The 271,792-nt window shown below is 55.7% G+C and overlaps 20 protein-coding genes and 1 long non-coding RNA gene across 39 annotated transcripts in view; 13 read left to right on the top strand and 8 right to left on the bottom strand.

Moving 5' to 3' along the window:
- FBXL20 (F-box and leucine rich repeat protein 20) overlaps positions 1-30,457 on the bottom strand; it is a 40,471-nt gene extending 10,014 nt beyond the window's left edge. Inside the window, exons 1-10 of one of the 4 annotated variants that reach the window (XM_064399917.1) lie at positions 30,322-30,454; positions 29,310-29,461; positions 14,510-14,571; positions 7,285-7,339; positions 5,477-5,551; positions 3,847-3,941; positions 1,946-2,014; positions 1,495-1,590; positions 1,153-1,279; positions 631-705 (exon numbers count right to left, since the gene is read on the bottom strand). In XM_064399917.1, the coding sequence (XP_064255987.1) occupies positions 631-705; positions 1,153-1,279; positions 1,495-1,590; positions 1,946-2,014; positions 3,847-3,941; positions 5,477-5,551; positions 7,285-7,339; positions 14,510-14,571; positions 29,310-29,351 (696 nt within the window). In that variant the 5' untranslated portion in view covers positions 29,352-29,461; positions 30,322-30,454. Of the gene's footprint in view, positions 1-630; positions 706-1,152; positions 1,280-1,494; positions 1,591-1,945; positions 2,015-3,846; positions 3,942-5,476; positions 5,552-7,284; positions 7,340-14,509; positions 14,572-26,882; positions 26,903-27,762; positions 27,783-29,309; positions 29,462-30,321 lie in introns of those variants that run through there. The other 3 variants (XM_064399918.1, XM_064399920.1, XM_064399919.1) reach the window with 3 other exon arrangements.
- A 246-nt stretch (positions 30,458-30,703) lies between these two features.
- MED1 (mediator complex subunit 1) lies at positions 30,704-48,738 on the bottom strand. Of its 2 annotated transcripts, XM_064399914.1 has the most exons (18): positions 48,570-48,738; positions 46,069-46,175; positions 45,295-45,373; positions 44,712-44,766; positions 42,918-43,050; positions 42,190-42,218; positions 41,779-41,850; positions 41,525-41,599; positions 41,083-41,156; positions 40,779-40,868; positions 39,737-39,848; positions 39,385-39,509; positions 38,681-38,793; positions 37,774-37,975; positions 37,495-37,590; positions 37,288-37,393; positions 36,120-36,260; positions 30,704-35,942 (listed from the first exon to the last, which is right to left on the bottom strand). In XM_064399914.1, exons 1-18 carry the CDS (start codon positions 48,595-48,597, stop codon positions 33,014-33,016), a joined length of 4,566 nt encoding a protein of 1,521 aa, XP_064255984.1. In that variant the 5' UTR covers positions 48,598-48,738; the 3' UTR covers positions 30,704-33,013. The 2 variants fall into 2 exon arrangements, with proteins under 2 accessions (XP_064255984.1, XP_064255983.1); XM_064399913.1 differs by having other exon boundaries at positions 30,705-36,260.
- An 88-nt stretch (positions 48,739-48,826) lies between these two features.
- CDK12 (cyclin dependent kinase 12) lies at positions 48,827-79,373 on the top strand. 2 transcript variants are annotated; one of them, XM_064399915.1, is made up of 14 exons: positions 48,827-50,693; positions 57,206-58,084; positions 61,685-61,861; positions 62,921-63,060; positions 64,536-64,706; positions 65,418-65,607; positions 65,978-66,034; positions 66,515-66,616; positions 67,800-67,877; positions 69,271-69,387; positions 70,858-70,989; positions 72,082-72,296; positions 75,028-75,471; positions 77,682-79,373. In XM_064399915.1, exons 1-14 carry the CDS (start codon positions 49,657-49,659, stop codon positions 78,302-78,304), a joined length of 4,362 nt encoding a protein of 1,453 aa, XP_064255985.1. In that variant the 5' UTR covers positions 48,827-49,656; the 3' UTR covers positions 78,305-79,373. The 2 variants fall into 2 exon arrangements, with proteins under 2 accessions (XP_064255985.1, XP_064255986.1); XM_064399916.1 differs by lacking the exon at positions 77,682-79,373 and adding an exon at positions 76,221-76,745 and having other exon boundaries at positions 48,830-50,693.
- An 18,506-nt stretch (positions 79,374-97,879) lies between these two features.
- NEUROD2 (neuronal differentiation 2) lies at positions 97,880-100,376 on the bottom strand. Its single transcript, XM_064399997.1, has 2 exons — positions 100,237-100,376; positions 97,880-99,100 (listed from the first exon to the last, which is right to left on the bottom strand). Exon 2 carries the CDS (start codon positions 99,093-99,095, stop codon positions 98,019-98,021), a length of 1,077 nt encoding a protein of 358 aa, XP_064256067.1. The 5' UTR covers positions 99,096-99,100; positions 100,237-100,376; the 3' UTR covers positions 97,880-98,018.
- Positions 100,377-110,993: 10,617 nt separating this feature from the next.
- Positions 110,994-117,058, top strand: PPP1R1B (protein phosphatase 1 regulatory inhibitor subunit 1B). Its single transcript, XM_064400032.1, has 8 exons — positions 110,994-111,225; positions 112,423-112,483; positions 112,880-112,902; positions 113,662-113,734; positions 113,831-113,938; positions 114,840-114,908; positions 115,784-115,930; positions 116,021-117,058. Exons 1-8 carry the CDS (start codon positions 111,145-111,147, stop codon positions 116,107-116,109), a joined length of 651 nt encoding a protein of 216 aa, XP_064256102.1. The 5' UTR covers positions 110,994-111,144; the 3' UTR covers positions 116,110-117,058.
- A 364-nt stretch (positions 117,059-117,422) lies between these two features.
- On the top strand, positions 117,423-138,507 carry STARD3 (StAR related lipid transfer domain containing 3). Its single transcript, XM_064400025.1, has 15 exons — positions 117,423-117,565; positions 124,020-124,266; positions 127,155-127,232; positions 127,419-127,496; positions 127,588-127,641; positions 127,744-127,861; positions 128,834-128,929; positions 130,454-130,509; positions 131,200-131,292; positions 132,416-132,478; positions 133,439-133,534; positions 134,019-134,098; positions 134,419-134,523; positions 135,675-135,768; positions 137,914-138,507. Exons 1-15 carry the CDS (start codon positions 117,432-117,434, stop codon positions 138,016-138,018), a joined length of 1,497 nt encoding a protein of 498 aa, XP_064256095.1. The 5' UTR covers positions 117,423-117,431; the 3' UTR covers positions 138,019-138,507.
- A 512-nt stretch (positions 138,508-139,019) lies between these two features.
- Positions 139,020-141,164, top strand: TCAP (titin-cap). The gene is made up of 2 exons (XM_064400033.1): positions 139,020-139,805; positions 140,870-141,164. Exons 1-2 carry the CDS (start codon positions 139,660-139,662, stop codon positions 141,123-141,125), a joined length of 402 nt encoding a protein of 133 aa, XP_064256103.1. The 5' UTR covers positions 139,020-139,659; the 3' UTR covers positions 141,126-141,164.
- Positions 141,165-142,707: 1,543 nt separating this feature from the next.
- PNMT (phenylethanolamine N-methyltransferase) lies at positions 142,708-145,864 on the top strand. Its single transcript, XM_064400031.1, has 3 exons — positions 142,708-143,400; positions 143,532-143,739; positions 145,292-145,864. The coding sequence occupies exons 1-3, from the start codon at positions 143,247-143,249 to the stop codon at positions 145,725-145,727; spliced, it is 798 nt and encodes a 265-aa protein (XP_064256101.1). The 5' UTR covers positions 142,708-143,246; the 3' UTR covers positions 145,728-145,864.
- Positions 145,865-147,073: 1,209 nt separating this feature from the next.
- PGAP3 (post-GPI attachment to proteins phospholipase 3) lies at positions 147,074-156,250 on the bottom strand. The gene is made up of 8 exons (XM_064400029.1): positions 156,006-156,250; positions 154,122-154,219; positions 153,893-154,045; positions 152,032-152,094; positions 151,883-151,944; positions 149,664-149,800; positions 148,602-148,806; positions 147,074-147,559 (listed from the first exon to the last, which is right to left on the bottom strand). The coding sequence occupies exons 1-8, from the start codon at positions 156,196-156,198 to the stop codon at positions 147,496-147,498; spliced, it is 975 nt and encodes a 324-aa protein (XP_064256099.1). The 5' UTR covers positions 156,199-156,250; the 3' UTR covers positions 147,074-147,495.
- Positions 156,251-157,752: 1,502 nt separating this feature from the next.
- Positions 157,753-168,018, top strand: ERBB2 (erb-b2 receptor tyrosine kinase 2). 2 transcript variants are annotated; one of them, XM_064400014.1, is made up of 27 exons: positions 157,754-157,962; positions 160,291-160,442; positions 160,523-160,709; positions 160,886-161,023; positions 161,120-161,188; positions 161,802-161,914; positions 161,991-162,132; positions 162,202-162,318; positions 162,835-162,961; positions 163,040-163,113; positions 163,195-163,285; positions 163,943-164,142; positions 164,232-164,364; positions 164,455-164,545; positions 164,626-164,786; positions 164,873-164,920; positions 165,008-165,146; positions 165,235-165,357; positions 165,434-165,532; positions 165,610-165,795; positions 165,872-166,027; positions 166,115-166,190; positions 166,268-166,414; positions 166,502-166,599; positions 166,673-166,843; positions 166,965-167,223; positions 167,321-168,018. In XM_064400014.1, the coding sequence occupies exons 1-27, from the start codon at positions 157,884-157,886 to the stop codon at positions 167,632-167,634; spliced, it is 3,690 nt and encodes a 1,229-aa protein (XP_064256084.1). In that variant the 5' UTR covers positions 157,754-157,883; the 3' UTR covers positions 167,635-168,018. The 2 variants fall into 2 exon arrangements, with proteins under 2 accessions (XP_064256083.1, XP_064256084.1); XM_064400013.1 differs by having other exon boundaries at positions 157,753-157,962; positions 160,886-161,188.
- A 1,053-nt stretch (positions 168,019-169,071) lies between these two features.
- Positions 169,072-172,036, bottom strand: MIEN1 (migration and invasion enhancer 1). The gene is made up of 4 exons (XM_064400034.1): positions 171,879-172,036; positions 170,184-170,281; positions 169,908-169,984; positions 169,072-169,718 (listed from the first exon to the last, which is right to left on the bottom strand). The coding sequence occupies exons 1-4, from the start codon at positions 171,953-171,955 to the stop codon at positions 169,635-169,637; spliced, it is 336 nt and encodes a 111-aa protein (XP_064256104.1). The 5' UTR covers positions 171,956-172,036; the 3' UTR covers positions 169,072-169,634.
- Positions 172,037-174,585: 2,549 nt separating this feature from the next.
- GRB7 (growth factor receptor bound protein 7) lies at positions 174,586-182,687 on the top strand. Its single transcript, XM_064399633.1, has 16 exons — positions 174,586-174,623; positions 174,780-174,853; positions 176,000-176,138; positions 176,232-176,376; positions 177,320-177,476; positions 177,553-177,674; positions 177,744-177,821; positions 177,911-178,048; positions 178,130-178,240; positions 178,352-178,450; positions 180,644-180,724; positions 180,794-180,910; positions 180,988-181,048; positions 181,133-181,220; positions 181,572-181,665; positions 181,742-182,687. Exons 1-16 carry the CDS (start codon positions 174,586-174,588, stop codon positions 181,886-181,888), a joined length of 1,689 nt encoding a protein of 562 aa, XP_064255703.1. The 3' UTR covers positions 181,889-182,687.
- Positions 182,688-182,926: 239 nt separating this feature from the next.
- On the top strand, positions 182,927-188,076 carry RDH8 (retinol dehydrogenase 8). Its single transcript, XM_064400030.1, has 6 exons — positions 182,927-183,074; positions 183,221-183,382; positions 183,851-184,030; positions 184,104-184,197; positions 184,282-184,465; positions 185,107-188,076. The coding sequence occupies exons 1-6, from the start codon at positions 182,942-182,944 to the stop codon at positions 185,344-185,346; spliced, it is 993 nt and encodes a 330-aa protein (XP_064256100.1). The 5' UTR covers positions 182,927-182,941; the 3' UTR covers positions 185,347-188,076.
- A 735-nt stretch (positions 188,077-188,811) lies between these two features.
- On the bottom strand, positions 188,812-228,051 carry IKZF3 (IKAROS family zinc finger 3). Of its 10 annotated transcripts, none has more exons than XM_064400017.1 (12): positions 227,919-228,051; positions 226,758-226,885; positions 225,594-225,695; positions 225,141-225,203; positions 220,770-220,876; positions 219,811-219,864; positions 218,472-218,582; positions 205,188-205,448; positions 204,350-204,517; positions 203,278-203,394; positions 196,550-196,666; positions 188,812-191,273 (listed from the first exon to the last, which is right to left on the bottom strand). In XM_064400017.1, the coding sequence occupies exons 4-12, from the start codon at positions 225,185-225,187 to the stop codon at positions 190,582-190,584; spliced, it is 1,674 nt and encodes a 557-aa protein (XP_064256087.1). In that variant the 5' UTR covers positions 225,188-225,203; positions 225,594-225,695; positions 226,758-226,885; positions 227,919-228,051; the 3' UTR covers positions 188,812-190,581. The 10 variants fall into 10 exon arrangements, with proteins under 10 accessions (XP_064256087.1, XP_064256085.1, XP_064256086.1 ...); XM_064400015.1 differs by having other exon boundaries at positions 227,760-228,050; XM_064400016.1 differs by having other exon boundaries at positions 227,767-228,050.
- Positions 228,052-228,143: 92 nt separating this feature from the next.
- Positions 228,144-238,428, top strand: ZPBP2 (zona pellucida binding protein 2). Of its 3 annotated transcripts, none has more exons than XM_064400026.1 (9): positions 228,144-228,237; positions 230,301-230,378; positions 230,841-230,966; positions 231,271-231,432; positions 232,158-232,376; positions 233,343-233,428; positions 234,014-234,191; positions 234,730-234,805; positions 235,469-238,428. In XM_064400026.1, exons 1-9 carry the CDS (start codon positions 228,156-228,158, stop codon positions 235,617-235,619), a joined length of 1,158 nt encoding a protein of 385 aa, XP_064256096.1. In that variant the 5' UTR covers positions 228,144-228,155; the 3' UTR covers positions 235,620-238,428. The 3 variants fall into 3 exon arrangements, with proteins under 3 accessions (XP_064256096.1, XP_064256097.1, XP_064256098.1); XM_064400027.1 differs by having other exon boundaries at positions 235,349-235,484; XM_064400028.1 differs by lacking the exon at positions 231,271-231,432.
- Positions 238,429-240,273: 1,845 nt separating this feature from the next.
- Positions 240,274-244,658, bottom strand: LRRC3C (leucine rich repeat containing 3C). The gene is made up of 2 exons (XM_064400094.1): positions 244,565-244,658; positions 240,274-242,821 (listed from the first exon to the last, which is right to left on the bottom strand). The coding sequence occupies exon 2, from the start codon at positions 242,765-242,767 to the stop codon at positions 241,970-241,972; it is 798 nt and encodes a 265-aa protein (XP_064256164.1). The 5' UTR covers positions 242,768-242,821; positions 244,565-244,658; the 3' UTR covers positions 240,274-241,969.
- A 3,119-nt stretch (positions 244,659-247,777) lies between these two features.
- ORMDL3 (ORMDL sphingolipid biosynthesis regulator 3) lies at positions 247,778-257,231 on the top strand. Its single transcript, XM_064400166.1, has 4 exons — positions 247,778-247,933; positions 251,694-251,894; positions 253,078-253,229; positions 253,358-257,231. The coding sequence occupies exons 2-4, from the start codon at positions 251,721-251,723 to the stop codon at positions 253,491-253,493; spliced, it is 462 nt and encodes a 153-aa protein (XP_064256236.1). The 5' UTR covers positions 247,778-247,933; positions 251,694-251,720; the 3' UTR covers positions 253,494-257,231.
- Positions 255,987-270,600, bottom strand: LOC135286926 (uncharacterized). The gene is made up of 4 exons (XR_010350904.1): positions 270,394-270,600; positions 266,054-266,194; positions 264,166-265,827; positions 255,987-259,858 (listed from the first exon to the last, which is right to left on the bottom strand). It is a non-coding gene; the product is annotated as an uncharacterized LOC135286926 (long non-coding RNA).
- On the top strand, positions 259,292-263,833 carry LOC135286923 (gasdermin-A-like). Its single transcript, XM_064400163.1, has 9 exons — positions 259,292-259,511; positions 259,677-259,872; positions 260,274-260,439; positions 260,512-260,605; positions 261,002-261,049; positions 261,299-261,453; positions 261,649-261,799; positions 262,496-262,569; positions 262,707-263,833. The coding sequence occupies exons 1-9, from the start codon at positions 259,292-259,294 to the stop codon at positions 262,941-262,943; spliced, it is 1,341 nt and encodes a 446-aa protein (XP_064256233.1). The 3' UTR covers positions 262,944-263,833.
- Positions 264,431-269,073, top strand: LOC135286924 (gasdermin-A3-like). 2 transcript variants are annotated; one of them, XM_064400165.1, is made up of 10 exons: positions 264,431-264,566; positions 265,675-265,939; positions 266,102-266,297; positions 266,549-266,714; positions 266,787-266,880; positions 267,263-267,316; positions 267,543-267,697; positions 267,891-268,035; positions 268,322-268,395; positions 268,534-269,073. In XM_064400165.1, the coding sequence occupies exons 2-10, from the start codon at positions 265,720-265,722 to the stop codon at positions 268,765-268,767; spliced, it is 1,338 nt and encodes a 445-aa protein (XP_064256235.1). In that variant the 5' UTR covers positions 264,431-264,566; positions 265,675-265,719; the 3' UTR covers positions 268,768-269,073. The 2 variants fall into 2 exon arrangements, with proteins under 2 accessions (XP_064256235.1, XP_064256234.1); XM_064400164.1 differs by lacking the exon at positions 264,431-264,566 and adding an exon at positions 264,675-264,773.
- Positions 270,601-270,721: 121 nt separating the features above from the next.
- The window catches only part of PSMD3 (proteasome 26S subunit, non-ATPase 3), a 5,962-nt gene continuing 4,891 nt past the window's right edge, over positions 270,722-271,792 (top strand). The window contains exons 1-2 of the mRNA XM_064400162.1: positions 270,722-270,946; positions 271,712-271,792. The exon at positions 271,712-271,792 is cut by the window's right edge and continues 110 nt beyond it. Of these exons, the coding sequence (XP_064256232.1) occupies positions 270,775-270,946; positions 271,712-271,792 (253 nt within the window). The 5' untranslated portion in view covers positions 270,722-270,774. The remainder of the gene's footprint in view (positions 270,947-271,711) is intronic.

The raw sequence follows: 271,792 nt of genomic DNA, 5'->3' as shown, positions 1-271,792 counted from the left end.
TCCATCCATCCATCATCCATCCATCATCCATCCATCCATCCATCCATCCATCCATCCATCCATCCATCCATCATCCATCCATCATCCATCATCCATCCATCATCCATCCATCCATCCATCCATCCATCCATCCATCCATCATCCATCCATCCATCCATCCATCCATCCATCCATCCATCCATCCATCATCCATCCATCCATCATCCATCCATCCATCCATCCATCCATCCATCCATCCATCCATCCATCCATCCATCCATCCATCCCTGTTCCTGTGACTGTAATGGCACAGCCAGCCAGCCCATGCCAAAAATGCGTGTTTATGCCACAAAAACCTAGGCACAAACAGACATTTTTGGCACTGCAGAGCTTTGCAGAAGTGTCTTTGTGGGCTCAGTCCTGCACGGGGACCAGAGGAGAGGCCTGGCAGAACCAGCCCGGCCTCACGGGAAGGATTTTTCCAGCTCATCCCACAGCCAAGTTCAGAGGGAAGAGAGAAACAGCCCTGACAGAGCAAAGGTGAGGGGCTCAGTGCCCCTGAAGTGCCACCAAGGAGCTGCTGGTGACAAGTGCCCCGTGGGCAGGGGCATGGAGCACATTCCATGAGGGAACCTGGGCAGTGCCACTCACCAGGCAGGTCTGCAGGTTCAGGGTCACCAGCTCAGGACAGTGGGCACCAATGAACTTGAGGGCCTCGTCCTCCAGCTGGAAGGGAAAGCACAGGGATGGGAACTGGGAGCACTGGGATTGCAGCTGGGACAGCAGGGAATGGGGATTTCCTCTGGGAGGAGGGAAATGCAGCACAGGAGCAGCAGCACCAGGGGTGTTCCTGCTTTTTACTCCATCAGGAGCAGAGCCAGAGGAAAGGACTGCCATGAAACCCCCCGAGCCCAGATCCGGCCATGGACCACAGTGACCTCCTCCAAAGGATCAGTGGGAAGAGGAAAATCGGGATAAAAGGATTCTCCAGCCCCACAAGTGATTCATTCCCTGTCCCACTCCTCGGGGCTGTTGAAGAACTTCCACCCCAGCACCTGATCTCCAACTCTGTGGGGATTTTGGAGAAGGGAATAACCCAAATCCGTGAATTTCCACACCCTGAGGAGCAGCAGGACCCCCCAGCCATGCCCATTCCCACTTTTCCAGCTGTACCTGGGTGCAGCCCTTGAGGGACAGGGCCCGGAGCCCCCCGCAGCCCCGCACCAGCGCCTGGATCCCGTCCTTGGTCACTTGGTCACACCAGGAGATGATGAGCTGTTCCAGCAGCGGGCATCCCTCGCTGGGGACACAGGGACACACATGGAAAGCTCATTTGCCTCAGGAGAAACCCTGCTCCAAGCCAGAATCCCATTTCTGGGAGCCACAGAGCAGCCCCACACCCAGCAGGGGACATCGCTCCAGAGGGAATGTTGGGTTGGCTGGAGGATCTCAGAGGTCTTTTCCAGCCTTCATGATTCCAAAATTCCACGGAAAATCCCTGCTGCCAGCTCCTACCTGAGTGCTTTCAGGGACAGGTTGGTTATGGAGGTGCAGGAAGCCAAATCCAGGTGCCTGAGTTTGGAGCAGAACTTGCTGAGGCTGGTGCAGGTGCTGGAAGAGACACACGGGGACAACTCCTGCAATGGATTCATGCCAGGCCACAGAAATCCCATGGGATGGGCAGGATGGGGTGAGGATGGAGGTGGCAACTCCTGGGGCTGCCCCTGGATCCCTGGCAGTGCCCAGGGCCAGGTTGGACGGGGCTTGGAGCAGCCAGGGATGGTGGAAGGTGTCCCTGCCAAGGCAGGGTGGGAATGGATGGGATTTCAGCTCCTTCCAACCCAATCCATTCCATGATTCCATGGAAAACCTCCCACAATCCCAAGGCTGGCTTTTTTGGCACCCAAAGAAGAGGTTTTGGCACCCAAAGAAGAGGTTTTGGCACCCAAAGAAGAGTTTTACTTACGCGTCCGTGATCTTGGTACAACCATTGAGGTTCAACACTTCGATGTTCCTGCAGTTCTGGGCAAAGGTCCTGGGGTGAAGGAAAGGGAAAACATTGGATTTGTCAGCCAAAGGAATGCCAGGTGAAAAAAGTTTTACAAACCTGATTAAAGAAGAAAACAGAGAAAATCCAGAAGGAAATCAAGAAGCAAACCATGAAAATCAAAAGAATCAAGAAAGAAATCAAGAAAATCAAGAAGAAAATCAGGATGAAAATCAGGATTAAGATCAAGAAAAGAATTAAGAAAGAAGAAAATCCAGAAGAAAATGCAGAAGGTCAAGAAAAAAATAACCAAGAATAAAAGAATCAAGAAAACAGGAAAAAAAGCAAGAAAACCAAGATGGAAATCAAGAAAGTAAAAAGGAATCAAGAAAGAAGAATCAAGGAGGAATAAAAGAATCAGGGAAAGAATCTCTAAAGAAGAAAATGCTCAGCAGAACCAGGAACAAAGCCAAGACCATCCCTGATTTCTGCTGCCCCACCTCTTGCCCTGGAGGTCCCAGCCTGGAGGCACCAGGTTCACCCAGTGCCCATCAGCACCAGCACTTGGCTTTATTTTAATGAGAACTGAGAGAAGTGGCTGCTGGCTGAGGTTAAAAATTAATTGAGTGATAGATTTAAAAGATGTCTATTAATTATTTGTATCTATTATTTAATTATTCTAATAATATTCATTTATATTAATGAATATTTATATATTTATATTGATATACTTACACATATTTCAATTTAGTGATATATTTATAACATTTCTATTAATTACATTTATTATTTAGTTTATTAATGCAGTATATTTTAATTTACTTATAGTAATTAATATATGTATACTTATATATAATATTTATATTAATTAATTCATTATATTTATTATTGAATATATTATTTTATTCTAGTTTTATTTATTTCTATTATATTAATGTTTAGATATATTTATATATTTATATATATTTTTATATTAAAAATGTAGCTATATATTTATAAATTAAATTTTTTGTTTAATTTTTATATATTTACAATTTAATTTTTATATAAAACCCCAATATATTAAATTATGGAAAAAATTACAAATTAAATGAGAAAAATTATTAACGAAATAATAAAAAATTATTAAATGATAAAATTATATATATATATATATATTTATATTCATTATAAAATGAACAATTATTTATTTATTTATTTAGATATATTTATATTCATTATAAAACGAACAATTATTTATTTATTTATTTATATATATTTATATTCATTATAAAATGAACAATTATTTATTTATTTATTTATATATATTCATATTCACTATAAAATGAACAATTATTTATTTATTTATTTATATATATTCATATTCACTATAAAATGAACAATTATTTATTTATTTATATATATTTATATTCATTATAAAATGAACAATTATTTATTTATTTATTTATATATATTCATATTCACTATAAAATGAACAATTATTTATTTATTTATATATATTTATATTCATTATAAAATGAACAATTATTTATTTATTTATATATATTCATATTCACTATAAAATGAACAATTATTTATTCATTTATATATATTTATATTCATTATAAAATGAACAATTATTTATTTATTTATATATATTCATATTCACTATAAAATGAACAATTATTTATTTATTCATTTATATATATTTACATTCATTATAAAATGAACAATCTGTCACTGCTCTCCAGGTTTTGACATCCTGAGTGCCTCGGATCCCAAGTGGGGATAAATTCCCCCCGTTTTATTTCCCAGAGCAATCTGGAAATGCAGATTTCCCCCAGCTAAGGCGACCCAGACGACCCCCAGCGCTCTGGTTTCCTCAGCCCTGGCACAGGTACCTTAAGGCGTTGTCCCCCACGCCCAGGCAGCCGCGCAGGCTCAGCTTGCGCAGGAATCCCCCACACCTCTTGGAGATGTTCTCCACCACGCGGCCCTGGGGGACAGAGCAGCCACGTGAGCACCCCCAGAGCTGCAGGAAGCTCACCTGAGCGTGTTGCACGCTGACAACAATTTGTTGTTCAAGGGAAAACGGAGCTAAGGGGATGAAAACGGGAGGGGAGGGAGAATTGTTCAGCTTCTGAAGATGGAGAGGCAAGGAGCCATCACCTCAAGCAAATCAGTGATGGGTTCTGAGGTTGGGATGTAGCAGAAAGTCTCTTCTTTTCCAAAGAAGGATTCCTCAGCTCTGCTTTTCAAGATTGTTTATTTTCTCTTATCTATTACATTTTTTCCCTGTCCAGCTGGTCACTTCATGGCACACGGACTGCCCTGGGGTGCTGTTAACATTTTATACTAACAACCACCTGTACTTTATTGACCATGACTTTCCAATCCCCATCACCAGCAGGAGCTTTGAGGTGAGCTACAACAAATTTTGTTTTCAGAGGAGAACCCTGGGCTCGGGCAGGAGCACAGGTCTGATGTGCAGGGACATGAAAACCACCCCAAAAGCACCGAGGAATGGGAAAAGCCTGGTTTGTCCCCCAGCCTGAGCTGCCCAGCCCCACCTCCTGCCACTCCACACAGCAGCAGCCCCGAGACCTCCACTCGGAATAAACAATTCCGTGGCTCTGGGATTTTCAGGGCACGTTAGGAGGGGAAGGATTCATGATGAAGACCCCAAATCCCCCATTTCCTTCCCCCAGGCCGCTCAGCCCCTGCTGAGGTGACAGTGGCACCTCCTGCTCCTCACCCCTGACTCCCAGCTGCACAAAGGGATTATTTTAACACTTTCCTGCAAAATCAGGGGTGGATTTCCCACAAGGTCAGAACCTTTACTCAGCAGCTCCTTGATGCCTCTGTCTACCACAAGTTAAAGCCAGACATTCCCCATTTCCCTCCAGTTTTCAATCTCCCTCCTCCTGTTTTAAACAGGATTAAAAATCCTGAGGAGAGATTTAAGGATTGGGGGTTTTCTCACCCATTTTCCTGCTTAAGGCAATTTGAATTTTCAGCCTCCATCCCCACTGCTGCTGCAGAACCCACATCCCACAGGTTAAGCTACAATAAAAGCTGCAACTTTTAGGGACAATTTGGACCTTGTCCTTCCCAAATCATCAATTTCAATTTTTGATATTAAAGATACAAATATTTCAGGCCATGACTCAATATTCAGCCCTCATGGTCTGATCTGAGTGCAAGGAGCAGTAGCTTAAATTCTCTTCCATACAAGCAGGAGTTTTCCCCCCAAAAATTAATTACATTTTCTACTAATTTCTTTTTTCAGAACAGACAAAAACGACTTTCCTTCCATTACACCCTTTAAGTCTTGCTAGGGATACAGAATTCTGTCCATTTTCAAAAGCTGAATGGATTGCCAGGACTTTAAAAGACTCCCTGAAGAACTGAAATTAATGATTTCTATCTCCAGGGAAGGCAGAAAGGGTTACACTGGGAGTATTAATCCATTCTAGGCTGTAATTACATTTGAACAAGAAAAAATAGGTTTGTATGTCACTTTAATTATACCTCAATATCCCTCTGGAAATCAAACAGGTCAATTCGCTGCCAGTTACTGCCATCCAGGGCCAGAACATTCCATGCCTTTATCAGGGGAAAAAAATGTAAATGTGTGGTTAATACGAAAAAAAAAAAAAAGGTCAGTGGGGACCTAGTCCCAGTTTGTTCCTTTGAGAAACAACATTTTGTCCCAGGTGAGGAAGCAAGAGGAAATTGCAGCCAGCAGGGAGAAGTGAGCAGGCACCAGGAGCACTGGCAGGGAGCTTGGTGCCCTCAAAACTCAGAATTCTGAGTCCCCAGCCAGGGAAGAGGTGCCCTGGCTGCTTCCACCCCCTTGGGAGGTGCAGGTGGGAGCCAGCAGCTCTGGCATTTTCACATTCCTGGCTGGAATTCCCTCCCCAGCACCTCAGAGGACACCTGGGCACAGTGAGTCCCCCAGGGGACCCCAGAGCTGCAGTGCCAAAGGGTTTGGGTTTTGTTTAATCACCAAAATCCCTGTGGTTCCTGCTCCAAAGGAGGGGCAGGAACTCAGAGCTGGCTCAGCCAGGTGGGGAGCACAGAGCTGAATTTAAAGTTGCAGTTTCATCATCAAGGGGATCTTGTAATAAGCAGGAGGCAGCACTGTGCAGGAGCCAGGGGTGAACACAGGGGGATTTCCATCCCAAATCCCACCTGCAACGAGCTCCTCCCCAGCACCAGCAGCAGCTCTTGGGCAGGAGTCAGTGCAGAGTTACAACAGATTAATGAACTGAGCGTTCATTGAGTTTTTGGGGTTTAAACCTCACTGCTGGTTTTGTTTTAAGGTCTGGAGAAAAGCAGTGGGAAACGCCCCAGTGGCTGCATAATTCCATGGGCAGTGCAGGGAACGTTCCAGAACCTTCCTGCACATCCCTGCAGGAACTGCCCGTGCTGTGCCACGGAACAGGAGCTGGGACAGGCCAGGAGAACACCCTGACATTGGCAAAGAATCCCTGAGAGCCCATTCTGGCCAGCACTGCCCTGCTGGATTTCAGCTGGGAGCCTTTCCCTGCACAACCCGTGTCGTTCAGGTGACAACTGCGATGCCCAGACACCACACAGGGTCATTTTTTAATGCAATTAACAATGTTTAAGCATTTTTTTTTTAAATTCCAATGTGTTTAGAGTAATGAAATCAGTCGTGGTTGAGGTTTGGAGCCAGGACTGATGGGTTTGTGCAGGTGTACCCAGCCAGGATGGTGAACACAGCACTCCAACCCCTTCCCTGGGTCACCACCCTGCCCTGGCTGTGCTGCTTCCCCTGGGAGTTACCAGACTCTGGCAGGAAAAAGCACCTGAATAAATCTGGCAGCTCCAGAACCTTCCAGTCCAGCTGCAGGAATTCACCCAAGCAAATAATCCAAGTTGGGTTTCATTAACTGAAGTCCGTGAAGGGTAAGAACAACCCCTCACTTTGTTTCTGTGCTTATTCCAACTACATCCAAGGAGAAAATGAACTTTCACTGAGTGTGCAGCATCTCTGGGAATGAAAATTTCCACCAAAACTCACAGGATGCCATTTTGGGCTCAGGGTGAGCCCAGGGTGAGCTCCCTGTAAAACCCAGAATGAGGGGAAAGCTCTGGGCAAAACATCAGCCCTGTCCCCTTTGTACCTGGGACACTGGAAAATGCTACTCCAGCTCAGAATTCCCCTTCTCTGGTGCTATGGGAATTTTCCAGGACTTCCAGGGGACACTAAATAACCCCAGCTGAGTGGCACAAAGCTCCCTGGGGAGGGAGGATTGTCACCCAAATGCAACCCCCTGCCAAAATCCACCAGGAAGGAGGGAGGTTCTTACCCTGGAAACTTGAGCACAACGACACAGAGTGACCACATCCAGGAAAGAGAAAATTCTGGAACAGAAATAAGAGATACCTTACAGGTTATTGACATTTAAAACAAAAGGGGACAGGGAAAATAAGGGGGGAGGGGAAAAAAAAAAGGACTGGGACAGCAAAACTTCTTTGTGCTTTGGCTGAAAGCTGAGCTGTGAAAGGAAGTGCAGAGGCAGCAGTTCCCAAATGGAAACAAAACACGGCCATGGAGCCACTGGGAACAGAAAGCTCACACCTTGGAGGGGTCCTGACCCCAGTCAGTGACTGCTCACCCTACACGGCCCCACACTGAGCCAGGAGCAGCAGGGAGCTGGGCTGGCTCTGACTGCACACGAGTGAATTAACACTCCACACCTTCGGCAACAGCTCCCACAAATGGGCAGTGCCATTCCTCACTGTGGGCAGTGCCAGCCCCCATCACCAGCTCCCAGAAGTGGGCAGTGCCATCCCCCATCACCAGCTCCCACAAATGGGCAGTGCCATCCCTCATTTCCAGCTCCAGGAAATGGGCAGTGCCATCCCTCATTTCCAGCTCCAGCATCAGGGCAGTGCCATTCCTCACTGTGGGCAGTGCCAGCCCCCATCACCAGCTCCCAAAAGTGGGCAGTGCCAGCCCCCATCACCAGCTCCCAAAAGTGGGCAGTGCCAGCCCCCATCACCAGCTCCCAGAAGTGGGCAGTGCCATCCCTCTTTACCAACTCCTAAGAGTGGGCAGTGCCATTCCTCGTTACCAACTCCAGGAAAAGGGCAGTGCCATCTCTCATTGTGGGCAGTGCCACTCCTCACTACCAAATCCAGGAACAGGGCAGTGCCATCCCTCATTAACAGCTCCAGAATCAGGGCAGTGCCAACCCTCATTACCAGGTCCCAGAAATGGGCAATGCAATCCTCATTACCAGCTCCAGGAAAAGGGCAGTGCCATCCCTCATTGTGGGCAGTGCCATCCCTCATTCCCAGCTCCCAGAAATGGGCAGTGCCATCCCCCATCACCAGCTCCCAGAAGTGGGCAGTGCCATCCCTCATAACCAGGTCCAGGATCAGGGCAGTGCCATTCCTCATTACCAGCTCCCAGAAATGGGCAGTGCCATCCCTCTTTACCAACTCCTAAGAGTGGGCAGTGCCATTCCTCATTACCAGGTCCCAGAAATGGGCAGTGCCATCCCTCATTACCAGCTCCAGGAAAAGGGCAGTGCCATCCCTCATTACCAAATCCCAGAAGTGGGCAGTGCCATCCCTCAGTGTGGGCAGTGTCATCTCTCACTACGACCTCCCAGAAATGGGCAGTGCCATCCCTCATTACCAGCTCCCAAAAGTGGGCAGTGCCATCCCTCATTACCGCTTCAGGATCACGGCAGTGCCATCCCTCACTGTGGGCAGTGCCATCCCTCATTACCAGCTCCCAGAAATGGGCAGTACCATCCCTCATTATCAGCTCCCAAAAGTGGGCAGTGCCATCCCTCATTACCAGGTGCCAGAAATGGGCAGTACCATCCCTCATTATCAGCTCCCAAAAGTGGGCAGTGCCATCCCTCATTACCAGGTGCCAGAAATGGGCAGTGCCATCCCTCACTGTGGGCAGTGCCATCCCCCATCACCAGCTCCAGGGTCAGGGCAGTGCCATCCCTCACTGTGGGCAGTGCCATCCCCCCTGATCCCTGAAGTGTCCCAGGGCTCGGAGCCACCCGGGGCAGTGGCAGGGCTGGCAGTGGAAGGGCTTCAAGGCCCCTTCCAGCCCAAACCACCCCAGGATTTGCACTCCCACGACTGGCAGAGGCAGATGTGCTCGGCCAGGAGGGACAGTGACACTGTGGTCACCCCTGGGTGGCACCCAGGGCCCGGGCACAGCCCAGGGCACACCCCAGGACTGCTGGCTGTTGTTGGGATAAAGGAATGGCACAGCTGGCACTGCCAGGACTGCCCTGGGATCACACCACCCCCCAGCTGTGGGTGCAGGAAGCACCCAGCCCAGGGAAGCTCCCAGTCTGCACCAGGCCATCAATGATATCATCAATAATATCATCAATAATACCATCAATAATATCATCAATAATACCATCAATAATATCATCAATAATATCATCAATAATATCATCAATAATATCATCAATAATATCTCCAATTCAATGGGATTTCAGGGTCATTTGGTGGTTTATGGTTCTTCAGACAATTGTGTCCCAAAACAGATGAGGTCAAGTGGAGGGCGGGAGGACATCAAGGTCTCGTTCCCTTTGGGAACAATTCTAAAACTGGAGTTTTTGCAAAGATAATACAAGAGTTCAACCACAATGTGCTTTCATATTTTAATTTAATATTTTTAACTTGAAGGCCAACTGAAAGAGAAGGCAAATGTTGTCAGCCACAAGCATCCTGAGAAGCAGGGGTGGAAAAAGCCCTTCAGAAACACCAATATTGGGGGGAAAGGTGTTCCTGATGGAGGGTAAATGCAGATTATTCACCAGAACATTGATGCTAAAGGAATCACAGCAGCACCAGCTAAATCAGGATGAGCACTCCCTCCTGTGCTCATGCACTCCCCATGGATCCAAGGAGTGAAGGGGTTAAGATCCAAGGGGTTCAAGGCACTTCTGATCTTCCCAAGAGACAAATCTGACAGGGATGTGCCGGGGAAAAGCTCTGCAGAAGAGCCCAGAGCACTTTAACGCTGTCAGAAATCCCAAATTCTGGATTTCAGAGCGGTTCCATCCTCCCTGCCTACAGACAAGGCTCCCCCTGAGCCCAAAGTCATTTATTGGTGTCATTTACAGGGTTTATTCAGCACCCTGTCCATGCACAACAATACCAGGAAAGGCAGGGGAATGAGAGAAGTTGGGGAAAATTCTTATTTTCAAATTCCTGTCATAGGAGAAAATAAAACTGCAAACTCTGTGGGTCACTCACTATGGAAGTTGTCTCTATTTTCATTAAAATTCCCTACTCCATGGGAATCCCAGACTGTTAATGATCACCTCATCCCTCTCTCAGGGCTGAGATTTGGGATAAATCCTCCTCCCCACACATGAACAGGGATTCCCCCTGGCCAAACCCTCACCCTCTGCCTTCCCCAGCTCTGAGGAGCTCCAGGGACTCTCCCAGTGCTCCCTCAGCTCCTGCTGCACGTGTCCAAGACCCCGAGTCAGTGATTCAGCAAAATCAGGCTGCAAAAAGGATTTTTTTTCACAGCAGGCACTCCTTGGTTGTGGATTTTCATCATTTCAGAGCTGGATCCAGGTGTTTCCCATGGACCAGGAAGAGCAGCAGGCACCACGACCCCAGCTGAGAATTCCCCTGCAGCCCTGAGGATGGGATTTTCCCTCTCCAAGGAACTCCTGGACAACACTAAAACACCCCAAACCCCACAAATAAGCAGCGACTGAGCTGCAGCAGAAGGTTGATCAGCCCTACTTGAATTATTTTTTTCCAATTCTGCATTAACAGGCCCAAAGGCACCGTGCTGGAACATTTATTTTTCCACCCAAACAGGATTCCTGTCCTGGTGAGCCCTTTTACATTGGTCTTTTTATTCTTCAGAGTCCACAGTGGAGAAAATCATCCACAAAATTAACTTTATCATCAAACACTGCTCACAGACGAAGGCAGACTGAGCTTCCCAAACAGGAATTAAATCTGGAATTGCAGCAGATTAAATTGTCTCACTGCAAAGGGACTCCCTACGTGTTTGGTTTTGTCTGAACAGCTCAGCTCTGCACAATTTGGGTAAAACACACTCACTTGGAGCAATTTTCAGGTTTCAACCTCTTAATCCACTCAGGGGTTTCTAGGACTCCTCACTTTCCCCCTGCTGCTCTAATTAGATTAGGGTCAAGACTGCCATGAAATCCCTGCCTGCTGAGGCTCCGAGGTGAGCCAGCTTAGACCTTCAGCCTTCTAAAATTATCCACACCAATTTGTGCCCCACCATCCCAGTTCAAGCCCAGTTCAATCCCAGTCCAGCCCTGCTGCCATGGGCTGGGGGACAGACCTCCCAGCTCTGCTGCCAGCTCAGAGCTGCCCACGGGCACAACTGCAGCTCCCCAGGGATAAACCAGCAGTGGGCACGGCGGTGCCAGGCCTGGGCACGGGCTGGGTGGGCAGAGCAAGGAGTCAAAGCTGCTTAGGCCAGGGGAGAGCTGCAAAGTGCCTGACCTGCCTGTGACCCAGCAGAATTCCTGAATTCCTGCAGTGGATCCTGCTGGGGCCACGCAGGAGCTGGGCAGTTTCAGCTGAGACCCCTTGTGTGAGGACACGAGGCTTGACTCTGTTTTTATCAAAAGGCTAATTTATTATGTTATATATTATATTGAAATACTACATTAAAACTATACTAAAAGAACAGAGAGAAAAAGATCAGAAGGCTACAAAAACAAGAATAGAATAGGAATCAATAACAAAATCCTGTGACTGCTCACAGACTCACAGGTAGCTGTGATTGGTCACTAATTGAAAAAAATCCACATGGACTAATGGAAGGTGAACCTGGTGCATTCCACAGCAGCACACAGTTATTGTTTACATTTCTTTCCCGAGGCTCTCAGGTCCTCAGGATGGGAAAAATCCCAGCAGAGGATTTTTCATAAATAAGATATCATGGCTACATCGCAGCACTGGGAGTGCCAGCTCCTTCAGGAGGGCACCAGGGAGCAAATCCAGGCTCAGGGAAGGAAAGCAGCTCTCCAACAGCAGTGGGAATGCAGGGAAAAGGGGACAGGATGTCCCTGTGGGGACACAACCACAGCTGGAGCCAACAGGGACCTCTGGGAGTCACCGAGGCAGGCACTGCCCAGCGAGGAGCTGGGGCAGCCAGGGAAGGAGGGAGCAGGGCAGGGAATTCTGCTTTTTGCTGCTCTGGCTCATTGCTGGCTGTGTGAAGGTCCAGCCACCTCCAGAGGTGTCCCCTCAGCTGGCAGGGGACAGAGCAGAGCAGGTGCAGCAGTGCCAGGACAGGGATTGGTCACCTGCTGGGGCTGCCCCTGGATCCCTGGCAGTGCCCCAGGCCAGGCTGGGCAGGGCTGGGAGCAGCCTGGCACAGCGGGAGGTGTCCCTGCCATGGCAGGTGGAACCAGACAACCCCTAAAGTCCCTTCCAAGCCAAACCATCCCGGGATTCTGTGACCTCCCCACCCTCTGGACACGCAGGACAATGTCCCCACTGCAGGTGGGGCAGGACAGGATGTCCCTGCTGCCCAGACAGGGGACAGGACCATGTCCTCAGCCCTCCTGCTCCATCCCTGTATTTTTAGGGATAACAAAGGCTGCTCTTCTCCCCTTTCACATCCTCCTCCTCCTCTTCATTTTGCCCAAGTGCAGCTTTCCCTGCACTCACAGGGGACCCCGAGGCTGTCTGAGAGTGGCCAGAGCAGGGACAGGACTTCACAGAGCAGTGCCCAAACACACCAGCCTTTGTCCTGCACACAGTGACACCCATTTACAGGAGATCCCTGCAGAAAACCCATCCAAGCTTCTCTTTCAAAGGCTGCACTGTCAATGCACAGTAATTAATTTTCACAGTATGCTAACAGTGAATTCCAGCTCTCCAAACCATTACTTATGAGCTTTAAACATTTATCAACTCCTGATTTCCCCTCGGTTCCACCAGATCCTGAACAATTCCCTGCTCTGCAGCAGGTTGGGATGAGCAGGGACAGCAGGACACAACAGGCACAGACATTTCCAGAGGGCAGGAGTGTGGGAACAGCCACACTGGGGCTTGTCCTGATGCAATTCCCTGCTCCATGCAGGACTTTCCCTCCTTCCTACCACAAATCCTTGTCCAACTGTCCAGCAGTGTTCATGGAGTCAGGGAACTGGAGTGCTGGCTCCACTCAGGATCATTCCACTTCCATCTGTCAGAAACCTCACCCAGCTCCAAGAGGGTTCTGCTCCTGGGAGCCCCAAGCCCTCACACTTCTCCTTCCCCTGAAATCCATGCAAAATCCCATTTACATTCCACCACCCAACCTTTTTCTCCCTTCCCTATTCCACACAGACTCCCTGCCTCACCCATCAGGGCTCTTCACAACCTGTCCCCAACCTACCCCAGTCTTGTCACCTCAGCACAGGGAGAAAACCCAGGTTTGTTTTATCTACTCCCATCAGAAAATCATCACAGAAAATTCAGAAAGACAATTTTTTGCCGCTCTTTTGTTGCTCCACATCCCAGCCATGGTTCAGGACAAGCACAGCAGCAAATCCCTGTGCAAAGTCCTCCTGTGGAGGCTGGGACTCCGTCCTGCTCCTCCCTCAGGTGCCCCTCATTCCCAGGTTCTGGTTCTCCAGGGATCTCCACACCCATGGACAATCATTTCCCAGGCCCCAATCCCAAATATCCACCCTGGCAGCCACACACTGTGCTCTGGGGTGAGGAACACTGGAATAAAAGAAATGGGATCAGGTGGGAAACACCTTTCCAGGGAGGAAATGAACTGAAAATTAAACACAGCCATCCCTTTTCCCTGCTCCTTTCATTCCAGCAGCACTTCCCTGGGTCCCATCCCCTCCCCAGCCCTCACTGTCACTGGGTGTTGACAGAACCAGTTTTTTGCAGTGTCAGAACGTTGTTGCTGTTAATAATTCAAGCTTCCCCCTGTCTCTGCTTTCCCCATTTCCAGTCCCACACCTGAGCTCAAAGCACTGAAACTCAGCTCCACTTCCAGAGCCCAAAATGAGGGACAATCACCCCCTCCTGCTTCCCACAGGGCAGAATTATCCACAGAGACCTTAAAGGACTTTCAAACAATAAAAATCCACCAAGTCTGACCTGTTTGGTGTTTGCCAACAGGACCATCCTGCCAGGAGCTAACATCTGGCTCCTACTGACAAGGGACAGGACAAAGTCCACTGGAGTTAACTGGAGCAGAGGGATTCACTTCTGCTTTCAACTGAACTCCTCAAAAAAACAGAATCCTGTTCTCCCCATCAGCCCATCCTCACCAGGAGCATCAAGGAGAGGATCCTCACTCCTCCTTTCACCAAACAGACAACCAGCAAACCACCCCAGCATTTAAACTTCAATTAAAGCATTAAAAGCCCCAAACTGAACCCCATTTAGCACAAACTGCTGACACAGACCTTTGACCTGCCTCTCTTTGGGTCTGCCTTTATGAGTGACCTGATCCAAGCTCATGATTTTGGGAGCACAGCAGCAAAATCCTGGATGCAAACAACAACCCACCGGTGTCCAGGGAGGACTCACCGAAGCAGCAGCTCTTTGGGCAGTTTTTTGTTGATTGCAGCTTCATCGTTGTTTGAGAACATCTGCAAACACAAAAAATGGCAAAATTTAGTCCCACATCAAGAGAACAAATCCTGATTTACCTCAGTGGTTGGTTAACGAGGCCAGGAAATTCCTAACAGATAAACTTTGTGCTGCAGCTTTCCAGTTTCTGGACCACAGCTGGATGGAGCATTACATCAAAATATTTTAGAACATGGTGCAAGGATTGAGAGATGAAATACAAACTGAGATTTGCAGCTGTTCAGTGAAGTAAATGATAATTAGGATGTGGTTGTGAGCTGGCACTGACTGGAGAGGCTCCCTCAGCACTTTGTGGGGTACACACAACAAAACTGGGAGATTTTGCAGACCAAACATCTGGCCAAGGGGCTGGAGGGGAGAGGAAGAAGGATCCAGCAGCCCAAATATCCATAAAACAGAGGTGGAAGGTGCAGCTGCAGCAGGGTTGGTTTCTGTGAGGGAAAAGGTGCCCCAGAATGTTCTCCCAGCCCTCAGGAGCTCTGGGACAAAGAGCACTGAATTTTAATCCACCAAGAATGGTTTAAAGGGAGTTGAGATCTTTGGTGCTGCACCAGGAGGAGGGAAAATGCTGGGAAAGCTCAGTGCTCTGCCAAGGCACTGAGGCCTGAGCTGGTCCTTGGAGCCCTCCAAATCCAGGGACAACACCTGATGCACCTGGAATGGACTTTGGGACCAGGTAAAAGCATCTCAGACACTCCAAGAGAAACATCTCTTTTTCAAGGAGTCCCAAGGAAAACAGAGAGCAAAGCCCCATGACAAGAACGTAAATAAAATCAGTTCTAAGATTTAGTATTGTCTTGCCATGAGGAAAATCCATTACACCCCAAATATCCATCCTGAGTAAAGATCCATCACACCCCAAATATCCTGACCCTGAGCCTGGATCCAATCCCATCACACCCCAAATATCCTGTCCCTGAGCAGGGATCCAATCCCATCACACCCCAAATATCCTGTCCCTGAGCAGGGATCCAATCCCATCACACCCCAAATATCCTGACCCTGAGCAGGGATCCAATCCCATCACCTCCCAAAAATCCTGTCCCTGAGCAGGGATCCAATCCCATCACACCCCAAATATCCTGACCCTGAGCAGGGATCCAATCCCATCACACCCCAAATATCCTGAACCTGAGCAGGGATCCAATCCCATCACACCCCAAATATCCTGAACCTGAGCAGGGATCCAATCCCATCACACCCCAAATATCCTGTCCCTGAGCAGGGATCCAATCCCACCACAATTTAACATGAAATCCAGTGTCAAAATCCAAAGTGCTGCCACTGAATGACCCTTTAAATGCTCCATTTGGTGATGGAAAACTGGGAATTGAGGAACACTTCACCCCCAGAGAACAGCAAACCCCAGGATTTCAGAACCAAGGCCGGGCTCCCAAATCCCAGTTTCATCTGAATTATCCCAAGATGCTGGAGCACGCTGCTCAAGTGGGAACTCTCAAACCTCCATCCCCAAATGCCAGCCAGCAGAAGTGTTGCTCCCCCCACAGACCCTTTTATCACTTCCCACCAGGAACATCACAAGTCCTGAGCAGAAAGCAGACTGGCAGCTCTCAGCCCAATTTGCTGCTAATTAAAACGAGCTTTTGCCATTCCCAGCTCACACAGCTCCCAGGGCTCTTCCCTCCCATCTCCAGGTGACTCTGGAGCCACAGGGGGTGGGCACAGACATTCCCAAGGCTGGGAGAGCAGCACCTGCACATCTGGGACAGGAGCTAATTAAATTGATGAGTTGATTGGTTAGGAGATGGAGGAAATCATGGAGGGAGCTCTAATGGAGGAGAAATGCAGAAGAATTATTAAAGGGGAAAAGAGATGTGATTTTTCCCCCAGTTACAGACCCAAACCCTTTCCCACCACAGTCCAGACCTCGAATCAGGACTCTCCTCCCAAAAAAAAGGATCAGAGAACTTAAAGGAGCAATCAGAGAGCAGGAACAGAGTTCCAAAAAGGAACCAGAGCAGAACAAGGGCAGGAAGGGTTAAATCAGAGACTCCAGGAGCAGCCAGGAGCCTCCTGTGCCTGATCACAGAGAACTGTGCCCACCAAACCCCTCGGAGGAAAACCTCACCTCAGCCCCAGCACAAATCCCATCCCCAGGCTGCTTTCTGCAGGAGTTTCCCTTTGACCAGCACTGATCTAAAGGAATGTTTGCTTTTTGTCTTACTAAAAATAGTCCTTGGACTTAAACCCTGCCAGGGCCCAGGCGAGATGGGCTCCAGGGAGAACCTCAGCTCTGGAATTCCCTGTCCCTGCTGGCATCTCCAGACCTGTTTTCTCCAGCTTTCCTTCAAAGCTGAGGCTCAGATGGCAGAGGCTGGGTGAAAACAGGCTGGAATTGGGATTTTGCTAAGTCATGGCAGCACGTACAGCTAAATATACCACGGGCATGGGGACCTTCTGGCAAGTCCATACAAAAATAAAGCTCTGGAAAAATGTCAGTGGCTATTCTAGACTTCCAGCCTTTCAAAATGCTTCAAATGCCTCAACTTCACTTCTCCTAACATCTTTTATCTTCTTTAATACCAGGTGTTGTCCAAAAGAAGAAATTATTCTGGACAAGACACAAAAAACCACATTTTTCTTGTATAGAAATTTTCAGTTCTGTACCAAACATAGAATCCTCCACCAAGGAGCAACTGTGCTGCTGTGTGAAGCCACATGGGATTTTGGAAGGAATTCCTCCCTGTGAGGGTGGGGAGGGGCTGGGATGGAATTCCCAGAGCAGCTGGGGCTGCCCCTGGATCCCTGGCAGTGCCCAAGGCCAGGCTGGATGGGCTTGGAGCAGCCTGGCACAGTGGGAGGTGTCCCTGCCATGGCAGGGGTGGCACTGGGTGGGATTTAAGGTCCAAGCCAAACCAGACTGAAATTCGATGGAATTAAGGAAATTTATGAAAACAGACGGGCAAAAGTTGTGGGAAATATTGAAGGTAAAAAGACTTCCAGAAATCTGTAAAAGCAGGCCTTAGAAAGAACTGAAAATTCAGAGCTAGCAGCAGCTGCCAAGCCTGAAAGCAGAAAAAGTTACAATGGTACAGCAAGCAAGGACATGAAACTCTGTGGAATGAAGGAAGTTGATGAAACCAGATGGGCAAAAGTGACCAAAAGGCAGAGCTCCCACAGCCTCACACTCAGCACAACATGCAATTGTCCATTTCCTTTAAAAACTCTTATTTGCCCTCCAGAACACCCAAAAAGTGCCAGCAGGGCTGAGTCCCTCATTTCCCCACTCACAGGGCAGCAGCAGGGTGCCAGCAGGGCTCTGTCACCCTGCACTGGCACAGCTGGCAGTGGCTGGGGGTCCCTGCACAGGGGATGTGCCCAGCAGGATGTGATCAGCAGGGTGGGGGCACAGCTCCAGCACAAACTCAGCTCGGTGCCATTGCTGCTGCCACTCACCTGGGGTGCCAGTGCCACAGCTCCAAAATCCATGGAAGCACCTGGATCCTCCTGGCTCGTGGAATCACAGGTGGGAAGGGACCCTCAAGGCCACTCAGTGCCACCCCTGCCGTGGGCAGGGACAGCTCCCACCACCCCAGGGTGCTCCAAGCCCATCCAGCCTGGCCTTGGGCACTGCCAGGGGTGGTGAGCCCATATCCTGTCTGCAAAACCCTCACAGGGAGGAATTCCTCCCCAGCACCCAATCCAGCCCTGGTTTATCTGTTTGAAGCCATTCCCCTCATCCCGTCCCTGGAATTCCTGATGGAATTTTCAACAGTGTCAGCCCACTCTGAACCCAAACACCTGAAAGCACAAAATTCAAAGCTCAGTGGAGAAAAAGATAATTCAGGGCTTTAGGGAATTAGTGGCTGTGAGGTCAGAGGAGGCACCTGGGTGGGTGGTGACAGCAAGAGACAGAATTATCCACCTTGATGTGGGGAAAAAGAACCAGGATCTGGCACCTCTGGAGAGCCTGAGGCTGCCTGGGAAGCCCCAACACAACAACAAGAGGGGGAAGGACACAAGGGAGACACACAGGGGGGAAGGGACAAGGTGACACCCATTTTTCTGTACAAAACCAACCAAACGACACCCACAGAGGTGGGCAGGAAATAAAAGGCAGAAACATTCCCAGAAACACAAGCCAGAAAGTGCTGCATGTCTCTGTGCTAAGCAAAGCTAATGACAAAGAAACAATGCAGAATTTAAAATCATAATCTATTAAATATTAGTAAATATTTTGATTTTAAACTGCCCCAACTTGTTTATTTTTGGGACAAAAAAGGTGTGAGATGACAAACTTGTGGGTAATGATGAAACTGCAGCTGCTGTGAGGCCTGGAGCTCACTGGGCCCCCTCTAACTCAGGATATTCCAGGGTTCTGTGAGCCCTGATCCACGAGGAAATGCTGGCCAGACCCTGCAGAGCTGCACATAACCACAGGAAATTAAGCAATTCAAACCAAGCCAGAAAACAGGCTGCAGTTATTAATTATTAGAGAGCAAATAATTGCTCTGGAAATGGGTTTTAGGTTGGGAAAGGTGGGGAATCAACCACTGATGGCAGAAATGAAAGATTACATCCATAGCTTGAATATTTTGGAGTTTACAGCCCACCCAGTTCTGCAGCAAGACACTTTGGAGATGAACCTTGTGAGCTGCAAAAGTCTTTTCTGTTCTGAAAGCTCTGTGTGAATCAGTTCAGAGTTTAAACCCTGACTCTGAGATGCACTGGGAGGTTTCTCCAGCTGTAAGGCTGCTGGCTCCCAGCCCAAATTCCAGGATTTCTGGTAGAATTTGTACCAATTTTATCTGTCATGGTCCGCACGGAGATGAACAATCCCAGTACAGTCACTGACACAAGACAGGAGTCACAGCAAACCTCACCCACAACTCCAACCCAGCGAAAACAGCTGAGCACGAAGCACAAAACAACAGCAGAAATGTGGAATTCACTCAGCATTTCCTTTGGAAAAGCTCAGTGAAGCTCTGAGACAACTTCTCACAAACATGGTCAATATGTACTGACACCTTGCCTCGAGTTCTGCTCGTTTGGGGAACAAATTCCACCGCTGTGACAAAGCTCAAATAACAGACATGAGAGACATCAGCTCCCTTCCCAGGACAAGATTGCAGGAAGCAGCAGCTGGAGCAGGCTGAGCTGCCTTCCTGGAGGCAAAAAAAAATATTCCACTGCAGAGATAAGTCACAGTGAAGTGACAGAGAAATGCAAGGGCTCCTCAGAGGACGCCATCCAAAGAATGAAGTTGTTTACATGCACAAGCAGCTCTGACTGAGGGAATTTTCCCTGCAGCCTGTAGTTACACAGGGAATTTTATTTAAAAACCCATCCAGTTTAATCTGCATGGAGTCTCCAAGGAAATGGCTGGCTGCTGGAGGAGGCCAGGCTGTGCCAGGCTCTGGTGTGGCTGCTGGGATGCTCTGCCAGCATCAGGAGGGATGGGAACGTGGGCACTGCCCTCCTGCCCCGGCCACGCTCGCCCCTCTGGCTCCCAACCAGAGCTCTGCTCAGGCAAAATCCTGACTAAGCAGGACAAACAGAAATAAACCCAGGCCAAAAGGGCTTATTACAGGCTTAATATTCCTAAAAATAGCTGGAGAGGCAGGGGGCTGGATGGGCACTGTCACATCGCTGCTTGGTGGGGGAAATTGAAATTCCTGCTGGGATGGAGGAGCTACCTGAGCCCAGCCTGCATTTGGGACACATGAAATAAAGGGCATTTTTTGAGGTTTTTTTGATCCAGACCTCAGTCAAACCCTACAGGAATGGAGCTCTTCCCCTGGAGGGAAATCCCTCAGTGCTGGATGGGCAAAGGGATGAGGTCGTGCTGCTTCCAGAAAGGAGAACTCCACAGGCACAGGTGAGATACCAAAACCCCAACCCAAAATATGCTGGGATTCTGTAAAAACACTTGGCCATTGTCACCCAACCCATTCACACAACTCCTGGCTGAGGGAGAAGGAAGAAGTGAATCCTATTTTGGGCAAAAACAGCAATAAAAATCTGGGACACCAGCGCTCCTCTCGGGTCACACAGGCTGAGGCCAAAAGCCATTTTCCTGTGGACCCCCCCAGTCTCCCTGGGTCAAGCCCCCAGTGATTTTTGCTTCCAAATCTCCCCAAATCCCTCTGCTCAGGCCACAGCAGCACCACCACAGTGGGGGTGTGGAACACAACTCCCATTTCAGCTGCCACTGAAGGGAACCTGTCCAGAACCTGCTGCCAGGTACATTCAGCCTCCTTTTGTGCCCCTGTTTTGTTCTCCTGCCACAATCCTGCCTGCCAGACAGTTCTCATCCCAAACCACCCCAAACCCCTCCGTGTGCCCAGTGAAAATCCCAATTCCAGCCCCCCCAGCCCCCAGTTACCCGACGGGCACCGGCGGCATCCGAGCGGCTCCTCCCGGGTGGCCCTGGCAGGAGCTGGGCACAGCTCAGGGGGGCAGCAGCTCACACTTAATCAGCTTTGATTCCCCACCAGCTGGACCTGGAGCTGGATGAGAAAACACCTCCCCAGCGTCAGACACAGCCAGGGAAAGGGCTGGGCAGCACCAAGCCACTCCTGCTGCCAGGGCCGCGCCCCACGGGTGACACCTGAGGTGGCCCAGCAGAGAGTGCCGGTGGAAAATGGTGCTGCTTTCTCACACACACCTGCCAAGGTTTTAAATATAGAGCTCTGCCCATAAGAACAGCGTCCAGACCCGAAAAAGGAAGAGTATAAATAAGACAAAGACTTCCTGGCTTGCCCAGGCCGGCCTGTGGCACAGGCCCTGGCCATAAAACACCCACCACCAGCATTTATTTCTATTTTTATAGAAGCTCTTTTTAGCAGGGCAACAATTTACTACAAATACACTTAGAATGGATTTAAAAAAAAATCAAACCCAAAAAGTGAGACATGATTCAGTATTTTCAGCCTAAACCCAAGATTAACCCAGCTCTCTGAGGCTCATCACAATTCAAATAAGCTGCTTTGATAAATTACAGTTCTGCCCCTCCCCAACACCTGCAATTCTGTTATTATTACTGGTAATATTATCATTATTACTATTATTATTATTGGTAATAAGGTGGTTTTTTTACTGCTGGGTTTGTATCCAGCTATTATGAAAGAAGCTGCTGGGATCATTGGCATAAATATTGAGAAATAAAGTCAAATGATGGTGACTTAAATAAAAGAACCGAGGTGTGAGGGGCACGGGGGGATTCTGTCCCAAAGAAGAGCTGTGGGATCAGGCAGGGATGCCCAAACCCCAAGAAGGGGAGGCTGGCTCCTCCCCAGGGCCGTGCAGATCCAGGTTTCACCCCGGCTCAGGGAGGATAAAACCCTCCCAGGGCTGACTTTCCCAACGGTGTGACTCAAAGGAAGCTCCCAGCCAGCGAAAACAGTAATTACTGCAGTGTCCCAGGCCCCAATTAACGATGGTGTCCCAGAGAAATGGGATGTGCCCTGGGTGCCAGCCCTGAGTCCCTCTCCCGCCACGCAGGCGGCGCGGGACGGGCACAGCCCCTGTCCCCAGGGCCACCTGGGATCCCCAAAATGTCCCTTGGGGGAGCTGCTCCACCCAGCAGCTTCCAGTGAGGTCACCCCAGGAAATCCCTCAGTGGAGTCAGACCTGGAATCATGGAATGGTTTGGGTTGGGGGAACCTTAAAGATCAGCCAGTGCCACCCCTGTCACACCCCCACTGTCCCAGGGCAGTGTCCAGCCAGTGCCACCCCTGTCACACCCCCACTGTCCCAGCCAGTGCCACCCCTGTCACACCCCCACTGTCCCAGCCAGTGCCACCCCTGTCACAGCTCCCACTGTCCCAGGGCAGTGTCCAGCCAGTGCCACCCCTGTCACACCCCCACTGACCCAGCCAGTGCCACCCCTGTCACACCCCCACTGTCCCAGGGCCCTGCCCAGCCAGTGCCACCCCTGTCACAGCTCCCACTGTCCCAGCCAGTGCCACCCCTGTCACAGCTCCCACTGTCCCAGCCAGTGCCACCCCTGTCACAGCTCCCACTGTCCCAGCCAGTGCCACCCCTGTCACAGCTCCCACTGTCCCAGCCAGTGCCACCCCTGTCACAGCTCCCACTGTCCCAGCCAGTGCCACCCCTGTCACAGCTCCCACTGTCCCAGCCAGTGCCACCCCTGTCACACCCCCACTGTCCCAGCCAGTGCCACCCCTGTCACAGCTCCCACTGTCCCAGCCAGTGCCACCCCTGTCACACCCCCACTGTCCCAGCCAGTGCCACCCCTGTCACACCCCCACTGTCCCAGGGCAGTGTCCAGCCAGTGCCACCCCTGTCACAGCTCCCACTGTCCCAGCCAGTGCCACCCCTGTCACAGCTCCCACTGTCCAGCCAGTGCCACCCCTGTCACACCCCCACTGTCCAGCCAGTGCCACCCCTGTCACAGCTCCCACTGTCCAGCCAGTGCCACCCCTGTCACACCCCCACTGTCCAGCCAGTGCCACCCCTGTCACACCCCCACTGTCCAGCCAGTGCCACCCCTGTCACACCCCCACTGTCCCAGGGCCCTGCCCAGCCCGGCCCTGGGCACTGCCAGGGATCCAGGGGCAGCCACAGCTGCTCTGGGAATCTGTGCCAGGGTCTCACCACCCTCCCAGGGAGGAATTTCTTCCCAATATCCAAATCTCTCTTCTTTTAGTTTAAAACCCTCTCCTTTTTCCTTAAAATGGAAAAAGTCACGTGCCCCTGGTGGGGGGTGGAACTGGATGAGCTTTAAGGCCATTCCAACCCAAAATATGCTGGGATTCTGTAAAAACACTTGGCCAGGGCCAACATCCCCACTGCCACCCAACCCCTGCCACAGGGAGAAGGAAGTGAATCCCATTTGGGGCAAAAACAGCAATAAAATTTGGGACACCAGAGCTGCCTCTTGTGTCACACAGGCTGAGGCCAAAAGCCATTTTCCTGCTGGACCCTCCAGTCTCCCTGGGCCAAGCCCCTTTTCACAACTCATTTTTGCCCCAAACCTCCCCAAATCTCTCTTCCCTCTACTCAGGCCACAGCAGCAGCACAGTGGGGGTGTGAAACACAACTCGTGGTTTACATCTCTTCCTATTCATCGTTTCAACCACCACTTTGGACCAAATAAATGAACAGTTTGTTATTATTCACCTGCCCAAATGAAGCCCTGGTTTAAAAAGTGTTACGTGTGATGTGGCACGACACCCAAATTAAAAATAAACGAGGGTGGAGGGGTGAACAGGAATCTGGAAAATCCATCAGCTTGGACACCCTCTCCCAAAATCTTTATTTTTTACAGTTTTTTTTTTCATTATCTATGAGCCACATTGTTAGATACATTCCAAAAAACACCTGTTTCAGGTGTTCCTGGGTTATGTCACCACCAGTTTCTCTTCCCATATAAAATCAGATTCCATGGTGTTACATCAGTTTTTGCAAGGAGAGTCAGAGCAAAGTTTTCCCTGCTCCCTGCCCTGTTTGTCTCCCTCTGTTTGCACAACCTCCATTCCTTGGAACAGCAAAGCCCCAGCCAGGAGCACGAGGAGCAGCCCAGGAAAGGGAGCAGGGACAACCCCAAAAGGATCAGCCCTAAAGAGCCAAAACCCCTGGAAATACAGCAACAGCATTTCAGAGGCAGAAACGCAGCAGATTCCCAAATGGGATTAGGGTCAGTGAGATTATTCAATTTCTGAGCACAGACAGGATTAATTATTAGAAGGCAGCTCGATTTTGGAGCGTTTGAAGTTTCCCATTTTGCATCCAGCTTAGCTCATTTCACATTTCTAGAGCTGAACAGGAGCTGGGAACCACAGAGGTTCAGAAGGGTCAGAATTCCCCCACAGAGGTTCAGAAGGGTCAGAATTCCCCCACAGAGGTTCAGAAGGGTCAGAATTCCCCCACAGAGGTTCAGAAGGGTCAGAATTCCCCCACAGTGAGGACCCTGAATCCAGCACAGGAATTCCATGGACTGATGCATTTCTCAGGCTGAAGGTGCTCACAAGGCTCACCACAGACTCTCACTTCCTCAGAGACACCCCTGGAGTTGCCAAAATGCCATTTCTACCAGGACAAACTGCCCCACGGACAGACACACTTCACAGCCAGGAGCAGGCTTTGGAGGCTCCCAGAGGAAGCTGGAAAGGATGGAGGTTTTCATGTGCTGATGGTTTTTGAGGATGTAGAGGAGACTACACGGATGGTTCGCAGTCAGAGGAAGAAAAAACAACAACTGGAATGACTTCATCCTGACAAGGTGGCTGAGGGAAACTCAGGACAGCTGCAGGTGACATCCTAGGGCACAGGAGGACCAGAGAACCTGGGCCTTGGTGCATGAATCCTCCCAGAGCATCAGGAACCACTCAGAAGCACCAGGAGATGCCTCCTCTCCTTTCTGCTGTTATTTGGTTGCTCTTCATCAGGCAGGAAGCAGAGAAATCCCAAATATAAGCATGGATTGGGATCTGTCGGGGCATGTTCCACGTGAAACCGACACCACAGAGCATTAGGAGTCAATCTGGGTAATGTTTTCCCTTTTTGTTTGCTTTGCTGCAGTAAGTGGTGATTTTCTCTGTGGTGGCCACACCTCCTGTAAAGGGACTAATCCCAATATGCTCCATGGCATTCCCAGGAAAAAGAGAATTCCACCCTTCCTGGAATCAGAAACCCACGTGCAAGTCCAATTTAAGGAGCTTTGCCCATATTTTATTCCTACAGCATGGAATTATTATTATTATTATTATTATTATTATCAGCCCCCCTCACGACTGGATTTGTGAATTACCCAACAACAATGGCTCAGGAATCTGTTTACCTGGCTCCACAAAAGGACAATAAACCAAGTGCAAACCCAAGGCAGCCTCCCCCTCTGCAATGCCCCCGTTATTCCCAAGTCTGAAACAGACACAGTGTGTTAGTCACAGCCCCAGATCGGGCTGGTTTTACCCCAAAATAACATTCCAGACTCAAAGGCCCTCCTTCCCCCTGCTCAGCCAGGGAAACTGCAGTACCCACAGGTGAGGAGGAAGAGGAGGAGGAGGAAGAGGAGAACCAAACACCCACTGCCTTCACGACCTCACAATATTCCACAGCTCTGAAGAGCAGCTCTCAGTCTCCAGACATTTCTGCCCAATTTTCCCCCCGTCCCATGAAATGTGAACTCTCACAGACCTTTCTTGCAAAGCACAGCCATCACAAACTGGTTTCTAGGAAGCACAGAGGAATTTCCACCCATTCTGCCTCTCTGGAAAATAAATCTAAGTGTGAACACACATTGTGGAAACTCTTCTGACCGACATAAAAATCACAAATTTAAAGGCAAACAGCTCTAAAACTTTCCAGGTTATCCAGGTGAGCGGGTCAGAGATAATCCATGCTGGGGAAATGAAGGATTTATAATCCTGGAATGGACCTTCAGCTCATCCAGTGCCACCTCTGCCATGGGCAGGGACATCTCCCACTGTCCCAGATTGTCCCTCTGCAACCTGGCCTTGGGCACTTCCAGGGATGGGGCAGCCATAGAGCACACCAACCAAAACAGCCAAGAACCAGGATGATGTTTAAAGGCACTTCTTGCAGCTCAAAATAAACCCTTCTATAACACACCAACTCTTCCTGTATAAATATAGGTTTTAAAAATTAATTTTAGGCCTCAAAGGCTCCTCGAGCATTTTGCTTGTTTTCCAACTTGTCTGTTTTTTACTATGAGAAGAAAATAACATTCCAGCAAAGAAAAAAACCCCACCCAAAAGAGGCCAAACAAAGCTCTTCCCCACTCTTTTTCCCCAATGAATTGGGTTCATCGTGTCCTGGTGCAACCCTGATAAAAACCCTCCCAAAACTGGAATGAACTCCAGCACTGAGAGACAGAGGCTGAGGAAGCAAAGGATGTTGATGCCCTATGAGATCTTCCCCCCAAAATCTGTCACCAACCTGCTTTTACTCTGTATCCAGCCACTCTGCAGCAGTACAAAATAAAAAACAAAGCGCTCAGGGGGTAAAAATAAATAAATTAAAATATCTGTGCAGGCAAGAAGAGTCCAGAACAGTAAATGCAATAACCCTGGGTAGCACAGGGCTCTCTGGAGTTCCCAAGGTGAGCCCAGTGCTTTTAGCACTGCATGCTACAGAAACACCAATATTACACTTAAAACACCTGAGCCCAGCCCAAACTCACACTGATCTGACAGAGGAAGAAAACAATCCCACGTGCAGTGTGGGACCACCAGCATTTCCTGCACCTTTCTCAGCTCCAGGAATCCCCCAGGGAGCTCTGAGGAACCAGAACCCCTCCAGTTCACCACTAACAGCATTTTCCCTGCCTCCCCATCCCACCCCTCTCCTCCAGGCACGGCTTTACCATTCCAGGCTCTTTTTTGTCCCCAACACTCTGTAGCAGTGCAAAAGAAATTTTTTAAAAAAAGCTCTTGGGGGAAAAAATAAATTAAAAAATCTGTGCAGGCAAGAAGAGCCCAGAACAGTAAATGCAATAACCCTGGGTAGCACAGGGCTCACGTGCAGGCTCCTCTCTGGAGTTCCCAGGTGAGCCCAGTGCTTTTAGCACTGCATGCTACAGAAACAAAAATATTACATTTAAAACACCTGATCCCAGCCCAAACTCACACTGCTGCAGCTCTCACAGGATCTGACACAGGAGGAAAACAATCCCACGTGGGACCACCAGCATTTCCTGCACCTTTCTCAGCTCCAGGGAGCTCTGAGGAACCAGAACCTCCCCAGTTCACCACTAACAGCATTTTCCCTGCCCCCCCATCCCACCCCTCTCCTCCAGGCACAGCTTTACCATCCAGGCTCTTTTTTGTCCCCAACAATCTGCAGCAGTGCAAAATAAATTAAAAAAAAAAAAACTCTCAGAGGGTAAAAATAAATAAATTAAAAAATCTGTGCAGGCAAGAAGAGCCCAGAACAGTAAATGCAATAACCCTGGGTAGCACAGGGCTCTCTGGAGTTCCCAGGTGAGCCCAGCGCTTTTAGCACTGCATGCTACAAAAACACAAATATTACACTTAAAACACCTGAGCCCAGCCCAAACTCACACTGATCTGACAGAGGAAGAAAACAATCCCACGTGCAGTGTGGGACCACCAGCATTTCCTGCACCTTTCTCAGCTCCAGGAATCCCCCAGGGAGCTCTGAGGAACCAGAGCCCCTCCAGCTCACCACTAACAGCATTTTCCCTGCCTCCCCATCCCACCCCTCTCCTCCAGGCACGGCTTTACCATCCAGGCTCTTTTTTTGTCCCCCACACGGGCCGGGCAGCGCGGAGAAGCAGCGAGCAGGGATTTCCATCGTCTCGCAGCGCTGGGAAGTAAATCCCGCCGCTGCCCTTCCTCCCTACGCCCTCCTCCTCCTCCCACGGGAAGACAGCTGGGACAACAATGCGGCTGGAACGGCCCCGGCTCCACGCTCCGCTTTGTGCCACGGCCTTTGAATAGATCTCATTGTTTACCCTCCTCTCCTTCCGTCCTCTCCATCCCCCACCTCCCCGTAAGCAAATTTTTGTTTCCCTTCTACAGCCCCAAAAATAAAAAAGCGAGGCTGGGGGCTCCTTTCCCCCCCCAGCCCCGCTCCCCAGAGGCTGTGGTGTTTTCCAGACGCGATTCCCATCTCCTGCTCCATCACCACCTCGGCTGGCAGCTCTCGAAGCCGCAGCAACACGTTGGCAGCAGCTGCGACCCCTCAAAACCCCCCCGGGGGTTTGTAACAGAGAGGGGGACCCCCAAATCCCCCCCAGCCCCGTTCACAGCAGAGCCCCCCTCGAGGTGGGATCAGACGGGGGAATTCTTTCCTCAAAAGGGATGGGGGGGAAATGAGGTTTCAACCAACGCCCCCCAAAGCCGGGAGGCCAGGCCTGAGCCCCCCCCACGCCCACAGACCCTCCCCAGCCTCAGTCACAGCGAGCCCCCCAAAAACGGGGCGGGGGGGAGTTTAACACCAGCCCCCCAAACGCGGGGGGCACAGCCCTGAGCTTCTCCACATCCCCAAAATCACCCCCAGCCCCATGCACAGACCCCCGCATGGGAGATTACACCCTCAACAGAACAACCCCCCAAAAATGGGGCTGGAGGGGAGAAATGTCACCCCAAAACGCGGGGGGCACAGCCCTGAGCCTCTCCACATCCCCAAAATCACCCCCAGCCCCATTCACAGACCCCCCCGAGAGAGTTTACACCCTCAACAGAACATTCCCCCAAAAATGGGAGGTGGAGGGGAGAAATGTCACCCCAACCTCCCCCAAAACGCGGGGGGCACAGCCCCGAGCCTCTCCACATCCCCCAAGTCACCCCAGCCCCATGCACAGCCCCCCCACGGGAGATTACACCCTCCGACAGAACATCCCCCCTAAAAATGAGGGGTGGAGGGGAGAAATGTCACCCCAACCGCCCCATAAATCCGGGGGGCACAGCCCTGAGCTTCTCTGCATCCCCAAAATCACCCCAGCCCCATGCACAGCCCCCCCACGGGAGATTACACCCTCAGACAGAACATCCCCACAAAAATGGGGGCTGGAGGGGAGAAATGTCCCCCAAACGCGGCGGGCACAGCCCCGAGCCCCCCGGGCCGCCCCCGACCTCCACCCCCGACCCCAGCCCCATTCACACGGGCTCTGCCCCGGGCCGGGGCCGGGCGGGACCCCAGCCCCTCAGAGCCCTCAGGGGGTCGCGCACAGCGCGGCCCGGCCCCCCCCGCGCCTCCTCAGCCGTGCCGAGCCGGGCCGGGCCGGGCCGGGCCGGGCCTCCCGCCGCGGGACCGGCCGGGGCCTCACCTCAAAGCGGCTCTTAGTGACCCCGTTCATCTCCCTGCGCATGGCGGGGCCGGCCCGCGGCGTTCGGGGCTGCCGGAGCGCGGCCTCCGCCCGGCGCCGCCGCCGCGTCCGCTCCGGCCTCAACTTCGACCCAAAACAAAAACACTGCGCACCTGCCAGCAACGCGAGCGCTCATTGGGCGGCGGCGCGGGGAGAGGGGGGGACGGGAGAGAGAGGGAGAGGGAGGGAGGGAGAGGGAGGGAGAGAGAGGGAGGGGAGAGGGAAAGGGAGAGGGGCGCACAGCCGGTGGGGAATGGGGATTTGGGTATGGCGAGGGGAGAGAGGGGGGAAAAGGGATGAGGAAAGGAGAGGGATGGGAGCGGGACTGGGGAGAGGGAGGAAGGGGAGAGGGGCGCACAGCCGGTGGGGAATGGGGGTTTGGGTATGGCGAGGGGGGAAAAGGGGGTGAGGAAAGGAGAGGGACTGGGGAGAGGGAGAGGGAGGAAGGGGAGAGGGGCGCACAGCGTTGGGAAATGGGGGTTTGGGTATGGCGGGGGGGGAAAAGGGGGTGAGGAAAGGAGAGGGATGGGAGCAGGACTGGGGAGAGGGAGAGGGAGGGGAGAGGGGCGCACAGCGTTGGGAAATGGGGGTTTGGGTATGGCGGGGGGGGAAAAGGGGGTGAGGAAAGGAGAGGAGAGGGAGCAGGACTGGGGAGAGGGAGCGGGGAGAGGGGCGCACAGCCGGGTGGGGAATGGGGGTTTGGGTATGGCGAGGGGGGAAAAGGGGGTGAGGAAAGGAGAGGGATGGGAGCGGGACTGGGGAGAGGGAGAGGGAGGAAGGGGAGAGGGGCGCACAGCGTTGGGAAATGGGGGTTTGGGTATGGCGGGGGTGCCCCCCGGGAGGAAAAGGGGGTGCGGCTGGCGAGGGGAGGGGGTCCCGGAGCCGGGGGCACCGCGAGGAAGGGGAGCCCCGCGGATGGCGAAGGGATGGGAAAGGGGGGGACGCACACGCGAGCGAGCTCCCCCCCACCTACCCCGCAGGCCGCCGCCCCCATCGCGCCGCCGCGGGGCCCTGCCGCCCCCTCCCCGGGGCCGCGGGACCCCCGGGATCCTCCCCCGCTGTCCGGGGGGCTGCGGGGATCGGGGGGTCCCGGGATGGGGGGGGGGGCGTCCCCCGCCCCTCCGGTCCCTTCCGGGAGCGGCGAGTTCAGCCAATCGGCGCGCGGCGCGGGGGTGACGTCACGGTGATGTCATTGTGGCGGGAGAATCAAGCATGGCGGGGACGGCCCCGGGGCCGCCCCCAGCACGGAGCACGCAGCGCTTTGTACCAAAGGGGTTTATTTGATTGTAAATAAACACGTTCTCTGCCATAGTTCCAAAAAATGTTGAAATTCCGCTTTCCGCACTCCCCCCCAAAAAAAAAAAAAAAAAATCTGCCGCGGGAGGCGGGGTATTTACAATTCCAGCGATTTTCCAGCCAGGGATTTATGTACATGATGAGAATAATCCAGGAAAGAAGCAGTTGCTTTTAATCTCCGCGTTCGCTTCACCACCTGAGATTAAAAGGTTTGGCTTATATTTAATTTTCGCTTTATTTTATCTTTCTGAATACTGAAAGATGTAAAATTATTGAGAATATAAGCAAAAATATTCCAAAAATAAACCATTTCTCAGAGCCCCAGCACTGCCACCCCAAAGCCTCTCTGGTCGTGCACCTCAGCTCTCCCAGGACTGACGTCATTGGAAGGGGACAGGGCACCAAAATGGGGTGAAAAGCTTTAAATTTGGGCTGGAGGAGCCGTTGTTCCCTCTGTTCCCACCTTCCACAGGGGGAATTTTGGATACTGAGCTTTGGTCTGGCTGAGGGGAGAGGAAACGAGTGCAGCTTGTTCCTTCAAAACGGGTTTTTGGGGCAATTTTGCTGCTTTCCCTTCCAACTTTAACGGAAAACACAGCAGGAAAACACAGCTCTGGCTAAGGAGGGGTGCAGGGAGCCATCCTGGGGGATTCCCAGCCTGGATTCCACTTCAAAGTGCTTTTTTTTGGGAAGGCTGCTTGTGCCCCCTCGCACAACTCACTGAAGGGATTTTGTCCAAAAAAAAAGGATTTAATCAAAGCAGGAGATGGGGGCAGCTCCAGGGATCCGTTTTTGCTCCAGGTTTGGATTTAATTCCCATTTTCCTATCGTTTCAAGCTCTGGTTGTGGTGTGCAGGACACCAGGAGCAAGGGGTAAATACTGGAAAATGTCAGGAGGGGAAGTTCTCCAGAAACGGGGGAAGTCTGGGAGACATTCAGGCTCCCATGCTGGAACTAAACTGGAGGCAGGGGTGAAAAATCCCTACAGTTAACAGGAGAGTTGCCAAGCTACTGAAAAAACTTTCCAAAAAAGCTGGAAACCAAACAGCTTTCCTGGGGTATCCCCGGGGTCAGCCCAGGATGGGAAATTTCAGTGGTTTAAAAGCAAAAACTCAAATCCTTGCCATCTTTTCAGGCTGCATCCCCAAAGGTGAAGCACAAGCTCATTCCCAGGGGGAAATCCTGGCCTCCAGCACCGACAGCAAAACCCAAAAAATCCTGCTCAGTACATAATTCCACAGGAGATGTGTTTGCAGAACTCCTGATTTCCCACATTCCTCTTCAGTGAATCAGAGAAACTGCTTTTAAAAATAAAACACACTCCTGAGTCTCTTTTCCTTTCAGGGACCACAAGACCAGCCCGGAGAGGATGCCTGAGTCATGCTCCTAATTCCAGCCAAAAAAAAAATCCATCTTTTAAGGAAATCAACACTTCTGCTGCAGCTCTGATGCCAGCTGAGCCACCCTGGGATTGTTTTCCAAGCAGGACGTGGGTCCCTCAGCTGGACAATCCTTCCCAGGGCAGTGCTTCTGTGTGTGACCACAATTCTCAGCTTCAGCAGCACGAGGAGATTGCAGGCAAGCTTGTTGGTGCAGCCAGGAGTCCCTTTTCCATGGAGATTTGCTGGAATTCCACCATGCTGGAATGTCACCAAAGCTGCAGAGCCACCCAAAGCCACGGGCTCTGCCCAAATTCCCGCTGGGGGAAAACAAGGAGCACGAGGTGGTGCCACATGGAGGTGAATAAATAGCTAAAATAAATGGGAAGGCAAACCCAAGGCAGCAGCAATCCCTCAGAGCTGTGACCTGGGATAAAATCCTGATTTCCATGAGGAAACAGTGCCCAGCTCGTGCCAAAGCACCCTGCTAAGCTGGGCATTGAACGAAGGAATGCCGTGGCAATCAAATAAATTAAAAACCTCGTGGTTTTTCCTTCTTCCAAAGAATTAAAACCCAGCCCTAAAACATTTCCTAAAACAATTACTTTAAAACTTCCTACATTCCAAAGGAGCTTATCCTGAATGGGAAGAGGGCAGAGGGACTGGGATCTCCCAGAGCAGCCTATGTCTGTCTGTCTGTCCCCTCTGGGAGCTGCTCCCACATTCCCACACTCTGCTTCATCCCCGTTAACTCCAGGGGATGATAATACTCATTAATCCAGGAAGAATGGGAGTGCCCACAGGATGAAGGGACCTGGCACTCACATCCTCCTGCACAGACCTTGGTGGTCTGGAAATCTTGGAAATACCTTGGAAATACTTTTTTTTTTCCCCCTCTCCAAACACACCCCGTGAAGATCCGTGTGGCAGGTTTGAGATGAATCCTTCCTTCCCTCCCTCCAGCACCTGCAGACAGCTCATCTGGGAGAATTAATTGCCAATTAGAGCAACATCCATGAGATCATCATCCTCCTCCCCGATCAGGAACTCGGGGCTGGCCCGGGATGGCCTCTCAGCTGAGAGGATGGCGTTGCTCGCCATGGACAGGGATTGATCTGCCGAGATGGGAGACTTGGACCAGCTCTCGGGCTTCATGCCGTGGGATTTCTTCTTGTCCCTGTCCTTATCCCGCTCCCTCTCTCTGTCCCGATCTTTGTCTTTCACTTTTTTCTTCTCCTTTTTGTGCTTCTTGTGCTTCTCGGCGCTGTACTCGGGCAGGGGCCGGACGCCGTCGTCGGAGCTGGGGCTGTTCTGGTAGGATTTCTCGGCGATGGAAGAGCCCGACTCGCTCTCGCTGTCGATGTTCTGGGGGGTGTAGGCCGGGGATTTGCTGTGGCTGGGCGAGCAGCGCTCGTGTTTGGGCGTGGAGCCGCTGATCAGGGGGGACCCGTAGCTTTTGGAAGAAGCCATCTGAGGCCTCAGCCCGTCCCCACCCCCTTCCCCGGGTTTCTGCAGGGTTACTTTGGCTTTAATGCTGGGGGAACCACCATCGTGTTTGCTGATGATGATTTTGGCCACTCCAGTGCTTCCGACGTTTTTGGAATCCGAGTTCTTCTTGGAAGAGTCGACGGATCCTCCAGAGACGGAGACCTTCGATTTCTCCTTGTCGCTCTTCTCCCGCTTTCCCTGGAACTCCCCTCCAGACATGTTGTGTTTGGAGGACATTGTATGGCTTGAGGAATTGGAACTCGGCCCCATCTGTCCATCCATGGGGTCGTCTCCGCCAGGCCCGCTCGTGACCACGCCGTGCTTCAGCTTGTCTATGACTGCGGTCAGCGATGGCTTCTTGTTTCTGCTCGGGGACTTGCCTTTGGAGCTTCCATGCTGGTTCTGGGATGAAGACATGGAAGACCCACTGGATGAAAAGGAAGATGAAGAGGCCGTGGAGGAATTGGACGAGGGAGGCGGTTTCTGTGACATAGACCCAGAGGATCCCATGCCTGAAGATGATTTCATGCTCGAGCTTGACCCAGTCCCAGACATGTGGGACCCACCAGAGCCTGAACTGATGGGTGACTTCGCTTTCGACGACGGGGGAGTACCCGGGACAGGCTTCATGGGAGAGGCGAGTTTCTCAGAACCCCCCGAGGGTCTCGAGTGGGACGGGGAGATGTTTGGTTTGCTCATGGAAGGGTTCATGAGGGACGATGGCTTTCCTTGAGGTTTCATCTTGGTGCTGCCAGAGCCGGCGCTGAGGCCGTGCTTGGTGATGGGGGAGGATCCTGGCTTTCCCACCGACTGGGCCGAGCCCTTGGACTGACCCGAGCCGGAGCCGCCCTGGCTGGAGTAGAGGCTGCTGCTCATCTTTGAGCCAGAAGACCCTTCTGATTTGCTTTTAATTTTGCCTGAGGTTGACGAGGAGGAAGAAGAGGAGGAGGAGGAAGAATGGCTATGATGGCTTTTGCTGCTGGAGGAGGTGACAGAACCACTACTGGTGTACTGGCCGTGTGAAGATGGTTTGCCAACAGTCACTGTTCCTTTTGGGATCTGAATGGTTATTTTTGGAATAGGAGGAGTAGCTACCCCGGGAGGAGTCTGGGATCTGCCCGAACTCCCCGGAGATTTGGACCCACCTGTGCTTGCTGGTGGCGTGAAGGGCCTGTTGGATGAACTGTGGGATGGAGATTTCCCATCTGTCTCCTGCTTCTTCCTCTTTGGAAGTTTCTCTTTGCTCTTGCCATCGCTGGATGGCGTGCGGCTGCGCTTCCCCGGCTTCCCATCCATCCCAGCACCTGCCATGGCACTTCCAGACCCATTGCCTTCCTTTACCCGTTTCTGAGACTTCTCTTTTCCTAAATCCCCCGTGTTCAGCAAAGGGCTCTGACCTCCACTGTGGTGCTCCATGATGTCAGAGGACCCCAGTGCTTTGCTGGCAGCTGCAATAATACTAAAATCCACCGTATCGGATGGAGTGCTCCCCTTAAATTTATTTTCCCCCCCATCAGCCCCTAAGACTTGCACCCCCAAATTAGTTAGAGCCTGGGGTGCATAGCCCTTGAAGTCATCAGTGTCTCCGCTCTGACTGCTCTCATCAAAGTATTCCTCCCCAAAACCACTCTGGCTCTGACTGTTCAGCAAGTCGGGGTTGAAATCTACCCCGTCTGGAAAAAAATGGTTGGAGGAGTCGCTGTTGGGGCTCACAGCGGCGTCCGCGATCAGGTCCGCGGGGTCTGTGTAGGGGTTCTCACTGCTGTTGGCCTGAAAAACATCGGGGTCAAAGAGGGCACTTTGTGAATGTCCTGAACTAGAAGAGTCTCTGACGGGAGTCCCAATGGGTGGGCAGTCCTCAGTGGTGGTGGGCAGCTTGGAAGCCTCCTCGGCGATATCCGAGAGGATGTCGGTGACATCGGCGCCGATGCTGTCGGAGCTGGACAGGCGAACCATCCTCTGGATGCTGGGCTGGGCGTGGGGCAGCGCCTGCGGGTACGTGGTGGGAGGAGTGCTGCACTGGCTGGGTGCTGGAGTAATGTGAGGGGTGTCCAGGGTGTCTGCAGTCATGTTGACATCAAAAATGGGGTTCTGGGAGTCAACATCCATGGAAAAGAGCTCCCTCTGGAAATCATCCTCAGTCTGGTGCTTGGGTTTGTCGGCCGGCATGCGGGATTTTTTTTTCTTTTGTTTATTCCCCCCAGGGCCCATTTCCATTCTGGGAGAGCCAGAGGAAGAGTTCTGCCTTTCCAGAGGGCTGCTCCCATAGAGAGTGGAGAAATCCTGAGGGGGATTCTCCTTAAGAAGGTTCATGAGCATGGGGTGGTTCTTGGTGTTGCTGGCTGGTGAGGATACTGGTGGTGGTGTGTGGTGGGGGGGGGTTGGACTTGAGCCAATGGTAGACCCCACATTCCCTGTGATCTGCAACAAACTAGTGAGAATAGGGTTCTGAGACACTTTGCTGAAGTCCTCCCCATGGCCCACCGAGTCATGCCTCTCTTTCATGCTTATGCTCATGTTAAACAAAGTAGTGATGGGCCCCCCAGGAAAAGTGTTGGTTGGGGTGGTGGTCCCACTCATTGGGTTGCTGCCTGTGGTCATGCCATACCCTGGGCTGCTGGCTGGGGGCAGGTTTTTCTTCACCATGTCTTCAACTGTCTCTGCAATGAGGGACAGGGCTGGCGTGTCGGCTTGGATGGTTTCTGCTTTCCTACGGATGGCTCTCATGGTGACAGGGATGGACATGCACCTGCAAGACACAGCACAGGGTCAGGGTGGGGCTGGCTGCCCTCAGCAGAGGTCACTGGGGAGGTTTCACACATGAGCACTCAGGGGCTTGCACAGGAGAAGCAGGTCCAGGTTTTATGTCCTGCTGTTCTGCTTGAATTCACGCTCCTCCCACCAGCCCTACCCAGCCATGAGACACTGCACTTGCAATCAGAGGGAGGATTAATCAATTATCTCTAATAACTGATAGCTGACAGATCAATGTCTGGTAGTTAAAAAGCACAGAATCATGGAATGCTTTGGTTTGGAAGGGGCCTTAAAACCCACCCAGTCCCTCTCTCTGCCATGGCAGGGACACCTCCCACTGTCCCAGGCTGCTCCAAGCCCATCCAGCCTGGCCTGGGACATTTCCAGAGATCCAGGGGCAGCCACAGCTGCTCTGGGAGCCTGTGTCAGGGCCTCCCCACCCTCACAGGGAGGGATTTCTTCCCAATATCCCACCTAGAACTACTGTTTCAGTTTAAAGCCATTCCCCCTGCCCTGTCCTCAGTAAGGAATCTGGGCTGTTACTCCAATTCTGGCAGAAAACACCTTTATCTAAGCTTGGTAAACCTGATTTCCTACAAACATAAAAATCCCAGGATGGCTTGGGTTGGAAGAGCTTAAAGCCCATCCAGTTCCACCCCTCTGCCATGGGCAGGGGCAGCTTTTTGAGCTCAAAAATCAGTGTAACACCACATTCTCCTCATGGATAACAAGTCTGTAACATGCTGAGAGCAAAACCTGTGGTTCCTCCCCAAAAGGTGACAGGAGTGTTGTGCCCTGGGAATGTCCTGCTCTGTTCTGAATGTGACTGAGGTGATAAAAGCCCTGTGTAACCAACAAACTCAAAAATAAGTAGCTGCAGTTCAAGGTCTGGCATTGAATTTTCAGCAGGCTCTGAGTTCTTCTCTCCTCAGAACAGCTCCAGAACTGCTGGATAAACAGGAGATGGAGCAGAGCTCATCTGTGTGATTTGGAGCACAAGGTGGGACAAAATCCCAGCTTACCTTTGAACAACCTTGGCAATGAAATCATCTGTACAGATGAGGGCATCAGACAACCCTTTGTAGAGCTTACAGTTCACGTGGCTGGAGTCCTGAACATCCATCACCACTGCAAGAGAGCAGGGAGAGATGAAAATCCTGCACACAGGGTGAGGAAAGCCTGCCAGCCTTCCCAAAAACGCTGCTCCTGCTGCCCCTGAGGCCACTTACCACACACCAGGGAGTCGTTCACAGGGTGCTGGAAGGACACACTGAAACAGGAGTCAGAGAGAGGGCAAACTTCAAACTGCAGGATCCCAGGAGAATCTGAAAGACAGAGGAACTTTTAACTGAGGGAACAGTGGAGATGAACCAGAGCTCACACAGATGGGAAAAAAAAAAAAAAACACAAAAAAACCCAAGGAAAGCAGCAGTGGTTTAATTTCTGATGAAGAAAACTCCCCCAGAGTTCATCATTCCCACTTCATACTCCTCTGGAGTGGCACCCACCTTCCTTCAGGACTGTCCTCTTGACACAGCTGCCAATGAGGGTGTTGTAGGCCACCTGGTGCCGGATCAAGCTGAGGATGAGGGGCACCCTGCCAGGGTGCTGGAAAGCAATTTTGCTGATCAGAGTTCCCTGCAGGCTCCGTCCGTCCGGGAGAGGAGCGTCCTTGTTCAGGAAGTAACAGTGCTGCTGTCCTGGAAGAGCCTGACAAACAATCCCTGCTTTAGAAAGGGGTAATGGACACCCAGCAGTGCTCAGAGGGCACTGACACCATGTCACCTTTCTGGCTGATAGGGACAAACACTGAGGATGTTTTCCTTCCACTCTGAATATTTTAATTCCTCAGAAGTAGCATTCACTGTTCTCACTAAAGCAGTTTCACACTGGATGGCATCACTTCTGAGCAGAGAATCCTCTGGAGTTAACACTCATCCACAAATTTAAGGATTTCTCCCAAAATGCTGCAATTTATTCAGCCACACATCACTGTTCAAAAGGAAGGGACAGATCCTGGGAAGGCTCAGCCCCTCTGCTCTCCTCCCTGCAGCTGCACTCCAGCAGCAAAGCATCTTTCAATACCTGATTTTCCTAAATACCATGCTCATCACAGAATCATGGAATGGTTGGGGTTGGGAGGACCTTAAATCCCATCCAGTGCCACAGACTGAGACACTTCCCACTATCCCAGCTTGCTCCAAGCCCTGTCCAACCTGGCACTGGACACTGCCAGGGCTGGGGCAGCCACAGCTTCTCTGAGAACCTGTGCCAGGCACATGAATCCTAATGCCTGCAGAAGTTTTGTCTGTGAATAAATACTGCACCCATTTTGTTTATCCCACCTGGAAGCAGCTGAACCCCCCTGAGGTGCTGCTGTGGAGGCTCCCAGGCTGCCTGGGAGGGAACACTTACGGCGTAGAAGCGCATGTTGTGGTTCAGGGGATCAGCCTCCTTGGACAACTCAAACTGGGTGATCAGCTCATACAGGGGCACAAACGTGGGTGGAGTGTCAAACAGTGGGATACCTGAGGGGCAAGACAGAGGGGAATGATGGCACCTGAATCCAGGATGGTGGAAAACCTGTGGTAGTCATATTTTCTTCGCCTAAGATTTTGCTCCTGGGAAGCTGAGAAGCTTCAGAGAAAAAGGAAAACAATAATGATCTGATTTGTTTCTCCTGTGTTTTGCTCCTTTGGAATGTGTTTGGAGATTGTTTACCAACAGATGTTTGTTTCATTGGGTTTCTGTGAATTGTTTTGACTTATTGGCCAATCAGGGTCAAGCTGTGTTGGGGCTCACAAGTTTTCATTATTATCTTTTTAGCCTTTCATAAGTATCCTTTCTGTATTCTTTAGTATAGTTTAGTATTCTTTAATATAATATAGTATCATAAAATAATAAATTAGCCTTCTGAGAACATGGAGTCAGATTATTCACTACTTCCTTATTCTGGGGACCCAGCAAATACAATAAAAACCTGTCCAGGTTTTACTGACAACACCACAAAACCCTGAGGAACTCCCCTGGCACACATTAAAAATCAGCAGCATTTACTGATAGAAAGGAGGGAACGTGAATAAAACCCCAGAGATGTGTCTGACAGGTCTGCAACCCACCTGTGCAGCTCTGCAGTTTCTGGATGAAAGCTCGAGACACTGGAATGGGACGTGGGAACTTCAGGAAGAAACAAGCAGGCAAGTCCACGCTGTTGGCACTGGTGATTGAGGAGAAAGATGGAGTTCTGCAAGAAGGGGGGGACAAAAGGTCCTGTGAGCTGCAGGGCTTCTGCTCTCACCTGACACAACATTTATGTCTGCTCAAGTACACCTTGTTACACCCTAGAAATGAAGGCAATCTTCAGAAGCACCAGAGCTGAAAAAGGCATTTCTTGGCCTAAAGGCAGCGCGTGAGATTCATGGAATGCTGTGACAATTACAGCTGAGTGCTGGCCTCGTGTCCTGCCCTTACCCTTTGCTGTCCACAGGATGGGAGCCCATGATCAGTGGAGCAATTGGAAGTTTGTGCATGGCCATGGTTCCCTCCACTGTCACCGACACGTTCATTCCCAGCGAGCGAGGAACTGCAGGGGAAGCAGGACAAGAACCCAACAAGGACATGAGCTGGTGGAAAAAAAACCCCACCAGTGGCAGGTTTTGTGGATTAAATATAAATTAAATATACTCTCCATCCCTGGAAGTGTTCAAGGCCAAGTTGGATGGGGCTTGGGGCAACCTGGGGTAGTGGAAGGTGTCCCTGCCCATGGAACTGGATGAGCCCTGGGGTCTCTTCCAACACAAAATATTCTGTGATTCCATAAAATATTACTCTGGCTTTCCCCACAAGGCACAGAGTTCACTGTTCACCTTCAGGACCAAATGGACACCAGCCAAACTGACAGTCCTACCCATAGCTCCATTTCCCTTTTGCCAGGTGGACCAATTGCATCATCCTCAAAATATTTTCCAAATGCATTTGCGAGTTCATTGTTTGCTCTTTGCAAAGAAAAACAAATTATGATTTTGGATAATTTCCCTCTCTTTTTTTCCTGACAACTGGAGCTTGGTTTTGGCATTGTAACAAGAGCCAGATGTCCATGCATAAAAACAATCTTTCAGCATGATGGGAGAGGCATGAGGGTGGATGGGGCTCTGAGGAACCTGGGATAGTGGAAGGTGTCCCTGCACATGGATGAGCTTTAAGGTCCCTCCAAACCCAAACCATTCTGGGATTCTATTTTTTTATTCAGGTAACAAAACAAATCCCATGTTAAAATGAGATTCACTGCAAGGAAAAAGGCTCTGCCTGCAAAGCCCAACACCTCACAGCTCCAACTCCAGCACAGCCACAAGGTCCAATGGTCACCTGGGGCCATGCTGACACCTGGGCTCATTAAACCTGTGACTGGACAGGTTTAATGGACAGCTCATTAAACCTGCTGGACAGGGGGGCAGCAGAGCCTGGAATTCTGCTCCCTTCCCTCCTTCAAGCAGCAGCTGCACAGCTGACCTACCATTGTTCTCGTGCAGAACCACGGGGGCTCCAGTGCCATCCTCAAATAAATCATAGGGGGAGACGTAATACTTGAGGTTCATCAGGAGACCTGGGGACAGAAACTCTGATGGGCATCCTGAGAAGTCATCCTGATCATCCCCACCCCACAAAGCCACACAAACACCCAAAGACTTTGTCTCTCTCTCACTTTATTATTTTTCATCAGTTAATGTGGAACTATGACCCATACTTGAGGCCAGGAACAAATAATTTTTTTAAATTAATTAAAATTAATTCATTTTTTAAGAGTGAATGACAGGTACCTCCACTCCTGGGGGTGAGATAGCCAACACTGCCATGGAGGATCTTGTCCAGGGGGTTTGCATTGGTGGCTTGCCTGCAAGAGAGGCAATCACAGTCTGAAACAAGCCACAGCCACACCCGAAACCAAAATCCATGTGCTGAGACTGATTTCAACTCAAAATTCACATTTCTGGGACCCAAAGAGGGGCTGATCCAAAACTGCACACTGTACAGGCAAAACAAAAGCTGCTTTACCCTCTACAGCATGGCTGGTTTATCACTGAACCTACAGCAGTGAAACAAGGCCAAAACTTTCTCAATTTAAACCACAACATCACTGAATCCACCTGGCTACAAACTTTTATTTTGCCTCAAATCAAATCCTGCAGTTAAAAAGGAATTTCTCAGAACTTTAAGCATTTATAGATATTTAGAAAACCACACAGACACCACAGAACTTACCAATACATGCCAGCCATCTTTTGGAGATCCAACTCCAGGGACTGCAGAGCCAAGTACATTTTAGTTTTAAGTTTGCTTAGGGAAAAAAAAATAAAACAATATAAGAAAACTTGAAAGGAACTGTGCAGTGCCAACCTACAAGCTTGGAGGTTTGGTTTTTCTTTTTTCATTTTGTATGTGTGGGTATAAATAAATGTGTTCTAGACTTGTTATTTCATTTCATATATGTGGATATAAATATATCCTGGACTTACTTGTCCCCTGGCAGCTTATACAGGTTCACAAGTCCCCTCAGATGCTTTGAAAACTCATCAAAATTTTTCTCTCTGAAAGGAAAAAGAGGGAAGTTACCAAGTATTCAAATTAATAACGGATTGGTTTCATTTTAAAAAGTGATTATTAATAAAGATGCTGAGCCACTTTAAAAAAAAAAAGACTTTTGCTACATGAAAATGTATTCTTTAAATGATGCAGCTTTAATATGCTGTGGGCTTTGAAGACACCTTGCACAGCAGCCAGAATCACAAGATCTGAGCCAAAACCAGAAAATCCCCTGGAGAAGTGAAGACACTTTGTGGGGAAGGAGCAGCTGTGAAGAATTTTGTGAAATAGCATCAGATCACTACAGCAAAGAGAAAACACAACAAGCCACCCCTGTCACTCACCTCAGATGTTGCACCAGCTCTGGACAGCTCTGAAAAGGAAGAACCCACAAGGATGTCAGTGTGGAATGCAGCCACTGCAGGCTTTGTGCAGCTGGGAATGTCAGGGCAGGGGATTCCCAAGCATCAGCTTTTCCTGGGAAGCCACACAATGCTCACAACCACTTGCTGTGGTTCTACTGCTGCTCCTCAAGCAGAACAAATCCAGGTAGTAATATCTCCTCTTAAATTATTAATTTGAAATAAATTTCTCAAGCTGTAAAGATTTAGGTTGAAAATCCATGAGCTTATATAGAGATACTAAAGATGGGCTGTTCTGAGGAGAGGCCAATCAAACACCAAGCTCAAACTCTCCTCCACGTGCAGAAGGGCATTTTCTCCCAGCATTCCACAATTTTTAACTTTCCATTCCCAGATCTGAGCTTTGTAAGAATAACTTCCCTTTCCTTTCCTTGGAAACACAGCAAAAACTTCCACAAAATTCTCAGAAAAATTGAGGTAAATCCCCAAATAATTTTGCAAGTTGTGGATCCACAGTGTGCATTGATTAGAAAATCCCACAGGAGCAAACTACTCCATGGAGGATTTTACTTCCCACTAGAACAAGCAGCAAGGGTGCAACCCTGGGTCTAAGGGAATATTAAATAAAACCCATTTCCTCTGCTCAGAATAAAGGGAGATAATCAGGAATGCCAAAAGCACAAGGGCTCCTTTTTCCCAGGAATACCCACCACGGGGTTTTCTCCATGGTGAGCCACCTTGACATCACAGAGCAGCCCTGTGGGGTCCAGCTGCACCTCCACATAGAACATGTCTGAGGTGATGTAGCACTCGGTGCCGTTCGCGCTCAGGTGGGACCCGAGGCTGCCACAGGAAACAGAACAAAAATCACTGAGATGCACAGAAAAAAAAACCACAAAACCCCACAATCCAAGCACACAGAACCCACACAAAACCCCCCAATCCAAGCACACAAAACTTCCCAATCCAAGCACACAAAATCCCTCAATCCAAGCTCACAAAACCCCACAATCCATCATACAACCCCCCCAATCCAAGCATAGAAAACCACACAATCCAAGCACACAAAACACCACACAAAACCCCACAATCCAAGCACACAAAACACCACACAAAACCCCCCAATCCAAGCACACAAAACTCCCCAATCCAAACACACAAAATCCTTCAATCCAAGCTCACAAAATCCCCCAATCCAAGCACACCAAACTCACCCAAAACCCCCAATCCAAGCACACCAAACTCCCCAGTCCAAGTACACAAAATCCCACAATCCATTACACAAACCCCACAGTCCAAACAAAAACTCCAATCCAAGCACACAAAACCCCCAATCCAAGCACACAAAACCCCCACAATCCAAGCACACAAAACCCCCCAATCCAACACAAAACCCCCAATCCATCACACAAACCCCAAATCCATCACACAAACCCCCCAATCCATCACACAAGCCCCCCAATCCATCACACAAGCCCCCCAATCCATCACACAAGCCCCCCAATCCACCACACAAACCCCCAATCCATCACACAAACCCCCCAATCCAACACAAACCCCCAATCCACCACACAAACCCCCAATCCATCACACAAACCCCAAATCCATCACACAAACCCCCCAATCCAACACAAACCCCCAATCCACCACACAAACCCCCAATCCATCACACAAACCCCCAATCCATCACACAAACCCCCAATCCATCACACAAACCCCCCAATCCACCACACAAACCCCCAATCCATCACACAAACCCCCCAATCCATCACACAAACCCCAAATCCATCACACAAACCCCCCAATCCACCACACAAACCCCCCAATCCAACACAAACCCCCAATCCACCACACAAACCCCCAATCCATCACACAAACCCCCAATCCATCACACAAGCCCCCCAATCCATCACACAAGCCCCCAATCCAACACAAACCCCCCAATCCAACACACAAGCCCCCCAGTCCATCACACACACCCCCAATCCACCACACAAACCCCCAATCCATCACACAAACCCCAAATCCACCACACAAACCCCCCAATCCATCACACAAGCCCCCCAATCCACCACACAAACCCCCAATCCATCACACAAGCCCCCCAATCCACCACACAAACCCCCAATCCATCACACAAACCCCAAATCCACCACACAAACCCCAAATCCACCACACAAACCCCCAATCCAACACAAACCCCCCAATCCATCACACAAGCCCCCCAGTCCATCACACAAGCCCCCCAATCCACCACACAAACCCCCCAATCCAACACACAAGCCCCCAAATCCACCACACAAGCCCCCCAGTCCATCACACAAGCCCCCCAATCCATCACACAAGCCCCCCAATCCAACACAAGCCCCCAATCCAACACAAACCCCCCAATCCAACACAAGCCCCCCAAACCAAGCACACAAACCCCCCCAATCCACCACACAAGCCCCCAGCCCCTCAGGGCTGGCTGTGGGCAGGGCACAGGGGTCTCTGCCGTGACCCACCCGCTCTGCCTGGCGATGGACTCCAAGCGATCGGTCATGGCGGGCAGAGATGACACTGATGGAGGGAACAAAAACCAAACCTCAGGGGAGTGATCCAACATTCCCGAAGGAATGGGGCACCAGCAATAAACCCAATCCCAGCTGTTACACCCTCCCATGTCTGCTCACACTGTGCAACCACACAGGATCTGTCCCCAGATGCAGACACGAGGGTCTGCACAGAAAAACCCAAATATTCCCAAACTGCAAGGAGAGATGGAATTTCTTCTGCAAGTGGAATCCAGGGATGGGCACTCACAGAATCATGGAATGGGTTGGGTTGGGAGGGACCTTAAAGCCCAGCCAGCAGGACACCTCCCACTATCCCAGTCTGCTCCAAGCCCTGGACACTTCCAGGGATGGGGCAGCCACAGATTCTGTGGACAAAGAGAGGATTTTCCCAATAAAAGCAGCACAGCCTGACTGTCCTGCCTGGCACTGAGCTCAGTGTGTGATGAACCCAGTGAAACACAGCAAAAACATCTCGTGTGGTTTTTATGGAGCATTTCCATAGGATTTTCCTCCCTGTGGAGAGCACACCAACCTTTCAGGGCCTTCTGCAGTGTCTCCAAGCAGCTCACCAGGTGCTGGTGTCCCCCTGAGTTCAGCACCACACGCTTTTCCTTGGGCAGACAGAAGAAAAAAATATCATTTTTCCTCAGCAGGAGGGAATTATGGCAACTTTGGAGCAGCCAAGTGAGGTTTGTTTAGATAATTAAAAGCAGATTAGATTTCACCCCCAAATCACAACATTTTGATTCCTCTAGGTGAACAGTAGCTGTTTGCAAGCAGATTACAAAGGCAGGCCTGGAATTATTTTCTTTTTAGCAATTTGCCCAGCTGGAAGAGCAGAATGCAGCAACTTTTTATAGGTCTAAGCTGAAAGTTTTAGAAGAAGAGACAGAAAAATAAAGAGCTGGGCAAACTTTTAACACCTGAGAATGGGCAGGAGGCTTTGCTGAGATCTCCCCTTCTCCCACCCACACCAATATTTCAAACCCATTTTTGACTAAGCCAGGGCTGAGTGTGGAGTGAAAAATACCCACAAAACAACTCTCTGCTCCACAAAACAATATCCTGGAAGGGTGAGGAGCAGAAAATTCAGGTCTGACCCTTTCCCTGGCACTAATCTGTGATTAGGGGAGGGAAAGGCACGTCAGGCAGAGAGGGTTTGGACATCCCTCCCTCCCCTGCACCCCTCAGGAGAGAGTGAAACCAAACCAAACCAAACAGACCTGACAGAGATCTGAGAAGCCAAAACAAAGCCATCAGCAGGGCAGCTGCAGGCAGGGCCTGCCCAGAGCCCAGCAATGCTCACCATGACCTGCCTGACCAGCTTCATGGTCTCTGTCCAGGGCCGGTTCTGGCTGTACTTGGCGTGGAGCCTCTCCAGGAGGGAGCTCATCTTGTTCAGCTTCTCTGCCTCTGGGAGACAGGAACGGTCAGAAACACAGGGAGCCAACACTGGAGCCTTTACAGATCAGTTCAGGAATACAAAACTTCACATCTTTCAAAGGATTTCTGCCTCTGGGAGACAGGAACGGTCAGAAACACACAGAGCCAACACTGGAGCCTTTACAGATCAGTTCAGGAATACAAAACTTTACATCTTTAAGATGATTTCAGAGGATTTCTGGCTCTGGGAGACAGGAATGGTCAGGAAACACAAGGAGCCAACACTGGAAGCCTTTACAAATCAGTTCAGGAATACAAAACTTTACACCTTTAAGATGATTTCAGAGGATTTCTGGCTCTGGGAGACAGGAATGGTCAGAAACACAGAGCCAACACTGGAGCCTTTACAGATCAGTTCAGGAATACAAAACTTCACATCTTTCAAAGGATTTCTGCCTCTGGGAGACAGGAATGGTCAGGAAACACAAAGAGCCAACACTGGAGCCTTTACAAATCAATGCAGGAATACAAAACTTTACATCTTTGAAAGGATTTCTGGCTCTGGGAGACAGGAACGGTCAGAAACACAGAGAGCCAACACTGGAGCCTTTACAAATCAATGCAGGAATACAAAACTTTACACCTTTAAGAAACTTTACATCTTTAAGATGATTTCAGAGGATTTCTGCCTCTGGGAGACAGGAATGGTCAGGAAACACAAAGAGCCAACACTGGAGGCTTTACAAATCAATGCAGGGATACAAAACTTTACACCTTTAAGATGATTTCAAAGGATTTTCTTACTGCTGGTTTAACCCCAGACCTCGAGGTGAGGTAAATGTCACGGAATATCCCAGGATTTTCCCATGAAAATGCCATGGGATGCCTGTCTGGAAAGTGCCCAGCTCCTGTTCTGCTCCATCCCTGAGTGATGTGGCCTCAGCAGGTTCAGTTCTGCCAGGACAGGACCCCCAGGGGCAGGAAACTGAGGGTGTGGGACACACAGGGTGAAAGCAATTTTGTGTCCTGGATTCCCCCTCTTCTTGAGAGGTCCTCACACATCATGAAAAACCTCAGCCAAGTCATTCCAGCTGTCCCAAATTCTGTGCTCAGACACCCCCCTGCCTCCCAGCAGGAGCTGGGGCAGTGGCTGGAGCTGTGCCAGGGGGGTTTAGGCTGGATTTTGGGAAAGGTTCTTCTCCCAGAGGGTGCTCAGGCTCTGAACAGACTCCCCAGGGCACGGGCACAGCTCCAGGAGTGCTGGGACAAGGCTCTCAGCACAGGGTGGGGTTTTTGGGGTGCCTGTGCAGGGCTGGGAGCTGGACTTTGATGCTGCTGTGGGTCCCTTCCAGCTCAGGAACATTCCAGAACTCCACAATCAGCTCAAAGCTGAGGGCAGCCATGCCGTGTGCTGGGAGTGGCTGGAAGGTGACAGAGACAACATGGCTTTCAGGAGCACTCAAATCTGTATTTTATTGCCAAGAAACACAGCTTTCTATACTTTCCTGTCCAAAAAAAACCCCAAAAACCCAGCGGGCATCATTCCAGAATAAACCCTGTGCCCAGCCCCAGAGGGTCCAAGGCAAACATGACATTGTGGTGTCACCTCACAGGATCCACCTGCCAAATTTCCAGTTTGGGTTCCTTATTGGTGCTTTCCCAGCCCACAGAGCTCACACTGAGCCCTCCAAATCCCAGAGTAAGGAACAAATGAATGTGTGCTGGCTGTTTTGGAGCCACACTCCTGTGCTCCCTGGTTGGACTGGATGATCTCCAGAGGTCCCTTCCAACCCCAGCGATTCTGGGGTTTTGTTTTCAGGCACTTTGAACCCCTCAGCTGCACCAGCACGGGATGCTGGAGCTGGGAAGGGACCCCTGGAGCTCACCTGGTGCAAGCCCCCTCCCCAGCCAGCAGTGAGCTGTCCAAAATCCCAGCAGAGAGCTGGAAGGGAGCTCAGCAGAGGACCCAGCCCCACCTCCCTGAGCAGGCAGGGTCACCTGGAATGTGCCCAGGTGGGAGTGGAATCCCTCCCGAGAGGGAGACCCCACACCCTCCCTGGGCAGCTCTTCCAGGCTCTGACACGCTCTTCTTCATACCGAGCTGGAACTTGTTGTGTTTCGGTTTCTGGCCGCTGCTCCTCGCTGTGGCTGACTGAACAGAGCCCGGCACCCGCTCTGACACTCCCTGGAGATTTCCCTACGGATTTACGGGATCCCCCCTCAAGCTCCTCTTCTCCAGAGTAACCAGGCCCGGCTCCGCGCTCGCTCCTCATCACAGACATGCCCAGACCTCAAATCACCTTTGAGACCCTCGCCCGTTTCACGTTCCGGGGCGGCACCTCACCCCCACACCGGGAACCCCGGGTCCACCGGGCCCCGCTCGCTCCCTCACGGGAACCCCCGCGTCCCTCGCGCCGCACTCACCCTCGGCGCTGCCCGGCGCTGCCTTCATATTGCAGGTGCGGGGCCGGGACGGAGAGAGGGCGAGGGGCTGGAGGGGGGTCGGCAGCGGGCGGGGAGCGGGGGCGGCGGCCGGGCCGGGCCGCCCTGGCCCTCACACGGCGGCGGCCGCCGCCATCGCTGCGCCCGCGGCCGCGCTCCCGCGCTCTCGCGAGACTTCGCGGCGGCCGCAGGGGCGGGCGGGGCTCGGGAGGCAGCACGCCCCGCCCCCTCAGCGCTGCTGGAAGCGCGGCGGCGCCCGCTGTGGAGCTCCAACGGAGCGCTAACCGCCCGTTAGCCGGCCGTGCGCCGCGGCGGGCCCCACAGCGACCCGCCGGCGGCTTCAGAGCGCAGGGCGGCGCAGCGGGAGAGCGGCGGGAGGCCGGGCCGGCGGGGCGGCGGCGGCGCCGCCATGGAGCTTTGTTGCGGGCCGGGCGCTAGGGGGCGCTGTCCCCGCCCCGCGCCCCGATAAAGTTGGCCGGGAGGGCGCCGCCGGGCCGCGCGATTTGGCGGCTCTCGCGAGAGGAGCGAGCGCGCGCCCCCGCCCATCTCCGAGAGGACTCGCGGACGAGGAGGACTCGCGCCGGAGCGGAGGGAGGGGCGGCGGCGGCGTTATCGCGAGAGTTGCAGGCGGGTCTCGCGAGAGTTGGCGGTGCCCCCGGACGGCGCCGCTCCGGTTCGGGCAGAGCGCGGGGGCCGGGCCGGGGGCGGCGGCGGCGGCTCCGGGGCCCTTCGGCCGGCCGGGGATCCGCGCCCAGGCCCCGCCACCGCCGCTGAGGCCGCGGGCAGCGCTGCGGGCCCGGGCCCCGCCTTCCCGGGGCGCCCCCGCGGCCGCGCTGCCCGCCGGGCCTGGGCCCCGCGGATGAGGCGGTGAGGCCGCGGCGCCCCCCCCTCCCCTCCCGGGGCCTTCCCCGCTCCCCTCCCCGTCCCTCCCGCCTCCTCCGGGGCCTCGCGCCCCGCTCCCCATGTAGGAGGGAGGACCGAGGCCGGCGTGGATGGTGCGAGGGGCGGGCGCGGGGGGAGTTTGAAGTTGGGGCCTTCCGCGGAGTCCCCCCCTCGCCGGTGCCGAGGAATGCCAAATCCGGAGAGACATGGCGGCAAGAAGGACGGCGGCGGGGGGTCCTCGCAGCCGGGCGGCGGCAGCTCCAACAGCAAGGAGAGGCACCGGGCGGGCTCCAGGCACAAGAGGCACAAGTCCAGGCACTCCAAGGAGTCGCCGCTGGCGGCCCAGGAAGCGGCGGCGCCCCTGGGAGCGGTGATCAAGCCGCTGGTGGAGTACGACGACATCAGCTCGGACTCGGACACCTTCTCGGACGATGTGGCCCTCAAGCTGGACAGGAGGGACAACGAGGAGAGGAGGGCGGAGAGGAGCGAGAGGGCGCAGAAGCACCGGCACCACCAGCACAAGCGGCTGCGGGAGCTGATGAAGAGCAAACAGGCGGAGAAGGACAGGAAGCTGGAAAAGAGCCTGGATGCTTCCAGCAGGTCCGCCAAGGAGAGGATCTCGGGATCCTCCAAGAGGCTCCTGGAGAGCGAGGAGCACCCCAAGGCGCTCTCCTCCAAGAGCAGCAACAAGGAATCGCGCTCGGCCAAGGCGCACAAGGAGAAATCCAGGAAGGAGCGGGAGCTCAAGTCCAGCCACAAAGAGCGCAGCAAAAGCCATCGCAAAAGGGATGCGCCCAAAAGTTACAAAACCATCGACAGCCCCAAGAGGAAATCCAGGAGCCCGCACAGGAAATGGTCGGACAGCCCCAAACTGGACGACAGCCCCTCGGGAGCCTCCTACGTGCAGGAATACGACCTCAGCCCGCCCCGCTCGCACACCTCCAGCACCTACGATCCCTACAGGAAGAGCCCCGGCGGCTCCTCGCGCCGCCAGTCCCTCAGCCCGCCCTACAAGGAGCCCGTGGGCTACCAGTCCAACGCCCGCTCGCCCAGCCCCTACAGCCGGCGGCAGCGATCCGTGAGCCCCTACGGCCGGAGGCGCTCGTCCAGCTACGAGCGGGGCAGCGGCTCCTACAGCGGCAGGTCCCCGAGCCCCTACAGCCGCCGCCGCTCCAGCAGCCCCTTCGCCTCCAAGCGCTCCGTGAGCCGGAGCCCCATCGCCAGGTGCGTGGGGTGGGGCTGGGCAGGGGGAGGGAGGGGATGGGAGGGTGGGGAAGGGTGTGCAGGGGAGTTTGGGGTGGTGGGATGAAGGGGGAGGTGGGTTCGGGTGGGATATTAGGGAAAAGTTCTTCTCTGTGAGGGTTTGGCACGGCTTCCCTGGAGGTGTCCGAGGTTGGACAGGGCTTGGAGCGAGCTGGGATATGGAAGGTGTTCCTGCCCGTGGGATGATGGTCTTGAGGGCCCTTTGCAACCCAAACCATTCCACGATCTGGGAATTGCCAACCCAAACCATTCCGTGATTTTGAAGTTTCCAACCCAAACCATTCCATGAATTGGGAGTTTCCAACCCAAACCATTCCATGATTTTGGAATTTCCAACCCAAACCATTCCGTGATTTTGGAATTGCCAACCCAAACCATTCCACGATTTGGGAATTGCCACCCCAAGCCGTTCCATGATCTGGGAATTGCCACCCCAAACCATTTTGTGATTTTGGAATTTCCACCCCAAACCATTTTGTGATTTTGGAATTTCCACCCCAAACCATTTTGTGATTTTGGAATTTCCACCCCAAACCATTTTGTGATTTTGGAATTTCCACCCCAAACCATTTTGTGATTTTGGAATTTCCACCCCAAACCATTTTGTGATTTTGGAATTTCCACCCCAAACCATTCCGTGATCTGGGAATTGCCAACCCAAACCATTCTGTGATTTTGGAATTGCCAACCCAAGCTATTTAATGATTTGGGAATTTCCACCCCAAACCATTCCACGATTTGGGAGTTGCCAACCCAAACCATTCCATGAATTGGGAGTTGCCAACCCAAACCATTCCACAATTTGGGAATTGCCAACCAATACCATTCCATGATTTGGGAGTTGCCAACCAATACCATTCCATGAATTGGGAGTTGCCACCCCAAACCATTCCATGATTTTGGAATTTCCAACCCAAACCATCCCGTGATCTGGGAATTTCCAACCCATACCATTCTGTGATTTGGGAATTGCCAACCCAAACTATTCCATGATTTTTGAATTTCCAACCCAAACCATTCCGTGTTCTGGGAATTGCCAACCTAAGCTGTTCCATGAATTGGGAATTTCCGCCCCAAACCATTCCATGATCCTGTGATTCCTCTCCTCCCCACTGGTGCCCAGTTTGGCCCTGGAGTGGCGTGTGTGGAGTTGCTTTGGTGGGGGCCTTGACACTTCCCTTGGAAATGGGGTTGGCGCTTTGGGAAGGGTGGCAGGAGGCAGCGCCCTGCTGGCTCGGGCAGGGAGGGCGGCTGGAGCAGCTCTGGGGTTCAGTTACAGCCACCTCTGGAGTGGAGGCTCCCAGAGCAGGATCCCAGAGTGCTCTCCTGGCGGGAAGTTCAGCCATGGGGAATGTTTTCACCTGGTTCTGGAGGGTTTGTCTGCTTGCTGCGTGTGGGAACATGATCTTGCTTCTCAGGAGGGCTCCTCGGGGGTGGATTTTGCTCTTTCTGAACTGTCTTGTCTTTTCTTTCCCCTTGGATTAGAGACAGCCACGTGCAAACTCCATCTCTCAGCCTAAACTTTCTTTTCTCAGCACTAGAATTTCTTCCCTTCCCTTCTGAAATCTGGGCAGCCTGGAAGGGTGAGGATCAACCAGCTGGATTTTGGCTTACCTCTAATTTTCTCTCTTTTCCCCTTTTACTCCAGAAGGAAACAATTATTTCAAGGTAGCTGTGTGTGTTTTATTTCAGGTGTTCATTAACCATCCTGTGCCACAGTCTAACGTTGATCTTTTCTTTCTGTAGCCCTGGCTTGCATTCAGTGAGTTTCCAGTTGTCTCCATGGATGCTGTGGAGCTTTGCTTGGAGCTCCATGGCAATTCAGATGTGACCTGGAATGCAATGGCCATAGGAATGCTCTGCTCTGTGCTTGCTGTGCTGCATCCTCCAGCTCAGCAAAAGCACACAGGCCTTTTGGAATTTGCTCTTTGTTACCACAGCTCTGAACTTCAGGAGTGCTGTCTTCCATGGAGAACTTGCCTTTGTCCTTGCTGGCAGTTTTGTGTTGGTTTCAACCCCCTGGAAGCTCTGACGTAAAATCTCTGTATTCCACTGTGGTTTTACAGTGCAGATTTCCTCCAGGCTGCTCCTCCTCTGGCCTGTTTTCTCTGTGTACACCTGGGAGGCTCTCGGGGAGAGGCCTGGGTGGTTTTCTCCTCCTTCCCTTCAATGCTTTTTGCCTGCTGCTGCTACTCTGACACGTTATTTACCATCCCTGTGGAAGAGTCAGGGTGCAGTCAGTTCTCTGAGATGTGGCCCAGAGGCCAGCCCTGAGCAGGGAGAAGCCATTGGGAGCTGCAGAGGCATCCTAAGAGTTTCCTTCCAGGAGAACCTCTCTGTGTGAGGGGCTGGCTGCTTCTGAGTGCAGAAATGCAAGTTACATTTCCCTGATTTATGGGAACAACTTCAGAGCACTTTGTGCTGCTTCCCTAAACTTTCAGAGCTGCTTTCTAAGGACATCTCTGACTCTTGACTGAATGCTGGACCCCAAAGCAGACAAGTTCCAAAGGTTACTCACTGTTTACACTCAGCTTGTACCCAGCTCTCTGAACCTCTGCCTTGGTAACACTCCTCTCTCTTTCCTGGGCAGATAACTCACTGTGTGAGGTATTCCAGCCCTTTGGAAAACACCTGCCTGCCGTGTAGCAAAGGGACACAGGGAATTTCTCCTGTTTTCCATGTGACAGGTGAAGCCTAAGCTGTAATTCATGTGGTAGTTTTGCTTTGTGGAGCTCCCAGGCTGTGAGGTGAGACTGGAGGGGGGAACTTTTGGTCAGGTGTGTCCAGGGGGGCTCAGGGCTCACCTGAGGGAGAGGGTGGGCAGAGCCTTCCTCACCTTGACGTGCTGCAGGTGAATTTGCAAGGAGGCAGCTGACTTTGGGCAGTGGCTGATCCCTTCTGTGCTTCCTGTGGAGAGGCAGGAACATTTTTTTGGGAGAGAAAACCTCTTTAACTGGCACACTCAGGCAGGGAACACCTGACCACGGCTTGTGTTCCTCAGGCTTTTCTGGGACACTCCTTTATTTCCACTGACTGACAATATGGTTTTGTTTTTTTTTAGTGCATTCTGTGTTTTCTTTCATCTCCATGTCCAAAACACATCATTAGGGAGCTGCACCCATGTGCTGTGCTGACTGGAGAAAATCCAGAGTGTTTGCATTTCCAGTGGCTGTGGAAAACAGCTCCTTCCCATCCAGGAGGAAACCAGGATGATTTGGTCAGGAGGGAAAATAACAGATGTGCTTTGCCTTTCTGTGTGGCAGCTGTTGTCTCTGCAGCTAAAACAAGGAGATGGAATTCCAGAGCTTGCTGGAGGTGGGGTGTGCTGAGTGTGTAGTGAGGTGTGAAAGGTTGCTGGGCATTCAAAAATAAGAATTAAAGCTTGTTTCCTGGGAAATTGGAGCAGTCAGGCTTCCCAGGCAGTGTTTTCTGCTTTGTCCTTAACTCTGTGTTGTTTAGAGCAGGTAAAATACTGAAATATTTGTAGGTGATTTTGGGTGGATAATAGGGAATTATGTGGATGCTAACCCTGTTAACCTTGGCCACCTCAGCATGGAAGGTTCTAGCATTCACCTCATCCCAATCTTCTGGTTGTGTGACTTAAATAAATCTCATAGTGCTTTTTAATTTGGATTTTTAGATGAAGTCATCATTTCTTTGTTAATTCACAGCTGTCATGGTTGGTATCTTTGGGACAGCAGGGTGGGTTTTACTCCCAGAGCATTTTTATCCAGAATGAGGAAGGAATGTGAGGCTGAATTGCCCCTCATCCATCCTGGAAAACCTTGAAAAAGCAAATAAGGTGTGGAATGCTACACCAAGGCTTCACAAATTAGGGAGGAAAGGGGTAAAAGTGCTATTAAGGGCTGCAGGTAAAGCCACAAAAAATCATTCCAGAAGATGGAAATTGCTTTATTCCAGAAGCAAATCCTTTCTGTGCATCTTCTGCACTTTATAGCTTGTTTTATTTGAGATATGCAGTGATAAAAGGCCTCTCAGCAGGTGCTGGGTTGGTGTTTTTGGGGGCTGTTGATGCTCTGAGGATGGCAGGTGAGGTGGTTTTGAGCTGGGAGAAGCTGGATGTGGAGCCTTTCTCAGGTCTCACAAAGCAGTGTGAGCACCAGGTGGAAAACAGGCCTGGAAACAGCATTTATTTGTGTGGGAACTGTTGGGAATTCTTGTTAGTGAGGAGAAAAAGGGTGAGGGGTGCCTGTGGAGTGAAGAGGACTGGGAGAAATGGGTGAATTTATTCCTGGAATAATTCTGGGTGGATTTGTTCCTGGAATAATTCCTGGTGGATTTGTTCCTGGAATAATTCCTGGTGGATTTATTCCTTCAATAATTCTGGGTGGATTTATTCCTTCAATAATTCCTGGTGGATTTATTCCTGGTGGAGCAGAGGGCTGTGGATATTTGCTGCTGGAAGGTCAGGGAGTCATTCCAGCCCTGGGAAGTGCTGGTTCTGTGGTGCAGAAGCCCCTGTGAGAGGATCTGAGCATTCCAAACTTCCCCACCCTCACCTGCCCTGCTCCAGGCAGGTGTCCCTGGTGGTTATTTCTAAATTAGCACCATGAAATAAGGTAAAATTGGACTTTTGGAGAAGTTTACTTTGATCTGTTTGATTGCTCTGCATCCAGCTGGGTTAAATTCTGGTGAGGGTGGCACAGATTCCCAGAGCAGCTGGGGCTGCCCCTGGATCCCTGGCAGTGCCCAAGGCCAGGCTGGGAGCACCCTGGCACAGTGGAAGTGTCTCTGCCATGGCAGGGGTGGCACTGGGTGGGTTTTGAGGTCTCTTCCAACCCAAACCCTTCATGATCCCATGAACTGGAGTAACTCCTGGGGGTTCTCATGGGGCAGGATGGAAGACAGGGAGCTGGAGAAGGGGCCCTGCAGCATCTTGAACAATCCATCCTGGATGAATTGCAGTAGGGAATGTTCACCCCAAAACCTTGTGGTTGCAGTCAGTGACATCCTGCAGGATTCATCAGGAATGTTTTCCATAACCTGCAAATGTCTTGGAGCTGCTGAAAAGGTACCTGCTGTCCCAGCTCGTGGTGCCAGACAAACTGCAGCCCAGGCTGTCAGCTCACTGAGCAGAAACCTTGGAAAAGGTGATCCTGAGGCAGCATTCCCATGGCAGACAGTGTGTGAGGAGGGAAACAGCCGTGTGACTGCAGCTTTTCTCTCCTCCTGGTTGTATATTTATTGTAAGTGTAAAGGTGAGGATTTACCTACAACCCTGCTGTTCTTTGACCACTCTCAGCACAAGCCTTGGGTTTGTATTTCCAAGTGGGAGAGAGGAATTCTGATCCTTGGAGTCTCCCCTGGGGAAACCCTTCACCTCCCACGCTCTCAGCTGCCCCTCCTGCAAGGTGCTGCTGCTGTTGGGACAGGAACTTTCTGTTGTCTCATTTCTGCAGTTTATTTGCCAAATGTTTATTGTCTGGGGATAATACTAATTGGTGTTGTTAATTATGTTGTGAGTATGGTTACAAGGGAGCCAGTGTCACCTGTGTTTGAACTGCTGCTGTTAAATGTGTTTAATAACTGCTGTGGGGCTGTTTTGAGGGAATTCTGTGTTTTCCAAATTAGATGTGTCCTGAGTGGAGTGTTGTGTCTGTCACAGTGTTTGAACTCAGAATTTTTGGCTGTCCTGTTGCCATCAGAGCCCACCACACCATTAAAGCCTCCTGCCTCACCCTGCCCAATCCTTGTTCCTCCTGGAGTGCAGGAAACACTTCTGGCTTATCAGGAATTTGATGTAAGCACTGGAAGGACCAGTTGCCACTTCCATTTTATCTGGTTTCCCCATCAGTTTCCCCTCTCCTGAGCAGGTTCATGTGGGAGAGCCCTGATGGTGTGAGGTGTTTCCTGCCTTGCTTCTCTCCCAGCCCAGATTTGCTGTGATTATTTCTGCACACACACCTGAATTAGAGCCCATTTTTGTTACAGGAAGACCTTGACCAATAGATTTAAAATTCCTGATGTTTATTTTTCCTTCTTCCAAATCCCACCATGCAAATTTGAGTTGTGATAGCAGTGAAAGAACCAGGGGGGTGAAAGCAGCTTGAAGTGCCCGATTTCCTGAGGCAGCATTCCTGTTTTATCCATGCTTTCCTTTAAAGTTCCACATAATTCCTGTGAAATATTCCTAAACTGCCAGCTCATCCTCTTGACTGGAGCCTCGTGTTGGGTGTGTGAGCTGTGATCTCCTCCTTCCCTTGGGCCTTGTCCAGCCTTGATCCTTCCCTTCTCTTCCCGGTGTGCCGGCGGGTCTGGCACAGCAAGGGTGGGTGATGATATCAAACTGGTGGATGATCTAAAACTGCTCCTGATTGACTCAGAAACTCCTTTCAGTAGCTCCAGCCTCTCCTGACAGGCGTTGTGACCTCTCTGAGCTGACCAGTAACGCATTCAGCCGTTGCTGAGCAGCTCAGAGGGTGAGAGGAGCTCCGTTTCGTTTCTCTCCCCAGGAAATCCGTCAAGTCCCGGAGCCGCAGCCCTGGCTACTCGAGGCACTCATCTCACAGCAAAAAGCAGAGGTCTGGCTCTCGCAGTCGCCATTCCAGCATCTCCCCAAGCAGGCTCCCACTGAACTCCAGCCTGGGAGCAGAGCTCAGCAGGAAGAAGAAGGAGCGAGCGGCCGCGGCAGCCGCTGCAGCCAAGGTGGACGGGAAGGAGGCCAAAGGCTCCCCTGTTTTCCTGGCTAGGAAGGAGAACAGCTTGGCTGAGCTGAAGGAGGCTGGGACAGAGTCTAAAAAAGTCACCAAAACTGTTAAATCTGAGAAAGCTCCGGACACAGACTCGGTTAATTTGCTGTACACCAACACAGAGCCTAAAGCCCCTGCGGAGACAACGAAATCCAAGGCAGAGGAGAACTCGGAGAGGAAACACCCTGTTCCACTTAGGGATTCCAAACCCACGGGAACAAAAGACTCGAAGCCTGTAGCAGTGGTAGAGGACCTGGTATCTCCAAAGGAGACAGACCCAGCAGAGAAGGAGATTCCGCCTCCCCTCCCCGCCATCAAATCCCCTCCTCCACCTCTGCCCACCACCACCCCTCCGCCTCCCACGCCGCCGCTGCCGCCGCTGCCTCCGTCACCCGCTGCCCCACCTTTGCCTCCAGCCCCAGTGACTCCTGTTCAGGTTCCTCCTTCAGCCCCAACGTCTTTGCCATCTTCTTCCCACCCAAGGACGTCTACTTTATCCTCTCAGGTGAACTCCCAGTCCTCTGTGCAGGTGGCTACAAAAACCCAAGTGTCTGTGACGGCTGCTATCCCACACCTGAAAACTTCCACCTTGCCTCCGCTTCCGCTCCCCCCTATTTTAGTTGGGGAAGATGACTTGGATAGGTAAGGTCACACCACAGCATCCCCTTTGCATTTAAGAGCAAAGCCTTGAATAAAGAGGGTTTTGGGGTTTTTTTTGGGTTGGTTTTACAGTTATGAGGTTATCCTGCAGAGTACGACTGTGGTGTTGGTTTAAAGGAGTTATCCCAGGGCTGTTCCAGTGCTGGCCCTGCCAGGTTTGTGTGGAGGGTTTTATGGTCTCGTGCAGGTTGTTGCCTCTTATCTCTGTGGGAAACAAGAGGTTTGGCTGCTGCTTGGTAAAGGTTTCACATCACTCCTTGCTCCTGTTTATTACAGGGATGGAACGTGGCTCTGGGGTTTTGCCTCTCTGTGTTGGAGCTGTTTGCACACTTACTTTAAAATTACATTTTTTTGTTTGCTTAATTCTTTAAAAACTTGTACTCAAGGAACAGGAAAAAGCTAAAAAAATCTTAACAAGTACACAAACCAGAGCTTTTTCTGTTCCTGGTTCACCAGCCACACAGGCCATGCCCATGTGTAAAACCAGCATTGGTTTAACTTGAGTATTGTCTTAATTCTTGAGTAATTGATGCAAGCAATTCATTGCTTGAGAAGCAGCTATTGTTTGTTTGAAAAAGTTCAAAAATGAGTGAAACTGTACCTGCTTCAACTTTATTTCCTGATCATTTCTGATCAAAACATGCACACTTGGCTCTGTCCTGTGATTGCAGCTCTGGCTGGCTGGGGGTGCTTGGGGCCTCTGTGATGAATTTCTCTGAAAACCCCACTCATGGGGTTTCTTTTGGTGGGAAGAAAGGAACAGAATAACCAGAATGAAGTGGAGAAGGAAAAAAAACCCAAATAATTGGTTTTTTCTCTCCTTTTCTAGCTGTTAGTATGTTACAGTGCCATTAAGGTCATCAGTGATATTTTTTTTTTTTAATTTGATCTGCCTAGCCTGTAGCTCCTAAAACCTCCTCTCTCCTCCCAGTCATCCCTAAAGATGTGCTGGGACTGGGGAGTAAAGCACATTTTCAGTGACCAGTGTGGTATCCCACAGTCCTGCCTCAATACAGTCACCCTGTGGTGAAGTGTTACATATTCTGAATAATTGAATTTATTCTCATGGGTGATTCTGGTATTGATGGCAAGCAGGGCAATGTTCTCACTGCCTCCAACCTAAAAGTGAGGCTGGTGTGTGTTTGTTGCCCTCCCTGTGTGATGTTGTTCAGTAAATATTACTGGTTTTAAATGTTTGTGCTGAGCAGGAGCTTTGAGCTGCCTGCTGATTTTCCCAAAGCAAATCCTGCTGCAGTGTTCCCTCCTTTCCAACCCCAGACAAATTTCTATTTTATTTTTTCAACCACTCACACCTAGAGCTCTTTTTTTTTTTACCACCCAGCTCTGTAAAAGTGTTTTATCCCTGACCCCAGGGCTGGGGTGATGAGGGTGATGCTGGGGCTCAGTAAATGCCTCTTTTTCCCAATAAAAGGATGGGAAATCCCCCTTGTTTTGCTGAGTCTGGTGGCAGTTCCATGTGGCCCTGACAGTGCAGAATCTCACCCTTCACCAGTGGCCTTCATTTTTGTGAGCAAAACTCTTTGAGCTGGACTTTTGTCCTTGCTGAGCCTGGGGAATGTTCCAGCCCCAAGCCCGTGGCAAATACAGGGTTGGAAATGGGGTTTTGAAGTGGCCAAGGACAGAATTTATTCAAGTGGAGATTCTTTAACCTCTCCAGAATTACCACCACCTCTTTTAGGCTTCACCAGGAGAGGAGGAAAAGCTCTTTAGGAGGAGTTGGTACAAATTTAATCCTGGTTTGATGCAGAGCCTGTGCAGCTTCCTGGGAGCACAGCTCTCACCTGTGCTGTGTTTTGGGGGTGCCATTCCTCCTGGCTCAGAGGAGAGAGGAGCCAAGGAGCTCCAAGGAGCTTTTGTTGTGTTCTTGATGTTTCTTCTTGGTCTTTTCTGTGCTTGGGCAGCTCTGGAGGCTCTGTTTGGGTTCCAGCCCCAAGCCCGTGGCAAATACAGGGTTGGAAATTGGGTTTTGAAGTGGCCAAGGACAGAATTTACTCAAGTGGAGATTCTTTAACCTCTCCAGAATTACCACCACCTCTTTTAGGCTTCACCAGGAGAGGAGGAAAAGCTCTTTAGGAGGAATTGGTAGAAATTCAATCCTGGTTTGATGCAGAGCTTGTGCAGCTTCCTGGGAGCACAGCACTCACCTGTGCTGTGTTTTGGGGGTGCCATTCCTCCTGGCTCAGAGGAGAGAGGAGCCAAGGAGCTCCAAGGAGCTTTTATTGTGTTCTTGGTGTTTCTTCTTGGTCTTTTCTGTGCTTGGGCAGCTCTGGAGGCTCTGTTTGGGTTCCTCCCCCTGGTGACCAGCCCAGGTGTCCTGGGGGAGCTGAGCTTAGAGGAACCAAGTGCTGATATGCAAATAGAGGAAGTGAGCAGATAAAAGGCAAGAAAATGGGAATTTTTGGTAATTGAGAACTGGTAATTGGTGATTTGGAACATGAGCACTGCAGGTTCACTCTCCAGACACACCTTCACCCTTCCCACCTTGGTTTTACAAAGAAGTTGTTTTAATTCTGGACAAAGGCTGTGTCTTTTTGTGCTTTAGTGATGAATGTGACAGTGTTCATGGTTGGACTTGATCTTTTCCAGCCTTAACAATTCCTTGTGATTCTCTGTGGATATTTGAACATGATTATTGTGCTTTGAAGCCTTTTGCTGTCAATGGGGGGAGTTTCAGCCCATCTACCTCTCCTATTTCTGGTGGTTTTTATCTTCCTCCTTCCTTAAGAAGATTTCACAAGAGATTGTCGTGCAGATTATTAGGCAGTGTCTAATAAAATAATTGGCAAAACGACCTACTTCCATCAGTTCATTTACTCTAAAGTGTTAGACCTGATGGTTCAAACACCAAATCTGCTCCCTGCCCTAAAAGCAGACCTGGGAAGGATGTTTGGATCTCTGCATTTTTTCATTTTCCTGGTGAAGCAGAGATTTGCATGGAGAATTCGTGACTACTCAAATCTAGGAATTCTCCTCACAAAATACATGAAAGACAAAGTAGGTTCTGCTCCTGCCAGCCTAAACCAAACTCCTGATAATTGGTCATTGGATTTAATAAATCAACTTTTGGTTCTTCAGCAGCATTTGGGAGTTAAAGCCACATTTCAGTCCTTGCTGAAAGGTTAAAAGTTCCTTGTGGAGGGAGGTTCAGCTCTGGCTCTGTGTTTGTAGTGGTCCTCACCAAGTCAAGCACTTAATTTCATGGTGATAAATGGAGTAAAGAGAGGAAGTGAAGGTCAGCAAGTGGGTGCTGGCTGATCCCCTGAGCTGCCTCACAGGAAACTCTGAATTACTGCTGCTGATTTGTGCAAACTGAGCAAGTTCTAGTGCAGACCTGTGTGTTCATTTCATGATGTGTTCCACTCTGACACTTTTCTCTCCTGGTGTATGAACATTGTGAATTTAAGCTGCTTTATTTTATATTTGAATGTGCTGATTTTGACACGTAAACCTCACATTGTCAACCAGAGCTGTTATCCTGCAGTAGTTTATTTATTTTTTGTTTGTTTGTTTAACTGGCTGTTGAGTCTGACTTTTGTGTTGTATTAACTTTTCGGAGTTTAGTCCAAAAGAGATTCTTCCTCCAAAACCTGTGAAGAAAGACAGAGAGCAGAGACCACGACACTTACTCACGGACCTCCCGCTGCCCCCCGAGCTCCCTGGGGGGGACCCATCTCCTCCTGACTCCCCAGAACCAAAGGCAGCCACACCACCTCAGCAACCCTTCAAAAAGAGACCAAAGTAAGGCTGACTTCTTATTTTTTTTAATTTATTTTTTTTTAAATCTTCAAGTCTCCCAACTGGTTTGAGGGTTTTTATTGAGGGAAGTGAGATAGGAGAGAAAACAAGTTCCTATTTTTGTATTATTCAGTATAATGGCTGTTTCCTGTGGGTTGTTTCACATTTGGACCCTCAGCTAAAGGCAGCTTGTCCCATTTATTGGAGAATTAATGGTACAATTAATGGAGTGTGTCATGTCCAGTCTTCAGCCACATCTACCCCAAAAGCTCTTTTCTCTTTGATTTAGTCAGAAGAAACCTCTGGATGAGCATCTCTGTATAAAACTCTTGTTGCTTTCAAAAGTTGGTTGTTCCAAATTGGGGATTTGGATTCTTCACTGGCACAGGGTGCCCAGGGAACCTGGGGCTGTTCCTGAATGCCTGGAAGTGTCCAAGGCCAGGCTGGACAGGGCTGGGAGCACCCTGGGAGAGTGAGAAGTGTCCCTGCCCATGACTGGATCATATTTCATGTCCCTCCACCTAAACCATTCTGAAATTCCACAGTTCCACATTCAAGGCATAGAGAACTTCCTCTGATCACAAATTTCAGCAATTATTGAAGGAGCAAAACCCCCTGACGTTTTGTACAGAGTGTTTTCAATAAAATAATCAAACATCCAGATGTTTAAAATACCCCAGAAAAATACCCCAGACGTTCATTTTTGCCCTGCTGCAGTGTGATAATGCCATCCAGGATAATATTTTTGTACTGGGAGTAGTTGGGATTATGCACAAAAATACATTAAAATGAACATTCTAGAAGTGTGCTGCCAACATGCCTGAGCCTTGCTGTGTTCTTGGTGTTTCTTCTTGGTCTTTTCCCTGCTTGGGCAGCTCTGGAGCCTCTGTTTTGCTTCCTCCCCCTGCTGACCAGCCCAAGTGTTTAGGGATTAACCCAAGATGTTTTATGGATTAACCCAGGATGTTTTAGGGATTAACCCCGTCAAGCAGGTGGGGTTTTTTTGTGGGATGGCACTGAGCTGGAGCCCCGGGGTGTGTGACAGAGCTGTCCCTCCTGCAGAATCTGTTGTCCTCGCTACGGGGAGAGGAGGCAGACGGAGAGCGACTGGGGCAAGCGCTGCGTGGACAAGTTCGACATCATCGGCATCATCGGAGAGGGGACGTACGGGCAGGTCTACAAAGCCAAGGACAAGGACACAGGTGAGCATGGCCCCAGGGAAATGCCACTCTCAGCTCCCTGCCACTGCTGCTCTGCCGGGGTCGGCTGTCACTTGTCTCTGCCCCAGCACAAGAAAAGGTGGTTCTGGGCAGGCCGTGCTTTGAAGGAGTCTGGACTCTTGCTTTTTGGTCTTCAGTTGAGTTTATTGTTCCTTATCTATAAAGTTTTTCTGTCTGTCCAGCCAAGGTCTGATCAGCAAGGCAGCCAAGGGCACTCTCTCCCACCCACGGGGTCTCTTTTATAGTGAAAACTACATATTAGATATTTACCTTTAATTCCCAATACTTTCTGCCCTTGTTGGCAAGTGCACCTTCACCATGAACCAATCCACACATGCCAACATCATCCTGAACATGGATGCCAAGGAGAAGAAAGAAGGACAGGGCACGCCCAAATCCCTCCATCTTGGGACTCCTGATCCATGCACAGAATTCTAGACCCCCCTGTACAACACATAAAACCCCCCTGTACAGTGCATTCTAACTCAAGTTCTAGCAAGTGAATAACATCCCCTCACCATTCAGACCTGAAATTCTCTCATCTCCTCACCTTCAGGTGTCATTTCTTTAAAAGGATCAAAGTCAAGCCACCAGGTACTTTTGGCAACATTCCAGGGCCTCCGAGCCCCCCAAGGGTTGTCTCGGTAGCTCTGGACATGTGGAGTGATGTACTGAGTTCCCACACTGCTCCACAGTGACAAACACCTGCAGGGTCAGGAGTGACTCCAGCTCTTCCAGCGGGTGTTTTCTGAAAGGGGCACGAGAGCAGCGGCTCTGGAGTCTTGAGTTTAGTGCCCAGGTTCCTGCTCTGCTGGTGAGATGCTGTGCCCTGGGGTGTGCTTTGATGCCTGGGCAGAAGATTGTGGTGGCCACTGAACCCCTGCTTTTTAGATTGTCAGATTTTATTGCAGCACAGCTTGGGAAGTTCCAGGGTAAACTTCTGTTCCCCCTTTGTGGTGGAGCAATGTTGGATTAAGCCCTTTTCTGACCCAGAGATGGGGCAACTGAGAGGGGTTTTAAAATCTTTCATTCTATTTTCAGTCTCCAGAGATGGGTGAGATAATACAGATGTTATAATTCACACCATCACAATCAGAGGGAAACTATTTCTTAATTACAGTATAGTATAATTATTTCTTGGCTTATCATCTTTTGCCACACCATACTGTAAATGCCTTAAAGCCAATCATCTAAAATTACTCTTTGTGGGTCTTATGACAATGCATCTTTCATAGATGTACTTCTCCAAGGTATCTAGTGTTATTTATAAGGTTTCTACCAATCCATTTCCCACAGAGCAGGTTGGGAAGAGCACAGGTGTGAGATGAGAGCTCCTAGCAGAGCGACTGAACTAAAATGAGCAGGGACATCCCTTCGTGGGCATTTTCCCTGCTTGGGGCTGCTCCCAGCTTCCCTGGGGATGCAGGTGAGCAGTCTGTGACCCCTGTGCCCTGCAGGTGAGCTGGTGGCTCTGAAGAAGGTGCGCCTGGACAATGAGAAGGAAGGGTTCCCCATCACAGCCATCCGCGAGATCAAAATCCTGCGGCAGCTCATCCACCGCAGCGTGGTCAACATGAAGGAGATCGTCACGGACAAACAAGATGCACTGGATTTCAAGAAGGACAAAGGTACAGCTGGCTGCTGGGCTGGTTTCTGTTCACCACAGGTGTGATGCAGCCCCTTGGTTTGGTGTTAATTCGGCTCTGGGCTGGGTTTGTTTCTTTGTGTTCCTCCTGCGGTTGGATCTGGCGCTGGCCTCACCGCAAAGGACAGGTTCCAGTTGGAGTGAGTTGATCAAAGGATGGTTGCATTCCTGCAGAGTCACAGGAGAGCAGCCTTTAAAAAAAAAAGCCTTTTAAATACTGATTAGTGGCAACAAACTAGTAGTGTGAAAAGTTCTTTGTCCTCAGTCACTGTGGATAAAGAGTTTCAGCATCCCACTGGGTCTTGTTTGGGACCTGCTCTTCTGGGAGAGAGAAGGGAACAGCCCAAACACAGGTTCAAGCCATGCATGGCAATCCTTCAACAAATTCTTGTAAGAAAATAAGCAAAGCATGAAGGTAAATGTGGCCAGAACTTCAGAGAAGTTTGTTTTGAGTGTTGTTTCATTTCAGATCTCAGTTTGGTGGGGCTGCTTTGTTGTTTTGGGGCTTTTTTTGCCCCTTGAGGGAAAAGCACACCCAGTAAGTCCAAGACAGCACAGAACTGTAAAAAAAAAATACAACTCCAGCAGAACTATGCACAACAAAAAGTCTTTCAACAATTTAATCTCCTTTCATTCCTCCTCTTTTTTGTGTCTCTCCTTTTGTTTTCAATAATTTCTCTGTTTATTATCCCAGGTGCCTTTTACCTTGTGTTTGAGTACATGGACCATGACCTAATGGGGCTGCTAGAATCTGGCTTGGTACATTTCTCAGAGGACCATATCAAGTCTTTCATGAAACAGTTAATGGAGGGTCTGGATTACTGTCACAAAAAGAATTTCCTTCATCGAGACATCAAGTGCTCCAACATCTTACTGAACAACAGGTAACCAGTTGTAAAATCTTGTCCTTAATTACAACCAAATATCTCAATATCCACTTAAAAAAAAATCTGTGACATGGGCCTGCTGGGAAGGGTTTGTGATACAGATAACACTGAATTATTGGTGAGTTTTTGGGATTTTTTTAACATTTTATTTCTTTGAAGCATTCAGTCAGAAGTGGAGAATTAAGCCTGGCATATCCAGCAGTAATTCCTGCAAATGTGGCTTTTCTGCTGCTTGGAGGGGTTTCCTCACCTTTAACTGAGGTTTAAGTAGGAGTTGGGTTCTGATGGGTCCCTGGCAGCTCAGTACATTCCATAATTCTGTATTTTAAATGTGATTTAAACCAGGAGCTGTTTTTTTGTCTTTCAGTGGGCAGATCAAACTTGCAGACTTTGGGCTCGCCCGACTCTACAGCTCAGAGGAGAGGTGAGGAAGGGGAAGGGATTTATCTGGGTGGGATGGCTTCTTCTCCTTAGTTATCCACACAATCCCTCACTTGGAAGTGAAATCATTTTCATTGGTATCACCCAGTTCCAGTTGTTAGACAGATACACTCCTGGCTGGTTTTAATAACTTTTAATTAGAAGAGCAGCTCAGAAGGACCCCAAACTTCTTCTCTGCTTGCTTTGACCTACCCTGGAGTGAGTTTTGCTCCAAGCTCAGTCACCATTCAGTGATGGCAGCCTGCTGAGGGTCAGGGATTTTCAGCCTTGTGTACCTACAGCAAGTCCTGATTCCTGTAAAATCCATGTTACCTCCTCAGTTTTTAACTCAGAAGTGCAAACACTTAAAACACCCCTGCTGCCACCAACAGGCGTAAGTGCAGCTGGGAAGCAAAATGGAGCAATTTTCAGGGTTTTGTGGCTCTTGGGATGAGTTTTTATTGGTTTTTTTTTTGCTTTGCAGCCGTCCCTACACCAACAAAGTGATCACGTTGTGGTACCGACCCCCGGAGCTGCTGCTCGGGGAGGAGCGTTACACCCCTGCCATCGACGTGTGGAGCTGTGGGTGAGTGCTGCTGCCCTCCCTGCCCTGTGCCAGCTCCTCAGCACTCCCCTGGCAGCTGCTGCTTCGTTTGTGCCAGGTCCCACAGCTGCATCTGTGCCAGCCATGCAGGATGAGGCAGGGAGGTTTCACAGTGAGGGATGCGAGTGTGCCCCCTCATCAAAACCACTTAGTAAAAACTCCTAGAGTGAGGTTTTCCTTGGGTTTGAAATGAGAAAGGATAAAAAAACCAGCATTTTCACTATTTAAAATGCATACAAACCTGATATTGATATACCCTTGAGATCAAGAGGGGTGACGTTTGCCCTGTGCTGCTCACTCCTTCAGTGTGTTTTTTAGAGAATTTTTCTCTAAACTCTTGAAGTTGCAGTTTGCCACTATTTTTTTTTTTTTTCAGCTAAAACATTTTTAAGTAGATATTTCAGATTTTAGGAAGTTTCTGTAGTACAGAAAGCCCAGGGAGCAGGAGTCTGGGCAGTTCAACCACAAAGATGGAACATTTTTCCAAATGATTCAGAAGCAAATACTGGAGGATTCAGCAGCAGAACTGAGGCTGGAGTCCCCACAGTGGGCACTTCCCACTGGGATGTTCCAGCTAAACTTTGTTATAACACAAAGACAGGTTGGGCAAACTAATAATTAATTATAATTACTGACTGTGAGGCCCAGTTGCTGCTCAGTTCCCATTCCAGCCGGGTGCCTGCATTTCCCCAGCTGCTTCTGGCACTGGTTCCTGGTGGCTGAAGGAGAGATGCTGAGGGCTGCAGGAGTCAGAGGTGCTCCCTCTGTCCTCTCTTTCCCTCCCAGCTGCACAAGAGCTCTGTGTGCACAAACCCATCTCCTCTGCTTGCCCTGACACCTTGAACCAGCAGAGAGAAGTTGAAAACCCAAACGAAAGCTGAACCTGGAGGAAAAATGAGAGCTCTGGGCTCTTTTCTCTTGTCACGTTGACACATCCTCCATTCCCTGCAAAGAGTTAACCTGTCAGGGGCTTCCTGCACGCAGCAGCCACTTGCAGGAGGTGATTCCCAGGAGGCCAGGGCTGGGGACTCTGTACAAACAGGTCACTTTGTCACTACAAGCCCTGATGCAAATCACTCTCCTCAGGCAAAGCACAAACGCGGCCGTGTTGAGACGCTCATCCCCAGGGTTTGCTGTCGTGACCTCTTGCTTTTCCTCCTTCCAGCTGTATCCTCGGGGAACTGTTTACAAAGAAGCCTATTTTTCAAGCCAATCTGGAACTGGCTCAGCTTGAATTAATCAGGTAAAGCTTTGCACATGCATGTCTGTGAAGGGAGGTGCTGCAGGAGCTGCTCGTGCACGCAGGCAGGGAGTTAGAGGAGCCCTTGTTCTCTAACCTGACTGGAAAACAGGGCCAGGAATGCAAATGGGAATAATCAGGTGTCCACACCTACACCAGGTGTGTGGTTGCTGATTTATGTGGCCTCAGTAAACCTTGCTGTTTGCTGAGTCAAAAAATCACCAACCTGAATTACTTCTCACGCTGGAAGTTTTAATCCTGGCATGATTTGGGGTGGAAGGGACCTTAAATCCCACCCAGTGCCACCCCTGCCATGGCAGGGACACCTTCCCCTGTCCCAGGCTGCTCCAAGCCCTGTCCAGCCTGGCCTTGGACACCTCCAGGGGTATCAAGTCCAGGAGGACAACCTCTGCCAGGTAAAAATACTAAAAATTAGTGAGTTTGGGAAGTTTAAGTAAGAAACATTAAGATTTCAAACTTTGTAGTAAGAAAAATAAAATGTCATTGTTTAGAGTGATTTATAAACTCAAGCTCAACATTTTCCTCTTCCTGACACCTCCTTTTTTAACACCTCATCTGAGCTGTGCCCAGCCCTGGGTTTTTCCTGCAGCAGGTTGAGAAAGGTGTTTGCCCTGGGCTTGGTGGCTCTGCTCCTCCTGGCTAAACCTTGAGTGCTGTGTCCAGTTCTGGCCCCCCAGTTTAGGAGGGGGTGCTCAGCCTGGAGAAAAGGAGACTCAGGGGTGCCCTCATCTCTGCACAGCTCCTGAGAGGTGCCTGTGCTCAGCTGGGGCTGGGCTCTGTCTCCAGGAACTGACACAACCACAGAACACAGCCTTGAGCTGAAATTTAGGCTGGATATCAGCAAAAAGCTTTTTCCAGAAAGGTGATAAAGTTCTGGAATGTTCTGCCCAGGGAGGTGGTGCAGTCACCATCCCTGGGTGTGTTTAACCAAGCCTGGATTGGCACTGGGTGCCAGGGTTTATTGAGGTGCTGGGGCTGGGCTGGACTCCATGGTCTTGGAGGTCTCTCCCAACCTGGGGGTTCTGTTCTGTTCTTTGTGCTCACACCATTCCCACAAGGTCATTTCCTCTGGAGTGGCCACCAGGGACACCAGGACAAGAGGACACAGCCTCCAGCTGTGCCAGGGGCAGTTTAGGCTGGACATCAGGAAAAAATCCTCCACAGAAAGAGGGACTGGGCACTGGAATGTGCTGCCAGGAAGGTGGGCACAGCCCTGAGGTGTTTAACCAAGGCTGGACTGGCACTGGGTGCCAGGGTTTATTGAGATGTCAGGGCTGGGTTGGACTCGATGATCTTGGAAGGTTTGAAGATCTTCCAGCCCAATGATTGTGTGAATTCTGTGAGTTCCCTGGCTGACTGTGCTCCTGCTCCCCAGCCGGCTCTGTGGGAGCCCCTGCCCAGCTGTGTGGCCAGATGTCATCAAGCTGCCCTACTTCAACACTATGAAGCCCAAGAAGCAATACCGGCGGCGCCTGCGCGAGGAGTTCTCCTTGTGAGTCGGGCTGGGCTCCCTGTGCCCTCCCCCAGCACCTCACCCACCTCCAGAGAGCTTCCCTGGGGCTGGGGACTGCTCTTCTGAAAGTGTGGCATCTTCAGGGGGATGTTCTTCATGGGGTTTGGCTCTGGGATGATTTTATGGGAATTGTGGCAGAGGTGCTTCTCGTAAATGGCAAAATACAGAGTGGAAATATGGAATATCATCAGCTGGAGGGGACCCACAGGGATCATCCAGTGCAGCTCCAGGCCCTGCACAGACACCCCAAAAATCCCACCCTGTCCCTGGGAGTGTTGTCCAAACACTCCTGGAGCTCTGGCAGTGCCCATCCCCTGGGGGAGCTGAGTGCCCATGCCCTGGGGAGCTCAGTGCCCATTCCCTGGGGGAGCTGAGTGCCCGTCCCCAGGGGGGGCTCAGTGCCCATGCCCAGGGGGGGCTCAGTGCCCATGCCCTGGGGGGGCTCAGTGCCCGTCCCCAGGGGGAGCTCAGTGCCCATCCCCAGGGGGAGCTGAGTGCCCATGCCCAGGGGGGGCTCAGTGCCCATGCCCAGGGGGAGCTCAGTGCCCATGCCCAGGGGGAGCTGAGTGCCCATGCCCAGGGGGGGCTCAGTGCCCATGCCCAGGGGGAGCTCAGTGCCCATGCCCAGGGGGAGCTGAGTGCCCGTGCCCAGGGGGAGCTGAGTGCCCCATCCCCAGGGGGAGCTGAGTGCCCGTGCCCAGGGGGAGCTGAGTGCCCGTCCCCTGGGGGAGCTGAGTGCCCATCCCCAGGGGGAGCTGAGTGCCCGTCCCCTGGGGGAGCTCAGTGCCCATCTCCAGGGGGAGCTCAGTGCCCATGCCCTGGGGGAGCTCAGTGCCCATCCCCAGGGGGAGCTCAGTGCCCGTCCCCTGGGGGAGCTCAGTGCCCATTCCCTGGGGAGCTCAGTGCCTGTTCCCAGGGGGGCTCAGTGCCCATCCCCAGGGGGGGCTCAGTGCCCATCCCCAGGGGGGGCTCAGTGCCCATCCCCAGGGGGAGCTCAGTGCCTGTTCCCAGGGGGGCTCAGTGCCATCCCCAGGGGGAGCTGAGTGCCCATCCCTTGGGGAGCTGAGTGCCCATGCCCTGGGGGAGCTGAGTGCCCATTCCCTTGGGAGCTCAGTGCCCATCCCCAGGGGGAGCTCAGTGCCCGTCCCCAGGGGGAGCTCAGTGCCCGTCCCCAGGGGGAGCTCAGTGCCCATTCCCTTGGGAGCTGTTCCAGTGCCTGAGCACCCTCTGGGAGGGAAAAAACCTTTCCCAAACCCCAGCCTGAACCTCCCAGGCACAGCTCCAGCCTCCCCACACCTGGTGCTGCCCTGCTGCTGCCTTTGAGCTGCAGCATCACGAGCCATGAGCTCTGGCTGTGTGAACTCCCCTTAGGCCTGAGGTGTCCTCCTGCCACTGAGCTTTTCCACACGTTTTCCATGAGCTCATCCATGTTTCCCACCCTCCCCACAGCATTCCCTCGTCTGCCCTGGACCTGCTGGACCACATGCTGACGTTGGACCCTGGCAAGCGCTGCACAGCAGAGCAGGCCCTGCACAGTGACTTCCTGAAGGACGTTGACCTCAGCAAAATGGCACCTCCAGAGTAAGTCCCAGCTGCCATCCCCCTCTGGGAGCTTTGGGATGGAGACATGGTGTTCTTTTCAGTCAAAATTATGATTTCTGGGTTGTTCTCTCAACTCTGCCCTTGTATTTGGTTATGTGGTTGAGCAAATGGCTTTTCCTGTGCTGTTGGTTTTCTCTCTGATGACAGGCTGGGTTTATAAAGCCCAGTTTAATGTTTGTAAGGTGCTCTAAAGGTCTGCTGGAAGATGTACAGGAGTAGATGAAGCACAGCCCTGTCTCTGCCATGGAGAACTACTCAGGCCTAATTAAGGCTGTGTGTTAATTGACTGCCAGGGTTGAGCAGTGTCACTCAGTTTTCTCCCACTCCAATCAAGCAGATGATAAAACCATGACTGGTTTGTGTGAAAATGCAGCCACAGCTCTGGAGATCCCTGTTTCTTTCCCTGTTTCTCAAGGAAGGGCCTTTCCTAACAGTCCCAGACTCCAGAGCTTGGAGCACCCACTGGTTTTGTGTGCCTGCAGTGAGATCCCAGCACATTCAGGGGTCAGATCCCAGTGCAAAGTAAATGATTTTTACACTGCCTTTCCTGGCCTTGGGACCTGCCCCTTCCTGTGATAGTCTGGCTGCAGTCATGGATTGTGGAATCCCAGGATGGTTTGGTTGGAAGGGAACTTAAAACTCATCCAGTCCCACCCCTGCCATGGGCAGGGATATTTTTCAGTATCCCAAGTTGGTCCAACCTGGCCTTGGACACTTGCCAATTCTCTGGGAAATCCATTCCAGCCTTCAGCACCTTCACAGGGAGGAATTCCTTCCCAAAAACCCTTCCTGAGTCCATTTCTCAATCTGTACAAGTGGAACAACATGACAGGGCTCTACAGAGTTGCATCCTGCAATGGTTTAGGTGGGAAGGGACCCTAAATGCCACCCAGTGCCACCCCTGCCACGGGCAGGGACACCTCCCACCATCCCGGGGTGGCTCCAAACCCCATCCAAGCTGCCCTCGGCCACTTCCAGCAATCCACAGGGGCAACACCATCTGTGCTAAGGGCTTCCTGTGGGTTTGGAGATTCCCTTGGTTTCCCTGCCACGTTTTTCTCTCTCTTGCAGCCTCCCCCACTGGCAGGATTGCCACGAGCTGTGGAGCAAGAAGCGGCGGCGGCAGCGGCAGAGCGGGATGGCCGTGGAGGAGCCTCCGGTATCAAAAGTTTCTCGGAAAGAAACTACCTCTGTTACAAGCACAGACACTGTGAAAAACAACAGCAGTCCTGTGCCCCCCCAGCCTGCCCAGCTCAAAGCAGAGCCTGGTGCTGCAGATGCAGTAGGTCAGTGCCCACCTGGGTCTGGAAAAGGCTCCTGGTGTGTTCCCTCCCTGGGAGTGGGAGGTTTGGGTCTGATTTTAAGCCAGTCTGGTTCTTTCACCTCTAATTCTGCAGAAAGGGCATTCCAGGCTCTTCCTGTCCTCATTTCTTTTATTCTTTTTTTTTTTTTCCTCTCTCTCTGCTGTGAAGACACAGAAGGTTCTGTCTGGTCTTCAGAAGTCACTGATGAGCTGACTGTGAATTTGTTCTGAGCTGTGTTATTAGTTCTAAAAGAGGCTGAATGATGAAAGGAGTCGTTGAGTCACTTCAGCCAGTGGAGAAACAAATCATAGGAATCATAGGCTGGAAGGTGGAGCCACGTCCAGGGTGTGCAAATGAGCTGAAGTTTGATCTCGTTGATAAATTATATGAAGATCAGGGGTGGGAAGTGTCAGGCTGGTGGGCAGAAATGAACATTTTTGCACTTTGCTGCAGAAAAGGTCATCCAGACTGGCAGGACCTGGACTTGTGCACTATTCCAAGCAGTGACCAACTCCCCTGTGCCCAGAAAATAGTTGGAGGGGAGGAATGTGGATTTCCACAAAGCTGCCCTGATTGTTCTGTAGAAGCCTTACAAAAACCCAGATATGGGCTGAGGCTTCCTTTGTGTCCAATGCTGTGCTGACAAGTAACGAGGAAGACAGTTCTTGCTCCAGGGAATGCACAATCCATGTGTTCAGTGAAACATGGCAGATGGACAAAAGGTGGTGCTTGGATTAACAAACAGCTGGGAAAAGAATGTCCCGTTCTCCATTGCCTACCAGCAAGAGAAGCTCCATTTTAAGCTGCTGAAACCAAACCCTTGCACCCTTATTCCCAAAAAGTTCCAGCCTCACTGTCAGTGTGAAGGGACACCCTTGTCACTTGTCATTGGGCTGTGAAGGGAGGTGATGCCACTCCCAGGGTGTATTTTAGGATAACCTGGATCCTTGCAGGTCAGGACAGAGTGCTGTGATCCCAGGCCAGCTCCCAGCAAGGAATTGCCTTCTGCTTGACCTAATTCCTTGTGCTGTGTCAGGGAACACGCCCTTCCTGCATCCCAAAGAGCAGCTCAGCTCCATCCTGGGAGTCCTTCCTGGTGCAGGAGGGAGTGATTTGGGTCTGTGGGGATCTCAGGAGGGGCCAAGCTGTGATTGCCCAGCTGGGGGCTTGCACTGCCATCCTCACCCATTCCCCCTCACCCCCCTGCCATAGCCTGCTATCCTTGGGCTGCCCCCACTTCCCAAAACCAGGGATGGGCAGTTAGGCCTGGCTGAGCTGACTGTGAGCAGAGCCAGGTGTGCTGTGGGTTTGGGAGGGCTGGGGGCAGTGCAGCAGAGCTCTGTGGGTGCAGTGTGTGTGCAGTGCCACGGGGTGCTGCTGCCGTGCCACCGGAGCCGGCACCGCATCCCGAAATCCTCCCGGAGCATCCCTGCCTTCCCCCAGCCTGGGGACACAAACAGAGGCTCTTAAAGTGCTGTGGGATTTGGGGGAGGGGTCTGCAGTGCTGTGGGATGTGGATTTTGGCTGTGGGATGTGGAGAAGGAGTGTTCCTGGCTGTGGGATGTAGAAAAGGGGCGTTCAGTGCTGTGGGATGTGAAGACAGGATGTTCAGTGCCGTGGGATGTGTCCCTTGCTGTGGGGACATGGAAAAGGGATGTCCCTTGGTGTGGGACATGCAGAAGGGGTGTTCATTGCTGGGGGATGTGGATCATGGCTGTGGGATTTGGGGAGCAGGTCTTCCGGGATATGGGGAAGGGATGCTCCTTGCTGGCAGATGTGGATCTAGGACATGGAGAAGGGGTGATCCTGGCTATGGGGTGTGAAGAAGGGGTATTTATTGCTGTGGGAATGTAGACCATGGCTCTGGGACATAGGCAAGTGATGTTCCTTGCTATTGGACATGGAAAAGGGGTGTTCATTGTTGGGTGACATGGATCATGGCTGTGGGTCATGGGAAACAGGTGTTCCTGGCTCTGGGATGTGGGTATGGGCTGTTCCTGGCTTTGGGATGTGGATCATGGCTCTGGGATGTGGGCAAGAGCTGTTCCTGGCTGTGGGGTGTGGGTAAGGGCTGTTCCTGGATGTGGGATTCATGTCATGACTGTGGGATGTGGGTATGGGCTGTTCCTGGCTGTAGGGTGTGGAGAAAGGCTGTTCATTGCTGTGGGATGTCAGTCATGGCTCTGGGATGTGAGGAGGGGTTGTTCCTGGCTATGGGATGTGGATCATGGCTGTAGGGTGTGGGTAAGAGCTGTTCCTGGCTGTGGGGTGTGGGTATGGGCTGTTCATTGCTGTAGGATGTGGATCATGGCTGTAGGGTGTGGGTAAGGGCTGTTCCTGGCTGTGGGACATGGATAAGAGCTGTTCCTGGCTGTGGGGTGTGGGTATGGGCTGTTCATTGCTCTGGGATGTGAGGAAGAGTTGTTCCTGGCTATGGGATGTGGATCATGGCTGTAGGGTGTGGGTAAGAGCTGTTCCTGGCTGTAGGGTGTGGGGAAAGGCTGTTCATTGCTGTAGGATGTGGATCATGGCTGTAGGATGTGGGGAAGGGCTGTTCCTAGCTGTGGGACATGGATAAGAGCTGTTCCTGGCTGTGGGGTGTGGGGAAAGGCTGTTCCTGGCTGTGGGGTGTGGGGAAAGGCTGTTCATTTCCACGTGCAGTACCACCATCCCAACCCTCACCCCCCCTCGGTGCTCCCCGTGTGTCCCGCAGGCCTGGGCGACATCACGCAGCAGCTGAACCAGAGCGAGCTGGCCGTGCTGCTGAACCTGCTGCAGAGCCAGACTGACCTGAGCGTGCCCCAGATGGCCCAGCTGCTCAACGTCCACTCCAACCCCGAGATGCAGCAGCAGCTGGAGGCTCTCAACCAGTCCATCACGGCCCTGACCGAGGCCACGGCGCAGCACCGCGAGCCCGCGGCGCCGCCGGCGGCAGAGGAAGCCATAGAGGAGCCTCCTGCAGAGGTGCCCGAGGAGCAGCAGACTCCAGAGGTAGCCAGCGCTCAGGGAGACATGCAGAACGTGCTGGCAGTTCTGCTGAGTCAGCTGATGAAGAGCCAGGAGCCTGGGATAACCCTGGAGGAGAGCAACGGGGAGAAGAGCAGCGAGCAGCGGGGGCCCAGGAAGAGCCCGACGAGGCATCCCGAGGAGAGCACAGGTAAATGATGAACACACCTGATGTGAGCAGAGAGGGCATCCCAGAGAGTGCTGCTGGTTGAGCTGCAGCCAGGAATGAGAGCTTGGAGTGGATGGGAGGAGGGAAGGGGGTAGGATGTGGTTGGACAGCAGGAGGAAAGACCCTGACCCCGCTCCCTGCGGTAAGTGCTGGACTGCTCAGGAGGTTGAACAGCTCTAAACAGCCCAAACAGGCAAATATTGCCCCAAAATCCGTGAGTGCTCCACTGTGAGTGGGCCAGTGAAGGTAATTGGAGGTTTTGGGGTTTGCCCAAAAATGCAAGGGAAGTTTGGAGGGTCGGTTCTGCCTCAAACCCCCCCCAGCAATCAGTTTGCACGTCCAGGGAGTTTTTTTGCTGCACCTCTGCATTTTTTCCCAGCTCTTTTTCACCATCCCCTCCCTGCCCTATTAAATAAATAAATAAACAAACCTGCAGAGATGATTTTAAAAAGCTGAAATAGTAGTGAGTGCTGAAGGGAGGGATAGTGGCAGCTGTGTAGGTAAAACCTGAGCATCCCCAAGTGCCTGGTTCTACCTGGAGCTCATTTTTGAGCCCTGAAACTCAGCAGCTCCTAAAGCTGAACCAAACCCACTGCTTCTTATAGTGAGACTTTAAAACCCCCTGCTTGTATCAGTGAGCTCTCGGATTTCCTTTCCAAAGGTGAGTGTAAATGTCTCCATGTCTTTTTTTTTTTTTTTTTTTGTTTCTGTTGATTTTTTGAATTTATTAGCAACAGCCTGTGACGACCTCACCAAATTGTAGAAGCGCCTCCTGAGTTTGTCTCAGACTCTCCGGGGAGCCTGTTTTGGCCCGATCCCACCTCCTGCAATGTAGCTGAACGTGCTGTGTTCTCGTGCCTTCAACACCCGCCCACCACGAGCCAGTTGTGATCGTGCTTTTTTTTTTTTTTCTTTTTCTTTTTTTTTTCTCCTCCTTTTTTTTTTTTTTTGTTGTTGTTGTTGCCCTAGTCCTGGAAGATAACTAGGTTACTGTAGAGCAGATGGAATTCGATGCCGTTGTTCTCTGTTGATAATTCTTTGGAATGATTTGCTGTCCCCCAGATCAGCTTGGCTTTACAAATTTTACCTGAAGATTGTTTTTGGGGTTTTGTTTTTTTTTTTTTTCCCGTTGTTGTTTTATTTTTCCGGATTTCAATACAATCTAGTTTTCAAAGTGGACTGACGGATACGGGTGGAGGGGTGGTCCTGGAAGACTACTGGTTTTCACAAATAAAGTTTGACCTTTTTAATAACCAGTTTTGCCAATGATTTGAGGATGTGATTCCAACGAGGTGTCCGTGGGCTCTGCCATCGCCAGTAATTCCTTCCCCCGTGGGCGAGGGAGAGGAGGCAGCTCAGGTGTGTTGCTCCAGAGGAGGCAGGGCTGGTTTTGGGAGTGGAGCAGCTCGTGTCCCCTCCCTGCCGTGGTGTCACCTGCCCCGGTGGTGTCACCTGCCCCGGTGGTGTCACCTGCAGCCGTGGCACTGCCTCAGGGGAGGGTCGGTGCTCTGCTCCCTCTCCCACCTCCTTTGTGCTGGGGCAGAGCAGGGGGACTGGGGCTGACGGAGCTTTTCCAGGAGGGAAATAAATCCTGATTTGGGAGGAAATCAGGGGTGAAGGGGCAGGGGGGAGGAAGCAGAAGGCTTTTCTCGTGCTCAGGACAGCCTGCAAATATTCAGGCGGCGAGCTTGTTTTGGACTCTGTTGGCAAGGCCGGGCATCAGGGTGGGTGGGAGGGGACAGGAGCGGGTGTCCCCTGCCCTCGGCGTGCCGAGGGGACACTCAGGAGCTGGCAGCCGCGTGCCGAGCTCGGCTTTGTGTTTGTCCAAGGCAGCACATCCGTGAGCCGCCCCGGAGCCGGGCGGTGCCGCGTCCCTCGGGCGGCAGCGGGGGCTCCGCATCTGCCTCGGGCTCGGAAGGAGCCTGGATCCGGCTGCGGGAATTCCCTGCGCGCCTGCCCAGGTGTTAGGACAGCTGTTCCCGGCGAGTTGGGTGCGCGGGGGCCGGGGCGAAAGCGTTAATGAACATTGTTAATGAACGTTGATCTCCCAGCCCAGCGTTTCAAACTCTTCCCTCCGCCTCTTCCCAGAGCATCCCAGAGCGGGCGGCCTCGGCCAGGGATTGGTTTGATTTGCTTAGAAATGTCTTTGTCTCTGTTTGAAACGCTCTTTAAAAGAAGTCACCCTTCCACAGCGTGTCCTCCCGGCATTGTCCCACCCGAGAAGAGACCCCCCGAGCCCCCCGGACCGCCGCCGCCTCCTCCCGTGCCCGAAGGCGATCTCTCCGGAGCAGCCCAGGAGTTGAACCCGGCCGTGACGGCTGCGCTGCTCCAGCTCCTCTCGCAGCCCGACCCGGAGCCGCCAGCGCCGGAGTTCGGCCGCTCGCAGCCCGCCAGGACTTACAGCACCGACAGCTCCGAGGAGCCCAAGCCGGCCCAGACTCTGCTAGAACCTCCTGCCCAAGCCCTGGGGAAAAGCAGGACCTTCTTGGGCTCCGTGAGCCACCTCGGGGAGAGCAGCAGCTACCAGGGCACGGGCTCGCTGCAGTTCCCCGGGGACCAGGACCTGCGCTTCGCCAGGCTCCCCGCGGGCATCCAGTCCTTCGGCAAAGCCGAGGGCAGCAACAGCAACGCGCTGCTGCACGCAGAGGCCAAAGTGCAGAGTTACAGCGACTTGGGGCCAGGCGGTGCCAGTGGGGCAGGGACAGGTCACAGCTGGGGTGCCCCAACCCAGGCGCCGCCTTCCTACGGGAAGGCATTCCGAGGGCCTGGCCGAGTGCCTCCACGGGGGGGCCGGGGCCGGGGGGTTCCCTACTGAGCTTCCTGGGATCCCCCCTTGCCTCTCCTCCTTTAGCCACAGGACTTGATTTTTTTTTTTTAATTTTAATTTTTTTTTTAAATTTTTTTTTTTTGGCCAGAGCAAGGTCTCGTCCGCATTTCAGCTGCTGCAGAGCTCCCTGGGCATCCCTCCCTCTCTCGGGAGCTGCCACAGGGTCCCCACTGGCCTCCCCTGCTTGGTTAGTGACAAAAAATAATCCCAACCCCGCAGCAAACTGAGCCAGGAGAGGGGGGGGTTGATGGAGAAGCAGGAATGGAAGGAAGGAGGAATTTCAAAAATGCTGTTTCCCCCAGCTGGGCACTGGAGTTTGTCAGGGAGGGCTGGGGGGAGGCTGCTTCCCAAAGCGGTTTTATTTTTGTTGTTGTTGTTGTTTTGTTTGTTTTCCCCATTTTCTTAAGAAAAAAAAAAAAAGAACAAAGAAAAGGGGAATTTATGGATGCAGAGGCACCTGGATGGGTTATCCCAGCAGTGGGATGTGACACTGGTTGTGTTTGGTTTATCTGATGTTGCTTTCTTTCCATAAAGCATCCGGTTTTCCCTCTGCTCCAGGGCCAGTCCTGTCCCCTGTGACAGCAGCCTTCGTACATTGATTTTTGGGAAGGGTCTCTGGGTGTTGGATCCCTCCTGCTGTAACTTGGCAGTGGGAATTGTCTTTTTCTTTTTTTGTCTTTTGTTTTAATTTTTTTTTTTTTAAGAGCCGAGGAGAACACCTCCCTGAAAACCAGGGATTTCTGCCGTTTGTAACTTTCAGAACCCTTCAAGAATTAAAAAAAAAGGAAACAAAAATCCCAACATCTGGTGGGATTTGCCAGCAGATGGGAGTGATTTGTCCCCAGAATCCTGGGCCAGTGCTGCCCATCCTGCCGAGGTCGGTCGCATCTCAGCCCTTTGAGGTTTTCCAGGTGTTCCTGTGTCATTTCCATGAGCATATTTCTATTTTTGTTGTTGTCAAGGAAGTATTTACGATGGATTTTCTCCTCCCACAGACCCTTGCGCTGTTCATTTCAATGAGACTTAAAAACAGATGAATAAAACAAAGGTACCTATTTATCAGCTTTTTTTTTTTCCCAAGTAGGCCTTTCCTATGGAAAACATTTAATTTTAGAGTTCTGGAGTGTTAAAGGGGAGGGGAATTTTGGGGTGGGCCAAGAGACCTTCTTGCTACTAACAGGATTTAATTTCTTTTTTATACAGAGAGATAAATTTAAATAAATGCACCTGAATAGGTGATGCTTCTCCAGCTGGGGAGATCCTGCCTTACCCAGCTTTGCCGTGGGAGGAAGGAAGGGAGAGAAATTTCAGATATAGATTTATTTTTAATTTTTATTTGCTGGTGATATGCAGGGAGTGGTGGCTCCCAGCACTGAGGGTGCGATGCTGTTTGCAGAATTCCCACTGGAAATTTGTAGGGTTTGGGATTTTTTTGTTGTTGGTTTGATTTTTTTTTTTTTTAAACAGTTCATGCCTGATGTGCAGAGAGAAAAAAAGAGAAGTTCTGTGAGACACAGAGTGCACTGAAGGGGCTTTAGGGGGGTTTCATTTCTCTATTTCCCCTTCTCCTGGCACCAGCCCCAGGCTGCCATGGAGCTGCTGCTGGTTTTTTCTTCCCCAATCCCATCCTCTTTGGAAGGAGAACTCTCGTTCCTGTGCTGAATCCTCTTAGGAAGCTGCTGCCTATTATTGTCTCCAAACTGGCACATTCCCAGGAAAGCTGCCGGGAACGTCCTCGACCTCCTGCTCCCCGTGCTGGTGTCCTCCTGCCTTTGGGGCCCCAGTTTGGGGTCGCCGGTCCCAGTTTGGGGTGGCTGGTCCCAGTTTGGGGTCACCAGCCCCAGTTTGGGGTGGCTGGTCCCAGTTTGGGGTGGCTGGTCCCAGTTTGGGGTGGCTGGTCCCAGTTTGGGGTGACCAGCCCCAGTTTGGGGTCACCAGTCCCAGTTTGGGGTGATCGGTCCCAGTTTGGGGTGGCCAGCCCCAGTTTGGGGTGGCTGGTCCCAGTTTGGAGTCACCGGCCCCAGTTTGGGGTCACCGGCCCCAGTTTGGGGTGGCCGGCCCCAGTTTGGGGTGCCCAGCCCCAGTTTGGGGTGGCCAGCCCCAGTTTGGGGTCACCGGCCCCAGTTTGGGGTGGCTGGTCCCAGTTTGGGGTGGCCAGCCCCAGTTTGGGGTGCCCAGCCCCAGTTTGGGGTCACTGGCCCCAGTTTGGGGTCACTGGTCCCAGTTTGGGGTGCCCTTTCCCAGCTGGCCCAGCTCCACCTCCTGCAGCAGGGCTGGCCCAGCGCGGGCTCCTGTCCCCTGTCCCAGGGAGGGACATTGCTCCATCTGCTCCCTGCCAGCTGTCCCTGGGGCCCTGGGGCTCCTGGGGAAGGGGATTCCATCATTCCTTTCCCTGAGCCAGCCCAGGGAGGGACTCCTCACCCACCCCCAGTGGCTTTTCCTAACTGGTCCCAGTATGAGCCTTTCCACCCTTGGCACCCCACAGGGTCTGGGGGGAACAGCCTGGCCAGGTCCTGGGGGGCTGCGGGGCCACTCCTGGCTTCTCTTTTTCATTTATTCCCCGCACCCTTTTATTATTTTTATTTTTTATTTTACCTTTTTCCCGATGCTCTGCACAAAGAACACAAAAGGATTCACGGTGTTGGGTGGGATTCGTGCATTCGGGAGGATTTAAGCTGGTGCAGTTACAGACGAGGGGGTGAGGGCAGCTCCCCCCTCCTTCCCCCCGTCCTGGCTCTGGGTTCAATCCCAAATTCTCCCACTGTAGCAGTTCCCAGCAGAGAAGCCTCTGGTCAGACTCTCACTGTACCTCTCCCGAGTTTCCTTCGGAGACCGAGCGCGCCTTTTTTCGGTTGTACCTTTGTCTCTGTACAGATATTTTGTAATATATTAAAATTTTTTTCTTTTCAGTTTATAAAAATGGAGAAGTGGAGATTGGAAAATTAAATATTTCCTGTTACTGTATCGTGCTTGCCTTTTGCTCCGTTGTTTCCCCGTAGCCTTTGGAATCACAGGGTAACTTGTGTTTTCCTTGGAAAGCCTTTTATTCCCTCCTGGGGGGAGGGGTGGGATTTGGCATTGCCAGCCTCTGCAAGCCCCCAAATTCCACTCTCTAATTAAGCTCTGAGCCATCATTAGCCCTGGGTTTCCCCCTGCTCAGAGAGGTGTTGGTGGGGCCCGAGCTGGAGCAGGGGATGGTTTGGTTAAGGTGAGAATAGGAAACCCCGAGCTGATGGGAAGGATTGAGGTTGAGATTTGGCCCCAAACCCTCTCCCAGGTTCTGGAGTTCTCCCAGGCAGGAATTTGGGATGTCTGAAGGACTTGGGATGGTTTGTGTGTGGGGCAGGAATTTGGGATGTCTGAAGCACTCAGGATGGTTTGTGTGCGGGGCAGGAATTTGGGATGGCTGAAGCACTCAGGATGGTTTGTGTGTGGGGCAGGAATTTGGGATGGCTGAAGCACTCAGGATGGTTTGTGTGTGGGGCAGGAATTTGGGATGGCTGAAGCACTCAGGATGGTTTGTGTGTGGGGCAGGAATTTGGGATGGCTGAAGGACTCAGGATGGTTTGTGTGTGGGGCAGGAATTTGGGATGGCTGAAGGACTCAGGATGGTTTGTGTGTGGGGCAGGAATTTGGGATGGCTGAAGGATTCAGGATGGTTTGTGTGTGGGGCAGGAATTTGGGATGGCTGAAGGACTAAGGATGGTTTGTGTGCGGGGCAGGAATTTGGGATGGCTGAAGGACTAGGGATGGTTTGTGTGTGGGGCAGGAATTTGGGATGGCTGAAGGATTCAGGAAGGTTTGTGAGCCGGGCAGGAATTTGGGATGGCTGAAGGACTTGGGATGGTTTGTGTGCGGGGCAGGAATTTGGGATGGCTGAAGGACTCAGGAAGGTTTGTGTGTGGGGCAGGAATTTGGGATGGCTGAAGCACTCAGGAAGGTTTGTGAGCCGGGCAGGAATTTGGGATGGCTGAAGCACTCAGGAAGGTTTGTGAGCCGGGCAGGAATTTGGGATGGGAGCTGCCCCCGGAATCTCCTCCTTCCTGCTCGGCTGAGGCTCGGACAGAGGATGAGAGGGAGCTGCAGGGGCTGCGGCTCCCCAGCTCCGTCCCCGCCGAGCCCGGCCGCCCCCTCCCGTTCCAGCCGCGGCTTTTCTCGCTCTCCTTTCGCCCGGTTCCGATCCCTGCGCTGACACATCTTAAAATAATATCCCTGTGCAGATGGTGGGGGGGCGGCGCCGGGCGCTTCCCGGTGCCTGGGAAAGCAGGAGCGAGCCCCCAGCGCCCACCCTGATTTATGGAGGGGGCAGCTGGGCCCCCTGCACTCGGCTGGATCCCCAATCCAGCCCTCCTGTCCCTGCCCGCGGCTCGGGGGCCTCACCCGGCTCGGCAGAAGGGACGCGATGCCATCCCCAGATCCATCCCCAGCTCCATCCCATCCCTAGCTCCATCCCACCCCACCCCATCCCATCCCCAGCTCCATCCCATCCCCAGCTCCATCCCACCCCATCTGCGAGTGTCTGTCCGAAACTTCCCTCCATTTTTGTCATGAAAGCCAAGGCCACCGGGGGAAGGAAAAGATCCTGGTCTGAAAATCCAGGTCTGTCTGTTTTTGCACCTTGAGATCAGTGAAAAGGAACCTTCAGGAATCACGTCTTTAGGATGGATCGTGTCACCATCCCCAGCTCCATCCCATCCCATCCCACCCCATCCCATCCCGATCTTCCCATCCCGCTGCCGCCAGACAAAGCCCCACGTGGCCCCGGCTCCTGCGGCATCCCGATCCAAAGGTGACCAGGCCGTTTTATCCCGTTTAATTTATTTTGGCATTGAACTTCCCCGGCAGCAGCTGCCGTGCCAAATGGCCGGGGGCAGCCCGGAGCCGGCGCTGTAAATCTCCGGCCTCCGGCTCTCCCCGCTTGGATTATTCTCGTTGGAGCCGCGGCTGCTCCATCCCGACGTTCCTAGCTGCTCCATCCCACCCTTCCCGGCTCCACTGGCTCGAAATGTGGGATGTGGCACCGCTCTCTCTCCTTCCTCCTCCTCCTCCTCCTCGCCGGGATGCTCTCAGGGCGCCGGGGTTGTGCTGGTGGCACCGTCCAGCCCCGCATTCCGGAGCATCCCGGAGCTCCAGGCAGCGGGGATGGAGATGGAACGCTGAGGAAGATGAGGAGGAGGAGGACGGGGCCTTCCCGTGGAGCAGATCACCCTCATCCCACGGGATCTGTCGGAATCTCCGCCTGGAGCGGGCCGCGCACACGCGTGTGGCAGGGCGCGCACACCTGGGGTGGCACACGCGTGTTCACGCGTGTCCGGGGGGGGGTGGCTGTCACCAGGTGTCGCTCTCGGCACGGCCACCACCTCCCACCGCGTCCCCGTCCTCCTCCTCCTCCTCCTCCCCGGCTATATTTGTCCTTCCAGCTGCTCCGGCTGTCGGCATTAAAGGTTTTTCATCCAATTTAGACGTTTCCTTCCAAAAACCCGTTCACACCTTTCCCTGGCATTTGGAAAGGGGAAAAGAAGAAAGGGACTGAGAAGGATAAAACCACCAAAAAAAATAAAAAAAAAACCAAAAAAACAAAACAAAAAAAAAAAAACCCTTGGAGGTGTTGGAGGCCGCGGGTGGGGGATGGACGAGGTGTTGGGGTTGAATTTTGGGGGAAGGACGGGGGTGCGAGCCCCCCCAGCATTTTCCACCCCATGGCACGCTGCATTTTCCATCCCTTGGCACCCATTTTCCATCCCTTGGCATCACGACTCCGCATTTTGAGGGCACGGGCGGGTTTTGGGTGGCAGCACGGGCACGGATGGGGTGCGGATTCCTTGGGCGGGGGGGGGGAGGTGGCACAATCCCTGTGCCACGGGGCCACCTGGCCCTGTCCCCTCGCGCTGGCAGCTTGATTAAAGCGGCGGCGCGGGCGGTGGCACAGCTGGTGCCTCCTGCCAGCCCCCGGAGCGCGGAGCGCCCGCCATTAGCGGCTCCAATTAACGGGAACGCGGAGCCCCCGCGGCCCGGGGGGGTCCCCAGCCCCGAGCGACCCCCGGTGCCACCTCCCGCGGACGCTGCAGCCGGGCTGGCATCGCCCACCCCGTGTCACTGTCCCCGCGCCGAGGCATGGCAGCGCCAACGCTCCTGTGCCGCTCTGCCCAGCCTCGATTTTGGGGACATTCCCCTCGCCTGCCATGTGGGAGGGGACAGCGGGGTGACTCCAGCGAGCACCCGGATGGGGACAGGGGACAGGGCCTGGCACGGCACTCCGGGCGGGCACATCGCCCTCCCCGCTGCCACCGGCGCAGCTGAGCCAAGGCGCGGGGGGGGCCGTGCCTGCACGCTTTCACCTGCCATTTAATTGGATGTATTTTTAATTAATGGCGCCTCTGGGACCAACATGAGACAACATGATCTCTGAATAGGGGCAGGGGAGGAATTGGGGCCGCGGGAGGATTGGGCCGCCGGGTGCCCTTACGCGCCAAACGCTGCCATCAATCACCCCCTACTTTTCGGCTCTGCACTTTTGGCTGGGGCTCAAGGCGGGCGCCGGGGCCACCCCCCGCTGCCGCCTGGCACTCGTGTGACGAGCCACACGTCCTCAGCCGCGGCTGGCGAGGGTGGTGACAGAGGCAGAGCCCGTTTTGCCACCAAATCCTGCCCCAAATCTGCTCTTGGGATGATCCCCGGGGCATCTGGGGGGCTCCCAACCCCTCTGCTCCCCCCCCCCACCGTGTCACCATTGCTTTGTCCCTCCCTTCCGGCTCTGGGGAGGGGACACAGCTGGGCCTGGCGTGTCCCCCCCACCTCCTGGCACAGCCCGGGGGGGCCCGGCCGGGCGGTGGTGCCAGGGCAGCTGCCCAGCCCCGGCGGGGCTCGCCCGTGGCAGGTGCCGCGGCGCAATGTAGGGCAGCATTAATATTTAGCGGCACCGGGGGGTGGCACAGCTGCCTCCTGCGCTGGAATGCAGGCGGCAGCCAGCGGGGACTGCGGCCACCACGGCCACCAGGGCCACCACGCCCCGCAGCCACCGCGGCCAGCACATCCCCTCGGCCACCAGGGCCACCAAACCCCTCAACCACTGTGACAAACACACCCCTTTGGCCACCATGGCCACCAAACCCTCTCAGCCACCTCGGCCACCACACCCCCTCGGTCACTGGGACAAACACACCCCTTTGGCCACCATGGCCACCACACCTCCTCGGTCACCCTGCTGCCACCAAGGTCCCCACGGCCCCGTGCACCCCCAGCCTGCCCGGAGAAATGTGGGGCACCTCACAGGGGGGCACAGCCCCCACAGGTCCCAGCTCTTGGCTCAGGGCAGGTGGGGAGGTGGTGGCCAAACTCCAGGCCCTTGAGGCCACTGGTCACACGAGGGGGGACAGGAGGATGTTGGGGGTCTCAGCCTGGGCTGGCTCCACAGTGCTGGGACAAGCAGCCACAATGACACCGTGGTGTCAGGGTGGTGGTGGCACGTGGTGGCCTTGGCGTTTTCCAGGGAAGTGTGGGGTCACCAGAGCCTGGCCCTGTGCCCTGTGACAGCAGTGACAGCAGTGACACTGTGACAGCAGTGACACTGTGACACCGGCCATGACTGGAGGGGTCAGACCCATCTTGTCTGGCATCCCTGGGTGCTCTGCTGGGAGCAGGCAGGGCCCTCACCATGTCCAGATCTTTGCCACACCAGAGCCCTCAGCATGGCTGGACCATCACCACAGCCAGACCCTCACCTTGCCCAGCCCCTCACCCTGCCCAGACCCTCGCCCTGCCCAGCCCCTCACCCTGCCCAGCCCCTCGCCCTGCCCAGCCCCTCGCCATGGCTGGACCCTCACCGTGCCCAAACCCTCCCCACTCCCTCACCCTCACCAGTCAAACCCTCCCCATGGCAGGACCCCCACCACATCCAGGCCCTCACCGTGGCCACCCCCTGCCCGTGCCCGGCCCCCGCCCCGGCCGGAGCCTCGCGGTGCCCGGGCAGTGCCAGGGCAGTGCGGGCGCGGTGCGGGCGCGGTGCGGGCTCTTGATTAGCGTGATTCCGGCATTGTGATGCAGAGGCGGTCGGGGCACCAGCTGCTCCTGCCCGGGTGTTTATTGTTACCTAGAGACGCCCCTGGCTCCCGCCCAGCTCCCCCCAGCCCCGCACGATGCAAAATTTATAGCGCGGCGGGTCCCGCGTTAACTCTCTGCCTCCCGGGCGGGGGAGGCTGCGGGAGCCCCCCGGGATGGGCACGGGCGGGGGGCAGGCAGAGCCACACCGGGCAGAGCCACACCGGGCAGTGCCACACCGGGCAGAGCCACACCGGGCAGTGCCCGATCACGCCGTGTCGTGTCATGCCACCGCGCCGTGCCGTGCCGTGCCGTGCCGTGCCAGCGCAGCCCCGGGCCCGCAGCACAGCGTTCCCTGCGGGCTCCGTATCCATGGCACGGCTAATCCTCGGGCCGGGCAGGGAGCCAGCCCGTGCGCGGTGCCCGCCGGCTGCTGGAGGGGACGCGGCCCCGGCTGCCCCCCGTCCCGGCCGGGCGGTGCCAGCCCAGCCCCGCTCAGGGGGACGAGGATGTCCCCGCGTGTCCCAGAGTGTCACCGGCTGGGCAGAGGGGATGCCGGGCGCTGAGGATGGGTTCTCACCGCGGGCATCCTCTCGGTGCCACGGTGCCTCCTCCTTCCCGCGTGGCACAGCACGGAACGGCACGGGAGGCGCCATCTGACCGTGTCCCCGGCCAGCCCTGGTGACGCCGCTGTCGCCGTCGCCTGCCCCCAGCCGAGCGCCGCCACACCGGGGGCCACCGGGGGCCGGGACCCCGCCGTGTCCCCCCGCCGGGTCCCCCCTGCCACAGCGCCCGCTCCCCCCCGCTCCGCTCCCTCCACCTCTCAGCAAGTTTTTTATGTGATTACAGGCACTGCATGGTAATTAGTGCTAAACTCATTTGCACAACTACAGTTAATTGGCTACAACAATTAATTAATGTGTTGGAAATTTGGCACTGGAAAAAAAAAAAGAGAGAGAGAGAGAAAAGAAAAAAAAAAGTTTGTCATCAGAGGGGAAGAAGGGGGAGCTGGGGAGGATGCACCCACCTGCACCCACCTGCAGCCCTGCGTCTTCCCCCAAGTTTCCTCCGAAGCTGCAGTTCCTGCCCTGCTCTGAGCTTTGTTTTGTTTTTTCCTCCTTTTCCATTTCCCCTTTTTTTGTTGTTCCTTTTTTATTTCCCCCCTTTTTTCCTGTTTTCCTGCTTTCTTTCACCCCTTTTCCCGTTTTGTTTTTCTTTTTTTTGTGCAACTTAAGCAAACTCATTTCCCTGATAAAATACAGCATGACTAATGACTGAAGCATGTAAAAATCATTGGGAAAATGTCCTTGGAAGACGAATGCATTTTCAGCAGAATAATTAACTTAATTAACAAATTCACATGCATATTCATCAGGCTATTAATGTCTTCTCAGCTCAGCTTGACGAACATTGCGGTAATAACCATCTCATTTGCATATTGCATTCTACTGCTATCCAAAAAAAAAAAAAAAAAGGAGGAAGAAAAAAAAAAAAATAGGGAAAAAGAGGTGGATGATGCAGACGCGTGCGGCGCTCCCGGGGGACGGGAGGTGGGTGGGGTGTGTGTCCCGGGGAGGCTCCGGGCCTCGTGTGCCGGGGTCCGCGTGCCGGCGGAGCGGCGGGAGGCGCGAGGCCCCGGCGCCGTGCCGGTACCCGCCGCTCCCGGCCCCGGCATCTGCGGCAGGCGGCGCGGAGCGGGCGCGGAGGGGGAGAAGGACCCGTAGCAGCTGTCGGCCTAATTCGGCAAACGTGCTGCTCGTGGGCGGCTTAGAAAAACAGATTAGGCGCCTGCGACAGGCACTGATTCCTGACATACGCTCGGGGTCTGCGTCTTCATCGGTGGAGAGTGGAGGAGGGAGGGTGAGGAGGGTGGTGGGGAGGGTGGGGGTGGTGGGGGTGCAGGGGAGGATGGGGATGATGGAGGTGAGGAGGAGGATGGGGGTGATGGGAGTCATGGGGTGAAGGAGAAAATGGGGGTGACAGGGATGGTTGGGTGGTGGGGTGATGGGGATGATGGGGATGATCAGAGTGAAGGGGATGATGGGACTGATGGGGATGATGGGGTGGTGGGGATGATGGAGGTGAGGAGAAGGATGGATGGGAGGATGATGGGAATGATGGGGTGAAGGGGATGATGGGGATGACAGGGATGGTTGTGTGGTGGGGGTGATGGGATTGATGGGGATGATGGGGTGATGTGGATGATGGAGATGAGGAGGAGGATGGAGGTGATGGGGCGAAGGGGATGATGGGGATGACAGGAATGGTTGGCGTGGTGGGGTGATGAGAATGATGGGGATGATGGGAGTGATGGGGTGAAGGGGACAATGGGGATGATGGGGTGGTGGGGATGATGGAGGTGAGGAGGAGGATGGATGGGAGGATGATGGGAGTGATGGGGTGAAGGAGATGATGGGAGTGATGAGGTGAAGGGGATGATGGAGGTGTTGGGGATTATGGGGGAAATGGGGATGATGGGGTGAAGGGAATGACGAGGGATGGATGGATGGATGGATGATGGATGATGGATGGATGGAATCCGTGGATGGATGGATGGATGGATGGATGATGGATGGATGATGGATGGATGGATGGATGGATGGATGGATGGATGGATGGATGGATGATGGATGGATGGATGATGGATGGATGATGGATGGATGGATGGATGATGGATGGATGATGGATGGATGATGGATGGATGATGGATGGATGGATGGATGGATGATGGATGGATGGATGGATGGATGGATGGATGGATGGATGGATGATGGATGGATGGATGATGGATGGATGGATGGATGATGGATGGATGGATGATGGATGGATGGATGGATGATGGATGGATGGATGGATGGATGATGGATGGATGGATGGATGGATGATGGATGGATGGATGGATGGATGGATGGATGGATGGATGGATGATGGATGGATGGATGGATGGATGATGGATGGATGGATGATGGATGGATGGATGGATGATGGATGGATGGATGGATGATGGATGGATGGAATCCATGGATGGATGGATGGATGGATGGATGGATGGATGGATGGAATCCATGGATGGATGGAATCCATGGATGGATGGATGGATGATGGATGGATGGATGATGGATGGATGATGGATGGATGGATGGATGGATGGATGGATGGATGGATGGATGGAATCCATGGATGGATGGATGGATGGAATCCATGGATGGATGGAATCCATGGATGGATGGATGGATGGGTGGATGGATGGATGGATGGATGATGGATGGATGATGGATGGATGGATGGATGGATGGATGGATGGATGGATGGATGGAATCCATGGATGGATGGGTGGATGGATGGATGGATGGATGGATGGATGGATGGATGGATGGATGGAATCCATGGATGGAATCCATGGATGGATGGAATCCATGGATGGATGGATGGGTGGATGGAATCCATGGATGGACACATGGGCAGATGAATGGACAGGTGGCATACAGGAGGGAGACAGACAGAAAGGTGGCTGGGTGGGGAGAGGGTAACTGGACAGACTGGACAGACAGACAGCCATGATGGCTTTCTTCAGCCAGGGGCCATCAGCGAGGGGACTCTGTCCCTGTGTTGCCCCCTGAGAGGGGACAGACCCTTCTGTGACCCCTTGGTGCCACCCAGGGCCTGGAGGGGGACATGGGGCTGTGACCCCGGGGTCAGGTGTGTCCCCTGGGACGGGGCTGGGACAGTGACGGGACACCCATGTGTCCCCTCATCACTGGGGGGCCACCAAGGACCACCCGGACACCTGGAACGGGCACAGGCCTCAGCCAATCCCCATCCAGGGCCAGTGCTGCTGACCAATCACAGCTCCCCTGGATTGGGTCCCGCCCACCCTGGGTGTGTAAATCCCCTGCCCGAGCTGTGCCTGGGGGTCTTTGGTGTGTCCTGGGGGGTCTTTGGGGTGTCCTGGGCCCCTTTGGGGTGTCCTGGGCCCCTTTGGGTCACCCTGGCTTCCTTGTTGTCCTTCCAGGTCCTTCCCCATGGCAATGTCCACATCCCTTCCCCCAGGGCAGTGGGTGGTCAGGGGCAGGAGCCACCCCCCCCTTGTCCTGGGGGTGTCCCCAGCACCCTCGGGGTCCCCATACCCAGGGGGGACACATCCCAGTGCCGCCATCCCAGTCCCCAAAACCCCTCTGGTGTCACTGGGTGTCACAGTGGCACAGGGTGGGTCACCGGCGTGGGGGGGACATCAGGAATGGGGCCACCCCACCACGTTTGGGAGGTGCCACCAGCCTCCCCCTGAACCTGTCTGCCCCCGTGACCACACTGAGGGACATCCGTGCGCAGAAACGGGGAAACTGAGGCACGGGTCACCCGGGGTCACCACAAGGCCAGCGAACAAAGGATCCCAAAGCGAAAAAATCCCCCAAAATGAGGGGGATCCACGGACAAGGGGGGCGTGGAGCCCTCGGGGGGGGCGGCGAGGCGAAGGTCGGGTGAAGGGCGGCGGCGGAGGGGCGGGGGGAGCTGCGGGAGCACCGTGCCAGCTGTAACCGGAGAAAGGCAAATCATTCAGCGGCACCAACCGGAGAGGAACCAGCCCGCGGAGCCACGTGCCAAAATACCAGCAGTAAAGTAGTTAAATGGATCCAGCGCGGGAGCGAGGAGCTGCGAGAGCGCTTGGGCCCCCATCCAAAGGAGTTAATGTCCCACAGTATGATCGATTAGTTGTCAGACGTGATTTCAAACCAATACAAGATGAATGGCATCATTTTCCTTCCCTCGGTTTCGGCGGAATTAAGAAGCCATTAGCTAACACAAATTTTTGGCAACTTTAATAAAAAAAAAAAAAGAAAGAAATAAAAAAAAAAAAAAGAGAAAAGCTCCAGCGTGCATTTTGTAGCGAGCGCTCCCCAAGGTAACGGCCGGGGTGGAAATGTCACTCCGTGTCACACCCGTGGGGCTGGTGGGGACAGCGACCGCGGTGGTGGCCGTGCCAGGGCCGTGCCAGCACAGATGCCAACGGAGGGTTTGCTCCAACCGGAGCCGCGCACCGGGCAGCCCCGCCGGGCCCGGGGACCGCTGCCGGTGCCACCCGGGGGTGGCGGCGGCGGTGGCTTTGTGCCGGGGTGGCAGCGCCAGGCAGGGGCGGCCACGCGGGGACTCGTCAAGGACAAACGGAGCACAAGCTGCTCCTTGCTGCCCGTGTGCCCGCAGGCGCGGGGCCGCCGTGCCAGCCCAGCCGTGGCCATTACGGCTCCGTGCGCCAGCTGCGGCCGCCCGATCCCCCCTGTCCCCCGGGACAGCGAGGGGAGGGGGCTCGGGCACCGTGCCACCGCCCGGGCACCGGGGCAGAGCCACCCGCGGGGTGACGGGGTCACGCAGGGCGATGGGCAGCGCGGCTTTGGCGGCACAGGGCGGGGATGCCCCCGCGGTGCCCGGCCCCGAGGGGTCGTATGATGCCATGACTGCCGGGGATCCCCCAAAAATGCCCGGTTTTGTCACCCCTGTGGTGGAAGGACAACCCGGAGGGCAGAGCTGGGCCACAGGCACCCCCCGGGCGCGGCTTTCGCTGCCGGATCGCCGGATTTTAGGCACGGAATGGGGTTGAATTAGGATTATTATCACAGCTGCTCTAAATGTAATTAGTTTTGCTCGGAACTTGTTTGCTTTCCCGGGATTACGGCGCGATCCTGCCCGGCGCTAACTTGGGGAAGGCTTTAATCACTCTGCTACCGCCGTGCCGGGTTAATGCGATGATTCCAAAGGTGCGCCGTGCAATTACATTTAACAAAAAACCCCATTCCTAGTCGGGTACAATTTAATTAGGAGCGTGTGGGAGGGCTGGGACAGCCGGGACGCCGCCGGGGGCAGGAGCTCGGCTCAGGCCCTGCTGCTGTGCCCGCTGTGCCCGCTGTGCCCGCCCTGCCTGTCCTGCCAGCTCCACCCTGGAGTGCAGCTGGGTGGAACAGGGGTCCGGCGTGCTGTGAAGCCACCCATGTGCTGTCCCCAACCCCTGCCGTGTCCCCGCCAGCGCCAGGAATGGTGTTTTGGGTGGGTGGGTCCCTCCATCCCGGAGGCGCTGCCCTCTGGAGGGCACCCGGCTGTGCCCCGGGCACCAGGGAGCGTGGCCGGGGCCCGGGGGACACGAGAAGGGGCCGGGGGCTCCCGCAGCCCCGGCACAGGCTCCGGCGAGCCAGAGCTGCCAAGAGAAATGGGCAGATTATGGGAGGAACGCAGGCCAAGGCAGGGCTGGGATGCAGCCGCCGTAAATCAGCTTTTAAGTGGCAACAAAATGGACATTTCCCATATGAAATGAGGCACCGGCTGCCACCGAGAGGGGGAGCGGGACCCCGGCCCGGGGACACCGGGGCAGGGTGGGAACAGCAGCCCGGGGATCCAGAGGGGCTGCGGGGATGGGCTGGAGCCCAGGAGGGAAGGGAAGGGAAGGGAAGGGAAGGGAAGGGAAGGGAAGGGAAGGGAAGGGAAGGGAAGGGAAGGGAAGGGAAGGGAAGGGAAGGGAAGGGAAGGGAAGGGAAGGGAAGGGAAGGGAAGGGAAGGGAAGGGAAGGGAAGGGAAGGGAAGGGAAGGGAAGGGAAGGGAAGGGAAGGGAAGGGAAGGGAAGGGAAGGGAAGGGAAGGGAAGGGAAGGGAAGGGGGCTGGGCTGCTCTGGGGTGCTCAGGTGGGCACCACCTGCTCTCCAGTGTTCCCAGCCAGAGCTGGCCTGGTGTCTGCTGCATCCAACCTCCCGCTCTGCCCCTGCCTGGGTTTTGTCCATTTTCTCCCCTTCAAGCCCAGGAAGGGCTGAGGGGCACACGTTCCCCCCTTCCCACAAACCTTGGTTCCCCCAGCCCTTCCCTTCCCTTGGCACCACCGTTGCTCTCTGCCCTCCCAGCTCTGCCCGTGCCCACGGAGGGCAGAGCCCTCTCCTCATCCCTCGCTGTCTCCCACACTCCCGTACCCACTGTGGGGCTCAGTGGGGCGGGGGGCAAACACGACCCCCTCGGGGCTGCGACCGACGGGGACACGATGAGGGCAGACACGGTGCACCCTGCCCAGCCGGGCCAAGGCCCTCCTGTCCCCGCAGCCCTCGGGGCCGGGCCGGGGCTCCGGGCGGAGCTGCCGGCGGTGCCGCATTCCGGAGAAGCCGCCTCCGCCGGCGGCCGGTGCCAGCAGGCGCTGGCAGGTTCGGAGCTTCGCAGCGATTCCAGGCACAGATGTCCTTGTTTTAACTCCTCTGCGATGGAGCCTGGCAGACCGGGCGGGGGAGGGGGCGGCTCTGCAGCCCCCGGGGCGGCGGGGATCGCTGCCAGCCCGGCCCGCCCCGGCCGCGGCTCCCGGGACCGCCGGGACCCCCCGCTCCCCCACGGCCGGGGTTATCCTGGGCTCCCCATCGCACAAAAACAGGGGCAGCCCCCCCCTCCTGACCCCCCACATCCCTCCCTGTCCCCCACATCCCTCCCGACCCCCGGGCAGCCCCCGGCCCCCGGAGCGGGGCCGCCTCCGCAGCGCGGCGAGCGCCGGGCGCCGGGAGCCTCCGGTTTTTTATGGTATCTGCAATTTTGGCAGAAATCTGTCTTTAATTTAGCTGTCCATATAAAAATCCGCACTGTATAATAATGAACAGATGCCATGAAATTTAAACTGAAGCAATGACTCCTCCTCCCCCCCCCACGGCTGGCACTCGCCGGTGGCAGCGGCGACCCGGAGCTGGCGCTCGCCCCGCGCCCCCGCCGCGCTCCGCCGGGCCGGGAGAGGGGGCACCGGGGGCACCGCGGGCACCGCGGGCACCGGGGGGTGCTGAGGGAGGGGGAGACACCCACCCCCATCGCATCCTGCTCTGGAACAGCGGGGCCGTGTCCGGGCGAGCCGCCACCGCCGGGTCCTCCCGGTGCTGGCCGAGCTCCGCTCACCCCCGGGCGGCCGTGGGGGTCCCGGCGGCCCCCCAGACCCCCCGAACCCCCCGAGGGGGATTTGATCCCAAACAGAGCCCGGCGGGGCGGCTCCCCCGACCTCTCGCTTCCCTCCCCGAGAGCGCCGGGAGGAAGGGCCGGGCACCGGCACCGGAGCTGTGAACCGGGCCGGGCACCGGCGCCTTGTACCGCGGCTGGGTTTCAGCCTGGCACCAGCACCGGGCACCGGAACCTCGTACCGAGGCCGGGCACCGGAGCTTTGCAACGAAACCGTTCACGGGGACGGCGCACCGAAACCTTCCACCGGAGCTTTGCACCGGGGCCGTTCTCTGGAGCTTTGCACCGGGGCCGTTCTCCCGAGCTTTGCACCGGGGCCGTGCAGCGAGTGCGGGGCCGCATTGCGGGGCCGGGCCTTGCCGGAGCGGCCGGGCGGCTTCAGCATCTTCGGCAGGGCCGGGCGGGCACCGGGGAAACAAAAATCCCGACGATTGAACGCAAACCGTTCACGGGGCCGGTGCCCCCTGGCACAGCCGGCCCCGGGAGCAGATGTCGGCGGCCTCCCCGCAGCCCCCGGCCCCCGCGTCCCCCTCCTCCCCTCCGCGGGGGCATCCGCCCTTGGCCGCCGCTGCTCCGGGCCGCGGCCCCGGTGCCGCTGGGTGCGGAGGGCGGCGGAAGGGCCGCACATCCACAGCCCGGCCCCGCCGAACCCCCGTCCGGCCCCACCGGTTGTCCCCGGGTCCTCCCGGGGCTTTTCCCCCCGGAGAAACGAGTCCCGGGAGGATGTTCGGGCCGGAGCCGTCGGAAGAGGATCCGCTGCTCGGGGGAGAGCGGCGAGCGCCGGGGCCGTGCCGGGGGCTCGGGGGTCGCTGCAGCGGCTCACGGGGCCCAGGCGGATCCGCTCCCCGGCTCGGGCCCGACACCGGCGGCTCTGGGACCGTCGGGGCCGCGCTGGACCCGGGCCCGTTTTGCCTCCACGGCCCGACCTTAAAGCGGCCCGGTTCATCCCCAGAATCCGCGGGGCTGCGGGGCGCGGGCATCGGACACCAATCCCGGGAGGAGCCCGGTGCTCCGTCCCCGCAGCCCCGTGCGGCCCCGGTGCTCGATGACCCCGGACCCCAGTGCCCGGCGCTGCCGGTGAGCCCCGGTGGTGCGGTCGGTAAATAAACCGACGGCCGTAAGCCCCGCAGCCCGTTCAGCACCGCCGCGGCGGACAGCTCCGCTCCGGGCACCGGCGCCGCGCTGCCGGGGCTCCACCGGGCTGGCACCGGGCGCCGAGAACGGGCATCGGGCACCGGAACCGCATCGGGGCTCCCATGGGCACCGGCTCCCTGAACCGGCGCGGGAGCTTCCGGGGCTCCAACGGGAACCGGCACAAGCATCGCCGCTGGCACCGGCACCGGCAGCGGGCACCGAGCCGAGCCTCCATCGGGAAGCAGCACCGGGAAGCGGCACCAGCCCCGGGCACGGCGCCGGGAGCCCACCGGCTTCCCGGGGCCGCCGCCGAGGAGCCGGCCTTGGCCGCCGCCACCGCGAGCCCTTCCCGAGGCCGCCGGTGCCAGCCCCGGGCACCGAGCCCCCGCTCCCGGGGGAGCGCAGCGGTGCCACCGCCGGTGCACCGAGCCGGGCCGCCGCACCGGCTCCCGGTGCGTTTATTGGTGAGGGGGGGACACCGCCTCCCCGGTCCCGGGGGGGACACCCGTGGGGCAGAGCCGCGTTATATCAGCGCCGCCGCCCCGCGGGCCGCGCATTCGGGCGGCGGGAGCGGCGGCGGCACCGCCGGGGGGGCTCGGCCCGGTGCCCCCGGTGCCCCCCGGTGCCCCCCGGTGCCCCCGGGGCGGAAGGAAAGCGGCGAAAGCGGCGGAGTCAACATTGAATATTTATTAATCGCCGTCGAAGGACGCTCGGTAATTACAGGCTCGCCGCGATCGCACCGGCGGCGGCTCCTCACGGGGTCCTGGCGGGGCCGGGACCGGGCGGCGAGCGTCCGGCGGGGCCGGGGGGGGGCGGCCCCGGCAGGGAGGGGAGGGGGCCGGTGCATGCAGAACGGCCGGGCCCCCGGCCCCGCGCCCCGCGCTCCGCCGCCGCCGCCGAGCGGGGTCCGGGCGGCGGGGACCGGGAGCGGGAACCGGGACCGGGGAGCGGGATCGGCGCCCGGCGCGGGGGGGGTCTTGCATATCGTTGGCCATAAATATTTATTAATCGAAATGAAACGGAACGGAAACACGAAAGCACTTCTGGTGTCGGGCAGCGGGTCCCCTTTGCTACAACGGTTTGTGGGTTTTTGTTTCTTTTTCCCTTTTTTTTTTGTTTTTTTTTTTCCCCCCGTTTTAGTTTTTTTTTTTCCCCAAAACTTTTTTCTTTCATTTTTCCCCCATTTTTCTCTTTTTTTTTCTTTTTTTCTTTTTTTTTTTGTTCGTTTTCAAAACATTTCTCAGAAATCCTCCTCCTCTCCTCCTCCCTGGTCTCTAAAAATGCTGGTTTCTCGAAGGTGGTGCGGGCAGGTTCCGACAAAAAAAAAAAAATCCCAAAAAACCAAACAAAACCCAACAAAAAAAAAAGCATTATCGGCTTCCCGGCGTCTCCCGGCTGAAGGAATGCGGCAAACCGGGACGGAGACCCCCGGGCCGGGCGCCGCGGGGGGGGCGCAGCCCCGCCAGCCCCCCCGGAGCCCCGCTTGCATAGCTGCGGGCTCCGCCAGCTCGGGAAAACCGGGGCGGCTCCGCGGGTGGGGGGGGTCTTTTATTTTTTTTTTTTTTCTTAATTATTATCATTATTTTTTCCTTTTTTTTTTTTCTTTTTCCTTTTTTTTTTTTTTTTTTTTTTCTTTCCGTTTCAAGTTTTTAAAACAGGTAAAAAACGTCCTGACACACGCGCTGCGAGGAGCTCCCGGGGCGGGGAGCGGGGCCGGGGCCCCCCCAAAGCAAAGTGCATCTCGGAGCGTCCGCCGGGCCGGGCCTCTTGCATAGATAGAAATTGGGGTTCGTTCCTCCCTGCGCCTCTTTATTGCTTCGGAAAGTTTCGCTCCGCGCCGCAGCGCGGGCTCCTCTCGCTCCCACGGGCCGGGGCAGCGGGTGTCCAATGCCGGGGGGGTCCGGGGGGGTCGGGGTCAGGGCTGGGGAGGGGAGAAACGGCCCAAAATTGGGGTGGGAGGGTGGGGGAAAAAAAATTAAAAAATAAATGTATAAAATTTAATGAAAACGAATTAAAAATGAAACGAAGCGGCTCGACCCAGAGGGTCGTGCTGGGTACCGGGGGGGGTTCGGTGGGGTGGGTGGGGGGGTCGGCCCGTGCGGGGCGTTTCCCCCTGGAAAATAATAATAATAATAATAATAATAATAATAATAATAATAATAATAATAATAATAATAATAATAGTTATTATAATAATAATAGTTATTATAATAATAATAGCTGTAATAGTTATTATAATAATAGTAACGGTAACAGCGGTAATAATAAAATAACTCAATAAATGACATTAAATAATAAAGAAGTGGCAATAAATAATGAAAAATTTTAAAAAACAACGAAACCGACAAGAATAAAAAAATTAAGGAAAAGGGAAAATCCTCCCAAAAAAGCACTTTGTCCCCACGGGGCGCGGGGACCCGCCGCCGGGGCCGGGTCCCCATATTGCACCAAAGCCCACGGCGGAGCCCCGGGGGCCGATCCGCGGGGCCGCCGCGGGTTGGGGGGGCGGGGGGGGATGTGGGGGATTCTCCCCCCCTCCCCGCCACCTCGGCGATGGGGAGGGGGTCTCGGGGAGGGGGTCAGTTGTGGAAGAAGGCGTTGAGCTCCTCGTACATGGGGCCCCGCTCGTGCGGGAGGTGCATGTCGTAGGGGAAGATGTTCTCGGAGTGGACCCCCCCGCGCATCCCCGCCGACCCGAAGACCAGGTTGTGAGCGGCGGGGCGGGAGCCGGGCAGCGCCGAGTAGTGCATAGAGTAGTGGTAGCTTTTCTCGTGGTCGGGGGATGAAGAGTCCTGCTTGAGGGAGAAGTTGCCGTTGATGCAGAGCGGGGGGCTGAGCCCCCCGTCGTACTCCGAGCTGTTGTAGTCGGGGGAGGTGTTGCCGTAGAGGCTCTCGTAGGCGGAGGCGCAGTAGCCGTGTGTCCTCAGCCCGTGCGGCCCGGGGCCGGCGGCGGGCGGGCAGGGCGCCGCGGCCAGCCGCGAGCAAGGGTAGGGGTAGGGGTGCACGGCGAAGGAGGCGGCGTTGGGGCCGTGGAAACGACCCCCCTCCTGGCCCTGCTCCGTCAGGAAGTTGCGGGAGTTGAGCTGGAGGCAGCCGGCCACCAGGTTGGTGGTGGGCTGGGACAGCCCCTTGCACAGAGTCTGCACGTAGGAGACCAGGTCGGGCCGCTTGCCCGAGCGCAGGATCTCGGAGAGAGCCCAGATGTAGTTCTTGGCCAAGCGCAGCGTCTCGATTTTGGAGAGTTTTTGCGTTTTGGAGTAGCAGGGCACCACTTTGCGCAGGTTGTCCAGGGCCGCGTTCAGGTCGTGCATCCGGTTCCTCTCCCGGGCGTTCGCCTTCTGCCGCCGCAGCTTGGACCGCTCCAGCCGCGCCTTCGTCATCTTCCTCTTCTTGGGGCCGCGCTTCTTGGGCCGCTCGCCCTCCGCCTCCTCCAGGCCTTCCTCCTCCTCCTCCTCCTCCTCCTCGTCCCCTCCTAGCTCCCCTTCCTCCTTGCTCTCTCCCAGCGAACCCTCGGGCGGCTCCTCGGGGAGGGCGCAGCCCTTCCCCGCCCGCTCCTCCTTCTCGCTCCGGGCATCCTCCTCGCACTCCTCGGCCCAACCGGGGAATTTCGGGACTTCGGGGACCAGGCTGGGCTCGCTGAAAAGTCGCGTCAACATGGTGGCTGCAGCGGGGGGCAAAGAGCCAGGCGTTACCGGCGGCCCCGCCGCCCGCCCCCCCCTCCCCGCCCCGCTCCCGCCCCGCCGGGACCGGCGAAAACGAATTGGCCGCGGGGCCGCCCGCCGCTGCCCCCCGCCCCCGCCGCCCGACCCCGGGGCCACCGGGGCTCTCTCGGGGTGCGGCGATTCCGCCCCGGCCCGACCCCCGCCGGCCCCACCGCCGGGGTCCCCGCGGCCGCCGCCCGCGCCCCTCTCCCGCTCCTCTGCGCGACCCCCGCGCCCCCCCCCGCTCCCGGCCCGCCCGATGCCCCCTCCCCCGGTGCCCCGAGGGCCGGGCCCGGTGTCGCCGGTCCCTTTTTGACGCCTCCAACTTTTCCCCGCCGCGGGCGCGGAGCGGCCCCGGTCGCGGCTCCGCCGCCGCCTTCCCGGGGCCGGGGGGGATCGAGGCGAGACCGCCGCCCCCCGCCGCATCCCCAGGTCCCCCCCGTACGCCCTCCGGCCCGGGCAGCCGCGCCCGGCTTCCCCTCCCCGCCCCGGGGCTCCCCGCGGCCGCGGGAGCGCGGCCCGTGAAATGCGGCGGCACCAACCGGGGGGCGGCGGGGGGCGGCGGGGGCGGCCGGGGCCCCCCCGGGGGGGGCGCGGGGGCCGCGGGCGGCGGCGCTGCCGGGGGCGCCCCCGGGGCCGGGCGGCGCGGCGGGGCCGGGGAGGGGGGCACCGCCCGGGGCGAGGGCCGGGGGCGCGGCGGGGGAGCGGGGGGGCGGCTCCGCCAGGTCGGGCCCCCCCGGGGCGGCGGCGCGGCGGCTCCGCGCTGATTTCGTTGATGCCGCTCGGCCGCCGCTGCCCGCTCCGTCCCGCCGGGACCGCGGCGCCCCGGGCGCGCCCAGGATTTGGGGAGGGGGGGGCACGGACCGGGGGCGGCGAAACCCCAAGAATCCCCCTTGGGGGGGACTTCGGCGGGGGGAGAAAACCCCATCAGCGGGGCCCGCGGGGAGTGGGAGAAGCGAGGGCCGGGGGAGAACGAAAGATGGGGGGAAAAAAGGGCGAGACGTGGCGGAGAAACAAAATCAACATGGAAGTTGCCTTTTCTCCATTCAAGTTTCCTCCGCTGCCCTCCCAACCCTCCACTTCTTACATAACTCACCTTCGGGCGGACCGCAGGAATTCTTATTTCATTGTTCCCAGCATCTTCTGGGAGCGGGACGCGGCTCCTTGAGGTGCTCCAGCCTCCTGCAGTCCTCTATCCAAAAGGAGGCGAGAGTGGCATCTCTACCCAGCAAAGGGGGTACCAGCTCTGCTGCCAGTGCCATATGGTTGGCACGTCATGCGCGAGAGCTATCACATGAGAGCTAATGATTGACATGCGCTTGCATTCAGGGAGATTTGTCTCTCTGGGGAAGGAGGACTCGCCATCTGTCACTCTGTACTCTAAAAAAAAAAAAAAAAAAAAAAAAAGAGAAAAAAAAAAGGGGGAAAAAAAAAAAAAAACCTCTTCCAAATCTCCAGCTCTGCCTACACGCTGCAAAATGGGACCCGGGCGAGATGCAGGCGATGGCGGGGCCGGGAGGAACAATGGAGCCGAAGGGAAAAGCGGCCATCCTGGCCGGGCCGGGCGCGGCGGGGACACGGGCGGGCGCTGGGGCGAGGGGGGGCGATGCCACGGGGACCCTCGCTGGGAGCTGGCATCTGCGGCTCGCCGCAAAACGCCGCGGCGGCTCGGCCGGCTCCGTCCCCACCCTGAGCCGGCAGCCCCCAGGCGATGGCGAGGGCCCGGCGTGGGCACGGCTGAGGTGCTGGCAGTGCCCAGGTTGGCCGCGCCGGGGCTGGCAGGGGCTGCAGGTGTGGCGTGGGCAGGGCCGGTGGCTGCGGGGCCGCGTGTCCCCGTGTGGGTGGCACGGGGATGTGCTGGCACCCCCACGGCCACGCAGCCGTGCCAATGTTCCTGCAGGCCGTGGCACGGCCTTTGGCACGCCCTGGGCACACACACACCCAGCACTCAGCCCCGTGCACGCTCACACTGGTGCCCACGGGGGCTGAGCCCCCACGGGTGCCAATCCCACGGCGCTGGTGGCCGAGGCCTGGCTGTGCCAGGGTGCAGCCAACGAGGCCTTTGTCTGCCAGGCACCTCCTCAGTGCTGTGCCACCCTCCAGCCTCCAAATCTGTCCCCACCATGGTGACTGTGCACCCAGAAATCGCCGCTGCCCTTTTGGTGGGCACCAGCTGGGCCACAGAACCACGGCGTCCCCAGAAGCCACCTCCCATCACCAGATCCATTGAGGTCGATGCCACGTCCTGGATCTCCTCTGTGCCCACAAACCCGGGGGTCAGGACCTGCCCGGCTTGAGGGCTGGGTGCCACACACCAGCACGTGCCAGCCGCACACGCCGGGCAAGGGTGGCACTGCCGTGACGTGGGCACGATGGCAGTGGTGGCCGTGCCCACACGCAGACAAAGGGCTGGCCCTGCCTGGCCACCGGGGCTTTGCCAGGGCCATCAGCAGTGCCCATTCCCCCGGTGCAGGTGCCTGGCACGTGACAGAGGGGCCAGAGTCCCCCCGGTGCCAGCCCTCTGACTGTCACTCACGGCTGCGGCCGAGCAGATGGCACCTGGGCTGGGGCTGGCCCGCAGGGAGGCAGGGCCACCCCAGCCCTGCCAGTGCCGCCGGTGCCATGCTGGGCAGCGATTCCGTCGTGGCACAAGGCATCCCTTTCCCGTGGCACCGTTCAGCTCCCGGTGCTGACCTGCCGGGGTCACGGTGCACCAGGAGCCCACCCGCAGCTAGTGGCACATCAGAGCTCTGGGTGTGTCCCCACTGCCCTGCCATGGGTCCCCAGCCCTTGGAGGGTGGCACGGCCCAGGTGCCAGGCAGTGGAGCCACGGGTGTGGTGGGCAGGGTGGGTGGTTGCAGGGCCACGTGTCCCTGTGTGGGTGGCACATGGACACACCGGCGCCCCCACGGCCACACAGCCATGCCAACGTCCCTCCACCCCATGGCACTGCCCCACACGGCCTTTGCCACCCTCTGCCCGGTTCCTGGCATCAGAATTACACCCCATGGGGGACAAATGTGGGCTCTGATTCTGCCTGGGGACGAGGAGATGCCACCGTGTGAGCGGCCGAGCTGGCCCATGTGGGGATAGGGGTGGGCACAGGGATGAGGCACGATCCCCCGGCCCAGTGTGCCCATTACAGCCTAATTAGCAGCCGGTGAGGGCGAGGGTGGGCTCATCAGCATGCGCAGTGCTTGGAGGGAGAAGAAAGTGGAGACATGAAACAGGGAGACGAGATGAAAGGGGAGCGGGGAGATGAAAACCCAAAGCTCTGCCTCGGCGGGTGCAGCGGGCAGTGCCAGGGCTCTGGGCGGGACACTGCCCACGGAGAGGGCAGGAGTGGCATCCCAGAGCTGTCCCGGGGCAGGGCAGGGCAGGGCAGGGCAGGGCCAGCCCCCTCCTGTTCCCTGGGTGAATTTGGGAAGGGGATGGGCAGGGGTCTGGCGCCGCAGCACGAGCAGGATCCACGCCAGGGGAGCCGGGGCTGTGCCGTGCCCGGGGCCAGCTGAGGCTGAGGTGAGCCCTGGCACAGCCTGGGGAGCAGGGTGGCAGCGGGGTGCTGCTTTTTGGGGTGTGGAAGCTGGGGGAGATGGCCCAGTAACTCCAAGGCTCACCCCACTGGTTGTCCCCGTGTCCAGCGCTGCCACCTCTGGTCCCTGGCCACGCTGGGTATGTCTCTGGTGGCCTCGGTGCCAGGCAGGCTCACACGAAGCTCTTTCCTCCCCCAGATTCCATCCTCCACATCCCTTCCCTCCCTCCAGCAGGAAGCGCTGGGTGCCGGGGGGACACCAGGGACACGCGCCACGGGGAGGGGACACTGTGGGGACACTGGCAGGGCCGGGTGGTGCCGGGACACGGCTGGAAGCCAGCTGGGCCCGCGGCCGCTCCGGGGGCCCCGCGCGGGGCGAGCTCACCGGGGCTCAGCCGGTGCCACAGCCAGGCCACGCTGTCCCCCCACGGCGTGGCACCGGGGGGTCATCCCAGCTGGCCCCTGTCACCCGTGGGGTCCCTGCTGGCCCTCGGCGATGGATCCGGCTCCGGCATCTCCCCGCGAGCGGTGGCGGGGGGGAGGCGGGGGCCGCTGCCAGATGGAGCCGGCTCTGCGCTGCAATATTTCTGGGAGGTGAAGGCTGGGGAGAGATGGATGCGCTAACGCGCGGCGGAGCCACCGCCGGGAATGTCGCTGAGGGGAGGAGAGCGGCGGCAGCAGGAGCTGAGCCCGTCCCCGTCCCCGTCCCCGTCCCCGTCCTTGTCCCCGCTGGGGTCCCTGGAGCAGCTCCACCCTCGGAGCCATCCCTGGGCATCTTCCAGGCAGAGGGTGAGCAGGGTGCGGGTGGGCAGCTCTGGGGGATGGGGAGGGGTGGGTGGTGCCCTGCCCGTCCCCGTGTCCCTAAATGTCCCCGCAGTGGTGGCTGGGCAGGGCCGTGGCTGGGGAGCTCGGGAGGAGGAAGGTGATGGAGGAAGGAGGAGAGGGAGGAGAGGGGGGCTCTGGCTGGGCCGGCATCAGAGGGGTTAAAGGAGCTCCCTGATCCTCTCCAGGGGAGGATTGGGGGGTGCTGTGCCAGCCCTGGGGCTGCTTCACCCGCTGGGTCCTGGGCATCCCAATTCCTGCTTACATCCCCCTCCTGTGTCCCCTGAATGCCCCCCCAGGCTGTGTCCCCAGCCTGTCCCCCACAGTCACACACAGACCAGGGGCCTGACAAGTGCTTTTTAAGCCACGCTTTGTTAATTAGGAAAATGGCACCTGGGAATTGCCCAGTGGGAAACGGCTCCACGTGGGGCTGGGGACAGATGATCACGGGGTGGGGACATGGACTTGTCCCCCGTGCCCCACGCTGCTTTGTCACCGGGTGTGTTCGCCCCCGCTGGGCTCAGATGTCCTTTGGGGACACTGGGGACAGGGCTGGGGGGAGCTGCCACCAGCAGAGCTGGCTGCTGCTGAGGCAACAAGGCCACCCTGATGATGTCACTAAAGCCTGTGACATCACAGCTGGCCTGTGACGTCACCAGGCTTCAGGAGTGGCCATGGCAGCCTCTCCATGGCCACAGGCAGTGCCACCCATGTGGGCACAGCTGAGTGGGTTCTGGGGGCTGCCAGGGCCCGGTGCTGGGGGGATGTGGCACACGGGGGTGCAGGGGGCTGCCTGCAGCCACAGCCCCCTCCACCACCCCCCGTTTCACTCGCCTGCCCCCCAAAACCAGGCACGGGCGGCTGGTGGCCCTCCTGGAGGTGCACTGAGCGCGTCAGGCCTCGGCCACACGGGTGAAGGGACACCTGGGTGGCACCAGGGACAAAGGCCAAGGGTGGGCTGGGAGCTGTGGGTGCCAAGCCCCATCCTGGGGGTCTCAGTCACATCCCTCAGGAGCGGGTCCAGCCCGGTGCTGCTGTCCCACAGCGTGGGGCACCCTGGGGTGCTCCCCCATCCCCGGGTACCCCAATCCCTGGGGACACCGGGCACCCCCATCCCCCCTCCCGGGTGCTTTTGGGGACCCCCCACTCGGAGGAGCAGCACCCCCACCCCGACCCCGAGGTGGGGGGGCCTGGCAGGGAGTGGATTTGGGGAGATGGGGAGGGTCTCCATGGCGACAGAGCGCGATGACGACAGTCGCCATGGCGAGGCTGCGTGGCCCGGCCCGTTGCCATGGCGATGCGCCTGGCACAGCCAGTCGCCATGGAGATGGCCGAGGGATGGGCACCGGGGCTGGGATGGCATGGGATGGGGGGGAAAGGGGGCGTCCCGAGGGCTGAGCCCCCCGGCCCTGCGTGCCAGGCCTCGCCCGCCCGGTGCCGCCGCGTGCCCGGCGCCGCCGCCGCCGCCCGGGATCGTTTTCACGAGGCTTTTCCACTCCAGTTCACACTCCCATCTGACAGGCCCAACTTCTCATTTTCAGAGTAATCACTCCACTGCACTAATTGCACATGCAAATATGCAAATTCGTATTAATTAATTACTATACTAATTAGTTCTGTGGTATTTGCGAGTAATAAATCATTCGGAGGGAGCGGGAAGCTGGAGACCTGGCCCATTTACACTTCGCATAAAAATTTAATAGGCGCTCCGGCTGATCCGGGACAGCCGTGCCACCGTGCTTAAAGGCACAGAGCTGGCCTGGCACGGCGTGGGGGGCACAGCCCCCCCGGCCCCGCCACAGCGAGGGCGTCAGGGCGTGCAGAGTGGGCAGGGAAAAGGGAAATTGGGGAAAAGCAGTGGGGAGGAGGAGCGGGGGTGATGGATGTGGAGGGGTTGGATTTCTGGTGGGGAAACTGAGGCACGGAGGGTAGGGTGGGGGTATCCTGCTGCTGCACCTCAGCATGTGGGGGGGTCTTCTCTCACTCCTCCTGGCACCCAAGGATGGGGGTACCAGGGGTCACCGTGGTCGGCAGCTGGGCTGGCTGTCACCGGCCACTGCTGCTGCACTGACACGGTGACCACGCCAGGATGGTGACCACACCAGTATGGCCACCAGACTGGCACCGTGACCACACTGGCACGGTGACCACCCTGGCACCATGATCAGGCCAGTATCCTGACTATGGCCACACTGGCACAGTGACCACCCTGGCACCACATGCCAGCATGGTGACCACACTGCCACACTGACCCCATTGGCACAGTGACCCCACTGACACCATGATCATGCCAGGACCATGACTATGATCCCACTGGCACAGTGACCACAGTGGCACAGTGACCCCACTGACACCACGATCATGCCACTATCATGACTGTGACCCCACTGTCACTGTCACCACCCTGGCACCATGATCAGGCCAGCACCACGACTATGACCCCACTGGCACAGTGGCCACTTTCCAGTACGGTGACCACGCTGCCACACTGACCCCACTGGCACTCTCACCACCCTGGCACCACGATCATGCCACTATCATGACTGTGACCCCACTGGCACAGTGACCACATGCCAGCACAGTGACCACACTGCCCACACTGGCACCGTGACCGCTCTGGCACTGCCACCCCCCCAGCACTGTGCCCGTGCTGCCAGGGTGACCACGCTGGCACCAGTGCCAGGCTGGCACCGTCGCCAGGCTCGCGCCAGCCCGGCGCAGCCGCTCCCCGCTGCCACCTTGGGGGATTTTGCGAGCCTTTAATTGTCGTAAGCACAGATTAATTAAGCAGCGATAAACACAAACCCATGCATTATTGATGAATAAGGGTGAGTTCAGGTTGGTGTAATTAAATATAAACCTCAAGCTGCCCATTGTTAACGGACAAATTACATTACTATTGCGACACGTGTCGGGGCGGGGGGCTCGCGGCCTCGCACCTCCACCCACAGCCCCCCCAGAGGGGTGGGGGGCAGCAGTGGGGACCCCCCAATGCCAGGGCCGGGCCCTGTTCCGTCCTGGATGGGTGTGCAGGGGGGATGTGACACGGATCTGTGGGGACAGCAGAGGTGGGGTGTCCCCACACGGGTGGTGTGGGGACTGTGGGTGGCACACACATGAGCACACGTATGAACACGCCTGGCACACACGTGCAGATGTGCACAGCCCTGGCACACACACGAGCACGCACGTGCCCATCCCTGGCACACACACATCCACAGACTCCTCCTTCCTCCTCCCCTCCCCAAACGCCCCCCTGGCAGCAGGGAACCCCCCCCTCACCGTGTGCCCCCCCTGCACCACCAGAGCCCCCCCGTGGGCACCGCGCTGTCCCCTGTGTCCCCCTGGGATCCCCCCGTGTCCCCTCCCCGCCCGCGCTCCTTAAATCCCGAGGGACACCCCCACACCCCCCCGGGGACAAGTGACAATGACCCCGGGGGGCTGCGGGAGAGTGGCGAGCCCGGCTGTGCCCCCCTGGCCCCCCTTGCCCGGCGCGGGGTGGGGGTGCCAGCTGGAAGCTATTTATTAACCAGTCATGGTTAAATTGGTTTATAAATTAACAGATGTTTTAACTTTATTCTTTCTTCTGGGAATGGAGGCAGCAAACTGGTCTGTGCTGGCGGCCGGGACCCCCCCGGGGGGGTCAGCCGTGGGCTGGGGGGGAGCAGGGCTGGCAGCCCCCCCTGCAGCCCACCCTGGCAGGGCTCCCTGGGGGCACCAGGATGAGTTTTGGGGATCCCTTGGGGTCCCACCTCCGCAGGGAAAGGGGGTGGGTGGGGTTCGGGCTGGAGAGGTGCTACAGGTGGGTAAACTGAGGCACGTGATGTCCCCCAGGCTGAGGAGACCCCCGGGCTGCCCCTTACCTGGAACCCCCCAGATTTGTCCCCCCTTTATCCTCCCCGGGTTCCCCCACAAATTTCCCCCCTCCAGGTTTTACCCGTTCAGCCCCTCCTGGCACCGTGCACGACCCCCCCAAACCAGCACAGCCCCTTCTTGGGCGGGTGCCCACCCGGAGGTGCTGCCCCAGGACCCCCCAGTGCCCCCAGCCCCCGGTCCCACCCCTGGTGTGGCGGTGAGGCTCGGCACGGCCCGGTGCCCGGTGCCCGGTGGCTGCCAACCAGGACGGCTCCAGCTCCGGCCATCCTGTGCCAAAGCCCTTGAGCCGCTGCCCGGCCCACGCGGCCGTGCCAGCCCCGGGTGGCCGTGCCAGCCTGGCCGTGCCAGCGTCGGCGGTGACATCTGCCACCGCGTGGGCACGCGGGGCCGGGGAGGGCACGGCTGGCACCAGGACCGGGCACGGCCCGGGGGGATGCAGCCCCCTGCCCGCCCCGTGGCGGGGCTCAGGGGTGCGGCTCCTCCTCGATGAGCTGGGGACAGGGCCACCCCTGTCCTGCCAGGTGTGGGGACACAGCGTCCCATCCCGCCGGGAATCTGGGACACGGCCCCTCCTCGTGCCAGCGCTGGAGCCCCCCACTCTTTGGGGACAGGGGGTTGCAGCCCACCCCACATCACGCTGGGATGGAGCCCCCCGATGGCGGTGGGTTACAGGGGTGCAGCCCCCGCGTCCTGCCTCAGTTTCCCCATCGCACCCCCCCAGTGTCCCTGAGCAGGGCAGGGGGTGCCCCTTCCCCAGCCCCCCATTTAGGGAAGGTCCCTCCCACGCCCCTTTCCCCCCTCCAGCCCCCCAAGGTGGTCGCTTGGGGGGGTTCCCAGCAGTGAAGGGGTTAAGCCCCCTGCGCCCCCCTCCCCTCCCGCCGCCCCCTCGGGCTCCCACGCGCGCTCCGCTCCCACGCGTGTTCCCACTCCCGGCACCCAGGGGAGCTCCGGCCCCCACCCGCCGCCCCCGCTGCAGCTCCTGGGGGGCGGCAGCACCCCCGGGGGGGTCTTGGGGTGCTGGGGGGGGGCTCGGGGGGCTCAGCCCCCCCTCGGGGGCTCCCCCCGGGAGCGGGGGGAGGGACACCCCGCAGCGCCGAGCGGGGGGCACGGAGGGGGACAGCGGGGTGAAGGGCTCTGAGGGGGGGTCCCGGCACCCCCGAGGCGACCCCCGCCCACCCTGTGGCCACGCCCCCTCCGTGCGCAGGCCCCGCCCCCCCGGCACTCACCCTTGGACCGTGCGATCGTCCCCGCGAGGCGCTGTCCCCGCAAGGCCCCGTCCCTACGGTGTCGTGGCCCAGTAAGGTCCTGTCCCCGTGGCGCCCTGTCCCTGATGTACCCCGCCACGCTGTCCCCACCGTGCTCCATCCTCGGGACACCTCGTCCTCACGGGACACTGTCCCCACCACGCTCCATCCTTGGGACACTTCATCCTCATGGGACACTGTCCCCACCACGCTCCATCCCCAGCACACCCTGTCCCCACCGTGCTCCATCCTCGGGACAATTCATCCTCACGGGACACTGTCCCCACCACGCTCCATCCCCAGCACACCCTGTCCCCACCATGTGCCACCCCTGGGGCTCTCCGTCCCCATGGGACCCCGCTGGGCACGGTGCTCCACCTCCAGCACACCCTGTCCCCACCGTGCTCCATCCTTGGGACACTTCATCCTCGCGGGACCCTGTCCCCAGCACGCTCCATCCCCAGCACACCCTGTCCCCACCACGCTCCATCCCTGCTGCGCCCCCCCAGCACGACGCTGTGTCCCCATCTTGTCCCCACGCCGCTCCGTGCCCCCCACACCCTGTGCCCCGCTGCCGCCGCGCCACGTCCCGTCCCCACGGCTCCGCGGTGGGCTCAGGCTCCTCTCCGGGGGGGCGAGCTCTCCTTCCCTCAACCTGCTGCTATTTTTACTCCCTCCCTGCGGGAGGATTCGCTGCTGCGCGGAGCTGCAGCCCCCGCGGCACCGCGGCACGGGCACGGGCACGGGCACGGCACGGGCACGGGGACGGGCACGGCACGGGGTGCCCACGGCGCTGTCCCGGCGACGAGCGCGGGGCCATGTGTGCCACACGTGTGCCGGGAAGGTGTCCCCGTGTTGCGGGCACGCTGCAGGTGCCACCCGCGGGTGACGGTGCGTGGGCGCGGGCGCGGGCGGCGCGTGCCGATCCCGGGGGGCTGCGGGTGCCGGCGCTGCCGCAGCGCAGGGAGGGGAGGGGGCCCGGCCACCCCCTCACACGGCGGCTTCGTGGGTGGGAGAAGCGGGAACGGCAGCGGGATGGAGCCCGGGAACCTGCTGCCATAACGACTCCGGTCCCGGGATGGGGACGGTGCGCGGAGCCTGGCATGGGGACACCCGCCAGGGGACAGGGTGACAGAGGGACCCTCACCTTGTCCCCAGATTTTGGTCTCCACGAGGACACTGGGCTCTGATTTGTCCCCACCCGGCTGGCCACTGCGCTGTGCCACAGCCACAAGTTTGTCACCCTCAGCCAGGTTTTGTCACCCAGAGCCAGGCTTTGTCACACAGAGCCAAGATTTGTCACGCACATCCAAGATTTATCTCCCAGAGCTGGACTTTGTCACCAAGAGCTGGCCTTTGCCACCCAGAGCCACAATTTGCCACCCGGAGCCACAATTTGTCACCCGGAGCGGGGCTGTGCCGTGTTTTGCCGGGCTTTGCCGCGTGGTGCCGGGCGGGCGGCTGCTCCGTGGCTCGGTGCCACCCGGGTAAATATTTTGCTGGAGCGGTGGCTGCTGGCCCAGGGCCACCCGCAGCCGTTGGAGCACCGGGAGATCCGGGGGACGGAGCCAGCTCCCAGCTCCCCCTTCCTCGTTCCTGCTCGGAGGCGGCTTCCATGACACCGCCCCGGGACATCCCAGGAGGGGACGAGCCACCGCTGCTGCCCACCCCGCTGTCCCCCCCTGTGTGGTGACCCCCTGGTTGTGACCAGGGGTGTCCCCGATGTCCCCCCGCTCCCTGCCGGGAATGTGCAGCTCTGGTGCCGCGCGTGGCCCTGCGGGATGAACCCCCCCTTCCCCTTTGTGCCCCCTTGGGATTTTCTGGGGGGAAGATCTCCAAAAAGTGGGGAAGTGCCCGGGCAGGTGGGCACAGCCGAGGGTGAGGACACAGCCCCCGCAGCCGCGACACCCCGGGGGCTGCAGCTGGGGGTGGGGGACCCCCGGCACACGGGGGGTGGGATGTTTTGGGTGTCCCATGTCCCCACGGATGTCCCCTGTGCGTCTCTTCAGAGTGGTGGCCCTGTCCCGTGTGGCACAGAGTAGCCGGGGGGGTGGAGGGTGAATTTTGCCGCTGCCCACACGGGGGTGGGAGCGGCTGTCCCTCTGTCCCCTGTCCCCCCACCTCTGGGGACACTCAGGCATGAGGGACGGGGACACACACGGAGCCAGCCGTCCCTGTCCCAGAGCAACCGGCCACTGCAGGCGCGGTCCCCCGCGGCAAGGAAGGGGTTAAGGACCCCCCACAGGTTGGCTGAACCCCCTGGGGGGCTCCCCAAGGACTCATTACCGCGGCCTCAGCCCCCCTGCCCGGGGAGGGGGGGATGAATAATTCAGCTCCTGGTAGGAAGACGTGTCCTCCCTCCCTCTCCTTCCTCCTCCTCCTCCTCCTCCTCACCGGCTCTGCCTTCCCCACCTCCCGCCACTCTCATTCCTCGCCGTACCGAGCCCCGGCTGCCACGGAACTCCGCTCGGTAGCGGTGCCAGGGACCCCCCCTCCCCACCCCGGGCTGCGGTGACTCCCGGCCGAGGCCATGGACCCCAAGGAGCGCAAGAAGATCCAGTTCTCCGTGCCGGCCCCCCCCAGCAACCTGGACCCCCGCGCCGTGGAGATGGTGAGGGGACAGGGGACAGGGGACAGGGGACAGGGGACAGCCCGGGGGTCCCTCCTCTGCCCGGGCAGAGCGCTGCCCGTGACCTCGGGGCAAGGAGGGACCCCCGGAGTGAGCGCGTGGGACGGGAGGGGGACACGAGAGGGGGACACGGGAGGGGGACACGGGAGGGGGACACGGGAGGGGGACACGAGAGGGGGACACGAGAGGGGGACACGGGAGAGGGACACGAGAGGGGGACACGGGAGGGGGACACGGGAGAGGGACACGGGAGAGGGACACGAGAGGGGGACACGAGAGGGGGACACGGGAAGGGGACACGGGAGAGGGACACGGGAGGGGGACACGGGAGAGCCCCGGGGTGCTGGAGGGAGGCGGGGAAGGACGGGGACAGAGTGGGACAGGAGGGAGGGGATGGGACAAGGGGGATCGGAGGGGACGGGAGGGACGGGAGGGGACCGGGAGAGCAGGACAAGGGGGATCGGAGGGGACAAGGCAGGGGATGGAAGGGACAGAGGGGACGGCGGGGCGATGCTTTGGGACAGATGGGATGGGACAAGGGGAGGTGGGAGGGGACAGAGGGAGGGAGGGGATGGATTCAGGGGAGATCGGAAGGGACAGAGGGGACAAGGGGGAGAGGATGGGACCGGCAGAGCAGGACAGGGGGGACCGGAGTGGGCAGGACGTGGCACGGGAGGGACAGACCGGACGGGACCGCGGCGGGGACACAGAAAGGGACGGGGACAGGACGAGAGAGCTCCGAGGTCCCCGTGGGAGCTGCGGTCCCGCACATGGGGAGTTGTGCCAGGGGGACAGGGACAGGGACAGGGACAGGGACAGGGACAGGGACAGGGATGGCACAGGACAGCAGGGAAGGGATGAGACAGAGAGGATGAGGACAGGGATGGGATGAAGGGGACAGGACACGCTGGGAGTCGCTGCAGCCACCCCCGCCGGTTGTCCCTGCTCCGAGGGGACATCCCCACCCCACGCCGGACGCGGAGCCCCTCCGGAGGAGCTGGCCTGGGGCTCTCATGGGGCTGGGAGGCACTGGGGACACCCCGGGGACCCCCGTGCCGGGAGGGTTGGTGGCCCTGCACCCACACGCTCACACACGTGCAGACACGTGTCCCTGGGGCGCAGGGCAGGGGACAGGGGACCCGGGGCGTCCCCAGCCGGTGACACCCCGCTGTGCCCCAGATCCGCCGGCGGAGGCCCACGCCGGCCATGCTCTTCCAGCTCTCCGAACACTCCTCGCCAGGTGAGCGGGGCCGGGAGGGGACACCGGGCAGGGGACAGCCCGTCCGGGGACCGGAGGCGGTGGCAGGGAGGGGACATTGTGTCTGTCATGGTGGCAGGGATGGGACATTGTGTCTGTCATGGTGGCAGGGATGGGACAAGGTGGCAGGGAGGGAACATTGTGTCTGTCAGTGTGTCTGGGACGGGACACGGTGGCAGGGAGGGGACGCGGTGGGCAGTGGGATGTGTCACCTGTGGAACGGGATGTCTGGAGAAGGTGGCAGGGAGGGGACGGGGTGTCACTTAAGGAGAGGGTGGCGGGTCCCTGGCGGGCAGGGTAACCCCTGGACGGGGGTCCGAGGGTGGCACGGGTGCCCGTGTCCCTCTCACCCTTCTCTCCCCGGCGCCGCGGACACAGAGGACGAGAACCTGCCCTACCAGGTGAGTGGGCGCGGGGACCCCCGGCACAGCCCCCTCCCCGTCCCGTGTCCCCGGGGGTTTATCGGCGCCCGGAGCTTATCGGCTCCTTCCCGGCACGGGCACACGGCGCCAGCGCCGGGACGGGGACGCGGGATGGGGACATGGAGCCGAGCCAGGCTCTGGAGTTTGTGCAACCAGCGCGTGACCGCCGCGGGGTCACCCCCACGGTGTCCCCAGCACGGTGTCCCCGGTGCCACATCCCCACGGAGTGCCAAACGCGAGGTCTCCATAGCGGGGTCACCATCGGGGGCAGCCCAAAAACAGGTCCCCAAGGCGGGGTCCCCCATGCTATGTCCTCATGGCAGTGTCCCCATCGTGGGGACCCTAATGGCACATCCTCATGGCAGTGTCCCCATAATGGGGACCCTAATGCCACACCTTCATGGCAGTGTCCCCATTGTGGGCACCCCAGTGCCACGTGCTCATGGCAGTGTCCCCATCATGGGGGTCCCCAGCACAGGGTCCCCACGGAGGGGTCCTCAGGGTGGTGTCCCCAATACCCCACCCCCAGTGCAGGGTCCCCACGGTGTCCCCAACCCCGTATCCCCACCCCACACCCCCCTAGCAGTGTCCTCACTGCTGGGGAGAGGTGGGCGCCAGCCCCATCGTGAGACCCCCACCGCAGCCCCCCCCTCCCCGGGGGGCTCCCCGCTCTCCGGGGGCCGCGGTGACCCCCAGGGGACACCAGGCCCCCCCATGGCGACGCCGCTCCCCCCGCAGCGCTCGGGCGAGGGCTGCCTGCTCAAACCAAAGAGGACCAACCCGTGTGCCTACACCCCGCCCTCGCTCAAAGGTACGGCCCGGGGACAGCGCGGGGGCTGCGGGGACACCCCGGTGACACCCTGGTGACACCCCGGTGACACCCCGGTGACACCGCTGTCCCCCCCAGCCGTGCAGCGCATCGTGCAGTCCCACCTGGAGAGCGGCATGGGCGGCGGTGACAGCTCCGACGGGGAGCCCGACGACGGCTGCGACCCCGACAGCGCCCTGGAGGCTGGTGAGGGGACACGGGGACATCCGTGGATGTCACAGCCTGGGGGACACAGGGGATGCGGGGAGGGGGATTCTGGAGCAGGAGGGGTGTGGCGGTGGAGCTGCTGGAATCTGCGGGGTGGGGACATGGCCCTGCCCGGGGGACAAGGAGAGGTGGGGACACGGGGTGACAGACACAGGGGCTGGGGACACGGGGGGACAGATACAGGGGCTGGGGACACAGGGTGACAGACACAGGGGCTGGGGCCACGGGGGGACAGACACAGGGGCTGGGGACACGGGGGGACAGACACAGAGCCCCGGGGGTGTGGGAACACGGGGACCAGAGCCCAGGGCATATGGGGACAGGATTGCCAGAGTCTGGGGGACACGAGGGGAACCTGGGGGACACGAGGGGAGCCTGGGGGACACGGGGGGATCCTGGGGGACATGAGGGGAGCCTGGGGGACACTGGGACAGCCTGGGGGACACGGGGGGATCCTGGGGGACATGAGGGCAGCCTGGGGACACGGGGGGGAGTCTGGGGACACGAGGGGAGCCTGGGGACACAGGAGAGGATGGAGGACATGAGGGGAGCCTGGGGGACACGAGGGGGAGTCTGGGGGACACGGGGGGATTCCTGGGGGACACGGAGGGATGGGGACGGTGCTCCTGGAGCGGGGACGGGAGCCGCCATCCCCTGAACCCCTGGGGGACAAAGGCGACACGCGGACTGGCTGCTGCCGGTGCTGTCCTCGCCGCCACCGCGTTCCCCCGCCGGGCCGTGTCCCCGTCCCCCGCGGGGCCCGGTGACGCCAGCCGGACCCCCGGCCGCGGCGATGCCCGGCCCCGGCGGAGCCCCGGCGGAGCCCCGGGGCCGAGCGTGCCTCGCCGAGCCCCGGCCTCATCCACCCCCGCCCGGGCAGCCCCGGGGAGCCAGGGCAGAGCCGAGCGCAGCTACTTCCCCGCCGGGCTCAAGGCGCACAAGAGGAAAGGTAACGGGGTGGGGACCGAGAGGAGGGGACACGGGGGGACAGGGGTGGCAGGAGGACGGGGACAGCAAGGGGACAAGGCGGTGGAGAGATGGGGATGGTGGGGGACAAGGAGGAGGGGGTGGCGGGAGGATGGGGACAGCAGGACAGGGGTGGCAGAGGGATGGCGGGAGGACAGACACAGTGGAGGTGATGGCAGGGGGACAGGGGTGGCAGGAGGATGGAGGTGGAAGGAGGGGAGGGGACAGTGAGGGGGACAGGGGGATGGGGACAGCAGGACAGGGGTGGCAGGAGGATGGGGACAGGGATGGCAGGAGGGTGGGGGCAGATGGGGGGACAGGGATGGCAGAGGGATGGCGGGAGGACAGACACAGTGGAGGACAGGGGTGGCAGGAGGATGGGGACAGAGAAGGAATGGCATGCTGGAGGGATGGGGATGGTGGGGGACAAGGATAGGGGGGTGGCAGGAGGATGGGGACAGGGATGGCAGGAGGACAGACACAGTGGAGGACAGGGGTGGCAGGAGGATGAGGACAGAGAAGGAATGGCGTGCTGGAGGGATGGGGATGGTGGGGGACAAGGATAGGGGGGTGGCAGGAGGATGGGGACAGGGATGGCAGGAGGATGGGGACAGAGAAGGAATGGCATGCTGGAGGGATGGGGATGGTGGGGGACAAGGAGGAGGGGGTGGCAGGAGGATGGGGACAGGGATGGCAGGAGGACGGAGATGGCAGGGACACAGGGACAGCGAGGGGACGTGGCCGCTCACCCGCCCGGGGATGCCAGGCGGGCACCAGGGCTCGGGGCCGCGTCCCCCCCGTGCCTCAGCTGTGCCACCTCACTCTGCGCGTCCCCGGGGCCGCCGCGCGGTCCCCAAGGCGGGCAGAAGGTGTCCTTCGCCGGCGGCATCGACGAGCGCGAGGAGGACCTGAAGTCCCTCACGGTGTCAGAGATCCCCGAGGACCCCGAGGGCGCGGAGGGTGACGAGGAGGAGCCGGGCCAGGAGCAGGACGGTGGCACCGGGGGTACGTGGGCTGTCACCCCCCTGCCACCCCCGCTGTCCCCGGTGCCACTATGGCGGACAGGGACAGCTGACGCCCCGTTTGTGTCCCCAGAGCGGCGACACGTCGGCTTCGCCGAGGTGCCCTCGCGCCCCATCGGCACCGAGCGCCACTCGCCCACCTTCCCGCTGGGCACCAGTTAGCTGGCACCGGGCACCGGGCACCGGCCCCCCCCCGGCACCCCCCGGCCCCCGCAGCTTCGCCCGTGCCCCCCGGCTGCCCCCCGCCCGCCCGCTGCCTGCGCTTCGCCTGCCGTGCGCCGTGTGCTGCGCCATGCTGGGCCCTGGGCCCCGCGCCGTGCCGTGCTGGGCCGTGCCGGGCCATGCTCGTCCATGCTGGTCCATACTGGTTCATGCTGGGCCGTGCTGGTCCATGCTGGTTCATGCTGGGCCATGCTGGTCCATTCTGGTCCATGCTGGGCCATTCTGGTCCATGCTGGGCCATTCTGGTCCATGCTGGGCCATGCTGGGCCGTGCTGGTCTATGCTGGGCCGCACTGGGCTGTGCTGCGCCATATTGGGCCCTGTGTCCTGTGCTGGTCCATGCTGGTCTATACTGGTGTATACTGGGCCGCGCTGGGCCGTGCCGTGCCACGCTGGGCCCTGTGCCACGCTGGTCCATGCTGGTCTGTACTGGGCCGCACTGGGCCGTGCCGTGCCACGCTGGGCCCCGTGCCACGCTGGGCCCTGTGCCACGCTGGTCCATGCTGGTCTGTACTGGGCCGCACTGGGCCATGCCGTGCCACGCTGGGCCCTGTGCCGCGCTGGTCCATGCTGGTCTGTACTGGGCCGCACTGGGCCATGCCGTGCCACGCTGGGCCCTGTGCCACGCTGGTCCATGCTGGTCTGTACTGGGCCGCACTGGGCCATGCCGTGCCACGCTGGGCCCTGTGCCACTCTGGGCCGCGCCAGGCCGCATCGGGACCCCCGGCCACGGCCGCCCCCTCCCCGCGGGCCTCGTGCCCCCCCGGCTGCCGGCGCAGGGGCCGGGGACGGGACCCCCGGGCGCTGGCGGGGCCCGGGCCCCCCCTGGCTGCTGCCCCCCGGCCCCACGCGAGCAGAGCCCCCCGCCCGCAATAAACGGCTGTACAGAGGCTGCAGAGTGTTTTGGGGGGCTCTGGTTCCCTTTTTGGGGGGGTCTGGGCTTTGTTGGGGGGGCACAGACTGGGGGGGCCCCATGAACACCCCCCTCTCCCACAGGGAATGGGCTGTCCCTCGCCCCCCACGGGCACCCCTCCACTGGAGAATGGTCTCGCCCAGACCCACCGGCGCACCCCCAAGGAGGGGAATGGTCTCTCCCTTGCCCACCCCACAGACACCCCCTCTTCCACAACGGGGATGGTTTTGCCCTCACCCCACGGATTCCCCCCTTTGGAATGGTCTCTCCCGGCCCTACTGGGAAGGTCCTTCCCGGCTTTATTGATCCCCCGCGTGAGAAATGGTCTCTCCCAGCCCCTCCCGCAGTGAATGGTCTGTCCCGCCCCCCCCCCGCGCCCGGCGATGGTCGCTGCCGGCGCAGCCTCGCTCTGGGGTTTCCCTTCCGGGGTCGGAGGTGGCGGCGGGCCCGGAAGCGGCGGCGGGACCGGCACCGGCACCGGGAGGTACCGGGGGGGACACGGGGGCGCTCCGGGGGCTCTGCTCCATTCCCGCCCTGGCGGGGCCGGGCTGCGCTCGCGCTCCGGTGCCGCGGGCTCGGTGCCGCTCCCGGGGCCGCTCCCGGGGCCGCAGCCGCCGGTGGCAGCGGGACCGGACCGGACCGGACCGGACCGGACCGGACGGGGCTGTCACTGCGAGTCCTGCCTCAGGCCCGGTTACCGGCACAACCCCCACGGCTCCGGAGGCCTGGGCAGCCCGGTCCCGTTATCCGCCCCAGCCCCGTTCCACCGGGATGGCGGCGGGGAGGGCCCCGGGCGGCTCCCCCGGGCCGCGGGGAGCGGGAGCAGCGGGAGCAGCGGGCCCGGGGCCCTCTGGCTGCGGGGAGGGGGCGGCGTGGAGCCCCGCCGTGGCTGTGCCGCGGGGGTTCGGGATCCAGACCGAATCCTGCCCCAAACCCAGCCCAAATCCCAGCCCAAATCCAGCCCCACATCCCAACCTGAATCCTGCCCCAAATCCTGCCCCAAACCGAACCCAAATCCTGACCCAATCCCAGCCCAAATCCAGCCCCACATCCCAACCTTAATCCTGCCCCAAACTCAACCCAAATCCTGAGCCAAACCCATCCCAAATCCCAGCCCAAATCCAGACTGAAATCCTGACCAAAACCCAGCCCAAACCCAGCCTCACATCCCAGCCCAAATCCTGCCCCAAATCCCGACCCAAATTCTGACTGAATCCTGCCCCAAACCCAACCCAAATCCTGACCTGAATCCAGACCCGAATTCTGACCCAAACCCAACCCAAATCCTGCCCCAAATCCAGAGTGAAATCCTGACCAAGGTCCAGCCCCACAACCCGAGCCAAATCCAGCCCATCCCAACCCAAATGCAGCCCCAAATCCCGACTCAAATCCTGCCCCAAACCCAACCCAAATCCTGCCCCAAACCCGTCCCAAATCCTGCCCCAAATCCTGACCCGAATCCAGACCGAAATCCTGCCCCAATCCCAGCCCAAATCCTGCCCCACATCCCAACCTGAATCCTGCCCCAAATCCTGACCAAAACCCAACCCAAATCCAGACCCGAATCCCGACCGAAATCCCGAGCCAAACCCAGCCCAAATCCTGACCAAAATCTTGCCACAATCTCACATCCTGAGTCAAATCCCGACCCAAACCCAGCCTCAAATCCAGCCCCAAATCCCGAGCCAAACTCAGCCCTTCCCAACCCAAATCCAGCCCCACATCCCAACACAAACCCAGCCCCAAATCCTGACCAAAATCCAGCCCCAAATCCCATCCCAAATCCAGCCCCACATCCCAACACAAACCCAGCCCCAAATCCCAAACCAAATTCATCCCCACATCCTGACTGAAACCCCAGCCCAAATCCTGCCCCAAATCCAACCCCACATCCCAACCTGAATCCTGCCCTAAATCCTGCCCCACATCCCACCCCACATCCAGCCCATCCCAACCCCAGTCCCGGTGTTGATGAACTCAGTGTCCTCCTGGGGGTCTCAGTGTCCTCTCAGGGGGTCTTGGTGTCCTTTTAGGGTCTCAGCGTCCTCCCAGGACCCTCTTGGTGTCCTCCTGGGGTCTCTTGGTGTCCCCCCTGGGGGTCTCAGTGTCCACCAAGGGGTCTCAGTGTCCCCCAGGGTCCCCGTGTCCCCACTTTTCACTGAACCCAACCCAGCCCTTTGCCCCACTGGATCCTTCCCAATTTTTTATTTTTGCCCCACTGGATCCTTCCCAATTTTTTATTTTTGCCCCACTGGATCCTTCCCAATTTTTTATTTTTGCCCCACTGGATCCTTCCCAGTTTTTTATTTTTGCCCGGATTTGGGTGTCTGGGTCAATACTGATTTTTTTATTTTGGTGTTTTGGGGGGCAGCTCAGACCCCCCCCCTCAGTGCCCAGGGCAGCGGGGGGGGTCTCCATCCCTGGCAAACTGCACCTTCTGGAACATTCCGCGTGGCTCGGGGGTTTTGGGGTCCCGCTGCGGGTGCTGCCCACCCTGGGCTGGCCGGGGCACAGCAGAGGGGACAGCAGCCATTGTCACATGAGCCCGAGGGCAGCGTGGCAGGAGGAAGGAGAAGTGCAGTCACGGGGTGGGAGCTGGCTCGTTAACGAGACTCGGGGCTAACGAGGGGCCCAGGGAGGGGGGGCAGGGCTGGGACAGGCCCTGGCACTGCCCCTGGGGGTGCTTTGGTGGCCAGTGTGCTGTGGAGATGGCTCAGGGGGTTTTGGGGTGCTGCCACTGGGCTGCTGGTGCTGCCACTGGGATGATGGTGCTGGCACCGGGATGATGGTGCTGGCACTGGGATGATGGTGGCACTGGGATGATGGTGGCACTGGGATGATGGTGGCACTGGGATGATGGTGGTGGCACTGGGATGATGGTGGTGGCACTGGGATGATGGTGGCACTGGGGTGGTGGCACCGCACTGATGGGGTTTTGGGGTGCTGGCACTGGGCTGGTGGTGGCAGAAGGGTTCCTGGAGTGTCCCTTGGGCTGAGATCTGTCACTTGGGGTGTCCCCTGGGCTGTGATCTGTCACTCAGGGTGTCTCCCTGGGATGTGATGTGTCACCTGGGGTGTCCCCCAGGCTGTGATCTGTCACCCAAAATGTCCCCTGGGCTGTGATCTGTCACCTGGGGTGTCCCCTGGGCTGTGATCTGTGACTTGGGATGTCCCCCAGGCTGTGATCTGCCTCACACAATGTCCCCTGGGCTGGGATCTGTCACTTGGGATGTCCCCCAGGCTGTGATCTGTCTCACACAATGTCCCCTGGGCTGGGATCTGTCACTTGGGATGTCCCCCAGGCTGTGATCTGTCTCACACAATGTCCCCTGGGCTGTGATGTGTCACTCAGGGTGTCCCCCAGGCTGTGATCTGCCTCACACAATGTCCCCCAGGCTGTGATCTGTCACCCACAGTGCCCCTCAGGCTGTGATCTGTCACTTGGGGTGTCCCCCAGGCTGGGATGTGTCACTTGGGGTGTCCCCTGGCTGTGATCTGTCACTTGGGGTGTCCCCCAGGCTGGGATGTGTCACTCAGGGTGTCCCCCAGGCTGTGATCTGTCACTTGGGGTGTCCCCCAGGCTGTGATCTGTCACCCACAGTGCCCCCCAGCAGTGTTTGCCCCTCTCTGGGATGGAATCCTGGAATCCTTGAGGCTGGAGAAGCCCTCCAAGATCCTTAACCCTGCCGTGCACAGCCGTGTCACCCCTAACCCGTGTCCCCAAGTGCCACATCCACACCATTTTTCACAACCCCACCAACACCTCCCAAACCCTGCTTGTCCTTTGGTGAATAAATCCCCCTGATGCCCACCCTGATGCCCACCCTGGCACAGCTTGGGGCTTTTCCCCCTGGCCCCATCCCTCATTCCCTGCTGAGCCCTCCCTCGGGGGCTGCGGGGTGGGGACGTGGAGGATGCTGGAATGCAAAATGGAGCAGAGCTCAATAATTCATGTGTCACCCAGAGCAGCCACGTTCCTCCAGCCCCTGCTCCGAGCTCTCAGCTGCCGCAGGAGCAGCTCCAGAGCAGGGGGGGCTTCTCTGGGGTCCAAACATTCCTGCTCTGCCCCACAGTTTGTGTTTTCCCTCGGGAATTTGATGCTTTAGGAGGGATCTGTGTGTCCCAAACCTCCTCGGCGAGGCTGGGATGCTGTGTCCCCGTGTCCTGCCATGTCCCACCACCCCTCTGTGACCCCTTTTGGCATCCCCGGAGTTTCTGCGGGTGATTTTAAAGCGCTGTGAAAGTCGGGGCGGGGCTGCCTAAGTGCAAAGTGCTGTCGGGGAGGAGGAGGAGGCGGCGGCAGCCCCGGCCAGGGGGGATTTATTATTTATCCCTCACAGATGTCCTTAACTTTTGTCACTTCCAGCCGGGCCCGGCGTGCGGAGGGGCTGATCCGAAGTGACAAGGATTCCAGCTTTGTTCCCTTCCCAGCCCCAGAGCTTGCCGGGGGTGGGATGCAAAAACCGCCGGCTCAGGGATCCAAACTGCCCCAAACTGCCCCAAATTGCCCCAAATCGGGCTGTGCTGGGCTCCTGCAGGTGCTGCTGGCTGCCTTCACATCCCTTGGGGTTTCCCACAGATCTGGGCACAGCCTTGGGACCTTTTTCTGTGGGCACTGCTGGGTGTCACCAGTGGCATTTCAAACCTCCCTGGGATCTCACACCACCAGCAATCCAGGGAGATTTTTTTTTCTGGGAGCCAAAACATCCTTGAGCAGGAGGATTTAGCAGGAAGGAGTTTGTGGCTGTGGCCTTGCCCTGGGTGCCTGGGAGGTCACCGGGGCTGGCAGATCCCTGGCCCGACCTGTTCTGGGATGCTCGTTCCGTGTTTGTCCCCGGCGTGTCACCCTCCCTCCCCACAGGGGCCTCCTTGTGCTGCTCTGACGGAGAGGAAGAATCCCGACACAATGGTTGGCACGGCTGCAGGAAAACAGCCCCGGCCTCCCAACACCTCAGCCGTGCTGGGGTGGTGTGCCCGGCACTGCCAGGCGGGGCTGGGACACGGGGCAGCTCCTGGGACACGGGACAACTCCTGGGACATGGGGACACGGGGCAGCTCCGGGGACAGGGGACAACTCCTGGGACATGGGGACACGGGGCAGCTCCGGGGACAGGGGACACCTCCTTCATGGCATGGGGACACGGGGCAGCTCCTTCCTGACACAGGGACATGGAGCAGCTCCTGGGACAGGGGACAACTCCTTCATGACATGGGGACACGGGACAGCTCCTGGGACACGGGGCAGCTCCTTCATGGCATGGGAACACGGGGCAGCACCGGGGACACGGGACAACTCCTTCCTGACACAGGGCAGCTCCGGGGACAGGGGACAACTCCTTCATGACATGGGGACACGGGACAGCTCCTGGGACATGGGGACACGGGGCAGCTCCTGGGACACGGGACAACTCCTGGGACATGGGGACAACTCCTTCCTGACATGGGGACACGGGGCAGCTCCTTCCTGACACAAGGACATGGGGCAGCTCCGGGGACAGGGGACAACTCCTTCCTGACACAGGGACATGGAGCAGCTCCATCCCTGGGACACGGGGCAGCTCTTGGGACACGGGGACATGGAGCAGCTCCTTCCTGACACGAGGCAGCTCCTTCTCTGTCCCTGGAACATGGAGCAGCTCCTTCCTTAATACTGGGACGCGGGGCAGCTCCTGGGACATGGGACAACTCCTTCCTGACACGGGGACATGGAGCAGCTCCTTCTCTGTCCCTGGAACATGGAGCAGCTCCTTCCCTGCTCCTGGGACACAGGGCAGCTCCATCCCTGGGACACGGGGCAGCTCCTGGGACACGGGGCAGCTCCTTCCTGACACAGGGACACGGGACAACTCCTTCCTGACGTGGGGACATGGGACAACTCCTTCCTGACACAGGGACACGGGACAACTCCTTCCTGACATGGGGACATGGAGCAGCTCCTTCCTTAACACGGGGACACATGGCAGCTCCTTCCTGACACGGGGATGTGGAGCAGCTCCTCCCCATCCCTGGGACACGGGGCAGCTCCTTCCTGACACGGGGACATGAGGCAGCTCCTGGGACCTGAAGCATCTCCTTTCCTGCCCCTAGGACATGGAGCAGCTCCTTCCCTAACACAGGAACACAGAGCAGCTTCTTCCCTAACATGGGGACATGGAGCAGCTCCTGGGACACAGGGACACGGGACAGCTCCTTCCCTTCCCCTGGGACATGGAGCAGCTCCTTCCCTGCTCCTGGGAGATGGAACAGCTCCTTCCCTTACACTGGGACACAGAGCAGCTCCTTCCTTGTCCCTGGAACATGGAGCAGCCCCTTCCCTGCCCTGGGGGGCACAGAGCAGCTCCTTCCCTGCTGCCTCCCTGCTGCTGTGCCTGGCCCAGCCAGGCCCAGCCCCAGGTTCTTCCCCGGCTGTGCAGGCTGGGATCAGTCCCAGTGGGATGCCCAGCTCCGAGGCTGTGCCTTCCCTGCAGAGGAATCCTTCCATGATTTCAGGGAGTGCTCCCAAAACAGCCTCAGACCCCTTGTCCTGTGCCCACAGTGTCTCCATGGGGTGTGGGACCCCTTTTTGCTTCTTCCACAAAGCTTCCATGGGGTTTGCAGCTGCTTTCTGTGCTGCCTTGGTATCTCCATGGGCTTTGGAGCCCCTTTTCCTACTGCCATGGCATTAAAGCATGGAAATAGAAGACATTCTTTAATATAAATTAATATTAAAACCCATCCAGTCCCACCCCTGCCATGGCAGGGACACCTTCCACTGAGGAAGGTGCTCCAAGCTCCATCCAACCTGGACACTCCAGTGACCCAGGGACAGCCACAGCTCCTCTGGGCACCTGTGCCACCCTCCCGGGGATGATTTCTGCCGGGATCTGATTTGCCCCTGGCATTCTCAGGACACACCAGGGGTGTGGCAAGCCCTGAGGGTCCCCGGTGTGTCCCCGCAGGTGGCGCTGCCCTGGTGGCCGATGTCCCCGGAGGATGAGCAAGCCCCCGGAGCTGCAGCACGACCTGGAGCGCAGCCTGCCCGCCATCGCCTCCATCAGCTCGTCCCTCTCGCAGAGCCAGGGCTTCTCCCCGTACTTCCTCTCCCCGGAGAAGAGAAAAGCCATCTCGGATGTGAGGAGAACCTTCTGCCTCTTCGTCACCTTCGACCTGCTCTTCATCTCCCTGCTGTGGATCATCGAGCTCAATGTGAGTCGGAGGAGGCAAACCCGGGAATCTTTGCCCCTTTTTCAACTCGGTTCCCTGCGTTAATTGCTCTCTTCCAGCACTCCTGGGACAGATCTTTGTTTGCTGTTCCCAGCGCTGTTCTGTAATATCAACTAAAGTCCAGCTCGTTTCCTGCCCCGCGGCTTTGTCGGGGCTGCCCAGGGTTGTTAACACCTCCCTTTGTTGTGCTGTAACAAGATCCAGGGCCTCTGGAACCGCCAAGTTGAGCCAAATTCCCCTCCTGCTCCCCTGGGTTTGCTGCTGCCGTGTTTTCAGAGCATCAGAGGAGCAGGGGAGGATCCCCCAGGGGCTTTGATCCCAAAATTCTGCTGCTGATCTCAGCTTTGGGAAGCTGGAGGTGCTGCTCCACTTCCCAAGGGATTGTTGAGGGGGATGTGAGTGGTTTGCTTCTCTCCAAAGCAACTCACAAACTGCTGTGTTTGCTCTGTGTTGCAACAACAGGGAAAATCCAGTTTATTTACCTCAGTCCCACCAAGTCCAAATCCCTCCCTGGGCTATATTTTGTTTTGATTTTCCCTGAACCGGCCCTGGCTGGTTTCAGGTACTCCGTGTCCTCCCCAGGAACACCGGGAGCAGAGATGAACAGATAGACCCTGCATTTATCAGCGCTGGATCCTGCTGCTCCCTCAGCAGCTCTTATCTCTGCTCTCCTTATCTCTGGGTGTCTGTAACTAAACTGTCCAGGCCAGCAGCTCCTCACCCTGCCCGGAGCCCCCTGCTCCCCACCCCCCTTAGGAAAATCCCTTTCCCAGCCAGCATTCCAGCATTCCAGCCGTGCCCACGGTGTCCTGCCCGCCCACTTTGGACCCCAGCCCCCTGCCCTCCTCCCGGTCCTCACCCTGGAGAGCTGCTGGAATCCCAAATTCCAGCCCCCGGGAGATAATCCCGGCTCGGTCACCAGGGTGATGCAGAGCGTGGGTCGTGCAGGTAGCCATTAATGAGTGACTAAGTGCTGATATTTGGGCCCCGAGCTGAGATGCTGCATATTTAAAGCCATTAGAGCAGCTTATTTGCCTGGTTATGAAGAGAAACGGTTTGATATCATGACTAATGCCTTTTTTTTTTCCCTTTTTAATTTTTTTTTTATCCTACCGTTTCCTTCTCTGTGAGATAAGCCCAGCAAATTGCCCCTCGTTAAAAGCAAACTGTAATTGTGCAGGCTGGGTGCTCTCAGAGCCAGGGAGATGCCTCAGGTGGTTCATCTGCCTGTGTTTAAGCTGAAAACACCCCCCAAAAGCTCTGCCTGTGTCTCACCCTTCCTGCAGCATCCCGTGGCTGTGTCAGGCTGTGGGGATGAGGCTCCTGGTGGCCACTCAGCCAAGTCCAGTGGCCACAGGTCAGCTGGAGGCACAGCCCAGCCTCACCCCTCTCTTTTTACCCCTTTGTTGTGTATTAAACCCCATCCCAAACTGGGAGGGATCCCTTCCCAATCCCACCAACTCCTTCCTCACAGCCCATCCACCAAAAACACCCCCAAAAAACATCACCCAAAGCTTTTTTTTTTTGTGTCTCCTCCTTCCTGCAGCATCCCATGGAGCCACAGAGGGGAGGAAGAGGCTTTTGGTGGCCACTCAGCCAAGCTGGCCTGAGTGGCCACTCTCTTGGAGTGCCAGGGACTGGCACCCACCAGCCCATCCACCAGGAACACCCCCAAAAAACATCACTCAAAGCTTTCCCTGTTTCCTCCTTCCTGCAGCATCCCAGGGAGCCACAGAGGGGGGGAAGAGGCTCTCAGTGGCCACTCAGCCAAGCTGGCCTGAGTCCCATGGCCCCAGGTCAGCTGGAGGCAGAGCCCAGCTTCACCCCCCTCTTTTTGAGGATTTTCAAATCCTCTTCCTGGGTTTGAAGCCAGAGCCCTGACCCACAGGGATCCTTTCCCAGTGGCTGCCCTTGGAGTGCCAGGACACCCTGGCTGCCAAGGACTGGCCTGAGATGCACCAGCTGCTGGCTGTGCCAGCTCCCAGCCAGCTGGGCTCCATCCAGAGCCATAGCCTAAAGGTGAAGCATTTGTTCCAGTTACCTGAGCCCTCCACTTCCTCACAGACAGCCATTCCAGCCTCCCAGGATTTATGGTGGCCAGGAACCAGGGCTGTCAGAGCCTGGATTATCTCAGGATGAGCTTTTTTCCACGCTCCTGTCAATCCCAGAGTGTTTTTGCCTCTCTCAGATTCCACTGCAGCCTGGGCTGTGCATCCCCCTCTCCTCCCTCTTGCCCTTTGCCAGTTTGATCCTGCTGGTTCCTTTTTTCCATCAGATTTCCTGGAGCACTGCTGTGAGCTGTGGGAAGGCAGCTGGAGGGAGAAGGGACTCCCTCAGTGCTTTGCATGAGGAGGATCTTTAAATCCCCCCAGGTCCTCAGTGGCCCTGACAGCCCCCACAGGAAGATGTTAGTGAAGGTTCCTGAGGAGCATTTTTCCTGTGGTTTTTTTCCATTTTTTCCATGTCTCCTGCCATTCCTCTGGGATCTGCCTCCTGGATGAGGTGGGCAGCAGTGGCAGGGCCATGCAGGAGCTCCAGGCTGTGAGGAGCTGCTGGCTGTGCTGAGCCAAGGATTTGGGTGTTGGAAATCCCCACCTAAAGGTGTTTAATGTCCCTCCTGCCCCACCCATGCTCCTGGGTGAGAATCCATGTTTCCAGGGGGAAATGTGCTGTGAATCCAGGCAGGAAAAGTGCTGTGGGATCCTCCCTGGTCCTGTGCTGGCAGAGGAGCCCACACTGGGCCCGTGGGACCATTTCTGCTCCAGGTGCATTCCCTGACCTGGCCACAACCCCGGGCACTGCTTGGCTCCTCCTGCCGTGAATTTCTTATCAGTGCACTCAACAGCTTCCTGCTTCCCTGTCTCCCTCAGACCAAGGTGGGCATCAAGGAGAACCTGAAGGATGAAATCATCAACTACAAATTCAAGACCTCCTTCTTTGACATCTTTGTGAGTATCTCAGCCTCCTGCAGGGCCCTGGGGCTCAGTGGGACCAGCAGGGCTCTCCTCGGTGAATCCTCCTGGTGCAGCCTTGACCTGTCTGTTCCCCAGGAGCTGGCAGCTGTCCCTGCCCTCCCAGCAGCTGGCAGAGGGGCAGGGGCAGTGACTGGTGCTGCTGGGTGTTTGCTCTTGCAGCTCTTGGCTCTGTTTCGATTCGTGGTGCTGCTCCTGGGCTACGCCGTCGTCCGCCTGCGCCACTGGTGGGTCATCGCGGTAAGGAGCCACTCCAGCCTTTCCTCCGGGGGGTTTTCCCTCCTCTCCTGGCCTTCTCAGGGATCTGAGCTCTGTCCACTTATTTTTTCAGGTCACTACACTGGTATCCAGTGCCTTCCTGATTGTCAAGGTCATCCTCTCCGAGGTTGGTTTCCCTGAGCTCGCAGGAAGTCGCTTTGTGATTTGTCGGTGTTGTTTTATTCCCTGTTTGGGTCATTCCCTGGGGTTTCTGCTTCTTTCCACACAGCTTCTGACCAAAGGAGCTTTTGGGTATTTACTTCCCATCGTCTCGTTTGTCATTGCTTGGCTGGAGACCTGGTTCCTGGATTTTAAAGTGCTAACTCAGGAAGCAGAAGAGGAACGATGTGAGTATTTTTGCTCCTCTCTGGTAGGAGTTGGACAGATCCAGCCAGGCCTGTTCTGGCAGCACCTTGATCTGACATTTCTGGGAAAGAGATCTCCAGGCTGGCTGGGATGGGAAGTGCCTGACTCAGTTCTGTTATGGTCAACAAGTCCCTTCAGGGGAAGAAAATACCAAATTATAAAGAGCACCTTTTAACAGAGGAGAGAAAAATGTGCCAGATTTCCCAATGGCTGGATCTGCAGCCAGACGTGCTGGAGACAGAGCTCAGCTCTGCTGGGGAGAAAGTGTTTGGAAACAGGGAGGCAAATGCCAGGCAGAGTGTTGGACTCCCTGTCCCTGATATCTGTGTTTGGATCTGGCTGGAGCCCTTTCCAGGGGGGCTGCTGGAGTCACAGACACATTCTGTGGCACGGGGTGAATTATGGGCTGTGAAATTCTGCAGCCTGCATCTCTGAGGTCACACTGAGCAGGGATTGGGGCTGACCTCATGCTTCACACATCACCCTCAAACTTCCAGGGTCCTTCTAGGGAGCTGGCCTGCTTTGTCCCTCTCCCAGGAGTCACTGTCTGGGAAGTGGCACCAAACTAAGAGGGGCATTTGTCAGGCAGGGCTCAATCAGAAATGCTCTGACTGGAAAGCACCAGAGGATGTTTGGGTCTTGCAAGGAGGCTTTAAATTGAAAAATGATCAAGTGTTTAATGCCTCTATTGGATTAGGCTCAGGTTCCAAATTGCTTCCAGGGGAAGCTCTTATTTAATTAGATGCTTAATCGCCTTTGGATTATTTGACAGGCAGAAGAGCCCATTGATCTCCGGGGCAGATAAAACATCTCAGACAAAAGATGAGGCAACAGGAGCTGAGGCTGGCTGCTGTCAGTGGGAAAAGACACAGGAAAAACAAGAGAGGGTTATTTTGGCAGGGCTGGGGTCCCACAGCCTGCCAGGTGTCAAATCCTTGTGCTCCCATTCCCAGGGTTCCTGGCAGCCCAGGCTGCAGCCTCGAGGCCACTGCTGTACCCCCGAGCCCTCTCCGAGGGACAGTTCTACTCCCCACCCGAGTCCTTTGCAGGTAAGGTCACCTGTGCCATCACCTCACTCCCCATGCTCATCCCACCGTGGAATTCCTCACCTCCATCATCTCTGTCCAGAGCTCTGCCTTGTCATCCCAGCCTGGGCAGAGCCTGACACTGGAAAAGGGTCCCCTCTCCCCTCTCTGTGCCTGCACCTGGGCAGGGGTGGCACTGCCACACCCTCCACATGACACCTTTATATTGGTGCTGCCCTCATCCCTGCCAGCCTGGGGAGCTGGAGCTTTGCGTGGGCTTGGGATTAAATGCTCTGAGCTGTGTGCTTGGAAAATGCTGCCCTGGGGTGAGGGCACGGGGGTGGGGATAAGGGCTGGTGGCACGTGGTGGCACTGGAGAGCTCCTGGCGTGGGAGTGGGGACATCTCAGCTGGATTGTCCTGGTGTAGCTGACACCTGGGATGAGCCCAGTCCTCCAGAGCAGTGGTCCCAGTGTGGCTGGCACCCACAATGAGCCCAGCTCTCTGGAGCAGTTGTCCTAGTGTAGCTGACACCCAGGACAAGCCCAGCTCTCTGGAATAGTTGTCCCAGTGTAGCTGACACCCAGGATGAGCCCAGCCCTCTGGAACACTTTTCCTGATTTAACTGACACCCAGAACAAGCTCAGCCCCCTGGAACACTTTTCCCAGTGTAGCTGACACCCAGAACAAGCTCAGCCCCCTGGAACACTTTTCCCAGTGTAGCTGACACCCAGGACAAGCTCAGCCCTCTGGAACACTTTTCCCAGTGTGGCTGACACCCAGGATGAGCCCAGCCCTCTGGAACACTTTTCCTGGGGTAGCTGACACCCAGGACGAGCCCAGCCCCCTGGAACACTTTTCCCAGTGTGGCTGACACCCAGGATGAGCCCAGCTCTCTGGAACACTTTTCCTGGTGTAGCTGACACCCAGAACAAGCCCAGCTCTCTGGAGCAGTTGTCCCAGTGTAGCTGACACCCAGGATGAGCCCAGCCCTCTGGAACACTTTTCCCAGTGTAGCTGACACCCAGGATGAGCCCAGCTCTCTGGAACACTTTTCCCAGTGTAGCTGACACCCAGGATGAGCCCAGCCCTCTGGAACACTTTTCCTGGTGTAGCTGACACCCAGGATGAGCCCAGCTCTCTGGAACACTTTTCCCAGTGTAGCTGACACCCAGGATGAGCCCAGCTCTCTGGAGCAGTTGTCCCAGTGTAGCTGACACAGGGATGAGCTCAGCCCTCTGGAATAGTTGTCCCAGTGTAGCCGACACCCAGGATGAGCCCAGTTCTCCAGAGCAGTTTTTCCAGTGTAGCTGACACCTGGGATGAGCTCAGCCCTCTGGAACACTGTTCCTGGTACAGCTGACACCCAGGATGAGCTCAGCCCTCTGGAGAGCCCAGCAGGTGTTCAGGGAGACAGGGAGTCCTCCTCACTGAGAGCCCTTCCTGCTGGGTGGGGGACAGGGATCAGACCCTGTGCCCCACGAGAAGGGAGGGAGGTGGTACCTGTGGGGTGTTCATTAACTGTGAGTTAATTGCTGCTTCCCCATAGGCTCAGACAACGAGTCTGATGAGGAAGGTGTGGGGAGGAAGGCCTTGACAACTCAGGTAAACAGAGCCTGGCCCTGCCCTCAGCTCCAGCTGATCTGGGGCTGTGGGAGTCTCCCAAGTCTTGTGCTCCCCTCAGGTTCTGCTGCCCCCCCATTCCAGAGCCCTCAGCTCTGGGGACGTGTGGCTGAGCCCTCTCTGTGCCCTGACCCAGGAGGGGTCATCTGAGCCCCCCAGCTTTATCCCAGGGCTGCGTGCTCTTCCCTGCAGCATCCCACAGGGATGTGTTCTGGCTCTGCTCCTGCCTGTCCCTTCCCCTTCCCCCTTCCATCCCTGCTCCTCTGGTCACATTCTGGGATGGGCATCACCTCACCTGTCCCCTTGACTTGAGGGGTGACCCTTGACCTCCCCAAAACCTGGCTGGGCACAGGTTTTGTGCCCTTTTCCAGAGATCCTGCTCCAGTTCAGCCCCAGTTCTGGCTCCTCCAGGAAGGAAGCTGCACATCCCAGAGCCCTTTGCCTGCTGGAAACCTCCTGCAAGGCAGGAGCCATGGGGAGCAGCTGGTGTGTGGATCCAAGCCAGGGCGGGGAGCGTGACTTGGAGCTCCAAAATGAGGCCTCTGTGACCCAAATTAAGAGATTTCTGATCCCCTTTCCCTCTGCCAGCCCGGGGAGGGGGGGCAGCAGCCTCACACACACTCCTGGAGCTTCCTGCACGCCCAGCTAATGAAATCCTCCCTTCTTGCCCAGGAAAAGGAGTATGTCCGACAAGGCAAAGAGGCCATGGAGGTTGTGGACCAAATCCTCGCTCAGGAGGAGAACTGGAAGTTCGAGAAAAGCAATGCAAGTGTGGTTTTTCCTCCCCAGCTGGCAGAGGGCATGGATGGCTTAGCAAAAACCGGGACAAACGAGGCTTTGGAAACCTCCTTGCGCCATGAAAAATTAACAAGCGTTACAATTACCTGATTGAATTAGGAATCTATTCCAGTTCAGTTAAATGTAAAATCCCCTCTTATTTAATTAGACCTTTAATTGCCTTGCAGTTTGACAGGAGAGGGCCCTTCCCACCTCCCTCTGTCCGGAGGGTGGGCAGGAGTGGCCGGCTCACCTTTGGGATGCAGAGCCATGGGAATGTTGGTCCCACAGCTCCAGCCCTGCCCTTGCTCCATGGCCAGGTGCCTTTGAGCCTGCTGGGGGCCCAAACTGGAGTTTTGACCCATGTGGGGCACCAACTGCTCTTCCCACCCCCAAAGCTGCTGGTGTCCCCCTTTCCCCAGCACCTGGAAGCTGGGGTGTAAATTTGGGATGTGGCTCTGCCTACTCCAGCCTTTTCTGGGGTGCACAGAGCTCTTTTTTCTCTCTGAAGAGTGGAGAGAAAGAGGAAGGATTTGCCCCCCAAACCCAACCTTGCTTCACAAGGTCCAAACACAACTGGGGGGTGCGAATCCTGCAAACTGCTGTCTCATCTGGTGTTTCAAATTCCCCTGTCAAGTGATCCTTTGTCTGATGCCAAACTAGCTGGGCAGATTGTTTTCTTTTTCCAAAGGGGGATGGATTTAAATAGACTAATCAGAGTTTAACACAGGGCTAACGATGAAAGGTTTTCATCTGCCCATCCCCAGCCCCTCCGGGGAGGCTCCTCTCAGCCGTAGGTAACACCAGCAGCTCTGGCAGCAAACCCCTTTTGCACCCCAGTGCTGCTACAAAGAGAATGTGACCTTGACGTGGGGTTTGCAGCCTGGCACGGGGCGGATTCTTTTTCTGTCTCATCCCTGCTGCCTCTCTGGATATTGTTTTGTTGATGGAAATGTAGGCATGGCCAACTGAAATGTGCCTGGGGCGGTTTCTGTGCTGAGGTCGCTGCCTGGTGTGGGGGGCAGGGGGTGACCCGAACCTCAGAGTTTTAGCAAACTTCACCCTAAATAGAAACAATCCCTTTTACTGATCTTTCTCATCTCTTGCACAGGACTTTGGTGATGTTGTTTACACTTTTGAAATCCCTTTCCACGGCAAGACCTTTATTTTAAAGGTAAGAACATCCTTGGGCCGATTCCTTGGTCTCTTTGGCACGGGGCAAGAGCCACAGCTCAGCTTTCAGCACAGGTCAGGCTGCAGAACACGCTGCCCGTGCTTGAGACAGATGAACAGCACTAGGGAATCTCTCCAGGAAAACCCCTTGGCTGGCAGACAAACTCCCCAGCAAATATCCAAGGCCCCAGACTCCGCTGGTAGAGTCGGGAGCAGGTGACTGCAAGACTCGCTTCCAACGCCAGCATCTCGGACTAATCTGACCAAGGAGGCTAATTGGAACTAATTGCCAGCAAGGCCAGGGCTGAGTGTGCCTCTGCTGCTGCCTGGCACCGGGCAGAGCAGCTCGGAAGTGCCTTGCTCTGTGCCCTCTCCCAAGCTGGAGTGGCTTGGCTGGGAACCACGCTTTAATGAAGCGTCGGTGCTGCCGTGGCTTTTCTTTGTTCCAGTGCATATGTTGCCTCGCTGGCAGGAGCTGCCAGTGGAGCAGCTCTGTGTTCACCAGCAAAAGCTGGATGGTCCCCACTTTGCTGCATTAAGTGTTTGCCTCTGAAGATCTCCACTCCCGTGGGGATTGGGGGGGAATGGAATGGATGCTGTGTGTGCTGGAGCTTGGAATGGCTTGGAAAAAAAAAACAAAACAGTTAAAAATGCAACTTCCCGAAGCAATGGTGCGTAGGGAACTGCTGAGGGTGGGAGAGGGGCACACAGACAGGCAGAGCTCAGTGGCTCTCAAGTCTGTGTGTCCTCCCTGACCCCACGTGTGCTCCCCAGGCCCCTGGGAGCACTGGGACAGAGGGGTGACAGCCCTGGCTTTGCATGCAGGGGAGCCAGGCTGGCCTCACCCCTCCCCTCACCTGCATTCCCACTTGTCCTTTGTGTTTTACCCTGTTTTCCCTAAAAAATCACCTCCCCCAAGGGAGGCAGAGGGGCTGGCTGACTGCTCTGGCTCTGTCCTCAGGCTTTCCTGCAGTGCTCCCCTGAAATGGTTTACCAGGAGGTGATTCTGCAGCCCGAGAAGATGATCCTGTGGAACAGAACAGTGGCAGCTTGCCAGGTGAGCGTGCTGGACAAAGATGGCTTAATCACAGGAGCTCCTTGGAGCGGAGAGCTGGAGCTTCCCTGTCCAACAGAGGCTGCTGGCAGGGCTGGAGCCGAGCTGGATCCCAGGCACCGAGGCGTTAAATCCCCGCCGCTCATCCGTGCGCTCCGCGCGCTCCGCGGCAGCCGGCTGCACGCCTGTGCCCGGCCAAGAGCCCGAGAGGTGGGCAGGGACAGGGGCCAGGGCTGAGCCAGACCTGCCTCTGCCTGGCGGTGGGGGGTTTTGAGCCTCGTGGAGAGGAGCTGGAGGTGACACCTGTGCCCCCCAAAAACTCACGAGACGAATCCGCGCACGCACCGCTCGTCGCGCTCCGGCCCAAAAGATCTGATCCCGGTGCTGATTTGAGGGAGGGGCTGTGTCCTCTTGGCACGTGCAGGCTTGGAGGCACAATCTGAGCAAATCTCCCTTCTTTGGATTTATTTCCCCTGCCCTTTTCCAGATCTTGCAGCGGGTTGAGGACAACACGATCGTCTCGTACGACGTGGCGGCCGGAGCTGCCGGCGGGGTGGTGTCCCCAAGGTCAGTTCATCCCACACTGCCCCAAACACCCCCCAAACCATGGGGAGACCTCTCTGTGAATGCTCTGAGCTGCTGTCACCGTGGTAGGGCTGGTTGGCTGTGCAGGTAACGCTCCCAAGGGCGAGCAGCCCCCGAAATTTCCTCCACACACTCCTGGCCGGATTCTCAGAACTCCAAACCTCGCTCAGTCAGATATCAGCTCTTGGCTGTGCCTCCCTGCGTTGACACAACCCTGCCACAGCCTCTCCCAGCAGTCCAAAGAGAGGGATCTGCCCCCCCTGCACATCCCTGGTGTGTTTTTAAGCCCTTTCTCTGCGCAGGGATTTCGTGAACGTGCGTCGGATCGAGAGGAGGAGAGACAGGTACGTTTCCTCAGGGATGTCGACCACGCACAGCCTGAAGCCTCCACTCTCCAAATACGTCAGGTGAGAGGCAGGTGCTGTTTTTTTTTCAGCTGGGATCACGCACTTCTCCAGAGCTTCAAGGCAAAGAGCCACTTAACTGCGAGCCCTGCTGCCTTGCTGGCAGGATTTGCAGGAAGCTGAGCTATTTGTGGAGCTGAACCTCGCTTCCCTTGTTCGTCTCCCTTTGTTCGAGAAACTCTCTGTGCTGTCAGCAGTGCTGGGGCGTTTCCCAGCTCAGGGGAGTGGAGGTGCTGCCCAGTTAACAGCACAAACTCCATCCCAAGTCCCACATCCTGTTTATGTACCAGTTAATTCCCAAACAGGAATTTCTGAGGGGCAGTAAACAGCTGGCTGTGGCTCCGAGCCTCTCACATGCCTTTTGCTCCTCGTAAAACGCTCGCTCACCGAATTTGAGGCATTGAGGGATGAAACGAGGGTGGAGCAGCTCCCAAAATCTCAGCAGGGCTTTGGCCTCTCCCCTTCTGAAGGGACAGGCTGGTGATGGATCCCAGCGGGGTCGGGCTCATCAGACAAGGACTCCTTGTTCCTGCCAGGGCCCAGCTGCGCCGCTGCGCTCTCCGACTTCGGTTTTCTCAATAATCTGGTTAAAGTAATTGACATTTTATCTCAGAGCTGTTGGAGCTGCCTCAGTCTATTTAGGAACTGGAGACTTCAGGGCCTGGAAAAATCCTTTAACGAAGGCACACAGCAAAAATAGAGTGTTCTGAAGAGGGAAGGGAAATCTGTATTTGGGCTGTGTGTGCACAGCTCCCGTCTCAGAGACGGATCAGATGGTGCTGGGAAGGATCTGGGGGCTGGAGTGACAAGTGCTGAGCCTGTCCTGAGCACACAGAGCTTCCTGGGACCTCTTGTTTGCTCCCAGGGTTGTGCCTGGGAAAGCTTCCCGTGGGGAGCAGCTGGCACGATGCAGAGGCAGAGCTGCTGCTCCACTGGCAGCCCTGGCACCGGCTCTGCCAAGGCACCTGTGGGAAAGCTGCCCTGCCGTGCTGGCTCGTGCACCTGGAGCCAAGGCACACACCTTCCCAGGCTCCCAGCATCTGCTCCTGCCCCACTGGGCTCTGGCCTGCGCTGCCAGGCTCAGCTCCACGTGGTGCATCCACAGAGAATCCCAGCCAGAACTCCAGCCTGACCCTCTTGGCTTTCCTCCACAGGGGTGAGAATGGACCCGGGGGATTCATCGTCCTGAAGTGTCCCAGCAATGCCAAGGTCTGCACCTTCATCTGGATCCTCAACACGGATCTGAAGGTAAAAGCCAGTTCCTGGGGGAGGCAGCTGGGTCCCATCCCCAGGCCCTGCTCAGGGATGCCAGCAGCCACAGGAGTGGCCCCTTAGCAAGCCCTGCCCTGAAGGGACTCAGCCTTGGCAAGTGGGGGTTAAACTCCTCCAAAATCCCCCTCCTTTCCCAGTGGGAGTTTGGGAAACTCTTCCTTATTTAAGTCTCACTTAGGGTTTTCACCTCTGAGTGCAGGGCTGGGGGAGAGGAGCTTTTAATCCTCCGTAGTGACCAAAACCACTCTGAGGCACGGGAACTTTTATACCTAAACCCTCCAGAGTGGCAACTCCCCGCTCCAAAACCCCCTGGCACCACCACAACCACCCAAAATCCCCCCCTGGGAGAGCCAGCCGCCCCGGCTCCGGGGCTCTTTGTGCAGCTGCGTGTCCTTGCCGGTGTCCCGGGGCCGGGATGGGGCGGCGGCGGCAGCGGGGCCGGCCCCGTTCCTTCCTCCGCCGAAGGTTGACGTGGTAACGGCGCTGCCGCAGCAGCACAAAGGCTCCATTCATCCCCCGGCTGTGCTGCAGCGCTGCTGCCCCCTCCTCATCCCTCCCCTTCCCTCCCACGGCCCCCTCCCCTCCCCCAGGCGCTTCGGGAAAGGTTTGGGATGTGCCCAGCAGAGCCCGGTGCCCAGCCTATTTGTGCCAGGGGTGTTTTTTCCTCCCGTGGGTCTGGCAGGTTTTGGCAGAGTAGCCAAACCCCCCTCCCCGTGGTGGGAAGAAAAGAGGTTCCTTGTCCTTGTGCTTCCTGGCCGTGGAAGGAATGCCGAGCTATTTTAAACCCCCGAGTGCTGCCAGCGCCTTCCCCAGCGCCCAGACCCAGCTCCTGGCTCTTCCCTTAGCCCTGGGCGAGTATTTATAGCCCCTGGCTCATCCCTGGGGGAGGGAGGATCCCGCACGTGTTTGTGTTTGGGTCGGGAAGTGACTAAAATGGCCCCTGGAGCATCGGCCTCGAACTTTTCCTGCCCCTGAGTCCGAGGGAAAACCCTCTCCAGGAAAAGATCTGTGCTGGAGCACCCCGGTCCCGGGGGAGGAGAGTGTCCTGTGCCTGCCTGACCCTCGGGACAGCTGGCCCCTCATCCCCCCGTGCCAGTTCCCAGCCCTGCCTCGGCTCCCTCCCCCCCAGAGCCAGGGATTATTATTTTTTCATGGATCTCCCACCACGGAGCCGAGGCCGAGGCGGTGGGGGGGTGAGTCGTGCAGGGATTTTTTAGAGAAATCCAACCACACTGCAGCTCCTCCCCCGGATCAGAGCAACCTGGGAGCTGCAGCTCCTCACAGCGGTGCTCCTGCATCCCTGGGGTGGGGTGGGATGGGATGGGATGGGATGGGATGGGATGGGATGGGATGGGATGGGATGGGATGGGATGGGATGGGATGGGGGCAGAGCCCAGCTCCAGCCCTCATCTGTGGTTTCTGGATCCCCCTGGGGTGGCACAGGGATGGGGCAGAGCCCAGCTCCAGCCCTCACTGGTGGTTTCTGCATCCCTGGAACCAAATGGGGTGGGACAGGATGGGATGGGATAGGGGCAGAGCCCAGCCCCAACCTTCATTCACGGTTTCTGCATCTCTGGATCCCTCTGGGATGGGACAGGGATGGAGCAGAGCCCAGCTCCAGCCCTCACTGATGGTTTCTGCATCTCTGGATCCCTCTGGGATGGGACAGGGATGGAGCAGAGCCCAGCTCCAGCCCTCACTGATGGTTTCTGCATCCCTGGATCCCTCTGGGATGGGACAGGGATGGAGCAGAGCCCAGCTCCAGCCCTCCTTTGTGGTTTCTGCATCCCTGGATCCCCCTGGGATGGGACAGGGTGGCATGGAGGTGGAGCCCAACCCTCATTCATGGCTCCTGCACCCCTGGAACCGAGTGGGATGGGATGGGGCACAGCCCCCAGCCCAGCCCTCCCCTCTATCCCTGGAGCCCTCCAGGGCAGGCTGGGTGCAGCCCCCAGCCCCAAATCCTGGAACACCCTGCAGTGGGATGGGACCAACCTCCAGTGGGATGGGGACAGTCCCCAGCCCTGTACCCCTGTCCCTGCAGCCTCCCAGGGTGGGGTGGGGACCCTCCCAGCTCCAGACTGTCCCTCAGGGCCCCGTGTCCCCGTGCTGTGTCCCCAGGGCCGCCTGCCCCGCTACCTGATCCACCAGAGCCTGGCTGCCACCATGTTCGAGTTCGCCTTCCACCTGCGCCAGCGCGTGGCCGAGCTCTGCTCCAAGCCCTGAGGACATTCCAGTGCCCTCTCTGCCCTCTGGGGACGGGGACAGCACCCTGCACCCCCCCAGGCGAGGAGGGGTCCCCCCACTACCGGCCAGGGGGGCTCAGCCCCTCCTCCCACCACGTTGCTCCCAGTGATGGGGTCTGGACCCGACTGTTCCGTGCCAAATCCGTGCTCTGCCCTCCCTGGGGGCTGGGCAGGGCTCCCCCTCCCTAAAAACGGGTTGGGGGCTCAGCTGGCACCCCCAGATTGCTGCCCAATTCCGTGAGGAAGAGGGGACAGGGGTGGTGGCCGTGGTGAGGACTCGGTTGCTGTGCCAGCAAGGTCCCTGTGCCCTGTGCCAGCCGTGCCCCTCCACCAGCAATGAAGGCACAATTTGTGACCCCAGGGCTGTGCCCCCCACCCATTTGGGACCCCCCAAACCCCCCCCAGTGGCTCTGGCCGAGCCCCCTCCTTCCCAAAGCGCGGGATTTGCCTTAAGAGGAGACTCTGCTCCTTTTTGGGGGTGCGGGGGGGGGTGTTGGGGGTGGGGCTGCGGGGGCGACCGCGGCTCCTCTACCTGAGAGCGCCGTGTGCTGCTCTAAAAACAGCAGCAGCAGCAGCAGCAGCAGCACAGGGCGGGGGCTGCACTGGGGAGGGGGCACTCGCAGCCCCCCGGGCCCTGCACAGCCCCCCCAGGCTCTGCACAACCCCCCAGCTCTGTGCACACACAGCCCCCCCCCGGGCTCTGTGCACCCAAAGCCCCCCCAGGGCTCTCTGCACCCCCCTTGGGGGGTCTTGGGGGTGCAGCCCCCCTCCCCAAATCTGTGGGGTGTGAATTAAAGCCTTGCACTGTTTGCAGCTCTGTGTCGCCAGTGTGGCTTTTGGCACCCAGTGGATGGAGGGGGTGGGGATTTGGGGTCACCCTGAAACCCCCCCCGGTGCTAAAGGGGGGTGTCCAGGCTCCTTGGGCCACTGGCCGTGGGTGGCACTGGCCCTGGGTGGCACTGGCCGTGGGTGGCACTGGCCGTGGGTGGCACTGTCCCCCACCCCGTGGTGGCACCAGCAGCTCCATCCACCTGGAGCGTTTCTGTCTGTCCCCAGTGCCCCTCCAGCCCTGGGTTCATCCCCTGGGGTGGGACCCCCACACCTGGGGGCTGTCACCAGCCATGTCCCCTCTGTCACCAGCCACGTCCCCTCTGTCACCAGCCACGTCCTCTCTGTCACCAGCCACCTCCACATGAGCCCTGTGTCACTGGCACCCCACTGTTGGCCCTACAAACACCCATTTGGGGGTCCCTACACCCCCAAACCCCTGTCCTGTGGTGGGGGGACCCCAATGTCCCTCTGAGGTCGGCAGCGTGGGTGGCACAGAGCTGGCACAGAGCTGGCACGTGTCACCCCAGCGCCGTGGGGCACACAGGGAAAGGCCAGACGTGCCCTGGGCGGGTGCCAGGGCGGGTCCCGCCGCTGCCATCACGTTGCTGGCAGGGTCTGCCCCTCGTCCCCGAGGCGGGAAGGGGAGGGGACACACCCGTGGGTGCCACACACGTGTCCGAGGTGCCACCCCCCCTCCCTGGCAGCGCTCGGTGCCAGCGGCTCGTCCCAAAATAGCCCCAGCGGGGCCATAAAAGCAGGGCGGGCACTGGGGGGGGGGGAAAGAGGCACCATGGTGGGCCCTGGCGTGGTGGGGGGCTCCAAGGGGGGGCTCTCGGCCCGCCTGGGCTGCCGTGTGCAGGAGGAGGACGTGGGCAGGAGAGAAACCTTCAGTGCCGAGTGGCTGGACCTGGAGCTCAGCTCCCGGCCCGAGGACGGGTGAGGGGCACGGCCAGGGGGGTCCCAGGGGTGCCAGGGGGGTGCCAGGGGTGCTGGGGGCACGGGGGGCACCGGGTGCTGGAGGATTTGGGGGGCTTTTTGTGGCTTTTGAGGTTGTGGGGGGCTCCAAGGGTTTTGAAAGGTGGGGTTGTGGGGGGCTCCGAGAGTGTCAGACTTTGGGGTTTTCATTGTAGGGTTTTGAGGGGCTCCTGGGGTCCCAAAATTGGGGGTTTCCATGGGATTGTGGGGGGTTCCAAGTTCTCAAATCGTGGGGTCTCCATTTTGGGGTTTTGAGGGGCTCCAAGGGTCCCAAATTTGGGATTTCCATGGGGTTGTGGGGGGCTCCAAGTGTCTCAAATTGTGGGGTTTTGATTTTGGGGTTTTGAGGGGCTCCAAGGGTCCCAAAATCGGGGGTTCCCATGGGGTTGTGGGGGCTCCGAGTGTCTCAAACTGTGGGGTTTTCATTGTAGGGTTTTGAGGGGCTCCAAGGGTCCCAAAATTGGGGGTTTCCATGGGGTTGTGGGGGGCTCCAAGTGTCTCAAATAGTGAGGTTTTGATTTTGGGGTTTTGAGGGGCTCCTGGGGTCACAAAATATGGGGCTCCATGGGTTTGTGGGGTGGCTCCAAAATTTGGGGGTTTCCGTGGGGGTTTGGGGTTTGTGGGAGACTCCAAGGGGGCTGATGGGGATTTGGGCAGCCCGAGGGTCCCAAACTTTTCTGTTTCCAGGGAGTCTTTGGGCCCCGAGTGTCCCAAATCAGGAGGTTTCCAGGGGCTCTTGGAGCTTTGGGGGTTTCCAGGGGTCCCTGTGGGGTCAGGGCAGCTCCAGGGAGGTGGTGGGGGGGTTTCCAAGAGGGACTGGGAAGGTCCTGGGAGGAGAAATGGGGATTTTTATGGGGCTGGGGGAGGCGGGGGTTCCACAAGGGTCCAGGAGAATCTGCGCCTCTCCAGAGCCTCCCGTGGGTCGGGGGGGTTCTCTGGGGGTCCTGACGGGGTGGGATGACCCCGAGGGGTCAGAGCGGGATGTGAGGGTCCGGCTGGCACCCCCACGAGTGCCCCGTGCCCAGGTGGTGCCGGCGGGAGGCGGACGCGCAGCGCCGGGAGACGCTGGAGCAGCGCGGGGCCGTGCGGGCGCTGCAGCAGCGCTCGCCCTGGGGGCTGCTGCGGGTGGGGGTCCTGGGCCAGCCCCTCACCCAGCACCTCCTGCCCTACGCCCGCACCCTCCCCGTGCCCCTGTTCGCCCCCTCGGACCTCCGCGGTGCCAAGGCGGGGGTGCCCCGCACCCTCTCCCGCTCCCTCTCCCACGAAGCCCAGCGGGGCTGAGCGAGGGGGCCGGGGGAGGTCGGGGTGGGGGGGGGGCTTGGGGGGTGATGTTGGGGGGCTGGGGGGACCCACAGGGGCTGGGTCCGCTCAGCCGCCCCGAAGAGGCAGCGCAGGAAGGCGGGGGCAGGTGGGGGTGGGCTCCCATCCGCTTGGGACCCCCCACCCCGCTGCGGGCGTCGTGGAGGCCGGTGGGGATGAGGACCCCGCGGGTCGGGGGGCTCCCGCCCTTCGGGGGGCTCCCGGCAGCCCCGGCGTGACTCAGTTTCCCTGGCGAAGAGAAGGGAAGGAGAGGATGAGGAACGCTGAAACCCTGGGGGGGGGGGCGGGGGGCTGCGGTGGGGTTGTGCAAACCAGGGTGGTCTTTGTACGGCAATAAAACGCCTACCTTGGCTCGGCAGCGTCTTTTTGGGGGGGTTACCAGGGGTGGGGGGCGAGATTTAGGGGGAGAAGGACCGTGTGTGGGATGTTCACGGGGAAACTGAGGCACGGCAGCTGGAGGGACGCGGTGTCTTATGGGACTGGGGGATCTGGGTCGGGGGGGCTTTGTGCTTATATAACCCCCCCCCGCATCGCCCACCCGGTGCCAGGTTCTGCAGTGCCCAGATTAGCTGTTCCCACTCCGGATCCCGCTGTCCCTGGGTCCCCGCCAGGCGCTGTCCCCCCCCCGGGCCCGGCCCCGTCCCGTTCCTTCCTCCCGGGAGCCGCCTGTCCCTGCACATCACCCCTGCAGCCCGGGCACGGGCGGGGTTTGGGGGCTTACAACGCCCCCACCCCCAAATGGGGGTCCCACCCTGCTCCTTATCCCGGGTGCTGGGGGCACTGGGAGCACTGGGGGCACTGGGAGCGCTGGGAGCACTGGGGGCACTGGGGGCACTGGGGACACTGGGAGTGCAGGGAGCACTGGGGGCACCAGGGGCACTGGGAGCACTGGGGGCACTGGGGGCACTGGGGGCACTGGGAGCACTGGGGGCACTGGGGGCACTGGGGGCACTGGGGACACTGGGAGCACTGGGAGCACTGGGGGCACTGGGGGCACTGGGAGTGCAGGGAGCACTGGGGACACTGGGAGCACTGGGAGCGCTGGGGCACTGGGAGCACTGGGGGCACTGGGGGCATTGGGGGTACTGGGAGCACTGGGAGCACTGGGGGCACTGGGGGTACTGGGGACACTGGGGGCACTGGGGGCACTGGGAGCACTGGGGGCACTGGGAGCTGGCAGAGGTGCTGCTGGCTCCTGCCAGAGCTGGGCTGAGATCCAGCACGCTCAGCTCAGGGGTGATGGAGAGCTCAGATGGGCCCATCCCAATCCATCCCCATCCCAATCCCCTCCTCATTCTAATCCCTTCCCATTCTCATCCCCATCCCGTTCCACCCAAATCCCTCCACATTTCCATCCCCCATCCCATCCCAATCCCTTCCCACCCCCATTCCTCACCATTCCTGTCCCTTCCCATCCCCATCCCAAACCCCACATCATCCCAATCCCTTCCATTCCCATCCCAATCCCCATCCCTTCTATCCCCACCCCAAACCCCACATCATTCCAACCCCTTCCTGTCCCCATCCCATTTTTGCCCCTCCATCCCAATCCCTATCCCAGTCTCTCTCCATCCTCATCCCTCTCCCACCTTCTTCATCCTCGTCCCTCTCCCAATCCTTTTTCATCTTCATCCCTCTCCCACTCTCCTCATCCTCATCCCTCTCCCACTTCCCTTCCATCTTCACGCCTCTCCCAACCCCTCTTCATCCTCCCCCCATCCCAATCTCTTCCTCCTCCCCCCTCTCCCAATCCCCCTCCATCCTCATCCCCTGCCGCACTCCTGAGCTGGGGCAGCACACAGGGGTCACAGCCGCACCTCGGGGTGTGGGGTCACCATCTCCGGGGCTCGGGGACAGGACCCCCGGACCCCCGGAGCCCGGGGAGGGCGGCGGAGCCCGGGATCCGTTATCAGCTCCGGCCGCGGCCCCGGGGCGCTGGCGCTAACCGGGTTACGCGGGATGGATGATGGATGCAGGGATGCGAGGGGGATGGACGGGGCCGTGGCCGCTCCCCGCCGCCCCCCCGGGCCCGGGCAGGGATAAAAAGCGGCGGCGGCGGGGCCGGAGCCGCAGCCCCTCGCCATGAGCAGCCCGGCCGCGCTCCGAGAGGGCTACGAGCACTTCGACCCCCGCGCGTACCTGCGCAACAATTACCTCCCCCCCCGCGCCGACTTCTCCTCCGAGGAGTTCGTGGTGCCCTGGAAGCTGCGATGCCTGGCCGAGACCTTCGCCAGCGGTGAGAGGAAGGCGGCAGGGGTGGGGAAACTGAGGCACGGAGCACCCGCGGGCAGCTCCTCTGCTCCTGCCTGGTTCCCCCGGATTGTTGTGGGGATCCCCCGCTCCCCATCATGTCCTGTCCCCTCTCAGGTGAGATCCGAGGGCGGATGTTGATCGACGTGGGCTCGGGCCCCACCATCTACCAACTGCTGAGCGCCTGCGACCACTTCGAGGAGATCGTGGCCACCGATTACCTGGCGGTGAACCGGGAGGAGCTGGGCCGGTGGGCGCGGGGCGAGCCCGGCGCCTTCGACTGGAGCCCCTTCATCCAGCACGTTTGCAAGATCGAGGGCCGCGGGTAGGGGGGCCGGGGGGAGCCCTGGAGGAGGGGGGTGCCGGGGTGGGGTGGTCCCTGCTGGGTTGTGTCCCCAAAATCCACGGGATCACAGAGCCGGGTCCTCGCAGATCGCTGTAGAGCAATGTCCCTGGATCCTGGGGATCACAGCCACGTTCTCCAACAGATGCTGAGGGGATCCCTACAGGACCACGTCACCAAAATCCCCTGGCACCACAGCCCCACATCCTCACAGACACTGTTCCCAAATCCCATGGGTTCCCTGCGGGATCCCAGCCTCAGATATCCATGGAATGCTGTCTTGTGCCGGGGGATGAAGGGTTGATGCCCACGGGAGCCTGTCCCTGTGGGTGCCCAGTTGATCCTGCTCCCAGCTCCCTGTGGCTCTCGGGTCAATCCCTCCTGGGTCCCATCCCCACATCCCTGCAGCTGCTGGGTGGATCCCCAGGAGATCCTGTCCCTTTGTCCCTGTGTGTGTTGGGTTTGTCCTGGTGCAATGCTGCTCCTGGGTCCCTGTGGGTTCTGGAATAGGCATCCCACCCCACAGCCCCGCAGGATCCTGTCCCCACACCCCTGTGTGTGCTGGATTGACCCCATCCCCACATCCCTGTCTGGATCGATCCCATCCCCACAACCCTGTGGATGCTGGATTGACCCCATCCCCACATCCCTGTCTGTTCTAGATTGATCCCATCCCCACATCCCCATTGATACTGGAGTGATCCCATCCCCAGATCCCTGTGGATGCTGGATTGATCCCATCCCTATATGCCTATCTGGATCGATCCCATCCCCACATCCCTGTCTGGACTGACCCCATCCCCGTATCCTTGTCTGGATCCATCCCACTCCCACACCCCCATGGACACTGGACCGACCCCATCCCCACATCCCCTTGGATCCTGGATCCACCCCATCCCCACATCCCTGTCTGGACTGACCCCATCCCCACATCCCTGTGTGGATTGACCCCATTCCCACATCCCTGTCTGATCTGGATCCATCCCATCCCCACACCCCCATGGACACTGGACCGACCCCATCCCCACATCCCCTTGGATCCTGAATCCACCTCATCCCCACATCCCAGTGGATCCTGAATCCACCTCATCCCCACATCCCTGTCTGGACTGACCCCATCCCCACATGCCTGTGGATTGACCCCATTCCCACATCCCTGTCTGATCTGGATCCATCCCATCCCCACATCCCCTTGGATGCTGGATCCACCTCATCCCCACATCCCCTTGGATGCTGGATCCATCCCATCCCCACATCCCCTTGGATCCTGGATCCATCTCATCCCCACATCCCAGTGGATCCTGGATCCATCCCACCCCTACATCCCCTTGGATCCTGGATCCATCCCACCCCCACATCCCAGTGGATCCTGGATCCATCCCACCCCCACATCCCAGTCGATCCTGGATCCATCCCATCCCCACATCACAGTGGATCCTGGATCCACCTCATCCCCACATCCCAGTGGATCCTGGATCCATCCCACCCCCACATTTTCGGGGCCAACCCCCTCCCCACTCCCCCCTCTCCCCAGGGAGCCGTGGCAGGACAAGGAGCGGCGCCTCCGGCAGCGCCTCCGCCGCATCCTCCCCATCGACGTGCACCGGCCGGAGCCGCTGGGAGCCCCGCTGCGCCCGCGGGCGGACGCGCTGCTCTCCGCCTTCTGCCTGGAGGCCGTGAGCCCCGACCGCGCCGCCTTCGTGCGGGCGCTGACCCATGTGGGCAACCTGCTGCGCCCGGGGGGCCACGCCGTGCTGCTGGGGGCCCTGGGCGAGTCCTTCTACCTGGCGGGCCCCGCTCGGCTGCCCGTGGTGCCGCTGCGGGAGCCCGACGTGCGGGAGGCGCTGGCGGCCGCGGGGTTCGCGCTGCGGGAGCTGCGCTCTTACGCGATGCCCGCCGCGCTCCGCACCGGCGTGGATGATGTGGAGGGGGTGTTCTTCGCCCACGCGCAGAAAGCGCTGGAAAGCTGAGGGGAATGGCCGGGAAATGGCCGGGAAATGCCTGGGAAATGGCCGGGAAATGCCTGGGAAATGCCTGGGAAATGGCAGCCAGCCCGGCAGCGCCAGGGGTGCGGTGGGGTGGAGGCAGCGCCGGCTGGATGGGGACAATAAAGGCTGAGGATGGTGACAATACAGGCTGATAATGGTGACAATACGGGCTGAGGTTGTGGCAGAGGATGGGGACAATACAGGCAGAGGATGGTGACAATACAGGCTGATAATGGTGACAATAAAGGCTAAGGTTGTGGCAGAGGATGGGGACAAAAAAGGCTGAGGATGGTGACAATAAGGGCTGAATTTGTGGCAGAGGATGGTGACAATAAAGGTTGAGGTTGTGGCAGAGGATGGGGACAATAAAGGCTGAGGATGGTGACAATACAGGCTGAGTTTGTGGCAGACGATGGTGACAATACAGGCTGATAATGGTGACAATAAGGGCTGAGTTTGTGGCAGAGGATGGTGACAATAAGGGCTGAGGATGGTGACAATAAGGGCTGAGGTTGTGGCAGAGGATGGTGACAATAAGGGCTGAGGATGGTGACAATAAGGGCTGAGGATGGGGACAATAAGGGCTGAGGTTGTGGCAGAGGATGGGGACAATAGAAGCAGAGGATGGTGACAAGAAGGGCTGAGGATGGTGACAAAAAGGGCTGAGGTTAGTGCAGAGCGATGGGGGACACCTTACAGGCAGAGGATGGTGACAATCACAGGCTGATAATGGTATCAGGGCTGAGGTTGAGGGCTGAGCGGACAATAGAAGCAGAAGATGGTGACAAGAGGGCACAGAGGATGGTGACAAGAAAGGGCTGAGGCATGGTGACAATGCAAATTTGACGGATGGTGACAATAAAGGATGAGGTTGTGGGCAGAGGATGGTGACAATAAGGGCTGAGGATGGTGACAGTAAAGGCTGAGGCTGTGGGGAGGGGGTGCAAGGAGATCTGGGGGGGTCAGGGACCCCTGGGTGGGGAGAAATGGGGTACAGGGAGGGGGAATGGGGCGAGAGCAGCGTGGGAAATGGGGTGCAGGGCAGGGGGAGGGTGGGAGGGGTGGGTGGGCTCTCACCAGGGGGGTTTGGGGCACAAATGGGAGTGCAGGATGGGGGGATATGGGATATGCTGAGGGGTTTGGGGAGCACTGAGGGGGTTGGGGACACCTGGAGGGGATTTTGGGGCACGTGGGGTGGGACAGAGTGAAAGCAGGGTGGGCAGTGGGGTGGGGCAGAGCAGACAGGGGGGCTGGGGGGGCACAGGCTGCCCTTGGGGCAGGGAGGGGACACGGGGAGGGGACACGGGGAGGGGACACAAACCCAGCACTTCACAGATTAAAGTCACCTTTATTGACATCCCACAACACACCCGGGGAGGGGGAATGGGGGGGCACAGCCCCTCTGGGCTGGGAGGGGGGCACACCCAGCCCCAAGGCACCCACACAACACCCCCCACCCCCGCCAGAGCCCCCCAGCAGGGCCCCCCCCCCCCACGCACACAGACCCCTCCCCAGTCACCTCACGGGGGTCCCCAGCTCAGGGAGGGTTTGGGGAGGGGGCTCGGCTGTCCTTGACCCCTCCGTGCCCAGCAGGGAGATGGGGGGCACGGGGGTCTGGGGGAGAAAAACAAACCTCAGAAGGCAGCTGGGGGGGGCAGGAGGCTGTGGCCAGGGGGGGCTGGGAGGTCTCTTGGCACAGGGCAGGGCTCTGGGGGGGCACGGGGGGCTCTGCCCACCCCCCCCAGCAGCTCTAGTCCACTTTGAAGAGGTCGGAGTTGGCCTTCAGGAGGTAGAGGCTGTCGTCCATCAGGAAACTGGGGGGACAAAGGGGGGGGGCTTGGTGGCAAGGGGGGGTTTAGGGGAGCCTTGCACCCCAACATTGAGCACAGCAACGCCGGGGTCCCTCCAGCACCCCGATTTCAAGGTGGGGAGGGGGGGTCTGTGCATGCCACAGGAAAGAGAGGGACCGAGAACATCCCAGGGGAAAGTGAGGGGTGCTGAGCACCCCGATTTCAACAGAGGGGTCACAGCACCCACTGTGGGGTCTCCGACAGCTCCGTGTCAAGGCTGGGACTCCCAGCACCCCACGGGAAAGTGTGGGGGCCCTGAGCCCCCCAATTCCAAGGAGGGGAGGCTGAGAACCCCACAGCCCTGAACCCCCCAGTTCCAAGAGGGCGATCTCAAGCACCCCACAGATTTGAGCCCCCCAATTCCAAGGGGGGGGACACTGAAAACCCCACAGCCCCGAGCCCCCAATTCCAAGAGGGGGATCCTGAGCACCACAAAGTCCTGAGCCCCCCAATTCCAAGAGGGACACTGAGAACCCCACAGACCACAGTGAACCCTAAGCCCCCCAATTCCAAGAGGGTTCCTGAGCACCCCAATTCCAAGGGGGGGGGGACACCCAGCACCCCCATAGCCCTGATCTCCCAATTCCAAGGAGGGGAGGCTGAAAACCCCACAGCCCTGAGCTCCCCAGTTCCAAGGGGGGGACATTGAAAACCCCACAGCCCTGAGCCCCCAATTCTAAGGGGGGATCCTGAGCACCCCAATTCTAAGAAGGAGATCCCGAGCACCCCACAGTCCTGAGCTCCCCAATTCCAAGAAGGGGACACTGAGCACCCCAATTCCAAGAGGGCTCCTGAGCCCCCCAATTCCAAGAGGGACACCGAGAGCCCCACAGACCACCGTGAACCCCGAGCCCCCCAATTCCAAGAAGCATCCCCCAGCAGAGTCCCAGACCACACCAGAGCCCCCCAAACCCCGCGTGGGGGAAGCGCTGCACCCCTGAACCTCCCTGGGGAACTCGGGGAGCCCCTCACCCCCATTTTCCCTGCCCTGGTGGGGGTCGCTGACCTGTAGAAGAGCACGTTGAGGGGGATGGTCCCGATGTGCCAGAGCGCGTGGGCGTCCAGCACCCAGAGCAGCGGGGGGAAGTCGAGCAGCTCGAGCAGCGCCAGCGCCTGCAGCAGCAGCACCGCGGCCGCGCATTTCCACACGTGCGGCAGCCGCCGGCCCTGGCGCACGCACCAGCGCAGCCACCACGCCACCGTCAGCGTGCCTGGGGGGGGGAAACGGGGCTGGGGGCGGCCGGAGCACCGGCAGGGCTCGGGGGCACGGGGGGACGGGGACAGGGGGTGGCCAAAGCCGGTCAGAATTCCTGGGGAAACAGCGGGGAACAGGGAAAGGGGTGGCCAAACTCGGTCAGAATTCCTGGGGACAGAGTGGGGCATCAGGGAGAGGGGCTGGCCAAACTCGGTCAGAATTCCTGGGGACACAGGGTGAGGATTAAGGAGAGTGTGGTGCCCAAACTCGAGGGGGATCAGGGAGAGGGGTGCCCAAATTCTGTGAGAATTTCTGGGAAAATAGGGGAGGTCAGGGACAGGGGGTGCCCAAACACGGTCAGAATTCCTGGGGAAACAATGGCACCGCGGGCTCAGGGGGTGGCCAGAGCATGGGCAGAGCTCCTGGGGCACAGGGGGGATCAGGGCCAGGGGGTACCCAAAGCCTGTCAGAATTCCTGGGGAAACAGGGTGAGGAACAGGGACAGGGGAGTGCCCAAATTCTGTGAGAATTCCTGAGGAAACAGAGGGGATCAGGGACAGGGGAGTGCCCAAAGTGTGGTCAGAATTCCTGGGGAAACAGAGGAACACAGGGACATGGGGGTGCCCAAACTGTCAGAATTCCTGGGGAAACAGCGAGGGGATCAGGGAGAGAGGGGTGCCCAAACTCTGTCACCATTCCTGGGAAAACAGCGGGCTCAGGGACAGGGCAGTGCCAGCCCCTGGGCACAACTCCATGAAAATGGGGGCTCAGGGGTGGGGAGGGCACGGACTGACCCTGACACAGCCCCAGCCCCTCCCAGTGGCCCCCAGCCCCTCCCAGTGGCCCCCAGCCCCTCCCAGTGGCCCAGCTGACCCGCAGCAGCGTTGGCCACCAGGTTGTAGCCGTAGTCGAAGCGCACGAGGCTCAGGTAGGAGATGTGGCCGGCGAGGAAGAGCAGGAGGAAGGCTCTGAAGACGCTGATTAAGGCCGGGCGCTGCAGCCCCAGCGTCCTGCGGGGAAGGGGCATGGTCAGGGGCCCCCCAGTACGGCCAAGGGTCCTCCCAGTATGGCCTGGGCTCCTCCCAGTACGGCCCAGGCTCCTCCCAGTACGGCCCAGGCTCCTCCCAGTACGGCCCAGGCTCCTCCCAGTACGGCCCAGGCTCCTCCCAGTATGGTCAGGCTCCTCCCAGTATGGCCCAGGCTCCTCCCAGTATGGTCAGGCTCCTCCCAGTATGGCCCAGGCTCCTCCCAGTATGACCCAGGCTCCTCCCAGTATGACCCAGGCTCCTCCCAGTATGGCCCGGGGTCATCCCAGTATGGCCCAGGCTCCTCCCAATACGGCCCAGGCTCCTCCCAGTATGGTCAGGCTCCTCCCAGTATGGTCAGGCTCCTCCCAGTATGGCCCGGGCTCCTCCCAGTATGGCCCGGGCTCCTCCCAGTATGGCCCGGGGTCATCCCAGTATGGCCTAGGCTCCTCCCAGTATGGTCAGGCTCCTCCCAGTATGGTCAGGCTCCTCCCAGTACAGCCCAGGCTCCTCCCAGTCCAGCCCAGTGCCTCCCAGTATGGCCCAGTGCCTCCCAGTACACTCCCCAGTCTAGCTGTAGACAGCCCCAGTGCCTCCTAGTCTGCTCCCAGTGCCTCCCAGTTTGCCTCAGTGCCCCCCACCTGTCCCCAGTGCCTCCCAGTTTGCCCCAGTGCCCCCCGTCCATCCCCAGCACTCCAGAGTTCACCCCCAGTGCCTCCCATCTGTCTCCAGTCCCACCTAGTGCCTCCCAGTGCCCCCCACTCTGTCCCCAGTCCATCCCCAGTGCCCCCCAGTTCACCCCAGTGCCTTCCAGTTTGCCCCAATTCACGCCCAGTTTGCCCCAGTGCCCCCTAGTCTGTCCCAGCACCCCCAGTCCATCCCCAGCACCCCCAGTGCCCCCCAGGCCTGTTCCCAGTCCCCCCCAGTTTGCCCCAGTCCATCCCCAGTGTCCCACATCCATCCCCAGCACCCCCCAGTCCCCCCCAGTGCCCCAGTGCCCCCTGGGCCAGTCCCTCCCAGTCCCCCCTCCAGTGCCCCCAGTCCCTCCCCTTCTGTCCCAGTCCTTCCCAGTCCCCCCCAGTCTGTCCCAGTTTGCCCAGTCCCCCCCAGTTTGCCCAGTCTGTCCCAGTCTGTCCCAGTTTGCCCAGTCTGTCCCAGTGCCCCCAGTTTGCCCAGTCTGTCCCAGTTTGCCCCAGTGCCCCCAGTTTGCCCAGTCTGCCCCAGTCTGTCCCAGTCTGCCCCAGTCTGTCCCAGTCTGCCCCTGTTTGCCCAGTCTGCCCCAGTTTGCCCAGTCTGTCCCAGTTTGCCCAGTCTGCCCCAGTCTGTCCCAGTCTGCCCCAGTCTGTCCCAGTCTGCCCCAGTTTGCCCAGTCTGTCCCAGTTTGCCCAGTCTGCCCCAGTGTGCCCAGCCTGTCCCAGTGTGCCCAGCCTGTCCCAGTTTGCCCAGTTTGCCCAGTCTGTCCCAGTGTGCCCAGCCTGTCCCAGTTTGCCCAGTTTGCCCAGTCTGTCCCAGTGTGCCCAGCCTGTCCCAGTCTGTCCCAGTCCGTCCCAGCCTGTCCCAGTCTGTCCCAGTTTGCCCAGTGTGCCCAGTCCATCCCAGTCTGTCCCAGTTTGCCCAGTCTGTCCCAGTCCGTCCCAGTCTGTCCCAGTTTGCCCAGTTTGCCCAGTCTGTCCCAGTCCGTCCCAGTCTGTCCCAGTTTGCCCAGCCTGTCCCAGTGTGCCCAGTCCCCCCCAGTCTGTCCCAGTTTGCCCAGCCTGTCCCAGTCTGTCCCAGTCTGTCCCAGTGTGCCCAGTCCGTCCCAGTCTGTCCCAGTGTGCCCAGCCTGTCCCAGTGTGCCCAGACTGTCCCAGTGTGCCCAGTCTGTCCCAGTGTGCCCAGCCTGTCCCAGTGTGCCCAGTCTGTCCCAGTCTGTCCCAGTCCGTCCCAGTCTGTCCCAGTCCGTCCCAGTTTGCCCAGTGTGCCCAGCCTGTCCCAGTCTGTCCCAGTCCGTCCCAGTCCGTCCCAGTGTGCCCAGTCTGTCCCAGCCTGTCCCAGTGCCCCCAGTTTGCCCAGCGTGCCCGCTCCCACCTGACGCAGCACAGGTACACGGAGTGCAGGACGACGGCCGAGGCACAGAAATAATCCAGCTTCTGTGGGGAGGGGGGTGAGCCCGCTGCCCGGGGCACTGGGGAGGGGGCACCGTGCCCCCCGGGCCGGGGCACGCTGCGGGCACCGACCTCCGTCAGCGCCGTGTCCCTGGTGTGGAACACCGTGGACCAGAACCAGGCGTTCAAGGAGACCTGGCAGGGGAAACGGGGGGTTGTGGGGTGGGGGGTGTGGGTCAGGGACCCCCACGGCGGGGACAGCGCCCCGGGGAGTGGGGGAGGTGGGAATGGGGTGGGGAGGGGGGAGGTGGGTGGGAGTGGGGGAGATGGGGGGAGGGAGGGGGAAAAGGAGGAAAGGGGAAGGGGGAAAAGGGAAGGGGGAAAAAAGGGGAAAAGGGAAGGGGGAAATTGGAAGGGGAAAATGGGAAGGGGGAAATGGGAAGGGGGAAAAGGAAAGGGGAAGGGGAGAAAGGGAAGGGGAAGGGGGAAAATGGAAAGGGGAAAAGGAAAGGGGGAAATGGAAAGGGGGAAAAGGAAAGGGGGAAAAAAGGGGAAAAGGGAAGGGGGAAATGGGAAGGGGAAAATGGGAAGGGGGAAAAGGGAAGGGGGAAAAGGAAAGGGGGAAAAGGAAAGGGGGAAAAGGAAAGGGGGGAAAAAAAGGGGAAAGGGAAGGGGGAAATTGGAAGGGGAAAAAGAAAAGGGGAAAAGGAAAGGGGGAAAAGGAAAGGGGGAAAAGAAGGGGGAAAAGGAAAGGGGGAAAAGAAGGGGAAAAAGAAGGGGAAAAAGGGAAGGGGGAAATAAAGAAGGGGAAAAAGGGAAGGGGAAAAGGAAAGGGGGAAAGGAAAGGGGAAAATGGGAAGGAGAAAATAGAAAAGGGGAAATGGAAAGGGGAAAATAAAAAGGGGAAAATAGAAAGGGGAAAAGGGGAAGGGGGAAAGGGAAGGGAAAGGAGTGGAAAAGGGAAGGGGAAGGAGGAAAGGGAAGGAAGAAAAGGAAAGGGGGAAAAGGAAAGGGGGAAAAGGAAAGGGGAAAGGACTGGAAATGGGAAGGGGAAGGAGGAGAAGGGAAAGAGGGGAGAGGGAGGAGAAAAAAAGGGGAAAGGAAAAGGAAGAGAAAGGAGGGAGAAAGGGACAGAAAAGAGAAGGAAAGGAGAGGAAAATGAGAGGGGAAAAAGTGAGAGAAAGGGAGGGAAAAAGGTGGGGAAAAGGATGGGAAAAAAGGGAAAAGAAAGGGAAAAGCGAGGGAAATGAGGGGAAAAGTGAGGGAAAGGATGGGAAAAGTGAGGGAAAGGATAGGAAAAGTGAGGGAAAGGATGGGAAAAGTGAGGGAAAGGATGGGAAAAGTGAGGGAAAGGATGGGAAAAGGACGGGAAAGGATAGGAAAAGTGAGGGAAAGGATGGGAAAAGTGAGGGAAAGGATGGGAAAAGGACGGGAAAGGATGGGAAAAGGACGGGAAAGGATGGGAAAAGGATGGGAAAAGGATGGGAAAAGTGAGGGAAAGGATGGGAACAGGATGGGAACAGGATGGGAACAGGATGGGAAAAGGATGGGAAAAGGATGGGAAAAGATGATGGGAAAAGATGATGGGAAAAGATGATGGGAAAAGGGAGGGAAAAGGGAGGAAAAAGGGAGGAAAAAGGGTGGGAAAGGGAGGAAAAGAGAGGGAAATGATGGTAAAAGTGAGGGAAATGATGGGAAAGGATGGGAAAAAGATGGGAAAAGGATGGGAACAGGATGGGAACAGGATGGGAAAAATGATGGGGAAAGATGATGGGAAAAGGATGGGAAAAGGGAGGGAAAAGGTGGAAAAAGGATGGGAAAGGGGAGGGAAAAGGGAAGAGAAATGACGGGAAAAGATGGGAAAAACGAGGGGAAAAAAAGTGAGGGGAAAAAAGTGAGGAAGGAAAAAAAGAAAAGGCAAAAAAAAAAAAAAAAGGAGGGGAACAGAAGGAGCAGGGTGGGAAGGGCAGGGAGAGGCGGGCCGGGGGCTCACCCAGGCGAAGGCGACGCACGTGGGGTAGGTGGGGGCGGCGCGCGGCACGGCGGCGCGGTACCGCCGCAGCATCGCCAGGCTGGCCAGCCCGTTCAGGAAGGAGGCCAAGGCAGAGGCGGGCTCCTGGAAGAACAGGAACCGCCAGAAGGGCCACTGCGAGGGGCCGGGGGCGTCAGCAGCGCGGGGGGACCCCCGGGCAGCCCCCCACAACCCCCGGAGCCGCGCTGACCTTGCCGTGGAACTGCGGCACGCCGCGGCCGCCCTGCTGGTAGCGCCGCACCGCCTGCCACATGCACTCGTACTGGCACTCGGCCGGGCACGTCCAGCCTGCGGGCACAGGGGCACGTCCCGGGGGGCCAGGGAATGCCAGCGTGGGCAGGGAATGCCAGTGTGGGCAGGGAATGCCAGCGTGGGGCAGGGAATGCCAGTGTGGGCAGGGAATGCCAGTGTGGGCAGGGAATGCCAGCGTGGGCAGGGAATGCCAGTGTGGGCAGGGAATGCCAGCGTGGGGCAGGGAATGCCAGCGTGGGGCAGGGAATGCCAGCGTGGGGCAGGGAATGCCAGCGTGGGGCAGGGAATGCCAGCGTGGGGCAGGGAATGGCAGTGTGGGCAGGGAATGGCAGTGTGGGGCAGGGAATGCCAGCGTGGGGCAGGGAATGCCAGGATGGGGCAGGGAATGCCAGCGTGGGGCAGGGAATGCCAGCGTGGGGCAGGGAATGCCAGTGTGGGGCAGGGAATGCCAGCGTGGGGCAGGGAATGCCAGCGTGGGCAGGGAATGCCAGTGTGGGGCAGGGAATGCCAGTGTGGGGCAGGGAATGCCAGCGTGGGGCAGGGAATGCCAGTGTGGGGCAGGGAATGCCAGTGTGGGGCAGGGAATGCCAGTGTGGGCAGGGAATGCCAGCGTGGGGCAGGGAATGCCAGCGTGGGGCAGGGAATGCCAGTGTGGGGCAGGGAATGCCAGCGTGGGGCAGGGAATGCCAGTGTGGGGCAGGGAATGCCAGCGTGGGCAGGGAATGCCAGTGTGGGCAGGGAATGCCAGTGTGGGGCAGGGAATGCCAGCGTGGGGCAGGGAATGCCAGCGTGGGGCAGGGAATGCCAGTGTGGGGCAGGGAATGCCAGCGTGGGGCAGGGAATGCCAGCGTGGGGCAGGGAATGCCAGCGTGGGGCAGGGAATGCCAGTGTGGGGCAGGGGATCCCAGTATGGCCCAGTAGCTCCCAGTATGGGCCAGGGGAGCGTCCCGGACCAGAGCAGGGTGAGGGGAGAGGGTGGGGGTCACCCCCCTGGGACCGGGGACACCCCCAGCCCCACTGGACAGTCTGAAGGATGCACAGCCAGTAGCTCCCAGTACGGCCCAGTGCATCCCAGTATGGCCCAGTGCATCCCAGTACGGCCCAGTGTCCCTCCAGACAGTTCAGGATGGCCCAACAGCTGTCCTGGCAAAGTCCAGTGACCCCCCAGTACACCCCAGTGACTGCCCAGTGTGGCCCAGTGACCCCCCCCAGTATGCCCCAGTGCCTTCCAGTATGGTCCAGTGACCGCACTTCACAGCCCGGCACCTCCCAGTACAGACCAGAACCATCCCAGTAGCCACCAGCACGAGCCAGTGACAACCAGTACAGGCCCAGTGACCACGAACGCAGCCCCAGTGCCCCCCAGCATCACCCAGCGCCTCCCAGTTCAGCCCCAGTCCCTCCCAGTTCAGCCCCAGTCCCTCCCAGTTCAGCCCCAGCACCTCCCAGTTCAGCCCCAGCACCTCCCAGTTCAGCCCCAGTCCCTCCTAGTCCCTCCCAGTTCAGCCCCAGTCCCTCCCAGTTCAGCCCCAGTCCCTCCTAGTCCCTCCCAGTTCAGCCCCAGTCCCTCCCAGTTCAGCCCCAGTCCCTCCTAGTCCCTCCCAGTTCAGCCCCAGTCCCTCCCAGTTCAGCCCCAGCACCTTCCAGTCCCTCCCAGTCCCTCCCAGTTCAGCCCCAGTCCCTCCCAGTTCAGCCCCAGTCCCTCCCAGTCTCTCAGCCAGGGGGCGTGGCTCCGAAGGGGGCGTGGCCAAATGAGGTGAGGCCTGTCCGGAGGGGGCGTGGCCTCAGCGCCCGCCAGCCAATGGGAGCGGGGGGGCGGTACCTGTCAGGCCCATGTACAGCGGCTGCCGGGCGCGGAAGTGCCGCAGCGCCGCCCCCGAGCAGTTCTGCCGCTCGCAGCGGCTCAGGCACTCCCGGTACAGCGGCTCCCGGTCCCCCTGCGAGCCCTGGGCCGGGCCCGGCGCCGCCGCCGCCATGAGAAGCAGCAGCAGCAGCAGCGCGGCCCGCGCCGCCATCGCCGCCTGGCCCGGCCGCTTCCGGCCCGCCCCGGAAATGGGGGCGGCGCGGGGCACTATGGGATATACCGCCCCCGCCGGCCGCGGGAGGTGATGGGATATAGTCCTCCTAGCGGGAGCATCATGGGATATATCCCCCCGCGTGCGCTCTGCAGAGGCTCATGGGATATATCCCCCTCAGTTGCGCTCTGCAGAGGCTCATGGGATATATCCCCCCTCAGTTGCGCTCTGCAGGGGCTCATGGGATATATCCCCCCATGGGGCCCGGGGGTCCCGGGGCGCTGCGGGGACCCTCCGGTGTCCTGCGGGGACCCTCCGGTGTCCTGCGGGGACCCTCCGGTGTCCTGCGGGCTCGGGGCCAGTTCAGGGCCCGGGGGCAGCGCGGCCTGAGGAGCTGAGTGGTCCCGGCCATGCGGGATCGCGGCCGTGGGACGAGGTCCCCATGGCGGCCTGGCCTGAGGTGACAGTGACGCGCTGGGTCCCCATTCCCGTGGCAGGCGGGACCCCAAACCGGGGATCCCCCTCTGTGGGGGCTCCTCCCTCGTGGCAGCCTCGGTGGCACAGACTGGGGTGACCAAGGGCACAGCCTGCCCTGTGTGGGGTCACGTCCTGGCCCCCATCCCGCTGCTCCTGGCTCTGCCCAGCCAGGGGGTCCCCATGTGAGGGGTCCCCATGTCAGGGGGTCCCCATGTCAGGGGTCCCCATGTCAGGGGGTCCCCCCCTGTGCAGAACCCCCTGTCCCAGTTCATTCTGAGTGCCCAGGGCAGCAGGTGATGGCAGAACAGGTGGGGGGACAGGTGCCAGCTCTTGGTCACCCCAGTGGGGACCCGTGAGTTGCTGCTGGGCTGTCCCTGTCCCCAGGAGTGTCCCCAGCCCCCTGCGCCATTCTGGGCTGCCAGGAGTGTCCCCAGGAGTGTCCCCAGGAGTGTCCCCAGGAGTGTCCCCCAACCCCTGGCACTATCCCCTAAACCCACGAGTGCTATTTCTGACCCTGTCCCCAGGAGTGTCCCCAGCCCCCTGCGCCATTCCGGGGTGCCAGCTCTGCCCCCCACCCCCTGGCACTGCCCCCCACAACCCACAAGTGCTATTTCTGTCCCTGTCCCCAACACGGGTGACAGTCACAGCCCCGGGAGAGGGGACAGGGATGGAGGCCGTGTCCCCCCCCCCCATTGAGGTGACCCCGGGACTGCAGCGGGACCCCGGGGCTGGGGAGCCCCCGGTGCTGCCCAGGGAACGGGAATGGGGCACCCCGGGATGGACGGAGGGGGCGCGGGTGGGGGGCTCCTGCTGCTCCGAGGGGCTGGAAAGTGGGGTCCGAGCCCGGGGGTCCCCAGCGCTCGGGGGCACCGGGCCGGGCAGGGGGAACGGGAATTCCCGGGGGACGGACGGCGGCGATTCCCGGCGCTGCGGAGGGCAGGGGGCTGCGGGGCGGGACGCGCTCCGTGCTCCGGGAGGCTGGACGGACGGACGGACGGACGGACAGGGTGGGGGGGGGGGGGGTCTGTCCTGCTGCGGGAGCGCGCGGGGGCGGCGGGAGCGCGCGGCGCGCCCTCGCCCCGGGGCCGGGACCGGGATCGGGATCGCGAGGCGGAGCCCGGGAGCGGCGGGAGGCGGCGGCTCCGGCTCCGCAAACTTTCCCGGAGCGGCGGCGGCGGGGCCATGGGCCGCGGGCCGCGCTGAGCACCATGATCGCGGCCGGGGGCTGCCTCGGCGCCGGGCTGCTGCTGCTGCTGGCCGCCCTCTGCCCCCCCGCCGCCGCTGAAGGTGGGTCCCACCGGGCGGCACCGGGGGGCACCGGGGACACCGGCAATCGGGGCGACTCCGGGCCGCGGGAAAGTCTTCGCGGAAAGTTTTGCACGGGACCGGGGAGGGGGGGGCACCGAACCGGGAAAGGGAGAGGGGGGGGACACGGGGGGGGCGTGACCGAGAGGGCACCGGGGGGACACCGGGGGTGGGACCGAGTGGGAAACCGGGAGGGGGCGGTGGGGGGAAGCGAGGGAGCAGCGGGAGGGGAGCGTGGCGGCCTCGAGTTGCGAACGAGCGTGGGGGGCACCGGGGGTGGCACCGGGCAGCTCTGGGAGCGGGTCGGGGGCGCGGTGTGCACGGGGGCTGCACGGTGGGAAGCGACGGGACCGCCTCCCCCGGTGCTCCCCGCCGCGGGCAGCACGACCCCGGTGTCCCCGCCAGGACCGGGGGCCGAACTGGTTTGTACTGGGAGGCGCTGGGGCCGGGCGGGAGGCCCGGTCCCCCCGAGCGGGACGATTCCCGGGAGGGGTTTAGGGGCTCCGGTAGAGCGGGGACCCCCCGGCGCTGCAGCCGCTCCCAGAGCTCCGGTACCGCCGGGAGAAGCGGGAACGGAGCCCCCAACTTATGGGGGTTCCCTTCCCGTGGGCATCGGGAGGCTCCGGGGCGCGGGGCAGGCGCGGTGCCCGCCTGGGTGGGTGGGTGGGTGGGTGGGTGGGTGCGTCCCCGTCGCTCCCATCCACATTCTCGACGTGCCGCACCCAGCCCAGCCCCGGGGGGAGCGGGGAGCCCGGCCCCGGAGCCCCCGGGGGGAGCGGGGAGCCCGGCCCCGGAGCCCCCGGGGGGAGCGGGGAGCCCGGCCCCGGAGCCCCCGGGCCGCGGCCGCGCACCGCCGCAACCGGGCCGGTAGGGCACGGGGCTGCTGGCCCCAAAGTGGGCACCAGCGGCCCCAAAGTTGGACCCTGCTGCCTCCCTCCTCCTGCTGGGGTTTGGAAAGTGAATGCCCGGTGGGACGGGGACGTGGGGACACAGCGGGTGGCCTCCGCTCCTGGCGCCCCACAGCTCACGGTGCTTGGAGGGTCCGTGTGGGGCGGGCTCCTGCTTAGGGACACCCCGGTGTGGCAGCCCCGGCCCGGACAGCCCCGCGGGCACGTGGCTCAGGGCTTTGCCGGACACCCGTGGGCAGCCGAGGTGCTCCGTGGTGAGCCAGGCGGCATGGGTCAGGCCCTGCGAGCAGAGAGGCCGAACCCAGGGGCACGCAGCCGGGATCCCAGCAGGATCCTTGTCCCACCTGCCCTTTGCCCCGGGGAAGCCCCAGCACCCCGCGCTTGTGCGGGCACAGACCTTGAGCTTTGGCCGCCCCGCGCAGCGGCACCTTCCCTTGCGGGGTCCCCCCTTTTCTCGGGGTGGGGTGGGAGAGAGCCGAACCCCACATTCGGGGGGGGCTTCCTCCTTCCTGGCTGTATTTTCCCTGCCTCGGAGGCCTCGGGGGAGGCGAGTGCCAGCCGGCTCTGCTGGACCCCGCAGCTGCCCAGCACCGGGGGCTGTCACTCAGCCACCGAGCAGCCGGGGACCGCCACACCGACCCCCGTGTGCCCCTTTCCCGTGCTGGGACCGCAGTGCCGGTGGCTGTGGCGGTGACCCCGCGGTGGCGGCGGGGTCAGCGCGGGGCTCGGTGCCGGAGCGGGGCTCGGTGCCGGAGCGGGGCTCGGTACCGGAGCGGGGCTGGGGTGCCCCCGCCGAGCTGTTGGGGTGCCGGGGGCCGCGGGCGCGCCGGGGCTGGGCCGTGCCCGCCAGCCCTGCGTCACCGCTGCTCCCCAAACACGCCCGACCTGAAAAGGCGGTTCCAGCCGGGAGCGGGCGGCCGGGGCCCCGTGCCACCCGCGCCCGTGACTCACTTGCCCGGGGCCCGGCACCCAGGGCGGGCTCCCGCGCCCCCCGCCCCGCCTGAATGCCGGGGGGATGCTCGCCCGGCCGGCAGCCCCCCGCTATGGGGGCCCCGCAGCCGTCGCCGCTCAACAATCGGGTCTTGTCTCGGCGGGGCCGCCCCGGCGGCGTGGGCAGCGCATTCCTGCCCGCAGCCCCCGCCCCGGCCCCGGGGGTCCCGAGGCAGCCCCCCAGCAGTCCCCGGCGCCCCCGCGGGCGCCGTCCCCGTTGTCCCTGGAGCGGGGGCAGCTTTGGCGGGGGAGCCCCGGTGCAGGAAACCCATCGGAAGCTGTTGGGAGCAGCCCCGGAGATAAAGGGCGGCCGCCGCATCCGCGGCGTTTCCTGCGGGGGCCGGAGCTGCGTGTCCCGCGGGGGAGAGGAGGGCTCGGCGACCCGCTGAGCCCCCGCTGTCCGTCCCCACAGTCTGCACCGGCACCGACATGAAGCTGCTGCGTCCCTCCAGCCCCGAGAGCCACTACGAGACCCTGCGGCACCTCTACCAGGGCTGCCAGGTGGTCCAGGGCAACCTGGAGCTCACCTACCTGCCCGCCGGCGCCGACACCTCCTTCCTCAAGGTGCGCAGCGGGAAAACGCCCCGAGGAGGGGGGGAAAGGAGGGTCCCACCGGCCTCTCACCCGTGTCCCCCCCATGGCAGGACATCAAGGAGGTGCAGGGGTACGTGCTGATCGCGGAGAACCAAGTGAGCGGGCTGGAGCTGCAGAGCCTGCGCATCGTCCGCGGCACGCAGCTCTTCCAGGAGCGCTACGCCCTGGCCGTGGTGGGCAACGCCGGCCCCGCCGGGGCACCGGGGCTGCGCCAGCTCGGCATGAGGCACCTCACAGGTGGGGAGCCCCTCTCTGGGGTGCTGGGATGTGCTGCTCCTGCAGTCGGGAGATGCCAGCTCCGCTTTGGGGTGGGTGGTCCCTCGGGGTCTCTGCCCAGGTCTGGGTGGTCCCATGGATCCCTGCCGAGCTGCGGGCATTCCCCGTGCTGATCCCCCCATGGTGTGCCCCCACAGAGATCCTGAAGGGAGGGGTGCTCATCCAGAGGAACCCCGAGCTGTGTTTCCAGGAGACCATCCTCTGGAGCGACATCCTGCACCGGCACAACGAGTTCCGTGCCGAGATCCAGGTGGAGACCACCCGCACCCGCAGCTGTGAGTGCCCCGGGAGGGGGGGTTGTGCTGCCAGGGAGGGCTCTGGGGGGTTCCAGCCCCCCCTGGCACCCCCTGCTCACTCTTCCCCCTGTGCAGGTCCTGACTGCCGGGCGCTCTGCGCCGAGGGGCACTGCTGGGGTGAGGGCAAACAGGACTGCCAGACATGTGAGTGTGGGGCCCACAGAGGCTCTGACCCCCCACCCAGGGACCCCCAAAGCTCCTGGGAATCCCTTTCCTTCCCTCTGTATGCCCCTGCTCCACTGATCCCCCACTTGGCACCCAAATCTCTGTCCCAGACACTCCCTGGTCCTTCTGCTTGCACTCCCAAATTGTTGCCCTACTGAGCCTTACTTGTCACCTAAGTCCTGCTCCCAGAAACCCTCTGGACCTTCCATTGTCCCCCAAATCTCTGCCCAATGACTCCTATTTGCACCTAAATCTTGCCCCAGGAGCACCCTGACCTGTTTAACCCCAAATCCTTGTTCCACTGAGCCCTACATGGCCCCAGAGATCCCCTAAAGTCCCTGCTCTGGGAGCCTCCCCTTACACCCCAATCCCTGCCCTGAGGACCTCTGCTTACACCCCAAATCCCACCCCTGGGAACCCCTGCTTTCCTCCCCAGATTCCTGTCCAGAGTTTTTATTTGGCATTTGAATTCCCCCCACCCACATTTTTACCCCAGAACCCACCTACCCTCCAACCCCTCACCCTGGCGACTCCCCCACTGCCTGGAGGGGGGGAATCCATGTCCCCAACGTGTCCCTGTGTGCCCCTGCAGTGACCAACAGCATCTGCCACGGCTGCCCGCGCTGCAAGGGCACGAAGCCCACGGACTGCTGCCACGAGCAGTGCGCCGCCGGCTGCACCGGCCCCAAGCACTCCGACTGCCTGGTGCGCACGGGACGGGGCCACCGGGGGGTTCTGGGGGGCTGCAGGGGTCTCACACGGCCGTGTCCCCCCTCCCCAGGCGTGCCTGAACTTCAACAGGAGCGGGATCTGCGAGCTGCACTGCCCCCCTCTCGTCGTCTACAACTCGGACACCTTCGAGTCCATGCCCAACCCTGACGGGCGCTACACCTTCGGTGCCAGCTGTGTCAGCCAGTGTCCCTGTGAGTGACACCCTGGGGGGGTGCAGGGGCGGCCAGCGTGGCCCTGACCCCCGCTCCTGCCCCCTCCAGACAACTACCTGGCCACGGAGGTGGGGTCCTGCACCCTGGTGTGCCCCCAGAACAGCCAGGAGGTCACGGTCAACAACGTCCAGAAGTGTGAGAAGTGCAGCAAACCCTGCCCGGAGGGTGAGGAACCCCCCCGGGGTCTGGGGGGGGCTCTGGGGATGTGGGTGAGCAGCCCCCAGGAATGGGGAAGGGGGCTCTGGACACTGCAGGATTGTGGATGAGCAGCAGCTCAATATCCTGGGGGGCTCATGGGGTTCCTAAGGTTGGGGGTGAGCAGCCCCCCAGTATCTGGACAGGTCTGGGGACCCCAGGGGTGTGGGGGAGCAGCCCCCCAGAGTGGCTCTGGAGACCCCAGGGGTGTGGGGGAGCAATCCCCTGGGGGCACTCTGAGAACCCCAAAGGTTTTGGTGAACAGCCTTCCAAGTTTTGGGGGATTCTGGGGACCCCAAGGGTTTTGGTAAGCAGCCTTCCCAAGCCTCAGGGGGCTCTGGGGACCCCAGGGATGTGGATGACCAGTTCTCAGTGTAGCTCTGGTGACTCCAAGGCTGTGTGGGGGTATCTCCATGGTTGTTGGGCAGGGTTTTGGGGGGCTCGGGGGTCCTGGAAGAGCACCCCAGCCCTGCCATGCCTCCTCAGTGTGCTACGGGCTGGGAGTGGATTTCCTGAAGGGCGTCCGTGCCGTGAACGCCTCCAACATCCAGCACTTCTCCGGCTGCACCAAGATTTTTGGGAGCCTGGCCTTCCTGCCCGAGACCTTCGCTGGGTGAGTGCCTGATTCCCCTCCCTGAGCCCCCCGGGACCCCCAGCAGGACCCCCCCCAACCTCATCCCATCCCCAACAGGGACCCCAGCACCAACACCCCACCCCTGGACCCCAAACTGCTGCGGATCTTCGAGAGCCTGGAGGAGCTGACGGGTGAGAGCTGGGGGAGCTGGGGGGGGTCGGGGGCTCTGGGTTTGGGGGGGACGTGAGGGGGTGACACTCGGCTCCCCCCAGGCTTCCTCTACATCGCAGCCTGGCCTCCCGACATGAAGGACCTGGGAGTCTTCCAAAACCTGCGGGTGATCCGGGGCAGGGTGCTGCACAAGTGAGCAGGGACGGGGACGTGGGGGACAGAGGGACACGGAGGGATGCAGGGGGACACCTGAGGGGACACGGGGACACGGAGTGACACGGGAACATGGGGGTGCAGAGAGGATATGGGGATGCAGGGGGACACATGAGGGGACAGGGGGATTGTGGAGGGACACAGGGAGTCGCAGAGGGGACACAGAGATATGGGGTGACACAGGAACATGGGGGTGCAGAGGGGATGTGGGGGATAGTGGGACATGGAGGGATGCAGGGGGACACATGAGGGGACATGGGGATTGTGGAGGGACACGGAGTTGCAGAGAAGACACAGAAATATGGGGTGACATGGTAACATGGGGGTGCAGAGGGGATGTGGGGAGATGTTGGGGCACAGGGGGATATGGGGGGGTGCAGGGGCTTGTTGGAACACACAGGGAGACATGGGGACATGGGGGGACATGGAGAGCCATGGAGGGGTGCAGGAAGTTGTAGGAACACACGGGGACATGGGGGATGACAGGACACAAGGGGATATGGGTGGGACTGGGGGGATGCAGGGGACACAGGCACATGAAGGGGCTCACGCAGGCTGCGGGGGGACACGGGAGGGACACGGGGGAGGTGGGGGCACACGGGGACAGGCGTGTCTCACCCCTGGGTGTCTCGGCAGCGGCGCCTACTCGCTGACGCTGCGGGAGCTGGCGGTGCAGGCGCTGGGGCTGCGGGCCCTGCAGGAGATCAGCAGCGGGATGGTGCTGGTGCACCACAACCCCCAGCTCTGCTTCCTGCAGAAGGTGCCCTGGCACAGCATCTTCCGCAACCCCCGCCAGCGCCTCTTCCAGAGCCACAACAAACCCCCCGAGCAGTGCGGTAAGAGGGGCCCGCGGGGGGGGGGGGAGGCGGTGACCCCCTCCCACTGCTGACAAACGCCCTGGTGCTGATGGTGCCCACCCCTGCAGAGAGCGAGGGGCTGGTTTGCTTCCACCTCTGTGCCCAGGGGCACTGCTGGGGGCCCGGCCCCACGCAGTGCGTGGCCTGCGAGCGGTTCCTGCGCGGCCAGGAGTGCGTGGCCTCCTGCAACCTCCTGGATGGGTGAGTGGAGACCTTCGGGAGTGGCAAACAGAGCCCCCCACACACTGCAGGGTGGGGCTGGGACTCCATCCCTGCCCCTTTGCCCCGCAGAGCCGTCCGGGAGCACGCCAACGGGACGCGGTGCCTGCCGTGCCACCCCGAGTGCCAGCCCCAGAACGGCACCGAGACCTGCTTCGGATCGGTGAGGGCAGGGGCACGCGCTGCCGGGCCTGGGGGTGCCCCCGGACACCTGGGTGCCTCAAGCTGCCCCTGTTCCTGCAGGATCCAGACCAGTGCGTGGCCTGTGCCCACTACAAGGACGCCCAGCAGTGCGTGCGGCGTTGCCCCAGCGGCGTCAAGGCCGACGCCTCCTTCGTGCCCGTCTGGAAATACCCGGACGAGTTCGGCGTGTGCCAGCTCTGCCCCACCAACTGCACCCACTCGTGAGTCGGGGGTCCCTAGCTGAGGAGGGGGTGGCCAGGGGGTGCTGGCGGCTGCTGACAGCGGGGGGCTACACCTGTGTCCCCAGGTGCACCATCCGGGATGAGGACGGATGTCCCGTGGACCAGAAGCCGAGGTAGGGGTTGTCCCTGTGTTGTGCCACTCTGGGTGCTGGGGGTGCCCCACGCTGATGGGGACGCGCTGATGGCCTCTTGGCACGCAGCCAGGTGACGTCCATCATCGCCGGCGTGGTGGGGGCTCTGCTGGTCATCGTCCTGCTCCTCATCACCGTCATCTGCGTCAAGCGCCGGCGGCAGCAGGAGCGCAAGCACGCGATGCGGCGGCTGCTGCAGGAGACCGAGGTGGGGATCTCCCGGGGGGCAGGAGGGGACCCTCGGTGCCTGGGAGGGATCAGGAGCCCGGCCCCACTCACCCCTCCACGCCCCACAGCTGGTGGAGCCACTGACGCCCAGCGGGGCCCTCCCCAACCAAGCCCAGATGAGGATCCTCAAGGAGACGGAGCTCAAGAAAGTGAAAGTTTTGGGTTCTGGTGCTTTTGGCACCGTCTATAAGGTGAGGAGTGGGGACAGCACAGAGGGACGTGACCCTCCCTGCTCTGCATCCCCTCACCTGCTTGTCCCCACCTCAGGGCATCTGGATCCCCGATGGGGAGAGCGTGAAGATCCCGGTGGCCATCAAAGTCTTGCGGGAGAACACATCGCCCAAAGCCAACAAGGAGATCCTGGATGTGAGTGTGGCCCTGGCACTGGGGGGAACGGGGCTGGCAGCAACCCCTGCCCACCCTGACCCCCCTCCTGCCCACAGGAGGCCTACGTGATGGCAGGGGTGGGCAGCCCCTACGTGTCCCGGCTGCTGGGCATCTGCCTGACCTCCACGGTGCAGCTGGTGACGCAGCTGATGCCCTACGGCTGCCTCCTGGATTATGTGAGGGAGAACAAGGACCACATCGGCTCCCAGGACCTGCTCAACTGGTGTGTGCAGATCGCCAAGGTAGGACAGGGCACCTGGGCACCTCTGGGGGGGTCCTGGGGGAGACCAGGGACAGCTGGACACGTGCCACCTGCAGGGGATGAGTTACCTGGAGGAGGTGAGGCTGGTGCACCGGGACTTGGCCGCTCGCAACGTCCTCGTCAAGAGCCCCAACCACGTCAAGATCACCGACTTTGGGCTGGCCCGGCTGCTCGACATCGACGAGACCGAGTACCACGCTGATGGTGGCAAGGTAGGGCTTGGGGACGCAGGGACAGTGCTGCTCCCCTGGTGGCAGCCACCCCTGGTCCTGCTCACCTCTGCATCTGCCCTGTCCCAGGTGCCCATCAAGTGGATGGCGCTGGAGTCCATCCTCCGCCGGCGCTTCACGCACCAGAGCGACGTCTGGAGCTACGGTGCGTCAGGGTGTCCCCGCCCCGGGGGACTCGGGGGGTCCCAGTGCACTGCTCACCCCCACTGCTGTCCCCTGCAGGTGTCACCGTGTGGGAGCTGATGACGTTCGGGGCAAAGCCATACGATGGGATCCCTGCCCGGGAGATCCCGGACCTGCTGGAGAAGGGCGAGCGGCTGCCGCAGCCGCCCATCTGCACCATCGACGTCTACATGATCATGGTGAAATGTACGGCGAGGGGACACAGGGACAGGGAGGGGACAGAGCGTGCTGTCACCCTGCTCCTGGCCCTGGTGACACCCAGCTGTGCTGCAGGCTGGATGATTGACTCCGAGTGCCGGCCCAAGTTCCGGGAGCTGGTCACCGAGTTCTCCCGCATGGCCCGCGACCCCCAGCGCTTCGTGGTCATCCAGGTATGCGTGTCCCCAAGGTCCTGTCCCCTCACCAGAGCCCTGCGGCAGGCACTGACCAGTGTGACCCCCCCAGAACGACCTGGTGGGGCTGCCCGGCTCCATGGACAGCACCTTCTACCGGGCGCTGCTGGATGAGGAGGACATGGACGACCTGGTGGACGCTGAGGAGTACCTGGTGCCTCACCACGGCTTCTTCAGCACCGACACCTCCACCACCTACCGCAGCCGCATCTCCTCCATGCGGGTACGCGGGCAGGGCTGGCAGGGAGCTCCCAGCGCTGGCACGGGCACGGGGGTGACCCCGTGCCACGTCTGGGATGGTCCTCGGGCTGGGCTCAGGTGCCTGTGTCCTCTCCCACACCCAGAGCACGGCGGAGTCTCCAGCCAAGGTGGAAGAGGGCGAGGGCTTGGCCTCGTTCTCCTTCCCCGCCCAAGGCCTGGCGGAGGGGCCAGAGGGACCTGTCCCAGAGGTGCCAGATGGGGACAAGGTGGCCCTGCAGAGCCCCCCGGGGCGGGAGCCTGGCACCCTGCCCCGCTACAGCGAGGATCCCACGGGGCTGACGGCCAAGGACGGAGAGGACCCCGAGTGCTTCACCCTCCCATCCCCTCACAGCACCATGCCAGGTAGGGAGGGCATGGCCGGACCTCGGGGAGGTGCTGGGGGGCACCTGCCTGTCCCATGACCCCTGGGGGGGTCCCTAACGTGTCACTCCCCCTGCAGAGTACGTGAACCAGGCTGGGGACCCCCCATCCCCGCCGGACAAGCCCAAGGGGCACCAGGGCAAGAACGGGCTCATCAAGGACCCCAAGAACTCCTTCCCAGGGCCCTTCGGCCACGCTGTGGAGAACCCCGAGTACCTGGCACCCCACGGCACGCCCACCCCTGGCCCCTTCAGCCAGGCCTTCGACAACCCCTACTACTGGAACCAGGACCCTGCCAAGGGTGGTGGCCCCGAGGGTGGCCCTGGCACGACGCCCACGGCCGAGAACCCCGAGTACCTCGGCCTGGCCGGCCCCGACGCCACGGCCGTGTAAGAGAGACCCCCCCCAACTTCACCAAGGCAGCTCAGGGAGGGACGAGCCACGGCCGTGGGGCTGGGGGCCCACCCCTCTGCCCGGGGGTGGCACCGCTCACGGAGGGCTGGCAGAGCCCAGGACGCTGGGGCACAGCGCGGCAGCCGAGTGGGGACACAGGGGTGGCACTGGGCACCCACGAGCTGCACAGCCCAGGGAGCTCGGAGCCAGCAGGGCCTGGAGGGGGACAGCCCCTCTGCCACCCCCCACTCCAGGGCTGTCCCCGTGCCTGGGACACGAGGACTTGCACTGAGGGCAGCTGGACTGAGCAGTCCCGGCTGCTCCGGGACTCTCTGGGAGCACCGGGATGTATATTTGACAATTGTACATTGCTTGTTTTTTCTACTCCCGTGGTCTGTTTGGTTTCTCCTTCTCTGTGGGATCCAGCCCTGTCTCCCAAGGACCAACATGTCATATCCCTTCCCTTTTTCCTTCTCTTTTTCCCTTTTCCCTTCTTTTTCCTTCCCCCTTTTCCCTCCTTTTTCCCTCTTTTTCTTTCCCTTTCCCCTTCCTTTTTTTCCCTTTTTCCTTCCCCATCTCCTTTCCCCTCTTTTCCATGCCTTTTTCTGTCCCCTTTTCCCTTTCTCCATTCCCTTTTCCACTACTTCTTCCCCCTTCCCTTCCTTTTCCCTCCTTTTTTCCTTTTTCTTTCCCTTTCCCCTTCTTTTTTTCCCCCATTTGCTTCCCCATTTCCTTTCCATTCCCTTTTCTGTCCTTTTCCCTTTCTCCATTCCCTTTTTCCACTTCTTCCCCCTTCCCTTCCTTTTCCCCTTTTCCTTCTCTTTCCCCCCTTTTCCCTCCTTTTTCTTTCCCTTTCCCCTTCTTTTTTTCCCCCATTTACTTCCCCATTTCCTTTCCACTCCTTTTTCTGTCCCCTTTCCCCTTTCTCCATTCCCTTTTTCCACTTCTTCTTCCCCCTTCCCTTCCTTTTCCCTTCTTTTCTTCCCCTTTTCCCTCCTTTTTCCCTCTTTTTCTTTCCCTTTCCCCTTTTTCCTTCCCCATTTCCTTTCCCCTTTTCCATTCCTTTTTCTATCCCCTTTCCTCTTTCTCCATTCCCTTTTTCCACTTCTTCTTCCCCCTTCCCTTCCTTTTCCCCTTTTCCTTCTCTTTTCCCCCTTTTCCTTCTCTTTTCCCCCTTTTCCCTCCTTTTTCTTTCCCTTTCCCCTTCTTTTTTTTCACCTTTTTCCTTCCCCATTTCCTTCCCATTCCTTTTCCTGTCCCCTTTTCCCTTTCTCCATTCCCTTTTCCACTTCTTCTTCCCCCTTCCCTTCCTATCCCCCTTTTCCTTCTCCCACTCCTCCTTTTTTCTTTTTCCCCCTCCCCCACTTGCCTGAAGGACAGAATTCCTGCTCCCAGGGCCGTGTCCCACCCCCCATTCCCCAGGGACAGCACAGGAGCCACATTCTCCACCCTTTATTCCACCCAGCCGTTGGGTTTATACACAGTATAGAATAAATAGGGGACCCCCCCGCCCCGAGGCCACGGGCAGGGACATTCCAGGCAGGAAGCAGGAGCTGGGAATGGGGAGGGGGGATGTGACCACCCCTGTGGCTGTGGGGCCAGCCTGGCCTTCCCATGGGCAGCCCCTGCCCCGGATTAAACAGTGCCAGGGGGGCTTTAATCATTAACAGACCCCAGGCCAGCCAGAGCCAGCGGGTTCCCCTTGGAATGAACCTGCTGGGAGCTGCCTCCCCCTTCCTGGGAGACCCCCCACATTCCCAGGGGGTCAGGGAGGGGACAGCCCAGCACAGAGACATGGGGGTGCCACCCCTGTGCCCCTCAGGGAGCTGCAGCTGATGAGGGGGGGAAGGCAAAGGCAGGTGGGAGACCCCCCCCATTCCACCCCACCCCACAGCAGGCGGGGCAGGGGACAGCATGACCCCCAGTGGGGGTCCCCAGGAGGCTCCTGGGGTGCAGGGATTTAAGGGAGGCGTGGGGGGAGCCTGCTGTCCCTGGGGGGGCTACAGGATGACGCAGGGGGGGCGGCTGTTGGTGATTTTCTCCAGGGGCTCCCCATTGCGGGCTCTGCGGATGGCCTCGATCAGCTGCGGGGAGACACCAGGGTGACAGGGACAAATCCCGGCCACGCCCCCTCTCTGTCCCCTCCCACTACCCCAGCAGGACCTGCAGGGGGTCCTGGCAGGGTGGCAGGAGGGGGGGGGGACAGCTCCAGAGGGTGACAACACCACAGAGGGGCCCCCCCAGCCCACCCTGGGACCCCCGTGGGTACTCACGTCCTTCTCGTAGGGAAAGCCCCCGTTCTCCAGCTTGGAGAACACCAGCTGCCCGTTGATTTCAATCTCAAAGGCACCTGAGGGCACCCACGAGGCTCAGCGTGCCCCCCAAAACCCCCCCGTGCCACCCCCACCCCGTCCCCCCCACCGGGGAGCTCTGCACACCCCAACAACAAAGCCACGACCCCCCCCCCCCCAAACTCCCAGCTGGGTTTAACCCAGCCCAACCCCCAGCAGGGCCCGGGGGGGGTCTGGGGGGGGTCTGGGGGGTCTCACCGGTGCCCCCCAGGCGCGGCTGGATCTCGATGTCGGGGTACTCGTCGCGCACGGCGCTCGCCAGCTCCTGGTAGGTGGCCTCGAAGCCGCAGGGCTCGCTGGGGAGGGGGCAGCAGCCTGAGCAGGGGGCACGGGGAGACCCCCAAGCCCTCCCCGAAATGGGGAGCCGCCCCCGGGCTGTCCCCCCCCGCAGCAGCTCTGCTGATTCCTGCACCCCCAATTCCCAAGGCTCCGCTCAGGAGCACTCACAAACCCCCCGACCCCAAAACCCCATAACCCAGACCCCAAAACCCCATAACCCCCAGACCCCAAAACCCCATAACCCAGACCCCCAAAACCCCATAACCCCAGGCCCCCAAAACCCCCAGATCCCCAAAACCCCATAACCACAGACCCCCAAAACCCCCAGACCCCCAAAACCCCATAACCCAGACCCCCAAAACCCCAGACCCCAAAACCCCATAACCCCCAAAACCCCATAACCCAGACCCCCAAAACCCCAGACCCCAAAACCCCATAACCCAGACCCCAAAACCCCATAACCCCCAGACCCCAAAACCCCATAACCCAGACCCCCAAAACCCCAGACCCCAAAACCCCATAACCCAGACCCCAAAACCCCATAACCCCCAGACCCCAAAACCCCATAACCCAGACCCCCAAAACCCCATAACCCCAGGCCCCCAAAACCCCCAGATCCCCAAAACCCCATAACCACAGACCCCCAAAACCCCCAGACCCCCAAAACCCCATAACCCAGACCCCCAAAACCCCAGACCCCAAAACCCCATAACCCCCAAAACCCCATAACCCAGACCCCCAAAACCCCAGACCCCAAAACCCCATAACCCAGACCCCAAAACCCCATAACCCCCAGACCCCAAAACCCCATAACCCAGACCCCCAAAACCCCAGACCCCAAAACCCCATAACCCAGACCCCAAAACCCCATAACCCCCAGACCCCAAAACCCCATAACTCAGACCCCCAAAACCCCATAACCCCAGGCCCCCAAAACCCCCAGATCCCCAAAACCCCATAACCACAGACCCCCAAAACCCCCAGACCCCCAAAACCCCATAACCCAGACCCCCAAAACCCCAGACCCCAAAACCCCATAACCCCCAAAACCCCATAACCCAGACCCCCAAAACCCCAGACCCCAAAACCCCATAACCCCCAAAACGCCATAACCCCAGACCCCCAAAACCCCATAACCCCAGGCCCCCAAAACCCCATAACACCAGGCCCCCATAACCCCAAACCCCCAGACCCCCAAAACCCCATAACCCCATGGCCCCTCAACACCTCCTCAGCCCCCCAACCCCTCAGAGCCCCCCAAATCCTGTATAACCCCTTCCATTATTCCCCTATAACCCCCCCAATTCCCCCCCACCAGAGACCCCCAGCCTCCCTGCACCCCTCTCCTCACCCCCCAACCCCGCAGACCCCCCAAATCCTCCCTAAGCAGCCCCAGAATTCCCCTATAACCCCCCCAATTCCCTCACGCTCCCACACTCCCCTCCTCAGCCCCCCAACCCCTCCATTCCCCCCTCAGCCTCTCCCTTCACCCCCCATTACCCCCGGTCCGCGCTCCCGGTGCCCCGGTACCGTGTGGGCCTCCCTCACCCCGGGCCGCTCCCACCCCCGGGCTCCCCTGGGCTCACGGGCCGCCGGGCCGGCCGCGGCGCTCACCAATACTCCACCACGATGCAGACCCGCCGCTCGGGCCCGTTCCCGTCCCCGGGCCCGTTCCCGGTGCCGCCGCTCATGGCCCCCGGTGCCGCCGCGCCGCCGCTTCCGGGTGCGGTCACGTGAGGCGCCCACTTCCGGCCGCTCTGCACCGCCCGCCGCTCGTCTCGTCTGCTCCGAGTCCTCCGGGAGGCCCGCCGTGACCCCGGTGACCCCCGGGGCACCCAAAACACCCCGGGTGACCCCAAAGTGACTTCCAGGGCACCTCTAGTGACCTAAAGTGACCCCTCATGGGGACCCAAACTCTGTGTGTCACCTGCAGTGACCCCTGGGACCCGCCATGAGACACACAGTGACCTCAGTGACCCCCGTGGGACCCAAAATGACCCCCGGGGGACACTGAAAATGCCCCTCACAGGAGCTCTGTGTTCCCACGGAACCCCCACTGCTCTGTGGGACCCACACGTGAACCCCTGTGGGGGTTCTGAAGGGCCCTGAGCCCCCCCCCCACAGACCAACAGGGACCCTCAGCATCCCCCACAGGGACCCCTGGACCCCTCTGTGGGGACATTTTTAGGGACTCTGTGACCCCATGGCACCCATAGTCCTCGGTGGGGACTCCCAGATATCCCCAAGGGACCCCACAGGGGACACCCTACAGGAACCCCACAGGGGACACCCACAGGGACCCCACAGGGACCCCTGGACGCCTCTGTGGGGACATTTTAGGGACTCTGTGACCCCATGGCACCCATAGTCCTCGCTCGGGATTCCCAGACACCCCCAAGGGACCCCACAGGACACCCACAGAGCCCCAAAGGGACCCCGTGTCCCTCTGCGCTCCCATACCCCAAATTCCGCCCCCAACCCTCCTGGAAGAGCCCCTGACCTGCACGAGACCCCCCCAAACCCCATGGTCCCACCTGAGGGGACAACGGGGACACCCCCCGCCCGCCATGGGACCCTCCCAGCCCAACTTTGGGGGGTCCCAGGGGAGCCCCAGCCCCAAACCCCCCACCCGAGGCCGTGCCAGGCGTGGGGCTCAGGGGGCTCTGCACCCCCAGGCCACCGCGGTGTCCCCGTGTCCCCCCACCCCGGCTGCCCCGCTGCATTGTGGGAAACTCCCCATCACCCCCTCGCGGGGGTCGCGGCAGGCGGGTTTGGGGAGGGGGGCTGGACGCCCCCCACGGGTCCGGGGGACCCCCGTGGGGGTGGGTGGGGGGCCGGTGGCGGGCAGCAGCCCCGGGGCGGGTGATGTCAGGCGGGGGCGGGGGCTGGCGCAGGTAGATAAAGCCGGGGAGAACAGGAATCCCTGGTCCGGCGGGACGGGGCCGCGACGCGCCGGGAGCTGCAGGTACGAGCGGGGCCGGGCTGGGGGCTCCCGGGGCTGGGCGGGGGTCGTTTTCATCGCGGGGAGTTGCTCCCGTCCCGCCGGGAGCGACCCCGGAGCTCCGGCTGCGCCCCTCCCCGCCCTCCTTCCCGCCTTCCTCCCGCTCTTCCTCCTCCTCTGCCACCCCGCCGTGCCTCCCCTGCTGCCCTGGGGAGCTCAGTCTGGGACCCCCACCCACGGCGGGGACCCTGCTCCTCAATCCTGGTGGTCCCGGCACGCTGTCCCCTGTCCTGGTGACCCTGGGGGTCCGTTCCTCACCCTGGTGGCCCTGGGATCCTGTCCCTGAGCCCTGGTGGCCCTGGGATTCCATTCCTCAGCCCTGGTGGCCCTGGGATCCTGTCCCTCAGCCCTGGTGGCCCTGGGATTCCATTCCTCAGCTCTGCTGGCTCTGGGATCCTGTCCCCTCACCTCGGTGTCCCTGGGGGTCCGTTCCTCAACTCTGGTGACCCTGGGAGCCCATCCCCTCACCCTGCTGGCTCTGGGATTCCATTCCTCAGCCCTGGTGTCCCTGTGGTTCCATTCCTCAGCTCTGGCGACCCAGGAATTCCATCCCCTTGCCTTGCTGGCTCTGGAATCCCATCCCCTCACCCTGGTGCCCCTGGGATTCCATTCCTCAGCCCTGGTGGCCCTGGGATCCTGTCCCCTCACCCTCGTGGCTCTGGGATTCCATTCCTCAGCTCTGGTGTCCCTGGAATCCCATCCTCTCACCCTCCTGGCTCTGGAATCCTATCCCCTCACCCTGGTGTCCCTATGGTTCCATTCCTCAGTCCTGGTGTCCCTGGGACCCTGTCCCTCACCCTGGTGGCCCTGGGACCCTGTCCCTCAGCCCCGTCACCCTGGGACCCCCACTCCAGTGTCCCTGCACCCCCTGCTCCACAGCCCTGCCGGCCCTGGGGCCCACCCCGGTGGTCCTGACCCCCTCCCGTCCCCCACCCCACAGCCCTGATGTCCCCTGTGTCCCCTGATCGTCCCCGGGGCGCCCCGAGTGTCCCCACCCCGCCACTGCCAGCGGGACAGGGCTCACGCCGGGGTGACCTGAGGCCACGGGGGTGGTGCCGGGGTGGCATCCCGCTCCCAGGGCCCTGTCTGTCACATCCCCCCTGTCCCCTGCTGTGTGCCACCAGCAGCACCACCCTGCCTGACCCCGGGCTGTCCCCGGGGCTGAGGGAGGGGACCGGGGACAGGGAGCGGGGATGGAGCAACTCGGTGGGATGGGGACAGGGACACGGCGGGGACAGGGACGGCACGGGGGTGACATCAGCCCTGCGCAGCCATGGACTTGGACCCCGAGAGGCGGCGACAGGGACGGGCAGCGGCTCAATGATTAACGCGGCTCTGCCCGGTGCCCCGGCGTCCCGGTGTGTGTCCCGGTGTGTGTCCCGGTGTCCCGGTGTGTGTCCCGGTGTGTGTCCCGGTGTGTGTCCCGGTGTGTGTCCCGGTGTGTGTCCCGGTGTGTGTCCCGGTGTCCCGGTGTGTGTCCCGGTGTCCCGGTGTGTGTCCCGGTGTCCCGGCAGCAGCGGCCACCGGGTGCCACCGCGGGCGCCACGTGTGCGCTCCGTGCGCCACCTCCCCGCTGCCCCCGGTGCCGGTAGCGCTGTCCCGGTGGCACCGGGCGTGGGTGGGGACACGGTGCCAGCTCGGGGGGCAGTGCCAGCTCCGGGGGTTCCCACGGCGGCTCCCTCGCCCCCGGCTCCCGGCGCGGCCGCCCGGGCGCGGATGCCAGGGCGGTGAGGTGGAGCTGGGAGCGGCTGCCAGGACCGGTTTGGCCGGACCCGAGGAGCTGTTTGGGCTGAGCCACGCTCGGCTTCCTTCTCTGCTCGGCGCCGGCAAAGCTCAGCCCGGCACAGCTCAGCCTGGCAGAGCTCAGCCCGGCACAGCTCAGCCCGGCACAGCTCAGCCCGGCACAGCTCAGCCTGGCAAAGCTCAGCCTGGCAAAGCTCAGCCTGGCAGAGCTCAGCCCGGCACAGCTCAGCCCGGCACAGCTCAGCTTGGCAAAGCTCAGCCTGGCAAAGCTCAGCCTGGCAAAGCTCAGCCCGGCACAGCTCAGCTTGGCAAAGCTCAGCCCGGCACAGCTCAGCCCGGCACAGCTCAGCCTGGCACAGCTCAGCCTGGCACAGCTCAGCCCGGCAGAGCTCAGCCTGGCACAGCTCAGCCCGGCAGAGCTCAGCCTGGCAAAGCTCAGCCTGGCACAGCTCAGCCCGGCAGAGCTCAGCCTGGCAAAGCTCAGCCTGGCACAGCTCAGCCCGGCAGAGCTCAGCCTGGCAAAGCTCAGCCCGGCACAGCTCAGCCCGGCACAGCTCAGCCCAGCAGAGCTCAGCCTGGCAAAGCTCAGCCCAGCACAGCTCAGCCTGGCACAGCTCAGCCCGGCAAAGCTCAGCCCGGCAGAGCTCAGCCCAGCAAAGCTCAGCCTGGTAAAGCTCAGCCCAGCGTCTCCCAGTGCTCCCAGAGGCTCAGCGCTGTGCGGGGCTGCGGGTGAGGGTCGCACGTGGGGGGTTCCGGGGGTCTCACATCAGTGTTATGCTCCAGCACCCCAACAGGATTAGGGGGGGGCAGGGACATCCTTGGCAGCTCAGCCAGACCGCCAGGGCTGGGGTCCTGCACCCAGGAAAGCCCCCCTGGGTGGGAGCCCAGCTGAGCCTGGCACGGTGTCCTGTGGGGCCACAGCCCCCAGATGTGGTCGTGGCCCCCCAGCACACGGTGCCAGACCCCCCCCTCTCTCTCTCTCCCCCCACAGATAATGCCATGGAGGGGGGGGCTCAGCAGAGCAGCCTCTGGGAGCCCCCCGAGCAGGAGGGGGGTCCTGGTGAGCGGGAGGGGGGCGAGGGGCCGCCCGAGCTCAGGCGCTCCCAGCCCCTCCTCATCCACGGCAGCAGGTGGGTGTGGGGCCGGGGGGCTCGGGGGCGGCAGGGGGTGCTCGGGGGGGGTCACGGGGGGTGCAGAGCTCACCCCCCGCCCCGTGCCTGCAGCCGGCAGCCGCCGCAGGAGGAGCCGCGAGCGTCGTCGCTGCCCAGCATCCCCAACCCCTTCCCCGAGCTCTGCAGCCCCTCCAACTCCCCCATCCTGAGCAGCCCGGCCCTGGGACAGGGACCCCCCCGCGAGGGCGCCTCACACGTGAGTGAGGGGCTGGGAAGGGGGGGGTGAGGTCGGGGAGCCCTGCACGGGCTGGGGAGGGGGCTCGTGGGGCAGGGACCCGCCCGGCGAGGGCAGCCCCGGGTGGGTGGGGGGCTGGGGGCAGGGGAGGGTCTCAGCTGGGGGCTGGGGCAGGAACCCCCTCCCGTGTGAGGGTCTGGGAAGGGGTCTCAGCCTCTGGAGAGGGACCCCACCCTCCTGAGGCGGGGGGCTGAGGGGCTGGGGAAGGAATAAACTCCTGCACGAGTCAAGGCTGTGGGGAGGGGGGATCCCATCCCTGGGGAAGGAACCACCTCCCAAATGAGTGAAGGGGCTGGGAAGTGGGGATCCCATCTATGGGACAGGAACCAGCTCCCAAATGAGTCAAAATTTTGGGAAGGAGGGATCCCCTCCTTGGGGAAAGAACCACCTCCTGCATGAATCAAGGCTCTGGGAAGGGGGGAATCCATCCCTGGGACAAGAACCACCTCCTGTATGAGTAAAGATTTTGGGAAGGAGGTATCCCATCCTTGGGGAAGGAACCACCTCTTGCACGAGTCTAGACTTTGGGAAGGAGAGAACACATCCCTGGGGAAGGAACCAGCTCCTCGTGCATGAATCAAGGCTTTGGGAAGGGGGGATCCATCCCTGGGACAGGAAACAGCTCCCAAATGAGTCAAGATTTTGAGAAGGAGGTATCCCATCCCTGGGGAAGGAATCACCTCCCAAATGAGTGAAGTCTCTGGGAAGGAGGGATCCCATCCCTGGGACAGGAACCAGCTCCCAAATGAGTCAAGACTTAGGGAAGGAGAGAACACATCCCTGGGGCAGGAACCACCTCCCACACGTGCTGAGGAGCAGGGGGCAGGGTGGCTGCTCCCACCCGTGGCTCTGCAGGGTCCCCTCGCGCCGGGGGGTCCCTGACGGCCCCCGTCCCACCCCCCAGGTGGTGAAGGTGTTCGGCGAGGACGGCGCCTGCCGCTCCCTGGAGGCCTCGGGGGCCACCACGGCGCGGCAGCTCTGCGAGACGCTGGTGCGCAGGACGCGCGCGCTGCACGACCACAGCTGGGCCCTGGTGGAGCTGCACCAGCACCTGGCCCTGGGTGAGAGGCCGTGGGGGCACAGCAGGGCATGCCTTGTGGGGGACCCCCACCCTGCTGAGCCGCTGTGCCCCCCCAGAGCGCTGCCTGGAGGACCACGAGTCGGTGGTGGAGGTGCAGAGCTCCTGGGCCCCGGGTGCCGACAGCCGCTTCGTGTTCCGCAAGAACTTCGCCAAGTACGAGCTCTTCAAGAGCAGCGCGGTAGGTGGGCACCCTCTGGGACCCCCCCGTGGGCACCCCGAGGGTCTCTGCTGAGCCTGTGTCCCCCAGCAGCTGCTGTTCCCCGAGGTGATGGTGTCCAGCTGCCTGGAGGCCAACAAGAGCATGGCGCACTCCGAGCTCATCCAGGTACGGGGCACCGTGCCCGGCCGTGCCCTGGGGACCCCCGCCGCGCCCCGGGGACCCCGCCGTGCCCCTCAGCCCTCGTGTCCCCCCAGAATTTCCTCAACTCTGGGAGCTGCCCCGAGGTGCAGGGCTTCCTGCACCTGCGGGAGGCCGGCCGCAAGGTCTGGAAGCGTTTCCACTTCTCCCTGCGCCGCTCGGGGCTCTACTACTCCACCAAGGGCACCTCCAAGGTGAGCCCAGGGGGTCCTGGGGGAGTGGGGAATGGCCGGGGGGTGCAGCAGGGCCAGCCCTGACACCCCCTCACCCCCCAGGACCCCCGGCACCTGCAGTACTTCGCCGACCTCACCGAGTCCAACATCTACTACGTGACGCAGGGCAAGAAGCTCTACGGGACGCCCACGGAGTTCGGCTTCTGCATCAAGGTGGGCATGCCCGTGGCGGGGTCGCTCCCTGCTCCTCCCCTTGCCGAGGGCTCTGTGTCCCCCCCAGAGCCCAGCGGGGCTGCCCCGTGACGGCCCCGGCCTCTCCCGCAGCCCCACAAGGCGCGGAGCGGCCTCAAGGGCCTGAAGGTGCTGTGCAGCGAGGACGAGCAGAGCCGCAGCTGCTGGATGGCCGCCTTCCGCCTCTTCAAGGTGGGCTGGGGGCCCAGGGGTGCTGCAGGGGACCTGGGGGGGCGTCCTGGGGGGCAGTTCTGGGGTGGCGGTGTGGCAGAAGGCTCACGCGGCGTGCGTCCGTGTGCAAGACTTGAGATGGGGAATGCCGGCTTGGGAATGGCGTGGAATAGGACAGATATTGTTGGGAGAAAAATGGAACTGGGAAAAAGGTTTTAAAAGGTGTAAATAAGACCAAACAAGACCAAACAAGATCAAATAAGTCCAAATAAGACCAAATAAGTCCAAATAAGACCAAATAAGACCAAATAAGTCCAAATAACACCAAATAAGACAAAATAAGTCCAAATAAGACCAAATAAGACCAAATAAGTCCAAATAAGACCAAATAAGTCCAAATAAGACCAAATAAGACCAAATAAGTCCAAACAAGTCCAAACAAGACCAAACAAGACAAAATAAGTCCAAATAAGAACAAATAAGTCCAAACAAGACCAAATAAGACCAAATAAGTCCAAATAAGATCAAATAAGACCAAATAAGACCAAATAAGTCCAAATAAGACCAAATAAGTCCAAACAAGACCAAATAAGACCAAATAAGACCAAATAAGTCCAAATAAGACCAAATAAGTCCAAACAAGACCAAATAAGACCAAGTAAGTCCAAATAAGACCAAATAAGACAAAATAAGACCAAATAAGTCCAAATAAGACCAAATAAGACCAAATAAGACCAAATAAGACCATAGTTGTATTTCTCTCTTTGGAGAAATAGAATTATGAAAGATGCATTGTAGTAGGACCCACGAGAGGTAATTTTAGTTAATTTGGTTTAAGGCATTTACAGCACGGGGTGGCAAAAGCTGATAGGCCAAAAAAGGCTTGTAGTGTATTATAATTAGGAAATAATTGGCTCCTGATTGTGATGGCGTGAATTATAACATCTGTATTGTCTCACCCTTCACGTGAGACTGAAAATAGAATAAAAGTATTTAAAACACCTCTCAGCTGCCCCATCTCTGGGTCAGAAAAGGGCTTAACCTGACAGTGCTGGGGAGGCACAAGGGGGAAATGTGGAGGGATGCTGGAGGGATGACACAACACCAGTGAAAATCTTCAGGGTAGGTGTCCCTGTGCCCACGTGGAGTGGCTGCAGAGGTCCCTACCCCTGCACTGGGGGGCTGTGGAGGTCCCTGGGTGTCCCTGGTGTCCCTGGTGTCCCTGGGTGTCCCTCATGTCCCTGGGTGTCTCTGGTGTCCCTGTGTGTCTTTGGTGTCCCTGGGTATCCCTAGGTGTCCCTGGTGCCCTTGGGTGTCTCTGGGTATCCCTGGGTGTCCCTAGATGTCCCTGGGTGTCCCTGGGTCTCTCTGGGTATCCCTGGGTATCCCTGGTGTCCCTGGGTGTCCCTGGCTGTCCCTAGATGTCCCTGGATGTCCCTGCTGTCCCTGGCTGTCCCTTGGTGTCCCTGGGTGTCCCTGGTCTCCCTGGCTGTCCCTGCATGTCCCTGGGTGTCTTTGGATGTCCCTAGATATCCCTGGGGTCCCTGTGTGTCCCTGGGTGTCCCTGTGTGTCCCTGGTGTCCCTGGCTGTCCCTGGATGTCCCTCATGTCCCTGGTGTCCCTGGCTGTCCCTGGCTGTCCCTTGGTGTCCCTGGGTGTCCCTGGGTGTCCCTGGTGTCCCTGGCTGTCCCTGGTGTCCCTGGCTGTCCCTGGATGTCCCTCATGTCCCTGGTGTCCCTGGCTGTCCCTGGCTGTCCCTTGGTGTCCCTGGGTGTCCCTGGATGTCCCTGGTGTCCCTGGTGTCCCTGGCTGTCCCTGGCTGTCCCTGGGTGTCCCTGGGTGTCCCTGGTGTCCCTGGTGTCCCTGGTGTCCCTGGTGTCCCTGGATGTCCCCCATGTCCCTGGTGTCCCTGGTGTCCCTGGGTGTCCCTGGGTGTCCCTGGATGTCCCTGGTGTCCCTGGTGTCCCTGGCTGTCCCTGGCTGTCCCTGGCTGTCCCTGGGTGTCCCTGGTGTCCCCCATGTCCCTGCTGTCCCTGGCTGTCCCTGGCTGTCCCTGGGTGTCCCTGGTGTCCCCCATGTCCCTGCTGTCCCTGGCTGTCCCTGGGTGTCCCTGGTGTCCCTGGATGTCCCTGGCTGTCCCTAGATGTCCCTGGATGTCCCCCATGCCCCTGGTGTCCCTGGGTGCTCCCCCAGCTGACAGATCTCTTCCCCCAGTACGGGATGCAGCTCTACCGCAACTACCAGCAAGCCCAGGCCCGGCTGAGCCAGCCCCCGTGGCTCGGCCCCACGCCCCTGGTGAGTGTCCCCTGCCCCTGCAGCCCCTGGCCCGGGGGGGACCCTGGGTGACCCCCCTGTCCCCCACAGCGCAGCGTCTCCGACAACGCCCTGGTGGCCATGGACTTCTCAGGCTGCACGGGCCGGGTGATTGAGAACCCCAGCGAGGTGCTGAGCGTGGCCCTGGAGGAGGCCCAGGCCTGGAGGGTGAGTGGGGGTGCTGGCGGGTGAGGGGGTGTCCCCCGAGGCCACCCTCATGTCCCCTCCTTTCTCGCTGTGCCCAGAAGAAGACGACGCACCGGTACAGCCTGCCCGCGGCCTGCCACAGCTCCCCGCTCAGCGCCGGTGAGACGGGGGGGCTCAGTGCCCACTGGGGGTCCCCGCCCCGGGCAGGGGGTCCCCCCGAGGGTGACACCCCTCTCCCCGCAGCCATCCACCGCACCCAGCCCTGGTTCCACGGGCGCATCTCCCGCGAGGACACCCAGCAGCTCATGGGCCGCCAGGGCTTGGTGGACGGGTAAGGGACCCCGGGCTGGGGGGGTCGGGGTCCCTGGGGCTCCTGGGGGGGACGTGGGACTCCAGAGAGGCTCAGGAGCTCAAGGGTTAAAGGGTCTTGGGGCTCCTGGGGGGAACGTGGGACTCCAGAGACGCTCAGGAGCTCAAGGGTTAAAGGGTCTTGCAGCTCCTGGGGGGTACAGGACGTGTGTGGGGTGGGGGTGAGTGATCCTGGGTTGTTGCACGGTTTGGGGGGGACACAGAGACTCCCAGGGGTGCCAGGGGGTACCGGGCTCTTCAGAGGGGGTTTGTGGGTGACACTGGGAGGGCACAGGGGACCTGGGGCCAGCAGTGACACCGCTGGGGCTCTCAGGGTCTTCCTGGTGCGGGAGAGCCAGCGGAACCCCAAGGGCTTCGTGCTGTCCCTGTGCCACCTGCAGCGCATCAAGCACTACCTCATCCTGCCGGTGAGTGCCAGCCCGGCGCTGGGGGGTGCCAGGGGAGGGCTGGGGAGAGGGGTCCTGACCTGCAGCCCCCCGGCAGAGCGAGGAGGAGGGTCGGCTCTACTTCACCATGGACGACGGGCAGACGCGCTTCGCCGACCTCATCCAGCTGGTGGAGTTCCACCAGATCAACCGCGGCATCCTGCCCTGCAAGCTGCGGCACTACTGCACCTGCGTGGCCCTCTGAGCCCCTGGCAGGGCTTGGCACAGCCTGGCACCACCAGCACGGCGGGGTTTGGCTCAGTTTGGCACTGCCAGCGTGGTTTGGCACAGCCTGGCACCACCAGCATGGCGGAGTTTGGCTCAGTTTGGCACTGCCAGCGTGGTTTGGCACAGCTTGGCACTGCCAGTGTGGTTTGGCACAACCTGGCACTGCTGGCGTTCTTCACCTCAGTCTCACGGCTTGAGAGAGCCCAGCAGCACCGGCGTGGAATGGCTTGGCACAGCCTGGCACCACTGGCATTGTTTGGCACGGACTGATGCATCTTGGCAGAGCCCAGCACCACCAGCGCAGTTAGGCACAGCTGGGCACCACTGACGTGGCACAGCTCAGCACAGCCTGGCACTGCTGGCACAGCTCGGCACCAGTGGGATGGTTTGGCACAGCCCAGCACAACCAGCGTGGCACAGTTTGGCACAGTCTGACACAGTTGGGTGGTTTGGCACAGCCTGGCACCGCCAGCACGGCACAGCTCGGCACAGCCCAGTGCCACCAGGATGATTTGGCACAGCCTGGCACTGCCAGCATGGCACAGCCCACGCCAGGACCCCCACACTCAAGCACTTTCTCCCCTCTGCCCCGAGTGTCCCTGCAGGGGCCTGGCGCTCCTTGCCCCCACACCAGGGGGGTTTTGGGGTCCCCAGGAGCGGGGTCCCGGGCTGGGGGGGTGAGGGGGGCACCCATCACCGTGTCCCCCACGTCTCCACGAGGCCAGTTGAACTGGGACGTGTTTTATACCAGTGATAATAAAGGTTATTTTTGCAGAGCTCCTGCCTCCTCCCTCCCCATCCCCGGTGCCACACGGCTGGCAGCGTCCCCGTGTCCCGCAGTGTCCCCCAAGCCTGGCAGTGTCCCCACAGAGTCCCTGGTGTCCCCACAGTGCCCCGTGTCCCTCACAAAGGCCCCTCTGTGCTCCCGGGGCACCACGTGCGGCTCAGCCACGCAAATCCCCGGGCGGGGGGGATTATCCAGGGGGGATTAAGCGCCCGGATTTGGGGGGGCTGGGGGCAGCTGCTATAAATGGGGGGGGCTGGGGCGAGGCAGCGAGGCCGTGCCATGGCTCCCAAGACGGTGCTGATCACCGGCTGCTCCTCGGGCATCGGGCTGGCGCTGGCCGTGCGCCTGGCCAGGGACAAGCAGCGCCGCTTCCGAGGTGAGCGGGGCGCGGGGACCCCCGCAGCCCCCGGGGGGAGCCCGCGGGGGCTGAGCCCGCCGTGCCCGCCGTGCCCGCGGGGGCTGAGCCCGCCGTGCCCGCTGTGCCCGCGGGGGCTGAGCCCGCCGTGCCCGCTGTGCCCGCAGTCATCGCCACCATGAGGAACACGGGCAGGAGCGGGGCGCTGGCGGCGGCGGCGGGGCCGGCGCTGGGCAGGACGCTGGAGATCAAGCAGCTGGATGTGTGCGACGAGGGCTCCATCCGAGCCTGCCTCGACAGCATTCCCGGGCGCCACATCGATATCCTGGGTGAGGCACGGGATTTGTGTCCCGGCGTGACCCCCGTGAGGGGACCCTCCGTGGTGGGGATCGCTGTGTTGGGGGGTCCCGTGCTGGGGAACATTTGTGCTCCCCAGTGCTGGGACACTCCGTGCCAGGGATATCTCATGACCCTGACCCCTTGCAGTGGGGACTGTCCGTGCCAGGGACCCCCTGTGCCAGGGACCCCCTGCACCAGGACACCATTCCCTGCACCAGGGACCCTCCAAACTCAGCACACCCCATTCTAGGGACCCTCCAAGCACTGGGGACCCCCTGTGCCAAGGGTCCCTCAAGCACCCTGACCCCACACACAAGTGACTCTCCCTGCCAGGGTCACCCAGCACCAGGGGCCCTCCACACCCATGCTGGGCACACTCGGAGAAGCAGGGACCCCCATGCCCAGGGTGAGGGATCCCCCTGCCCAGGGCACACCCCGCTGATGCCCCCTGCCCGCAGTCAGCAACGCCGGGGTGGGCATGGCGGGGCCCCTGGAGTGCCAGAGCCTGGCAGCCATGCAGAGCCTCATGGACACCAACTTCTTCGGCCTGGTGCGCCTGGTCAAGGAGGTGCTGCCCGACATGAAGCGGCGCCGCGGCGGCCACATCGTCGTCATCAGCAGCATCATGGGCCTGCAGGGTAGGGGAAAACGGGGTGCCCTGGGGGGACCAGCCCCCACCCAGCCCTGACTGGAGCTCCCCAACCCATCCAGGCATCGTCTTCAACGACATCTACTCGGCCTCCAAGTTCGCGGTGGAAGGTTTCTGCGAGAGCCTGGTGGTGCAGGCGCTGCGCTTCAACGTGGCGTGAGTGTGGGGGCATGTGGCCGTGCACCCCCTGGGGACGGGGCTCCGGGGGTGCCCAGTGCCCAGCGCCCCATCCCTGGGCAGGATCAGCCTGGTGGAGCCGGGGCCGGTGATGACGGAATTCGAGACGAAGTTGTACGAGGAAGCCGAACGCGCCGACTACTCGCGCACCGACCCCGAGACGGCCGAAATCTTCACCAAGCTCTACCTGAGGAACTCCAGGGATGTCTTCACCAGCCTGGGCCAGACCCCCGAGGACATCGCGGAGGTGACAGGCGGGCAGGGGGTGCCAGCGGGCTGGGGGTGCCCTGCTGGGCTGGGCTGGGCTGGGCTGGACAGAGGGGTTAATTTGTCCTAACAAGGAACAGCAGCGCCCAGCCAGCAGTGGGGCAGCTGGCACCCAGGCAGCTCCATCCTGATGGGGCTGAGCTGGATGGGAATGGGAGTAGGAATGGTGATGGGATGGGAATGGTGATGGGATGGGAATGGTGATGGGATGGGAATGGTGATGGGATGGGAATGTGGATGGGAAGGAACTGAGGATGGAGGTGGGTGGAAATGGAATGGGAATGCGAAGGGATGGAGATAGGGGTAGGATGGGGTGGGGATGGGGTGGGATAGGATAAAGATAGGGTTAGAGTGGGAAGGATTTGGGGATGGGATAGGATGAGGTGGGATGGATTAGAGACAGGATGGGAAGTGCTTGGGGATGGGAATAGGAAGTGAATGAGAAGGAGATGGGATGGGAATGGGAATAGGAGAATGGGAAGGGAGGGGAAAAGTGAATGAGGATGGAAGTGCAGATGGGATCCAGACAGGGTTCAATGGGGTGGGGCTGTGGTGACAGGAAGGGGACAGGAAGGGGACAGGAAGGGGACAGGAAGGGCACAATCCCCTGCCCACGTGCAGCACACCCTGCGGGTGATCGAAGCGGCCCGGCCGCCGTTCCGGCACCAGACCAACGCGGCGTACACGCCCATGGCCGCCCTCAAACACGCCGACCCCAGCGGCGCCCTGGTCACCCACGCCTTCTACCAGCTGGTGTTCAAGTACGACGCCGTGCTGCGCTTCGGCCTCCGCGCCATCCGCCTGCTCCGCTGGAAGGCACAGAAGGTCAAGGCAGGCGTGCGCCTCCTGGGCTTCAAATAAACCCTTGTGGCTCCTGGGCACTGCCCAGCTCATCCCGGGTACGGGGGCAAGGAGGCCGGGACCCGGGCAGGGTTTCGCTTCCCGTTCCCGGCCTGAAATAGCTCCCGCCGCCGCCGCATTAAAATGGGAGGGTATTTATAACCAGGGCAAGGCAGAGCAGCTTCCTCCGGGAGTGCAGCGGCCGTGACGGGGCTGGGAAGGGCTGGCAGCTGCCCCCTGCCTGCCTCCTGCTCCCCTGGGGCACCCGTGCCTCTGCCCCGCGGGCGTGTGGCACCCAGGGGACCTCACCCCGTCACCCCCCGGTGCTGCATCCTCCTCCCTGCGGGCACTGCTGTGGGGTCGGGAATGTCCTGTGGTGGGTGTCACCCCCGTGTGGCACTGAGGGCGCTGGGGCAGCACAGGGGGTGCAGGAGGTGCTGGGGAGCAGAGCGAGAGGGGTGTGTGGTGTGTTCAGAGGGGCACGGGGGGCATTTGGGGTGCAGGGCGGGTTCAGGGGTGCCCAGCAGCTCTGGGTGCCCCAGAGCACCATCTCTGGTGCCCTAGCAGATGCCCCAGGGGCTCCCCCCTCCAGCTCCCGGTGGGTGACATCAGGGTGGGTTCACCCTGGGCGCTGCCGTGTGGGCGCTTGGCGTGACAGCACCGGGAGGTGAGAGCAGGGGGAAACCACAGGAGGCCCGGCATGAATCAGCCCCGCTGCTCAGAGCCTTCCTGGCTTCCCCCACACCCCCTGAGCCCCCGGAGCTCTGGAGGGACCCCCAGAGGGCTGGATGGCAGCGGCTGCAGCTCCGTGTGCCGCGCACGTGGCCTCTGCCAGCCCCGCCGGCTCCAGCGACCGTGGGGACAGGATGGAGGTGGGGAAGGAAATATTTTTTGCATTATCCCCCCCTTCTCGCACGAGTTAATGGCAAAGCGGTGGTGGGACCGCGGCCCCGGGGTGGTGGCAGCACCTGTGGGACGTGCAGGGGTGACATCAAAGCGGTGACAGTGTCGCTGCCTCCCCCCTCTGCGGTTTCTGCAGATTTGACTAACTTTCTCCGCTTGGGGGGCAGGATGGGGGGAGAGGTAGGCGTGACTCTGCCCGGCCCCGGGGAGCAACGAGGGGGGCCCCGGCACAAAGCCACGGCTGTGGGAAACGGGGCTGAGGAAGGACAGGACCCCCTTCACACACCCCCAGCCCCACGGTGTCCCCCAGTGCCCAGGGGAGCAGCAGTGGGGCTGGAACTGGGGGAACTGGGGGGACAGAGAGGGGGGAACAGGGAGCTGCTGTGGGTGAGGGCATCCCCAAGAGGCAGCGGGCACCTGGCTTGTGTTTGGGGCTGAGGAGCATCACCTCGCACCCGGAGCATCCTCCGTGCCCGTGGGGCACCACTTGGAGCCCAGGGCTGTCACCCCCACGGCCGCAGCCCCGCGGGTGCCGGGTGCAGGCACTGCCGGAGCCGTGCGGGTTGGAAGTAAATTCTTCTAAAAAAACAATCGTCTGCTGGGACTTTCCTGTCGCCAGCGTGTGACAATCGCCAGCCGCTCCCCGTGTCCTCGATCCCCCGAGGATTTCGCTGCCAGGTGCCGGCTCGCTGCCATGCAAATGCGGCGCCAGATATAACCCGGCTGGAGGGGCTGGAGGGGCCGGGTCGGCGGCTCCCCGGGGGCTTCACTTCCCTCCCGGCGCAGCGAGGGGGGCACCAGGCGTGACACAAAGCTGCTGTCCCCGTGGTGGTGCCCCGGTGACACCCCGGTGACAGCCACGGCCCTGTCCCTGCGTCCCGGTGCCAGAGCTGGGGGCACTCCCAATGTCCCTTCCCGCTGTCGCTCAGCACAGAGCCGGCTCTGCTCACCCCCTGCCCCCCGGATTTGGGAACCCGACCCACGCCGAGGGTGGGAAAACGCCGCCGGGTCCCCGTGAGTCAGAGCACGGCGGGGGAGTCGGGCCACCGAGGGGGTGGTGGCAGTGGCTCAGTGCTCCCCGTCCCCTCCCGTCGGGATTTGGGGGCTGGACCGGAGCAGGAGCCGGCCGGGATGCTCCAAGGATGCAGACCAGCAGGCGGAAGTTTTATGGGATTTTTTTTTTTGGTGCGTTAAGGAAGCGTGTTTCAACACGACACGACAGGAGAAACGAGTTCCTCTGCGCTCTATCACGATTACAGCTATCAGCAGATAAGGATCTCTCTGTCACAACACCAACTGAAGGTTTCTGTAAGCCTTTAAAGGGGTTTGGCTCCAGGCAGGAGAAGGCTGAGGGGTTTTGGATCAAACCAATTCTTATTAAGACAAACCAGGATGGGAAGATGCCTTGGGAGTCGCTGTCCGCAGCCCCGAGCCCCCTCTGTCCCACCCAACCCTCGGAGAGACCCCTCAGTGTTTGGTGGCACCCGAGCGGGGAGGAAGTGAAGGGAAAAGAAAAAAAAAAAAGGATCCTCTGACTTTCTTCTCGGTTTTTTTTCGTTTCTGTTTCTCAAGCGTGTCCAGCTCTTGTGGCAGGAGGTGTCGGGGGGGATGAAAGAAGCGAGAACAACGTCAGCCTGGTAAGGCAGGTGCTAAAAGGGCCTGAAGGGGGGTTGGTGTGAGCCTCCACCCTCCGCAGCCGGGATGTTTCCATCTGCCCGACACAGCCCTGGGAGCCACGCACCCACCCCGCAGCCCAGGAGTGGGGCTGAGCTGCCCCCACCCCGCAGCTCCCTGGTTAAATCCCTCCTCTGCTCACCAAAACCGTGTCCAACACCATTTTCCAGCAGTCAGAGCAGCAGATGATGATGTTTTACACCTCTGACTGGAGCAGGTTCTGCTGAGCACAGCCCCCACCGTGGCTCAGCACCCCGTGGGGACACAGATTCCATCACACCTGTGGGGTTTACAGCTCCCAGCATGTCAAATGAGCCCCAGCACTCATTCTCACTCCTCAGCCAGCTCTGCTGGTCACTCCCAGATCTGTTTTCATGGCTGACAGAGTGGATATTTATTTACGGATATTTTTAAAACTTAAAAAATCCTTTAAGCAGCAGAGGTTCATTTCTTGGTGCTAAAAGCTCCTTGGTGAACTTCCCCTGCCCACTCTTGAGGTGTAATTCATCAGTAAATGAATAACCAAGCAAGATGGACACACCAAGGCACTGGAGAATGCTCCAAACCTGTTCCAGACCAAGGTAACCAAGGAGCAGAATAAATCAGTCTCAGTGTTTTTCCCATCTGTTTTCCCAGACAAGGTGGTTTCCAGAGCTCCCCCAAGCTCAGAGACCAACACAGCCCCCCAACATCCAGGCATGATTCAGTGGGATTCCCATGTCCCAAGCCAGGGCAGCGCTGTGGGACAGGGCTGAATGATGGGGTGTGAAGGGACAATTCAAGTGTATCCTTAAATGAATCCATTACCCAATCCACTTATGGAGAATAAGATGTTTGGATGGCTCCAGGAAGTCTCTGTGGATTCCTTTAAGAACCTGCCTTTGCCTGCCCTCAATCAGGACATCGTCATTATTTAAATATTTTATTCATTTATTGACAATTCTTTGGTTTTGAAAATGAAGCCTTTGAAAAGCAAGCTTATCACAAAATTAGAAATTGATAAAGACAACCACAATGTCCTAAAAATGTTGGACTTAGAAATGTCAGGACAGCAGTGGAACCTTCTCTTTGTTCTCTGGGAATTCTCTCACTCCCTTTCCCTCTCTTTTCTGGACCCCAAAGCTTGGTCCTTGGGGCTGATCCTTGGTGGAGCTGCAGCATCACAGGAGGAGCATTGGTCACATTGTGACAGAGGTGTTCGTTTGGGGAGAGCCAACATGCACCTTGCTCATGATGGAGCTCTGGGAAACATCCCAAACCTGCTTTGCAGCTCCACACAAAACAGCAGAAGGGTTCTCCTCAACCCCAGGGACAGCAGGATCCTGGATTAGCACTTCCACAGCACCCTGGATACTCAGACACACTGCAGGCTGATTTATCCCTCTCCAAGTCCACCTTTAGTGGAAAACACGAATATAAATTTCTTATTTTGTACCTTAAAATTCAGGGAGGAAATAATTGAGCCAAAAGAACTCAAAGGGAGGGATGAATTTCAGTATTTCTTGACCCTCAGCTCTTCAGCCTTCCCTCAGGGAAGTGATTGGATCAGCAGGGCTAACACAAAAGCAACACAGCTCTCAAACCACACAAGGGATGCAGAAAGTCCATCAGAACACTCCTAACTACGGGATACAAAAATATTTCGCAAAAAGATTAAACCTTCACTCAGCAAAGCCGTTACCAATCCCCTCTCCAGCCCAGGGACACCAACACAGCTGTGGGGCCATGGGGAAATTCAAAGAGAAGTTGTAAAAACCAATTTCAAAGGGATGGCAGCTGCTCAGGGTGTGGAGCAGCACCCCCCGAGGGCTGTCCTGGGGTGGCTCTCACAGCCCTGCCCGGGGTCTCACCTGTCCACAGCCAGCCAGGGCCACCCTGTGGGGACACAGATGGCACGGCCACATGGCTGCAGTGGGACAGAGGCACAGCACACAGCACAGCTTCGTCCTCGTTCTCGGCAGCCATCAGAAAGGAGGAGTTTCCACCAATGAAAATTGGGATTTCCTCCAGGCCACATGGATGAGCCATCCAGGGACCTCGCTGGGTATCCCAAAAATACGTACTGTTAAAAAATCCCAACCCCAAAGAGGTGTCATTTCTTATTTTCCTCTTACTGAGTAACTTTAAAGAAAATCAGCAGTGGGGTAAGAAAATGAAAGTGTGCCACGCTCTTGTTAGGGCTTAGGGGAAAAGCTTTAAAGAGGAATTTATAATCCCTCCCTTTTCCTGCCCTCTTTTCCTCGGTTTGGTGATAAACCACTGGGATTATAACTGGGAAAAGCTCCTCCAACCCACCTCTGACTATTCACCTGAATGAGCAGGGGAATTGGCATGAAAACCTTTTGTGCTGACTTAAAGCAAACTCTATAAAAACAAACACAAGTTAAAAATTGAAAACATCATAAATGGCTCTGAAGATTCTGAAAAATAATGTTCATATCAAAACCAGTCTCTGCTTCTGGTGTTTCCCACAGTCCCACTCACCACAGCAGCCAGGCAGAGATGCTACAGAACACTGAATTACCAGGAAAGAAATTTAAAAAGGCGTCACCTTGTGACACGCTTAAAACCGGCCTAGAAAAATACTCAAGAAATTTCATTACACTAATTAAAACCCCAACCGACCGAGCCTCCCCTCCAACTAAAAACACATCCCTTGACCTTGGAGAAGCTGTCCTTTCACTTGAGCAGCACCCTGTGCTCTCCCCGAGCTATGTGCGAGGAGAACTCGTAGCGGTCGTGGCTGCGGTAGCCGCAGACGTTGCACTCGAAGGGGTCGCGGAAGCCGTGGCAGCCCATGTGGATGGTGAACATCACGTAATCCAGGAAGAGCACGCGGCAGTGGTCGCAGCGGTACGCGCCGATGGCCTCCCCTTCCTTGTTGATGACCTTGAAGGCGTCGCGCGGGCAGATGGCGGGCGGCTTGATGATCTCGTACGGCCTCGGGAAATCCTTCAGCGCCTGGAGGCCGTTGCGGGTCGGAGCTGGGATCGCCTGGCTCTGGTGGAAGGCGGGGTTGGGCCTCTCCTCGTGGTTGCTGTCAGTGTCTGTGGAGTCGTGGCCGCTGTTGTTGGGGGAGAGGCCCCTGTCGGATGACAGGCTCTTGTCCCTGAGGTGGCTCTTCTCGGCCTCGCTGCCGTTGGGGACGTCGGCGCGGGGCAGCGGCAGCGGGTACAGGCTGCTGATGACCGGCACCATCTCGGCCGTGGGCGCCGGCGGCGTCTGCACGAGCGGGCGCAGGGCCTCGGCCCCGAGGTAGGTGATGGCGTTGTTGATGGCCTGGTCCATCATGCGCCCGTGCATCATCTCGCTCTCCTTCTCGTACAGGAAACTGGAGTTGTAATTGACGTCGAAGGTGGGTCGCTTCTCACCTGCGAGAGATGAGAGGTGATGGTTAGCTGAGTGGTAATCTTGGTGTGCAGCTTTACCTGGATGGATCTGTCGCCCTGATTTTTTAAGATTTTCTAAGCTTTCTGATGTTTGCATTCTTGTGAGAAACTTTCTCACACACTTTCTGTAAACAACTTATTGTTTTGCATTCTTTTATGGAGCAAGAGAAACTTGATAGGCTGTTAATTTGTCCAGTGTCCCTGGAGAGGTGGCACTTTCACCCTCCAATCCTCTGTCACCTTTGGAAATCTATAAATGTAAGAGTCAGAAAATCAACTCGCTCTTTTCCTGCCTGAGAGCAGCAGTGTGTCTGCGTCGTGTTCTCTTGTGTCCTATAGCGACATGGATCCAGCTGTGCAGCTTGACCTGCATGGATCCAGCTGTGCAGCCCTACCTGGATGGATCCAGCTGTGCAGCTTGACCTGCATGGATCCATCTGCACAGCTTTACCTGCATGGATCCAGCTGTGCAGCTTTACCTGGATGGATCCAGCTGTGCAGCTTGACCTGCATGGATCCAGCTGTGCAGCTTTACCTGGATGGATCCAGCTGTGCAGCCCTACCTGCATGGATCCATCTGCGCAGCTTGATCTGCATGGATCCAGCTGCACAGCTTTACCTGCATGGATCCAGCTGTGCAGCTTTACCTGCATGGATCCATCTGCACAGCTTTACCTGCATGGATCCAGCTGTGCAGCTTGACCTGCATGGATCCATCTGCACAGCTTTACCTGCATGGATCCAGCTGTGCAGCTTTACCTGCATGGATCCATCTGCACAGCTTTACCTGCATGGATCCAGCTGTGCAGCTTGACCTGCATGGATCCATCTGCGCAGCTTTACCTGGATGGATCCAGCTGTGCAGCTTTACCTGCATGGATCCATCTGCGCAGCTTTACCTGCATGGATCCATCTGCACAGCTTTACCTGGATGGATCCAGCTGTGCAGCTTTACCTGCATGGATCCAGCTGTGCAGCCCTACCTGGATGGATCCAGCTGTGCAGCTTTACCTGCATGGATCCAGCTGTGCAGCTTGACCTGGATGGATCCAGCTGTGCAGCTTTACCTGCATGGATCCATCTGCACAGCTTTACCTGCATGGATCCAGCTGTGCAGCTTGACCTGCATGGATCCATCTGCACAGCTTTACCTGGATGGATCCAGCTGTGCAGCTTTACCTGCATGGATCCATCTGCACAGCTTTACCTGGATGGATCCACCTGTGCAGCTTTACCTGGATGGATCCAGCTGTGCAGCTTTACCTGCATGGACCCCTCTGTGCAGCTTCTGAGTGGGTAAAGAGCTGTTCAAACCCTGTGATGACTTCTCTAAAGTGCAGAAATCTCTGGGAATGTGGCATGATATGTTCTCTGCTAAAAGTAGCTTTTGGGTGGGGTGTTTGGTTTTTTTCATATTTTTTAAAATCTCAGGCCTAGAAGCAAACCAGTATAATAGAAGAGGTAGTGAGGATACTTTCTGAGAGATTCATCTTTGGCAAGTCCTTGGACACTGAAGTAGTTTTCCCCACTGTGCTTTGACAACTACAGCTTCTTCTGAACCATACCTGGCTTCTTGGATCTCTACACAGGTATTCAGGTAATCTAATACTGGCAGATATAAATGTAGATATAACCCCCCCAGAGTTAGGGTCACTAGATAGAGGGTTAGTGAAAAAAAAAAAAGTTTTTCTCTGGGTGTGCTGGGGCTTGGAAAGCTCTGGACTGGACAGAAGTGGAGGAAAGTGCACCTGAAATTCTGCTCACACCTCTCTGGGCAGCACAGGGCAACTCCTGCTCTCTGTGCCAGCTGCAAGGAGGAAATAAACTGCACCCCAAAAGCACTAAAGACATTTTGGAGGTGAATGTCTAGAAATAAGTAACTGAATTTTGTGGTTACTAAAAGCATAAAATTGTTCATAGCTTAAAAAGAAAAAAAAAAAAAAAGAGAGCAGCTGAAAGGTTTCACATGCTAGTGACTCGCAAACCCTAAATCCACGAATCTCTTAGTTACGGTAACTCACTGGTGCAGATGTTTATCAGTCACCTGTCAACACCGTGACTCAATGTGTATGAAACTCGTGGGGTTTCACTGCAGAGGCAGAAAACCAGGAGCTCACGTTTCTCTTCTAAAACACTCCAAAAGGTGTTAACGAACCGCAAGAGTGTAACTGCTTCCAGCCCGCAGCACAGCTCGCGTCCAGCTTCACATGGAAGGAAATTAAATGCTGCAGTACTTTTGGGTGACTCATAAAACCAGCTCCAGGCAAGTGAAAGATGTGAATAAATTGGAATTTAAGTAGAAAAAAATAACAACAAAAGCAAAAATAGACAAGACTTCTTAAAAATTTTGGTGTTGAGAGTCGCTGTTGTAAAGTAAGGTAAAGAAACATGATGTGTGATCATGGGATTGTGGAATATCCTGAGCTGGAAGGGACCCACCAGGACCATTGAGTCCAACTCCTGAATGATCATGAAGGTCTCACAGTGCTCTGCGATTCCACTGTCCTGGTGGGTTTTAAGGTTCCCCAGGAAAAGGGTCTGAAGAGGGGCCTGGTGCAGAGGTGGAGAGTAAAATGCAGGGTTTGGTGGTCTCTGCCCTTGTGTGGGACTTGTACTGCTGCACACGAGGCAGCTACTGGGGAAGGAAATGTGAAAAATAAAGTGGGTGAGACTCCTGGTGCTTGTCCGAATCTCTGCAGAGCCCTCCAATTATAATAAAGGGGTTTTTCTTCCAATCAATAGACTTCATTCAGAGAAACGAGCCAAACAAAGATGCCTTGTTAGTGTGTATCCCTCTCCCTGCTTCCTGACTAAATGAGACATCAGCACTCATTCCCAGATTTCCCAAAGAATCCCTGCACTGGCCTGGCAGATCCGAGCTCTGACAGGGACAGGTCAGAAAGGCACAGGAGTCAGAGCAAGGTCGGACAGCCTGCTCCTGGAAACATCCTTCTCAGGGATGCAGAGGACTGAGGGGGGAAGTTTGCACATGTAATTTAACAAGAAAAATCACACAAGTCCTAGAAAAGCAGCAAGTTTCAAAAATTGGTTATTTTGTGCCTTTAGGTGATCTGTGATGGATTCTCTGGTTTCTCCACACAATCACCTGTGTGTCAGTGCCAGTTCATGCCATGCAGCACCAGCACAAATCCCAGAGGATCTGGGCCACACAGGAACTCTTTGGCTCACAGAGGAAACCCCAAACCCACTCGTTCTTCACGTTAGGCTTATGCTGAGGGGGTGCATCCTGCTGCAGACGTGTTTAATAAAATACATAAAGGTCAAACTGGTGGTGATTGCACAATGAGAGAGCTGAAAAAATGCTAAAATAGAGGAAGCTAAAGGATTACAAACCCATTTGCATTAGTATTGCTTTTTGAACCACAGCAAGACGTGTAAGGGCCAAGACCCACAGGCCCAGTTTCAATCCTGAGCACCAAAGAGACTCAGGTGGAGTGTGCTGGTCTGGCTGTGCAGTGAGGTGACCTTTAGAAAGCCACACAAATTTAAAATAAATAAATAAATGAGACCAGTTTTCACAGATGAAAGGCCAGTTCTGCCTACCAAACCCACTAAGAGCTCCATTATCTTCAAAAACTGAGTTGGTTTCTTGTGTGATGCATCCATCTGCACAGCTTTACCTGCATGGATCCGTCTGCTCACCTTTACCTGGATCCATCCAGCTGCACAGTTTTATCTGGATGGATCCAGCTGCAGTTTTGCCTGGATGGATCCAGCTGCTCACCTTTACTTGGATGGATCCAGCTGTGCAGCTTTACCTGGATGGATCCATCTGCACAGCTTTACTTGGATAGATCCAGCTGCACACTTTTACCTGGATGGATCCAGCTGCAGTTTTGTCTGGATGGATCCATCTGCTCATCTTTACTTGGATGGATCTATCTGCAGTTTTGCCTGGCTGGATCCAGCTGCTCACCTTTACTTGGATGGATCCAGCTGTGCAGCTTTACCTGGATGGATCTATCTGCAGTTTTACCTGGCTGGATCTAGCTGCAGTTTTACCTGGATGGATCCACTGCAGCTTTACCTGGCTGGATCCAGCTGTGCAGTTTTACCTGGCTGGAATCCAGCTGCAGTTTTACCTGGCTGGATCCAGCTGCACACTTTTACCTGGATGGATCCAGCTGCACACTTTTACCTGGCTGGATCCAGCTGTGCAGTTTTACCTGGCTGGATCCAGCTGCACACTTTTACCTGGATGGATCCAGCTGCAGTTTTACCTGGCTGGATCCAGCTGTGCAGTTTTACCTGGATGGATCCAGCTGCAGTTTTACCTGGATGGATCCAGCTGCTCACCTTTACCTGGATAGATCCAGCTGCTCACCTTTACCTTGCCCTGGAGCTGGTGCACCCTGTGCTGGGCGTTTGGCTGCAGCAGCCCTGCCTGCTCTCCCAGTCCCAACCTCTCCTACATGGGCCCCACTCAGAGGGTGAACTTTATATTGGGCCATAAAAAAAAAAAAGCACTTTTTACCTTATGTAACCCTACAAAGAGCACAAATAAGGCTTCATCAGCACCAATATTATATAACTGCTGACTAAGGGTTTTCCTTAGGACAGGGCTGTATTTTATTTTCTTTAAAGGCAGGTTGATGAAATGAGACTGGCCAAGAGGGTCAGGTGTTTGCTGAAACCCAGAACCTGCCCAACTAGTATTTAAGATCCCCAACATGCAAAACTCTGATCGTGTTCAATTAAATGCAAAGAAAATACTATGGAAACATCTGCTTGCTTAAATTACCACAAGAAAGGATTTGATATTTTTTAATCATAGACAAATTTAGTAGGATGACTAAGAGAAATCCAATACTTTTCTGCCTTTAGGCCTTATTCTACACATGAATCCTGCAGGAATCTTCAGCTCCTGCTGAGAAAACATTAACCTTCCTGTTCTTTGCCTGTTCTAGATCCTAGCAGAGAACATTTCAAATGCAGAGGAACAGAAATGGCACATGGAAGCTCATAAAACATATTTAAAAATCACCTACATAAAGACACAAGGCACAACAGTAGCTTCCACCCAGTTTAAGCAGCCAACAGAATAAATTATTTTTATTTTAATCAACCCCTTACAACAAATTGCTAAAACCCCATCACGAAAATCAGTGTTACTTAATTTTTTTTGTATTAGATGCTAAGCTTGAGCAGGATATTTAAAAGAAGCAGAGGCATTGTACTGTTTGTTACCGACCCACACGTATTTAACTGTTGCAGATGAAAAGGGGTTTTGTTCTTACCAATAAATTTCTGAGGCATTGAGCTTTTTCTCTTTGCCACGTTGCTCGCTAGCCTGTCCAGCACAAGGGCTCTTTCAGTCCCCATCTCTGCCTTGATGTGCCTTGCCTCCACGCTGGCTAGGTTGGAAAATGTGAAAAAAGAAGGGAAAAAAAAAAAAAAAGAAAGAAAAAAACACAACACGTAGGTGAAAAGGAAAAAAAGAAAGATAAAAAAAAGGAAGAGCTGACTGGTTTAATCTCCAATCGGCCACATAACCGGAGGAAACAGTTTGGAGATCTAATGCAGAGCTGGTTTTGCTTTTTCTGTCATTCCTGCTCTCTGGGCACCCGTTGTGGTCAGTGGCAGCAGAGCCCTGAGCTCACTCAGGGGGAGCACAAACCAGAACTGTCGTCAGCGAGAGGAAGTAAATGAACTGGCTGGAAGGTTGGTCGCATTGCAGATGGAGACAGAAGCTCTGCTGGCCTTTCTTTTTGATTCTGAGTAAGGCTGGGTGACACCTGCACACTCAGTGTTTCGAGCTGCAGGAGACACTCAGTGTTCTTGTTTGACTTTTCAGATATCAGTCATAGATGTCTTAACAAATCACTAAGAAACTTGTATGATATATATCAGTGTTCCAGTGAAATAAAAGCAATAAAGCCTTTCAAAATTCAAAATTTCTAACTCTTTTTTTTCCCCAGGTGTTACTGTCACTTAATATTTTTTCTTAAATGTTACAGCTAAAACTAACTATGAATGTTTCTTCTATGTTTTAAAGCTTGTTATAACCTCCCAAATTTCTAATTTTTGGAAAAGTAATGCCCTGTGCTGACTCCCTTGGGACTGGGCCTGTTAAGGCTCTTCCCATTTTCCAGAGCTGTCCTCAGCTGTGCTAAGCACTGCACAGAAGCTGTGCTTGCTCTCAGCTCCTGGAGGCTGCAGGGGCCTTGAGCTGGAGAGCTGCCACCTCATATCGCTACTGCCACACTAATACTGATCCTAACTGCTGTGGCTTCCCCCCCAAACCCTGCTCAAACCTCAACAGCACCCGTCTGGACTGGTAGTTTTATGTCAAACGTTGTAATGAAGAGTGAAGTCTTTGCTAAAATAGTGGCAGGCATCACTGTGCTGAGAACTGGACACATCTTCAGGGACTTCAGAGCCTGCAGGAGATGGGATCTGCAAGCTGAGAGCAATGAGGGGTGATTGGCTTTCCCAAGGTGGTATAAAAGGTTGGATCTCACTGTGAAAGGGTCCTGGTTGCTGTGTTAATGTACATACACCAACAAATCTAAATGCAGAATCACGGATATATGGAATGATTTTAGTTGGAAAGGACTTTCAAGATAATCCAGTGCCCCCCTGGCATGGTCATGGGCACCTTCCATTATCCCAGGCTGCTTCAAGCCTTGTCCAACCTGGTGCTGGACATTTCCAGGGATGAGACAGCCACAGCCTCTCTGGGCAACCTGTGCCAGGGCCTCACCACCCTCCCAGGGAAGCATTTCTCCCTAACATCCCATCCAACCCTGCCCTCTGGCAGTCTAAAACCATTGTCCCTTCTCCCGTCACTCCCTGCCTGTATAAAAAATCCTTCTGCCTCCTTTTTGTCACCCCCTTAAGGCACTGGTAGGCCAAAATGAGGTCTCCCTGAATACATGAAGCATAACCTAAGTAAGAGACAAGCAGGGCCAGAGGAAAGCGATAGGAACATTTTGATATTTCAGTCCTGCTAAACACAGATTTATTGAGTATTGACTTCAATTTCTGTTTGCCCAGCAGAGCAAGTGCTGAAAGTGCAGCTTCATCTTTCCCAGCCCTGTGCAGCCTTTCCCTGAGCGTTTCAGTCTGTCCTCTGTACCTGTTTGTCAGTGCTGCTCCCGATAACACCAGTTTCAGTCAGCACAAACCATGACTCACCAAACCTCAGCCAGAACTATTTGTTCGTGTTTGTTCAGCAGTTTGAAAACGTGAAGTGTTTTCAGAGGTACAGTGGCTGCAAATATGAGTCAGGGAGGATGGGATAACAGGGCCTGGCTCTGCTTGGTCACAGACCTGGAACCTTGGGATGTACGTGACAGGCAGCCCTGTGCAGGGCATGGAGTGCCTTGAAGGTAATAACACACTGCTCTTCTAGTCTCAGTTTGATTCCAAATTACTCCGGTGTGTTTGGAGGTTCCCATAAATGTATTCATCCCTGCTCTCAGCATGAAATACCCAGACACGATGTAAGAGCTGCACCAAGTGAGACAAAACACCAGGTTAAGGTGACACTCCGAGGGGAAGGGAGGGAGGTAGAAAGTAATCACCTGCTTGGGCTTGGGCCAAAAGCTCTAGTTTGGTCTTGAAAATTATAGGGTTTTTAATTTCAGGACTAGGGTTTAATTCTCATGCTCCAAAGCCTGGAATATGCAGCTTTATATTAACTTTAGGTGACTGTAGTGCAAGGTTTGAGCTACCCCCAACCCCAAAGCCTCATAATCTTGGCTGGATCATTGCACAAGTCATTAACAACAGTAATCTAAATTTTTAAAAACCCCAACAAATGGTGTGCTCAAAAATGTACCCTTTTCTTTGTAAAGAAAAAAGAAAGAAAACACAATTCACCCATACCATAAAAGCAGCTCCCTGATCCCTGCCAGTTCTTTGGTTTTATGATTTTGTTGTTTCAGCTCCTCTTTTCCTCAGTCTTTACCTCCAGGAGTTGCACTCTGAGGAGCCGTGGGTTGCTCTAGTAAAGCTTTAATTCCACATTTTCAGTGTTTTTCCTTATCCTGGCAGGACTCAGCTCAGAGCTGCTCTCAGCCCTCCCAGCCCCAGGAGCACCCTGGAAGCTGCACGTAGCACATCAGGGGTGACTTGTCAACACTATTTGTGTGCCACCAAGGGAACTTTAATTGTTGAATTAATGTCAGGAGGGCAGATGAGGGCTTCCTGCAGGAATAACAGAGCCTTTCCTCGGAGGAGATCTGCAGAGACAGTAACTATTGACCTACATAACATGCTCTGGGATTCCTGTAGAATCCATCTTGCAGTTTCATGGTTCCCTGCCCTTTTATTTTGGTGCTGAGGGTCTTTGCCTTCACATTAAGATTTTGGACTCCTTGCTACTGGCTATTTTTTCCTAAAGAAAAAATAATTTCTATTTATGGGCCACAAAAGGTCTTTGATGGCATTTCCACAACCTGGCCTTAGGGAAACAATGTCTGCTCCCAGTAAGATGAAGGTGGTTATACAGGTTCTCATCCACAACAGTGCTCTCTGTACCCAGAAACCAACTGAAAATTATCTCATCCAACTTTTTCTTCTGGATCACATATTAAACAATTCAAGAATAGTATTTAGCATTTAGGAAGAAGTTTTTTAATAATTCCAAATTCTTTAAAGGCTTCTCAAATATAGAGAACACACCCTGTGTCCCTCTTCAATTCTCCTCCCTCTGGATGATTCCACTGCACATGGTGATTTAAATAACTAATTACCTCACTGTAACATGGACCTAAAAATAAAATTCAGGCATGATCAAATGCTTTGCTCAAAATTACACTGAGAAAAAAAAAAAAAAAAACAAATACAGAAAAAATACAGAAAATCCAGGCTTCCAAAGCACTGAATAGCAGCCTGGGATCTTGGGTTATCCTGCAAGCTCATGGCTCTGATGGCTCAACACGGTCAGAAAGCAAAAAAAAAATTAAAAAAAAGTCTCTGAGGATGCTGAAAGGAACTCTGCAGCTCAAACAAATCCCCTTGTCCCTCTTGGTCAGATCTGATCACTGGCTCTGGAATTACTTGGGAAATTGAGCTCCTAAGCATGGAATTTTATGTGGTGTAAAGATGGGGTTGATCTCAGTACTTTTACAGCTGGGAGCCCCTCTCCTCCTCATCCTCAACCAGGGCTGAGGATGGGCTTCCCTGACCCCCCTGAGAGGTCTCCATGCTGCTCCCAGTGCTGCTGCCTGTCTCAGCGGACATTTCAGGTGTAATCCTTCCAGAGTGTTCTTTCCTGTGAATTATCCATTGGGAAGGGCTCTTCAGGCTGTCCTGGGAGTGCTGGGTGAGGAGCCACCTCTCCAAAAGGCGCTGTGCCCTGGCCACCATGGGTTCACTGAGTGGGTTGGCTTGGGAGGGACCTTAAGGATCACCTTGTACCACCCCCCTGCCATGGACAGGGACACTTTCCTCTAGCCCAAGTTGTTCCAAGCCTTGTCCAACCTGGCCTTGAACACTTCCAGGGATGGGACAGCCATCTCTGGGCCACCATGTCACCCTGCAGCTGGAGAGAGAGCGGCTGCTGTCCCAGCCCCAGCAGCGCTCACCCTGCACTGAGCTGTTCCCATAGTGTGGTTTCTGCCACACCAACCAATGTGAGTAGAATTTTTAGAATGTGCAGATAATGTTAGCAAAGGCCTCAAGTACAAAGCTGAAATTAGAGGCATTGTTTCCTGTAGCATCTCTGTGTGGTCACTCAAGAATGGAGAGTGGAGCGGAGTTGGGTGATTGTGCAATGAGAACAATGTGAGAGAGATGGTTATCAGGGACAATGCTCCAACTATATTGCTACATTAAACTTCTCTTTTAGAAATATTTCCACATTTAGAACATGCAAGCACGGCACTGAAAAGCAAATAGAATGGTTACTACTGTCCTGATGCTTTTAAATATTTTAATCAGTTAGGAATGATGGCATGTAGAGCACTTTTGTGTCTAAAGATGGCTCCATGTGAGAATTATAGAATTGTGGAATGGTTTGGGTTGGAAGGGATCTTAAAGATCATCCAGTTCCACCCTCCTGCCATGGACAGAGACACCTTCCACCAGATCTGGTTGAGAAGCTTGAGGGGAATTCAGAAAAACACCAAAATTCAAAGTGATGCAGAGAAGTAGGGAAAGGATCAGTAATGGAAAGAGGATGTTTGCTAAACACAAATGCAAAGTGCTACAAAAAAATGGAACTTAGTAAATTACTTCCTGAGAGTGTTTCCAGCTTTCCCTCTCCCTGGTTCTGCCACCCAACATCCTGTTGATACCAGGGAATTGGATGGAAATGCCCCAGGAGTTCTCATTTTTCATAACATTTCCTAACAACACTGCAGGATGTGTAAGGGTGTGAGGGGCTCCAAGGGGAGCAGCCACCTCTTGGCCCTCTGGGAATTGGCATTTCCTGTGCCCAGTTAAGGCTCCCTGCAGTGCTGCAGCAAGGACTGCACCACGGGGTTGGGCTAAGGGGGGATGTTGTTATTCTGAAATGCATCTAAACCATGGGAATGGTTTCAAAGCAGAAGCCTGCAGCAGGTCTCATGCTTTCCATTTTCACAGGTGGACACGTTGGGTGATGGCCATGGTGTGTGAACTACAACACAAACCACTTTACAATGTGTAAGGCTTCTCACCAAACTCAAAACTTGCTGATGAGCTGATTACCAGTAATTTTTATGAATGCTCTAAGAAATCTGTCACTTGCTGACAAGAAGAGAGCCCCCTCAAAACTATAAACTCTTAAAAAGCTCTATGAAACACTTTGGTAAATCATGATCCTCTGAGTTTTCTCTGTGTGTCACAAAGCCTGAAACACCAACCTACACTCTGCACAGTGCAGGGATTCCTGTACCCAAGGTTTTCATCACATACCAGTGGCTCTTCACACTGATTTCCAGGCCTGGCTTGTGATGATTCCTGCAGAATCTTGTCCTTACTGTTGTGGATAGATTTATTAGGAGGAAATTCCTCCCTGTGAGGGTGGTGAGGCCCTGGCATAGTTTGCTCATCCCTGGAAGTGTCCAAGGCCAGGTTGGACAAGGCTTGGAGCAACCTGGGAGAGTGGATGGTGCCCCTGCCCATGGCAGGGGTGGGGGGCACTGGGTGATCTTCATGGTCCTTTCCAACCCAAACCCTCTGTGATTCCATGTTTTCATTATTTGGTATTTTTTCAAGGCTGCATAGCAAAAAATGGGAGCCTGAATTCTGAAACTGTGGCCTCAGCTCTTCTTAGATCAGCCATGGAGTCTTTGGGAGGTCACAGCCACCCCTTGACTGTGGGAAGAGCAATTTTTTCCTGACTTGCTGGTGTGTTGTGAGATCCAAATCACACCATTCATTTTAGGATTTTAGTTCAGGTGAAGCAGGGACAAAGATTATGGTGATTACTTTTCACTGAAGTATTTTGGAACTGCAGCACTGAGACTGCAAAATGGAAAACAAGAAAAAAAACATGTTTTGATACATTTCATCTTTTCCAAAGGCAGTTCTATATTCAAAGCAGCCCTTTACCTCTCACTCCCTCCTAAGCTGATCTGTCAGTGATTTTTGGGATACCACTCCATTTTCATGCCCTGGATCCAAGCCACTAAAATTGGTGCAAATTCTAACAGTTCTTAGTCTAAAGAAAAGGAACTATCAAACACACGGTTGTCAACAACTCATCCTGTAAAATGAGCCACATAACAGTATTAATGTAGGAATAATTTAACTCACCGAGCATCACCTCCAGAAATGCTGGGTACAAAGTATTTTAGATGTTTTACACAAAGCAACAGTTAAAGAAAAAAGTGATTAAAGCAAAAGCACTCCCTAACTACCAGCCTGAGGGCTACGATGAACCAGCCCCTTTAGAACATTATATATTCAGGTTACTGAAAAGGAGTGTAGCAAAAGCTGTTCTCAGGCTGTGGGTTAACAGCTCACCAGATGCCCTTTTATAAGCCCTGTAAAGTACTGAAACCCCAAAACCACTGCAATGTGATAAACTCACCAGCCTCACACATGCCAGCGTTCTGCAGGTAAGTCCGGCAGCGCTCCTTGTGCTCCTCCAACGAGCTCCTCTGCTTGTAGCTCCTTCCACAAAACTCACATTTATATGGCTTCTCCACTAGAAAAAGAAACAATAAAAGAATTAAAATAGCCACAAGAGACCACTAAAACACTGTCTTGCTTGAAGTGTGGTGGTTATAGCATTGTGTTGGTGGGGGACAGCATCACACTGTTGGTCTTGATTAAATCAGAATTTCATTTATCCTTGGCAGATAAGCTCATTTTAAACTTTGATTCTTTGTGAGGTTGAACTTTTTCTGTACAGTGCAGTGCAGAGATAACACCTGTTAGAATCAATGTTTTCTTTCTGAGCCCATGTAGAACACAGGATAAAGACAAATTCAAGGGCAAGCACAGCCTGGCTCCTGCAGAACTGGGGTAGCCAAGATCGAGTTATACCTGACTTGAAATCCAAGTCACCTCAGCTCTGTGCCTCCATTTCCCCATCTGTAAAATGGACAGAACACCCTACCAGGCTTAAGAAGAAACATCTGTTGAGCATTTTAAGAGATTCAGATGAAAGGCACTACACCACAGTGAGGTGGCAATAGTCATCTGCCTGCAATTGTGCTCCTGGGATTTTCCTCACAGCTCAGAATGGGATGGGAGGAAGCCCCAGCCAAGCACGTCTCACACTCTCCTCAGGTTCAGAGCTTGCTGGCACAGCCAGCTGCACTCGTATGAAAATGAGCTGACAAGGTGGTGATGGGTCAAAGGTTGGACTTGATGATCTTGGAGGTCTTTTCCAACCAAAATTTTTCTGTGATTCTGTGAAAATACCACGGGGTTATTTGTGCAAGCAGGTTTGTGGGCTGTGCCATGGCTCCTGTGGCCCCTCTCTCTGCACCAAGAGCTGAGGCACTCCTGAGGTGGCTCCAGGAGCACCAGTGAGAGGTCACTGCTCTGTGTTGAACCCTTCACAGGCTGAGCAAACCTTGCTGACTGCCTTTTCCACACCGAGTGTCCCAGTGACACACATCCAAAACACATGGAGTGCCTGTGAAGTCACTTACCAGAATGTGTCCTTAAGTGACCCGTAAGCGCATCCCTCCTTTGGCAGGCATAACTGCACAGGTGACACTTAAAAGGTTTTTCCCCTGTGTGTAGTTTAATGTGGCGGAGGAGGTTTCCCTTCTGAGTAAAGGAAGCTCCGCACTGATTACACTGGAATGGCCGTTCACCTTAAAATGACATACAGAAAAGGACATTTAATGGTTACGTGGGTATCATGCTGTCCTCTGCCTTCTTGGAAGAGGAAAGAATGAGATATTGGATTGATTGCTTTCTATAGAAACGCACAGAGTGTGGCTTCAGTGGGAGGGAGGTGCAGCTCTGGTGTCAGAGCTGCTTGTAGCATATGTAGGACTATGGAAAACACTGCACAGTTCTTCCATGGAAAGAAGTGCTCTGGAGGAGGCTGATTCCAACAAGCCAGCAATTTTTAGAAGGAAAAAAAGTCTTATCTTACTGCAGGCTGAAAGTTAAGATGCTCATTGGTTTGTTGCCAAAGTATGGCACAGAGAGAAATTTATATACAGACTGAAAATGGCAGCACAAAACCAAATTAACTTTTGCTTTGTGCCAGAAATACTGCATTACATAGTGCCTTTCATCCAAAATTCTTAAAATGCCTCACCAACTTGCTTTTAATAATATTCAATCCTGATAAGAAGAAAGGTGGGTAAAGTGAGGCACAGAACAGCGAGTAACTTGATAAAGATCACATGTGGTGTCAAGGATGGAACAAGGAAACCCTGATTTTGATATCCTTTTTAAAAATAACTAGTCTAGATTAAAAATATCTTATTTTCAGTACTCCAGCTCTTACAAGAACAACAGAGGGATATTTACCAGTGTGGCTACGCTTATGAACCATCAAGACATTGAGGCTAATGCAGGCTAATCCACAGATATCACAATTCATCTTTCCACTAGCTGGCCTGACGTTGTCATATGAACCCGAGTGTCTTTCCAGTTTAATGCTCTCATATTCGTTATATTCTCTGGGATATGTGTAAGGCAGTTCAGATTCTTCCAGGTTTTCCATTGGCTCGGAATTTAAAGCACTCTCCTCTCTTTCACTGTATTCACCTTTCACTTTAATCACATCATCTGCAGGTAAAACAAAGCACAGGAGTGAAAAAAGGCTGATCCTATCCACAGTGAAGTACCTTAGGAAAAAAAAATGCACTAAAAATTATATAAAACAACAGTATCAGTCTTCCTAAAAGTTTTACTGAAATATGCAGATGAAGAAATGAAGTTGAGATGAGGAACTTCACTGGTCATGGACACTTAGTAATACTCACAGTGAGATAACCCTTGAAAGAAATTAACCTGGTAATTATCTTTGATGGAGAACTTCCTTCTACAGATTATGAATGTATAATACAGTACAAACATCTCCTGAAATTACTAGCCAGGATTCAAAAGAAAACACTTTTTCACACCACTGTCAAGTATTATTTTTATAGAAATCAGCATTTCAGGTTTCTTCTGTGAATTGGAAATACAGAAAGAGACAAATTTAATAAGCAATTATATCTTATAATTTATACCTTCTTGTGGAACCTCTGGTGTTTAGAACAAGCCTAGGAAATATGTCTGATCAGTGTAGGACTCCCAGCTCTCCCATGGGATAGGTTCTCACTAGTTAAGCCTAACCAATAATCCTAATTTTCACTTGCAAATCATGGTTTTTATCCATACCTCTCAGAGATGTGAGGAGCAGCTGATAATCTTGATTTATTATGTGAGTAAAACTAGCAGAGACAGGGTAAGGGTAAATAAATGTATCCCAGAAATGCCAAAAGCTTTGCCTGAAGTATTTTTGTGAGGATGTGGAAAGAACCTGACACCTCCTGAAGATCAGCATCCATGGATTTCAAACAGACCTGTAGCCAGTCCAGAGGAATCCAAAGGCATTGCCTAAATGAATGCAGCTCCATGACAAAGGTGGATGTAACAGGCAGCTAATGATTTACTAAAGAATAAAAATACAAGCAAATTGGTCACACTGTATAGACAGCTGATGATTCCCAGCTTAGGGTGCTGAATTTCCTTTCCACAATTAACTCAAACACTACCAGCACTTCCATTAAAATCCTTAATAACTGCCTGAACAGCTTTTTTTTTTTTTTTTTTTTTTTTTGCTTAAAACTGGTTGAGAAAGTTGGGGCTGTTCAGCCTGGAGAAGAGAAGGTTGTGTGGAGACCTCACAGCAGCTTCCAGTGTCTGAAGGGGTCACAAGGGAGCCAGAGAGGGACAATTCACCACGAGCTGGAGGGACGGGAAAAGAAGGAATGGCTTTAAGGTGAAAAAAGGAAAATTGAAGTTGGCTATGTGGAAGAAATTCCTCTCTGTGAGGGTGGTGAGGCCTCAGAACAGAGAAGTTTGGCTGCTCCATCCCTGGGGCTGTCCAAGGCCAGGCTGGATGAGGCTTGGACCAACCTGGGAGAGTGGGAGGTGTCCCTGCCCATGGCAGGGGGTGGGACTGGATGAGCTTTAAGGTCCTTCCAACCCAAACCATTCCGTGGTTCTCTGACAGGAGACAGGCTAAGGCTGAAACTCAAGTTGTGCCTCAAGCTAGCGAGTGGATCCGAGCAGCACGAGGTGCACCACAGGGCTTCCTGTTTGAGCCTTGTTCTCTGGCCACCTGCTCCTCCCTGCAGCCGAGCATGAGACAGTTCAATCTGGCACTGAATCACTTGTCCTTCCTCCAAAGTACAGAACATGAACTGCTGAATATGTATTAGCTCTGGTTCTGAGTAATAAACCACATCAAATGCTGAGAACAAACAATGGGTGGCAGCGAAAATGAGGTGGCGACATAAAAGAAACGTTGAAAAACAAAGGTCTGGCAACCCAGAATTTCATAAAATCAACATTTTCAGCTACATTTTCGGGAGAAAATCACTCCTCTGTCCTAATTGATTGTATGAAGTCCTGCCAATCTGTCTGACTTGGGGCTGAGCTGGGGGAAATCGGTGGCTGATGGTTTCTTTCTCCTGCACAAGACTCCCCATAGTGTACAAAACTCTGAGATCCCTCTCGTGCTCTCCTTGGATGGGAATATTGATGGAAGAAAGGGGTTTTCTCTCATACTGTGCGTTTTTATCCCCTATCCTGGAAAATATTTGGATTTTGTTGTTGGGACTTGCTGCCCCAGTCCTGGATGAGTTCAGATGGGTTCAGGTGTTTTCTCAGAGGGAGCTCCAGATTCACCCAAAAATGGGCTGTTTTTCTTTGTGGATCCTTCAGTACCAGCTCTGCTTCACATCCCACAGATTCCTGCTTCCACAGAAACAGGGCTTCCTCTGCAGGTGCCTTCTGCTGCCAACTCCATGTCCAAGGGTGTGAGGGTGATCTTGTTATCAAGATTCCTTCAAAATTAGTTTATACAACCATTTCCATTTTCCGAGGAAAAATGATTGCCAGTTGCTGAAAGCAGATTTCAACACCCATCCCTTTCCCAGGAGGGAAAAAAAAAAAAAAAAAGAAACTTTTCTGGTTGGTTGGTTGGTTTTTTCCCTCTCAAAAGGAGGCTGTTCCAAAATAATTTGCTACATCCTGCCCAGCATGGTAAAAGGAAGTACCCAGTGCAGCTGCACCTTGGTGGTGCTTTCAGAAACAATTTCAATTCCCACTTTCTACTTAACGTCTCACCTTTTGCCTTCATCACACGCTCTTGCTCAGCAGTGGAGGCTGAGTTGTGACCTCCAACAGAGGCTTCTGTGCTCTTTGCTTCTCTTTCTCACCACAGAGCTGTGCCAGGGTCTGTGTGGCACAGTGTGGGCACTGGTTTGAGCCCCCCATGGCACATCCTTGGGGACTGGTGTAAACTGGGCAAATCATCTTGTGATTCCACCATGGAAAAGAATCACCTCTGCAGTTTCCACACTGCACGTAAGGCTTGTGTTTCCTTGTAGTAACAGAGGAGGATGCACCTGAGTTTTGATCAAGGCTTTTCCATCACTGCTCTGCAAAAGCCAGGGGTTGTTTCAGCTGTCCATGGCATCCAAAGCTCAGGTGTTTTCCTGTAGGTATTTGAAGGATTTCCATGGGAAAATTCATCTTCTGATGATTGGGACCAGGAGAAGACACAAGGGAAGAGACTTTTAAAACCCAAATATAAATTAGAAGGGTTGGGATTTTTTCACCTGTGATGGTTTAAGGGCTCCTTCAGCTCCTGAGAGCCAGACAGGAGACAGCTTTAGTGCAAAGCAATCTGAGGGAAAGATGGCTTGGTATAGGCTGTACTAAAATTAACCAAGTGATTGCAGAGTCTGGAGCCACCAGATTACTTTTTCAGTTCAGACTTTTCTCTGTACTGGCATGCACAGGGAATACCATGTGATCAGGAGATTGGCAGCTGTGTGGAAGCTTTGTATCTGTCACTTAAAAATCATATCAACATATTTTATTAGATCAGGGAGTTTCCAGGCTGGTCTGCCTTAATCAAGAGGAAGGAAGCTGTGACTTCATGTAGAATAGGGAAATTTAACTGAGGAAAAACACAATTATCCCTGAAAACACTAGCAAAGTTCTCACAGTGGAAAAAAGAAGTGCTATCATCTCTTCTATTAGGCAAGAAAAGAGGTTGTAAGAGAAAAAAAAACATTCATAGAGTCCAAGCCAGGGAACTATTTTTCTTGAGGCAGTTCATGGAGTTAATATATACTGAGGAAAAAAAAAGCTGCAGCTTTTACAGAACAAAGTGCTGGTGTGATGCGTTAAGGCTGATGCACATGGTTTCATTTCCTGGGGAGATGATTACAAGATGAAAGACATACTCCAGAGTAATATTTTTGTTTCACCTGAAACACTGTAAAAACAATGGGTTCTGGAAAAAATCCAAAATAAAGCTGCGGTGGCAACTTCAGACTGAGTCACCACCCAAACAGTGCTTGTGTGTGCTCTATAAAATGATAGAATCACAAAGGGTTTGTGTTGGAAGGACATTAAAGCTCACCCAGTCCCACCCCCTGCCCTGGGCAGGGACACCTTCCACTCTGCCAGGTTGGTCCAAGCCTGGCCTTGGACACTCCCAGGGATGGAGCAGCCACAGCTTCTCTGTGCCAGGGCCTCCTCACCCTCACAGGGAGGGGTTTCTCCCATATATCCAACACAAAATTTTCTTTTTTTTCCCTCTTGTCCTGTCACTCCTGTTCCTGAAGCAGAGCCCCTCTCTGCTTTCTTTTAGGTCCCTTCAGATAATGGATGGCTGCTCTGATATCTCCACACAATCTCTCTTCTCCAGGCTGAAAATGCAGAAATAAAAAAGTCAAGAGAGCCAAATAATTAGGGCAAGTTGGAGGGTTCCTAAATCTTAGCTGTTTTCTCTGTGAGGAAGTTTCAGAAGGAAAACTCCCCAAATTCTCCATTGAATCTGAGACTCTGGCATCAAATAGAGAGGAGAAAAGCTAAGTTTTGTCCTGTTGTTAAGCAAAGTTTACCGGGAGCGATGGGAAAAGCACAAGGAATAAAACCCAGAAACCATTAAAGACAACGGCAGGAAAGGGTGATGTAGCTCAAGTGTTTTACAAGGAGTGGGGTCATAATCGTGAAATCCTCAGCACATGCAAAAAGTCAACTGGGTAACAAAGAAACTTAATCATCTTAATGTGGCATTTTAATGATGCTGCTGATTTGCTGTGCCAATTCAGAGATAATGAGCCCCTAATGCTACAGATGTTCAGCCAGACTAAAGGAAAAAAAAAAAAAAAAGGAAAAAGGAAAGCTTTTCTTGTATGCCATTTCCTAACTATCCAATTAAACAAATTGTGAAAGCATATAAATAGTTTACCAGGTTTTGACAGCTGTTAATGGGATTCAGATGCCGAGGAACAAGAAGGGAGTCGATACGGGGCATATTGGAGGGTTCTTGTGACTACCTGGGTTTGACAGGTATTAACTGATGATTCATCACTGTTATCCCCACGAAACCCTACAGACACATGCCAGAATGAGAGATTCCTGTACCTAACCCAGCCTGAGACGGAGGCTGGTGAAGCTGAAAGAGTCAGTGGAGTTTCCAAATTCAAGGCGGAATTCTGCGTGTTTGCGAGAAACACCTCAGCGATGGAATCAGCACACTGGGGGCAAAGATAAGTCATGAAGAAAAAATTTCCATTATCCTTAGTGAATAAAGAGAGTAGTACATCCCATAAAAATTATAAACCAGGGGAAAATAAATAAAATAAACAATGCTATGCCTAAGTTTTTTTTTCCTCAAACAATACAAATAAAACAATTACATGTATATACGGAGAATTTGGAGATTGTAAGTAATGGGGAATTATAAAACGTGAAGTGACACAATAGCAACATAAAATTTTTATTTTTAAATGAGGCAATACTATCAGAGTTAAGACAACTTTTCTCCATGTTTTTCTTCTACCCCACTGCAGATATCCATCTAGGGAGGGGAAAGGATTTCAAGCCTTTTTGGCCCACCCTGGTTTGTTTTCCCTCTGACTCCTGTTTTTCCCAACAGCTTTTATGAGATCATTGTTTGCCAACAAAGAGAGAGCAATCACCTCAGAGCAGAATTAACTTGCAGCCAGCCAGCAGAGACAAGCACACCAACCAGGACATGGTGACAAGAAAAGCCCTTGCAGGGTGCAGACACTGGGCCTGTCCCATTCCTTGGGTCCCTTTTTGTGTCACCACAGGCCAAAACAGAGATTTTTAAAAGTCCCAAATATTGCATTTATTACTTGGGTATATTGGCTTTGGGTTTATTTTATCTTTGTGCCTTTTAGTATTTTCTTAGTACTGTTGTTCAATAGTCAATACAAAAAATTAGTATTTATTTTGTTTAGATAAGGCAAACATGAGGGGTAATTCCTAAATGGCCCAGTGCAGAATGCACCTGGTGGAAATTTCACTTCTAAATATAGGAGAGAAAGTTTCATCATTCCCCTTTGTGGAGTGTGGGCTCAATGGTAATGAGTCTCCTTGGTTTTATTGTGACTTGAAACAAAAATAGAAACAAATCAAATTGAAATGCAGCACTGAGAATTGGGAAGAAAATAAAAAAAATCAGCCAGGCATCATTTTCCAAGTGCTCAGATGTGTATTTTCTACTTCATTAATACCAGTGCCTCTCTATCATTAAAGCATAGAGTAATTTATCTAGTTGTACAATTAATTGCAAAATAACAGCAATCAAACAACACACATCCTTTCCAAGCTCATGTGAGTCAGGAAACTTGAATTATGTAACTGCTCCTTCAAGCATCTGACTTAAAACAATGATTTTTCTTATAAAGATTAATATTCCTGTGGAAATCTATGATTTCACACACAGTATTTCCCCTCTATTATCATTTTCTGCCTAATCATATTCCAGTGTTTTTCTTGGATTTTGATTCAAAAGGTTTCCAAATTATGTTGAAGTTATACTAACAGAAATAGGGATAAAGGAGAAATATTCCCCAAAACTGAGTGCTCCCAAAGCTGGAGTAAAACAGGACAAAGTGCACAGCAATGCTGTGCAGTGCCAAATTTAGAGAAAGAAATGGAATTTAACTTCATGTAACTGCATTTAAATGCTCTTAACTGAAATTGCAAACAGAATTTGGGGAAGAAAAATGCCCTTCCCTGGGACAAATTGGTCTAGGGGCTGGAAAACTATAGCGAGTGTATGCTGACACTACAATGGGATTGTATTTTGGTTGTTTAATTTTAAAAAGTGGCAATAATTTGCCATTTTTACTCAACTTTCTACACTCCCAGTGCTGGAGGAGAACACAGAGCACCATGCCACATCCTCAGTCCTGCAGAGCCCAGGTTTTCCAACACCTGTCCCAGATGAAATTTATTTCAATTTTGACACCTGTTAATATTATCCTTTCAGATTTGAATGTCTTTAAAGTCTCCCTCTTACAAAAAAACACAGAAAAAGATGAAACTGCACAAGCTCTTCCCTTCCTTTGCCGTTAAGATATCATCACCCAGAGAAAACATTTCTAAAATGACAATTCCTGAAGTCCAGCAAGGCAGATACAATCACAACCGTTAAATCAGACTTCAATGAGACAGTTCATCAGAGAACATCTGGACCCAACAGTCAGACTGAGAAAGGCCACATGTTAAATTCAGATAATCACTGGCATTACTTATATCAAGGGACCAATCACTAATGTGACCACTCAGGCACGGTCGGCTCTGGTCAACTGTGCTTCAAATGAACTTCAAACCTGAGAAATTCAAAGTATCATTTCATTTAATCTTTGTAAATTCCTCTCCCAGGAGCCTTCCTGACAATGCAATATATCCTTGTAAGAAAAATTAAATGTGGAGAGAAAATAAGAGAAAATAATATGAAGAACATGGAAATCTGTGATAAATACCTGAGGAGTTTTAACACATATGGGCTGAAGGCACGAGCTTGGTTCAGATGTTCTTGAACACCTTGAACTGATTTGATTGAACTATAAAAAAACTCCAGTAATAAATAATCTTGACTTGAATTTTAGATTGCACTGCGTTGTCTCTCATTTGAGGTTATTTAATAAAATATTTGTAGTTTCCTTTTAGCACAGCCTCGAAGACAAACGAGTGCATCCTCTTTGTGTTCCCTTGGTAACACTGATCTTACAGCTCTTCCCCAGGTGTCTGCAGAACAAATCCAGCATCCCTGGAGGAGCAGGATTGCTCTGGGAGCACCTGCAGCTCCTGGAGGTGGAGCTGCTGCACCAGGAGCGGCAGGAGAGGAGCGCCTGGCAGCAGGGAAGGTGAGCACAGCTCCCAAATGACGAAGTTCCCAACGAGCAGGAGGAGTTAAAGCCGGAACAAGAAATTGAGAGGATGCAGAGTGGTGGGAGATGGAGCTGAGGACACGGCAAAGCCACCCGGGGAGCCCCGGGTGAAGCAGGCACTGAGCACCTCCTGCAGACTCTGCACAGTTCAGTTAAAATTCAGTTTTAAGTTAAAAAGTTAAAAGTCAGTCAGCAACGAGACAAAGGATCAATTTGTCATCATCAATTCCAATGCTCAGGGAACAATTTGTATATATTTTAGCAAAGTTTTGACTCTTGTGGATCTGTTTCCCTTTCTTGAAAGTATTCCAGTAGCACAAACAGTGAACCTGTCCCTTCAACTCCCATTTTGTGCCAAATAAACAGTCTGGTTTGGGGGCAAAATGTGACTCATCCCCATTAACTGATTTCCTTCTCACTAATCTGTATTTCCAAAAATAGATTATTTCCTACAATAACATGTGATTTGAGTTCCCAGAGCCATTTTCTGCATCTTCACTTATTTTCTGCTGAGGGATCACAATTCATTTGTCTTGGACTAGATTTTGATGCCAAGGTAATAAATATTTCTCTCACCTGTAATTTCAGGGAATTATTTTGTATGGATCCAAGATGCACATTGTAGAACAAGTGAAAAAAAAATAGAGTTTTAAAGTTATGGAATGAAAGCCATCATCTTTTGAATAACTGTGCACCCATCCTCTTTCCAGCCCTTGTTCTGTCTCAAAGCTTCCACTGGGAGTCAGGATATCTCAAAAGTAAATTCTATTTTCTAATTTCCTAATCATTATAATGGGTTCATTAGAATGAGAAATAGCTGCACTTTCTGATTATCCCCAGGCAATCAGGGTAGCCGAGTGTCTGTGTCGGTGCTGAGTGCTCAGGACAGTCCGGCTGCTGTCAATCATTCACAGGCTGGGTGACACCACCGCCCCGTTGATGTCACCGAGCGTGCCTGGCAGCATTCCTGCCGCTGACGGCACAGTCTGAAGAGTTCAAACAAAGTCAAGAGGATCGTTTGTTGATAAGGAAAACGCGGCTTTCAGTCCCAGTAGAGCCCCCAGAGAAGCCTGACCCGTTCGGCACAGGCTCCTTGTTGGGTTTAACACTACAGAAATCCCCTTGCAGTGAACTTCTGCTGATGTTGTGAGATAACCCCAAGTCCCATGAGCGCCGGGGCTCGAGCAGGGCTTGGGAGATGAAATATTCTGATAAAAAACGGCACTTCCTCTCCAGGCAGATAAGTGCCTGTTCTTGCAGCACCGCTGGAACCTCGCTGAACGCCCCAGTGAGGCTCTGTCACCTCTCCTGCCTCACTCCAGCCTTTCAACCGCCCCCCTCACACACCTCAGTGCAGCAGCAATTAACATCCATAAACCACAAATGTGGCTTTTATCTCTTTTTAGCTCACAACCATGAAAGCTCGCTGACATTCATAACACCCCAAAAGTTATCTGCCTCAACAGCTGAGAGAATTAAGACATAATTAAACATTCGTGCTTGACTGCGACTCCCAGAGGAAGGAACGCGGCTTTTTTTAATTTAATTTTTAAATTAAAGATGTGTCAACTTTGGCCACCAAAGGTAACAGTGTTGGGGGCACGTAAAGAAACAGGGGAAATTAAGAGCTTCCCCCCTGCTCTCATTGCTTGTCTCTTTTCAGACTAGACACAGGAAGCACCATGGGAACGGTGTATTTTTATGGTTGCAGGCAAGCATACACCATGTGCACCACAGCGTGCAGCTTCCAGTCCCTTGAGGCAAGAAAAGGGGGTTTTGTTTCTTTTTTTTTTTTTTTTCCTTCTTCCCCATCAAGCTTTTAATTACCATTTTACTATAGCCTGCTGCCTAATTGTTTGCCCGATTCTTAGCACTGATCATCATGGAAGTCTGTTTAACAGGGGGGTGGAGTAGGACAAGTTGAGTTGTTTCCATGGAATGGCATCTCACCTGTGTCAGGACACACATAAAAAGCACCATAAGCTGGTGTGTTTGCACAGGCTCAGAGAAGTACAAATACAAAGCTGTTTGCTGGAAAAGTGGATTTTTTTCATACCAAATGAGCTCCAGTGATGGTGTTTCAGCCCTATACATTAATTTAGTGCTTTTATTAATTGTCTGTAAGGTTTTAAAAGGATCCCAGCACCACTTTCAACATAAAAGGCTCCACCAAACCAAATCAGACAACATCTAGATTTAAACAGGTCCAGCTTCTGCTCAAAGCCTCAGAATAATTCCCCACAACACATTCACAATGTCACCCATGAATAATGCAAGAATCACAAAAACACGCAGTCCAAGAAACTGGGAGATTCCTATTCACAAGCCATGGAAAAACCAGCCATAATTGTGCTGGAGAAAAACATGTTACAGACATACTAAGGCAGTGGAAAGCAGGTTATCGAAGGCCTGATCTCTCTCCATGAGTCAGTGGCCTCGTGTTCCCATGATGGCCTTCAGCAGATGGAACAAAGCCCGGGGGCACGGATCATGCGGGGGTTCAGGAGAGAAAAAGGAGAGGTTTCTGTGTCAGGCTGTCATCAGCGATGAATTGGGAAGGTGCTGGAGTGGAATTGCTCACTCACAAACATGATTAACATTTATGAGAAGCACACAAATATTTTTCGTTGTTTCTGTTTAAATTTGATATAAAATGAGGGGATTAGTGATGGTATCAATGTGCCAAATAAACTGAGCCTCTTGGTTTTTATTAACCAATGGGTTTTTCAGGTGTAGGCAGGACATAATCCTTTTCCCAAAAGCCATCACCAATACTGATGATATTTCTATTTTGTGATCCTGGAGAATATTATATATTCATTTTACCAAGGTTAGTGATCCCCAAAAGATAATCCTCCCACCAGCACAGCACTGTCAGAATGTGGTTTCATTTATAGAAATCAGACAGTAGTTAGTGACCCACGAGGACGGCTCAGGGACTAACAGAGCTGCTGCTATTTTATAGAGGGCATGACATGAAAGCTGAGATTATTTGTGAATTTCAGTCTCCAACAGCAACTGAACTGGTGTTGTTGGGAGGAAATTTAAGTGCACCTACTGATGGTTTCACGGCCTGGAGTACTAACACAGCATGCTTAAATATTTAAGATTTATTGTGTTTCCGGTATCAGAATGACTGCAGAGAACAGTGTGTGAAGCACTGAAGCAAACACTATGTATATTTTATTTTGTGCCATTTCACATGGAGATGCTGGAGGTACCTTTTTTGTGCATTTGAAGCAGCTTTCTCCTTGCAGTCGTGGCTTTATTCCTCCAGTGAGCAGCAAGGAATGGGGCATTGTTGTACTGAAGGTTCATATTCACTTTATAATGAATGAGCTCTAATGGTAAGGGAGGCTGCTGGAGGGAAATGATGTTTTATTGATATTTATAGCATTGTCTTTGAGATGTAAATTTTCAGTGTTTGCATTCCAGAACAAATGGTAAAGAGACTTTAAGAGATCAGCAGCAATATAAAAAATGAATGGTAAGAGCTCTACTGACACAGTCTCTCACGTGTCCAAGTTTTTCCTGATTTAAATGTATGGAAAAGAGGGTGAGAAATGGTACTGCAGGCACAGGGCAGCCAGAGAACAGGAAAAGGACTTGCTTCATGCCTGGACACTGCCTGTGAGCAGTATGGACATGGCCCCTGGAAAGGGAGGGTGGGAAGAAGTTACAACTCCTCTCAGGTGGTCAGTACTGAGGGATTTGGGAAAGAAACCCTGTCCTGGCTTCCTGCACCCACAGCTCAGTGAGCAGGAGGAGTGAAGGGCTGGGACAGTGGGAAAGCACAGGGACAAGTGAGCTAGTGATAGTGGAATTGAAGCAAGGGGTGGACAAACAGCTGGAGCAAGGCTGTGAATATTTTATATCCTGTGGGATCTGAGAGATCAGCTGCCTTGGATGTAGAAAACACTCAAGTCTTCCATATTCTGTGTATTCTATTCAACTTCTGCATTTAGGGTAAGCAGAGCAGAACTCACCTGCCCAAGGCAGGCTCTATATTGCAGACATCTATAATGAGCTAATCTCCACTGCAGAGTCCTGCTAAGCAGCAGCTGCTCTGGGGACACGAGGCTTTTCATCCTAATCCAGACACCCACATTTGGTCAGGAAACCTGTGTGATGTCTCTCCATAAATTGTCCAGAAAGGCCAGACACCAGCAGTTCCAGATACTGGCACTGTAGATGCTTGAGTGAGATTCATCTCACCACTCCCTTGAGTGTTTTATGTTTGCTTGCAATTTGTTAACCAATAAAAACATTTGGTCTTTAATAATGCAAAAGTATAACCTCTGCAAAATAATCACATTAACATTAGAGGGAACGACCAAAGCTACTTGCACAGCCAAAACACATCATTCTTTGGTGATTTACTTGATTCATGTGATACCAACTCTACCTCAAACTCCTACCCAAAGCCACAGCTGTAATTTCCCTGAGTGCTGCTGCACTGCCATGGACTTGTGTCACAGAAAAGCCCTGTGAAACTGGTAACACCATGTGTGCTGGGCCCAGGACACGTGCCCCACATCCTCCACCAGGCACACTCCTCACTGCTTGTGGCTGAGGCCCCTGGCACGGATGAACACTCTCAGATCATGGGCAGGAACTGCTGTTCATGCTGAGATTTCATTTTAGGAGCTCCCACAGGACAGAAGAAACTCAACACATGTGTCATGGACACATGCAAACCCCTGAGCTCTGTACAATTGCCAAGCTTCAGGAGCTGCTGCTGTTATCTTCTATCTATAAATGAAGAGGTCCTGCTGTTTTTTAAAGACAGTACATATTAGTTTAATTTACTATTTTAATTAATCCCTATGTTTTCTCTCAGACCTGTAGGAAAGGTATTTTCTTCAACAATAAACATGGAAAACTGACCAACCTCCCTTTCACCCCCAGTTTAAAATACAGCATTGCTGCTACAGTTTTAAATTTTACAGGTCTGAGTGGTCCTGTGAATTTGAGATAACTTGTTCTTTCTTCCAAAAAAAAGGAATAAATTATCAAGTTATTTTTTAGGTATGAAAGTACTTAGCAGCATAAATAAAAATTGCAGTCCTAAGACAGGATTTGCCTGTGCAAACTGCTCTTAGGAATTTGTTAGCACACACATTAAAGGCTCACCAGATGCACTTGCTCTTTTATCTTCCCATCCATATTTCACAGATCCTGTAAAACTGACCTTGCTAAAATGCACGTGAGGTTCCCTGATGGAAAAGTGTTGCTCCTCTTTAGAGTGTGTTGAAATGCTCCAAATGAATTGTATTGCTATCCCTTTTAAAGGCATGCTCTCATAGCATAATCAGATGGATAAAAAGACAAAATACAACTATTATTTATCAGAATTCCAACTCTCCTTTACCTCCTGCTTCTTCATTAGACTGATTGTGTTCCTTCATATCTTCCACATTATCCATGCTTTCCATTTCCTGGGATTTATTCAGATTACAGTCTGTCAAATCCTCTTGTTCCTCTGGAAAAAAAAAAAAAAAAGGCAAAAATAATTAACTATTTATTCTCCAAGAATATTTCCAGGTGATTCCCTCAAAGAAAGCACCTGCACACTCCCAGCACTGCTGACAGTACCCACAATGTTATTTCTACAGGTGCACTTGTTGCACTTTGGGGAATGATTTCGCTTCCCAAAATCCTACACAAACTCTCACACACACCCGGAACACATTTTCAGCTTTTGCTCAGATCTAAATATTCTGGAGTTTATTCTAAATGGCAGCAGGAATAAAATCCAGAATATCTAACTCTATCATAGGTGCTCTGACAACTGCTGTGAGCAGGGATGGAGCTCCTTGGAGCAAGGCAGAGGAGTCACAGCTCCACTTTGTTCTTTTGGGCAAAATATGAATAATTCTGGCCTTAGGCCAGAAAACTGCTCAAGCACATGTAATCAAGGCCTCTTTGAACCCACTTGCACTTCTCTGCTTATTCCAAATGTGTATTTTTAAGTATCAACTTATCATGCAGACCAGCATCCCAGAGATCCCAGCCTCTCTACTTGGAAATAAAGACACAATTTTAACTGTAGTGAAATTTATTCGGGTAAAGTGTTTGAAATAAAACTTCTTTCATTAACCCCATAATGGAAACTAGCTCCATATTATGTGTATTTCTGTAAATTTCAAATCAATATTTCATTAAAAAGCAGACAATATTTTTTTCAAACATTATGGGAATTTTTAAAATTTACAGTAATACTGTGAAATTGCTGGTGAATTCTTTAATCTACTGACAGCTGGATGGTAACACCTCTGATCCTTCTCAAGGTAAATATTACATTGGAGCTGAAAAGAGGCTCGACTTTTTGATTAACAAGAAAGTGAAACACTTGTCAAACTCACTCAGGAGGTTTGTTTTCATATTTTTAGAAATGCAGTGAACCAAGAGAATTGTATTATTCTTGCTTCCCTAATCAAAACTTCCCGCTTTCTCCTGAAAATATTTCCTTTTCTCTTATGCAGTCCTTTTTTCCCACTTCACTATCATTTTTCAGTATTAAATTGAACTTTCACAGTTTTATTTCATCTGTTAAATTTACTTTTTTTGTCTTTAATACCCCTTTTTGTACTTTTGACTATTATCCAGTGTCCTGGGACCCTAAAGCAGCTGCAGTTTATGTATTTTTCTCCATTTAAATATAAAATTGTCAAGAGAGGGTTGCAGAACACAAGTGAACAGCACAGTACCTGCAGCTACAGGCTGTTCCTGAGGGTTACTGAGGTCCATCCCGGCCTGTGAATCTGCAAAAGACACAAAAGCAGCCTGAGCTAATATTTAGAACAGTTCACAACACAGTTGTTACAATCTTATAAATTCCTGTTTTCTTGGCTGAAAGTAAAATTGAAAAAGAAAACATTTCAAAGAAATAAAAACCAAATTAGTATCATGCTTCACTTTTTTATATCCTGAGCACTGGCCTGTGCCCAGAAAGGGATTAAGTATGATTTTCTAACTTCAAAAATTATAGAACAGAGTACCTTAAGCTTTTGATTTGCTCATCAATTACCCTGTGAGCACAGTGCAGCCGTAGTAACTCTGTAGAAAGTTAATTTCTCTAAAGCACAAAGTTATTTTTACATTCTTTTTCCAACACAAAGGGAAACCCCCATTATCTTCACAAGATCTACTTGGTTTTCATGGGAATGCAAGTCTAATTCCCACTGAGAAATTCCAAAAGGGATCAAATGCTAGGAATTTTAAACATTTTTCAGATGAATACTCGTGCAGCCTGGTTTCCCAGTGTGCTGGGGGCTCAGCAGAGCTCTGAAACCAGCACAAGCTGCAGGTATTCCCATTGCCCAGTGCCCAAAGTTCAGCTGTTGAGATGAATTGGAGGCACAGACCTGAGCTGTCCCATTATGTCTTCACTCCAGACCTCCCTGCCTTGAGATTTCATTGTTAGCAGGCTGAATTCTTAACACAGATAGAGTTACCTGCTTCCTTCCTCCTTTCTTTCCTGTAGCTTTTTCCCCCCTCTTTATTTTTTTACATGCCATAACACCTTTTATCAGCTTTGAACCTAAAAAAATAATAGTTTCTGGACCAGGAAAATTTCTTCCTGGCAGTTACATAACAGAAACACCCAGGCAGCGGGCATGAGGTGTTAACCACGGGTGACATTTACCCCATAATTATCTGTCTTTACCTCCTCTGCATATGGAACTTTTTTGTGGTCTCTGCAACGTTAAAATATAAAGCTCTGGTAACTCTCCAGCGAGGCAGCATGGTATCAGAAGAGGTACTCCAAAAAAACTGCATGAATAGAGGGGGGGATAATGTGTGCAACAAAGTAGAGGCCTTGCATCATAAAGATAGTCACAGAATTAAATGACAAAGATATTTAATGAATTGATATTTTGAAGAAAATAAGAAAGATCAAGGAACTGTATAATTATAGCCCTTAATTTCTCATTTTCCTTCTATTATGCTAGGAAAACTGAGGTACAAAGAAGCAAATGGACGAATTTATACAGCCATAATGATGGGAAAACATCAGTAAATTCTGGGTAAATGAACAAAATTTACTCTAATGTTGATTTTAACTTTACATTGCAATAAGTTGCCCAGAGAGGCTGTGGCTACCCCACTGGAAGTGCTCAATGCCACGTTGGATGGGACTTGGAGCAGCCTGGGATAGTGAAAAATGTCCCTGCCCACAGCAGTAGGTGGAACTGGCTGAGCTTTAATGCTCTTCCATCCCAAAATCATGATTCCATGAATACAGACACTTAAATTACACAAACCCTTGTAATTCTGCACATAATTAAATGAAATCTCCCTTATTCTGCAACATTTGATTTTGGTTTTAATTGCATTTGGAATCCCTGCACAGTTGCCCCATTTGGGTGATGGGGGTCGAAGCCCCAAGGTGCAGTTGAAACCTTGGCAGCAATTCTGAGCTCCAAGGAGGTTGTGAAAGAAAGAACTAGAACCCCTACACGACTGCTTAAATTCCAGTAATTCTACAAATATCCTGGATAACTATATTTTTAGAAACCATCAGATTCCTCAGGTTTCCCTGGCAGCTGCAGGACAACTTGCTGGAGAAGGACATTGCCTGAACCCCACGAGAGCTGAGCAGGACCTGCTCAACCTCCTCAAACCCTCATCTCCTCCCTGCTGAGGGGGGGCTGTGAATTTATTCATATTTTGTTAAACACAACAGTTTCACGCCCATGATGGCTGCTGGGCAGGAGAACCCTTCAGAAGAGATAAGAACAATGACACACCATAGAATGTTTCTCTTTTTTGCTTGAGAAACATCCTGGTCTTTGTCTCACTTTCAAGCCTCCAACCTCCCCTCACCAGCATCTGGTTTCTTTACAGCATCAGCTTCTTAGAGCCTTAGAGGTCTCTTCATATTTAACCTCAGGTGTCTTTCCTACCATCCCAAGCCGAGTCCTTCATGGTGACAGGAGAACACGTGGGTAGATTCCACCCCTGATTCTATACCAGTAATGTTATTTTTCTACCAAATGTTCAGAAAAACACAAGGCAGGAAATCACTTACAGAACACGTTTGTCTTCCCAAGCTTCAAAGAGCTCCAGTGGCTGGGGTGCATGGGAAGAGGACGCCCGTCTCTGTGTGCTGCAGCTGAGGCACAATGTGCATTTACAAAGCAGAAGTAAAATTCATGTGCTTTCGAAACCAATCCTTGGCCATCCTGTGTTCTACACCAATAGGCAAAGGGAGCCAAAATATTCAAATATCTTGCTAAAAAAGCGCTGTGGTATTTTAGTATGCAACGCTATTCATACTTTGTCCTGGTATTTGACCAGAACAGCCAACCAGAAATTTAACCCCCCTGAAATGGATATTTTTCAAATCACTGATGACCCGTTTCCTTTCTGTCCTCAATACAGAATGGGAGGTATATTTTGAATTATTATAATTTCACCTGTTTGTCCCAAAATGAAACCAGAATGCTGCATTTTTCCTGCTGGCTGCACTTTTCAGCTCAACAGCACAGGGAAGGAGACACCTTTGAAAGTCCCATCTGCTCTTAGTCCTTCCATCACAGTACGTGGAGCAGAAACAGACATTTTCCTTGTCTGAAGTCGGTGCCTTCCTGTGTACACCACTCAACCTCTTCCACCCCAACGAGTTTTTCACCTTCAACCCACATTGGGCCATTAAGGAGAGAAATTCTAGCTGATGTCTCCACTGAATACACTTCTTCATCATCCACAGCCTCCATGGCTTTCTGAAGAAGGCACCTGGGCCAAGTAATCTCTTTATGAGGTCTCTGATGCTTTGCTTCTCTTAAGCACCATGCAGTGTGTGAATCATCACGGGCATTTTAAGTGCACACGTCATTTTGGGAAGAAATCCTGATCATCACTAATATTATACACTGATCAGCAATGTATAATTGAGGATATTTTTCTCATGTTGGTGCATACAACCTTCTAAACCCAGCAGAAGAATTCAGTGATTCAATACAGGATATCCTGAATCATAGAATACCTGAGTTGGAAGAGACCACTAGGATCATCCAAGTCCAACTCCTGATCCAACCTGTTGATCCCAGCCCAGAGCCTGGAGCTGACAGCTCCAGCTGGACAGTTCTTTCAGTAGTCACAAAACCAAACCACTCACAGAGAAATACAATCAAGTTAAGGACAAATTTTGCTTCAAACACCCACTCTTGCCAGGGCCTGTCTGCTCCTCTGCGACCCTACCAAAGCTCCACACACTGGGTGTGGAAAATCCGAGTCAGCCGCGTTATCCCTCTGTCCTCAGGGCACAGAGATTTGTCCAAGACCCACGGAAACGCTCCTGAAAGTTACTGTATCCAAGGATAACACATTACAACACTGTTGCAGTAACTTCATCCCCAATCCAGCACCCTCGGGCGCATGAATGGATCCTCATCATCCTCAAGTACAGACCCAAAACCTGAAGAGTCATTTCCATGTTCACTTTGAGCGCACAAGAAACAAGAACACCAAAGAAAGGACTCCTTGGATAACCTCAGTTATAGTGAAACTCTGTTATTTTCCAACTGCAGACTATTCCAACACGCCTCACAAACTTTCCCTCCCAAAAAGACAGCCATCCCAACTCGATCAAGAAAACGAAACTGCATTTTTAAGTGGCAAAGTGCCCCCAAACCTGTTCTTTCAAATCATTAGTTACTTCTCTCCAACAGCAACATTCTCAGTTCAGTCAGATTCAATGAATGATTATTTACAGGAAAATAATATAAAAGCCTTCAGCAAAGGAAAATGCATTTTTAAATAGGCATCTGCAGCTAACCAAAAGCCCCAAGCCATTGAGACAGGACAGAATCTAAACTGGAACCCTTAAAGCACTGAACTGAAGTAAGAATCTCCACCTTTGAAACAAGAAACCAAGTGATGCTTTGCAAGGCTTCTTTGCCAGGATTGTTAAAAACACCAGAAATACTGCTTTTCTAAGACAGGTAATTATCCCAGAGCCCAATATTAACTCCCAAATTGGTTTTTGCTGGCTCTGAATATTATGGGCATGTTTTACAGGTGAGAAGAAAGAAGACATCCTTGAATTCGTTAAACCCCAGAATACGAACAGCAGATAAAGCACACTCTAAACCCTGGCTTTATCACGCGCTTTGTGATATCTCTGAAATTAAACAGAGAGGGGGCAAAAAGCCCCGTTCGTTTCCCGCTTAATTGCTACACGCGATTCGATTTCTTTTCCACAGCCTGTTTGCAGCAAGCGCTGAAGAAGCGGCTGAAAGCCCCGGGAGCGATGGAGCCGCTGCCAGCCCCGGCGGGACAGAGGCTCCGGGGGAAGAGCGGGGTCGTTTCTCACCTTCCATGCTCCGTTCGCGGGTCCCAGCTCCACCTGCCCGCCCGGGCTCGGGGCTGCCAGCGGAGCGCACCGGCCTCGCCTCCCGCCCGTCACCGTGACATCCGGCTCGGCGCTCGGCGGGCGGAGAGCGGCGCCGGGTGGCGGAGAGGAGCAGACCCGGTCCCGGTGCCGGGTCCGGACCCGCCTGCCTGGGAGGCGCTGCTGGTGCCGCTCGCAGGGCACTCCTGCCCCTCGGGAGGCAGCGGGGATGAGGGCACTCCTGTTTTGGGAGCCCCCAGCCACTTTCGTGCCCAGAATGGGCACACCCCGGACTGTGTGTTAAAGTTAAATGGCTGAGATAATAGTAAAGAGAACTTAGGTTGAGATGGTTTTCTTAAGGAAACAGTGTTGCTATTTAGCAGAAAATCAAAGTTCTTCCATAAAATAAAACAAATATTAATTTCAAAGTCCTCTAGTACACATTCCAAAAAGGGGATCGTTCCACACTGGGCCTGAACAGGGCTTTGAGAGACCTGACCAGGTGCAGAATATCCCTGCTGGGGCAGAGGGCAGCAGCAGGTGACATTTAGAGGTCACTCCAGGCCCAAAACCAGTTAATGAAGTGAGAAGTGAAATCGGGATCTGAGCTCATCACTTGGATCTAAACCCAAAGGCAGCAAGAGTAAATTATCATAGATCAGGAGCAGGATAACAACATGGAAACATGATTCTCCTACTCACTTCCTGTGTGGTGCCAACGGCTGCTTCTTACACTGGTGCTTTTCCATTGCTTGGAAAAAGATTCTAGAAATAAAATGTTAAAAAAAAAAAAAAAAAAGTGGGATAAGCAATTCTTGGCTATTCCAGACAAAAACCCCTTTCCAGAATAATGTAATAATTAGGCAGGTTTCCTGATTCTACAAATGTTAAGGAAGTCCTGGAATTGCTGTGCAGCAATCAGAAACCTCTGGTTTCCATCCCAGGATTATTCACGGCCATTTTCTCTTACTGCCAGATTTGTTTGATTTCAATCCCTACTTTCCCTCATGTTTGCCCTCAGAGAAACAATTGTATCTTCACTCTGTTTTTATTTTAAGGGCACAAATCAAACAAGCCTGGTTTTCCCAGGCTATAAAGACACCCCTGTGCTAATTGTGACCCTCCTTTGTGTGATCCCACCTTTGGATCACTCACCTGAAAGATCAGAGACAGAAATTGTGTTCTGCAGGCTCTCCAGAGCCCTGCAACAGGTCCTTTACCTGACTCTGCACTCCTGGAAATCTCTCTACATATTTCCTAGGATAAAATATTCAGCTTTTTAATGTCTACTCACTCCATGATCAAGTTTACAACTGCAGATTTTTGTCCTCTTCTATAGTTTTGTACTGATACTCTATTAACCAAAAAAAAACCCACAAAAACAAAACAAAACAAAACAAAAGATAACCCCAACCAAACCCCAGTAATCCAGGCTTTAAACACAAATATGAATACCTGAATTCACATTGTGTCCTATTAAATCCTCCCTGCAACACTTCCTGTTCTTAAAAATAACCCATTCTTCTTCTCCCCTCCCCCCCCCAAAAAATAATTAAAAAACCTTACAAATCTATAATGAAAATTTACCAGTCTGTAAGTTAGAAATATTATAGTTGAAAATAAATGAGTCATTTGGCTAAAGACTCTGACTACGAGTTTATAAAGAACCAAAACTGCAGCCAAAGCTTTATAGTAGAGATACTATTTCATAATAATTAGCAACCTGGGGACTGATGGGCTGTGCAGGACCTGAAAGGAGCTATAAACATCCTTAGGAGCTGTGGCTGCTCGAGCTGAAATATGACTCGTTTATAGCAGACACGTTACAAACTGAATCATTTTGCCTGCACAGTGTCAGCATGAAATGTTCACTTTGAGTAAAACTGAAAATATTCAGCACATGGGAACGTGGGATTGTCTGAGGTGGTCCCGGTTCGGAGCTGCTCAGCAGCTCAAGGACATTAAAAATGAAAACCCTGACACAGTTCTTACACTTTGACTGACCACTTGGGTTAATATGTTTGCCTAAGGAAGAAGAAAGCTTGAGTAGAACTATTTTCCGTCAATAACTTGATACCTCCTTTTTCACACTTTTATTTTTGTATTTTTTACCAATTTTTTTCTTTTCTTTATTAAAGGAAACTCATAACTTAAGTGCTGTTTTTACATAGAAGCATTAAAACTTTCACAGCTCGGTAAAAATAACTCTTATTCCTATGTTGGTTGTTCCATATTTGTTATGCAAATACTGTGACATCATTTTTGGACACTAGCATGGTCTGGAGTGATAAATATGATCTAGGTAGGTAGAATAAATACTATTTTGCTAATTTCCAGAGGCTTGGCCACCGTTCTGGTCTTGAGTGTCTTGGAGTGTGCAGGGCAGTCAAATGCAAGGATCCTCCGTGCCCTGTCAGCAGATTCTGGAGTGCTTTTGTATCCCTGCTCTAGAAACAAAACAGTTACATGTTTAAAAGTTTCAAAGACATAGGAAGTTTTCCAAAACATGTAACTGACTTGAAAGCCACTTGCAGTGATACTGTGGCATTTGGCTTCATTTTTGAGCCACCACTATTCCCCTGGTGCTTGCTTTCTGTCACAACAAGTGGCAGAATTGTGGAATCCTAGAGGAGTTTGGGTCGGAAGGGATTTTAAAAACCATCCAGCCCCACCCCTGCCATGGCAGGGATACCTCCCACTATCCCAGGTTGCTCCAAGCCCCGTCCAACCTGGCCTTGGACACTTCCAGGGACAACCTCCCTGGTAAATCCATTCCAGGGCCTCACCACCCTCACAGAGCAGATTTTCTTCCCGATATCCAATTTGAACCTCCCTTTTTTAGTTGAAGCCATTTCTCTTGTCCTATCACTTCAGACCCTTGTCCAAAATCTCTTTCCAGCTCTCTTGGAGCCCTTTTAGGCGTTGAAAGGGATGGTGGGGTTTCTTTTTTGTTTTTAAGTGGAAAAATATGCATCCTGTAATGACTTTCTACAGAAACCTGCAGCTGGAGAACACCCAGTACTCACAGCCCCTCAGGAGGAAAAACCACAGGATGTGCCCAGCTCTTACTTTCAGTCTTTCTCACAGCAAGTGACAGAAACACAGAACCACAGAATGGTTTGGTTTGAAAGGAACCTTAAAGCCCATCCAGTCCCCCCCTCTCCCCCTCCATGGGCAGGGACACCTTCCATCGCCCAGGGTAGGTTGAACGCTGACAGGCAAAGCCATGATGGAGCCTTTTCCCCCCTTGTGCCCCTGTACTTCCCTCTCCTTGTCCCACAGCCGGAAAAAAAACACTTTAGAGTCAAAAACACAGCTCACTGCGCACTGTGGAGGAGCGATGTGGGGCTGAAGGGTGACAACAGGCGCGGAGGGGGTGGCCAGGGCCGTCCTTCACTGCCAAGCGCCTCAGGGGCCTGAAAGCGAGAAAACAACAACAACAAAAAAACACCTCCCCACTAAACTAAATACTTTAAAAACCTCAGTGAAGTGCTGGCGAGGAAGCAGAATGTTTTTAAAACGGTACAAAAAGCGCGGGGTGTGGGCGAGGGAGCGGAGAAGGAGCGAGGGACCCCGGCGGGGACACCCCGCCCTTCCCGCCCTCAGCCCTGAGGGGAGGAAAAAGGGCGGGAAGCGCGCGCGGGCATGGAGGCGGGGGAGGGGGGCCGTTAGCGCCCCCTCGCGCCCGCGGCGGCCGTTGTGAGGGGCGGCGGGAGCATGGCGGGGGGCGGCGGGCGGCCCCGCTGCCCCCCGGGCGCTCTGCTGAGCGTGGCGGCCGTGGTGGTGGCCGTGGGATGGGGTAAGCGGGGCTAGGGGTGGGGGGGAGAAGCTGCGGGGCTGTGTTGGTGCGAGGCCGGTGGGCTCGGAGGGTGGTAGAGGGGATGGGAGCGCTTGTTGAGCTGGGGGGGGATCCCCATAGAACATTCCCTCAGAGGGGCAGATTGAGGTCCTGGACAGAGTGAGCTCCAGCGACACGTCGTTGGTGGGTACATCTCCACTGTGAGGGGACAAATGTCCCCAAAAACCCTACCTCAGAGTGGGAGATGAAGCCCCTTCAAGCAGGGACAGAGTGATCTCCAACAACACCCTTTTGGTGGGTGCTGCTCCACTGTGAGGGACAAATGTCCCTAAAAAACCTTCCCTCAGAGTGGATGATGAAGATCTTCAAGAGCGGACAGGTGGGCTCCATTGACACCTCATTGGTGGGTGCATCTCCACCGTGAGGGACAAATGTCTCCAAAAACTCTACCTCAGAGTGGATGATGAACCCTTCAAGAGGGGACAGGTGGGCTCCATTGATACTGCTGCATTAGAGACAAATATCCCCAAATATCCTTCCCTCAGAGTGGGAGATGAAGCCCTTCAAGAGGGGACAGGTGGGCTCCATTGATACTGCTCCACTGGAGACAAATGTCCCCAAAAATCCTTCCCTCAGAGTGGGAGATGAAGCTCTTCAAGAGGGGACATGTGGGCTCTATTGACACCCCATTGGTGGGTGCTGCTCCACTGTGGGGGACAAATGTCCCCAAAAACCCTACCTCAGAGTGGGAGATGAAGCCCCACAAGCGGGGACAGAGTGATCTCCAACAACACCCTTTTGGTGGGTGCTGCTCCACTGTGAGGGACAAATGTCCCTAAAAAACCTTCTCTCAGAGTGGATGATGAAGATCTTCAAGAGGGGACAGGTGGGCTCCATTGACACCTCATTGGTGGGTGCATCTCCACCGTGAGGGACAAATGTCTCCAAAAACTCTACCTCAGAGTGGGAGATGAAGCCCTTCAAGAGGGGACAGGTGGGCTCCATTGATACTGCTCCACTGGAGACAAATGTCCCCAAAAATCCTTCCCTCAGAGTGAGAGATGAAGCTCCTCAAGCGGGGACAGAGTGATCTCCAGCAACACCCCATTGGTGGGACATCTCCATTGTGAGGGACAAATGCCCCCAAAAATCATTCCTTCAGGATGGGAGATGAAGCCCCTCAAGAGGGGACATGTGGGTTTTAATTGATACCCCATGGGTGGGTGCATCTCCACCATGAGGGACAAATGTCCCCAAAAAACCTTCCTTCGGAGTGGATGATGAACCCTTCAAGAGGGAACAGGTGGGCTCCATTGATACTGCTGCATTAGAGACAAATATCCCCAAATATCCTTCCCTCAGAGCGGGAGATGAAGCTCTTCAAGAGGGGACATGTGGGCTCCATTAACACCCCATTGGTGGGTACATCTCCACTGTGAGGGGACAAATATCCCCAAAAACCCTACCTCAAAGTGGGAGATGAAGCCCCTTAAGAGGAGACAAGGAGCTAAAGCCCCTTAAGAGGGGTTATCAAAAGTTCCAGTGACACCCCACTGTCCCCCAGGCTCAACCCTGGGACACAACAATCAGGCAGGACCACCCCAGTGTGCCCGTGGCCTGAAAAAAAACCCTATTTCCAATAATTTCCACCTCTCCTGGGGATTTTCATCACTAAAACCTTCCTGCTCAATATCAGAGAATTCTGTTTTCCAGAAAGGAAAAAGGCTGAGAGATCCCTGCCCTGTGTCTGCTCAGGGTCATACTACAGACCCTTCACTTTTTAGTCAGATTTTATAACTATTTTAGTGGCTTTTTGTAAAGAGGAAGGTTTATCTGGTCTAGAACCAGGTGCATCCAGGCAGGTTTGCCACATGGACACTAAAACAAGTAAAAAGGGACAGGTCAAAAGCAAGGGCTCCTGCTTGTTGCTAAGAAAAAAAACATAGGGAAAAAGAAAAAGCAAGACAAAAGAAACAAAATGAGACAAAAGCCAGGGTGAAATAAAGAATTAACGATCACACATTTAGATTGATCTCTAATATTCCAATTACTTCTCCCTGCAGTGAGAGCAGAACAGAAGGAAGAGCAATCTATTGATTTAATTGGAAAGAATGAAGTTTATGGTGACACCAGGCATAAAGGTAAACTTGTCAATTTTTCCTACCTAGATTTCATTTTTACTAGAATTTGTAGTTTTAAGCCCAGGGATCATTATTCAGCACAGGGAACCTTGTATGTATAGGAACAAGAGAAAGGGGGATGGGAATCTATATTTATATATTTGTCCCATAGTGTTGTTAGAAGCACTGATGAAAATTTAACATCTAAATGAGGGTTTCACTGAAAAATCTGGTGCTTTTTTTATGCCTGAGCCACAGTTTGTGTGTGGGACACAAGTGTCTCCCTCTAACAGTCAGCACCAGCCACACTGTGGACAGTTCCAGGATATTAATTAAAAACAAATGGAGATTAATCTTTAATATTACACTTTGCAAGTCTAAAACTGAAAAACACACTTTAAACACAATTTTCAATGAGGGGTTTTTTTTGTGATTTCATTCAATGTCAGCATTTTACATAATTTACCTGATTCTGTATTGCAGTGAATGTGTATGTTAAGGTGTTCACAAACAGCCCATTCCTGGTCTGTATGGATTTGGCTCTTTCTCAAGAAAGAATAATAGATCCCAACTATTTGTGGACGGGTCCAGATGGAAGAGATTTACAAGGTTAGTTCAGACTAAAAATATCACATATTTTACTTGTTTCTATTCACACCCCCAGTGGTTTCTTAGCCCTTTGCCAGATATTTCCACAAGTTCTGACATTAAACTCCATTTCCCTTCTCCCTCTAAATTACAGATACTTTTGCTAAAAAGGAAATTTGTAGTAAATCCTAAAATTCATAAATTTTAGATCAAGTCAGGCTAACGTGAACCAGCATCATTATGCACAGGAGCAAGATTTCTTCTTCAAATGTTCTAAATGCATCAGAAAGTGGACAATTCTGGTAATCCAATATTTCTATTTTAGGGCAAAACTATGTGAATCTGACAGAGACAGGGAAGCTGATGCTGATGGGTTTCATGGTGTCAATGTCTGGTGCCTACACTTGTACTCTCTCCCACAAAGTCATCGAAACCACAACACAGGAAGAAATAGAAATGGTTGAGGCCTATAAATTCATGGTTTATGGTAAGATTGTTAAGTTAGGAGTGAGCACATGGCCTTTGCAGATTGGTGGGTTTGTGAGCTCTGTGTTTATTGCAAGGTTTGATTAAAAAACCACCAAAATAATTAAAATTTTATCCTGGAATAGAAAATAAACTTTTTCACTTATAGACACACATGCACCTTTTCAAAGTTTAATATTTGTGTTCACAAGGATATATGGCAATAAAATAATGTCTACCCTGAGGTACAGAATTAACTGCAAGGATTCCAGAGTTATCTGAGATCTGCACTCCAGCCCCTTCCACCTCTTGTAACCACTCTTCACCAACATCACTTCCCACCCACAACATAACAACCCACAAAATCCTTGAGAAACACTAACTTTTAAAAGAATAATAAAATTACTCCTAGACCATAATTGCACAGAATTGGCACCAATCTGTTTCAGACACACAGCTTTGCAGACATGCTGGTTCTGTGCCATTTTACTATTTACCTCCTTTTTTTTGGTTTTATTATTGGGAACAGAGTTTCCAGTAAGTACACAAATTCCTGTGTACTTCCAACTAAAATATCTCTTACCCTTGAGTCAGCTCTGTCAAGGACGAACGTGTTGTGACACAATTCATGACAGTGCTTTATTTATTTATTTACTTTTGAATAAAAGCCCATATTTCAAAGAACTGATAATCTAAGATTCAATCTGTGGTTACACCCCAGATTCACACCCCAGCATTTCCTCCCAGCCTACAGGGAAGCTGACCATGCCTATCAGGTGTCTGTTCGCTTTAGCACCACGGGCTGCAGGCTGACAAACAACGGCTTGTTCATCGAGGTTCTAAAAAAAATCCTCAACAGCAGCATCTCCCACCTGACCTGCCACATCACAGAGTCATCCTACAAGTGCCACTCCGTCAGGACACCAAAGAACGGCCTCCAGTATGAGCTGTTTGTTAATTTTCTAGGTAATCAATTTCAGTGCTTGTTCGGGAGGGATCGTTTATTGTTATGAGCAACTTGTGAGTGCTACAAACAATGTTTGAAAACCAGCAGAGTCACGAGCACCTCCGAAAATTGTTCTGGGTTTGATTTTCTTTTTTTTTTTTTTTTTTTTTTTTGAGTCCCTGTATTATTTTTCGTTGCCCACAGATGGAGCTAAAACGCAGTTTTTATGTTAAATTTAGCGTTCAACTTTTTACAGTCCTAGCGAGAGCTGTTATTGCCAAGGTTAGAGAGGACTGTTGGAAGGAGACAACCCATAATATGCCCTAATGTCACTGTCATATTTAAGTTTTCCAGTATTTGATTTTTAATAGGTCTGGGACCACTCTGGTTTTAGAATTATAGAATGATTTGAGTAGGAAGAGACCTTGAAGGTGATTCAGTTCCCCCCTGCCACAGGCAACAACACCTTCCACTGGACCAAATGGAAATTTTTGAATTTTTTGCTTGATTCTAGGAAACTGCAGAGAGCTAAAGCAAGAGCCTCACAGCTCCCTCATGGCAATACTGAGGTGGTTTCACCTCACAAAAAAGTTAAATCAGCCCTGCTGCTGCCTTGAGTTAGAGATGGTTTATCACTGAGGGAAGGAAGTTGTTCATTCTCTGACCACATTCACTCCTGTATCTGTTCTCACCACACACTAAGAGGGACCATCCAACAGGTTATGGAAGAGTTTTGTGGATATTTTCCCTTAAGCAAAGTCAAGAAACTTTCATGACCCAAAGATCTTAAATTTTACATAAAACTTCAGCCCTTTTTGGGCCCTGAGGCTGCCATGTGAGACATTCATTCCATCCTCTCAGTTTAGTGTATTTTATATTGGCTGACCTCTGACTCCTACTAAACAAAGCAAGGAACTGGATAGGAACCACAAGGACCTAATCTATCTTTTTTCCCTTTTTCATGGATCTTTTTCCTCCATCCACAGTAAATCCATTTGCACCAGGATGGGAAGAAGTTTGCCAGGAGATTTCTTATGACTGTGAAGATGAGACAAACAGGAGAGTCCGACAGGTTCTGTGTCAGTCACCTCGTGTCTTCTCTGCCTCTTTAGCACCCACCTCTGCCTTAGCTCCTGCAGATATGACTGGTAGTAATCCATTTTTACCCAGATTTTGTGGGATTAATATTGTAAGTGACGATTCATGGATTTAAAATAATTCCATTCAGGAAGAAAAATGGATTTAGTAGTCAAATTGATACAAATAGCTTAAAAAAAAACAGTTAAAACATCAGGCTCATTACTTGCTTTGTATTTGCATCTAATAATAAAGAAGGATAAACATTATTATTTATATTGAGCTTCCAGACCTCTAAATGAAATTTTTGATTTATGATTTAGTCAATGGAATGCAATTTAAAGTAAGTCTACTGTAGCCAATTTCTAAAATCTATTCTCTCTGCCTTCTAAATATTAAATCCTGGGATCAGCTCACATCCTAGGTCTGAATCCAGCCCCCTTAAATCCAAGGAACACTCCCAATTAAGGTGACAAGTCAGTGTGTGAAAATCAGGACTAGAAAATATTTCCTGATATTTTTAAATCAACAAAAAATCAACCAACTATGCTTTTATTCTCCCAATACTTCTGAATTTCAGGCAGCAGAGCGAATAGGGAAGTTTTTCCATCAGCTGAAGCATGTTTTGAAGTATGAATTTCAGGCTGTTCCTACAATACAGTACGTGGACAACAGCTTCTCCATGACTCCCATCGACAGCTGTCAGCCAGGTTTTGGGAAAAACCACTACACCCACCAGAACTGTGCCAGCTGCTGTGGTAAATATCAAAGACATCCTTTTAAATATAGCTCATTGATTTAAATATAGCTGATTAGAGCTGGGCACGGAGCTCTGGGGAGGGATTAGGGAAATATTGGGGTCAAAAGCAGGGATATTTCTGTTCATCCTTTGGGAGGATATTCACATTATAGTTTTAAAGTAATGATAGGAAATGAGCCAGTGGAGCATGTCAGTGCATTCACAGGTTTGGTTGCATTTCCAAGCAAAGTAGAAGCAGTCCAGTGGGTTTCTTTCCTTCCAGGTGTCACTGGGAAGTGACAATCCTCAGGATCCAGAGCCCAAAAGAAACAATTCCCTTCATGGAAGTCCTGCTAGAAAATTCTCTGCTGATTTTTCAAGTTCTTTTGCAGCACCTGCTGCAGGTTGTAGAGTTGGGGGGGATTTAGCCAGAGGCTCAGGGAGCTCTGGAAGGGCAGGAGCTCCCACAGGGCACTGGGAAGGCTCATGGGGATGTCTGATGGCCCCCCCAAGATGGGGGGAAAATGGCTGGAACCCCAACTCTGTTCTCTTCACAGTGGTCTGTGGTCCTGGAACTTACAGTCCCAACCATGAGGTGATATGTCGGACCTGTGCCAGGCCTCATGCCAGGAGGTATGGAGCAAAATCCTGCCATTAAACTGGCAGAGACTGGAAAGCCAAAGAGCAGCTGTGAAAGAATTCTTGGTGTTGTAGTGTTCTTTTCATTTTAGCTGCCAATCCTGGAATCCTCCGTTCCCTTTGGAACAAAACATCCTCATTCATACACCCCTAGGTTTTCCAGTGTTCAGGGAACCCTTAGACTGGAAAAAGCCTGCTTAAAACACAGTGTTCATGCAAGGAAAACTAATTAAATGGAAAAAAAAAGGAAGTTTGTCACGTGGCTTAGTGCAGAGTCTGTTACTTGGTGGTGACACCAGACACGCCACAGCTTTGTGCTGCTCAGAGAACACAAAGGAGCTGCAAACAATCCCAGGCAGGATGGCAGGTGGCTGTGGTGGAGTTATGTGCCAGACTGGCATATGCCAAAATCTCTGTGAGGAATTTCTAGCAGTTATTAACAGAAGTATTTGATCTTTGAGATTTAAAAGCATTATGTTCCCCCCTTCTTTTTTTTTTCCCCTCCACATTTCTTTCACTGTTTCTGAAATGTTCCAGCCTGGACATGAGGAGAAAGGAAAATCAGGTCTCTGAGACAAAAGAAAGGGGAAGTAACAGATTACAAAGCTCAGCATTCAGGAGGATTAATTCAGGTTATGGTTCTCTCCTTGAATAAAGAGGGAATATTCCAGAGGGAAGCAGAGAGTCTGCAGAGCCTCTTCCAGCTCCTCCTGCTGCATCTTCCCCTTCAGCTGCACCAAAGCCTCGAGCAGGGCCCGGCTGGCCCCAGGTGCTGCAGGAACAGATGACACCAGCTGTGAATTCCTGACCAGTCACCGGATGATACAAACTGCCAAAGCACTGAGCTCATGGGAATGTTTTCTTCCCAGAGAGACCTCACCCCAACCCTCTTTGGAAGGTTAGCTGCTGGATCTGCAACAATCCATCACCCTGCTCACAGAGTGAGTAAAGGTTGTTTGACCACTATCAGGAACTTCATGTGTGACTCCAACTGTTCCCCAGCCCCAGCTGAGCCTCAGCTCCTGGCACGTGGGCTTTCAGAGCTTCTTCCTAAGCTGTTCCCTGTGGGAGTTCCTACCTTCCAGACTCACTTTATTGAGGGACATCAGAGAACTCAGTTTCTTTGCACACACTGAGCCGTGGAAAGCAGTGCCCAGCTTCCCTCTTTTCTTTCACAAAGCAAAACTAAGTCAAGCAAAAGAAGCACCTCCCACTCAACCACCCCAACTTCTTACAACGTCTCGAAATTCCTTGGTGGGTATTCATCCAAAAATCGACCCGATTCAACCCAGTTTAACTTATCCATAGTGACAGGAACACAGCAGGAGACAGCACGGGCACAGACCCCGCTCCAAGCTCTTCAGAGTCATTACTTATTAAATACTAAGGAATAAAGTGTGCTGTAATGAGCATTTCCACTGCCCTTGGGCTGATTAGCCTCGCTGCCAACTGGACACTGTGCACAGCTCAGGCTGAGACAGATGAAGCAGCCGGGCTCAGCGGTGCTGCCTGCTTCTCCTGGCCTATTTCAGCAGGAGGAAATGCCACATGCATCAATTATGAGGGGGAAAAAAGCTGGAAGTACCTACTAAGTGCTGTGGAGAGTCACAAATGTACTCCCTCCTAAAAGCTCTTACAGCACCTTCACTTCTTCAGTGGGCTTCAAACTGAGTGGGAAAATTTAAGTTGGATACACAGAGGAAATTCTTCTCTGTGGGGGTGGTGAGGCCCAGAGGAGCAGTGGCTGCCCCTGGATTTGTCCAAGGCCAAGCTGGGCAGAGTTGGAGCAACCTGGGATAGTGGAAGGTGTCCCTGCCCTGACAGGGGGTGCAGCTGATGAGTTTTAATATCCCTTCCAACCCAAACCATCTTGGAATTCTATGATTCTAAAAGCAGAAAAATAGCTCAAATATTTATGTATCACATTGCAAAGGAGTTTGTGTCAGTGATTCAGTGGAGTCTCATAAAAACCTGACAGGAAGTGGCTTCTCTCTGACCTTTCCTGTGTGAAAGTCCTCTCCATCCAGCTGGAGCTGGGTGCTCTGGGATGGCAGCTGAGCCTTTCGTGGCTGACACCATCCCTCACACCTCTCTCTTCCCTGTCACACCTTGGGATATACAAATCCCTGTGATCAGCTCTCACCTCAACTGTTCCCATCCCTCTCTACCTCCCACAGCTGCAACAGCTCTGCAAGGTCTTTCCTCACTGCTTCCAACCCTCCTCAAATCCTCCTCTTCTGCTTGGCTCTGGCTTTACAGGAGGGATCATGGAAAGCTGTGCTGTGCCTGATGCTGTTGGTGAGGTGGAGAAACTCCACCACCCCTGTGAGGCTCAGCCCCTTGAACCCCACTTTAACCTGCCCTGCTCCCACAGCTCCGACCTCACTCTGTGCCAAGGACCATCACAACACCTTGAGAACACCGAGGAGTCCTCACAAATAATAAATGTAGAACTTCAAACTTCCTGTCCTCTTCTCCACACAGACCTCCTGGATCTCAGCACGTACTGACAGCACACGAGAGCTTTGAAACATCCACAAATGGCAAAAATAACAGGAATAATCTGCCAGCTGGAAGCTGCAGCCCATTGTTTTCCCATCAGAGCTGCCTGGAACAACCCACTTGAGAAACACTTAAGGAACACGTGTTCAAACATCCACTGCAGGGCTGCAAGCAGTGATGGGACTCATCCATCAGGTGACAGTGACACTTTGGCTCCAGTGGGAAAGTTGTCTTGTAACTCCCTGCAGCAGCTTCATTAACCCACAATCAAGATGTTGCTCTAAATTTCAGCCAAGAGGAGTTGAAGGAGCCACAGACCTGCCCAGGACACAAAATTCATGGCCCCTGCTCAGAGGTGATGAGGAGAGGGGCTGTGGGGAGAGGAGGAGCAGTGCCCTGGGACTGGCACCTCCCAGGTACCCCTCACAGCTGGCATGGGTGTGGTGCAGCCCTGGCTGATCCATCCCCAGGAATTCCTCCAAGGACACAACCAGGAGCTGTTTTGGTGGAAAGGTGCTTGAAAGCAAAGCTTGACCAAGAGTGGAGGGTGTTCCAAGAGTGGAGGGTGTTCCAAGAGTGCCCAGGTGACACTGAAAGTGCCACAAATACAGGTCCCTGGTACTTCCACAGATGCTGATGGGCCTGGGTCTTTTAAAAGGGGAAAAATACCTGGAAATACAACATTTCCCTCTGAGAGTGAAAACTTTGAGGGTCACGAAATGTTATTAATTGGTATAACTTCATCCTAAAAGAACAGCTGTTGGAAAATGATCCCTGGACTCAGCCATGCCTGCCTTGGACAAGTGATGAGAGGGAAAATCACCAGGGAGTCTGGAGGGGAGTGCGTGGCTGGCTGAGCTCTCAACCACAGGCACAGGAAGTGCTATTGTGATTTTTAGCTCTGCTTCATTTTCCTACCCACTGAAATTAAATTTTCTCCTGCCCAAGCCCAGTGACCACACGATGTGCCCAGCAGCCTTCCTAAAACCACTGGTATCATCAGATTAATGAGTCCTGTGCAGGCAGTGAACAAGGATGATTCATTATTGGCAGCAATGCAGCTGTACATGGATTTTTTTGGGGGTGAAAGAAATAAATAAGGTCCCTGAGTGAAAGGCGGGTGATGAAGTGTAGCCTGGCTTTAATCCCAGTGTAATTGCTGCCATCACTCCTAATTATTGATAAATATTTTTCTAATTGTGGAAATTAAACAATTAGACATCCTTCCTTCCCTCTTGGAAATCTAATCAGTTCAAAGTTCAGGATGCAGTCTGGCAACACATTCCACTTGTGGGCAGGGGAAAAAAGGGTTTCTCTAAAAACTTCTTCCCAAAACCTTCTCCCAAAAGCCCCCCTTGCCACCAGGAGCATCCTGCCACGTCCCCTGGCATATCCTGGGGCTTTCCTAGGAACACCCCTCCATCCCTGTGATCCCAAGGGATCCCAGGGCCAGGCAGGCACAGAGTCATCCCTGCCAGGAGATGCAGGTCATAGATCCTGCCCCAGTGACACGTTTTCCTCCACCCCGGAGAGGAGAGAGGCCGGGTAATGAGCAGGCAGGCAGAGCTCCTTGGAAGTTAATAACGGAGATTTACGGGGTGCTGGAACGCACAGAAGGAGGTCACGCTGTTAATTCTCCTGCTGCTGATCCCCGTGGATAAATCTACATCAGGAAATGAATTACCCAGAGAGGGGCTTTAAAAGGGATGGTTCCAATTCCTTGCTGAAGGAGAAGTGCTGCCTTGAACCCTGAGCCCCTCGTGCCCACCGTGCCGAGTGCCAGCTCCCACCCTCAGCAGGATCTGGCTCCACAGCACCTCACAACTGGAGAGAGTGGGATGAGGACAATCCCTCCTGGAGATTTAAGACATCTGGCAGGCTGTGTCCCCCTGCTCCCAGGCCCCAGGTTGGCCACAGCACCCCCACGAAATATCATCATGAAGTCATTTTTCTGTTCTTCCCCATTTCTTGTCACACCTGATTAAATATCTGACAGTACTGACAGCCCAAATCCAGCACAATTCCATGCCACACCAATTTACCTTCCCAAATCTTCCTGCAGATTTTTGTTCGACTTCTTGTGTATTTTATCCCCCTGTACACCCACACAGGCCAGTGGCTGTTCCACATCCAGACAAATCCCTGGAATTCACTTCCTTTCCCCCGTGCTCATCAGTGTGGGCTGCAATGAGCCTGATGGTTTCCATCCAAGTCAGACAGGATCCAGAGCTGACCCCGGGGCACTCAGCTCATCCAGCCCCGGGAGAGGGGACACCGCAGGACTCGAGGGAGCCACGGACAGGGTGGCAGCTGGGGGCACGTGTCCTGCGTGTCCCCCAGCCCTCCCCAGCTGCTCCGGGAGCCGCGCAGGAGGATCCCCAGGGAGTGACCGGAGCGGGGACAGCAGCCATCTGCTCCAGAGCCCGGGGTCTGCGTCTGGAGACAGCCGAGTGACAAACAAGGTTAATGTCCCACGAGCGGGAGCTGTCACTCTGCGTTAGGGCCCGGCTTTCGCTTTCCGTGGCACAAGACTCCAGCACGGATCGCCGGGGAGAGGCGCCGGGACACCGGGGCTGTGACGGAAGAGACCCCGGTGGGACCGTGGTGCTGGAAGGGCTCGTCCCTCCCGGCCGTCAGGATCCTGCCCGTGTACCCCGCCATGCCGGGGGCTGCTCGGGTGGGGAGGGAGGGCAGGCAGCGGAGCAGAGCCCCGGGAACCTCTCCGCGGTGTCCTGGGTGTCGCGGGGAGCGGCGCCGTGCCAGCGACCCGAGCCGAGCCGCCGGTGTTCATTATTGAAGGCCGGGGCAGGGTTACCGGAGGGACGGGTGTCCTGTTTCTGCAAGCGCCTGCCCACAAAGCATCGACTGTCGCGGACACCTCTGTCCTTCCTTTGCAGCCACAACGTCACCAGGGCCCGGTGACCCACAGACACACACACCAGCACACGCCGGCCGCCGGCTCCAAAGTAAAAGCCAACTTTATTGTCGTATAAAGTAAGAACTAAAATGTCCCTTAACCCAAACGCAGATGGGTCGGGTGGTCCCGGCACCCCCCACGCTGCGGGCCTGGGGGGAGCAGCTTGGGGGGTTCAGTGGGGTCCCCCCCAGCCCCTTTTCTCCTCAGCAGGTTGTAGAGGGGGAAGGAGCTGCCGTGGGGCTGCGGGGACGCCCGGCTGGGAGCTGGGGCTGAGGTGTTTGTGCGTTGCAGAGCTCCTGCTCTGTGCTGGAATCAGGCACTTGGGGAAGGGTGGGCCCTGCTCCTGGCCAGCTCAGTCCCACGGCTCCCACCAGCACCGGGGCACGAGGGCAGGGGCAGCAGCTGGAGCTGCCACACCAGGGGCTGAGGCTGGGCCTGGCAGCAAGGCAGCTCTGGCTCGGCACACAGGAGGTTCCAGCAGCTTTGGTTGGTGCTCTTGGTGAGTTAAGGCAATTTAGCATTGGTTGGTTTAAAAAAAAGGCCAAAACCAGCAAAACCAGATGTCCCAGAGGCCAGACAGGCAGGTGGAAGAGCCTGGGGCTGCTCTGGTTTTGCTCTGAGTTGCCACTTGGACCCTGCATGCCCAAAAGTGGGCACTGACCCCTGCCTGTGCCAGCCCTGTGCCCAGCATCGCCTCCACCACTGCCACCAGGAACCTGCAGCCCAATACTGGAAGCATCAAGACGGGACTTTGGGATATTTTAGGGGAGATTCAGGCTCCTGACAGCAGTGCAGGAGTGGGGAGAGGACAGAGGAGCCATGGCAGCTCCCTCCATCCTGCTTCCCATCACAGTGACCGGTCAGCAGCTTGTGAGGTGGGAGCTCCCCTCCAGCAGTGACACGGGCAGATGGCCAAGGGTGCTGCCAACACCGAGAGCACCGAGGGGAAACCCACTGCCCCAACATCCCAGCAGGGCTGGACCCACCGCCAGGACCCCCAGCTGCCCCTCCCTCAGCACCCGCATCCCTTGGCAGCCCCAAAGGGCTCTGCCCCAGGGAGTTCATTCCCCGTTTGGTTCTCTCCGAGGGGAAAGGCCCTGGGTTTGCCCATCAGCGACCCCATGTCTGAGTGGGGACTCCCACACCCCTTGCCCTGAGTGCCGGGAAAGGGGCAGGGAGATGAAACGGAAGATGGGGCGGCACCAAGCGGTGTGTCCCCACCCCCTGCCCCACCTCTTGGTCCCTCCAGGGCCAGTGACCTGGCGGGCACTGGCCTTGCACCCGTACTGCTCCTCCCCGCTGCCCTCCCGGCAGGGATCCAGGCCCAGGCTGCCCTGGGCTGCCGTACCATCCCCTGGGCAGCCGAGGGGGAGCCGGGGAGAGAGAAAACACCGATTCCATTAATGCCCCAAGGGATCTCTGCAAAGGAAATATAAAAAGTTTCAGATGAAGTCCAAATGTCCGAGTCAGTCAGAGCAATGGCCACATGCCAGGGGGATGCTCCGTGTTGCCCCAGTCCTGCAAAACTTGGGAGGAGCTGAGGCTCCTCCGTGCTCATGTCTGACATCCATCCCTGACCTCAGCCACCAGAGCCAGGGACTCATCAGCCGTGGCTGCTGCTTCCAGGAGGAGAACAGAACAAATCCATGAGTATCTGTGCGATGCCAGTGGCTGGTGACATCCCCTGGAGCGGCCGGTCCCCAGCTCCACACATCCCCACGTCCTGCAGGGTGCTGTGCTCACACCACAGTGCTGATGGTGGACGACTCCTCCGACCGCCGCTGTTTGCTGGGCAGCGACTTGAGATACTCCAGGTGCCTCCGGGCGTCCTCCTGGTTCTGCCTGACGTAATAAACCAGGTAGGAAATCACCATGGCGAACCAGCCGAACATGGTGACCAGCATGGCGATGTCCGTGGTCTTCTTGTACACGTTGCAGAAGTCTGTGTCGGCAGTGAGCTGCAGGAAGGCTTTGCCCACGTGCTCCTCCTGCGTGGAGGAGTCGCACACGATGCCCCCCGAGGAGTCGGCCGCCAGCTCCACGGCACGGATCAGCTCCTGCAGCCGGCAGTCACACAGCCACGGGTTGTTGGACAGGTTCACCTTGGCCTTCAGGTTGCTAAAGGCGTCTTTGCTGACCGACACCAGCCTGTTGGAAGACAAATCCAGAGAGTGTAGGTGCTCTGCCAGGCCCTGGAAAGCCCCGGTTTCAATTCTGGCGATGGCATTGTGGGACAGATCCAGCTCCAGCAGGAGCGGCAGGTCCCGGAAGGCATCGCGAGGCAGGAAGGGGATTTGGTTGAAGTCCAGGTAGAGTTTGTTGGTGTCATTGGGGATGTCCCTGGGGACCTCGGTCAGCTGAGCGTTGCTGCAGCGAAAGGTCTTCAGCCCCTCCTCTTCTGAGGGGTAACAGCCCTTGGGGAAGGCAGCGGCTGGAGGGAGGCAGGAGCCCAGGAGGAGGAGGAGGAGGAGGAAGAAGCTCTGCAGGAGCAGTCCCATGGTGATGGGGCGGAGGAGAACCCCCTGTGCTGCAGTCATGGTGCTGCACTGCCTTCCTCACACCCACAGTGGCTTCAGCTGGACTTGGCACATCTGAGACAGGGACAACAAGGGGACAGCGTCAGGCTCGGGGAGATGGGGGCAGAACTGTCACTGTGCTGGCTGTGAGCACCACATCTGACCCCAGCCACGAAGCAGGGACAAGGATGGGGACCAGGACAGGCTCACACTTTCCCCCATGCCCAGCCATCACCTCGCCCTAGGCTCCTGCGTGGCAGGATCAGGCCCCAGGGGCTGGGCACGTCTCCTGCGCCGGCAGCTGGGTTGTAACAACCGGAGGCGCTCGGGCTGAGCCAGAGGCGGGGTGAGCTCCCGCCCTGCCAAGGTCACGCTGCTCGCTGCTCGCAGGAGGCCGATGCATCCTGCGGCGCCCGGGGAACGCACCAGAGCGAGCCCCGGCTCCGGGCGAGCGGCCGCTGCAGGCGGCCCCCGGGGAATGCCACGGAAAACATGTGCAGGCAGCGGCTCAGCAGGTTCCTGCTCCCGGCTCCGCTCTCCGGGAGCGCCAGGGGCACACGCCAGGGTTTTCTCCTCCCGAGGGGATGGGCACAGGTGGGTGCTGGGCGCTACCGTGCTCTGCCCGCTGCCACCCCACCGTGGGGTCGGGCTGCTCACACCACCCCGTAACCATGGGCCCCATCCAGCCCTTGATTCCGGAGGGGAAAAGCGTCAGCAGGAAAGAAACAAAAACAGAAAAAGGAAATTCACTGGAGCTGAGCGTGCAACGAGTTCCCAGGGTGGTGGCAGCAGATAAGGGCCGTGTCTGAGCGCTCCGAGCTCTGCCCGGCTCTCCCAGCCCTGGGTGCCACCGCGTCCAGGGGTCCCAGCCTGTCCCCGTGCCGGCCGTGGCAGAGCAGCTCTGGGGGCTGGATCCAGGTGCTCTCCCACCATCCCAAAATCGGAGCTACTGGCGCTACAGGCACCTGTGTCAGCCAGTCGGGCAGAACTCAGTGCTGCTGCGGGAGCCCCGAGCTCTGCCACCAGCAAAGCTGCCTCCGGTTCCTCTGCTCCCCGGAGCACCCCAACACTGCAAATCTGCCTCGGGGTGCTGCCCGGGGCTCCTCGGTGTGCTGCAGAGGTGGCCACCCAAGGGTGGTCCCCAGGCACAGGCAGGAGAGCACCCGAGTGCTGGGCACTGTCACACAGCCCTGCCACGCCGACACACCCCAAGGTCACACCTGTGCAGAGCTCAGCCTGCACTGCCGGAGCGCCGGGATCCAGGAGGGTCCTCAGAGGGAGCCAGAGCTCCGGGCACACCAGGGGCACCGGGACCGCGGAGCCCACACTGCACCAGCCCCCCAGGTCTTCCAGAGATAACCCGGGACAAACACAGCCCCTGGGTACCCTCTTCCCGCCGCCCGGGAAACCACCGGAATGAGCCGGGACCCGGTGTCCCGGGAGGGGGCTGCTTCGTCCACGGAACCGGGACACCCCTGCGGGCGGGATGCGGACCAGAAACGGCAGCGGCGACAGCCAGCCAGCGCCTGCCCCACCGCGGGGCTCCCACCCGCCGCAGGGCGCGGGGATCCCCAGCTCGACCCCGGGGGTGGCCGCCAGCGCCAGCAAATGCTGTTGAGGAGCCGGGGGCAATACGGGCGCCAGGATCCTCCGCGAGCCCGGGGATGCCCGGGGATCCCCCCGGCCCCGCTTGGCACCGGGGGCGTCGCAGGCGAGGGAAGCCCCGGTGCTTCCCCGGGGGAAGCTCCGCTCTGCGCGGCGCTGCCGGCCCTCCCCTCCCCGCCTCCCGCCGCACCGGAGGTCCCGTTGCGGACTCACCTGCCTGCGCAGCCCCCGGCGGCGGAGCGGCCCCGCGCCCCGGGCCGGAGCGGCCGCGCCCCGCGCAGCGCGGCGGCCCCGGAGCCGGCGGCGGCGGCGGGGCCGGTGGGCGGGATCCTCCGCCCGGGCCTCCCCGGGGCTCCCCGCCCCCGACCCGCCCCGCCGGGGGGGCCGCGCAGCGCCGAGCACCCTCGGCCCCGCGCCCGAAGCCTTCCCCGCTTCCCAGAAGCGCTGCCCCGGCTCCTCAGAGCGGGAAGACACCGGAGAGAGGCAGTGAGGAGCTGCCGCGACCCCCGAGCCGGGGGCAGCTGGGGCCGGGGCGTCCCGGGACACTCCATGGCCTCCCCCCACCGCGTCCCCGCCGAACTCCGTTGGGAGCCCGCCCGGTTCCGTCCGGCCTCCCGGTGCCCCCCGGTGCTGCCCCTGCAACCCCCCAGGAATCCCCTCATCCCCTCCTCAGCTGTTCGGAGAGAGCAGGACCCCCCTACTCCCACTCCGGCGGGGTCACGGTGCCCCCCCCGCCCCGCACCGGCATCGCTTACTCGGGGAAACCCGACCCGCGGCGGTGGCACCGGGCGGGGCGGGATGCAGGGGAACCGGAGTGGGTCCCCAGCCCAGCCCCCAGCTTTCCGGGCCGGGGGCCGCCGGGCTGGGCTGCGGCTCGGGGTCCCGCCGGCCCGGGGCACCGGCGAGTCTGGCTCAGGACCATGGAGAGCGGCCGCCGTTACCGGGCCCCGGGGCCGCCGGGCGGGACGCGGCTCCCGCTGCCCCGGTCCCGATCTCCGCGGCGGGAGAGCCCTGCCCCGGGCACTGACGTTCTCCCGCTGCTGCGGGGGGATAAAACGTTTAGGAGGCGCCTGGCCTGGATCTCGCTTCAATTAGGAAAAGGGAACCTGACGGCAGCCAGGCACGGCCGCGGGCAGATCCTCCCCGGAGACCCCGCACTCCCCCGAGCCCCGCTGGCTCTGGCACCCTGGAAGTGCTCAAAAAACGTGTGGATGTGTACCTGGGGACATGGTTTAGTGGTGAAGGTGACAGTGCTTGCTTGTTGGTTGGAGTCGATGATCTTAGAGGTCTTTTTGATGTTTCCATGCCCGTAGCCAAGGCCAACGCCGACCCGGTGCCGGGCTCACCGGGCAGGCTTGTCCCGGGACACCGGCAGGCACCGGCAGCCACAGCTGGTGCTGTTGAGCACTCCTCTGGCACGTCCCAGTTCGGCCGGGGAGCGGAGCAGCCCCGTGCTGCCCATCGCCATCCCCAGCGCCGCCGGGAGCTCCAGAAGGAGCAGGGACGGGCTCGTGTTGGGATGTGGCGGCTCCGGTGACACAGCCCCTCGGTGACACAGCCCCCCGGTGACACAGCCCCACGCCGCGGGACGGGGCCGAGGGGCCAAGGTGACACCCGGGTGCGTGGGGGACTGAGCTGGGACCCGGAGAGGCCGTGGGTGACCCCGGCAGCGGGAGCAGCCCCCGGGCTGCACCCACGGGGGTCCCACCAGCACAAAACCTGCAGTGCAGCACGACCCACGCGGACCCTCCCCACATCAGGATGGCTAAAAATAGCTGGCACCGGCTTCTCGCTGCTGCCACGGAGCTAAATATAACCGGCATCGACCGGGCAGAGGGACCGGCAGCGGGCAGAGCGGGAGCTGAGCACGGCCCGGCACCGGCAGGGCTGGGAGCGAGCGAGGCCTGGGAATCCACACGGGAACAGCCCCCCCTGAGCACCGGGGGGACGCGGCTGCAGCTGCCGGTGAGCGGATGGCGCCGGATCCCCCCGGGAACTCCCCGCCCCCGGTGCCGGTGTTCCCCGGGCGGGTGAACGCGGTGTGGGGAGCCCAGGGAGCGGGGTCGGGTCCCCCCCGCACTCCACCGGCAGCGGCGGCTGCTGCATCACGGAGAGCGATGAATATTTATGGGCGGTTAAAAATAGCTGCTGCATTGTGCTTCCCCCTCACGTGCGGAGCCAGCGGGGTGCGGGGAAGCTGCTAAATTAGATGTCACCGCGCAGAGAGCTGCTCAGTCAGGCAGGAGCAGGATAAAAATAGAGCCTGCTGTGCGTGCGTGGATCTCCTGCAAAGCAGGAGCGGATCCCGTGGGATCCCCCGCCTCCGCACCGGCATCCCCGCACCGCGCCCTGCCAAGAGGGCACCGCAGCGGAGCCGGGCGGGGACAGCGCGGTTCCACCGGGTGGCAATCGGTGACTTTTTGTCTGCTTTACCCCCCATGTGCGTCTCTCCGAGCCCAAAGCCCTCTGGAGGCAGACACTGCTGAGCTCTGGCTCCGGCGGTGACCCCGTGCCCTGGCAGCAGCACGGTGCCAGCGTGTGACACCCGGGCAGCCCTGGCAGCCCGCGGGGGCTCCGCGCTCTCGCCGTGCCCTGGAGCCGAGGCAGGACGGACGGACAGGGTCAGGACACACAGCTCAGCGTGGGGGCGCGGGGGCACTCAGGGAACCTCGATATCGCTGTGACTCCACCTGGGCCAACACCAAATCCCAGCGTGGGCTGTGCCGAGCAAAATGTCTGTGCCAGCTCGGGGGGCAGAGCCAGGGGCAGCCGGGAGCAGCTCGCTCGGGTCCCGGGGCACCAGGGGCAGGGGGTTTGCTGCCCCTCGGCTGCTGGAAGAGCCGGCAGCAGGCGCTCACAGAGCCCTGCACAGATGGCTGCGGCACCCGTGGGCCGTGCCAGCCCCACGCGATGAGCTTTGATGGTTGTGCAAACAAAAGCGGAGCCAGATGGTCTCCCCCGCGCTCCAGCGCTGGAATCCCGCGCTCGCTCCCAGCCCCGACCTTGGCTGGGTGTCCTGCGGCGCTGCCGGCCTGCCCGGGCTGTCTGCACAATGCTGCTGCTGGGCTTTTGATGCTGTCACGGAATCAGAGTAGTTTGGGTGGGAAGGGACTTTAAAAACCCCGCAGTCCCACCCCATGCCACGGGCAGGGACACATCCCAGTTCCCCAGATCGCTCCAAGCCCTGCCCAGCCTGGCCTCGAGCACTTCCAGGGATGGAGCAGCCACAGCTCCTGCTGGAAGCTCCCCCAGCGCTCCCCCAGCCCCGGATTTCCCCTGGGAGGAGCGGCAGGGGGTGCAGCCCACCCTCCGCGGGCAGCCGGGTCTGGGGTCTGCTGTGAGCGGAGCGGGGCTCGCTGCATCCCCCGCCGCCCTTCCCGGGGCCGCTCCCGCCGGTTCCCGTGGCGGCTCCGCCTCCGCCGCGGCTGCCGGACTACAGCTCCCGGCGTGCCGCGGCGGGGCGGGCCGAGGGGCCGCCGGGAGCGCACGGGAGAGCACCGGGAGCGCGGCGGAGCGAGCGCCGGCCCCGCCGAGCCGAGCCGAGCCGGGCCGGGCCGGGCCGGGCCGGAGCGGGCGGGAGCGGTGAGTGCGGGCCGGGGGCTCTGCGCTCCCCGGGGGCTCTGCGGCCGAGCCCCGCGGCGGGGCCGGGGGAAGGTGCCTCGCACGGGCCCGGCCCGAAAGGAAAACAGCCCAAAAGAGAGAAGCGGGTGCTGGGATGGAGCCGGGGAGCGGCGGGGTGGGAGCGGGGGTCCCGGGTGGGCAGTGCGGGTCCCCACGGAGCGGAGCCCGGCCGCGAGCGGGTCACGGTGCCTCCCGGGGCACCGTGCCGTCCCGGGAAAACGGGGAGGAAAGTGGGGTCTGGGGTTCCACGCGAGCCCGGAGGAGCCCAGCCTCGGCCTTCTCTTGGTGTCCAAGATCTCCCGTTAAATCCACCGGGAAAGGCCGAGGCCCCGCGGCGGCTCACGCGTGTCCTCGTCCCCGTGTCCCCCGTGTCCCCTCCGGGGCTCTGGCAGCCCCGGGCCCCCCGAGGAGGAACCGGGCAGCGCTGGGGCTCAGACACGTCCAGCACGGCCCCGGGCTGCAGGGACACGGAGCGCTGTGTTCCCAGTGTCACCTCTCACCCAGCCCAGCCCAGCAGCGTCCCCCATGTCCTCCGCTGCACAGAAGGGTTTAAGGGATTTGTTTGGGAGGTGGCAGCTGTTGCTGCCGGAGATTGGGATCTGTGATCCGTGGGATCATCGTCACCTGCAGGCTGGGAACACTCGAGATCAAGATAAGCACCCGAGCCCTCCTTCCCTCCCCAGCCCCGTGAAGATCCTGCAGCAGGGTGCCAGGGTTGGAGCATGACCCTGAAACCCCTGGGGAAGGGTGCCAGCCCTGCCAAATCATAGGATCGTTTATTTAGGATGGAAAAGGCCTTTAAGATCATCAAGCCCAGGCGTTAAGCAAGGGAACAGGAAGAGGTGGTGGTCACGCTCCTCTGGGGACAAAGGTGAGGCAGGAGCTGGCCCTGGACAGGGAGCAGGACAGGCAGGATGAGGGCTCAGCTGTGCCCTTTGCCACTGGCCACAGCTCTGACTTTTCCCCTCCTTGGATGGCCACTGTCCAATGTCAGCACAGCCCTGACCTTCACCCTCAGCCTGGTGCAACATTCAGGATTTTCTGTTCCAAAAAAAAAAAGTGGGAAAGCAGAGCCTGGCAGGAACTGCTCGGGGAAGGGGGGCTGGAGTCCTTCCCAGGGTGGCTGTGTCTTGTTGTCCTGCAGGTGAACAAATCCTGGTGTGGAATTAGGAAGCAAACATGGGATGTGGGATGGGGGTAGGGACAGAGCTCTGGGAGCTCCTGTGCCCTCAGCCAAGCTTGTGCAATCCAAAATTTAGGAGAGCTGGGCCAAGGCAGAGCTGGTGAAATATTTAAGGTGGGGAAGGACAGAGTTGGAGACGTGGAATCACCCTCATTGCAGCAGTGAGTGCTTGGTGTGTGTATGTCCTGCAAGAATGAATTAACCTCTCATGTGTTCCAGCATCCCACCCCTCTAATCCTTAATTTCACAAGGAAGGGAAACTGAGGCACGGAAGGAGAAATCCTTCACATACAGCTTCCAAGTGGGGCCCTTTCCCACCCAGTTGTGGGTCTGCAACTGCCCTCATTTGCAGAGGAGACCAAATCCAAGCTGCTCCTTAGCTTTGGAAGTTGTGGTTGGAAATTCCACAGCACCAGCCATGTGCACCTCTGGCTGCAGGGAGCTTCCACAGCCCTTGGATAACGATGTCAGGAAAGGTTCCTGGAGAGAAGGCTTTTAACTGTTGATGAAACTAGATTTTAAGGGCTCCAGTGAGAGCAAGGATCACTTTCTGTGGGCAGTCCCTCCTCCTGCACCCCTCTGTTGCTCCTAGCCCCAGCCCTGTGGTTCCTCCTGCTGCACAGCTGGAATCCCACAGACACAGCTCTCTGTGGAGCATCCAGCTGTTCCTCACGCCTGTCTCCAGCATCCTCCAGACTAAACAATCTCATTTCCTTCCAGCTGTCCTTGCAGGTCATGTTTTTCCTACACCTCTGTTCATTTTCTCCAGCTCCTCCCAGGACTGGACAGTGTTCACCCAACATCCAGGAGAACCATTTCCCATGTCTGGCACTCAGCACTCCTGTTTACACATTCCATAGGGTGATTTTCTTTTTGTTGTTGTAACAATCTGACCCTTTTTGACTCATTTATCCTTTGCCCCAACCTTCTGAGAGCCCTTGGGAATTGCAGCAGTTTTAGGACAGAGCTGCTCCCTCTGCCAGGGGTGAAATGTTGAACTCTGGCTCTCAGTCCCGTTTCCAAATCAAACTTTGGGCTTTTCTCTGGAATATCCATAAGTTGGTGACCTGGGAGTTGGGCAACAAAGAGTGAGCACCCCACTGACCTGGAGCCACTTTCCTGGAAACAAAATCTCCAGGTATGAGCCCCTGATGGAGTGAGGTGAGGATGTGCAGCAGCAGCTGCCTGTGTGCATGGGAGAGGTTTGGGAGTTACTTGGAGCATTCCAGGAGCTGTGGAGTGGAGGCTGGCTGTGAGTCCCAGCCCTGGGCAGGAGTGGGGATGGTGCCAGCTCCTGAGCCAAGGCAGGCCCAGCACTGTGAGGGAGCTGGGAACAGCTGGCAGTGAGGAGAGTGTGATGTTGGATCTGGCTCGAGCTCGCCTCCGGAGAGCTGGAGGGAACAGCAACACAGCCTCCAGCTGTGGGAAGCAAGAGCAAAGGCACAAGGCCAGACATCAGGAAACAGCCTTCACTGTGGGGTGCTGTGGCCAAGGAGGATGAACTGGATCATCTCATCAAGCTCCTCTTCCGTGGGACACAGGGATGATTTTACAGAAGAGTTTCCCTGGTGTTGGTGTGAAGACATTCAGCTTTACAGTGGGTTTAGTTTGTGCTGTTTCCTGTAATCCCTGGATATCAGTGAGCCAGAGCTCTCCTGCTGCCACTGGCACTGTGTCAGTCCAGAAAGCCACTTGATACCTTCACTGTCTCAGAGGCACCACTCCAAGGACTTGCTCTGAGAGGGTGATACTCTCTTGCTTCCTCTCCCTCCTGGCATTGTCCAGAAAGCCATCTTTGTGCTCCTCCTACATGGCAGTCGTTGTTTCCAGGTAGGGGAAGGGCTGACTCCTCCACAGCTCTTCCTCCTGAACATCCTCCCAAGGCACTTTGAGCTGTTATCTCTCCCTTTTTGCGTTCCTCAAGAAGGATCTCATTCCTTCCCTGGGGGGCAATTTTTTTTTAGTCCTCTTTTTTTCCCCCTCTGTAAGTATTAAATCTGAAGGCAAAACACGTGAGCCAGAGCAGGAGACCAGCAAACCTCCTGAGCTGTGCAGAACCATGTTCATTTAGTTAAATTAATTAGGAGATCTGTTGATACAGAGCCTTTCCTCTGGAAATGCTCTGTTCCCTTCCCAAGTTTAAGTCATGCTGACTCCATAAACACGCAGGAAGCTTCCTATGCTGTGTGTTTCCATGATTAACACTGTGATGAGATTTAAAAGTGCTGAAAAGTATTGGTTTGAGTTTTGTCAGGCAATCGTGGGATTGAACCTCGACACCTCGGCTTCAGGAAAGCATCTCACATCACAAGAAGCTTCTGTCACAGACAAGCTTCCCACACATAATTCCCAAATCTCAACCACTCCCGGAGTCAGCGACGTCAGCTCTAAGAATGGCACTAACGAGGGGCAGAGGAGGGAACTGACTGGGGATTTTTATAGCAAACAGCACATTTTGGCTTTGCTTGCCAACCAGCCTGTGCTCAGCCCCGCCGAGCAGTTTGGACCCGGGCTCTGACCTCGCTGTTTGTGCTGCAGGGGCTGCTGCCAGCCAGGAGGGGCAGGATGAACGTGGGCACGGCGCACAGCGAGGTGAACCCCAACACGCGGGTGATGAACAGCCGTGGCATCTGGCTGTCCTACGTGCTGGGCATCGGGCTGCTGCACGTCGTGCTGCTCAGCATCCCCTTCTTCAGTGTCCCCGTGGTCTGGACTCTCACCAACATCATCCACAACCTGGTAAGGGAGCGGCGTGGCCCGGGGCACACATAGGGAGCCTTGCACAGCTGTTGCTCTGAGCAATGTGCTGAGATTCCTGGTGAAATAATTCCTTTGTGTTTCCAAAGATGCCGGGTGAGTTGCTCAATCTCCGGCCCTCAGCTTGTACTGGTGCCTCTGGGTCATGGATTTAAATCCAGCCCAGGTACAGGTGAGGCAGCAACACCTGGTGAGGCTGCTCAGAGGGGATGTGGATTCATTCCCTGTAGGGCAAGTCCTTCATTGTGTCCCCTTCCAAAAGAAATCTGTGACAGACCCCATCACTGGGGTTGGTAAAACCTGAATTGGCCTCGTGAGAGTTAAGAAAAAACAAGATTAACCCCCAGATTTTGTTCTGCCTAAAGTGAAAGATTAGTCCAGGAACTGATTCTTCTCTCTGAAGATCAAATCCCCACATAGGTCCCCTTGGGCACAGGGGACAAAAAACTTCAGGGATGGAGCAACTGATTGTTTATCTTTTATTCTAAATAATATCTCAGCCTGGGAATATTCCAGAGATAAAAATTACAGGGATTGAGGACCCTCGTGATAAGTTATTACTAGAGGGGGATAAAAACCTCCACAAACGCCCAAACTGGAGCTGCTCAGGAGATAAAAACCTCCACAAACCCTCAAACTGGAGCTGCTCAGGAGATAAAAACAACCACAAAGCCCCAAACTGGAACAGCTCAGCACTCAGCTCACAAGCTTCTGGCTTCTCACCCATCTTCCCTGGCAGCTTTAATTTCTGGGGACAAAAAGGAATTTAAAGGCCAGGAGTGGCTGTACTTGGGAGCTGTGCTTGGAATGTTTGTCTGTGACTTGTGCTCCCCTGGTAATCAGGGGGTGACAGACCTTCTCGCAGACATTTTCGGGGAGCCTTCAGGCAGCAGGCAGGCGCTAATCTCCCGATCGCAGAGATCCCAGGGCTGTAATCTTGCCACCGCCTCCTTGGCTCACACCCAGAGCCGAGCGAGAGCTCTGACGTGGAGCAGCCGAGCTGGCCCGGCCTTTCCCAGCTCTCCTTTCCTCCCTTCCCGGCCGCCCCGGCTTTTCCAGCAGCTCCACATCCCTCTAGTGGAACGGCGCGGGGGTGCAAGCACTGCCGTGGGTCCGGGGTTTTTGGGGTGCAGGGCCCCGTGTGCCTCACGTGTGTGTCCTGCAGAGCATGTACATCTTCCTGCACACCGTGAAGGGAACCCCCTTCGAGACCCCGGACCAGGGCAAGGCCCGGCTGCTCACGCACTGGGAGCAGATGGATTATGGAGTCCAGTTCACCGCGTCCCGCAAGTTCCTCACCATCATGCCCATCGTCCTGTGAGTATTCTGGGCTGGCTGAGCCACCTCGTGTCCCAGCACCCGTCGGTGTTGTGTCCTGGGAGTTAAACACACGGAATGCCACAGCTCAGTTTGCCTCTCCCTCTGTTCCCCCCTTCCCTCTGCAGGTATTTTCTAACCAGCTTTTACACCAAGTACGACCGGATACACTTCATCATCAACACCATCTCCCTCATGAGCGTCCTGATCCCCAAACTGCCTCAGCTCCACGGAGTGAGGATCTTTGGCATCAACAAGTACTGAGCAGCGCGGCCGGAGCGGATGGCGGAGCAGCGGGGCCCGGGGGGCTCCTTCCCTCCAGCCCCTTTTCCTCCCCACACACAGACTGGGATGTGGTTTGGCAGTGGCCGTTTAAAGGCAGATCCCAACAGACACATTCCGCATGCTGGATCCTCGTGCCCAATAAATCCAAACCAGCTCCAGAGTAGAGTTTAGCGCGGAGCAGGACGTGCGACACCGGATTTCTCTTCTCCCAGGGTCATCAATAGATGCAAAACCACTGAGACTTTGAGGTACAACAAGGATGAATTCTGGGAAGAGTCTCATCTATTCCAGACATGGAATGACGAGGATAGGGATGAGGGGAAAAGCTTTTAGTGCTGGTACTATTGCTGTGGTAAATGCACTTTAAAATACATTTCCCTTCCTGAAGCTGGGTGCTTTGAGCAGAATGTGAGGGAAATAATTTCCAAAGGGATACAGCCAGACTTTCCCAGGACTGGATGGTTTTGGGGTCTGATTTCCAGTTTTAGGCGGGAAGTGGGAGGGGGAAGTGAACGACAGATTTTTATTTTGCAATCTTTGACACCACTGAGAAGGGAAGTTCTTTTCCTAAAAAGAGCACAGGAAGAAGTGACCTGCAGTTTGACAAAGCTTTTGATTTCCTACATCACCATCCGTGTGGTCCAGGGAAAAGGTGGATAGATCCAAAATCATGCTTGTTACTTTCAGTTTATACCCAAATCTGCCCAGGTAACTCCTCTCCCCACCCCAAACTGCTGTTTTTAAGTGCACAGGGGCTCAGTGGGCAGGTGATTTAATGACTGACACCAAAGGCCATGGAGCTCTTTGGAGCATGGACATGGACAGGTGTGGGAGAGGCTGACTGGGCAGGTACAGGAGGAGGGCTGATTGCTCTAATCAAGCAGGCAGCCATCCTTGACTTGGAATTTTTCTCCTCACTTCAGCTCCTTGGTTGTTTAAGTGCGTGTGACTGGGATTTGCCAGTTCTGCATGGACTCAAGGGTTGGATTTCTGGCTTAGCTGGAATCTGTCCCTCAGCTCCATGCCCAAGGGCTGTGTGAGCAGCAGCACCAGCAGCAGATGAATTGACCAGCAAAGGAGTCAATTTGTCACTGATAGTAGATCCTGTCACAGAGGAACAAAATCAAGCCTTTTTCCTCTAAAATCACCACCTAAATAAAGCAGGCTTAGGTTTCCTGGCTGAGACAGCTTTTACTGTTTTACTGAAAATCAGAATGACCTGATTTGCCTTTGGGTTGTGTCCCAGATGGAATGGGCTTTCCCTCACTCTTCCCCTGTAACCCCATGAAAACCTATATTTTTGTTGTCTTAGTGCTTATATCGTTTCACCTTTTTTGACAATTGTATAAATCTTTTAAATCTGCATTTTTTTTTTGTCCTTGCAGTAGCAAATCCAGCTTTAGAGACCGTGGTGGAGAGTGTTGAGGATTTGGATGGTCTGAGCATAGGACATGGAAGGGGGAATTTTTAGATCTGTTACTACTCCATGCATATTTTAGCCAAGTTGCTTCACTTCTCTCTCAGACTTCCTTTGGGACTGCTACAGGGAAGGGAAAATATGGAGTGTACCTCAAAGGGCTGCTGGAATGCAGGGAGAACCATCCCCTAATGTGTTTGGAAAGTGGAAATCCGAGTGAAAATGAAGTTTTCAAGCAGGTAGAAGGAGAAGAGAATCTGGCTGGAGACCCCAGGGAATTGACAGATGTGCAATTTCCTTGATGGGCAGTTTAAACCTTCAAACCTAGGATAGAAGAGCTGCTGCTTTAGCTGAGGTACTCTCTACCCTAATCGGCTCTTTAAGCTACTAGACAATGATAATTGTGATAAAAATAGAGATATTTCATCAATCAGCTGGGAAATGACACAGACATGGGCAGTATTCCTGCAGGAGGGCAGGTCCTGGCAGGGTGCCTGAGGCTGGAGCTGAAATTCTGATTGTGGTGCTGAACAGACCTGAGTGTCTGCCCAGACACCACTTCCATCTCCAGGGGAAATGAAAGAAAACTAATTATTGTCATAGAAAACATGGGGAAAACCATCTTTTTTGTAACAGAAACAGCCTCTAGATGCTTTCAGACATGCCTTCTCACAGACAGACATATGCTGGGTATTTCTAAGCATATGCACATCACAGATTTGTAAATTTAGAATAATTATCAATTGAAAGGATCAGCTTTTTATGAGATTCAGCAATAACACAGCTGTGGGTTTGAACACTTGTGTGGTCACTGACACTATCTGACCCTGTTTCCTTAAATTAAAGATCAGCTGGGACTCAGAATGGGATTATGAACTTCTCAAACAAGCAGGTTCTAAAGCATAAAGCCCCAAACTTGTAATTAAGACTCTGCTTAGCAACAAAAGTAAGTATTTTTTGATTTCTCTCCTTCACACAAATGATCAAAACAGCCAATGGCAGAGTCATGACATGACACTCTTCACAACACAGGTGTGGCATTTTTCCATGGAATAACTGACATTAATTAGGACTCAGTTAATCCAGTCAAGGGAAATGTAAAGGGAAATATAAGTAGTATGGAAAGAAGCAAGTTGAAGAAAGATTTCATGTTCTATTGTGGTGAGTTAAGTATTTATATATAATTAATAAGTATTTGAACAATTGCACGTGGGGTAGCATCTTCCTTAAGATCCCAACTTAAGGGTAGGTGTCAGGATCAGTCAAAAATCAAAAGCAAGAAGTCAGTTGTAATTAAACCACCATTTCTGGGTGTACCTGAGGCAGTCTGAAGTGAAAGGACAGCATGAGCAGCTTGAGGGGTGGTCAGACATGTCCTGGCAGGGGACAGATCAAGGGTGAATCCACACTGTGGGAGGAGAAAGGAAACATTACCAGATGTGGTGCTGCAGGGAGGAGATAACTGATTGTTACTGATTTTAAATGGGATTCTGATCACACCACACTTGACAGATTTCCTCTCACACTGGTCCTGTATCATGATCAGGACAAGTTCCTACCTGGAGAGATCAAATCTCCTGTGATGGAAAAACAACCCCTGGTAAGTTATTTTAAGCTTTTCTGTTTTGGTGTGCAATTAAAGAGAAAAACTTCTGAAAGGCTGGAAGCCTTCCCAAGAACTGGCAGCAGCCTGTCCCATCTTGTACTTGGCAAAGCCCCTCAGCCACTGTCAGCACCATGCAGCCCCTGCTCCAGGACTCTCAGCAAACCAGCAAGTCCTCCCAGCCTGCTGCTCCTGAATCAGGGATCCTGACCTGGGAGTCCTTTCACAGAGCTACCAGGCTGGCAAACAGTCCTAACCTTTGCAGGAAAAAGCCTATAAAATTAAAATAAATGGAGGGCTACTTATTCTCTTTTATGTTTGAATCACTGTTCAACTTTGGGTTGTTTTTAGAAGCTCGGTACTGGCCCTCAAGGAGGGGACAGCAGTGGGTTAACACATTAATATTCCTTCTTGTGACTTATGTTGCTTTATCATTGCCTAGAATATCTTTTAAGCATGTGAGTGTTGGTGTGTCCATACCCTCCTTGGATCAGTTAAATCAGCAGAATTAGTTGGGAGGGTTTTTAAAGGAATGTTCTGTACAAAGTTTTAGGGGTTTTTTCCCATAGCCTTCTTTTTGCTGTGGATACAGGAGTCTCATGTAGAGAACTTTCTAAAATAAAGTGTGAATATTTTTATTACTCCTTTGTACAGTATTCTAAGAGAGACTAATAAAACTGAAGTATTCAGGTAAAAACTTGTGCTCGAGTCCTGGAATCTTCACATGGATGGCTTTTGCTGTCAAACAAGCATGGCAATGTGCCCAGGAGACATGGAATGGCTCGGGTGGAAGGCACCTCAAGGCTCCAGGGCCATCCCCACTCCCTGCTATGGGCAGGGACACCTTCCAGTAGCCCACGTTGCTCCAAGCAATATCCAACTTGCCCTTGGACACTCCCAGGGATGGGGCAGCCTCAGCTTCTCTGGGTAACCTGTTCTGGGGCCACACCACCCTCACAGAGAGGAATTTATTGCCAATATCCCCTGCTGAGTTCATTTTTTCATCTGTCAAAGAAGAGCAGCGTTACCTGGCTCAATGAAGTTGAATCATGCAATGATGGAATGATTTGGCTTGAAGGGACCTTAAAGCCATTGAGTCCCACCTGCTGCCAGGGGCAGGGACACATTCCTGTCCAATCTGGTCTGGGACAATTCCAGCAGTGGACTTAGATCTCCTACATCTCTACAAGTTCCAGCCCCTGTAACAGACTCTGCTCAGTGAGTAAAAAGGAAGTGTTACGTAGGCAACAGTCAATTTGTGGAAATGGAACACCGGTGATGAGGATGTAAAATTGCTGAAGTGACCTCACAGCTGGGAACAGCTCCTGATAAGCTGCAGGGTACTGCCAGGGGTCTTCCAGCACGGATCACATCTAACACTGCCCCTGCCCAGGTGCTGCTTCAGGGAGCCCTCGTTAGCAAGGTAAGAGAAATCAATTTACTCTTTGCTCTGGAGTTGTGGTGGTGCGAGCTTCTGTGCGATTCACGGCTCCTGCGTTTCGCAAACACTTCCACACCTCTGAGCAGAAAGGAAGACAGAGATTTTCTCCCCAGTCCTGCTGCTCTCCAGAGGCCACATCACCTCAGCAGCCCCACGGTCTGCTCTGCACGCCCCCCACCCCACCAACAGGCAAGTGCATTATCCCAGGGCTTTGGGTAGGGGAGAGGGTTGGTGCCAGCTCTCTCTTTAACTGCTCTTGTTTAGTTTTTCTTCTCTTCTTGGAGAGTTCCAATAGAAAGAGCTCGGAAGCACTACTAACAGTGAGCACCCAAAGCTGTTTGTCTTTGGAATGGTTTAAACTCACAGAGAGCAGGGTTAGATGGGATAGTGGGAAGAAATCCCTCTGTGTGGTGCTCAGGCACTGGCACACTGGCCCACATCCCTGGAAGTGTCCAAGGCCAGGGCTTGGAGCAATCTGGGATAGCAGAAGGTGTCCCTGACCATGTTAGGGAGAGGAATGGGATGAGCTTTAAGGTCCCTTCCCATCAAAACCGTTCTGGATTGTTCAATTTCTTCTCTCCAGCTCTTTCCCGTAAAACATCAGAAAAGTGAAACTGAAACTTTTTCCTGAAAAGAAGCTGTGTCAGGAAGGAAATAGGGATTTCTTTCTGGCCCTCAAACACCAGCTCTCCCCTGCAGACCACCAGGACTTGCCCGATTAAGGCTGGGCTGGGCTGATTTTTATTTTGGGGGACATTTTCCTTTAATATCAGCATCCACAGCGTGTGTCTGCTGTGCTCTCTCTGCACAATCACTGGGGTTCAGCAGCAAAGGCAAACGAGGCCAAACAAGCCACAGCTCCTGCTGCTTCCTCTCCAAAAGCTCCCTGTAACAACCCTGGGAAACTTGTGTCCCTGGGTAATATCAGTCCTTATTTTGAAAACTTCTTAATAATTAAATAAATACTTTGTTACAATGTCCTGCTTAACCTGCAGCAGGGGAAGTTCAGCTTAGACATCAGGAAAAAATTCTTCACTGAAAGAGTGATAGGCCACTGGAAACATCTGCCCGAGCAGAGGTAATCATCCCTGGATGTGTTTAAGAAAAGAGTGGAGGTGGCACTCAGCACCATGATTTAGCTGATGAGGAAATCTTAAAGTCATAGGCTGGACTAGATGATCTCAAAGGTCTTTTCCAACCTAGTTCATTCTGTGATTCTGTGCTATGATTTCAAGTCATTTGGCTTAACTTGTGTTCCCTCTTTCCCAAAGAGCGATTCCCCTTGGCTTTGCTTCAAAACCTCAGGCACAGCAAGAATGTTTAAAAAACTCAACAAATTCATTGTAAATCAAATGGATCCATGCAAAGAATTGGATCCTGTCGAGAGCATCGCAAACAATGAGCACTTCAGGCCTTTCTGTCTACTGATTAAAAAAAGAAAAGCAAACCACATATTCCACCCAGCTCCCTACTACCAGCAGACAGGATTCACACTGGAGGATGTGCTGCTGCCTGGAGAAGATGGAAAAAGCACAGGTAATCCTCAAATTTATCAATAGGAATTTATCAAATACCATAGGTAATGGTTTTGAACCATTTGAGGCTGAACTGTACCAAGTTTCAGCTTTCCTCGTTGTGTCATATACTTACAGAGCTGAGTCTGTCTAATCCTGCTTAAGGTAATGTATGGAATTATTTCAGAGGCCCTCCATCAAGAATCCAGCCAATTTACTCTCACAAAAGTCAGCACTGACCAAGCTGATGGAGGTCTCAGCATTTCTTTTGACCCTGCCAGTGTAGAGATGAAAGGAGGTGCTTCCTGGTCCAAAGGGTTTTCTATCAAGCCACAGAAGAAGAGTGTACCACTGCAATCACTGGAGGCACTGAGAAGAGAAAGGTAAGCAATGACAAAGGGAGCACACACACTCCAGTCATCTCCCTCCAGCCCATGCCAGGTTAGCAATGGGTTTTCATCTGCCAAAAACCAAGATTAAAACCTTAGGGCATGAACTTCCTCTAGGTAGGCCAGGTTAGACAGGAAATGGAGTGACAAGTTCCCCATGAGCCATCATCTATCTCTAACTGGCCCAGGCTTGGCCAGCAGCATGTCCATCTTCAGAGCCATCAGGGACTGGCTCTGCTGGGCATGGTGGAAGCCTCCGGCAGCTTCTACAGAAGCCACCTCTGTAGAACCCCTCTACCAAATCTCCATTAACTCCATGGAAAACCAACACATCCTCCCCAGATTCCTCAGCTGCTCCTGGTGCTCCAAACCCTTCCCATCCTTTTCTCCTTTAGGAAAATCAACATGGATCATTCCTTCATCCAACAACTACAGAGAACAGGCATCAAGCTGCACATGGTCACTGAAATCCTCGAGGCCTCAGAGGAGGCTGTCTACAAGGAATCCACCAAGGCAGACGGGGGCTTCATGGCCAAATTTTATGCCACACTCTCTGCAAAGGTTTGGCTAATCTTTCCTTGCTTCCCCAACACCTGCACCCAGCTGTTCTAACTGGTTGTTTTCCTTCACCAGGGCACCAGAGAGAACAACCAAGGCATAGTGATACCCAAGGGCTGCACGCTGGCCTTCAGGACCGTCCCACTATACATTAGAGACGGAGAATGGGGTAAGCAACTTCCAGAAATGATGAGTTTCTCCCTTCCAGAAAAAGTGCACAGAGGAAGAATACTTTATGAAGGCTCACCTGGCCCCAGATACACCCTAAACTGGTTTGCAAGGAGAGGGAGGCAGTGTGAGGGACAGAAATCACCCGAGGGAGGCCAAGGTCAAAGAGCTACACAAGAAAGATGCTGTTTGGGGAGGGGTCAGTAAGAAATGGAAAGAAGGAAGTCTCAGATCTACTTTTCAGGAGCTGCAAAGCTGCTGGTGATAAATGGCACAGAGAATCAAGTTTGGGTGTGAAATTTTTTACTCAGAAGAGTCAAGGTGAAAACGGGGAGGGGGACCACCAGTGAGAAGTCTGGTGTAGAACACTGTAAATGTTCTTTTTATCTTCTTTCAGATGTGGGTTATTGCATACCAGAACTCTACGGAAATGTCGGTCCACAAGGTGATCATAAGTAATGTACTTTAGAGCTTCCACTTGCACAACTTTTGGTTGCTTTGGGTAAGATAGAAAGTCCCAGCAAAAAACCAACCACCAGGAGACATGCATTTGCCTTTCCCTTGAGACATCACAACTGCCCACATTCCATATCACTTCAAGAACATCCTTACAAGGGTTTCAAACTCTGGGTTTAGAGCTGCCAGTGAACTCTTAGAACTCAAGTGACAGTTGTGGTCTCATTCTGATTAACAGTTGCCATAACAGGAAAATTAGGAGAAATGGGGAGAGAAGTTGAAATCTGCTGTCAAATCTTCTCTGAGTTATCTCCTGACCTGCAGCTCATCATCTTAAACACCATCACAGCTGTGATGAGAGACAAGAACCTCCTTCAAGAGCTCAGCCACAAAGTAAGTGACGCTTTTCTTACTGCCACCATTTCTAAATACAGACACATCCCAGACCACACCTCCTGTCCCACAAGTCACCTGCCCTGTCACACAACCATCCACCCAAAATTCCTTCTCTCAGCACATCTCCCTGCTCAGGACAAGCAGCAGTCTCTGCCCTCACATCCTGACTTTTCTTTTCCTTGCTCCCCACAGATGGAAGAATTTTCTGAGCAAAATGATGATTATCAGCTGGAAACTGAGAGCCCAGACTTAAAAGAGCTGTTCAGCACCTTGCAGCATTCCCCAAGAGATCATCTCCTTCTGCTGGCAGAAGGAATCACCTACGTCCTTGATGCCTTGCATGGTGAGCCTTTGGGGCTTCAAGAGGAAAACTGAGGCAGGGATGACTCCCACTCCTGCCATTCCCTCCTGCCTTCCTCTCATACTCCTCCTCCTCCTCAAGTGCAATCTACATCTGAGTCCCATGAGGGGAGAAGAGAGAAATCCCCTCTGCACCCATCCAGGGCTCCCTGCTCCCTCAAAGTCGGGTCACAGCTTCCTCCCCAGGCCAGCCCAGTTCTCTGCTCTGGTGACCAGCAACAGGACACAGGCAAATGGCTGCAGCTGTGTCTGGGACACTTGGGCTGCATATCAGGGAAAGGCTCTTATCCCAGAGGGTGCTCAGGCACTGAACAGACTCCCCAGGAATGGTCACAGCCCCAAGGCTGGCACAGCTCCACGAGTGCTTGGACAGCACTCTCAGCACACAGTGGGATTGTTGGGTGTCCTGTGCAGGGACAGGAGTTGGACATCAATTATCAACATAGCTCTCTTCCATCTCCATATTCCATGATTCTGTGAGTAACAGCCAGATCACTCTCACAGTCAGCCTGCACAAATCATTTCCATTAAAACATCCAAAGAAACTTGCACCAAACAAACATTTTCTACAAGAAATTATCCCCCTTCCCATCCTCTTCACCCTTTCCCATCCTGCTCACCAGTCACCTCCATCCCCTTGGTGAGAACTTTTGGATCCAAACCCAGTTTATTCCTGCAGAGTTAACGGAGGATCAGCTGCTGCTGCTGCTGGAATCCTTGGAAAGGAAGATTGTGTCCCAACAGCTGAACCTGGTGAGAACACAAATCACACTTGGCTCCTTTCAAGGGGAGGCAGGGGATATGTTAATCCGAGCAACATCTCCATAGTGATGTCACAAGCTGACAACTGATTGAAAATCTGATTTTGCTTTTTTTATTTTCCTTTAAAGGTTGCAGAGCTACTGAAACCTAATCTGCAGTTTGGGAAGGAGCCTTTCTTTGTGGATCCTGGTCTGCTGTCGTTCCCTCACAAGGAGGAACAGAGGTTAACCATGGCCCTGGTGGAGCTGAGTGGAGTGCAGCTCCAGGAAGATGGATCAGCTGTCCCCAGGGATCAACCCTTCGAGGCTGTGGCAGCCCTGTTAGTGGCCCTGTACACCCTCAGCCTCCTGAGTGGCTCCGAGTAGGAGGTACCTGGCCCTGTCCAGGGAACCCCTCCACAAGATGTTGGGAAAACTCTGCTGACAAGAGTTTTCCCTCCCAATATCACCATTGTTAATGCTCAAGGCTGCTTTGGCTGGCAAAAGCAAATTTAAGGCTAGAAAATTCATTATGGATGCTAAAGGCTGGATATCAAAGTGGATTTGTCTATCTCCCCAAGAATTCTGAGGGAAAACAGGAAAATCCACAAGCCCAAAGAATCACAGGCCTGGCACAGGTGCTTCATGTAATCCTGCTTCTCTTAAAATGCTGCTGCTGCTGCTTCTGCAATCAGTAAATGGGAAAGAGAACACAAAGGGAATGGGAAGGAAATGCAGAGGGGAAAGGGGAGGTGCAAGGAAAAAGGGAAAGAACATACAAAGGCAAAAATGAAAAGCAAAGGAAAATGGAGGAAATGAAAATAAAACAAAAGCCAAAGGAAATCATCAGCACAGATTCACCCTGGTCCCTCTCGGGTTCAGTGGTGGCTCCATTCACTACTGGTTGTAGGAAGGTGGGGAAATCCCAAAGGTTTCACTGTCACCTCTCCAGTCCCATCTCCCCGAGATGCTCAAGAGCCATGGGCAGCACTTCAGAGAGATGTCACAAATATTCCCATTATCACTTTCTAAATAAAGAGCAGCTTCTTAATAAGCAATTTGGTGGTCTCAAAGGCTATTTCTTAATTTTGTGTCTTTTCCATCACATGGCACACATGACAACCTCAGGACTGAGGCTGTACCAGAAATAAGGGTCCTTGATGTGGACACAGCAATCTCATGTAGAGAACTTTCTAAAAGAAAGTGTGAATATTTTTATTACTCCTTTTTACAGTATTCTAAGAGAGACTAATAAAAGTGAAGTATTCAGGTAAAAACTTGTGCTTGAGTCCTGGAATCTTCACATGGATGGCTTTTGCTGTCAAACAAGCATGGCAATGTGCCCAGGAGACATGGAATGGCTCGGGTTGGAAGGCACCTCAAGGCCCCGGGGCCAGCCCCACGCCCTGCCATGGGCAGGGACACCTTCCAGTAGCCCACGTTGCTCCAAGCCCCATCCAGCCTGGCCTTGGACACTCCCAGGGATGGGGCAGCCTCAGCTTCTCTGGGTAACCTGTTCTGGGGCCACACCACCCTCACAGAGAGGAATTTCTTGCCAATATCCCCTCCTGAGTTCATTTTTTCATCTGTCAAAGAAGAGCAGCGTTACCTGGCTCAATGAAGTTGAATCATGCAATGATGGAATGATTTGGCTTGAAGGGACCTTAAAGCCATTGAGTCCCACCTGCTGCCAGGGGCAGGGACACATTCCTGTCCAATCTGGTCTGGGACAATTCCAGCAGTGGACTTAGATCTCCTACATCTCTACAAGTTCCAGTAACAGCCCCTGTAACAGACTCTGCTCAGTGAGTAAAAAGGAAGTGTTACGTAAGCAACGGCCGATTTGTAGAAGCGGAACACGGGTGACGAGGATGTAAAATTGCTGAAGTGACCTCACAGCTGGGAACAGCTCCTGATAAGCTGCAGGGTACTGCCAGGGGTCTTCCAGCACGGATCACATCTAACACTGCCCCTGCCCAGGTGCTGCTTCAGGGAGCCCCCGTTAGCAAGGTAAGAGAAATCAATTTACTCTTTGCTCTGGAGTTGTGGTGGTGCGAGCTTCTGTGCGATTCACGGCTCCTGTGTTTCACAAACACTTCCACACCTCTGAGCAGAAAGGAAGACAGAGATTTTCTCCCCAGCCCTGCTGCTCTCCAGAGGCCACATCACCTCAGCAGCCCCACGGTCTGCCCTGCACGTCCCCCACCCCACAAACAGGCAAGTGCATTATCCCAGGGCTTTGGGTAGGGGAGAGGGTTGGTGGGAGCTCTCTGTTAAGTGCTTTTGTTTAGCTTTTCTTCTCTTCTTGGAGACCTTTACGGGAATGAGACCTGAATGGGTGACTAACCTTGAGCATACAAGGCTATTTGTCTTTGGAGTGGTTTATATTGAAACAGGGTCACCTTAGATGGGATATTGGGAAGAAATCCCTCTGAGGATGCTGAAGGACCCAGAACAGGTTGCCCAGATAAGCTATGGATGCCCCATCCATGGAAGTGTCTATAACCAGGTTGGACAGGGCTTGGAAACCCCTGGGAGACTAGAAGGTGTACCTGACCATAACAGGGAGGGGAATGGGAGGCGCATTAAGGTCCCTTCCCATCAAAACCAATCTGGATTGCCCAATTTCCCTTCCCCAGCTCCTTCCCATAAAACACCAGAAAGCTGAAACAGAAACCTTTTGATAAAAACAAGCTGTCTCAGAAAAGAAACAGGGCTTCTGGCTTCTCTCAGAAACATTTCTTCCTGGCTCTCAAACACCAGCTCTCCCCTGCAGACCACCAAGGCCTGCCCAATGAGGCTGGGCTGGGCAGATGCCTCTCTATTTTGGGGGACATTTGTCTCCAAAATCAGCACCCTGAGGGTCTGCCAGCTGTGCTCTCTCTGCACAATCACTGAGCCTCAACAGCAAAGGGGGACAAGGCCAAACAAGCCACAGCTCCTGCTGCTTCCTCTTAAAAGACTCCCTGAAACAACCCTGTGAAACTTGTGTCCTTGGACAGTGAGGGAGGTTTTGAGTCATTATTTTGAAATCTTCTTAATCGTTAAAGTCATTTGTTACAATGTTCTCCTATTATTTCAAGTAATTCAGCTTAGCTTGTGTTCCCTCTTTCCCAAGGCACAAATCCACTTGGCTTTGCTTCAAAACCTCAGCCACAGCAGAATGTTTAAAAAACTCACCAAATTCATTGTAAATCAAATGGATCCATGCAAAGAATGGGTGCCTGTTGAAAGCATCGCAGACAATGAGCACTTCAGGCCTCTCTATGTCCTGAAAAAAAAGAGCAAACCAAAAACCGTGTTTCACCGAGCTCCCTACTACCAGCAGACAGGATTCACACTGGAGGATGTGCTGCTGCCTGGAGAAGATGGAAAAAGCACAGGTAAGCCCCAAATTTATCAATATGAATTTATCAAATACCATAGGTAATGGTTTTGAACCGTTTGTGGCTGAACTCTACCAAGTTTCAGCTTTCCTCGTTGTGTCATATACTTACAGAGCTGCTGTGTAGTGCTGCTTAAGGTAATGTATGGAATTATTTCAGAGGCCATCCATCAAGAATCCAGCCAATTTGCTCTAACAAAAGTCAGCACTGACCAAGCTGATGGAGGTCTCAGCATTTCTTTTGACCCTGCAACTGTAGAGATGAAAGGAAAGGCTTCCTTATCCAAAGAGCTTTCCATTATGCCACAGAAGAAGAGCATATCACTGGAATCACTGGAGGCACTGAGAAGAGAAAGGTAAGCAATGACAAAGGGAGCACACACACTCCAGTCATCTCCCTCCAGCCCACACCAGGTTAGCAATGGGTTTTCAACTGCCAAAAACCAAGATTAAAACCTTAGGGCATGAACTTCCTCTAGGTAGGCCAGGTTAGACAGGAAAAGGAGCGACAAGTTCCCCATGAGCCTCCTCTTCTACAGGCTCATCCCCCCCAGATTCCTCAGCTGCTCCTGGTGCTCCAAACCTTCCTAAGCTTTTCCTCTTTCAGGGAAATCAACATGGATCATTCCTTTATCCAACAACTACAGAGAACAGGCATCAAGCTGCACATGGTCACTGAAATCCTCGAGGCCTCAGAGGAGGCTGTCTACAAGGAATCCAGCAAGGCAGACGGGGGCTTCAAGGCCAAATTTTATGCCACACTCTGTGCACAGGTCCGGCTTCTCCCTCCTTGCTTCCCCAACACCTGCACCCAGCTGCTCTAACTGGTTGTTTTCTTTATGCAGAGCAACAGAGAGGACAGACAAAGCATAGTGATACCCAAGGGCTGCACGCTGGCCTTCAGGACCGTCCCACTACACATTAGAGATGGAGCATGGGGTAAGCAACTTCCAGAAATGACCGAGTTCTCCATTCTAGGAGAGGAAGAACATTTTATGAAGCACCTCTTGCCTCCAGAGGTATCTTCAGTTTGTCTGCAGATAGGAGGAGGCAGTGTGAGAGACAGAAATCACCTGGGGGAGGTCAGACAACCCATGCAAGTTCAAAGATGCTGTTTGGGGAGGGGTCAGTAAAGAAAGGAAAAAAGGAAGCCTCAGATCCACATTTCAGGAGCTGCAGAGCTCCTGGTGAGAAATGGCACAGAGAGCAGAGTTTTGGTGTTTCTTTTCCTTTCCTACTCAGAAGAGCCAGGGAGGAAGCTGAGTTGGTGACCACCACTGGAAAGGCTGGTACACAAAACTGTTGTTTTATCTTCTTTTAGGTATGGATTATTTCCCAGCAGAAACTGTGAGAAAGCAAGCTTATGTAGCTGATGGTAAGGAATGTATTTTACTGCTTCCACATGCACAACTTTTGGCTGCTTTGGCTAAGATGGAATCTCCCAGCATAAAACAAACCACCAGGAGAGATGCATTTGTCTCTCCCCTGAGACATCACAACTGCCCAAATCCCATATTGCTTCAAATGAGTGTTTCTAGGTTTAGAGCTGCCAGTGAACTCCTAGAATTCAGTGACAGATTAGGACTCCTACTGGTCTGCAGGTCCCTCAGCAGGAAAATTAGGACAAGTGATGATGGAAGTTCGATATTCCTGCCGAATTTTCCCTGAGTTGTCTCCTGACCTGCTGCTCATCATCTTCAACACCATCACAGCTGTGATGAGAGACAAGAGCCTCCTTCAAGAGCTCAGCCACAAAGTAAGTGACGCTTTTCTTACTGCCACCATTTCTAAATACAGATACATCCAGGACCACACCTCCTGTCCCACAAGTCACCTGCCCTGTCACACAACCATCCACCCAAAATTCCCTCTCAGCACATCTCCCTGCTCAGGACAAGCAGCAGTCTCTGCCCTCACATCCTGACTTTTCTTTTCCTTGCTCCCCACAGATGGAAGAACTTTCTGAGCAAAATGATGGTTATCAGCTGGAAACTGAGAGCCCAGACTTAAAGGAACTGATCAGCACCTTGCAGCATTCCCCAAGAGATCATCTGCTGGCAGAAGGAATCACCTACGTCCTTGACGCTTTGCATGGTGAGCCTTTGGGGCTTCAAGAGGGAAACTGAGGCAGGGATGACTCCCACTCTTGCCATTCCCTCCTGCCTTCCTCTCATACTCCTCCTCCTCTTCAAGTGCAATCTACATCTGAGTCCCATGAGGGGAGAGGAGAGAAATCCCCTCTGCACCCATCCAGGGCTCCCTGCTCCCTCAAAGTCCCCCCTTCCCATCCTCTTCATTCTTTCCTATCCTGCTCACCAGTTCCATACCACCACTAAGCTTGGTGAGAGCTTTTGGATCCAAACCCAGTTTATTCCTGCAGAGTTAACGGAGGATCAGCTGCTGCTGCTGCTGGAATCCTTGGAAAGGAAGATTGTGTCCCAACAGCTGAACCTGGTGAGAACACAAATCGCACTTGGCTCCTTTCAAGAGGAGGCAGGGGATATGTTAATTCTAGCAACATCTCCATAGTGATGTCACAAGCTGACAACTGATTGAAATTCTGATTTTGCTTTTTTTGTTGTTGCTGTGAAGGTTGAAAACCTCCTGAAACATGACCTGGATAAGGAGAAGGAGCCTTTCTTTGTGGATGCCAGGGTGCTCTTCCCACAGGAGGAGGAACAGAGGTTAACCATGGCCCTGGTGGAGCTGAGTGGAGTGCAGCTCCAGGAAGATGGATCAGTTATCCCTAGGGATAAACCCTTTGAGGCTGTGGCAGCCCTGTTTGTGGCCCTGTACACCCTTAACTTCCTGAGTGGTTCCAGGTAGGATGTACCTGGCCCTGCCAAGGAATCCCTCTACAAGGTTTTGTGAAATCTCTGCCGACAAGATTTTTCTCTCCCAATATAATCCTTGTGAATAATCAAGGCTGATTTGGCTGGCAAAAGGAAATTTAAGGCAGGACAATTCATTATGAGTACTAAAGGTTGGATATCAAAGTGGATTTGTTTCTTTGGCACCTCCCTGGTCCCAGCACTGCCATCATCCTTGACATGTTCAATGGACACATTCAGCACTTTAGAGCAAGCATACTCTTATTATCACTCTATAAATAAAGAGGACCTTCTTGCTACACAGCTGGGTGTTCTCAAAGTAAATGTCTTAGTTTCGTGTAGTTTTTGGTTACACAGCACATCTGACAAGCTCGGGGTGCTATATGAAAAATACAGGCACTGGGAGGAAGTCCAGTTCAACCTGGCCCTTCAAGGGACCCCTGCTCCCAGCCCCGGCTGCCCTCCTCACTCACGGGATTCCCCGACCCAGCCCCTCACAGGATCCCCAAGCCCACAAGGGACCCTTTGCGGGGTCCCCGGTCCAGTCCGACCCCACATGGACCTCAAGGGACCCCTCACAGAATTCCCGGTGTCAGTCCGGCCCCACACGGGACCCCTCACAGAATCCTCGATCCCAGCGCGGCCCCTCAAGGGATCCTCCCCGTCAAAGACAAGATCCTCACGGGAACCTTCATGGGATCCCTGAGCTGGTCCCAGCGTGGCCCCTCACGGGATGCTTCACGGGATCCCCCCTCACAGACAAGCCCCTCACGGGACTCCTCACGGGATCCCCCCTCACAGACAAGCCCCTCATGGCACCTTTCATGGGATCCCCCGTCAGACAAGCCTCTCACGGGACCCTTCACGGGATTCCCCTCACAGACAAGCCCCTCACGAGACCCTTCACAGGATTCCCCCCCTCACAGACAAGCCCCTCACGGGATCCCCCCTCACAGACAAGCCCCTCGCGGAACCTTTCACGGGACCCTTCACGGGATCCCCCTCACAGACAAGCCCCTCATAAGACCCTTCATGGGATCCCCCGTCAGACAAGCCTCTCACGGGACCCTACACGGGATCCCCCCTCACAGACAAGCCCCTCACGGAACCTTTCACGAGACCCTTCACGGGATCCCCCCTCACAGACAAGCTCCTCACGGGACCCTTCACGGGATCCCCCCTCACAGACAAGCCTCTCACGGGACCCTTCACGGGATCCCCCGTCAGACAAGCCCCTCATGGGACCCTTCACGGCATCCCCCCTCACAGACAAGCCCCTGACGGGACCCTTCACGGGATCCCCCTCACAGACAAGCCCCTCATGGCACCCTTCATGGGATCCCCCTCACAGACAAGCCCCTCACGGGACCTTTCACGGGACCCCCCCCTCACAGACAAGCCCCTCACGGGACCTTTCACGGGATCCCATCTAACAGACAAGCCCCTCACGGGACCTTTCACGGGACCCCCCCCTCACAGACAAGCCCCTCACGGGACCTTTCACGGGATCCCATCTAACAGACAAGCCCCTCACGGAACCCTTTACGGGATCCCCCTCACAGACAAGCCCCTCACGGGACCCTTCACGGGATCCCCCTCACAGACAAGCCCCTCACGGGACCTCAGCGAAGACTCGCCCGCGCCCCCAAAAGGCGGGAACAGCTCTGCACCCGGCGGAAACTCCCGAAAGCTCTACGGAGATTCCCGAAAGAGAGAAGCGAAAGAAGCCGATCGATGCCGGAACCTTCCGAGAGTGCTCGGCCAAAACACCCGAAAATACGGGCGAAAATCTACGAGTGAAGACGGAAACACCCGAGAGCCTCACGGAACTCCACGAGCGGGCTCGGCGGAACCCCACGAGCGCCGCCCGAGCCACCCGAAAGCGCGGCGGAACAACCCGAGCGGCGGCGGAAACGGCCGAGCGGGGGGCGGAAGGCGGCGATCGTGTGCGGCTCGTCGCTCGGCTGGTCGCGCCTGGCGGCCCGTTGTGCAGTGTCACGCCATGAAGCAGGACGGCGCGTCCCGCCGCCGCGGCGACAAGGCCAAGGCACCCCCGGAGGGACCCCCGCCCGCGCCCCCCGACGTCGAGATGCACGAGGAGGCGGCGCCGGCGGCCCCCGAGGCGGCCGGAGAGCGGCAGCCGCAGCGGGAGCTGGACGCGATCACGCTGGAGGGTGAGGGGGGGGCGCTGCTGTAATGGGGGTGTCTGTGGGGATGGGGGCTGGCACAGATCGGGGGGACCCCTGAGAGGGGGTTTGGGGGGAGGTACAGGGAGGCCTGAGGGGGTTGGGGAGGGGGTCAGGGTGGGGGTACCTGAGGGGGGGGTGGGGAGGTGTTGGAGGAGGGGAATGGGGGGATCAGTGAGGGGGCTCTGAGGGGAAGAGAAATGTGAGCTCAGTGTGGGGGGACACTCTGGGGAAGGGGAGGTGTGTTTGGGGCGGTGTCGCTGTGGGGAAAGGGATTTAGGGAGGGGAATGGAGGCGGGAGCTGTGTTTTGTGTGGGGGAGACACTCTGGAGGGCAGTGTGTGAGGGAGAGGAAGGCGAGGCTGGTTTTGGGGCAGTCACTGAAGAATGGAGGGTGGAATTGCAGAAGGGAATTGGGGCAGTGTGTGAGGGAGAGGAAGAGGAGGTTGGTTTTGAGGCAGTCACTGTAGAATGGAGGGTGGAATTGTGGAAGGGAATTGGGGCAGCGAGAGTGAGGGTGTCCCTCTGTGGGGGGACAGGGGGGCTGCTGTGGTGGGACCCCACGGGGGTGAGGAGGGAGAAAACTCCTCAAGGGCCTCCCCAGCCCCCTGCTCCAAGCAGGGAGGGCAGGTGGGGACAGCAGGGGCAGAGGGAGCTGAGGGCAGCAGGACGGGGCACAGGGACAGCCCTGGCCGTGCTCCGGGGTGCTGCTGGCAGAGCAGTTGGGCTGAGGGCTGTCCCTGTGCCCCCGCAGACATCAAGGAGCACGTGAAGCAGCTGGAGAAGGCGGTGTCGGGGAAGGAGCCCCGCTACGTCCTGAGGGCTCTGCGGGCTC

Source organism: Passer domesticus, chromosome 27 (genome assembly GCF_036417665.1).
Source record: "Passer domesticus isolate bPasDom1 chromosome 27, bPasDom1.hap1, whole genome shotgun sequence".
Taxonomy (NCBI): Eukaryota; Metazoa; Chordata; class Aves; order Passeriformes; family Passeridae; genus Passer; species Passer domesticus.
Note: the sequence above shows the minus strand (reverse complement) of the source record. Positions and strands in the feature narration are given on the sequence as shown.

Bases quoted from the DNA above. Each gene is read 5' to 3' on its own strand.
- MED1 (XM_064399913.1), bottom strand. From the start codon at position 48,597: ATGAAGGCAGCGCCGGGCAGCGCCGAGG. The intron at 39,849-40,778 runs GTAGGTCAGCTG...CTTCCCCTGCAG, and splicing joins GGTTCTGCACGAGAACAATG to TTCCTCGCTCGCTGGGAATG. The intron at 36,261-37,287 runs GTAAGCTGGGAT...TGTGTCTTGCAG, and splicing joins ATTGCCAAGGTTGTTCAAAG to GTGCATGTCCATCCCTGTCA.
- CDK12 (XM_064399915.1), top strand. From the start codon at position 49,657: ATGCCAAATCCGGAGAGACATGGCGGCAAGAAGGACGGCGGCGGGGGG. The intron at 50,694-57,205 runs GTGCGTGGGGTG...TTCTCTCCCCAG, and splicing joins AGCCGGAGCCCCATCGCCAG to GAAATCCGTCAAGTCCCGGA. The intron at 58,085-61,684 runs GTAAGGTCACAC...TTCGGAGTTTAG, and splicing joins GGGGAAGATGACTTGGATAG to TCCAAAAGAGATTCTTCCTC.
- NEUROD2 (XM_064399997.1), bottom strand. From the start codon at position 99,095: ATGTTGACGCGACTTTTCAGCGAGCCCAGCCTGGTCCCCGAAGTCCCG.
- PPP1R1B (XM_064400032.1), top strand. From the start codon at position 111,145: ATGGACCCCAAGGAGCGCAAGAAGATCCAGTTCTCCGTGCCGGCCCCC. The intron at 112,903-113,661 runs GTGAGTGGGCGC...CTCCCCCCGCAG, and splicing joins ACGAGAACCTGCCCTACCAG to CGCTCGGGCGAGGGCTGCCT. The intron at 113,735-113,830 runs GTACGGCCCGGG...TGTCCCCCCCAG, and splicing joins CACCCCGCCCTCGCTCAAAG to CCGTGCAGCGCATCGTGCAG.
- STARD3 (XM_064400025.1), top strand. From the start codon at position 117,432: ATGGTCTGTCCCGCCCCCCCCCCGCGCCCGGCGATGGTCGCTGCCGGC. The intron at 117,566-124,019 runs GTACCGGGGGGG...GTGTCCCCGCAG, and splicing joins ACCGGCACCGGCACCGGGAG to GTGGCGCTGCCCTGGTGGCC. The intron at 127,233-127,418 runs GTGAGTATCTCA...TTGCTCTTGCAG, and splicing joins CCTCCTTCTTTGACATCTTT to CTCTTGGCTCTGTTTCGATT.
- TCAP (XM_064400033.1), top strand. From the start codon at position 139,660: ATGGTGGGCCCTGGCGTGGTGGGGGGCTCCAAGGGGGGGCTCTCGGCC. The intron at 139,806-140,869 runs GTGAGGGGCACG...CCCCGTGCCCAG, and splicing joins AGCTCCCGGCCCGAGGACGG to GTGGTGCCGGCGGGAGGCGG.
- PNMT (XM_064400031.1), top strand. From the start codon at position 143,247: ATGAGCAGCCCGGCCGCGCTCCGAGAGGGCTACGAGCACTTCGACCCC. The intron at 143,401-143,531 runs GTGAGAGGAAGG...GTCCCCTCTCAG, and splicing joins GGCCGAGACCTTCGCCAGCG to GTGAGATCCGAGGGCGGATG. The intron at 143,740-145,291 runs GTAGGGGGGCCG...CCCTCTCCCCAG, and splicing joins TGCAAGATCGAGGGCCGCGG to GGAGCCGTGGCAGGACAAGG.
- PGAP3 (XM_064400029.1), bottom strand. From the start codon at position 156,198: ATGGCGGCGCGGGCCGCGCTGCTGCTGCTGCTGCTTCTCATGGCGGCG. The intron at 154,220-156,005 runs GTACCGCCCCCC...CTGTGCCCGCAG, and splicing joins GCTGTACATGGGCCTGACAG to GCTGGACGTGCCCGGCCGAG. The intron at 148,807-149,663 runs GTCAGCTGGGCC...TCCCCCCCCCAG, and splicing joins GGTGGCCAACGCTGCTGCGG to GCACGCTGACGGTGGCGTGG.
- ERBB2 (XM_064400013.1), top strand. From the start codon at position 157,884: ATGATCGCGGCCGGGGGCTGCCTCGGCGCCGGGCTGCTGCTGCTGCTG. The intron at 164,143-164,231 runs GTAAGAGGGGCC...CCACCCCTGCAG, and splicing joins CAAACCCCCCGAGCAGTGCG to AGAGCGAGGGGCTGGTTTGC. The intron at 165,358-165,433 runs GTGAGGAGTGGG...TCCCCACCTCAG, and splicing joins CTTTTGGCACCGTCTATAAG to GGCATCTGGATCCCCGATGG.
- MIEN1 (XM_064400034.1), bottom strand. From the start codon at position 171,955: ATGAGCGGCGGCACCGGGAACGGGCCCGGGGACGGGAACGGGCCCGAG. The intron at 170,282-171,878 runs GTGAGCGCCGCG...CCCCCTCCCCAG, and splicing joins TGCATCGTGGTGGAGTATTG to CGAGCCCTGCGGCTTCGAGG. The intron at 169,985-170,183 runs GTGAGACCCCCC...GGGTGCCCTCAG, and splicing joins GCCGCGCCTGGGGGGCACCG to GTGCCTTTGAGATTGAAATC.
- GRB7 (XM_064399633.1), top strand. From the start codon at position 174,586: ATGATTAACGCGGCTCTGCCCGGTGCCCCGGCGTCCCG. The intron at 178,049-178,129 runs GTGAGCCCAGGG...CTCACCCCCCAG, and splicing joins CCACCAAGGGCACCTCCAAG to GACCCCCGGCACCTGCAGTA. The intron at 180,911-180,987 runs GTGAGTGGGGGT...CGCTGTGCCCAG, and splicing joins AGGAGGCCCAGGCCTGGAGG to AAGAAGACGACGCACCGGTA.
- RDH8 (XM_064400030.1), top strand. From the start codon at position 182,942: ATGGGGGGGGCTGGGGCGAGGCAGCGAGGCCGTGCCATGGCTCCCAAG. The intron at 183,075-183,220 runs GTGAGCGGGGCG...CTGTGCCCGCAG, and splicing joins CAAGCAGCGCCGCTTCCGAG to TCATCGCCACCATGAGGAAC. The intron at 184,198-184,281 runs GTGAGTGTGGGG...ATCCCTGGGCAG, and splicing joins GCGCTGCGCTTCAACGTGGC to GATCAGCCTGGTGGAGCCGG.
- IKZF3 (XM_064400017.1), bottom strand. From the start codon at position 225,187: ATGGAAAAGCACCAGTGTAAGAAGCAGCCGTTGGCACCACACAGGAA. The intron at 220,877-225,140 runs GTGAGTAGGAGA...CTATTCATGCAG, and splicing joins CCGTTGGCACCACACAGGAA to TTTTTTTGGAGTACCTCTTC. The intron at 191,274-196,549 runs GTAAGAACAAAA...CATCTCTCGCAG, and splicing joins AATGCCTCAGAAATTTATTG to GTGAGAAGCGACCCACCTTC.
- ZPBP2 (XM_064400026.1), top strand. From the start codon at position 228,156: ATGGCGGGGGGCGGCGGGCGGCCCCGCTGCCCCCCGGGCGCTCTGCTG. The intron at 228,238-230,300 runs GTAAGCGGGGCT...TTCTCCCTGCAG, and splicing joins GGTGGTGGCCGTGGGATGGG to TGAGAGCAGAACAGAAGGAA. The intron at 230,967-231,270 runs GTTAGTTCAGAC...TTTCTATTTTAG, and splicing joins AGATGGAAGAGATTTACAAG to GGCAAAACTATGTGAATCTG.
- LRRC3C (XM_064400094.1), bottom strand. From the start codon at position 242,767: ATGACTGCAGCACAGGGGGTTCTCCTCCGCCCCATCACCATGGGACTG.
- ORMDL3 (XM_064400166.1), top strand. From the start codon at position 251,721: ATGAACGTGGGCACGGCGCACAGCGAGGTGAACCCCAACACGCGGGTG. The intron at 251,895-253,077 runs GTAAGGGAGCGG...TGTGTCCTGCAG, and splicing joins CCAACATCATCCACAACCTG to AGCATGTACATCTTCCTGCA. The intron at 253,230-253,357 runs GTGAGTATTCTG...TTCCCTCTGCAG, and splicing joins ACCATCATGCCCATCGTCCT to GTATTTTCTAACCAGCTTTT.
- LOC135286923 (XM_064400163.1), top strand. From the start codon at position 259,292: ATGTTTAAAAAACTCAACAAATTCATTGTAAATCAAATGGATCCATGC. The intron at 260,606-261,001 runs GTAAGCAACTTC...ATCTTCTTTCAG, and splicing joins CATTAGAGACGGAGAATGGG to ATGTGGGTTATTGCATACCA. The intron at 262,570-262,706 runs GTGAGAACACAA...TTTCCTTTAAAG, and splicing joins TGTCCCAACAGCTGAACCTG to GTTGCAGAGCTACTGAAACC.
- LOC135286924 (XM_064400165.1), top strand. From the start codon at position 265,720: ATGTTTAAAAAACTCACCAAATTCATTGTAAATCAAATGGATCCATGC. The intron at 267,698-267,890 runs GTAAGTGACGCT...TGCTCCCCACAG, and splicing joins TTCAAGAGCTCAGCCACAAA to ATGGAAGAACTTTCTGAGCA. The intron at 268,396-268,533 runs GTGAGAACACAA...GTTGCTGTGAAG, and splicing joins TGTCCCAACAGCTGAACCTG to GTTGAAAACCTCCTGAAACA.